The sequence below is a fragment of the Neovison vison genome, chromosome 9 (genome assembly GCF_020171115.1).
Source record: "Neovison vison isolate M4711 chromosome 9, ASM_NN_V1, whole genome shotgun sequence".
In the NCBI taxonomy this organism is placed as follows: domain Eukaryota; kingdom Metazoa; phylum Chordata; class Mammalia; order Carnivora; family Mustelidae; genus Neogale; species Neogale vison.
Genome location: NC_058099.1, coordinates 1,731,452 through 1,992,877, shown reverse-complemented (window position 1 = coordinate 1,992,877; position 261,426 = coordinate 1,731,452). Strand labels below are relative to the sequence as shown.

Here is a 261,426-nt window from a genome sequence, read left to right as displayed (position 1 = left end):
TGTGCACTGGCTTGTGGTTATGAATTTTCAGGAAGAATTTTTTTCTGCACTCAGTGCCAAATTCCTCCTAAATGCCTCTCCTGATTGCCCCAGGGCGTGCAAGTACGTCTAATCAAACTGACTGGGGTCCTTCGAAGTCCCAGTGATGGCCTTTCTTAAAATCTCCCTGTAGGGCTACCTTCTGGCTCCTGGAAGGCCATGAACACAAAAGCCAATGTTCTCCTGGTGTCGATGTGGTGAAGGCCCATTCCTGTTAACAGGTTCCCACTCAAACGGAGTTATTTTGCCTCAGGGAACCCCTTTTCTCTTGCTAGAAGGGAACTTTGATGAAGTGATTTAGAAATTAATCTCAAAGAACAAACAGGTAAGGCTAGTAGTCAAAGTCTTTTGGGAAAACTAGTAGTGAGTCATGGCATACACTGTCCCACGTTGTGATGGTTCATGTCAGGTGTCTGCTTGACTGGGCTAAGGGATGTCCAACGGCTGTTAAAACATTATACTGGCTGTGTCTTGAGGGTGTTTCTGGAAGAGATTAACATTTAAATCGGGGGACTAAGTAAAGAAGATAAACCTCCTGAATGGGGTGGGGATGGCATCTGTAGAGGGCCTGAACAGAACAAAAAGTGGAGAAAAGGAGACTTAGATCTTTCTGCTCGAGCTGGAACATCCATCTGCTGCCCTCAGCCAACAGCATTCCTGGGTCTGGGGCCCTCAGACTCACCCTGGAACTCATACAATCAGGCCCCTAATTCCCAGGTCTTTGATCCTGGACTGAGTCACACCACTGGCTTTCCTGGTTCTCCAGTTTGAATGCAGATCCTGGAACTTCTCAACCTCCATACTATGTGAGCCGGTGCCTAGAATAAATCTCCTCTCATATCTATCTGCACATATCCTATTGGTTCTGTTTCTCTGAGAACCCTTACTAATATGCACATTAAAGCAAGATAAAAATGTTCAATACTTTTATACGTGTGGCCCCCCTCTCGTGGCACAACTAGAGAGCAGTAAAATGAATAAAAGGTCTATAAATAGGCCCTGTGATAGTAGCTTTTCAAATCAGTGGGACAGAAAGAACTCGTCCACAAGCAGCCAACAGTTGGACGGTCAGTTACTCCTTTAGAAAAACAGTTAGGGTTCCATCTCACACCAGAACAGAGTCCAGATGAATCAAAGAGCCAAGAGTAAAAAGTGAAGACACAGAATGGTACTAAAAGTAGAGCATAATATTTATGCAGTCTCCAGGTGGGAAAGACATTTGTAAGCATAAAAAGAAAGGCGGAAGACATAAAAGAAACTTTTAAACCACTTAAACTTCTGTTCATAACAGAACATGGTGAACCAAAGTAAAAGGCAAAGATAAATTGTGTAAAATATGTGGAAATTACAAGAGAGACAAAAATTCACATCCCTTGCCTCTGAAGAATTTTATAGATTAATAAAACATGGCTTTCATGAGATCAGAGCAGAAATGCTCAGCAGACTTGTGAAATAAATGTTCAAGCTCACCGGTCATCTCAGAAACGTACACTAAAGAGTGTATAACTTCCAGATTCAACCAGATTTTTCAGGGATCATTCTCAGTGTTGGCGAACTTTGAGTAGATGGGCATTTCCTACACTGATGGTAGTAAACTGACTTGTGATTTCCAGAGGACAATTTGGCATTTTGTATTAAAAACTACAAAAGTATTTCAACACTTTGACGTCACAATTCCCCTTGTAGAACGGCATTCCAAGGTTGGCAGGCCTAGGCAAATATACGACACGATGACTGTTGCCTCCACAATGATTAAAAAACTCAAAATCAATATCCAAAATGAAAACTAGCTAAATGTATTATCGTATATCCAAAGAATATATGCTATTCACCATATTCATCACACATGGTGGATCAAATACTAAAAATAAAGCTTTAGACAAAGGAGCAAAGGCAATTCAATGGAGCAAGAATAGTCTTTCAAAAAATGGTGGCCAAGAAATGGTGACCCAGAGCAAAACAATGAATCTAGACCTAAACGTTACCCCCTTCACAAAAACCAACTCGAAATGGATCACAGACCTAATGGAATATGCAGAACAATAAAGCCCCTAGGAGATCACGTAAGAGAAAACTTGGGTTTGGCAGTGACTTTTTGGATACTACACCAAAGATGTGTTCCATGAAAGAAATGAAGCGGAACTTCCTTAAAATTAGAATCTTCTGCTCTGTGAAAGACAAGGTAAAGAGAATGAGAAGAAAAGCCACAGACCTAAAGGAAATATTTGCAGAAAACACCACTGATAGGGGCTGCTGCCCTCAATATACAAAGAACTCTTAAAACTAAAAAATCAGAAAGTGAAGCTCTTGATTAAAAATGGCCAGAAAGAGTATAGCATAGGAAAGATGGTTAACAACACTGTAATTACTGCCCATGGTGATCGAGGGCACCGAGCTCTCTCGTGGGGCTCACTGTTTGCAAACGTGGAATCACTGTGGGATTCCCAAAACACCCAAAACGCATATAATATTGCTTGTCAACTATGCTGCAATTAACACAAATGGGCAAAAGACATGAGCAGACGGCCCACAAAGAAGAAACCCAGATGGGTGACTCAGCACATGGAAAGATGCTCCCCATTTCCCGTCCTCAGGGACAGGCAACCCAGAAAACTACCAATACACGCGCTGCACGGCGGCCCCGGCCTGGAACGCTGACCTCAAACGCTGCAGAGGACGTAGAGCAACAGGAACTCTCGTTTGCTGTCGGCGGGAATGCAGCACAGGGCAGCCACTTTGGGAGCTGCTCTGGCAGCTTCGCACACAGCTAAGCATCCTCCTGCCGTACAATCCAGCAACCACACTCTTCAGGCTTTATCCAAAGGAGGTGAAGGCTTACGCTGGCACAGAAGCCTGCGCATGGGCGTTGATGGCAGCCTTCTCTGTTACCGCCAGCTCCTAGGAGCAGCCGGGATGTCCTTCCTTACAGGAATGGTCCAGACAATGAAGCAATATTCAGCATTAAAAAGGAGCCATCCCACGACATTCTGGAAAAGGCAGACCGGAGGCAACAGTAGAAGGACCAGTGGCTGCCTGGGGCTGAGGAGAGAGGAAGAAGCAGACGGGGCACGGGGGAGCTGGAGGGCAGTGAAAGCTCTCCGTAGGACACCAGAGGGTGGACAGGTATCTCCATGCCTTTGTCCAAACCCACAGGAGGTGCAGCCCTAGAGCAAGCCCCAATGTAAGCCACAGGGTCTGCGGTTGGGGGACAGTGATGAGTCAGCACAGAAACCAGCACCACCATGCGGGGATGGGGTCGCCTGTGCCTGGGGGGCAGGGGATACAGGAAATCTCCGTACGTCCCCCTCAATTTTGCTATGAGCCTAAAACTGTCCTGAAAAATTGATGCTATTAACCAAAACGCCTAAATAAAACAAAAATCGGGCTTTGAGGGAGATTTCACTGCAGAGATCATGTGCTGCCGGTGGCACGTCATGCAGGAGCAGGGTCTGGGTGGCAGACAGGATGGGCTGACCCGTCCCGCCGACGCGGACAATGTTCTGCACCACGGGCCGGGTGTGGAGATTCCAGCCTGGGGTGGGCATCCGCGCGAGGGGCAGATCGAGTCTGGGAGGAGCTGAGATGGGGCGTGAATCGGCGGCTTCCAAGTTCAACACAAACTCCTCGCACACCCCAGCTCCCAGCGGGCGCTCGGCCCTGGACGGTGACGCAACCTCAACCTCGCTCTGCGACGTGGCGTCCGTGGCCAACGGAGGGCAGTGAGGCGGGAAGCTCTAACAGGGCACTAGCAACTGGAGGGCCGTCCCCTTGGTCTTCCCGGTTCCAGGCACAGGTCACCGACACGGTGTGCACCCACAACCCATACCCCACGCCACAAACCCCGGCCAGTGACCTGCACCCAGCCTGGGAACCGGGGTTGTGGGGGAAGCCAAGGGAGGAGGTCACAAGACCGAGGAGTTAGGGAGAAGGAGAGAAATGCATTTGCTCAGAGAACTCTCTGTCTCTCATTTATTCATTGACTCAAAGGCCCGTCCGGTGTCCGCAGAGTCCCAGGACCAGGCCAGGCACACACATAAATGAAATCTGCATGACCACCCCCGGGACAGACAGCTTCCTGTCCCCACACCCACATCCCCTCCAGGGCGGCTCATCCCCTTGCTCTCTCTGCTTGGTTCCCTTCCCGTCCTCCAGGAAGCCTTCATCGCTCTTGGGTCTGCTGGGGGCAGGGTGATGCCCCGGCCCATGAGACACTCAGGAGAAGAGATGGCGGGCTTTCACCGGCAGGAAGAAACCACCAGCAGCTCCCCAGGCAGGGTGGGGGCTCCTTATCCCTTGCCCCCGGGCCACCCAGATGGGACAGCTGTGTCCCTACTGGGCCAAGGACAGAGCTGCTCTACTCCCGCTCAGAAGAAAAGTGGCAGTGTGGGGAAGAAGACCTAGCCCACGGTCTCTGTCCACAAATAGCAGGACTAAGGGCTGTGCCCTGTCCTGCGCCCCCACGGGTACCAGGCTTGTCAAACAAGATCATTCCAAGTGACTTCACAGAGCTGCTGAGATGCTGTAGTCACTCAGGCCCTTTGCCACCACCCCTCCCTCCTGGGGACACTGCTTCATCCAGGAGGAATGTGGTGCCTGTGCTCCCAGCTCCTTTTTCCAGCTGCCCCCAAAGGTGGGAGCTGGGGAGCCTCTCCAAAGCACAGACGGATTCCTCTGCTCTCATTTTCAGAAATTCCGCGAGTTGGTCTGGGACGTGAATCATGCTTCGGGTTTGGAAAAAGTTGCAGAATCAAAGCCGGAGAGGTTTGGGGCCGCCCAGACGTGGCGGCTGGCCTGGGGGCCGTCCTGGAAGCTGGCCAATGCGGTCCCTCTTGGCTCTGCGGGGGGAGAGCCAGCCCACCTTTCCCAGAAAGCTGGGTCCAGCCGCTGACGCTGTCAAACCACGGATACAGACGTTGCCTCCAGGCTCCACTATCCCAAACGATTTCCAGGGGTGTCCTGAAACTCTCAGAATAGAACGCCTCCTTAAGCAAGCACACAAAATCCCTGCGGCAAATTATCACATAAGACATTCAGGATGCTGGTGAGAGGCCAGGGGACAGGGGAGTCTCCTTCCCAAACAGTCAGGGCATCCCGGTGGTCCAGCGGTGGGCAGGCTGGCCCTCGTGAGATGAGAGCCCATGTTTTCCACTCAAAGACAGAGAAACTGAGGCCCAAACAGGGAAAAGGGCCCCTTCCCCTCCTCCCAACCCCAGGTCCTAGAGCATTACACAACACAAGCCACGTGACATGGGTCTAGTCTAGAAGTTTCCATCACTAGGTGTCCTTTAGGACCGTCTGAAGCCGTGTGTGCGCTTCCAGCTCTCACCAAACATGCGAGAGCCTGCGGGGCCGACCCACCACGGAGGCCCTCACCCCGACCTCCTCTCTCGCACGGCTGGAGTGCACCCTCCAGGCACGCTGCCCAGGGGGAGGCTGCCTTTCTGTGAAAGTGAAGGCCTGCTGGGCTCAGAATTTAGGGTCACAACCTGTAACTCCCAGTGTCTCGGAGACACAGCTCCTGTTGGCATTGCTGGTTGCAGAGAAATCTGGGGACTGATTCGATTTTTGCTCCTCTGTGAACAGACTTTTCCCCATCCTGGGAGCACTGGAATGTTACGCGGAGGCTTTAGTGTTTCCCACGAGAAACAAGGAATAGATCAGCCCAGACCGGCCGTGGTTCCCAGGGCCCTGCTAGGTGACGGGGCCAGGCCTGGGCCAGACAGCCTTGACTTTGTTCTGTCACTAATTGGACTTGTGACCTTAAGAAGTCACCCACCTTCCTAAGGCACACTTCAGTGCTTTCTAATACAGGAAGAGTGTTTCCTGCCAGCATCCGTGAGCACAGGCTCGGTTATGCCAGGAAACAAGCGTCCCCAGCATCTCTGTGGTGCAAATCGAGAAGGAAGCGTTCTTGCTCACTCGCGCTCCCCGGAGCTCCTGCCACCTTCCTGCAGTGACCCAAGCACTGTGTGAGGCTCCATCCCAGAGTACTGCCCGTTCCCATGGCCCGGGAGATGACCTTCCCTGCTGCCTCTGCTCAGAAACAGCACCCGGGACCCCAGAGATGGGGTCGCAGAGAGGGACGCACCACATGGACAGGCTCACCAACAGCCAGGTACCCCAAATGGCCACCACACAAGTCCCGAGCAGAACCCAGCCCATGGCTACCATCCACGGGAAGCTGGAAAAGCCTGGGTGGTAAGGGGGTGATCTGTCTGCACTGTGGGTCCCCCCCACAGAAGCCGGGATGGCAGCCCCGGAGGGTGGCCAGGGCCAGCATACACTCCCAAAGGAGCAGGGCACGAGGCCGGACTGAGGGCCCCATCCCCGTTGGCTTCCTGGCGCCCAGTGAGGGTCCTCTTCCCATGTCTGTTCGCTTCTGTAGGTCAGGGAGGGGCCCTCCTCCGCCGCAGGGGAGCCCAGCACAGTACCCCAGAAAGGAAGCCTGTGACCTGGCACAGATCGGGTCAATCGATTTCTAAATCCTGATTCCTTTTGATCTTTAAAACAACGTCTTTTCATCTGAACCTCGAGATTAACAGAATTCAGGAGAGATGGGGGTCCCCAGTGAAGAGTCCCGGGAGTGAGACGTGGGCACATTCACAGCCAAGCCCTCCCCGTGCGCGTGCGCGTGCGCGTCTCCCTGAGTGTCTCACTCCGGTCTCTCGCTCTCGCTCTCCTGCTCCCCGTCTCACTCCCTGTCTCTCTCTGTCTCTGTCTCTCCCCCACCCCGTGTCTTCCGTTCTCTCTCTCAAGCCAGGTAACAGGACGACCTAACCCGCAGCCCAAGCAGCCCACTTGAGTCTGCAGAACCCGCATGTTTTGGGTGTCTCAGAAAAGACCTACACCCGCTTTCTCATGGAACAGGATAGAACCACCCTATCCTGGGGTTCAGCCTCTCCCCAGAGCAGGGGACCCCTGAAACTACAAGCTGGGACCTCCAAACCCCCCGGTGCACACAGGTCCTTCTGCTCATGGCGCCCCCCCCCGGAGGCCACAGGCCTCCCTCCCGCCGGGCAGCCTGGGAACAAGCTGGCAGCGTCCACTGGAGACAGCGGCTGATGGCGATCACAGACTGTGCTGGAACCGCGGTCTGGGCACAGACAGAACAACATCCCTGCTTCCAGGCTGTCTTGTTTGCTGCACTGCGGTCCAGCTCTGCCCGCTGGAGACACGTGGTGGGCCGCCCCCCTCCCGTGTGGGTGTGACGCGCACTGGGGGCGGCGCCCCAGACCCCACGGCCCGCGAGCCAGTCCTGAGCAATGAGGCGCGTCTTGGGCTCGGGAGGGCAGCGTGGGTTCCCTCTGCGGCACTGGGGCAGAGGGCGGGCCTGATGCCGGCGTCCCCCACCCACCGCAGCAGCCACCGGCACGCGGGGCCCAGACGTGCGTGCCTGGGGCCCGCGCAGGACTGCAGGGCAGCCCGGAACCCAGCAGGATCCAAGGCTAGAAGACGCACGTTCCTTTCAATCTTGGTTTTGTTTGAATGGGTTTTCAAGGCAGAGAAGTTTGAAGACCGGACAGAGTCATCCCAAATCGCAGGCTTCTCTCCCCTGGTGAGACAAGAGGGAGCCAGAGAGAGGAGAAGACTCGCTTGTCCGAGGTCAGGCTGAGCCCTCCGGGGCTCTGGCAGTGAGGGACACATGCCCGGTCTGTCCCAGAGCAAGTCCGAGCACAAGGGCGGGGGGGTCCCAAGGGCGTCCCTGTCCACAACGTGGGCGCTGGCTCTCAACGCCTCTGAAATCATAGAGAAGAGCTTCCACACACGGTGAGCGTCTGGTCTCATTTTACGGGTGGAGAAGCTGAGGCATCCCTGGGGGCTGACCTCACATGGCTCTGGTTCTGTCCTATTTCCTCTTTGTCTAGAACTTTCTCTGGGGAAACAGCAAAGGGCTGTGGAACAGGTGTGTAGCTCCCTTTAGACACTGACGTGGAGACACATCATGGCCGTGCCATCCCTGCTGCTGTCGCAAGAACCCCCGGCCTGGGCAGCCAGCCCAGCATCGCTTCTCCTGGGTCTGAGGTCAGAGTGCCCACAGATTTGGGTCCTGGTGAGAGGCCTCCTCCTGGCCAGCAGAAGGTCTTCTCCTCACTGTGCCCTCACTGGTGGCCAGAGAACACTGGTCTGCTTCCTAGGCAGACCAGAGAGACTACCCACATGACCGCATCTACACCTAATCATCTCCCAAAGGCCCCCGAGACCACATCAGGACTTGGGGCTTCGACATGTGAAGCTGGGAGCATCACAGATATCGAGTCCCTGACACTGTCCTTTGTTCCCCAGTGCTCCTGGATGGAAAGATGAAGATTCAGCAGGGTCACCGTGGAAGGGGTGCAGACAGTCACTGTCAACTCCAGAGGGCACTGGTCCCATGGGGCTCTATGGGCAGATCCCCGGAGTTGTGCAGTGCAAAACCTGCACAGTCATCCACAGGGAACCTGAGTCGGGCACACACCGATCACTTTGGAGGCCCTGTATCTGGGGTTCTCCTGCCTGAGTGGGGCCATCACAAGCCCCACCGGGGTAGTCCTGACGTCCCCTGTAGTTTACAGATAATGGCGTGGAGACCCACAGAGGACAAGTAGTTTGGCTAACTTCATACACCTCAGGCCCGGGCATCATCTCAGCTTCATCCAGCCTCCACGGCGATGCATCAGGCACGGGGCTGTTCGCGGGTGCTGTCACTTAGGCCCATCCTCCCCGGGGGCTGAGCAGCTTGCCACGAAGGGTGTGAGGTGCAGAGGTGGGGGACGACCGCGGGCCAGCCCACAGGGAGCCGCCATGCTGGGCACCAGGCCGCCTCCAGACGTTCATTCATCCTGGGCCAGGCAGTGGGATGCCCAGCCACACACGGCAAGGGGACCCAACGGGCAGGTGCAAGGGAGGGCTTTCTGGAAGGTGACATTTCACCGAGTTCAGGATGACGGGTAAGAAATGCTGCCCGAGGCGGGCAGAGCCGGGCGCCCACTCTCTCTGGGGAACAAGAAAGCAGGAAGGCAGCAGACCTCGAGGCCGGGCACGGTGCCCAAGAGAGTGAAGCAGCCGGAGGGGGGCAGTGCCGGGGTTCAGACTTGCCTCCTCGGGCATGCATGCTCTTTGACAGTGGATGCGGGATGGCTGGGAGTCGGTCACCCAGCCTGTCCTCCTCGGGTGCACTGGCTGAAGCAGATGCCTCCTGGGGGTCAGGTCCAGTGCTCACGCAGAAAGACGGGGTGACTGCTCCTGGGTCCTGCCTGGAGCTGCGAAGGGCCATGGTCGAGCTGCTCCCCTGCCTGCCCCACGTCTGTGGCGGGGAACTGCCTGCCCGGGGCCGACGCTGGATTGCGGCAGAAGGAAATCCAGCTTGGAGCCCCTCCGGCTTCCTCCACGACCCACCATCCCTCCTGCCCCAGCTCAGGACCCCCATGGTCTAGCAGATGAGGTCTCCGTGGCCACCGCTTGGCTGGAACACACTGGGGACGTCTTCACATCTGCAGAGGAGGACGAGGTACCGGGGTCCAGCCCTGCACGGGGCAGGTCCTTTGTAGGTGCTGCCTGGGGGACAGAGCCTCGAGGCACAGCTGTCTTGGCCAGAGAAACATCTGCCACTGGCCAGTGCTGGGGGCACACACCTGACTAGACTCCAGTGGCAAGAACCGAAGCGGGGGGGTCCGCCCCCCCCCCAGGCTATGGAGAAGCTTCCCAACACCAAATGCCTATTCCCAAGAAGTTCTCCCAAAGCACAGCAGACCCTGCAGTGGGAGTCCATACGGGTCCCCGTCCCCCGACCAGCCCTTCCGGGCCTGACCCAGGGGTGCCCTCAGGTCTAGAGGGGGCAGAGCAGGCATGTTCCCAAGCACAGAATGTACGACCCACCAGTTAGGAGATACTTCCTGAATATTTGTGGGGCTGAGTCCTCTGGGGGCTCCTGCAAGGCCCCTTCCCTGATTCAGTCATTCGACAAGTATTTTGGAGCACGTGTTCTATGTTCAACTTCATACTAAGCACTAGGGAAGCCAACCAACAAGTAAAGAAAGAGACTGAGAGGAAGGAGTGGGGAGGGAGGGAAGGGAAGGAGAGAGGGGCGGAAGGGAGGGAGGAAAGGGAGGAAGGAGGAAAGGAAGGGGGAGGGAGGAGGAGGACCAGTCCCTGCCCAGTCCCTGCCCAGGCCCGCTCTCCTGCTCTCCCGGCCAGTGGCCGGGCTTGATGGAGGTCTGTGGAGTCTGGAGCCGGGAGGTGCGGGGCAGACAGCGGCCATGCGGCCCAGGAACACTAGGGCAGAAGGAAGGCAGGATGGTGGGGACAGCCCGAGGGTGGCCCCCGGTGTGCAGGGGCCAGGAGGGCCGGGAGGGGCACCCGCGTCTCAAGGGGGCGTCCTGGGAGAGCGGAAGAGGAGGATGCAGGTGGGGTGGGGAGCCCCAGAACGCGACACCTCCCCATGGCCAGACCTCTCCAGGCCCGAAAGCAGCCAGAAGAGACCCTTTCTTGCAGGGGAACCCGGGGGCCCCGCAAAGTGCAGGAGGGGCTTCCAGAACCGGAGACGCTGGCTCAAGACCTCTCCCAGCACCTCTAGGCGGGGGACGCCCCCCAGAGCCCCGAGTCCTGGGCCGTGTTGCGCAAGCATGGCCGGAGCCTGCGAACCCAAGGGGGCCTCGCAGCCGCGGGCGGAGGATGTTTGCACAGTGAGTCAGTGCGGCGGTGGGGCTCCTGTTACACACTCGTCCACGGAGGCAGGACACCAGGCCTCACTGCCACGGAAGCCTCCACACCCACGCCCGCCCGCCAAAGGGAGGCCCTGGGAGGGGGCGGGGAGGGCCGGCTGCACACAAAGGCCGTGGCCGTGGCCCAGGGCCAGTTTCAATTAGTGAACATCTGAAATGAGGAAAGTTTTGTTCTGTTGGAAGAACCCAAGTGTGTCTGAACAGTCGCCGCAGACCGGGGGCCCAGGATCACCGCCACCCGGCGTCCTGCTCGCGGCCTGCAGCAGCGGACAGAAATAACCCGCTTGCAGAACGTGGACTGTTCCGCGGGCAAGGGTCACAGGTGAAGGGACCCGAAAACCAGCCTCCCGGGACCAGGCACCCTGTGATCTCAGGGTCATCAGGCGGCCTCATGGTCGTGGCCAGCACAGGGCACAGGCCGGGCCGGGCGGGGGGCTCAGAGCCGCGGTGCTGGGGGCTCTGGCGGTGGCCCCTCATCTCTGGGAGCTTCAAGACTGCACCGCCAACACCTCTCTCCCGGCGGCCGCACGGTGCCCGGATACACACACACACACACACACACACACACGAACTCTCCTGTGGCTAATTCATTCCAGAAGGCACCAGACTGAATATCGCTACTGTAAATAGATTTCTTCATTATCCTGGGGCATTTTTTGGCCAAAAGACTAAGGAAAAAACCAGGCGAGAGCCAGTAAGTGTCTAGGCTCCCAGCAGGCCCGGCAGGGGTGTGGGAGGGAGGCCCGGGAGGCTGCGTTCCCACCGTGGCCCTCCGTGTGCTTCCTCAGGTGCGAGGCTCACGGGGCTGGGAGCTCGGGCTGCTGCTGCAAGCCAGCGAGACCGCGGCGGGACACGGGGCTCCCGCCAACGCCCGGGAGGGGCAGCCTCGGAGGCCGTCTGTGATCCGCCCCGCATTCCTCGTATGGAGGTGACCAAGTGCGGACAAGAAGGGCTCCGTGCCATCGAAGAAGCTTCCTTACTTACAGTCGGCAAGAGGCGGGGCTGTGCGGGGCAGGGCACGTGGCCGAGCACCAGGCTTGGTCGGGAGCAGAGGAGCCCAGGGAGTTCGGCCAGAGCCCACGCCGTGGTTTCTCAGGGAAGGAACGGGCCAGGCCGGGGATACAAGACACAGTGAACTCAGCGGGGGGGGGGTGCTCTGGATCTCTGGGGTGTCCCTAGCCCTCTGGCCCTCGCTCTCTGGCCCCTGGCCCAGGTGAGTGGGGTGGGGGTGGGAGTACTGGCTCGTGGGTGACAGCCAGACAGGAACGCGGATGGGGTGGGGGCTCCGGACTGGCTGGTCTGTGGGAGAAAGGTGTGTTTACGGGGAAGTGGTCTGCTGTCCCCAGGAATTAGCTCCCCACCCCAGGGAGGGACCACTCCTCCCCAGCTGGCAAGGCCCCTAAAATCGGGGAAATAAAACAGGATTAACACAGGCAACTGGATGCTTCTCCCGCCTACGCCCATGGAATCGCCTGCCCTGGGGATCCAGGGAGTCTTGTCCCTGGATACTCCCCGGGGCCTGAGCCTGGCGCTCATCCGTGTTCACTGCTGTGCCCTGGGTGATCTTGGGCACAAGTGCAGGCTGGACCCCCCACCTCCCCACCCCATCTCCCCCTGCTCTGGACCTGCTCCCGAGTCCACACCTGGGGACACACCTGCAACCCGTCCCACGGACCCCATCCATGCCCCAGGCCTCTCCTCCGTATCATTCTGTCTTGTGCTGTCTCTGGCAGCAGCCAGGCCTCTGTCCTCCCCGGGCCCAAGCCAGAAGAGCCCCAGGGTCAACCTCATCTCTGCTCCTCCTTGTCCGCCCCCCAAGCCCGTTCCTCGCGGCGGCAGAGGTAGGAAGCAGAGAAGCCCACTGCTCCTCCACGTCCGACCTGCACCCCAACTCGCCCCAGGGGTTGACCGCACTCGGAAGTGGACCCCAGGTGAGATGACATGACCCGATTCGGGGCCACCGCTAGCCGGGTGAGGCTAGGTGCGCCCATGACCCGGGCAGCCAGTGGTGATCCACGCCGAGCCTGGGCTTGGCCACTCCCGCCTGACCAGTGGGCTCTCCCCGTGGAAGGCCGGGACTTTGCCCACCCCCACCCGCCACGACCTGTGCTCTAGAAACATTCTCCAGCGTTACTTCTGCCGGGGAAAATCCACGGAGTCAGGCAGCACAGCTGGCTTCCTGCGTGAGTCCCTGAAGGGAAGTGGAAACCACGGAGACCTGGTGGGGACTGCGATCTCCAAGCAGAGGGCCCAGGTGGGGTCTCCTCCCCAGTAGGGAAGTGGAGAGGCTGACCACAGCCCCTTCCTCCCACCCGCCCTTACGGGCCGCAGGCACCCGGAGCGGATCGCACTGGCTCGGCAGGAGGAAGCCGCGGCTCAGCACACCTACGAGACAGGCGGAGGCACCAAAATGGGGCTCCTGACCGGCCGCAGAGCATTCGGATTCACTGCCCTGGAAAATGCCAAGTGCGCCCACCACAGGCTGCCAGTGCCCCTGAGGCTCAGCCCTGCTGTCTGAGGCCCAAGAGCTGCTTGCGCTCGACGTCAGGCCGCCAGGGAGGTGCCGAGGGCCCGACAGGGAGGCGTGCGGCCTGGAGTCCTGGTCTCCTCCGCCGCACCTCCCGGAGGAACGCCACGTCCCAGGGCCGCCACACAGGATGCAGGGCCACACGGCCTTAGAAGGCACTGTGTGCAGCCTCCAGGGTTCTCTGTGGAGCTGGCACACCCACCTCTGAACCTCCAGGGGTCAGGAGCGCCACAGTGGGCCCCTCAGAGCCCCTTATCCTAGCCGTGCCCACAGGGTGCCATCAGCGGGCGCACGGAAGCCCGTGCGCACCTCACAGGCCCAGAGCCATGCCCCTACCTCCCCGGGGCCCCTCCTGGCACATTGAGAAGAGCACCCCATCTGCTCCAGCCCTGTCACCCTCTTCCCACGGATTTCGGGGAGACAGGAAGGGGTATAGAAGGTGTCTCTGGGGCCAAGTGTGGCCGCAGTCCAGGAACAGCTTTGGAGTCCCCGGGGGCAATGCTGGGCAGCGTTCCGGCTGGACGTGGGTTCTGTCTGCCTGCGCTGCCCGAGATGAGGCCAGCCGTGCACAGAGCTGGGAAGGAGGGGAGGCCCCAGGGCGGAAACGGGGGTCTGCACGCAGGATAGTCAGTGTGGCCGGGGGCTTGAGGGAGACAGACTGCTGGGCAGGGAGACCCAGAGACGGTACTACAGCCCAGAGCTGCCTGGCCGGCCGCCCCGTGCCCTGTGCTCAGCAGCAGGATGCCAAGGAGAGCCACCGAGAGGGCAGCTGCAGGCCTGAAAGATAAAGCCTGTGGAGCATCAACCAGTGGGGACCCTCGGGGGCATCTGCAAGAGGCTCAGCCTTCCAGGCCTGTGCGCTCCTGCTGCCGCCTGCTTTAAGCTGTTTTTACCGATATTGTAATTCTTTATGTGCCCCGCCGTCCCGGTGCAGCCTCTGCGGCACAGGGGCCGTGCGTTCCCGCTCATGCTCCCCGGCCCGCAAATGTCTGAGCTCTAGTGACCCTGCAGACTTACAAGGACACAAGGCCCCTGGTGCAAGGGCCCGACTCGCCCCGCAGCGGGCAGGGCACCCAGCTCCCGTCTGCTCCTGCCGCTGCTCCCGCCGTCACTGCGAGCCGTCCCTTCATCGCTTGCCACGCGTCTGCCAGTCCTGCTACGTAACGTGTCACGGGGTATCTCCGAAGTCTTTCCTGCGCCCCCAAACAGCCCCCCCGCCCCTGTAAGCGTGACAGTCCTCACACGTCATGACTTAAAATGCACCTGTTTTGAGCTACATATAAATGGAAACACACATTTTGAGGGTTTGGGGTTAGTTTGTTTCAGCTCTGCCTGAAGCTTTCTCCCCCTACATTCTCCTTGCAATCCGAACCCGCGGCCCGTGCCAAGAGGGCAGTGGTCCGTTAACCTGCTTGGATGTGCGTGGACACTGGTTTCTCTGGCACTGAGCATTCGCAGAAAGGCTACGACTGACATCCTTGCACGCACACGCAGTCGCGTCTGTGCACACCAGTGCGGGAGAGAGCTCAGTCCCCGGTTTGCACAGTGTCGGCTTCGGGAGCCGGAGCCACCGCGACGACACCGCTGCGCCCCACCCCTCCCCCTCCCCCACCCCACCGCAGGACGGGTGCAGGCGTTCCGGCTGCTCCAGGCTCCCGCCACCACTCAGTGTGTCAGTCAGTCTTAACTCGAGCTCCTGGGGAGGGGTACAGTGCGTCCCCGTGGTTAAGGGAAACTCATTTGCTGAGTGACGTGCACATCCCCTAAACGGACCATTTGCAAGTGAACGGACCCATGGCCCGTGCCTCGGAGCCACCAGCCCTGTCCAGCTCTAAACATCCCCACGGCTCCGAGGCACAACCCTCCCCCCCACGCAGCTCCTAACCCCCTCCACAGCCCCCGGCAGCCCCGGGGCATTGAGACTCTTGACGATGGGCCCTAGGTGGTTCCCAGAGACAGACTCACACGGTTCGTGACCTCCTGTGTCTGGCTTCTTCCACTTACTCATGATGCGCAGATTCATCCCTGCTTAGTGCGTGTCCTGAATCATCTCCCGTGGGAGGGACGGACCGTCATGTGTCCTGAATCGTCCCCCGCGGGAGGGACGGACCGTCATGTGTCCTGAATCGTCCCCCGCGGGAGGGACGGACTGTCGTCCTCTTGCCGTGCTGTGACGGGCATCTTTGGGACGGCCCGGCCCGTGACGCACCCCTCCAGGCGTGGCTCGGCCTTCCCAATACTCCCCTCTCGAGGTCCTGTTCGAATCTCTTGCTCGTTCTTCTGCTGGGACTTGAGCTGTTTTCTCACGGACCGGCCAGAGGCCGTGTGGACGCGGGACCAAGGTCCACCTCAGTTACGGTTGTCAGTATCTTCTTCCACTTCCTGGTTTGCCTTCAGCTGATCGCATCCCTCGTCCCTCTTTCTGCCTCCATCCGCTACTTCCGTGCTCAGGCACAGAGACAGCACAGCTGGGGGGCCTGCTCCACACCCCCGCTGGCCCCTGGCTTCTGTGCAGTCGAAGACATGACTCAACCCCCCACCTTCCTGGCTCCCCCGACATGCTTGAGTGTGGGCCCCAAGAAGGCTCACTACAGGGTCTTCTCTTGGACTCCCATCAGCTGCCTGATCACAGCGCAGACCCCAGGCCCACTGGGGGAGGGCCCAGAGGACCCCACCGATTCTGTGCCCCTGAACAAGCCTTCTATGCGCAAGCTCTCTGCACCTGGTGGGAAGTCAGCCCCCAATCCACACTTGTAAGCGGCTGGGGGTCTGGTGGTGAGAGCCAGGCAGGGATGTGGGCAGGGCACACGGCCGACCCCTGGACACTCGGACCCCAAAGTCCACAGCTGCAGCATTAGCTAGGAGCATCCAAGGGAAGTAGACCTCCATGAAGGAGACAGCCAGCACACAGGGAACAACGCTGGCATCCCCAGGGCCACTGTCACAGAACCTCACTTTCAGCCCGCAGCACACGCAGCAATGGGGGGAGTGGGCATGTCCCCCACAGCCCCCGTCCTGGGCACTTCCTCAAGAAAGGGAACAACCATGGACAGGGGTGGTCAGCGGAGTAACGGTCCCCCAACATCCCACATCCTGATCACTGGTACCTGTGAATGTCGCCTTGTATCCTAGATATGACTGTGCCTTTGAGAAGGGGCGATGAGCCTGGGAGACCCAGGGGGCCTGTGTCAGCACAAGGGTCCTGATGGGGGTGGCGCACAGTCAGGGGAGGGTCTGAGCAGAAAGCAAGGACCCGGAGGATGTGTTTGAAGATGGAGGAGGGGGCTGTGAGCCAAGGAATGTGGAGAAGCTGAGAGGCAGGTCCACGCGTTCTTCCCAGAGCCTCCAGAAAGAGCCACGCTTGTAGCCCAAAGAGACGGACTTTGGACTTCTGGCCTCCAGGACTACCAGGGAATAATCATGTTCAGCCACGGAGCTCGTGGTCATTTCTTCCAGAAGCCTGGCATACTCCTGCGGCGGGGCGAGGCACAGTATAGACACCCCGTGCAGGAGGCCATCTACACTGGCTCCTTGGGCTGTGCCCCAACGTGAGAGCATCCAGCTAGATGCCCTGAGCGAGGGCAAAGACCGCACTCCCGTGTTGGAGTTTGAGGACTCTGGGCCCCATCCAGGAGGGGTGACGTGCAAAGTGGCTCTGCCCGAGAGATGGGCTTCCTCCCAGGCTGGAACCTGGATGCCTGAGGCTCGAGGACCCTGGTAATTAACGGGCTGCCGTTGATCGGGGGGAAGGGTAATGGCAGCGACACCACCAGCAGTGACAGGGAGCGCCCGTCCAAGTACAAGCACAGACTGACCCCGCAGTCCCCTGCTGGTCCCGCCGCTCCTGCTCCCAGGTGAGTCCCCCAAGGTCCCACGGGGGGCATGGTCCTGACCCCCAATCCATCACTTTCAACCCTGATGCTCTGCTACAGTTCTAACCCCCTAGGGCTTTACTATTTAAGGTCAAAGCAAACAAAAACTGCAAACGCTCACTAATTCTCATTTTGCAAACCTGGAGCCTTTCTGAACGAGGCACTTCCTCACGGGTAATTCCTTTCCCCAGCACGGCCGCCAAGCCAGCCCTCGGAAAGTCTGAGAAAACATTGACAGGCTCTCAAAACCTCTCCTGACTGTTTACACAGAAGCAAGGAACAAATCCACACTCGTTATTCGTCCGGTCCCTTCAAGGTCTCCAGGGCACGACTCCCAGCGCCCGACACACACCTTCCCCAGCAAGCATCCAGCAAGCTCTCCAAGACACAGATCGGTGCCTACGCCGGCCAGCTGATTCCCACTCCTCCAAGCCCAGACTGACCAGTCTCCTAATTAACTCAAGTCAGTGATGGCTCATCTTTCCGTGCCTGTCCTCCTCTCCAGCCAGCCTCTCCCTGGGCCGGCCAACGTCCTAGGTGCCATGGAGCCCGAGGCCACAGTGTGCATCCACAACCGTGGAGCGGCCCAGGGGAGCCTGGACCCAGGAGGAGGGCACTGCCCCGGCTAGTCTGGGGGGCCTGTCTCCCGGACTCACCCGTGTGCCCAGAGTGGAGCGGGCAGCTCAGGGACTGCTGAGCCGGGGATCGTATCCATCCGATAAAAACTCGGAAGGCACCTGGGGGTTGCCATCTCTAAAACACCGAGTATCGCTACGTCTCACGACAGAAGCAAGGACCCAACGTCAGAACGGTGTTCGCCGAACACCGAACAAAGGCAGTTTTCTGAGAACGCAGGCAGGTTTTCCCTGTTTCGTTGAGGCCATCCTGGGCCTGTGGGAACACCAGCCTGCCCTGGGGACACATGCTCTACTGGCTCTGGGGGCCGGACAGCCCCTGACTCGGAGCCGCCAGAGAGCCAGGGCAGGGCTGCTCTTACACCGGCCTCCCTGACCCGCGCAAGGGCTCCGAGGAGAAGAACGCCCCAGCCCACACTCGGAGTGCCCGTCCTCAGTGCCCCCCACAAGGCGTCGCCCCGACCTGAGGCCCCCTCCCTGGCTGCAGAGCACTGGGCTCCAGCGGGTGACTGTCTGAGTCTCGTCTCCTACTTCTGTTCTTTATTTTTCTCTTGGGCAAAATGCAGTTACGACTTTCAGCGAGTCCTTATTTACGGAGAGCACGGGTCTTTCCCTGCGGGGAAGCGTGCTTCCCGGGGTCACCCACCGTTTAAATCTAGAAAACTTGTGATCTGCATTCCACCTGTGCCGTTCACCCAAGAGATGATTGTATTCCTGTCACCTCTGTCCTTAACGTGTGGTCTCTGAGTCAACAGTACCTTTCAGACTGTTTTTTATTTGGTCTCGTCTTTTGCCAAGAGACTCCGCAAATTTCCTACATACTAATGTTTCAAAAGTAAACATTTTTTAAAGAGCGCACAATTCTCTGTAAGCGCACAAGCAGCCTGCGGCGTGTGTGTCTGTGGCTCACGCGCGCGTGCCTGGCGGGCCCGGGCTCGACACACGTCGGCGGCCACGCTCGGGGACCGGCTGGGAGCTGTGGGCACGGACGCCACGTCCGATCCACCGCGCACAACTGCCCGCCTCCCGGCTCGTCGCGGCTTCCCGCCCCCGGGTCACTTCTGGGGGAATGTGTGCGTGTCAAGGGAAGCAGCTGTGGTTCCTACACTCGAGCCCCCTGTGACAGGCCGTGAAATAAACACAGTGAACGTCGCGTCTTTGGAACGCACAGCTACAGACACCAGTTCTGACAAGCGTGTGTGTATTCACACTTCCTTATGCAGGTTTCTGCGGAGCAGCCCCCCCACACTTTGGTCTTAGGGTCGGCTGCGGTGGCTTCATGGCCACAGAGGCTCTGGGGCCCTAACGATGTCATGAAATATAAGAAAAAGCCTGCTTTTGGACATAGGCTTGCCAGGCCCCTTGGTACCAGGCCACCCTCATTCGCTCCCTTGACAGGAAGAGGAAATGGGCCAGGGCCCAACCACACCGACAAGGGTCCTGTGACCTGGTCTCCCGCAAAATCTGGGGGTGGACAGAGAAGGGTATCTTGGGGCGCCAGGAAAGACAGCTCAAGCACCAAGTGGGTCCTGGGACCACAGCTGTGGCCCGTGAGAACAGTGAGGGGCTGGCCAGGCCCTCTGGGGAACCCGTGAGAACACTGAGGCCGAGGAGAAGGCACATCTTGGGGTCACACAGCGATCCCCAGCACAGCCGGGGCCTGGCCCAGCAGGATGGGGGCTGCACTGCCAGAAACACTGGGGGCATTGGCTAGAAATGGCCATAGAACATTCTGCCACAGAGCCACTGCGGCGGCGAGGAGAAAGGGCCCAGAGGGAAGGACATGTCGGGGTAAACCCTGTCCGTGGCCAGAAAAGGTAGGGATGAGGCGGACGGGGACCTTCTCAGATTCACACAAGTTGGGACCCAGCCTGTGGGAGTCCGGAAGCCGGCCTCCGCATGGGGACCCCCACAAGTGCCATGACTCAGACGCCCCAATCCCCATTGTCGGCTGTCCCGCCAATCTGGTGACTACTGCAAACCCTTGACCTGAGAAGCCACACTGGTGTTTCCTTGGACAGTTTCCAGAAGAGCGCAGCAGTGGGCTCCTGGAACCTGCTCCTTTAAAGCGTTCAGTCATGGGGACAGGAGGCCGGGAGTATAACGGGGGGTGCACAGCTCCCCAGAAGCATCATTGGCACCAGGGACGGAGAGGCAGTCAATAATCCTGTGTCCATCCCATGGGCCAGGCCCCCGAGGCTCTGTGCTTCCGAACGACATCGCAGACAGCCCCCAGTGAGGACACCTGCAGGAACAGCCCCTTCCCCACACACCCTCTCAAGAGTGACCTCACCCCCTCCGCCCCTCCCCATGAATCTGGGGAAACTTGGGACAGCTGTGGCCAACCAAGTGTGGAGAGAGTGCCACGTGCTGCGTGCACGGCTGACAGCCCCTGGAGCCCTGAGCCACCAGGTGACGAGGCCCGAGCCACATGGAGGGGCCACGAGGAGGGGCTCTGGTCCAGTCCCGGCTGAGGTCGTCTGCCAGCACGGACCACCACATGTGGGGGTAAAGACGCCTCCGAGTTACCCCAGACCCGCTGTCACATCACTCAGCAAGGGCCCAGGCAAGAAGCAGCGGGGACGGCCGCACCCCCCGTGCTACGGCTGCTCCAGACTCTCGCCGCGGGGCTGGTTCGCTGCACCCCGTTTGGCCGGCGAGTTACGCGCCCTCCTCACCGGAACACCTGGGGTTAAAGTCTTTACCTTCTTTCAAAGCCATTCAGAGTTTAAAATTCGGAAGAAGGATTATTTCCAGCAAGCGAAGAAAGCATTCATCCCTACGATGCGAGCCAGGCCCCCTTAGCACCTCCTGACGCCGTCATCCCGCACGGCTTCCACGTGAGAAATACGCACAGCACGTGGGTCACGCCTGGGGGGGTTGGGAGGAGCTGGACACGACCATGCGGGGGCCATGCGGTGGTCCCAGCCGCGCCACCTCCCTGCCTCCTCCTCCGTGCAGGCCAGGGGGACGCTGGCACAGCCGTCCGTGACCGGCTCCGCGTGCCGGCCTGTGTGTCGTCAGGGACTGGCGAGCTCAGCGCCCAGGGACTCGTCTGCGAGGCCCACTGAGTGTCGCCACCTAAGTCCACCCCTCTGGGTGGGTATTACATACGCCCTTTGCTGCCAACGTGCCCAGAGATTGCTTAAAAACCAAAAAGCAAACAAAACGAAACGAGACGTGATTCGCACACCACACAAGTCGTCTGTTTGAAGCGTCCAGTTCAGTGAGTTTCCGGGTGCTCCCAGACATGTGCAGCCATCACCACCGCTGGTTCTGGAACATTCTCATTATCCCAGAAAGAAGCCCCCAGCCCTTAGTGGTATCCCCTGCCCCACTCCCCAGTCTTCAGCAACCGTTCACCTGCTTTCTGTCTCAATTTCCCATTCTGGACTTTTCTATGAATGGGATCACCTGGTATGTGGCCTCTTGTGACTGGCTTCTGTCACTCAGCGTGCCCTCCAGGCTCATCTGAGTTCCAGCACCCCCTGGTGCTCTGTTCCTTTTTATGGCTGAGTAATATTCCAGAGTGTGGCTGTGGCCCGTGGCCATCCCCTGCTCATCAGCTGATGGGTACACAGGTGGTCTCCAGCTCCGGGATCCTATAGGCAATGCCACCGTGAGCACTTCAGACACGTTTGCAGGAAGGGACGTCTTCATTTCAGGAGGGGAATGCTGGGTCATGTGGGGACTCTGTGCATGACCGTCTGAGATGCTGCACGGCAGCTTCTTCCAGAAGGATCTGAGGGTGTGTGTGGACTAGACACCAAACTGTCCCCACAGTGTCCATGGCACGCAGCCCCTGACAGGGCAGAACACCGACACCCCTGCCTTGCGCCATCCTCAGCAGAAGGCAGGGCCTCTGGCTGTGCGTCATGACCTCTGACCTGGAACTCACACCTGCCCCATTCCTGTGACGGGACCAAGGGGAGTGGCAACATTTGGTTCTGATCACTGACTGCATGTGACAGTTTCAGAGGGTTCAGCCTCATACAAAGGTCACACTTCCTTTCGTGGATTTTTTTTTTAATTTCCCCTGCCAGAACTTTCCTGTTCATACATGTTGCCCATTTCCCTGCTCATTTGAGGGAGGAAGTCGTGTTCTCACTGACAGGTGGAGAGCATGTGTGCATCCTGGGCATCCTGGACACTTGTTGTTGATAAGTGTCGTCTGCTGCTCCATGGCCTGGCTTTTCATCCTGCCCCCAAGGCTCCCTCATCAGGGTTTTCAAACTGTAAATACCAGCAGATTGATGAATGTTTTCCTGGCCTCTGCACCCTTCTCACATCTCAGGTAACAAATCTTTTCCCTACCTCGAGATCATAATAAAAACGTCCTTGCTTTTCCCTCCTAGAGATGCTAAGGTTGTGCTCATCAGGTCATGTCTCCCACTATCGGGGACGCATCTCAGGGAGTGACGCGATGTCAGAAGCCAGCCCATCTCATTTCCATACCAATGCTGAGCCACGTCAGCCACATCGACCAGCCTCTGCCCCCCGCCGTGTGCCCAGTCTCCCGTGCCAGCTGGCCGCTCACCTCCTCCTCTGTCCCCATTTTAGCCACAGCTTGTACCCCGGCAAAAGGATCCCCATTTTGTTTTTCAAGCGCGTGCTGGTGACAGTCCTGCCCTGGCCGGCGCTCGGCCACACACACAGCTGAACCAGCTTATCGGGGTCACCGGAACCAAGCACGGACTTTGCAGAGACTGTACCGGCTGGGATTCTGTTGAGTGAAAACAACAGGTAAGTCAGGACACATGGTGTCTTCGAAAACCTAAATCTTCCCATCCGTGAGCCTGGCCACCGCCTCCTTCCGTCCTCCCGGCTGTCCAGGACTTCACTCTGCGGAGGCACAGCACTTACCCAAGCAGCTCCCTACTGCTGAGTGTTCAGCCACACGGCTTTCAGCCATACACCACACTGCGATGAGTCCTTCCAGGCATGGCTCTTGGGTGGTGAGCGGCAGGACATCTGTAGCATGAACCTCTAGAATCGGGCTTTCCTGGCCACACAACCCAGCACCCCGAGTTTGGGAAGATGTGTCCAACTTCGTTCTGGAAAAGGCATACCAAGGTACCTGGCAAGGCTACCACATTCATGCACGAACAGTGGGCTCAGGGCTGGTGGGATTTCGTCCATCCTGACCCCATTCAAGGCTGGCAAAGGAGGAGACGGTGTGCTCTCAGTTCATACACTGCTGGTCCCTCCGCCCCTCTCACTGATGGGGCTGAGCTGGCCTGAGGCCTGCCCTCAACCTGCGCCCACAGAGCTGATCTTGACGGAGTACAACCCTCAATCACAGGGATGGGCCGCACCCCCAGGGAGGCAGCAGCCTGCCAGAGCCGGAGCTCAGGAAAGGCTGGGTGAACTGATTCGGCCAAGAGCATGCCTGGCCACTGTGGTGTCTCTCGGGCTTCACACTGGCAGGAACATTCCCACTTCCATTAATACCTTCCCCAGGCTCCCGACGCATCCAAGGACCTAGGCACCACATGAGCCAGGAAGCCACTTCCCCCGGGACCAGGCTCTGCAGCGGCGGGATACCTGCCCCAGTGAGCCTCCGGCCTCACCTCCCGCGGGAACTCAGAAGTGCCTCGGTATCACCTCTGCCAGGTGTCACTGACCAGCGTACTCAGAGGGCCAGCCCAGGTCCAAGGGGAGCGGAATTTACCGTTGACGGGCAGGTGACATCCGTGTACAGGAAGGAAGGAACAGGCAGTGGCTGTCTGTGGCTCCAGCTACCCCAGACGGTTGTCAAACTACCAACATCAGCATGCGTCGGTGATACGGCTGGTCTGTGCCAGGACTGAGCAAGGTACAGTCCTTTCGATCATTTTGCCTGGTACATATTTTCATTCCCATTTTATGGATCGGCAAACTGAGACTCTGAGAGGTCGGGGGTCTTGCTGGAGGCCGCGATGATGTGAAGCAGCAGCGTTCAGAGCCTCTTCTGTCCGCCCAGAGACCCCACACCTACCGGACCGGGCCGCATTCTGGGGAGTGGCGCCAGGGTCTCTAATTACTTTCTAGGACATTCACCCAAGAGCTCTCACACGGCCTCGGCCCTCCCATACACCGTAACGCCTTAAATTACTCTCACTGTGAGACGCTAGCTGCAAAAGAGCGTCCACATATCCTCCACCCTGGTCAGGACGCAGACGCCTCCCCCTTGCCCACCAAGCAGCCCCTGCATCCCTCAGGGGAAAACCACCGCCCTGACTCCTGTGGCCACTGCTTCCTTGTTTCCCTCCTAGGTTTACTATCTAATTACGCAGCCCTAACAACACAGTTTAGTTCCGTCTGTGTTTTAATGCCATCTAAGTGGAATCACAGAGTAAGCGTTCTTTTAAGTCTGTGCCTTTTCCTTCCTCCGAGTTCTGTTTTTAGGGTTGTTCTAGGATTTTTCCCTGTTGTTTCAGGGACTTCAGTTTATTCGTGCGCCCCTGTGTGCGGCTTCTGTGGGTCTTGCTTTGCTGTGGGGCGTTTCACCGCGTGAACCCACCACGCTCTCCGCCCGGCATCCAGGCTCCGGCCGGGCTCAGGCACCCGTCTCCCGGGGCGCAAGAGCACAGGTCCCGGGACACGGTTCCAGGCAGGGGGCGTCCGGCTCACAGGGCAGGGGCTCCATCAGCTTCGCCAGATGGCAGCCCCCACCTTCCCTCGTCTACCCCCACCCGTGGAGATTACGTGCTCCCGAAGCTTGGCGTTCTTGCCGACGCCGCTTACTGACAGGCTTTCTCCATTTCGTCCATCTGTCGGCTCCATCGTGGTCTCTCAGCGAACCCGGCGTCCTAGAGCCCCATCAGGCCAATTCCAAGGGCGCCAAGAATGAGGAAGCCACACCGAGGAGGACCCTCTCTTGCATCCAGAACCCTGGCAGTACTCCGTGTCCCAACCCCCTGCTGTCCTAGTTTTACTTCTATTGCCCTTAACAATCACTGCAAACCTGGGAAAGAGGTAAAAGCACATTTTCCTTCTCTAATGAGCTGGTGGGACTGGGAACCCTCTGCCCGCTCTGCCCTGCCCTCCACGGTCCCGTAAGGTAAGCAGCACAGATGTGAGCGAGGACGAGAGCCGCCGGCCGTGTGCACCTGCCTGGCCCGCTCCCGGAGCCCTCCGCACAATGGCCGGATCCCGTGACCAGTGGGTCTGCGGAAGCAGGGGTCATATCCTGCTGTCGGCTAGTTCACTCCTCCAACACACCTGCTACCTCGCGCCAGCCGTGAGTGAGAGCTGGCGCACCCCTGGGCGCACGTGCCCGGTGCCGACCACAGTGTTTCTATCGTGTTAGCTCCTTGGACCTTAGACGGCATCTTGAAGGAGGTACAATACTCGCCCCATTTGACAGGCAGAAACACCAGGGCCCAGAGAGGTGAAGTAAGTTACCCAAGGTCACACAGCTAACCAACGGCGCAGCAAGGGGGTCAGACCCGGGTAATCTGTGCAGAGCCCGCATGCAGCAGCACGGGACTGTGCCGGGCCCAGCAGCATGTGTCCAGGGTGCCCTCCTGAGAGACCCACCTACTCCATTTCAGGATCCAGCACAGAGCCCGAGGCCACGTGACGGCAAACAGGTAGGCTCAGGAAACAACAGAGCGAGACAGAAACAGAGCCACACAGGTATGCCTGAATGTTTTGCAAAAATGCACTTTAAGTTTTAGAACAGTCCTGAACTCCGAGAAAAGTGGCAAAGCCAGTACGGGGCGTTCCGGGAGGCCCGGCTCCCAGGGTCCCCGCTGAAAACATCTCGTGCTCGCTACCCCATCCGTTTGTCAAAACGGCGACACGGGAGGCTGTTAGCAACGCGCTACACTCCGTGCTCGGTTCGGCAATGTTGCTCAAATATCCTTTCTGTGCCCCAGGATCCCATCCGGGTCACCAGTGGTCAGTGGTCACACCAGGCAGTGGTCACAGCTCCTTAATGTCCTCTGTCTGTGACTACTTCTCCGCCTCCCCTCATTTCTGATGAATGTGGCCGTTTCGGGAAGGCCTGGTCAGGGAGCTCAGAGAACCCCCTCCCCCTCGAGGTCTGCCTTGGGTTTCCCTCACAGGAGGGCGGGTGGCGGGTCTGGGAAGGAGACAAGGCGGCGTTATTGTGTCACGTGGTGTCAGGGCTGCATGATGCCACCGTGGCTGTCACGGGTGCTGGTGGCCCTGCTCCCTCCACCCATTCCCTTCCAGACCACCTTCCCTCCACGCGGCCTGCACTCCAGGCTGGGGGTATGGGGCAGGACGTACGCAGGAGCACCTACGGAATCATCTGGAACCGTCCTGTGGGGAGACTCGTCTCTTGTCCCCGTTTATTCCTTCAGCCACTTACACAGATCAGTCGGGAACCGTCGATACTTATTTTCTATTTCGGTTGGAATCTAATTCTAAGTTAATTTTGTGGCTCCAGTTGTTCCAGAGTTGTCCGCTAGCAGCTCTCTCAGGGCGGCTCCTGTGTCCCTGTGACGTCCCTGTGACGTCCCTGTGACACAGCGACGGTCCCCACGGTCTGTCCCGCGGGACGCTCCAGGCCCCTCTCCCGTCTCCCTGCCCCCGCCCGGGCCCGGCTCCTCTCGCTGCAGGCGGCGTGAGACACCAAGGCGCCGACTTCTCGGCTCACACAGCCCGGGACCTCACCCTTGCACACTTGTGGCCGTGCACACTGGGTGCCGTCAGGTCCGTGCGTGTCCGGCCCTGTGTACGTCACACTAACACGAGCTCGGATCGCGGCCCCAGCTTCAGGCCGCGCTTCGCCCTGGCCTTGTCCCCTGGCCTGTCCGCCACGCCCCCCGCCCAGAGAAGCGGGGCTCCTCTGCCCACCAGTCACTGGCTCGGCACAGCCGCCAGCCCTTCCAGCCAGCGCGGTCCGCACACAGCCTCCTAGTTTCCCACTTTCTAGCTACGTCGGTCGGAGCTTTCCGCCCACTCCCGTCGGGGGCTCTAGCACTCATCCTAATACGGTGAGGACCCCCTCCATCCAGGATCCCCCCACCTCGCAGTGGACTTCTTTGAAACTTCACACCTGAAGGGTCCCTCCTAGAGAGGTAAGGCCACGTGGGATTTGACAGAAGCTGTCCCCCATTCCGGGGCGGTGCAAGTTCTCTCACCCACTTTGTGGCTCTCCCTCGAGGTCGGCTGCCTCCCCCACCCCAGCCCCTGGCAACCACTGATCTGTTTTCTCTCTCTGCAGTCTGGCCTTTTCCAGAACGTCATGTCAGTGGAATTTGGCGAAACGCTGCCTCTCTGGTCTGGCTTCCGTCACCTGCCAGGGCGCGTGCAGACTCATCCGTGACGTCGCGCGAATGGACAGGGCGCTCCTCGCTGCTCCACGACAGGCCGCTGTCGGCGGCATCGGGGTTGGCGCAGCCCCCACGGACGGACCACGCGGCGGCTTCGCGGGCTGGGGGCTGCTGTGAACCTCAGGGGCAGGCTCCCGTGTGAACGTGAGCTCTCGATCCCCTGACGCGACGGCGCAGGAGCGTGGGCGCTGGGTCGCCCGGGAAGAGCGTGGCCGGCTCTGGGAGACCCTGCGTCTTCCGCAGCGGCAGCCCACGCCTGCGCCGCCAGCAGCTGAGGGACAGCTCCTGCTGCTCTCGTCCTCACGGGCACCTGGGCCGTCAGCGTTTGGGAATTTTCGCCTTTCCAGCAGGCGTGGAGTGGCGTCCCGCCGCTGCCCGGGCCGAGGCTCCGCTGACCGAGCACGTGGGGCAACGTGCCGAGCGCGAATCGGCCAGGCGTCGTCTGCGGTGAAGTCTCTCCCGCATTCTGGATTCGGCGTGTTCTCGCGCCAGGTCGTGGGGATCTCAGTGCCCCCCACACCAGTCCTTCACGGGAGGCAAGACTCCCGGATGCTCTTCTCGGCCCGCGGCTCGTCTGCCCCCTGTGCGCGGAGACCGTCCCTGTTCTCGCCCCACGCTTGCACTCTGCCTCCTGCAAACCCGCGCGCTCCGTCCTACTTACGCTCCGCCGGCTCCTTGCTCCTCCATTTCTGACCACACCGTACGGACAAGTCAGGGATGATGGTCCGACCTTTCCAGCAATCGGTGCTGTGAAAATCAGTCATTGATGTGCAAAAAGAGATGAGCTCCAACCCATACCTCTCCCCAGAGCAAAACAGAAATATCTGACGTCCCCCGTTAACCAGACCTCCTCCCCAGCCGGCCTACAGGGTCAGGGACACAGGGGCCCAATGGCCCAGGGTTCAAACCCCGGCAGACGTGCACCTGGGCCGAGGGGCCTCCGTGCTCCGTGGTCTCCACTCCTCCAACCACAACGTGAGGACACCACCCCCATTTGCTGGGGGCTTGGCACGAGGAGCACGTGCGAGACACACGACACGGGCCAGAACGGGGTCTGTCTGAGCTGCTGCTCAACACTTTTGCTATTATCAAGGTCGCAGTCCTAAGCCCTCTTTGCTGGCTCCTATGCCCCTCCGGCCTCCCCCGAGGAGGCCCCTCGCAGAATCTTGGGACCGTGATCTCCAAGGGACCTGTCATGTTTCCCAGGCGGGCTCCATCCCTTGATCTCCCAGTCTGCCACCATCACTGAGGTCCCCTGTGGGAAGGCCTGGGGCCTGACCCAAAGCTACAGTCCACAGTGTCAGTCCCGAGTCACATCAGGTTCTGGGCAGAGGTGGGACGCATCCCGTGAACATGGCCCCCAGCCAGCGAGCAGCTTCCACCGGCGGACAGCCCAGGCTTGGACGAGCATTGCCCCACATCCGTACAGGCACAGGAGCCAAAGTTCAGAGGGTTTCTGGTTGCCCCGGGTCACGCGGCTCTGAGCGGTGGAGGGAAGGTGTACATCTCACCCACTGGCTGCCCCCCCAAAGACCCAGGCAGAGGAGGCACATGGTGGGGCCGTTGTAAAACCGTTCTGACCCTGAGCCTTTCCTAACATGTTCTTGCAGATCACACTAAGGCCCCTGAAACCGCTGTCCTCTCCCAGGCAAGTGGCACAGGGAAGAAACGCATCTTGGACAAACACGCGAGAGGCCAGATCGCCCATGGTGGCCACGGACCAGCCTGCCCTGTGACGGGCCGTGAGCGGTTTGCTTGGGGACTGCGGTTTGCCTTTGACAAACTTGCCGCCCGGAACGGAGGCCTCACTCCGCCTCCTGCTCACATCTGCGAGCCAAGCGGCGATGCAGGAGGCGGGCTGGGCCGGGGGCCTCGTCGGCTGCGTGAGGAGCACAGCCCGGCTCCGGCTCACTTCCTGCCCGGGAGAACACTGTCCCCCAGGGGGATTCCTGAGCCCCCAGCATTCTGGGGTAAATCTGTTTCCCTGCAGGCCGCATAGCTCAGGCAGACACACAACGTATAGAAGCTGCCAGACCATCTGGACCGGAGTCTCTGCAGGCACAGGGCTGACGTGGTTCAGGGCTGGAAGCCCCGGTAGCTGCACACCCTCTCCCTGAGTCTCACCGTCCAGCTGCCATCGGTGAGAGACCCCTCCCGGGTTCCAGCTCCCCAGTCGCCCCCAAACACTCGGCCCAGTGGTAAAGCACCAGGGCATGCTGGGCTTACACAAACCTGGACTTAGAAGGGCTCTGCCCCTCACCAGCCGTGCAACCTCGGGAAGAAAGCCGTGGCCCCATGATGGACCTCAGTCTCCTCATCTGTAATGTGGGCTGGCAGAAGCCACCTAATCTGTTGGGAGGACATGACGAGGCCGTGGGGGTGGTGCATGTGCAGCAGCTCTTCCTGGGGCAGCGGGTCCTGGCCCCCAGCCCTCTACCCCCCACCATCCCGGGAACCTCTACCCTAACCCTGACCCTGGCACCTGATGGTGTGAGGTCACCGACCCATTCAGGTGGGTGGGCAGGACCCCCAGAGAGCGCAGACTCTGCCAGGCTTATTCCTGAACCCCCGGGCTCCCTGGCTCACAACAAGTCCTCCAAAAAGGCTCCCGACTGACCACCATCCTGCTTGCACAGGCTTCTGGTTTACCTGTGAGAGCGGAAGCTCATGGAGGAAAGAACCAAGAAACATGGAGGATTCATAATGGGGACCAGTGACCCAGAGAGGGCAAGCGACCTGCCCAAGGCCACCCAGCACAGTTGTGGGGAGCGGGACGGACACAGTGCGTCTGTCGTTCTCTGCACACAACACAGCTGAGAAGTCTTCCAGGGCCCCAGGGTTCTCATACCCAGAGCACCCGAGAACCCACGCCCTGTGTGGGAGCCCCACAGTTGGACTCACTGTCTGAGGGCCAGTGGCCTTCTGGCCTCCTCTTGGTAATTCAGCCCCACCCACTCCCGTGACCTCGTGGGGAGCTGCTGGCCCAGCGTGGGAATGAGCTCAACCTCTCGTCTGCTCTCCAGATGCCCAGATCCCAGACCTCCGTTCCCTGCTCAGGCGATGTTGATCCTGCCCCAGAGCACACATTCCACAGCTTGTCCTCGGAGACCAAGGTCACACGTCATGCGTGCCGCACTCACCAAGGAGCTGTCCCAACAAGGCTGGGGCCGTGGCGGACGTGCGGCCTGGACAGCCGGCAGATGTCCCCTCACTTCCCACCAGGCTGGCTCCAGGGGCTGGCAGGAGAGGGGAGCGTGGGCAGGAATGAGCCAGCAGGGACGGTGAGGTCGCCCTGGCCACAGAAGGAGGCCGCCCAGACTCCTGGGGCATCTGTCACCTCCAGTTCATCCACTGTAGGTGGGGCAGGGACCTGCGGGGCACAGTCCAGGGCCCCGCCTGGGTGACGCTCCTCCTCACAGACAGCTCCCTGAGGCAGAGGACCCTGGTGGCCATCCTGAGGGGAGCTGCTCCTGGTCTCCTCCACAGGCCCCAAAGCAGCTAAATGGCAGCAGCGCCAGGGCAGGGCAGGAGGCAGCTGTGCTCACGGATGAGTGCGGACCCCGGGGCTGGACAGCAGTCAAGGCCGGCCCGGACTCAAATCTCCAACAGGCCCCCACCTGCCTCCTTCAGGCCAGGCCCAGGATGCCTCTCTCTCTCACACCGAAGCTGGTATCCTCAGACCTTTCCCAGGCCTCTGCATGCTCACCGGAGTCCCACACCTGCTCCCTGGGTCCCTGCTGTGCCCGCCGCACGACACACACCCGGCCCTCACCGCCAGGCCTGCAGGCCTCCACTCCAGCTCTCCCTCAGGGGGCACCGCCTGCCCCTCCCTTCCAAGCCCCTCAAGTGGAGGGGTGCCCCTCCTTGCCAGGGCACTCTGAAAGGCCCCGCCGACCCTCCTCTGCCTCCCAGGCGCCCATCAGCCTAGAATGGCTTCAGCAAAAACAGGTACAGAAGACAGACGTTTCCCCAGCACAGGAACACAACACAGCGAAGCTAGGCGATGTCTACACCAAGAAAGCACTACTGTCCCCACAAGCATGTCTGCCGTGTGTGTGCTTTCCTGGAAGGACAAGGGCCTGGAAACTTCCAGAGCCGCACAAGCCCACAAGGCCTCTGACAGTGCCCCTGGATGAGCTGGGGTTCCCCAGGAAGAGGCTGCAGAAACCCAGTGTCTCAGGGGGACACCGACTGTGCCTGGGTGTCTGTCCAGCGAGTCCCGTCTTTAACACCATCATGGCCGGGCATCAGCGGGGCTCCCTAAATGTCTAAGGACATGCCAGAGGGGTGCCGAGGAGGCGGGGCTCCAGGAGGAGCTGAGCACAGTGGAGAAGGGAATCCATGGGCCGTGGCTCTCCTTGTCCCGGCCCCACACGCGCATCAGGTCCACATTCTGCACGGGGGCTCACGGTAGGCACCCAAGAAGTATCTGTTACATTCAGGGCTAGGATGAGAATCGAGGCCGAGGCAACGCTCTGACCAGAGGTCATCAAGGTGGCCCCGGGGGCAAGGCCCTACGGTTCCTTCCGCCCCAAATCAAAGGCAGGTACCCACGTCCTGAGAGCAGGGAAAGCACTCTAAAACCAGGAGGAAGCCCTGCGCCCATGACCTATGCTTTCCAGTCTGCCCATGCCCGGGGGCCCAGAGGCTGCAAGGCCCAGGACGGCCGGGGCAGGGCCACTGCCCACAGGTGGGACGCGTCGTCCGCTCTCCGACTGGACCACCGCTCCCAGCCCCGGCGGTCACTTCCACTTGCCCAAGAGGAAAACGCCGCAGAGGGGCTCAGGAAAATCTGAACCGAAAAGGCAGAGTTTCTGAAGCTCAGAGTCTGCTCTTCCGCGTGTTCACTAAGCTCTCAAGGAGTGGCCAGGGGGCCCTGACCAGCAGCAAGGACCTGGCGGAAGGCCCGAGCCCCAGCCTCAGGGAAGCCGCAGTCCGGGCAGGGCTGGCCCCAGGACACACGGGCACGATGGGCAGGGTGAGGCTCCCGGTTTTCTCGTCTGCTAAGAGGCAGACAGTGCCAGGGCCCAGAGGGTTCCTGGGAAGAGCTGGGGTTCGCCGCTCCAGGAGAAGCAGCTGGCGTGCCCTGCGTCGTCCATCTGTGGGGCCACACACGGTCTTAGGTCTCTGAGCAGGCGACACGGAGGACCCTGGTCGCACTGCCTCACCTCTTTGGCTCTTGAAGGGCCCTCCCCAGCTCCAGGGTTCTCGTTCGTGTCTGCCCGGCCCACCGATCCCAGGAGGCAGGAGACACAGGACTCCTGCCAGCCAGGCTCTTTGATGCCCCCCTCAGGCCCTATCCTCAGGCCTCCAGGGTCCACGGATCGGGGCACTGCATGGCCCAGGCAGGAAGACCCAAAGCCCGGCTGGCAAAGACCCCAGCTCTTCCCTCACGCCCCCTTCTACTGGACTTGGCCGTCCCAGGTTCCCCTTCTGCTTGTCATTTGAATCACTCATGGCAATTTCCTCTCTCGTCTGAGCACGGATTCCTCTCCAGATGGCTTCCCCCCTCTGTCCCCCTCTACCAGGGTCTCGGGCCAAACCCCACAGCTGAAGGTGGGGCAGGAACAGCGGAGGGTGGCGAGTGGGCAGGAAGGCGCTGGCGGCCCGGAGTGCTGGGAAAAGGGCTGTCCTCTGCACAAAGTCCGGGCCCAGTAGGCTGGGGCTGGTCCCACCAAAGCAGGCTCAGTGGCCACAACGATGCCATGAGCACATTGTTAGACTGTGAGTCAAACTGGTAATAGAGAGACTTGTTCATCACCCCAGAAAGAAGGCTGACTTAAGAGCTCTTCCCTGCAGCATCGGGGGCGGGGGGCGGGGTCCAGAAGAGGCTCAGGAACGGAAGGCAGCAGAGGGACCCCAGGGCAGCCACGGCTGCTGGGGGGAAGGGCGAGAGCAAGACTCACAGACGTCCAGGCTCCCCGAGATGAGGGGCAGGACGGACTCCCTGGCCCACCAGCACCAGCTGATGCCAGCTATGTCCCTGTCACCCCAGCTCCTGGTTACAAGGGAAGATGAACCAACCACAGAGATGGTTTTCCTGGTCCTCCCGTCTGTGCCAAGCCTTGTGGGATCGAAGGGTGATGAGATGAGCCGCTTACGTAGCAAAGCCCACACGTGTGACCAAGTCCTAGATCTAAGTAAGGGTGCTTGTGTCCTGTGGGAGCCTACGGGGCTGGGGCCTGGCAGGAGGGAGGCTGCGTGTGCTCCCGACGGTGGGTCATTATGGCCTGGAGCGGGGGGTGAGGGGGACACGAAGCGCCAGCCCAGCCTGCCTGCCTGGCGGCTCCTGGGAGCCAGCCCCCAGAACCTCTGGGGTCTCCAAGGACAGCCCCACCTTCACCCCCGGGGCAAACAGCCAATCCTGCCACCATGGGGAATGCAACTGCTCTGGGTCCCAGCTGCCTCGGCACAGCACAAAGGTCACTGTCACACCGACCTCAAAGAGGACATGACGGGGGGACCTAGAGACGCCCACAGAAAACAGCAAGGATGCTCGGGTCCCCTCCGCCGTTCCCAGCACAGCCGTGGCTGGTCTACAGGGGCCTGCTTCCCAGAGAGGCAGGTCAGGATCCTCCACATGGCCCTGGCGGCCACCGCTTGCACGTGCCAGGACTGTGTCCGGAAAGCCACGCCTCTGCGGTTGCTCGGTACCACGGACGACACAGAAGCAAGTCCCCAGCGGGGGCAAAGACAGGCCGGGGCCCCTCGGCATCAGGAGGAGAGCAGACACACCACTGCAACTGCCCAGGACAGGAAGGAAGGTATAGGGAGGGGAAGTCGGTCCAGGGGAGGCAGAAGCCGCCAGGTTGGAGGCACCGGAATGACACAGGGCCAGAAAGGGTGGCCATGGAGAAAGGGGTGGGGCACCTGGCCATCACCGGGTCACTCGGCAGCCCCTCCGTGCTCACACCTGGCCAGGGACAGCTTGAAGATGCCCCCCGAAGGTCAGGAGCCCCAGAGCCCAGGAGGAGGGCCGGCCGAGCAGGAGGAGGACCTGGTCTGCAGGGCCAAGGGCCTGACACAGTGCGGCCGGCAACCAGCCCTGCCCCACAGAAGGGAAGCGCCTGTGGGTCACACGGAGTGTCTGTTCCCTCCGCCCAAGAGGCAGGGACTGAGCGCGTCAGGGATGCAGGAGCCGCAGCCAGGACAGGGCGGCGCGGAGCGAGGGTCTGTCCAGGACACCGGCACACGCGGGTGTGCCCTGGGCTCCCCGTGCACACGTGGCGCCCAGCTGAGAGGCAAACTGGGGGCACAGACGGGCAGGGACACGTGGGTCTCCAGGAGCCCCTGTCCCCGCAGCGCCGACCCGGAGCTGTCCCACGACACCTGCTGAACGCACGGCCAATGGGCGCCGCTGGCTGGGGCAGGGCCCGGAGGCCGGCGAGATGTGGGTAACAGGTGGGATCGGCAGGGAAGGAGGCGCGAGGGCTCCCTCCCAGGCCACCAGGATGACACCCTCTGCCTCAAGAGCAAGGTCCCAAAACAAAGCAGAGACGAGGGGGCAGTGGTCACATGTGATAGCACTGTCCTTCAACAGGAAATCTTGCCTTGGGTGGCACCTGGGGGGCTCAGTAGATTGGGCGCCCAACTCTTGGTTTTGGCTCAGGTCGTGATCTCAGGGTGGTGAGATCGAGCCCCACGCCCGGCTCCTTGCTCCGAGCAGAACCTGCTTCAGATTCTCTCCCCATCTGGCCCTCCAGCTCGTGTGTGTATCCTCTCTCTCTCCCTCTCTCTAATAAATAAATAAATCTTTTTTTATATATCTCTTTTAACAGTGGGAAAAGAATATAAACTTGGGCCAGGCACTGTGAGGGAGTGAGTGTTTCCAAACACCCGATAAGCAGCAAGACGCAGAGGAAGAGACGCTCTCGGCCAGAGTCCCTGCAGAATAATTTCTCGGAAGGCCAGTCCAGGGAGGTCCCCTTGAGGCCTCCCAGCGAGGGCCAGAGGGCTCTGGCAGCCCCCACAGCCAGGCAAGGCCTTCAGAGGCCCCCACCTGCCTGGGACAAGCGCCTGTTCACCTCTGCCCCCTGGGACGTAGACCAAAGCAAGCATGGACACTAAAATGAGGAAAACGAGCTGGAGGGAATATTTATTTTCTCCCAGATGACCACGTTAATGCTTTCTATGAAATGTCAAGAATCACGTTATGTTGTAGGAATCCGACTTGGCACCCCCGGCTCGCCCGGTGTGCACACGACATGTCAGCCCAACACGGGGCCGGGGGCCTGGTTTTCTCGCACAAACCCTGCCGAGGACTCTGGAGGCAAATGGTCCTGCTGGCCCACTGTCCCCCGAGAGCCCCGTTTGCTCCACACCGGCCCCACCCCAGCAGTACCCAGTGACCAAGTGGGACCTCAACTCAGAAACGCTCCGCAAACTATAGGCTGCGCTCTGAGGCTTCAGAACACACGGGGATCCCCACGGCTGCCAGAAAACAGTGAGAAGCTGAGAAGTTCTGAGACTGCCTGGCCCAGGACACTCCCTCCGAGAGGCCAAAGAGACCGTCCAGACAAGGAGGGCTATAGTGGAACAGATTCTACCAACCTGCGTGGTCAGAAGTGCTGGGGACCAGCGGCAGGAGGGAAGCATAGCCACACGTGGGCAGGGGCAGTGAGGGTAAGAATGTTCTAGACTCAGACACACCTGGGTTTGAGTCAGCCCTCCATCCCAGCCCAAACCTGGGGGTCAGGAAATTCCCGACCCCTGCACGCTGACCGAAACACGCACGTCCATGCATGTCCACGCAGGTGCCAGGCCCACCTTGGAGCATCTGTCACTTTCTGTGGCATAAATATCCCCGCTTTGTGGCGACATCTCTGAACACAGGGCTGCGCGGAGGCGAGCAGGACCTGGCTGCACTGAGCCACTGGACACGCCGGCCCACACCAGGCCACACCACAGAGCTGTGGCCTGAGGGAAGGACGGGAGGGCCTTCTGGAGACGCCGAGGCCCCTACTCGAAGATGTCACCTTGTGGGCGAGGATGGGCCCCTCCCCAGGGGCATGACCTATGCCCCAAGTCACAACCAGCTCTGAAGAGGGTCAGCACACGGGCCTAAGAGCCAAGGGGCAGAAGGAAGACTCCCCCAACTCCTGGTCACTCCCAGTGATTAACCAGGGCGCTTGTGCTCAGTTGTCCATGTTCCCAGAGAGTGCCCCGACTCTGACCCATGACCGTCTCCCGGTAGCTTCGAGCTCCTCTTGCCAAGAGACCAGCCTCTCAAAGGGAGAGTGAGGCCGCCAACAGGCTCACTGGCCCATTAGCCAGAGTCACTGTCCCGCGTGGAAGGAGACGAGGCCCGGGGTGGGGGGGAGCGCTGCGGGGGACGGAAGGACACAGGGACCAGCCTGTGCCTACAACGGGAGGAGGCCCTGGAGGCTGGAGAGGCTCTGACACCCCCACCTGGACCCCTTGCGACTTAGAGAAGTCCACTGTCTCCGATCCCCAGGGACCCTCCTGCGGCAGACGGGGCAGGAGAACACTGGAGCCTCGCCCCAGGGCCGGCTGTGGTCCTCCTCAACCGCACGGCATCGCGGGGAACTCCCAGAGAGGGGGGGCCTGTCTACGTGGCAGATTTTGATATATGGCGCGTACGCCTGTCATCAGCGCAGCGAAAGCACCGTGGGGACTGCCTGTTCACTGGCTCCCTTTCAGGGGCCGCTGGAAGAGCGGAGCGCACGTACAGGAGCCGCGGAAAAAGGCAAACGGCTTCCCCGAGCGCACATGGATTCGTGACTGGGACTCTCAGCGTGGGCCCGAGCCAGACGCCGATTCCTCCAGGAAAACATCTGAAACTCTACTGAAAAGCAGTGAGAAAATCACTCCATGTACACACTCCGGGCAATCCTCACGCCGGAGCGGACGCCGTGCGTGAAGTCAGGCCTGCCTGGGTGTGCACAGACCAGAGCGGAATATTCTCAAACACAGTCCGGAGGGAGTGAGAAGCAGATAGGACTAGAGAGTTTGCTCATTTCCCAGCTGTGTCTTCTGGAGCCCCGAGGGGTCCACTGATGGCACAATGACCCCGGACACTGCCTCCGGTGGCCCCGGACATTGCCTTTGGCACCCTGGACTTCCACACGTGAGTTCGTGTGACACCAGGAATACGGTCGGTCATACAGGGACACTTACTCTCCTACGAGCTCCAGCCGGAGAAAGGGGAGTAAGCCGGCGATGCCCACAGAGCCATGAGTCAGCCGGGCACTGAGCGGCCCCGTCCCACGTCGGCAGCGCGCAGGACGACATGGTGGGGGCAGGGTAACCATGACAACTCCCCAGTCATCGCGAAGTCATTCCTCCACAATGTACAATTGCTCTGTTTATAGGAAGAATGCTGACCATATATTCTGGTTTTCCATGCACAATACTTCACTAGGAAAGAATGCAGAACCCACCAGAACGAGCACACGGCGCACATTTCTTTCAACCGAATCTCTTCCCAGTCCTTGGAGGGCCTGATGGATGGGGCTCCAGGGCTCTCCCCAAAAGCGGAAAAGGCGGAGATCGCCCCAGCCATGGTGCACCACCCCAGGAGGGTCTCGCCAGGGCAAAGTGTGGGCTCTCCCTCCCAGACCGGCTCCACGGGACAGAAAGCGTGTGTGCCATGCCAGGTACGGTCCACAGTGTGTACTCGGGCCAAGCCGCACAGCACACTCACCCGTCACAATGAGACTCCCATGGGGGGCGAGGCCCAGAGCCAGAGCCTTGCTTCTTGCCCACGAGGCCACAGGCCCTTCTTCGTGACGGGGCTAAGCTTGGGCTCTCCAGGCAAAGACGCACACTCACTCATTTCCTTGCAACACCAAGTTCAATTTTAGGAGGGAAAGATGAGTTTCAGATGCTAAAAATAATCTTCTGGGGCTTTTCAAGGAAAAGCAGTGGTTCTGCAGTGGGAGACAGGCGTCCGTTCCTGATTCCGCGGTTGACGGGTGCGGTGGTCATGTCGTGGATAGTCACACGTGGCCCGTGATTTCCGGCGACCTGCAAATCCAGATGGTGCCCGGCTTAGACTCTGCATCTGAGAAAAATGAATTGGAACATCTTAAAACTTTTCTTTTTTTTAATATGGGACATGCATTCTGGAAACCCACACCAATCCAGGGTCCCCACTGAGGGATCACCAAGTATGCACCCGGGCAGGACACCCCTGGTCCAGAATCCACACGGGCCAGCTCCCTGGACACATCTGGCACCCCACGCCCCACAGCCACCCCTGCCCTCAGCCAAGGGGTCACCCGGCCCCACGTGCACATGCGATCCCACCAGAGGGGAACGTGCTGCCTCCCTTCTCTGCTCGACACGCGTGGGACGTGCCGTGTCCCCAGTATGGCCTTCGTGCATGCCCTCCCGCTGCTGCACATTCGTGTGGGGGCCTTTAACAAAAATCCCCTGCCACTGCTGCTGTTTGAAAGGAAACCTGCCTGGGGCTGAAAGATGCAGCAGCCCCCGGGGGCCCCTCTGGTGGGGTACAACGGCCCTCCTTCGGCCGCCTCAGTCCCCGGGCCCTCAGGCCTGGAGCCGCAAGGGACACCGCCACAGCCTCCGCTGAGCTGGCGGCAGGAATCTCAGTTCCCTCCCTGCGGCCGTGGGACCCCTCCTTCCCCCAGTCCTGTTCTGGCAGTTCTTTTACCACGACGAGGGAGGGACAAGGTGGCTGTAGGGTTCCATCCATGAGCAGGCCCGGCGGGCGCCCCCGCCCCTGCCAACATGCTCCCCTACCCAGAGTGGGGACAGAGCTTATCTGAAAGCCACCATGCGTGTTTAACAAGACACACACGGGGTCTGTGGGAAGCAAGAGGAAAACGCGACAGAGGGTAGGACGAAGAGGGTCACTCCTCGTAGATGGAGACGGCCTGGGCGTTAGGCTACCTCCTACACTGTATCCGACTCTACCCCAGCCGACGGTTCGAACGCCGACAGTATTCTCCGTGGGGGTGTTGGAGGGCCCCGAGAAACGATCTTTCCGTTCAAATGAAATGCTGCTGGGTCATGATGCCCAGGGAACCCACTGATGCGCCAGCCGCCACGCCGTGGGCAGCCCGGTGCCGGAGAGCGCGCCCCCTCGGCGAGGCCACGTGGCTCCAGACAGAGCCCCCGGGAGACAGGTGGGCTGCAGAGTACGATAAAGTGCAGGGAGACGATGGGACGTCCCCTCCTTGGCGGTGCCGTCCTGAGGAACAAGCTTAGGAGGAACAGAAGTCCTGCTTCCCCTTCCCCCGGAACAGCTTCCCGCGGGAGAGAGCTGTAGACGGACAACAGAACCATCAAAACCTACGGGGGGCGGGGCGCCTGGGCGGCTCCGTGGCTTAGGCCCCACATCGGGCTCCCTGCGCAGTGGGGAGCCTGCTTCCCCTTCTCTCCGCCTGCCTCTCTGCCTACTTGTCATCTCTCTCTGTGTCAAATAAATAAATAAAATCTTTAAAAAAACAAAACAAAACAAAAAACCCTAAGGGGGAAACCGCACAAGGATTCACAACACGGTCCTGGGCAGGAAGGACCAGTCTGGGGAGCAGCAGACACGTCGTATCCGAGGACACTAACTAGGACATGTGACGGGCACACCCCACGAATGTCCGTGTCACACACAGGCCTCGGGTGCCGCATGAGCCCGTGTGCACGTTCTCACGGGTACCGGGAACTCTCTCACACAGAGGAACAACGATCACCCGCCGCCAACAGGAAGGATCCTGCTACGGGACAGAGCAAGGCTCCAGTCCCTTCCCCAGGCACGAGTGTGCAGGAGTCAACACGGCTATCGACGCGGACAAGGACAGGAAAGCAGGGAGCCTGTAGCTGTATCAAAGACTCACGACCCAACTCCGGCTGTTCTTGACCTGCTAGACCGACGAGGACGCAGAGCTGGCAGGGGTCTGGACGAGGGGACAAGCCTGAGGCCAAGGGGGTGCCACCGCGTGCCGTGGGCCAGCCCTCTGGTCCTCTCCCTCCTCGTTTACGATGCACCGTCCTCTCCGTGGAGCTCCCTGCGGTGAGCTGACTGACCTTCACACACGGCCGAGACACTCGCTGCGGCGTTCACGGGCAGAAGTCCTGGGGGCGTGGGTGACGCTGCCCAGCACCAAGGCTGCTCACCGTGGGTGCCGCTCCAGGGGCTCGGGGGACAGGGACAGTCTCCTGGTGGGGGAGGCAGGGAAACCAAGGCCCAGGGAGGCGGGGCTGCCACGCAGGGGTGCAGGGCAGGGCGCGGAGCCTGGTGTGGAGTCCGGCACGCGGCGCACGCCAGGCTTACCACGGGCTGTGCTGGCGAGGCCGCCACCCACGGACCTCCACCATCCTGCCACCGAGCCGGAGGTGGAGCGTGCTTGCCGAAGCATTCTGACTGGGAGCAGACCGCAGGGCGGACCCGACACGGGCGAGCAGGACCGTGAGACCGCAGATGTGGTGGGGCTGCTGTGTCCCCAACAGACCGTCCCGCGGACCACAGGAAGGTCCCGGGGGCTGAGAGGGAGCCTGAAGTCCGGAGCTCCCGGGGGCTCCGCAGATCCCGTCTCCCTCCCGAGCAAAGCCGCAGAACCCACGGCCAACCGTGACCCTGCTCTCTGCATGGAACATTGCTCCGCAACGAGGCCGCGGGGACGGCAAGCCGCACTCGACCATTTCCAGGAAGTTATTTGAAGCAAGTCATAAAAGTTGGGAGTATCCCCCCTTCTCTGGGTTCCGGCTCTGGAGTCGTTCCAAAAGCACTCCCCACACCCTTGGCGGAGGTTCAGGGGGATTTTTCCCTCTAGTTGAACCAGAGAATCAATGGGGTGTTTGTCCCGCAGATGAGGTGGGGGGTCCTGGGTCACTGAAGGCGCTGTGGAGGTCACTTGGGGGGGCAGCGCCTGGGGAGGTCACGGCCTCAGCCCCCCAGCACCTGGAGTAAGGCAGTAACCAACGGCTCCAGGCTCCTGGGTCCTTCCATTCAGGGGGGCTCCCTGGACCCTCCCCTGGTCCCAGGTCCAGACCATCCCCAGGGTCTCCAAGAGTGCTAAGGGGGGGGCCACTGGGGACATGCTAGGGGCCTTGGTGGGAGTGGCTCAGCGAATGGCAGGGAACACAGGGGCCCACTCCGCAGACAACTGGTCCACCCCCACCCCCCACCCCCGCCTAGCACACACGACCCCTAGGCCGAGAGAGGAGCGCTCACTCGCACATCGGGAATCTCCTCCCAGAAGAGAGACCCAGCACCCAGCTCTGGGGAGTCAGTGCGTGTGAGTGTTCGGGGGAAAGGAGGCCCGGACAGCCCAGCTGGGACGTCCCCTCCAGCCCCCAGGTGCGGAAACCACTGCTTTCACTACCCCAGCTCAGCTACGACCGTGCGGTGCGCGGCCGTCAGCAGGCCTTCAGAAAACGTGAAGTCGAGGACAGTACGCCGGTGGGGTGCAAACAGGCACTCGAGGTGCGCTGTGGACACAGCCCTCTCCTCCGGGAGCCATCCTGGCAAGCAACATCCCCCCAGCGCTCAGATCCCCAGAGCAGCGGTTGGCCGCTTCGGCTCCTGCAGACCCTTCCAGGCCCCCCACACCTCCCGAGCATCTCCACGGAGTGGCTGGGCACAAGGGGGACAGAGGACAGCTGGTCACAGTGGGGCCGTGGAGGGGCCGGAAGCAGGCAGATGGGCTGGGATGGGGGAGAGGGAGGGGACGCCACGAAGGGGCCTGGAGAGTGTCCAAGAACGGGGCTTCGGCCGTGCTCAGGGGAGGGAGAGGAGCTGCGGTGGCAGGCGGATGTGCCCCCGGGTGAGACGCCGGGGAGGACAGGGCAGCCCCAGCCAGTCCCCTCTCCCACGGCCTGCAGCTGGGCAGCCGCTGTGGGCCTCTGACCGCTCCCCACTCCTGATGTCCTTCGCTTCCAGTGCTTCTTGGTCTCGCTGGAATTTCATTCCAAACGGTAAATATTTCATGTCCACCCGCGAGGCTCCGTGCAGATGACTTTAACACGACATGGAAACACCTTCCGCTCCTCACTACAGCACGGGAGTGGGGCAGATAAGTTCACGGGGCGGTCAGAGGACAAGCTTTTGGCCAAACACTTTGCCTTGAACTGGACCACGATAAACCAAGGCCCTGTGCCCCCTCCTCCCCCAGGACGCACTCAGAGTGTGGAAGATGACATCACCGGGGCAAGGAAGCCAGTGGCCGCGGACGGGCTTCTGTTTCAATCCCGGCTGGCCCGGGGGTTGCCACACAGCCCCCACCGAGCCCCTCCCCCGAAGGCAACTCGGCGGTTGTCAGTCCAGACCCCCTGCCGAGCTGGGGGACCCTGGGAAGGTGACTTTCCCTCTCTGGTCCTTGCTTTCCCTTTCTGTGAACTGGAGGTCAGAACAGAACCCACTGTGCAGAACGTCACAGCGCCGTGAAATGTGCCCCCCCCCGCCCCCAGAAAGGCTGTCAATCCGGCATCTGGGAGACGCAGTCCGCTCCCTGAGCTCACAAGTGGGCCGTGGCACCCAACACACGGTGCACCGTTCGGATTACTACTCAAAGCAGCGCTTCGGGTACGCAGGGGCTGCTGACGCGTCAACGGGGTGCGTGCTGAGCCCCAGGGCAAACCCTGTGCACCCCCAGAGCAACAGGCCCCAGGACTAGTAAAAGAACCACCTCGGGGGTCTCTGCATCCAGGGAGAAAGCGTGATGCGTCCATGCGCGGCTGCAGCCGCCAGCCTGAGTCCCGTCTGCCAACGAGTGGGCGGTGCACGGGGGCGGGGGGCCCCTCCGGTTCTCCCCTGGACCTGCCTGTCTCCCAACAAAGTTCACACCCGAGAACAGCTGCCTCATAAATGCGGTTTTCATTAATTTCCTGGAAAAGGGAGTTCTTGTTTCCACAAAACAGGTCTTGGGAGACTCAGGGAAGAAGGCCCGAGCGTGGCTCTGGAGCCCCCGCGGTACCAGGCGTGCGGGTCTCTGGGCGTCCCGTCCCACTAGGTTCCTCGCTCCAGCCTGCAGTCCCGGGCCCGGGCAGGAGAGGACGGGTGGATGGGTGGGAGCCCGAGGCCGGGCAGCTGGAGGATATGGGGGGCACGGAGGAGCCCCGGAGGACAGAAGTCCTGTCCCTCCTCTAGAATGGGTTGCAAGCTTTCCCCAGCGTCCATCCGAGGGAGCGGACTGCTGCGGCCCAGGAGGCCGGGGAGGGAGCATCTCAGCCCCTGCCACAAACGTACGGTGTCCGGACGGACACCGAGTCTGGCCGGTTCCAGGAGTCCAGAGTCCCTGATTTTCTCCAGGCTTCCACAAGCCTCTAATAAAGGAGAGGAGAGCAGGGGTCACTTCCAGTGTGAGGCCAGGGCGTGGGTGTGATGAAGTCATGCGCCTGTGCTGCTGAGACCCGGACCTGCGGGCAGCGGCCCAGCACAGCCCCCGTGAGCCAGGGCCGGCCCCGCACACAGGAGGCCCGGCCGCGCCACACAGGTGGAGGGCGACCGGCCCCGGGCTGACGGACTCCAAGCCGTGGGGCCGGGGCCCAGGTCCCTCTTCCTCCCCAGCAATTCAGAAACGGCGACAGACCCCGCAGGACAGCAGAGCCGCACACGGACACGGAGCCAGACCCCCCACCAACTGACCGCGTGACCCGGGGCCGCCGCAGACCCCATCTGCCTCGGGCTCCCCCACCGTCAAGGGAGACGCGTCTCGTGGGAGCGCCGCACGTTAGATGGGCTAAAACCCGCAGGTTTTCAAGAGCAGCCGAGGCACGTAGCAAGCCCTCCAAAAGTCTTATTTAAGTGGAGAAAATGTAGGGGCACCTGGGTGGCTCAGTGGGTTAAAGCCTCTGCCTTCGGCTCAGGTCATGATCCCAGGGTCCTGGGATGGAGCCCGTGTCGGGCTCTGCTCAGCGGGGAGCCTGCTTCCTCCCCCCCGCCCCGCCTGCCTCTCTGCCTGCGTGTGATCTCTGTCCGGCAAATAAATAAATAAATAAATAGAGAAAATGCAGGAGAAAGGAAGCCGGACTTAGGAGGAGGAAGGCTCCCCAGCCCCAGAGGCCCGGCCGCGCATTCCACAGAGGGCGAATGGAATTCCCAGGGGCGAGCGGGGCCTGCCTGGCTGCCCAGCTACGGGGCCGGCCCCTCTGTGGACAGGACAGCAGCTCTGGCTCCTGGGGAGGAGGGAAAGGGCCCCAAAGGCCCACCCCCCCAGGCCACTGGTCAGCCACAGAACCGCACAGGCGTCTCCGCAGCTTCAGACCAGCTGCCCACTGACTTCCTGCCTGCACGTCCCTGTCCCAGCTTCAAACGTCAGAAGAGATTCCTGCTGCAGGAGCCAGGACAGATGCTAACGTGGCACTTGTCCCTGCCCCAGGACGGTCCTGTCCCCAGACTCACCCAGCTCAGTGGGTCCGATCCAGTCCGAGAGGCTGAGTCCAGGGTCGGGGCTGGCCAGCTCACCCCATGCCAGCGCCCGCCGGCCAGCTCTGCCCCCAACCTCTTCTGCTGCACTGGGGTCCAAACCCAGCTCGCTTTGGCTGTTTGCGGACTTTTTAACACTCTGTTTAAAAAGCGTAAAGTATCTCAAACACACGAGCAAGTACAGAGCAGCACAGGCCACCAGAGCTCTGAGAGAGGACGGGGACGCCCAGGTCAGTGGCCCCAGGACAGGCGTACAGAAAGGCCCGAAGACCTGCACCCCAACCTCAGCTTGCCTCAACCTATGCACCCTGGGGAGCTGCTGGGCCGCCCTACCCGCAGGTCAGTACCGGCGTGCCGGAGGGACACTTAACAAGACTCAACACACATGACGTTCCTGAGAAGTCAGAGCTTCCGGAGTCGGGCGCTGGGGCAGGTCTGTGCACACGGCGGCCGCTGTTCCACCCCATGAAGGAAGGAGGCTCTGACACCACAGCGCCAGTGACGGTCAAGCACGGTGGAAGTCGGACACAGAGGCCTGGTGCTGCTTGTGACCATGTGAGACGTCCGGAACCAGCAAGTCCTTGCACGCAGAAGCACATTCGTGGCTTCCGGGGGCCCTCGGGGAGGGACAAGGGGCATGGGGCTAGCAGGCCTGGGTTTGTATCTGGGGCGACAGAGAGCTTTGGAACGGACAGAGGTAGTGGCTACAGGCCACTATGAACATACCAAGTCCCCCTAAACCGCTCGCCCGAAGGAGGAGTCCCACCTGGAAAAGCAGGAGCATATGAAGCCGGCCCCTGAGAACGTGACTATGGACGGAGTCCTCTGGGGCACACAGGGGACGGTCCACAGCTGAAACCACTGGTGGCAAGGGAGTGGGTGCCCAGACCTCCCCGACCCCCGCCATCACACTGGTGGGGCATCTGGGGCACAGAGGAGCCATCACCAGGCCAGGGCCATGTGAAGGACAGCCCTGGGAGGGAGAGAGGGTGACCCCTCTTCCAAGTAATAGTAGTGGCACACGGGAGAGCCCAGACCAGCAGGCGCCCCCTGCACACCTCCTGGATCCCGTTCCCTTCCCAGAGACCACCTCACTGTCTCATCTGGTGGGGAGATGATGGGCCCCAGGGCCTGTGTCCTCACACCCTAAGCCCGTGGCTAGGGCTGCTTTGCGCCCCCCCTCCGTGGGCATGATCGAGGGAGAGTCTGAGGGGGGTCCGGGGTCATCAAAGGGTCCCCTGAGGAGGGAGGCTGGGGTCAGAGACGGGAACTCATGAGCAGGAGAGAAGCTGCCAGCTTGACGCTGGAGGAGGGCCCGGGCCAAGGAGGCGGCACCTCTAGCAGCGGGAAGGGAAGGGACGTCCTCCCCAGAAGAAACCAGATCTGGCCACACCGCGACTCTCATCCCGGGAAGCTGCCTGCAGACTTCAGACCTCCAGGACTGTAAGACACTGAATGTGGGGTCTGAAGCCCTTGGGTTTGGGGCGGCTTATTTCAGCGAGTCAGGTTGTCACGGGACAAGCAGGGATGACCGGTCCCTCTGCCACAGCGGTGTCCCGTCCACCCACGCGGACGCACATCACCCACCCAACCTCCTGCTGCGTTGGACCCTGCCACGTGGACACAGGGCACCTCTGTCCGTCGCCTGCGACGCGCGCTCTCCACGCCTCGGGACTGAACGGCGCGGTCGCGCACACTCCCGCCCGTCCTCCCTGCTCTGTAAGCCGCGGTTCTCTGGACTCGTGTGCTCTGGGATCCGTTCATTTAGCAAATCCTTCCGATGCAGCCATACGCTCTGCCAATCCCGGGAAACACAGCTCGCTCCAAACACTGCTGGGCCACCACCCACAGCCTCCGGGACACAGGCTGTGGGGGTCCCCTGACCAGCCATGAGGAGGAAGCCCCCTCTTCCCCATCCCCATGCACATCCCCTGTGCCCCACAAGGAGCCCTGCCCACCTGTCCCCTCCAGGGGCAGCTGAGCCCCTTCCGCGTGCCCTGGGCAGGTGAGGCAGAAGCTGACCCACGGCTTAGAACCTGTTCTTGCCCTCGGGCCCCTTCCCCAATCTCAAGGCACGAGGAAGGCCATATTGGGCAGACGTGTCCACACTCGTCAGACCAGGAGCATCTCCAGGCCGGGCACTCGGTGCCGCGGCGACCCACCGCACGGCGGGAGGCGGTGCCATCGCAGGGGCCAGGCTGGGCGCCCCTGCACCCCTCTTCCCAGCAGCATTCCCGTCGGCCTCACAGGGAGGTTAACCTGTCCGCCTTTTACCACGAGGAGCCGGCCTCCGGGAGGTGAGCCCGAGGTGGGCAGGGCACTTCCTGCCTCTCCGCAGCCCACAGGGCCTTCGCCCTTCGTGCAGGCTTCTGCTGCATGAACTCGCACCTCGCCGCGGGGCTGTCCCCTGCCCCCGCAAGTCACCTGGGTTTGTTTCCTATTGGGAAACTCCTAGGAGAGAAGCCAGTCTCTTCTGCAGCCTGGACCCCAGCCACTGGCTCTGATGTGCTTGGAATAAACAAGACTCGATTTCAGCGGTGAAATAGTTCCTTCCTTTCTCCAGAAAGTAGCTCCGAGCCCCGCCAAGGGCTGGACGGGGGCTTGCTGCTAGCGGGGCCCCTTCAGGGAATGACCGCCCCGGAGCTCCTGCCTCCGGGACGTGGACAGTCTGACCGCCTCCTCACCCGGCTCAGACCCTCTCAGGAAACAGGGGGCTCGCTCAGGTCAAGATCTCTCAAGGAGAGCTTCTTTACAAAGGGAGCATTCGCTGCGTGTGCGTGAAGGGGACCCCAGGCGTAGTGCAGTGACCGGGGGCCACCGTCCCAGGCCTCGAGGGGGAGGGGAGGCTGAGCTTCAGACCCCGCCTTGAGGGGAGCAGGCTGACAAGACCCCACAGTGGGTCACACACCCTGCCTGACGCTCGTCCTCTCCCTTCCCCTGACGCCCACCCTTTGGTGGAGCCCAGCCTGAGGTCAGAAGCCAAGGTCGTCTACCCAGGGCCACCTCCCAGAGCCGAGAGCGAGCCGAGAAGCCGGGACCGGGGTGGGTGTGGAGGACAGTGTGGAAGGGCGCCCCACAGGGCGGGCTGGGGGGAGACAGCTGTGCTTCCTCGTAAACCAAATCCGGTCACCCCAGGACCCAGCAACTCCACTCCCAGGCACCCACGGCGAGGAACTGGAAACGGGTCCAAACGGAAACGTGTGCCGTCCCACGTGCGGCCGCACCGTCTGCAGCAGCCAAAGGCTCCAACTACCACAGTGTCATCTGCGGATGAAAGCGTGACCCCAGCGTGGCCCGTCCATCCACACACGGAGCCGGACCCGGCCGCGCGAGGGAGCGGCACCGGCACTGGCCGGGCTACGACACAGAGGGACCTGCAAAACGCGGGGAAAGCAGCGGACGCAAAAGGACAAGCGCTAGGTGACACCACGCGCAGGAAGGGTCCAGAAAAGTCAAACTGCCAGAGCTGAAAGCAGACGGGAGGGCAGGGGAGGGTGAGGGGGTTCGTGCCCGGTCCCGGAGTTTCTGCCGGGACCGCCGAACAGCCTGGAAACGTGCGATGGGGACGGCTGCGCGGCCCAGTGTGACGAACGCCCCTGAATCATGTGTTCAATCGGATGAGTTGTTCAGTCAGTGAATGTTTCTCAATAAAGCTTTTTTTTTTAAAGGTTTTATTTAGGGGCACCTGGGTGGCTCAGTGGGTTGAAGCCTCTGTGTTTGGCTCAGGTCATGATCCCAGGGTCCTGGGATCTAGCCCCGCATCGGGCTCTCTGCTCCGCGGGGACCCTGCTTCCCCGCTGTGGCCCAGAGAGACATTTCACTCATGCGCCTTGACTGGTCCACAGACTGCCACCATCCCTTTTCTGAGTCCCTCGTCATGCTTGGTTCTGGGCACAGCGGGCCTGGCAGCTGCTCCCGGCGCCCACACGAGATGCTGTGAAAAGTTCTCGGAGAGGCCAGGGCCTGAAGCAGACTTCTTCCCGTGAACTCCTCAAGAGGCACAGCTGTAGAACCAGCTTCCGCAACGGCAGGGGCCACACTGCTGTCCTCTTCGTCGGTCCCGGGTCCCCGTGCAGGGCCTGACACACAGGAGGGGCTCGGGTTCCATTTCCAGGATGAACAAGAAGTGCGCTCCCACCGCTGGCTGCGAACGCAGGAGCCGGGCGCACAGCACAGGCTTCTGGCCGAGATTACCTTACACTCCTCCCCTATCCTCCAGCCCTCATTTCTGTTTTGTTTTGTTTGAACCTCTTCTTATTGTGGTAAAATACACATAACGTAAAACTTACCATCGTAACCACTTTAAAATGGACAATTCAGGGGCACGCAGCCGATTCACAAAGTCGGGCCGTAACCGTCATGGCTATCCTGTTCTAGGACATTTGGCTCTGAGTTTTTCCAGTGTATTCACACTCCAGGGCTTTACTCCGAGTGTCTCCTGCAAGCTGCCTCAGATCCTCATGGAATGAGGCAAGACTTCCGTTAAGAAAATGCCTGCGGAGAAAGGGTACACCGTAGGCTCTCAAACCTGCACCAGCCGAGTGTGTGCAGCCAGTGGAGGGGAGCCGAGGGCTTATGGGGCAGCCTCCAGCTGGCCACGCAGCCCTCCCTAAGCCCTGGCAACTGACCGTCTCCACCCGTGGGTGCCACAGGACTCACGGTGCCTGTGCGCCAAGCCCTCGGTGGGTGCCAGAGCTCCCGGGGCTGCCGCAGACCGCGGGCTGTTTCCCTGGGTTACACACCAAAGTTTTGTCCCCTTGGCTCCACAGACAGGCGCTGTGTAATACAAAATGACCGATGCCAGGAGGAACCGGCCAGGAGCCCGCATCCTGGAAAGGACGAGGGTCGGCTCCCAGCCCCCCATGCCCCATCGTGTGGGTGGGCGGGAGGGGGCTGCTCTGAGGAGACCCCCACTGAAGCCAGCCAGCAGCTGCCTGAAGGCCGGCCTGCGAGCCGAGGGAAGCTGTGGCCTTTCTTTGTCGTTGTTCGCCTCTGGGGCATCTTTGCCCAACCCTAAGTGGAAACATCTGTGCAAGTCTGGCTTTGTCAAGGCTTTGTGCAAGGCTGGGATTGGAACATGGTGATTTCGGCCTGTGTGCAGCTTGGGGTTGCCATCTGGTCAGCACATCTTGGGCCGGCCTTGGCAGCTCTGCATAGAGATGTCTTAGACAAGAGGTCCCAGCTTTGCCTTCTCCTGGGACACATGGCAACCCAGGCTGGCTCCCTGGAGGAGGAGGCAGAAGTGGGGCTGGGTGGGGGGCGGCAATAGGAGATGGAGGTGGCCCCTGGCCCTCTCGGCCCTAGAAGCCTTATTTTATCCGTGACTTGACCACTGTCACTGGACCCCCATCCTGTCAGGAGTGCCCGTGAGGCCTCGGGAAGCACGAAAGGGAACCCCCGGCCTACCACACCCTTCTCCTGCCCCTAGGCAGGCTCCGCCAATCCAGGCTGAAGGTCCAGTGAGCCAGAGCATCTGGACAGGGTCTGTCCCACTGCCTGGGGGACTCAGGGAAGGCAACGGGGCACTCTGCAGCCATCGGGTCCGTCCGCGGTGGAACCAGGTTGTGTCTCCAGGCACTGCAGCAGACCCGGGGGTGAGGGAGCCGCTCGGGACCCTGTCCTGAGTCGAGTACGAGGCTCGCGTCTGTCTGGGCTCGCGTGAACACTCAGCACTGCTGGTTCCCTCTCTGGGCCTCGCAGGCAAGGAGGGGCCAGGGCGGGTCACTCAGCTCCACACCACCTTGTCCCGTGGCACAGCCAGAGGCTGGGGGCAGGGGGCGCTCAGGACGGTGGGAGCCAGTCCACTCACTCCTGGCAGGAAGAGGCGCACGGCAAGTGTCCGCTGAGGGGACCTGCCCACTTTACACGAGGCCCGGGGCCCACGCACGACGGGGCCCCAAGCAGGAGGGCTGAGAAGGAGGTGTTCCCGCTGCAAGTGCGCACAGGGCCCGGAGCCAGCCCTCAGCACCAAAATACAGGGGCGGGGAGCGAGGACAACGACACCCGAGGACACCCACTGGCTCGCTCTCCAAAACCTCCCTGAGTCCGCGTCGTGGGAACACATGGAAGGGGCAGGGCAGGGCGTGCTCTCCAGTAAGACGGGTCAGAGGCAGACTGCCGCCCGCGCGTAAGAACATTCCCTGTCCCCTTCCTTTAAACAGAGGAATGCCAAAGCGTGTGCAGGTGAAGGGTCCCGGTGTCCGCAGGACGGCCGCTTCTCTCAGCCGGTTATCAGGCCAGGAAGGAGGAGGGAGAGGAGAGGGAGGGAGAGGAGGGAGGAAGGGGGAGGGAGAGACAAGGGGGAGGAAGGAGCGGGGAGAGGAGGGGGGATGGGAAGGGCAGAAATTCTGTTTGCAATGTGGACTGCTGATAGCTTTCAGGATAAAGGACAACTGGGTTTGGGGAGCGGAGAAGGCGTCCAGAAAGGAGTGAAAGCAGGACCCGGCCCCAAGGAGTGCTCAGGAAAGCTGCTGCAGACCGCCCCTCTCTGGGGCCTGGGCAAGGAGGGCGACGGGGCAGAGCAGGCTCGTGCACGGGACACCCAAATACACTGGGTCAGACGTGAGTGGGGTTCTGGGGAACACACCTGCCGGACAAAGCAGTCTCCATCGGAGATGGTCACACCGATTTCACGGATGAGCACGGCTTCCCTGCAGAACGACAAGGGTGTAGGAGGGTTCGGAACCTGGGCCTGGAACCAGAGAGCGCCAGCACAGAGCAGAGCTCAGGAAACCAGCAAACCCTCACATCTGCTCAGACGCGGTCCCCAGGTTAGGGCCAGCACCGCCATGTCACACAAACACAAGAAGGACACGCCAGCCCCGAGCCTGGCCCAGATGGGACCCCGAGTCCCCCCACCAGAGCCTCCTCGGGGGGGGCCGGGGCCCTGACGACCCTACCCGATACAGACCCATGCCATCCCAGCCCAGAGCGGGGGGCCTGGCCGCTACACTCAGGTCTGTGTCTTGGTTGTTAAGCTCCCAGAGCAGCGACCTCATCGGCACAGGGAGACCAGCTCCGGTTCTGCAGAAGCCAGAGCAGAAAAAGAGGAGGGGATGAGGACCAGCCACTGGAAGGTGCCTGCGGGGACCCTACAAGCAGGGAGGAAGCTGAGGCTCAGGGAGCGGGAATGGCCCTCATCACCTACCCCTGCACCATTGGTGAAATCTGCAGGCAGAGCAGGGTCAGACAGACCCGGGTACGAGACCTGAATCCCTCTTCCTGGCTGTGTGCCCTGGGCAGGTCGCCCAGCATCTCTGAGCCCGATGGCTGCTCTGTAGAACGGGCTTGCCTATGGCACCCACGTACAAAGGCCCATGGGAGCCACCAGTGAGCACTCAGAGCAGTACTTCGCACGAGTTTACCTCCTTGTCTGTCCGTGTCCTGCGGCCGCTGTAGCAGAGACCACACACCGGGGCTTACGACAGAAGGCTATCCTCTCCCAGCTCTAGAGGCTCAAGGTGACGCTGGGCCATGCTCCCTCTGAAGGCTCCAGAAGTTCCAAGGGGCCCGTGGTCCCAGGCCGGTCTGCACACGGCGTCAGCCTGTCTCTCCTCTTCTTCAAGGACGCCTGTCATTGGACTGCGGGGACCCTAAATCCAAGCTGACCTTAAAACCCTGAATCAGTGACATCGGCAAAGCCCCTAGTCCCCAATAAAGCCACATTCTTTTTCTCCCCCCGCTAAGACTTTTGTTTTTTTAAGTCATCTTTACATCTAACATGGGGCTCGAACTCACGACCCTGAGATCAAGAGTCATAGAATCTACTCACTGAGCCAGTCCGAAGCCCCAATAATGCCACTTTCTGAGGTTCTAGGTGGACAAGAAAGGGGGGTTGTTCAACCCGCCTCACTCAGACTTACACATCAGGATAGCTACAACATCTCCAAATTTCATTTCTGGACAATAAGGGTCGCTTAAACATACCGGCTAGAAAAAGGGGTCTGAGCGGGTCACGATGGGGAGGCAGGGAAGAGGCAAAGCTCCCCCAGATAGATGTTTACCTAAATCTAGAAAGAAACTCAGGGACATTTTAGCCCTTCTGAGGGAAAAGACAGCAGAATGACTCCCCCATTAATAGTTCAAACTCTGAAAAGCCACTTTCAACCAAGCCCGGCGATCAGAGTGCAGGGGCCACACTCCCGCAGGGCGCAGGGGCCGCCCTCCTCCGAGCACCGCCCGTGAGGCCCACCAGCAGTCCACCAGCAGGCCCCAGGCTGTGACGGGTCGGTCCCTTGACGCCGAGGCCCGCGGTGACACAGTGCAAGGCAGACGGAAGCTCCTGCCTCTCGACCCGTCCTAAGGAAAAAGCCGCTTCTGGAAACGGACGGGCGGGGAGCTGTGCACGAGACGTTCTCGCGGTGCCGTTGAGAAGCACCTAAGCGCTCGGCTGCGGGACACGTCTGCCCGGCACAGCAGGCCACGGGCCTTCACAGGGACACAGAGAACAGCAGCGGGGTCGGCTCATGGAGGAATGTTGCCTGAGGAACAGGGCAACAACGGGGTCCACCGCGGCCACGAGAGACACGGGCAGGAAAGAGCCACCTGGAAGGGACAGCGGGAATGCCGATGGAAACGATTTTAGGGCATAAAAACAGACGTAAATAAAAACCATCTGGAGAGAGGCCATATCGGTGTGTGGCGGGGACGCAGGGCGCCTGGCCACACCAGTGGTTCCCGACCCGCCCCAACACCCTGCAGAGGCGACTCCTGCTAAAATCGCATCCGTGCGCACGCGCTCTTGCCCGAACGCTCTGCACAGACTCAAGCCGACAGGCCACTTAGGTCAGCAAGAACACACGCAAACCTGCGGCCAACCAGGGAAGGAGACAGGGACGGAAGGACGGGTCATCCACGCAAACCTGCGGCCAACCAGGGAAGGACAGAGGGACGGAGGGACGGGTCATCCACACAAACCTGCGGCCAACCAGGGAGGGACAGAGGGACGGAGGGACGGGTCATCCACACAAACCTGCGGCCAACCAGGGAGGGACAGAGGGACGGAGGGACGGGTCATCCACACAAACCTGCGGCCAACCAGGGAGGGACAGAGGGACGGAGGGACGGGTCATCCACACAAACCTGCGGCCAACCAGGGAGGGACAGAGGGACGGAGGGACGGGTCATCCACACAAACCTGCGGCCAACCAGGGAGGGACAGAGGGACGGAGGGATGGGTCATCTCCCGGGGGAGGCCCAGGCAGGCCCAGGCAGGCCCGGGAGACGGGCTCCATCTTCCCTCCTGACCCAAGCTGACACTCCCTTCCTGCCCAGCGAGGCCGATGACACAGATACACTTCCCAGACCCGGTGCTCCTCGGGGGACCCTGTGGCCCGCAGCTCACCACAGTGCCCTGTCCTCTCCTGGCTCTTCAAATGTGGTCCCTGGGCCACCTATCACCTCCTGACCCTCCCAGCAAGCCGCCCTGTAAGGAGACGACGTCTGTCAGGACATTTGACCCCCCAGTCATGGGGCGTGCAGAGGGCAAGGACCGAGGACCTCGCATCCGGCTCCTCAGAGCCAGTAAGAGCACGAGGCGGCGGCCGGAGCCAGGCCTCAGGTCAGTCCAGACAGGAGTCTCAAGCCTCCGCTCTGCATGGTGCTTGGGTCTGTCCCCTCGTCTGGGAAATGGGGACGCCGGCCCCCGAGGCATCTCAGGCCGCCTCCAGCACAAGGGCTCTTCCTCCTCCGGCCTCGGCCTCCCCGCAGGGGCCCTGCAGCTTGTGGGCTGCTGCCTCCGGGCGGCACACACGGCGACCCTGCCTGGACAGCCGGCTCCACCCGTCCCGTGTTCACAGGCAGCAGGAGGACGGCCCCCCCAGCGGCGGCAAGCTGCACCCCCACACAGGGCCCGGCCTGGGCCTGCTCACAGCAGCGTCAACGGCACAGAGCAGCGTGGTGGACCACAGGCCAGGCCAGGGCTTCTAAGCGACAGGACGCTCCACCCACTCCCTCCTGGGACGGCTTCTCAGCCCTCACTGTGCCGGAAGAGCAGAGAGCCGTCTCACCCCGCAGTCCGGCCGCCCCCACCGTCCCCCACTCTGCCCTCTGCGGCAGGCCCGGATGCAGGGCCCAGGCTGCCGCCCCAGGATTAGAGGCCCAGCCTGAGCCACAGGGCCCCTCACTCACTGGGGCTCCCAGTCACGCTGTCACGGTGGCTGGCCGCCGGCTCCCGCCAGGCCGAAAGCTGCGATGGCATCACCCTGGCCCGGGAGGCTGCGAAGGGGACAGACGACCGCTGGTCCCGGCCGGGACCTCTCCCCCCTCGAGCAGCGCACCACCAGGTAGGCCCAACGTGACCTGGGCACTAGGACAGCTGCCCTGTCACGGTCCCCACCCCCCTGAGCCCTAACAGCCATGTGCTTCTGCCACAAGCCCACGGGGCCACCGCGCACACCCTGTTCACGGGTGTGGGCACGCGGCTGGCCCTCAGGAAACTCCGACCGAGCGACCCGCTCCGTGAAAGGCCACCAGGCTGTTCCCGAGGAGCGGGTGGGGGTCTGCGCTCCCCTCCCCAGGGCCACCGTGTCCTCCTGGTGGGGCTCCTGCTGCGTCCTGTGGGCTCCCAGCAGCGCCTGAGACCATGCATGAGGCGACTCCTGTCCCACGAAGTGTCCCCAGGAGGCGAGTCCACGGAGACAGAAAGCGGACGAGGGGCTGCTCACGGCTGGGGGTGGGGGGCCTTTGGGAGCGACGACAGTGGCCGCATGAGGCTGAGGCTGTGGCTGTGCTAAAGCCCTGGGCCGCACACCCGGGCAGTGGGTGCGGATGGTGTGTGAAATCTGTCCCTATAAAGCCATTGAAACAACAACAAAAGAGCCGGGAGCAGCTACGCCAGAGGCCTAGAGCAGCCCCTGGAGCACAGCTCTGGGGACCACCCATGGGCACCGCTGGAGCAGGGGCAGCCAGGGCTGTCTGCTTGAGCCCCCCGCCCCTATCTAAATGGGGCCCTCCCTGTAGTCGGCGGAGACCAACAGAGACCAGTAAGTTAGCCTTCCGGGAACCGTCAGAGCAGCGCCGGATGGGACCTCAGTACTCACCGGGTAGAACGTCCGATGGCAGGCAGGGCGGGCGCAGGCAGCCGGGGGAGCCGCGGCACGGGGGGGCTGGGCAAGCTGCCGAGTCCACACAGCCACGGGCCGTGGGCGACCCAGCGCTCTGCCAACGGCTGCAGGCCCGCTCAGCACCCCAAGGCCGGCAGAGGGCCGTTTTCAGGAAGTGAAAAGCCCGGCGGTCGAAGAAAGAGAAAACGAGTGTTTGCCCACAACGGAGAAGCACAGAGTAAAGCCGTTCCAGAGCCGCTGGAGGACCAGGAAACAGGTTCTGAAATCCACGAGCCGGGTTAGAGCTGAAATGGGTCAATGTCCCAGAGGCGAGAGAACCGGAACCTTCCAGGTGACCTTCCCTGCCAGTACAGGTCCGCACACAAACATTAACGACTTCCCAAACCTGAGTCCCTAACCCGCGGCAGACAGCAGTCAGACACCGTCTCTACGCGGGCTCCTGCCCGGTGCCCCAGGAGGACTCAGGAAAGGCGCTGTCCCTGGTATCAACCTCTAAGTAATCTCCCTTGACACCGAAGAGAGACCCTGCAGACGACACAAACGATTGGAAAGACAGGCCACGACGTTCCTGGCCTGGAGGAATCGACATGGTTGAAACGTCCGTACCACCCAAAGCAAACTACAACCCAATGCCATCCGGATAAAATTCAAACAGCCTTCTCCCCAGAAACAGGACAGTCTTTAGGATTCTGCGGAACCACCAAAGATCCCGAGGAGCCTCGAGAGGGACAAGGCCAGAGACCTCCCACACCGGATGCCACCGTGGGTTGCAAACGACTGCCATCAAAACTGGCGTAAACACAGACACACCGACGAACGGAACAGAACGAAGAGCCCAGAAATAAACCCACACACGGCCACTTGAGCTAGGACAAGGCCAAGAATACACACTGAGGAAGGACACATCCGTTCAGTCCCCGGCCGCGGAAGACCAGTCAGCCGCGGGTACAAGTGTGACCCTGGGCGCCGGTCTCACGTGGACACAGCAATGGACTCAAGACGGACTGGAGACTTACATGGTGAGAACCGAGCCTGTAAAATTCCTACAAGAAAACAGGGTAAGCTCCCTGACATCGGTTTTGGTGATAAGTTCCTGGGGATAAGCAAAGGCAACAGAGGTGAAAAACTGGCAACTGGGGCCACATCAAAGCGAGAAGCTTCTGCACAGCAAAGTGAAACGGCGACGAACTGAATGGGAGAAGGTGTGTGCGCGTCACGGGTCTGGCTGGGGGCTAACGCCGCACACGGGGAGAACCTGGACAGCTCCACAGAAAAACCATCGGATTAAAAGTGGGCGGGGCGAGGGAACAGGCACTTCCCCAAAGAAGATGTCCCAATGGCCCAGACGCGAGATGTTCCTTGTCACCCAGTGTCGGGAGATGCAAACCAAAACCACGGTGACACACCCCCTCCCACCGGTCCGAAGGGCCAAAACCAACAACACAGAGAAGAACAGGTGTCGGCGGGCGCGGAGAAGGGGAGTCCTCGTGCGCCGCTGGTGGGAACGCGGGCGCCCAGCCGGGCTGGAGGACCGTGCGGCCGCTCCTCCCAAGCTGAACACAGATCTGCTCTACGACCCGCAAGTCCACTTCTGGGTATTTACGCAAAGGAAATGAAATAATCACCACTGTCAAAGGACACTGCGCCCCCATACTCACCGCAGTGTTACTTACGGTATTTCCGTGACTCACAACTACCTCCCACTTACTAGATGAGAACCACCCCCGTGTCCGTCGACGGACGGATGGACACAGAAGTGCGGTGCGTGGACACCACGGAGTGTCCTCCAGCCGTGAGAGAAGATCCCGGCAGTGTGACAACACACGTGGCCTCGGCGGCGGTGTTCTACGTGACAGGAGTCCGGGAAAGAAAAACACGGTGTCCTGCCACTGCCGTGTGAGTGTAAAAACAACAACAACAACCAAAATAAAGCCCAAACCCACAGATACAGAGGAGGAGACGGGTAGTTGCCAGACCCAGGGGTGAGAGCGGAGGAAAGGTGGGGGCGGGGGGGGTCAAGAGGGACTGACTTAAAATGAAAAAAGCATCCTTTTTCTTACTGAGGAGAGGAGTGCGAATGAAGCCGCACACCGAGTCTGGAAATGCGGCCCGTCCCCAGCCCCGCTCCCTGCCGGCCGAGGCCGCCCAGCTCTGTCTGTGCTCCTCGCGCCCCGGGCAGCGCGGAGAGAACGGAGCGCCTCCCTACACCTGCTTTCGGGGTAAAGGGCGGGCCTATCTCTCCCTGAGGAACAAAGTGAGGAAAACAACTAAAAAAAGAAAAGAAAACAAAGGTAACAGGATGATAAGGAACAGGATGCTGCAGCCTGTGTGGGGTGGGGCCAGGGTCAAGCCCCCAGAGCCAAACTAGAAGCTCATGGCAAAGCCCTGTGGACCTGGCGTTCAATGCCCTCGTGCAAGGCCAAGAGCCCAGGCCAGGCCCCCCACCGAGAGCCCGTGGGTGGGACCCCCTGCGCACCGTCACCAGAAACGGGGACCCCAGCCAGCTCTGCAGCACAGACTCACATCTGGTGACTCGAAGGTAGTCACAGGAGACTGGCAGCCTCATCCGTAAACTGAGGTCAGCGCAGGCCCGGGCCCACGGCGGCCAGGGCGCAGAAGGACCAACCACAGCCAGACCCGCTGGAGGCGCCCCCGTCCCGGACCTCAAAGCGTCTCCACGATTACGTACCAATAAGGAGCAGGTCTCAGAACAGGTGCAAAAGGGAAGAAAACCCCATGAGTGAGAACAGGAGAGGAAAGAGCCAAGCCAGCCCCGCAGAGCGCGGATCCCAGAAAAACCAGACACACGTCCTAGAACTGTGTTTCTGTGAAAGTTAAAGAAAGATCCCAGACTGGGATCTCCACCATAAATGGGAAACCAGTAAAAATGAATCGCTAGAAGGGACGCCCGCGGACTCAGTTCAGCGTCTGCCTTCGGCTCAGGTCGTGATCCCCGGGTCCCGGGGTCGAGCCCTGCGTCGGGCTCCCTGCTCAGCGGGGAGTCTGCTTCCCCTTCTGCCCCCCCACCCCCGTTCTTTCTCGCTCACTCTGCGCGCGCTCTCTCAAATAAATAAATCACCTTTAAAAATGATTAAGAAGAAAATGAATTCTTATAGTAAAAACAAGTAGAGAGCCAGAAATCCAAAATGTCAAAGTTCACATTGAAATAATGAAGATGAAGTTCTTGAATTTCCTTCCTCGTGGCGGACTCGGTTCTGCGGAGGGAGCGCCGATGACTCGAGAACGCTTAGAGCTGCTCTCAGAACAGGCGGCAGGGGCAAGGCCGGGGCGGGGAAGAGCGGCGCTCTGCCGCGGCCCGTCTGTCCGTCCATCCATCCGGGAGGCACAGGCGGGCCCGTCCGTGGAGGTGGTGCCTGCCAACCTCAGCGCTGACGGAGCCACCAGGAAGCCCCTGCACAAGCCCACAGAGCCGCACGCAGCGCCTTCGTAAATAAAAGGGAGCCCACGCCTCGAGCGCCATAGTGAAACCCAGCGAGCCCGTGGGCCACCGCGGACACCCAGACCGCCCCCGGGAGGCCGCTGTGGAGCGCGGGAAGGAAAACCAGCAGCCGGGACGGGCCGTCGTCAACACCCCGAAACGAAATGCCCAGCTAAAATGCTTTCCAAGAACGAGGGCAAAACCAAGGCATTCCAGAGCAGTAAAATCGGAGCAAGCTCGGCAGCACCGGCCGGCCCGGTAGGAAACCGGAAGGGCAGCCCCAGGCGGGGTGCGGTGTGTGTCCGCAGGCGGGCCCCCGCAGCGGGACGAGAAGGCGGGCACGGAGGGCCCACGAGGCAGCAGACGGTACAGCCCTGCGCGGCAGGTGTGCGACGCTGATGACGTCTGGTCCGCTCGGCGCAGGCCGGCGGCATTAGCGGACCCGTACCCCAGGGAGCAGGGGCGCCTGTGCTGCTGGCACTGGCTGGAGGGCTCTGCGCCTGCCCCACTTTATGGGGTAGATGTCACACACCGTCCCCAGGTTGAGTACTGTCCCCCCAAAATTCACGTCCACCGGGACCTGAGGCAAATCGGGGCTCTGCCCGTGGGAACAGTCAAGGACTGAGAGGAGAAGGCCCTGAATCCAGCGACCGATGTCCTCGTGAGACGAGGAGACACAGAGACACGGGCCATGGCAGTGGGGACGGAGCCTGGGGTTTCCGGCCACCAGCAAGGGAAGCAGGAGCAGAAGGAGAAAGACAGTGAGGCCGGGCGGCAGCCGTGGCAGGGCTCCTGGGTAGCAGCCTAGGCCAGGAAGATGAGGGCGGGTGGCGGCCCTCGGCCACTTGGTAGGAGCCCGAAGCACTAGGGCCGCTAAACGCCCTCATCGGGCCCAGACATCACCCCGTCCACCGACTGGGATCAGACGGAAACGCCTGCCAGGTGTTGGAGGCAGCAGGTTCCAGAGGCTGCCCGCAGCTGGCTGGAGGGGGCACCACCGGGCCAACCTGGAGCTCTCGGGACAAAGAGCAAGCCCTACGCTGGGAGCTGCGGGCTCCGGTCCTAGCTACTTCAGGGCCTGTAGCCTCATTTCTGGGGGCCTCGGTTCCCCCTCCCAGGCTGCTGTATCAGAAGGGACAGAGAATGTTCTCCAGCTGTACAGCCCCAGCGAGGGGGGCCATGGCTGTGTGCCCAGGACTCCGTCAGCTTTAGCACGGAAGGGCTCGATCCCCCAGACACTCCCCAGGCCCGGGTAGCACAGCGGGACCTGGGGACGGCCATGCCCAGGCCCTCTGCATGGTGCCATCCTGCAGCCTGAGACAGCCTCTCCTGGGGAGCTCGCCGGGCCAGAATGCCTGCCGCACGGAGACCTCCCCTTCCTTCCCGCGCCTGGCCCCAGTTTGCACTAACACAGGGATATCCCCAAGGCTCTGTGAACAGCTGGGCCCGTTCTGCTCAGCTATCAGCTCCCGATGAGTCAGCCCTGCCGGGCCTCCCACAGACGCCACGTCCCCACCTCCCGGCCTCCACCAGGCAGCTCTGCACCTCCTGAGGGCCCCCGACCCTGAGGTGGCCTCTCCAGCTCCGGCCCTGACATCTGCGGCGGCGGCAGGAGGCTGGGAGAGCTCCGGGGTCTGGGAGGCAGGAAAGAGGCTGGGTCCCGGCCCACAGCCACGCCCGCTGCCCACACAGCTCGGCCACCCCTCTGGGCTCTCAGGGCCCTTCCTGGGAGTAACCCCTTCCGCGAGCAGCAGCGCCACACAAGACAGACAGAGCTGGGCCTGTCCCCACGTCCCCACGTTCCCTTCCCACCCGAGGCCCCTCAAGGAAACCGTCCGGGCCAAACCCCGCCCAGGCTGCATGGACGTCCCCAGAAGCTCAGAGCGGGTCCCGCAGCCGGCCGGGGCAAGCAGCTCTCTGTTTCCCGCAGCCTAAGGCTCCCCCACAACACGCCGCCTTCTCCCGGGTCTGGGCACAGAGGAAGGAGGTGACAGGGTCATATCAGAGCCCAGAAAAGGAGGCCCAGCAGCGACCCCCGCTGGGTGTGCAGGGCCCTCACAGGACCCCACAGCGGCTCTGCAGGGTCGAGGCAGCCCCTCATGGTGGGGCCGACAGTGCAGAGAGGGGGCAGCGGGGGAGAGAGAAAGAGAGAGGAAGGGGCATAAAGGCCGCCCGCCTCTCCCCCGCCCCCGGCGGGAGGATGCCCCTGAAGTGAGGTCCCAGGGGCTACCGGGGCACGTTGTGCCAACGGGACAGCTGTGTCGTCAGGGAGGGCAGAGGCTCTCTCCCACTTGCCCCGTTTCAACAAGATCTGATCTTTTATCGGCTCCGAGAATCCGCTGCCAAATCATTCAAATTTGCATTAACTGCTTCGAATTCCTTGAGGGCCCTGCCAGCCCTTTCCCTGCAGACCCCGCAGACCGCAGTGTCTGTCCCTCAGAGGACCCACTCTCCACAGACAGACGTCTCCGAGCGGTTTCCGCTCCCGGAGGGGCTTCAGCGCCCCAGGCTCATTTATTTGGAGTCTGTCGTCTCTGGGTTTGCTCTGCCTAAGTGTGTAGATGTCCCGGCGCAAACACCCTGGGGTGCCGTCCCCAGGTCTCGATTCGGGCCACCCAGAGGCTCGGGGTCTCCATGCTGCGACAAAGAGCTTACAGGCAAAATCCAAACGAGCTGTCCCCACGCAGGAACCTCCTCAATGACCATCTCAATTTTGTTCCGTTGAGTTTCAAAATACAAATTTATGCAATTAAACCTAAAAGCACCCTTAAAACTTCTTCCCGCAAGTACGATTTTCCAAAGCACAATTACACCATTTGGAAATTAGGTCTCGCATGCCGTCCGTGGCCCCGGAATTCAGTCTGGTCTGTCTCCTCCCGGCCGCCCTGGAGACACACAGCCGCGTGGCGTTCAGCTTTGCACACTCTACCGGCCGCCCCTCTGGTTCCCGAGAGCTCCCCAAGTTCAAGAGCACCGGTGCTCCCTCTGCCAAAGGGCTCGAGCTTAACACCTCCAGCTCACACAAAATGCAGCCAAAACGTCCCTGCCGTCCCAGGCTGTTCTCTGACGGCCCAGTGCGTGCGCCCCGGAGCTGGCGGCACGGGGGTGGCGAGCTCGGACGCTCTGTCCCTCGACACACCACACCTTTGAGCCACATTCTGTCATTCAGCTGTTCTGTGTGGACGTAAAGACTCTTGCACGTTTTGCAAACCACACCTTCTAGGTCTGCTGATGCCTCCCTGAGCTGGTTTCCGCGCGACGCGGAGTTCTGTGCACTACAAGGCCCCCAGGGATAATGGGTTTCTTTTTTTTCTTTTTTTTTTTAAGATTTTATTTATTTGTTTGACAGACAGAGATCACAAGTAGGCAGAGAGAGAGAGGAGGAAGCAGGCTCCCTGCTGAGCAGAGAGCCCGATGCGGGCCTCGATCCCAGGACCCTGAGATCATGACTGAGCCGAAGGCAGCGGCTTAACCCACTGAGCCACCCAGGCGCCCGGAGGATGGGTTTCTTAACTTGGCCAAAACAGCGAGTTTTTAACCACAGAGCAGGGATCCTCTGAAATCGGGTCTTCTTGTAATTGCCTTCAAAAGCAACAAACCTCCCGTGAAGGTGGTTTTTCTCCCTGAACTGATGGCACCGTTGGCGGCGCGTCGGACAGCTCACGTCTGACAGGGTACACACGAGGCAGCCTCCCCAGACCCCGTCCGCTGGGTGAAGACCATCAAGCATTTTGAAATTAACCGATTTCCCAGCTGAAACTCCAAGGTCGCTCATCGACATGCTGGCCAGCACGCAGAGGTCCTGACCGTCCATGCCAAGAAGGCCTGGGCTTGGACACGGGCACAGTCCAGTCATTTCGAAGGACAGACACTAGCTCTGGGTGAAGCCCCAGGCCTCACAGAGTCCTGGGGAAAGGCGCCCCTGCGCCAGCAACTCTGGGGTCCTTAGCAACCATCTCTGTGCCACAGCTGGCCTGTCCCCAGGCCCCGGTCCCTTGGGGCTGTCCCTGAGGGCCCATGTTGGATGGCAGCGTCCTCACCCGCTTTACACAAGTCAGCATTCAGCATCCGCTCTCGAGAGAGAGACGTTGGGAAGCCAGCAGTTCATCAGGCACGACTCCCGGCTCTCTGCTTGCTGCCGCTAGAAGGGCTTCTTGAAAAGTTGCTCAAACAAACGATAAAACAGCTGTGGGTTTGCACCACGCCGCACGTGCCCCGAGCACAGCAGTAGCAAGCCCCCCGCGTCTGCTCCGCGGCCGGACCGCCCGCCTTCGCTCCCCGCACACAGCTCGGCTCATCCAGCACGAGTCGCCCGAGGAGCCCGCGCACGGGCTGCCCGACGCGGTGACGTGCGGAGCTGCAGCGCTCACCGTGCGTCAGCCCCACTCGCTTGTGTGGCCTGGAAAGGCAGAGCTCCAAGCAGGACATGTTGCCAAGCTCGCGTGGACGCAGAAGTGGCAGGGGGCAGAGGTGACTCCAGGACGAGGCGAATGGCCTAGAAGGGCAGGACGAGGCCAGAGAGCAGGAGGTCTCGGGGACGGATGGCTCCCAACATGTGGACCGCGGCTCACAGGCCCCAGCCCCGCCCGGACGGCCTGTGGGCACGCTGGCGTGAACGCGGCCAGGAGGACGGGCTGCTGACCCCACGAGGGCCGGCCAGCCTCTCCGCTCGGCACCACGCTCGGACAAGGCGCCACAGACAGAGCTGCACGGCGACGAGGACCTTGGCTGCCTCTCACCGAGGCCGCTTGTAGCTTCTGTGCCACGATGAGCGCCCCCCGCCCGCCAGCGAGCAGCCGGCACCTGACGATGAGGTGAGCGCGTGGAAACCCATCCGACCGCCCTTCCTCACAGCGATCTGCCTTCCCGTCCAGATCAGCTTTCTAGCCCGTCTTTGGCTTCCCTCTCCACAGGCCTCTGCTAACCACGCTTGCCAAGGGCTCAAGGAGCATCTCATCTGCCAACCCAGGGTCCCACGCGCTGTCGCCTCAGGCCAACAGATCCCCGTTAGAGTGAAGGAGTGACAAAGGGCCGTGGCCCCGGGACCCGCTGGTCCCATCCTACACCTTGTCACCCAAAACCGACCAGCCTGCGAGAACAAGAAAAGGCTCCTTCGTGGCGCAGCTAATCCCTGGTTTGATGTGACCTCCCAGGACTTAGGACACTGTCCTTTGAGATGCAGAGCACCAAAGCCCAAAGGTGGAGACCACCCAAACGTCTGACAACAGACAGACAAACAAGCGTGGTCCACCCAGACGGCGGGACAGCGATGGTCCTCACAAGTCACGAAGTCACTGACGCTTGCTGCGACCTGGATGGACCTCGAGGGCGTGACACTCTGTGAAAGAAGCCAGGGACAGAAGACCACACTTGCATGTCCCTGGCACACACGACATCAGCATAAGCCGAGCTACGGAGACAAAGCGCAGACCGCTGGTGGCCAGGAGCTGGGAGCAGGGACGCGAGGGCTGGCGAACGGGTCCAGGGAGTTCTGGGCAGGGAGAGGTCGCAGAGAGAGGCGCGGACACACAGCTTCGTGAGCACACGGAGTGCCACCGCATACGCTCACTGACAAACGTGGTACTACGTGTCACGTGAGTTTCACCTTGGTTAAAAACATATGTTAAATACGACAAAAATAAATAAATAAAAACGTCCAGTACGTGTTTTGAACCCCGTCCTTCGAGGTACAGTGCACATTTTGAAGTCTGGCCACGCTGACCCAGGAAGTGGAGCTGCGGGCCCAGGAAAAAAGGCTTGTGGGGGGCAGACGGGTCCTTCTCGCCTCAGCCCCAGAGACTGCCGCATCCCATGGGAGCAGAGGTCCCGGTCCCCAGAGATCCTAGCGCTACAACCTAACGCCTGGGCCCTCGGGCTCCTAGGGCAGCAGACCAGCACACAGGGAAAGGGGCCTCTCCTCTCCTCTCTCCACGAGGGGCAGAGAGGCACAGCCCTGGGCCCCAGGGATGAGGGTAAATGGACAGTCAGAGCAACCAGGGCCCAGCAAGGGCAGACGAAGCAGAAACGCTGAGCCCGGAGGACAGAGCCCACGCTTCCTGAACGACAACCCCGCCGGTGGCCGTGCGGGGAGGCGGGGACGGGACATGGCAGCGAGGTGCACACACCTGGAGCCCCAGAGCGACCAGCCGCCACACTGAAGAACGGAGGACAAGACAGGATGGACTTAACCAAGGCTTCAGGGGCTCTGAAGGGTGAGGGGTGCAGGACACAGCCAGGCTGGAGGCCCAGTCCCAGAAGGACCCCCTCTTCCTGCGTGTCTTATCCCCAGGATTTCCCTGGTGTGGGTGCTGCACTGTCCACGGTGCAGAAGACAGAAACCCCCAAGTGACCCTAAAATGGGAAGGGCTGAGAATAGCTGCGTACCCCAGTGCCTTGAGCACCCTCCGTGGGACAACGCAGAGGGCACCCGGCAGGCTGCGCTCCGTCCGCTCCTGCCCCCCCCCGCCCCACAGGCAGCCCTAGCACCCCCTCCAGAACAAATGATGCGCACCCAGGTCTTCGTCTTGGGGTCTGCTGCGTTGCGAAGCCCGTCTGTGACGAGGAAGGCCTCCGCAGGCTGACCCGGTCAGAAGGCGCCAGCTCTGTCAGAGAGGAGGAGCGAGCGGCGCGCCCCACTCGCTTCCCACAACTAAGCACCTGACGAGACGGTCCCCACGTCCACGGCACATTGGCCTCGTGTGCGGGCAAGAGAGGCTTCACCCTGGACCCCACAGCAAAGCCAGAGCCACCCGCCGCTGAACACGGACCCCACTCCTTTGAACTGGCTGAGCCGCTGCCTCTCCGCAAGGTGTCCACCCTGCCCACCCACGGCCTCCAGCACCTTCCCTTGCCCAGAGCACTGCAGGACGCTCAGCCCTGCTGCTCTGTCCTCTGCACCCACTCCACACCCCTGCTGTCCGGGGATGCCACTGGCTACATCCCCACACTCTGGTCCCATTTAAATTCCTTCCAGGGCTCCTTAGGGCTGCTGTGCCGCTGGGGCACGGGGACACCAGGCCACCGTAAACACCCCAAAATACTGCCTCATCCATCGATGATGGTGACAGTGGCTTTCCCAACTCCCCTCTCCTTGCCCCACACAGGAAGCGTCCAGAGCCTGAGCTGCCAACCCCAAGCCTCACGCCAGGCTGGCCCTGCCTCTCCCCCAACGCTTGTCAGTCTGTGCTGTGCACACGCCTGCCCACCTCCGCCCCATGGCCCTCGATCCCCGCCCCGTGGCCCTCGATCCCCGCCCCTGCCTGGCTCACGTCCTCAGTGCCCTAGCACACTCCCTCCCACCATGGACACGAGCTGACCCTTTGGCCAGGCCGCCTGTACGACCCCAGCTCGGCACCTCACTTGCTTCTACTCATCCTCAAAATCTGACTCAAACTCCACTTCCTCCAGGAAGCCCCCTCCAGCCCCGGAGCCGAGTTCTGGCCCCGCTACTTCTTCCCACAGTCCTGGGCCCCTGCCACCCAGCACCTGTCCTCTGGACAACTACACTCAGCCGGGCTCCGGGCTAACCCCCTGCACACGCAGCCAGCTTCTCGGGGGGCGGGGCCTGAGGTGCCCGCAGGAGCGAGGTGCAGCCCGGCCCAGGCTCAGTGAATGAGCGGATGGGATGCCGTCCCGGCCGGGCTCCGGGCCCCTCTGCTAGCGCCCCACTCGGCCACGGCACGCAGCACACACGGGACGCGCAGGCTTCGCTGTGACTCGGAGCTCTCAGGAATGCTTTGGCAGCACAAAGAATTTTGCTCAAAACCCCAACCGGACTTCTTATCTGAGAGGATTGCACAAAACCCTGGAACTCTTCAAAATCCTGTCCGCTAACACGCAAACCAGTAAAACTGGGGGCCTCGGGGGTGAACTCAATGATCCTTAATCTGTAGCAGATGCTGGGCAGGGCGTGGGCAGGCTCTCCTGAAACACGTGGACGGCTACCGCCCGTGGCGAAAGGCTTCAGCAGCATATCTGGGTCCCCTGGCCCCTCGGGCCCGAGACAGAGACAGCCATCTCGTCTCTTGCCTGTGACCCACGTATCCTCTCAGCCTCGAGAGCCGGGGCCCCAGGAGCCTCTCTGACGTGGCCAGCCAGGGACACCTCCATCAGTCTTGGGAGAAAATTCACGTTCTCCAGCACCGCCCATGACGCCCACTTCCCAACGCTGAGGGCTTGGGTAGGATTTTACACAAGTTGGCAACGACCCCTCTTCCGGCCTGATCGTTGGAACAGTGGACTGACTGCCACAGAGGAAGTCAGGGCATCTGAGCGGTTAAGTGGGGTCAGAGCACGGCTCCCCACGCTGCTCCTCCACGGGGCAGCTGCTCCACCACTGACTCCCGGAAGGAGTCATACGTGGTTGAGGGATCAACTATAAAGAGGAAAAAACACACTCTCCCCTCGTGGGCTCAGTATTTCCACCAGGCGCTCAGTCTGCGGATGACTCTGCTGTGTGCCAGGCTCTGGGCTCAGTAAATGCCAGCCCCTGTGGTCCCTGACCAGAGGGCCATACTTCTGGCCACAGAAGGAGCCTGGGTTTAGCTCAGATTATAATGAAGCCCCTTCTTCATTCACGGGGGGAACAGAGACCCAGGAAACAGGCACGCAAACGAGCAGAGACAAGGAAAATGAAGGAGCCGCGTCTTCTCCCAACGGGCGGAGGAGGCAACCACGAGTCCCCCAGAGCTCGGCAGAGGAGGCCACGACACACAGACACTCTCCTGGAAGGTTCAACTCACCTGAGCTGGGGTCCAAGAGCCCAGCCTCCTGGTGCGCACAGGTCAGGCCCGGCCAGGGCAGCGCGCTGCACACAGAAACAGGGATGAGACATCCTCTCGCTTCTTGTGATCCTGGGGTGCCCTGGCCGAGCGGCCCCCCGGCCCAGGTCCCGGGCTAGGTGCTCTGGGCCAGCTCTCTCCGCGGATTCCCACCATCTTCCTGCCGCCCCCGCACCAACAGCCCAACAGGGTAAGCACCATCATCGCCCTCATGTTACCAACGGGAGTTCTGGGGGGTCGGTAACGCGTCCGGGATCCCAGGTGGGGGAGTCAGGATGTGGACGCAGGCCGTCGGATCCCAGAACCGCTCTCTCAGGACAATTCACGTGGAAGAGGAGGATTCAGACCAGAGCAGAGACCTGTGCTCTGCCACATCCAGCAGCAAAGCCCAAAACTCCTCGCGAGGAGCTGGCATTTATTCTCAGGTCCCCGCCGGCTGTGTCCTCTAAATGGCAGCTGTCACCATGTCTAAGAAGACTTCATCGTCCTCCCCCCGTTTCCATGCTCAGCTATGGGCTTGACATCTGCAAGGTCCGCTGTCTCCCCAGAACCCTGCGGAAGGGCAGTGCTCCCCCCTGGTAGTCTAGGCACCGGCATCTAGAAGGAACAGACCCCGACCGCCACAGCCCAGGCTCTGGAGCCCCGTGTAGGAAACGCAGCCGCGCAGCAAGGCACGGACTCCTGCGCGCCACGGTCTTCCTACTGCTGATCTCCAACGACCCCTCCCCAAACCCTGCAAGGAGCGGGCCTCGCCCACCCACCGCGGGGACGCAGGCTCCACGAGTGCCCCGACCTTCGGCAGCCGCATGCGGATGTGAACCCGGGCTGGTGGCTCGCAAGGCTGCGGTCCCCCCACCGCACTGGCCCCTCACCTCCCAGCGCGGGGTGTCCTCTTCCGCTTACTTCCCTCGGGGCCGGCTCCCCGCGCGCAGAGTCCAGTCACGTGCAGACAGCGGACTCGACCGCGCGTCCGCGCCGCGCCCCACCGTGTCCACAGCGAGCGCAGGACGGCTGCAGCCCGGACCGGCAGCCGGGCCGCAAGTCAGCGGTGGGAGGTGCGGCCGCTGCCTCCAGCCACGGCCCAGACACCGGACCGCCGCACCCACAGCAGGTCCCCTAACGGACGCGGTGGACACCCGGCGAGCAGTCTGCGTCCGCGCCTCCCGCTGAGGACCCCGAGAAGCCCGAGGCACCCCTCGCCACCGCCCGGGACGCCGCCCGCCGGGAGCCCAGCCACGGTTCCGGCCGGCGGCCTCCGACAGGGCAGGCCCGCAGCGCCCTTCTCCCCACACGGAGCTGTCCCGCTCCTCCGCCGGCCTCCGAGTGGGCGCCCAAACGGGAGCGGCGGCAGCCGGCCAGCGGCCTTCGCTCGCCTCCACCCGCGGCGCCCGCCGGACGAGCGGCGGCCCCCGCGGCCCAGGCCCCCGGACGGCGGCACAGCTGCTCCGGTTCGGCCGGAAGGAGGCCGGCGCGGCCTCCCGGGCCCCGCCGTGCAGGAGCGGAGCCTGGACCGCGGGAGAGCGCGCCGCCCCCGCCGCCGTCGCGCCCGCACGTGGCCGCGTCTTCCCGCCGCGCCCTCACCTGGCTCCGGGGCGGGACGCGCGGCTGGCTCGGCGCTCCCGGGGGCCGCGGGCGTCCTCAGATTGGCATCACGGGGCCACGAAACGCGACGCAGGAGACCCCCAGCCTCCTTCGCAGCTGCGTCCACCACGTGACCTGACCTCGCCCAAGGAGAGCGACGGGAAGTGCCGCGAAGCACTTCCGGGTCGAGGTGGTGGAAGGGCCTGGGCGCCGCCATGCTGTCTCCGCCCGGAGCACGGGGCCGCGGGGGTGCGACGCACCGGCTGAGCCGGGCCCGCCGCACCGGGCAGGCCTCCACTCTGGTGACGGAAGGAAACGAATTGGGAGAGCGGCTGTGCACCGTGGTGGGGACGAAGCCGATCTGGGGGTCGCCTCCCCGAGGTCAGCGTGTCCGTGCGTCAGACCTGAGCCAGGCACCGGCTGGGAACGAGGACCCCCGGCCCAGGTCATCGGCGCATCGTTCGGATTTGAAGGCGTGGGGCCTCCGAAGGGTCCGCAGCAGCGTGCCTGGAGGCGAGAGCTTGCCATGCTGGTGGCCTCGGCGCAGGCGCACGACCGCGCAAAGACCGCTGCGAGCGAGGTCAGCCCTGCCCCCCCACGGCGGGAGCGCCTGGCGGACCAGGGCCTGGAGGCAGCCTCGGCCAGAGCAGGGTGGGGTGGAGGATAACGCCCGGCTCCCTCGCCTGCCACACGGGACACTGAGACGTGTTCGGCGTCGTCCTCCGCAGCCCCTCGTGGCCTGCGCCCCGGCTCTCCTCGTGGTAGCCTTCTTGGTCGGTTTCCCCACTTCCCTGTCCCCGCTTCCTGGGCTCGCCCCCAGAGAATCTGGTCGCCCCCGAAGCCGGGTTTCAGAGACGGCCTCTGAGAGGGCCCTCCCTGGGCAGTCCTGGATGTCACGGGCCTTTTCTTAACAAGCCGGTGTGAACTTAGGAAGCCCTGCGAGCCAAGAGACAACAGTGACACAGGAGGTTTGTGACCGATCAAAATGCAGCCAGTCGGCGGTGCGTCTGCCTTCGCTCGGGCTGTGACCTCCGCCGTCGGCTTGCTCCTCCCTCTGCCCCCGCCCCTCCCCGCTTGTGCACGCACGCCTTCTCTCTCCCTGCTTCTCAAATAAATATCTTTTTTTAAAAATAATAATAATAAAATAAAAACAAAATGTCTAGGGAAAAAGAAAGCCATTTTGAACTCAGAGCCACACACAAGGAGCCAACAGGCCCCAGGGAGCTCCCAGGCCATGGTTTGCTGACCCTGGATGTCATACGTAAAGCCTGAATCTCAACGGCTTAAGAAAATAAAAGTTCACTTCTTGTCGTGTAACATCCAGCCATCAAGAGGACTGCTGACCTCTTCCTCCAGGCCAGCGGTGCTTCGGGGACGCGGGCTGACCAAGGCTGATGTGTGATTTGCGCCCTGGGAACCAATGTCCAGTTGGCGAAGGAAGGGAGAGCGTGGGGGTTTGCGTGGGAGGGCCCAGGGCCCAGGGTCAAGGTGGCGTTGTATCCACGTGCCCACCTGCATTCTGTTGGCCTGACCTGGGCTGCACGGCCCCAGCAGCCATAAGGGGTGTTGGGAAGCGTCTCCCGCTCGTCCTCTGCTGTAACTCGGCAGGCCCGGCTGTCACCGGGGCAGCCAGAGTGCTCCTGCCGCAGATCGGCGGTGAGTATGGGGGGAGGGACCGCTCTGTACTCACTGCCCGGGTGCCAGACCCGCGAAGTCTGGGCACAGGCCTACCTTATTCTGCAGAGAGTAAGCAGGCCCTCCGCTTTCCCACTCCCATCACCCAGCCTAAGCACTGAAACACCACCAATGGATTCGAAACCACTTTGGGCTGCAGCCACATGCCCCCATCTCCCCACCCTCAGCCTTGCCCCCAAGAACTGTTTTCCTTCCTTTCCAGCCCCACTGTGTCCCCTCCACCCCCTGTCCCCCCCGAGAACCGTGGCTCAGTGTTGCCTTTTCAGCTGCTGAAGATCATTTACTTTTGTCGCCGTGGTTCGCTGAGCTACACGCACCACCGTCTGCTTCTCCGTCTTCCTATCGACAAACCAGTGTGGTAATCCTCAGGCATCTCAGCATCAGCGGGAAAGCGTTTGCACGCGTCTCACGGGCACGTGGCCCCCTCCTCGAAAAGAGCCGCCAGGTCGGAGCCCACGGGTGTGTTCCAGGTCGGAGCCCACGGGTGTGTTCCTCTTCAGCGGAACCCGTGAGGCAGCGCGGCCACCTCCCCCAGCAGGGCACACGACACCCGGGGCCCTAGGCAACGTGGCCCCAGGGATCCTACCGTGGGTACAGCCTCCACCCCACACCTCGTAGAGCCTTGGGTTGCCATCCTGCCACCTGACCCTTAATTCTCATCCAGTGAGGCGCACAGCGCTGGGTCTTTGTTCCCATTGGACAGAAAGAGAAGCTGAGCAGCTTTGCCCGGCCCTCAGCAGCTGGGCAGTGGGACATCTGCCATCATCCCACCCTGACGAGGTCCGGCTCTGGAAGGAAGAGTGTGTCCCTGGCTTCTGTCCCATTGAACCCAAGGTCAAGCCCTCAGGGGGAGGCCGGGCCCTGCTGGTCCTCTTCATGCACGGCTTTGGAGGGTGAGCCCTGCTTTCTCCTTGAGCCCAGGATCAGGCCGGGGCTGCCCGAGCTCATGAGGTCCCTGGGGAGGCAGACAGGAAGTTCTAGGGGCTACATATGACTGTTTGGTATGTAAAATGAACTTGATTTTAATTTCGGGATGCCGCTCTCACCTCCACCACACAGGGAATGAAATTGCCTGCAGAATTTCCTGCAGAAGCTCCTGTGCACGGGCACCTCCCCCACTGGGCCGCTCCCCCCGGCCCTGCTGGCCCTCTCCCAGGCCCCCTTCCCTGTCGCATCCCCTCCCGTCTTCCTCCTGTGCTCCGGTGAGTCTGAGGTCAGGGAGCAGTCCCCGGGCCCACTGCCGTTTGCCAGGTCCCTTCCCCACCGCGAGCCTGTTTCCCTCTCACTAGGGGTGAGAAAAGGTGGTCTCTCCAGCCTCAGAAGGGAAGCACCAGCCCACTGTGCACGGGGGCTCCAAGCCAGGCTCGCAGGAGGCACAGCCTCTGCAGTGGGGAGCTGATGTTAAGTGGAAAAATGGCCCCAAAGAGCACTGCTTTATCTCAGTCCCGACTTTGTGGCCAACCGCAACAGCGCAGCCTTCTACGAGACGGGTGATGGGAGCCACAAGAACCGGAGACGGCACACACTGGGCAATAACTTTCCAAGAGGGCCACCCCAGACACAATGGCCTGGGTCGGGAGGACACAGATGACAAACCCCCAGGGTCCAGAGGAAGAGTCCGAGGCAGGCGACTGCGGAGGAAAACCTTTGCCATCTCCAGATCTGCCAGAGCAAAGGGCGGGCAGGGAGCCTCAGGACGAGAACCCAAGAGTTTGGGGTCCCCAAGGAAGGGCCTCCTGATGAGCTGTGACCCTACAGGACAGCCAGGCAAGGAAGTAGAGTGGGGGCGGGGTAAGAGGGGGTCACATCCCTCACTTTTTCCTTTGATCTGCCAACACCTCCCAGCAAGCCCAACGCGTGGCCCCTAGAGTTCGGCTTCCCAGGCCACGGAGTAGGACGAGGAAGGCAGGATGGGTCTGAGGGCTGCAAGGAGTAACCAGTTCCGAGGGTGACTGCCCCATTGTGGAGGATGCGTTTCGGGTGGCCCCCAATTTCCTACCTTCTAGAACTGGTGCTCTTGGGTAAGCCCCTCCCCCAGTGTGGGTGGTCTTTAACCGAGAGAACGTCGCAGAGCTGCATGTGCCCCTCCTGTGGCCACATTACCCAGGACTGTCCTGTCTCTGGCTGAAGCTCTGACTCTGGCTGACTTTGCTGAAACCGGTGCCGTGGGGGGAGGTGGTGGACTGCAGGGGGCCCTTGGCTAGTGCCAGCTAGGCACGGGGGCTGGCCCCACCCAGCAGCCTACAGGAAGCGGAGCCCCCCACCCCCATCCCACAGCACAAAGAACCGAGAGCTGCCAGCAACCATGTGAGCTCTCAAGGGGCTCCTTCCCCAGCTGAGCCTCCAGATGAGACCCCGGACTCAGCAGACACCTTGGTAGCAGCCTTAAACCCCAAACAGAGGACCAGCTGCTGAACTGGTCTGCCCGGTTGCCCGACCCACAGGGGCAGACCACGTGATAAATGTGCGTTGTTCTGAGCCGCTGATCGTGTGGTGGTGTTTAGGAGGCACCGCAGCGAAATAAGGAGGGATTTGGTACCTGGAAGTGGGGGCCGCCGTGACGCGTACTGAGAAATGTGGGAGTGGCCTTGGAACAACCAGCAAGAGACTGAAGGCCTCGTGTGATGACCCTCAAGGCCCCACATGCTCCCAGCAACCACATGAACTGGTCCTTCCCCAGCCAAGCCTTCAGATGAGAGCCAGGCCCCGCCGACACCTTGTGGGAGCCCTGCGGAGGACCCAGCTGTGCCCGGACTCCTCCCCCGGGCGGGATGAGGTGATGGGCGTGTGCTGTCGGGATGCTGAGTGCGGGCTCGTGGTAGGCAGCCCGGGCCGTACGCTGCCCACGGGGTGTTCAAACTGGGCAACAATCCCGGACAGACGCCCGCCGCGCTGAGGACCTGTGCCTCCCTTCCACACCTTCGCTGATCATGTGAGGTCCTACTCGAATACGGGAGCACTGGGCTCCTAGGAGCCTGTAACGGATTCACTCCTAGGTTCCTGTGATGGGCAACGGGCCCACATTCGGGTGGGATAATGACACCCCTCTCTTTTCTGCATTTCCAGATCGTCGGAAGCATCTCAAGTTCTTCCCTGGCTACTCCAGGGCCTCGTGGTTACGTGTGCTGCATTATCTTTGCTAAGCATGCAGGCGTCAGCACCCTGGGTTTGTCTGCGCAGACCGCCTCACAGCCCCAGGGGCTTAACAAATTTATTCTCCCAGTTCCGGAGACCGGAAGTCCAAGATCAAGGTCCCAACCAATTCTCTGTCTGGTGCCAGCTCTCCTCCTGGCTTGTAGGTGGCCACCTTCTTGCTGTGTGCTCACATGGCAGGGAGGGAGGGAGGGGGACAGAGAGACCATGTCTCCCCTCCGGAGGCCGATCCACAGGACGCAGGCTCCACCTGAAGGCGTCATTTAACCTTAATTACCTCCGTAAAGGCCCATCTCCAAATACAGTCGCGTTGGGGTTGGCGCTTCATGATCTGAATAGGGTGGGTTGGGGGGGCACGACCACACCGTCCGTAGCGCAGAGGGTTAAAGTCTCGACCTCAACCCCCTATGTTGGCTTCGCTCTTCTTTCCTTTGACAATCAACAGTGTGACCAAAGCCTTGTTTCCCATCAAACACCAACGTGTGTGCTGCGAGAGGAACAGGTGTCTTGAGAAAATAGGGTTCTGCAGGGAAACAGGGTCAGCGAGGGGGCTCACCCCACGTGGAACTGTGAGGCTTGTCGGAGCGAGCTCGCGGCCTGCATAGGGACGCCGGCCCCCAGCCGGGGAGGTTCCCCTCCGATGGGCGGGTGAGCGCTGGTTATTCTGGCTCAGACACCACGTGGCCACTTGCCCTCCCGAGTTCAGCCACTGAGTCTGGTCACGCCGTCCCCAAGGTGAGTCAGAGCCGGGCCGGGAGACCCACCTTCCCCAGCAGACAGACAAGCCCCAAGGGATCCCTGTCCCGGCCAGCACCAGCGGCTCCCACCCCTTCACTGACACTTCCCGAATTCGGTTCCTGGCTCAGGCAGGATTTACTGCAGCTTTGTAAGCTGCCCGAGGCCACTCTCCTGCCAACCCATGAGCAATTATTACAAGAAGCTTTTCCTCTCTCCAAAAGCTTGAAAGGGCATCCGAGGCCCCGTCGGCTGCACCCAGTGCCCTGCTCAGACTCATCACTCTGGGCCGCCCAGCCTGTGGGCAAGGCCCATGGGAGGACCCTTAACCCCACCAGGGGCCTCAGGACCCCTGCCTGGTCGCCCTGTTCATCTGTCCCCCTCTCAGCAGGATCTCCTGCCACCACCACACCCCCGCCTGCAGAGAGCCACCAGCCCCCTGGGAAGATGGCAGTAAAGCATCCACAAGTCCAGGACACTGGGCCCGCCCGCACCCCCACTGCCAGGGGTCTGTGTGGGGGTTCAGTGGCTGCAGCTCTGTCAGGGAACGAGTGGGAGGGGAGCATGTGGAAGGGGCGGAATGGTAGCTGTGAGGAACCAGGGTCTGTCTGGATGGTTACCCTCAACCCCACTCACCACTCATGTTCTGGAGGAAGACAAGAGACACCCGAGGGCCAGGAGCTGGCAGTGGGAGCCCAGGAGTGAAAGCCAGGAGGCCTACAGGGAGGTGGCAGTGGAGAGCGCCCAGGACCAAACCCATAGTCACAGATGGTCAGTGTGCCTGGCTTCCACAGATGGCCGAACACCCAGCAGGACGAGCCGGCAGGCCAAGGTCAAGGGCGTGGTTGGGAGAACCTGGGACCTCAGCATGGCAGGTGGAACGTCCGGAGACTCTCGCTCCCGGGCTCCTCCAAGCCGTTGGCACGGGTAGGTTTAGCCCCCCGAGACCTGGGACAGCATGCACCCCCCACCTTCCCCTGGCTGGAGGCCTGGACCCGACTGGAGAAGGGGAGTCAGTACCCCAAGGAGTTGAGAGCTCTGGCAGCCCATGGGACGCAAGTCAGAGGGTGCTGGAGGAACGGGTCAGTCCTCGAATCATCTGGGGAAGAGGCTGACCCCACGGAGTTGCTGGGAAATGAGGCTAAGCCCTGGGGACGAGACCCGCCGTGAGGCCGCCAGGCCTGGAGAGCCCCATCCGGGTGGAGAACTGGGTCTCTGCGAGGGCAATGCCGGGCACACCGTGGCCCGGCAGAGAGGGAGGGTCGGACCAGAAGACCCTGGTTCCCCATGAGCAGGCTCCCGAGAGAGCAGGGCTGATGAGCCCAGGGTCCTCACACGCTCCACTGTCTCACGGCCCAGTCCCTCCGCGGCTCCTTGGCCTCTGGGGGCCCCACAGACAGCGGGAGGAGGAAGCCTGCTCCGCTGTGGGCACAGGCTGAGGCGGGATGGCGGCCCCTCCCCCCACCCCACCGCCTGGCCTGGGGGGACAGGGTGGAAGCCCCGAGGGAGGGGGACACCCCTCCACCCCCTGTGCCGTGGGGGAGGCGGGGCTCATCCCCTCACACAGCTCCTGCAGCTGACCTTGTAGGAAAGCGACAGAAGCTTCCTGAGGGCCTGCCTTGACCGTCCCCCACACAAGGGATGCAAAGCCCTTTTCCCTTCCCCTAGAGGAGAATCAAAAGCCGCACTGAGGCATTTTTTAAATACATTTCACAAGTGTCCTAAAACCCGGATGCAGATCATTTTGTCCACCTGGTTTCTGTATTTCCTAAATAAAACTCCACAAAGACAGAGAATTCTTTCCCATTCCGGAGTGTGCTCCAGAGCGCGTTTACAAGGGCAGGGTGGATGAGTCAAACCCCGCGGGGTGGGGGGCCGGGAGGGGGAGTAGGGGGAGGGACGGGGAGCAGGAGCAAGAGTCAGAACAGCCAAGGCCCTCCCTCCGAGTTCAGCGCTTCCCTGCCCCAGACTCGTGGCTCTGGGCCCCAGCGGAGTCCTGCCAGGACCGAGGCACTTTGTGTCTTCCGGATCCAGCCCTGAGGAGTCAGCGGGGCCAGTGCTTCCCGCTGCGGAGTCCTCCTGTGGAGGAGAAGCGGTGGTGTCCAGGCCACGGCTCCCGGCACACTTGCGATGGCCTGTCCTGGGGTTGACATGGAGCGCGGCGGGAAGGGAGGCCCCGCGCATGCCTGGCCCACACCCGCTTTCGGGGTCCAGTCCGGCAGCCGGGATCCGAGGTCCCCGCTGCCCCGGGGCTCAGGCTGCCCACCAGGGCCAGTGCCACGGAGCTCGGGTCCCCAGAGGCAGCTCCGCCGGCCTCTGAACAGCCTAAGCAGCGGCCCCAGCTCCCCACTTGGGGCGGTGCGTCCAGTAGCTCCCCCTGCACGGGGGGAAAGCCACTTGCGTGAGGCCACGCAGCCGAGATGTGGCCGAGCCGGAAGCCCGAGCCCCACTGCTCGTCTACACCCACCGCACTACCACTGGCCGCTCTCGGAGTGCCTTGCTCGTCACACAGGTGGGCAAGTCGAGGCCACCAGCTAGCGGGCCCTGCGTGAGCCCCAGTCTGTGCTGAGGACGTCCCAGGAGTCTAGGGGCTCCTGGGGATCCCCACCCTCCGAACGTGCAGGTGCGGGCAGGGCCGCTGACCATGGCTGTGTCCCCAAACCCATTGGGGACCCAGGCCTCCAGCAAGTCCACACACAGGCCCAGGGGCAGGCGCAGTCAGGACATGTCTTGGTGGGGGAGGGCAGTTGGGGCGGGGACGGGGGACAGTGAGGGCTCCCAGTCAGCCCCAGCCCATGGAGCTGGGGGCGTCATGGGCAACAGTGCTCAGCCCAGGGCCCGCCTCCCCTCCCACCAGCCCAGCCTCCCTGGGAAGAGGCCCAGAAAAGGAGGAGAAAAATATTCATTTCCTGAGCATGCACGGAGACGGGGAGGACAGCCGGCAGCGTCCACGTGGCAGCTCTGAGACACCCCATCACCAATGGCTGCGGCCCCAGCAGGCACACGGTGGCAGGGGGGCGCTCCCGCTGGGACTGGCAGCACCCCCTCTTCAAAGCCAGGCCCTCTGCTCCTTCCTGTCATGCCCTTCACAATGTCTGCACCCCTTTGCTCCATGGGACCCATGCCTGCTTCTCCTTGCTCCCAGGACAGCAGGGAAAGGGGGACTGTGCCATGGGGGACTGTGGACGTCCCGGCTGGTCATGGGGGATGCAAGGGTCCCTCCCACCAGCAGGAGCTCCCCCAGGTCCCCCAGGCCCAGGCCAGATCCGTGCCTCCGTGTGCTAGGCCAACCCCAGGCAGCAGGGACACAGCTGGGAACAAAACATACCTCCTTGCTTTGGGGCCAGTGGAGACAGCATGAAGTACAGACCAGCTGCCGCCCAGCCTGAGGAAGAAAGACACAGGGAGGAGAGAGGAGAGAGGGGAAGGTGGGGGCATCCTGAACATTCCCTCAGAGAAGACCCTGCCTAGGAGTGGACACCGGAGAGGAGCAAGACAGAAAGATGCCAGAGAACAGGGAGGTGCAAAGGCCCTGAGGCAGCAGCGTGGTCCCCGGCTGCAGTTGCTGGGCTCCCAGGCACATGTGCTGTGCCCTCTCTCATGCGCACTGAGCACCAGCTGTGCACCTGGTTCTGCAGGGGTGGGGCTCTTCCCCAGGGGCTTTCCGTGGAGGACAGACACACCAGCCAACGGGCACCCTCAGGGACGTCACCATGGGGCAAGGGGCAGGGGCTCACCAAGCTCAGCCCTCACATCTGTGAAGTGGCTCAGATGCTAACCTTGGGTGCTCTCTCCAGGGCAGTCTGAATCCTCCCCCGGAGTTCTGCCGCGAGGACCCAGGAGGACGTCCACAGTCCCCCATGGCACAGTGACACGTCTGAGCAGACCTTGTGCCATCTGGCACCCCGTTTTGGCCTCCCTGGTTCTGAGGAGTCCACCAACGCCCCGTGCCAGGGCAGCTGCCGAAAGGGTTTGGTGGGAGAGGGTGGGAGTCCCAAGGGGTGGGAGTCAACAGGGCCCAGCCTCCTCCCAGAAGCAGGGGGCACACGCGGATGGGGGGCTCAGAGCCACTACGTCCAAGTCCTGAGCAGGCCCTCCTACTCCCTCTACACCCTTCTCCCTCCTCGCCGACGGGGTGCCAGCCTCCCGGCCTCCTCAGACGTGCCCGAAAGATGGGAAAGTCCTGGCTCAGCCCCAAGCACGACAGCAGGGGTGACAGCCGCAGCCGCCCAGCTCCCAGGGGCTCCGTCCACGCTTGGCCCGGGTGTGCCTCCGCACGGAGCCAGAGGGGTGGACGCGCGCGATGAGGTGTGAGCTCGGGCGACCGGGAGCAGGTATGCCCAGCTGGGAGACAGGCTAGGAGAGGAGGACATGCCAGGGGAGGGAAAGGTGCCCGGCCTCCCATTCCCAGCAGGGCGCCGGTCTCTCCTCTGAGACACTGGTGCTTCCACCCGGCCTGGCCTCAAGACCACCCAGGCCAGACTTGCCTTCTGGCCCCTTCACTCTTGCCCATACCAGGGGCTGCAGGGGCTGGAAGCGGCGGCAGGGACGGCCCAGAACTGGTCCAGGTGAGGGAGCCCGGAGCCCATGCTGGATGCCCTTTCCCGGTCCAGGGCCCTCCAGGTGTCCAAGCTGGGCCAGCGTGAAGCTGCGCATTTCAGAAGAAGGTCGATTCTCTAGCGTCGCTGGACACGGCACCCGTGGGCAACAGAAGCCACGCAGATGGCCAGGAGAGGGAGGACACGGGACCCCGTACCCACCCAGAGAGCCCCTGGACCCCGAGGGCAAGTGGGGAAGACTGCACATGGCCCTGACCGCGGGGCACCATGAAGGGCTCCCGCTGAGCCTCGGACCGGCCCCGCCTGCCTCACCCCTAGTGCTCTGCCACCAGGTGCGCGAAGCTAGATCCCAGCCCCGTGTTACCCTCCTGTGCCACGTGGCACTTGACCTGGGGTCTCCCTCGGGAGAGGGTGGATATACTACGTCCTGCCCCAGACGTGGGGGACACGGACACGGGTCACAGACGCCGGGGCCTACCACTCAGTCTGTGTTGAACTGGGGCCTGCGGAGAGACAGGCCAGGTGACTGTCACACGCTGTTCGTGCCCTCTGAGTGGGGAGATGGGACGTCCCCCACCCAGACCACTCAGCCCCTCCTGGGGAAAGGCGACAGGCAGGGGTGGGGGGGCACGGGTGGGAGGGGCACGGTGGTGGGTGGGCCAGTCTGGGGCTTTGATTCTAGCTGGGAACCCTGGGGAGCCCGAAGTCCCTCCCACCGCAGGCCGGAGAGCAGGGCCCCATTTCCCTCAGCAGCAGACGCCACGGCCCAGACGTGCTGTTGGGGGAGGCCCCGTCCCGGGCGGAAGGATGGGGAGGACGAAGCTGGGCACGTGGCAGGTGGGAGTGAAGGTTCTGCAAGGCCACATGTTCCCAGAAATGCCCAGTGCAGGGGTCGCGTGGAGGTGCCCAGTCTCCCCAGCTGGGAACCGGGGGACCAGGTCTTCGCCAGGCCAAGCCCGGACGCTCCCTCTTCAAGACCGTCGAGGCTGGTCCATGAGAGCTACCTGGGAAGGAGCCCCCACCCCAGTGTAGGACGCCCACTCTAGCCCCCTAGGCTGCCCACAGCCGGGTCCCTGCTCGAGTGTCCAGAAGTCTGGGGCCGCGGGGAGATGCCCACCACCCCCTGGGGTCCGCCTGGCAGAAGGAAGCCCCAGATGCTGTGAGAGCTGTGACCAGGGTCCGGGGCCAGTCACCCCCAGCCCCACGCTCATCCAGCCGGCCACGTTGTGGGGTCTGGCCTGAGCAGCCACGTGAGAACGGAGGAAAGCCAACCCCCCTCAGGTCTTGCTCTGGAGGCTCATGCTTGGGTCCACACTCTGCAGTCACCCTCTTGAAATTCTTATTAATTTTTGAACGAGGAGCCCTAGGGCCCCCAGTTCTGCAGCCGGTGCAGAGCCCAGCTTTCCTGCTGAATGCGTCAGAATCAGCCATGCCCGCACCCCGGGCCTTGGCTGCCCATCTGTGAAATGGGTTCATGCCTGGTCCCCGGGGGGGGGGGGGGTAAAGGAGGGGTAAAGGGAACAGAAGCAGCTCTGGAGCCCTGGGGTGGAGGATGAGGTGCCCCAGAGAGACGGAGGAGGGCAGGGGTGGGAGAGGCAAAGCTCCCCGTCTCCCACGTGGTGTCTGCCTTTCCTTCCCTCCGTGTCCGGCCCCACCTCCCCCCAGGAGCTGGCAGGAGCTGGCAGGAGCCGGTAGGAGTCTCGCGGACAAGGAGAGGCTACACATTTTCTGAGATGTTTTAAATGTTGCTTTGGCAACGCTGCTCCCCCACAGCCCGAGTCATCCTGACATGAGACGAGTCTGACCTGCGTGCCGGCCCCAGGCTCCAGCTGCCCGCGCCCCAGCCAGTCCCGGCAGCAGAGGCCGGTCTGCCCTCTCCAAATGGCCTCTTTTGGGAGCCAAAACACACGTCTTCGTGTGCCGGGCTCTGCATGGCTAAGTAGACCCCAGACCCCAGGTAGACGTCTAAGGCCAGGAAGGGGCCCAGCCCAACTGGTGTGACTGCGCTGGAGGTCCTCACGCTGCAGGAGGAGAAACTGAGGCCCAGAGAGGCAGAGAAGCTCGCACGGCTGAGCTAGAGTGGCCCCAGGTGTTGTACCTAACGGTTGTGGGGCGCGGAAGGGCGCAGGCCTGGGGAGTGGGGCACAGGCATCAGCCGGGGGTTCTCTGACCCTCGCCTCCCTGCCTGCCAGCGAGAATATAAGATATTTCTAAACACGAAGGACCTCAGTGTACCCAAACTACCCAGGCCAGGGCCTGACGCGCAGAGGGCAACAGACGTGGTAGCTCAACCAGGAAAGGCTTGGGCGGGCTGGCAGGTAGCATTCGGGACCCAGGCCACCGGTACACAGCGAAGGGAAGCCAGCAGACCCCCTTGGCAGGAGCAGGCCCACCTCCTCTGCCTTCATCCTGGCTCCTCTCAACATGTGGGGAATTCCAGGGACATCCACGGTGGGGGAGGTCGAGTTCCCCCATACACTCTTAGGTTCAGAATTGGAGGGCTGCAAATTAAACTAACAAAAGTCAGGTTTGTGAAAGAATAGACAGATTTTTTACCCACGTAAGTACATACACAGAAAAATTGGATTGAAAAGGGCAGTTCAAATTTGGGGCTCGTGTGCCATCTTAGGGGGCCCTGAGGGGAGAAGAGGGGAGAGGCGCTCACAGGAAGACAAGTGACTTCTGGAAAAGGTAAATGGGCCTCGGGAGAATTGGTGGGAGCTAGGACAGCGTCATCCAGCGCAACCCCAGGCCGCTGACACCAGGGTTCCGGAACATTCCTCACAGGTTCCACTGGGCTCTGCACGCAGGTGGGGGAAGCAAGTCCAGACCCTCCTTTGGGGCCAGGGAGAGTGGAAGGTCCAGGTTGCAGGCGACCCCCAAGCCTGGACTCCACTCCTGCCCGGGCCCCAGCTCAGCCCCTGCAGGGGGAAGTCTCAGGATGGCCCGCTCCAGGGGACCTCCCCTGCCCACTCCAGACCTGGAGGGGATGTGTGAGCCAAGGCCGGCAGGCCCAACAGGACCGGTACCAGGGACACAGGCTGGAGGTGAGCGGGGAGCCCGGTGGCCCCAGCCTGGGCACGAGGGCTGCCGGCCGAGTAAACTAAGCAGAGCGTCTGGGCGATGTGGCCATGGACCAGGGTCCTGGAGGGAGGCCACGGCTCTGACCCTGCAGCTCCTTCCCACAGAGGCCCACGGTACTCCCTGCCCAGGAGGCTCCAAGATGGCCTGTCTGAGCCCCAGACGCCGATGCCCTCCACACAGGCATGAGAGCAAGACATAGCTGGGCCCCCCGCCATGCCTCGGGGCCCGCTGGACCACGGGCTGGGGTGTTCTCCCGCCCCCCCCCACCGAGGGGCACAGAAGGGTACAGAGTGTTAGGAGCTAGCCTCAGCTTCACCCTGCGCGCCCCCCGCCCTGCCCCGCCCCCAGAGGACCCAAGCTCCCATGCGAGATGGACACTCTGCCAACAGGGGGCTCTCCAGCGGCTGAGGCCACCAGCCCAGAGCTCACAGGCCGCCAGCCCCAGACTCACAGGCCACCCAGGCCCCACGAGGGCCTGGCCAAGATGGGGAGATGGGGAGAGGCCATCCGCTCACCCACGTAAAATCCGGGTGACCTGGATCCTGGAAATCAGCGCTGATTTATTCCCCCCACACATCTGAGCTGCCCTTCAGGCCCCCCCAAATAGACCCCTCAAACCTGAGCCGCAGACACGGTCAGAGCTTGGGCGACCCACACACACCTACACTGGTCAAGGCTGTCTCTTTGAGGGGGGCAGGGCATTGGGCATGCCAAAGGCGGGGTGTGGAGGCTCGGGGCATCTGCTCCTTCCAAAGTGGACGTCAGGGGACGAACAGGCCTTGGGCACAAACCTTCTGCTCTGCTTCTGGAACTTCTATTCCTCTTTTGCCCCGAACAGAGGCACCAAGAAACCGGGAATGGAAGCTATAGCTGTGGAAACGTTTGGGAGAGACTCTCACCAGTGACCTGCACAAACATGGAAGCTTTGGGGCGTGGGGTGGCTGGGGGCCCCACACCCCCGGACCGCCGCCAGACGGCCCAGGACAGGACCCGCGGAGGCCACCCTGTCTCAGCCGCTAGTAGCCCCTCGTTTCAGCGACTCCGAAAACCTGCTGCCGGCCCGGGCGTTCTGCTGGCTGGGATTTTTACTGTCGAGTTGTTTTAAAGGTTTATTTTTTCCCTCGCTGCACAAAATTGATGCCCTTGCTCATCAAGCTGCCGTCTGTCTTCAGGCAGAAAAATGCACCAGGGGAGCCCTGGGACTGTCTGGTTTGTCTCGGGGAGAGGAGGGAGCGCCAGCCCAGTTCCATAAAGAGGCAGAACACGCACCACGAGCTCCACGGGCTCACACACTGTCCGCCCCAGGAGCGCGCAGTTGGCCGGGGCTCGGGCGTGGCTGATACCCCAGCCCTGCCCAATTGCAGGGGTGCCAGCCTCGCTCTCTCCCTGCCCCATCACCAGCCACTGACCTGCCTCCGGCCCAGCGGCCAGCAGCACCCCAGCATCCCAGCGATGGACCTGTTTCCCGGCTTTCCTCGGCCACAGCCACTGACCGTGGCCAGTAGCTGTGAAGCGAGTGCCCCTTGTCTCCCTTCATCCTTGTGCCGGGTTCCCTCCAGGTCCCCCTCCGGAGGCGAGGCCCAGCACAGCCCTCCAGAGGCAGAGGCCAAGAGCGCAGCCCCTGGCTGGGGGCAAGCTGCCGTTGTAGCCAAACCCACGTGGGAGCTCCTGGCTAGGGACTGTGCTGGGGCCTCTGTGTGGCTTCTCACTGGCCGAAGGAGAAGCTTCCATTAGGATCCCCATTTTACAGATGAAACAACTGAGGCCCAGGGGAGCTCAGTAATGTGCCTGAAGCCACATGGCCAGGGTCAGAAAGCAGGTCCTCTTGATGGACGCCACCACGTTGCCACATCCTTCCCGACCCCAAAGACGGCGCCCATAGGTGCTCTGGGGGCCAGCCAGCCCTGGCTGGGGGTGCCTCGAGGCCCAGTTCCATTCCAGCACCTACCGAACCCACCCGACCTTCGGACGCCGGCGTCCCGTGGAGACGAGGAGCCGGACATGTGGGAAAACGGGCCGTGGGAGGTGCCACGAGAGCGCTGGGAGAATGGCCCCCGCGGGCCTGTGGCTGAGCCGGAATGGGCCAACGCAGCACAGCAGACGTGTGTGAGTCGCAGCGTACGGCGTGACCCACGGGGGGCAGGGGGCACTGCCGAGCGGCCGGGGCCCGTGCGGAGGGAGCCGGCGTGAGGCTGGACACGGCTCTTCCCGCCCCAACCTGACGCTCCAGCCACGCGGTGACGTCGAGCTGTGGCCTCGTGAGAACCCGCGTCCGGACCTTCGTGACAGCCACCACTGGTCACGTCACCGCCAGCCACGGGCCCCCCTTTCCTCCCGAGAGAAAGAAGCCGGAAGCTTATTCATGCCAGGACCCCACCCCTCGGGGACCTCCCCGTGTGGGGCAGCAGACTCCCGCTCTGGTAGAGCAGGACGATGAGGGCCCAGAGTGGCTTGGCCTGTGGAGAAGGCGGGTGGGCTCCCTGGACGAGGCCACACCTGCACCCGTCAGGCCCCCCCCAACTCGGGGGGACAGCTCATCTCTTTAGGCCATGTGTTCGGAATGGGGGGCGATTCTGTCCCCCGGGGGACATTTGGCAACGGCTGGAGACAGTTGTGGTTGTCGCTACGAGGGTGGGGAATGCCTGCCGGTATCTGGCAGTAGAGGCCAAATGCTCGGGCCGTCCCCCGGCACACTGGACGGCCCCGCTCTGGGCCACCGAGGGGCGAGGGTACCTCCCAGACCAGCAAGACACAGCTCGCACGGGAGGATGTGGCCAGGTGCCCCGGCAGCCCAGAGGCAGGGGTTGGTTTGGGGGAGGGGGGCCCCAACTCCTGGAGCCTAGTGCAGGGCCTCCCCAACGCAGGCGACGGGGGCGTCTCACCTTGGGCTCAGGAAGCCAAGGCAGGGGCCACGGCTAACTCAGGCACTACCTGAATCCCCTGAAATACGTCCTCAAAAACAGGGCGTTTGTTTCTTTCGTGGCCTTTGGGAAAGAGCCAAAGGGCGGCGGCTGCAGCCGGAGGTCCTCACGGCCCAGAGAAGCAGCGAGCACGGATGGACAGCAGCGTCACCGTTGCCGCCGGCCACCTTCCCTGGCCATCTCGTGGCCTGGCACTGAGCGCGGTCAGAGGCAGCAGCTCCTGGATTCCTCACCAGAACCCTCTGAGGTGGGGGCTGGTCCGTGGCACAGACGGGAAACTGAGGCTCAGGAAGGGTCTCTTATCGTCCAAGGTCAGAAAGCTGAGGCCAGCATGGCCAGGTTCTTCTGATCCGGGCCCAGAGCCCTTGTCCAGCTGTCCCGCCGCCTTGGGACAAACATGGCCCCGGCCCCGGGAGCTGCCTGGTCCTCTGCAGCGGGATAAAACAGACCCTGCGGGAAGCCCACCGTTAGCTATCCGTGTGCGTTAGTGACCGCGTGAGCCGGAGCCCCCTGGATGCTAAAATGAACAGGCAAAAAAATCAAGAAGGAACAGGATATTTGCATTCCCGGGCGACGGGTGAAGGGCTGAGGGCCTCCCGGGGGAGGCCGGGACCCGACAGTCTGCAGGGCCTAGAGATCCATGACCATCAAGTCCTTGCAGGAACCCAGTGAGGCCAGGGCTGCTATGATCCCATCTCACAGAAGGGGAAACTGAGGCTTGGAGCAATGGCAATATGCTCAAGTCTGTGCAGGCTGTGGGTGGCGTCTGTGTGCAAAGCCCAGCACCTTCCACAGGCCCACACGCCTGGCACGTGCTCGCCCCCCCATCAACACAACCGGGGCTCACGGGGAATCCTCCAGGAGCTGAGATCTCCAGAGAGACAAGAGTTCTATTTGCAAAAACCTAGAGCACAGGAAGGTCAGACTGCGTGGTCTTTCTTCAAAGGAGAAGGAAACTCAGACAGGTAGTTGTGGTTCAGGAGGGCTTCCTGGAGGAAGGAACAGGGTCAAGGATGGTCTCAGAGCTTCCCGGGTTGGAGCCCCACGGCCATGTGACCAAGACCTCTGGGATGCCCAGTCTGGGTCTTCCCGAGGCCGCACCCACACCAGCCAGGAGGCCACCACCCCCCGGCTGGAGACCTGCCACCTGTCGGCCTCCCGTCCCGCCCGGGCTACAGAGAGGACGAGGGAGTGAGAGTCTCCCTCAGCCACAAGCGGCTGCTCTCAGGCGACACCAAGCCACAGATCCTCCTGGTGACCCACTGCCCCCGAGACTGAGCCCCTCTCGATGGAAAGTTCTGGGCTCCCGAGGATGCCTGCATTTCCTGTGACGGGGGAGGCCCTCGAGGGGCTTGAGGAGGGATTGCTGACTCACAGGTTGACAGCCAAAGCCCCCAGTGGCAGAGCGGTGGAGGGACCCCACGCAGCCGGCAGGTGTCTCTGCACCGGGGGCCGCGGCAGGGGCTGCTCTTAAGCCCAGCGGCGTTGGCACACACCCACGGAGCTGCCCTCTTCGCCCCCCCACCCTCCGTCTCGGGACGGTCCACCTCCTGCCGCCCGCCCCCACCCCATCGTGCCCTTGAAGGCCAACAAGGAGTGGGGTCTGTCCCCTCCCAGCCAGACCGTCGACATTTGTCGACCCACCTCTCCCCAAAGCGAGATGCGAGCGGGAAGCAGAGCAAACGACCGGAGGGCAGGCGCCCGCTGGAGGCTGACCCGGGCCCGGAACTCGCCCGGCCGCCCCCTGCCCGGTGCTCCCACCTCACCCCCACCCGGGGAGGGTCCGACAGACAGACTCAGCCCGAGCACAGCCGTCGCCCACGGCCAAGGCCCCCGCAGGTGGTGGGAGGCGGACCAAGAGCTCCACGCTTAGCGCAGAGCCAGAGGCTACTTTCCATGGAAAAAATGTCTTCAGACCCCCCCAGAGGCCAGGAGGCCCCAGCCCATGACTCAAGGCTGCTACAGCCACTGCTGAATCGTGTCCCAGACAGAAGGCGCCCCCCGCCCCCCACGCCCTGTGTCCCGAGCCAGGCTCTGCCCCTCCCCCAGCCGAACAGCCTCCAGGCTGAGCCCCACAGCCCCACGCGAGCCCGGGGCCCTCTGCCGCGCACTCCGTGTCCTCCGAGGCCTCGGCATCCCACCTGCCAAGTGGAAGGAGAGGTGAGGGCAGTTTCCACTTGTGTCCGAAGAGCCTGCGGGGCATTGCTCGGGGGAGCCCTGCTGCATGGGCCCCCAGGGCAGGGCCTTGCTTCCAGGTCAGACCCGGGTCAGCTGGTCCCCTTGAACCTGAGTGGCTTTGGGCAGACACCCGCCCGTCCTTGCCATCACTGGGCTTCTCTGCGGGGTTTTATTTCAAGAAACATTTCTGACGAAATGCGGATGTGGTACTAGGCTAGCCCCCCACCCTGCCCCGGGCAGACTCCCCCGGCTGTGAGGTCCTTGGGGATGGCAGGCCTGTCTGGGAGGGGTCCGCAGCTGGAGCGGACGGAGGCCTGGCCTCCATCAGGGAAAGCTTCTACAGAGAAGCCCCAAAATCTTAACGACGGGCAATAGGCCCCCTTTCCTATACAGCTCCTGCCATGTTCCTGGACCCCTGGCTCTGGGCCCCGGCCCTCCATAGACACCCGTCTAGCGGTGCTAGACAGGCACGTCTGACCCCAGGCTGCCCCCCTCCCCGGGCAGAAGGCACAGAGGCTGGCTTCCACCCGCCCTCCCATTCCAGGACGGAAGGGCCAGGACCCGGGCACAGCGTGAAGGTCAGCGACCCTCGGCCCCCAACCCCAGGGCACGCGTGGAAAGAACTGGAGTGGGGACACACTGAACCGGGGAGCCCTGAGCCCCACAGTCCCAGGGCACCTTCCCGAGCCCGGGAGCCCTCGACACCAAAGGCGTGGCGGGGAGAGCGGGGCCGAATCAGCCAGGCTGCGTGCTGGGGCCGGGGGTGGGGGGTGGGGGCCTGTGGATGCCCCCCGCCCCCCCAGCGGAAACTGAACTTTGGCCACGAGCCCGGTGCAGTGCTCCTCCTCCGTCCTCCCTCCCGCAGAGGGGCGGCCCGGCCCGGCCCCAAGTTTGGGACCAGACGCCCCGGCGAGTCCAAGGCGAGGGCCCCTGTTCTGCTTTTCTCACTTCTGGAAAAGACCCCGTGTTTCATCAACTGTCCTGATTCGAGAGCCAGGAGCCGGCCTGGGACCCGCTCTGTGTGTGTGTCACAAATCATCCCGGGCCTCATAGTTTCCCCCTGACGTCAGCCGCAGGGTTTGGATCCGAGGGGCCTGGGAGGTCCTGCGAGCATAATCACAGTCGTCTCTGCAAAGTGAAATCAGATGGTTTTTCCAAACCTCCCCCAACCCTGCCTCCTCCGCTCTCTCTCTCTTTTCATTATGTTCCTTGGACCACGTCCAGATGTTTCCTGCAACAACAGCCCTCCAAAATTCACAAAAAGAGAGAGCGAGGCGCGCGGCTTCCTGCCGGCGGGTGGACAAGCAGACGTGGCGGGGCGGGGGCGGCCACGTCCGCAGGCCGGGGAGGCGCGGGCCCCAGGGCGCTCCCAGGCCTCCGCTGCCGCCCCGCCCCAGGGCTGGACCCTGGGAGGACACGGTTCTGGGGCCACAGGGCCTTAAGGACGGCTGCTCTCTCCTGACGCCAGGGTACTGGCCACACTGGGAGCCCGGGGGGGCCGGGGCCGGGGAAAGAGCTGCGCAGAGCTTCGGGACCCGGCTTTGGGCTGCGACGGGCCTGCTGGGGGGTCCCAGCCCCACAGCCGAGGCGTGCAGCCACGGGGAAGCCACGTCTCCACGCGGAGCCTCTGCTTCCACACTAGGGCCCGTGCTGGGAGCGTCCAGTAAAAGCAGCCTCTGTCCAGTGCTGGCGCCAGAGACCGACTCACCTGGAGGCAGGTGTGGAGCTGAACGGGGAGGGCCGGTTCCAGAGGGCTCAGGGGAGAAGGGGCATCTGCGCCCTGGAGGGAGCCCAGGTTAACCTCAGGCAGAGATGGGGGAGCGCGGTCGAGGCTGGGAACCACTTGGAGCAACGGCCCGAAGACTAGACATAGCCACGTTCGGGGCCTGAGACCCCTGTGGGAGGGCTGGCACAGGAGGGCCCCCGGGGGCTGCCTGGCGGGCCCAGGCCATCCCAGCTCTGCCAGCACCCCAAAGCCTCAGCGAGGCCAACGTGGAAGTACCACCAGAGCCCGAGGAGAAAGATCCAGGCGCCGCCTTCAGAGGCCCCCACAGGCCCCCTGCACCCCAGCTGCTAAGAAGACCCAAGTCTTCATGTCCATAGTTCTGCCACACAGTGTCCCCTCCACGCTGTTTGTTTCCCAGTGCCCAGGAGGGTCAGATCTGGGACGGGGCGGGGGGCCAGCACCGGCCTCCCCAGCCCACAGAGGCTCCCCACACCCAGAGCACTGTGGTTCTCCCCGGGGACTCGGGGATCCACGTGGCTGCCCTGGGGGGCCAAAGCTGGGAATGTGGACAGCTGGAGAGAGGCGTCGAAGGCCCGGGAAAGCCTCAGCGAAATGTGGCAGGGGTCTGTACTTGGGGGCTCCTGGGACAGGACTGCCCTCTACGGGCTGTGGCAGAAATGAGGCCGACACGGTCCCCACTCACCTGCCTGCAGGGCCAGCCCGCAGCGGTGTGGTTCCGGGGCCCAGTCGGCGCTCACATGCTTCCCGGACCCGGGGTGCCCACACGTGGGGCCAATCAGGGAAGCCACCTGAGTTCGCCGGCTGTCGGTCAGGTGCACGCAGCTGACCCGAGCCTTCTGCCCTGCAGAGGCCGAGCTGATCCCGAGCAGCCCAACTGGCCCAGCAGTGCCCCCCCATCTCTGCCTCAGCAGCAGAGACTCTGGCGTGCGCCACGGCCCGAGGGAAACTGAGGCAGGGCGCCTGAAGGGCTCAGACGGTGCCTCCCAGCAGCCTGGCCAGGACCAGACCTTTCTTCAGAAAGCACGGGCCGTGGGCACACGGGTTCTGCCGAGTTAACCCTCTTTTCCTGCATGGCGATAGACCAGCCGTGCACTGCGTGGGGAGGCACCGCCCGAAGGAGCCTGGGCAGGGGAGAGAGTCCGAGGGCAGACTCCCAGTCCCGCCCGACACGGGGCCGGCCCCGCGGGGGCCAGGACACCTGCAGCTCACGGGGGATGCGTGGAGGCCAGACGGGGTCACGGAGCCCAAACCCACGCCCGATCTCACCCAGCGCACCCACTCGGCCTCCCGAGCGAGGTGGGCCCACACTTCCAGCGGCTCCGCGACCAGGAAGGGCCTGGCTGCGTGGGCGTGGCCCCCCCCAGTCACCACCGGGCTTCCTCCCTCGGCTTCAGGGGGAGTTCAGGCTCGACAGGCGCGCCCCTCACGGCGGCCACACTGCTGGGCCCTGCCCCAACCCACCCAGGGCCCCCGAGAAGAACGCACGGACCCCTTCCTCTGTGGAAGGTGCAGCAAGTGTCTGCGGGGGCGGGGGGCACTGTTTATGCCCGGATGAAGCCGCGGGGTGCACACAGCAGAGGAGGGAGGTCTGGGGGAAGAGGGACCCGCTGGCCGCCCATCCCGCACCCCCGGAACCACAAACCTCAATCCTAGAACAATCCCCTCCCCTTACAGCAGGGAACGTGGACCCCACCAGAGAGCGGAAGGGACATGCCTCTGGTCACACAGAGCTGTCAGCCCTCGGCCACCGGCACGGTCACCTGTCCAGAGACGTCCCCAGTGCAGGCGTAATCTTTTGATTCTTCACAGAAACATTTCGGAAGATCCGTGTCAAAAGGCTTTTATCAGCGCGGCGCATCCGAGCAGCCCGGCCCGGGGCCCCAGCAGCAGCCCGGGAGGCCTCGGTCAGGAGGGGGGAGGCCTCGGTCAGGCCCCGGGAAGACCAAACAGGCGGCAGCTGGAGAATCCTGCCTGGTTACGGGTGAGCTTTGGGACTCCCCACCTGGGACACAAAACCAGGACCTCTAGAAGGTTCTCAAGCATAGGCACAACAGCCTTGTCAGCAGTGGGACCCGGCCGCCCTGTCCAGGGGCCCGGCCAGTACAGCTCGAGACCTGTGGGCCACCTGCCCGTAGCTGAAGAGGGGAAATCGTCGACCCTGGTCGAGGGACAGAAATCAGAGGATCTAACCCCAGCGTTCCTCCAGGCGCACCTGGTGGGGAGGTCATCCAAGCTCCTGGATCTCTTCAAGCGTCCTTGACCTTCCTGAGCCCTCCACGGGGTCCCAGGGATGAAATTAGAAGATTCTGTGCCCGAGGACCTCCTGTTCGTCCTTCAGTGCCAGCCCAGAGGGGAAGCCTCCCCGCGCTGCCCCCGCCCCGGCCCTGGCTGCGCTCCCGCCGCACTCTGAGCTCGTCCCCGCCCTGACCCAGAGCAGCCCGCACGTGCTGTCCGCCGGCAGCCCCGCGAGAATGTTCTGGACTCTCACGGTCCAGTATGCCGGCTACGAGCCACACGTGACCCCGGAGAGGCGGACCGCAGCTCGCAGGAGCGGACACCTGCTGCGCGTGTGGGCAATACCGCGTCTCTAGGACTCTGTGCCGAAAACCAAACGAAGAAGAGCTTGTGAGTAGCTTTTGTGTTGCTCCACGCGTCGAAGTCCTAACAGTCCCCGTACTGGGTTCAATAAAAGTGTATTGTTAAAGTTCACGTGGCTCCCGATGCGACTACCAGAACGTTCCTAATCCCATATGTGGCCACACTGCGTCTCCGCCACCTGCCCAGCCAGCTCGGGTTTCTGGGCAGTGTCTGCTGAGCGGATGGGTGGGTGGGGGGCACCCCAGGGTCTCCGGCCCGCCCCAGCACGACAGTCCTGTCGTCATGCGGGCGCCCTGTGCCGGCACGGAAGCACGGCCCCCTGCTCGGGGGTGTCGTGCGCTCAGCCCCGCCGGGCACTGGGCCCCGTGCTGGGGTCTCGGGGGCACCCCGCGGAGAAGCCAGGGAGCCCCACGAAGGAGGAGTCCACAGGCAGCTTAACATGACCCGGACCAAGCCTAGAGGCTTTGAGCGGGCAGAAGCAGGGCACGGGGGGTGGGTGGGGGGACTCGGTGCTGGCCTTTTCCCTGGAGCCCGTGAGGCCAAGGAGAGCGGAAGCAGGAGGCAGGGGCAGGGAGAGAGCGGGCCGAGCCTCCGGGCCAGGAGGGTCACGGAAGGCAGGTAAGGGGCAGAGCCATTTGGAAGGGGACTTAGAGGAGGCCGGTGGGGCTGTGAGGCATCTGGCTGGTGCCCAGCCCCGTGGCCCTCATGCCCTCCAGCCCCAGCCTAACCTGCCCACGGCCCCGCGCACCGGCTGCCTCCCTCCCCGCGCTCACCTCTGAGCTGCTGAGCTCGTGGAGGCCGGCTCAGAGCTCGCACCTCAGACGGCCTTCCCACGGGCCACACAGCTTTCCTCCTGACAGCCAGGCCCCCAGACGCAGCCTCGAGATCCGCAGTGCAGGCTTCGGCATGTCCCACCTTGCCGGTCGTGGGGGCCCTCCGCGGTCTCTGGGGACAGGCTGGGGGCATCATACCGGCGTCCCAGGCGCTCAGACTCCATACTCACTTCATGCCTGACAAGGTCCGGCCACGGAGGGAGCTCCACCTGGCCCTCCCCGCGGACTGGCCCGGCCTGATCCCCTGGTCCTGCATCGCACTCCCCGCCGTCCCCACCCAGCAGCAGGGGCACCCGCCGCACCCACTCCCCACCGTCCGGGCTGAGCGACCAGCTGGGAGCCGCAGGCAGGGACGAGGTGGGCCTTCCCCCCCACCCCGGCCCGCTCCCAGTGCCCCCTGTTTTCCGCCCTGTGCGTCCAGGGATGTGGGACAAGACACGCATTTGAGGAAAGGGGGCCCCGGGACGAGACGGAACCAGAGATGCTGGCCCGGGGCCCCTCGGCACTTCGGCGCTCCCAGGCGGGCAGCAACTCAGCCCGGCCTGGGGACAGGGCGGGGCGGATGGCGTGGGGAGAGGTCATGGCGGAGGCGGTTGCCGGGGAGACGGCGGGCTTGGCCGGGCGCGGGGCTCCGGGGAGCGCTCAGCGGGGCGACGCTGCCCTCTGGTGGCGGCGGCCGGTGCTGCCCGCCTGGGCCGCGGCGTCCAGGGCCCGCCTGGGGAGGTGCGCCCTCCTTCCCTGCATCCCACCTGTCCGGGCTCCAGCCACGATGAGTTTCCCCGCCACCCAGTACCCCGGGGACAGCCCATCTGGCTGGAGTCGGCCACACCTGCAGCCCCACACGGCCCACCTTCCACTGCCGCATCGGGCTCGCACACTGTCCCACGGCTGGGAAAGCCCAGACACGGGTCTGGGCGTCCCCCACGGGCCCACATCGCAGCCTGTGGTTCCAGACGGACACACGTCAAGGGTTCCCGGAGGTCCCCTGTCCTTGGTCGGGCTCAGCCCGGATCAGCACCGTGATGAGGTGCCCAGAATCGGCCCATTGCACGGAGGCGGAAACCGAGGCTCACCTGGAGAGCGGAGTGAGGGCGTGAGTCCCGGCCGCAGGGCCTCCTGGTCCCCAGCCACTACCTGAGGCCACAGAGCCCTGCCGAGCCCACGTCCTCTGCTCCACACGGATGCCCTCTCCAGTGGGAGGCTCCGTTCGGACCCGGGCGCTGGGGCCTTTCCACCCCCGTCTGGCTGGCCTGGAGCCTGGGAAGCGTCTGCCGGGAGCACTAGAGGCTGAGCCGCAGACGGGTGACATGCCGTGTGGCCCGGGCACCGAGCTGAGGCCCCGGGCTGAGGTCCCTGGTGGGTCTGGGAGCCAGGCCACGGCTGCCAGCTGGGCCCCGATGGAGAGGGGCGGCTTCGCCCCACAGGCCGGCCGACGGTCCCCCAAGCACCCAGGCTGCTGCTGGGTTGGCTGACCTCGGCCTTTGCAGACTGTGGTGTCCAAGTTGCTCGGGGACGCGGACTGGCCACGCGTGGTTCTGTGACGGCTCACACCCCCTCCTGCACAGGTTCTCTCCTGGGGAGCCCAGGACTGAAGCCGTAGTGACCTAGCTAGTGACCCTAACCTTAGGGGGTAGGAGGGAGCCAAAGAGGGAGAGAGAGAAGGCTGGCAGCGGACGTCACACCTTCCACCACCGGCCCCCGTGTCTCCCCACCTCCCTGCCGCCCTCCCTCCTCTTACCCCTTCCCTCCCCTTCCCTGCCAGCCCTCCCTCCCCCACCTCTGTCCCCCTCCTTGCCCCCCATGTCTTACCCCTCTCCCCTCCCTGCCTCTCCCCTTCCTCTCTCCTTCCCTCCTCCCCCTCTCTCCCCACTCTCTTTCTTCTCTGAACGTGAAATATTAGTAAAGGCTTGATGTGGAATCTTTTTGGAAAAGCCAAGTCCTTGTTTACAGCAGCTGGACTATCTCACGAGTAAACACGTTGGCTTCCATAAGTACTCGGGCAACAGTCTGTGACATATTTTTATGCGTACGCGGCATTTTGATTTTCGAAATGATCTTTTTTAATTTAGAAAGGCATCAGACCTACCGAAGAGCACGGAGGGGGCACGACACTTCTGTCCCCACACCGAGCATCTCCACCCTCCCCACGCTGGCCTTGGGCGCCCTCGGGCACGTCTATCCTGGAGAACGAGCCCACCCGGTGTGTCGTGCCCACGCCTCCCGTGGGCCGGCTTCTTTGTCGACCGATGCCCCTTCCCTGTCCTAGGGGCCCATCCTAGACCCCATGTGACCTTGAGCCACCATGTCGGGAATGACTTTCCTTCTGTCTGGTGACCCGGACAGTTTCAAGGAGGCCTCCAGGGAATGTCCCTCAGGGGGCATCGGCCCATGCGCCCTGTGCTTGGGTGGGTGGGGAGGCTGGGAGGGAGACCAGGGTGGGGGCCATCCTCTTCACGTGGCTTCAGGGGTGCCCGCTACCATGTGGCTGTCACCCGCGGTGGCGGCCCTGGTCCCTGGCCGAGGCCATGCTCCCGGCCCCTCCACCGTGGACTCCCGCTTGTCCCCCCCTTTGACAGCGGTCCCTGATCAGGACGTCCCCTGCTCAGCCACCACTCTGGAGCACACTCAGCCACCACCTCTCCGGGGATCGGGCACCTGGACCGACCCCCCATCACTCGGTCACGGGAGTATCCGTGGTACGCGGGGAGCGGTCCTCCGGCTCCGCGGGCCTGGCGAGCCCGGTCAGAGACCAGGGTCTGGGTGTGAGCAGGGCGGTTCTGTGGGCTTGCCTGTGCTATGTGCGTGGGTCTCCCACGTGGCCACACACGGCCATGTGCAGGAAGGGGCAGGGGGGCACACAATGTCTCCAGCTCTGCCTCACCGCGTGACGGCCGCTGCCTCCCCCAGCCCGGCACCCCCATTCCAAGAGGGACGAGCCCGGCACCCCTGCGGCCTGGGGAGCAGCTTCGGGGGCCGGAGTACGGCTTCTCCCACACGTGCCCCCTCCGCCCCGCCGCCTACAGCCCTGCTCCCTCCCTCCCCCTCTTCAGTGAGGTTGCTGGCCCAGGACTGTCACCTACCCTGGCCTTCTCTCTGCTCAGTTCGCTCACAAGGGGTATGGCCGGGGCAGTGGGTTTGGACAGGTGGACAGCATCCTGTCCCCACTGTTAGGGCGGCAGATGGCATAGAGGTCCCCCCGGCTCCACCCGGCTCCCACTGGAAGCCTGGGAACCGGGCCTTTCCTGGGACCGCCCCCCCTCGGGAACGGAGTCTGGCCCTGTCCCCCCTCTAGGGCTCCTGTTACTCAGCGACACACATTTTTGATGCGCCTGTATCTCGTCTCTGCCTGGCAGGTCCACAAACCGGTCACCTGCTGGAGGGCCTGGCAGGACCCGCCTCCGGTGACCAGGAGTGAGCCTCTGCAACGCTCCTGTGCAGGTTTGCGGTGGGCGTGCTGCCGAGGCGTCACGGGAACACCTAGCAGAGCGACCGCTGGACGGCCTGTGTCCCTCAGAGCCACTTGCCCTGCCCCTCCACGGGGATCCAGAGTCTTCAGCCGGGCTGGGCAGCCAGTGGGCAGGGGAGGTGGCCAGGCGCCGGGCCTGGGTTCCACAGCCGATCTGACCCTGACCTGTCACCCGCTCTCCTGGCCTCAACGGCTGACCCCAGCCGTGGCGAGATGACGCTCTGAGGCTTCACAGGGCCTGCTGGCAACCACGGCCACCTGACCACAGACGGGACACTGAGGCCGGGGAGGTGAGTGTTGTGCCCAACAGACCCCCAGCTGGGGGCGGACACGGGTCCCGGCTTACTGAGCTTCACACCTCCCCGGGGTCGGGGGAGGAAGTCAGCGCTGCTCCCAGGGCTGCCCCGGAGGCCTGTTGCCCCAGAGCCAGGGCCGACTTCCCAAAGCCGCACCCCTGCCCGCTGCATCGGGACCCCTTCAAGGGCCAGGGCGGTCGAGGAAGGCGCCATCAGACGGGTCCCTTCCAGCCCCCGCCCCGTGGTCCTCTCTGGGCAGCGGGCCGCACGGGCCCAGAAGCTCCCACAGGAACTCTGCCCACCGGCACAGGGGGTCCCCAGCCAGCTGCAGACACAGGCTGTCCCAGCCCCTGTGAGCAGAGTGTCGGCCTCACGGGCTTTGGTCGTAGATTCCCCAGGTCAGGGCCGGGAAGGGCTGGCAGGTATCAGGGTCGGGCCTGAGGCTGGGGGTCGGAGAGCCGTGCCCAGGCTGCCGTGCAGAGGCCCGGGGTACAGGTGCTACCCCCGTCATGATGAACGGGGGCCACCCTCTGGCTTCCCCCCGGGCAGGCTCCAACCTGGCCTTGGATTTGCACCTTCAAGGGCACAGTGATGGCCCACCTTGTGCGCTCACAGCCCTGGCCTTCTCGGGAGGTGCCCCCTGCTCAGGGCTGACCTCGGAGGGCTCCAGCCCCCACCCCTGTCCGGGTCCTCGCCCTATGTCACAGCCTCTTTGGAACAAGAAACAGGAAGTGGGGACTTGGGGGCAGTTGTCTGGATCCAGGCCCCAGGTGGGGTCTTTCCTGTCCCCCTCCCCCCAACCAGGCACCAGCCTGGACCTCTGATGCTAGACCCCTGGGGGACAGCTCCCAGGGACCGGAAGGGATGGAGGGAGCCCGGTGGGCTGTGCCCCAGGGTGTCCAGCAGAGGGCAGTGCTGCTCCACGCCTCGGCCTCCCCTGCGCTGGGGAACCATCCTTTGGGGGGCGGGTGCTGGGCTGGTCCTGACTGAGGACTCCCCTGGGCTCCGCACGCAGCAAGGAGGGTGGCCTGGGCCCTCTGCGCTCTGCAGCTGGCAGGCGGCCTGAAACGCTCGCCGGAACGGCCAGGAGGGCCGATCTGACCCTGACTGTCGGAGAACTCGAGGTCAACCGCAGCCCCCAAGTTTAGGGACAGACGGGCCCCTTGCAGCACTAGGCGCTGGGGACTGAGCTCTTTACATGGCCCCTTCCCTGACTCCCCCTGTTCCAGCCCCTTCCTGCCTGAGGCCTCCCCAACTTCCCTGCCCCCTCCACGGGTTCCCGTCACTCGGCTGCCCTCACGCCCAGTGGTGGCACGAGCTCCCGTCCCGTGTGTCCGAAGCAGGTGCCAGGGCCTCTCCCCAGCAGCTCCCCCATTCCCCGAGCTCCCAGCACCCTGCCGGCTGCTTGCTGAGGGCGGAACCAGCCCCTCCCGGTCACTGGGCCTCCCCGCTGCACAGTGGGTGCTCAGGGCTGTCCCAGCCCAAATGCTACCCCCACCCCCGGCCTCGGAGCCCTGGAGTTACAAACCCCAGCCCTGCTGGGCGGCCTGTGCCAGCAACAAAGCCCTCATGCCCAGCACCTCTGGTCCAGGGGGACCACCCCGGGCAGGCGTCGCCACGGGGGCCGGAGGCCGGATTGCCTGCCATGTTGGGTGCACGCATGCGTCACCGGGGGTCCCGCTCCTGGGGGTGGTCGACCGCAGAGGTCGGGGTTCGAGCCGCCCGGCAGGACTCGCTGGTCTCCTGCCCACCTGCCTCTGCTCCCCTCGTCGGGGTTGGCACACCGCCCAGCTGTGCTCCCGGGGGTCTCTGTCCTGGAGCAGGTTTGGGGGACCCTGGCTTGGGGCAGGAGTGGCCCCCATGGAGGTCATCTCAGTCAATGGCCTGTTCCGGCCAGGGCCGCCCCTGACTGATTCGGACCGACAGACCAGGGTCCCCCACACGGCTCCTTAGGAACATGGGTATCGGCCCTCCCGGCCCCAAGGGCAGGGTCTGGGCAGGGCCACCCCTGAAAACCCGTGAGGAACACTACTCTGCTGGCCCCTCCTGGCTTTGCAGCTGTCCAAGCTGTCGGAAGGGGACACTCACACCTGGTGCCCTCCCAGCCCACCTGCGACCGCCTGGCACATCCTGAAGGCCCCGCCCAGAGCTGGGCTGGCACCTGCATGGCGAAGGGGCCCACCAGGGACCTGGCGGTCCTACACAGTGCACTCAATGGTGGCTTTCGTCATGTGGAAGGCAGGACAAGGGCAAGCCTCCCGACCCCCCACCCCCACCCCCCAGGCCTGAGCCTCTTTGCATACCCAGGAGGCAGCCCCCACGGGTGGTAACACATGCTTCTGAGCAGACAGAAAGCAGAGTGGGTGGGTCCCAGCCGGTCCCAGCAGGTGGGGGGCCTGCTGCAGGCAGAAGTGGGCCTCCCTGTGCCCACCCCTGCCAGGGAGTCCAGACTGAGGCCCCATGGGCACAGCCAGCAGCAGGCTGGTCCAGCCACGGCTGGGGCCCCGGGAGCGAGACGTCAGGCCCAGCTCACAGAACGGGAGCATGCGGGGGGGGGTGCTGACTCCCCCGGGGAAGACCCCTCTGTCCTGCGTCGCACTCCCAGGGGCCTTGTGAGGCCCCTGCACGCCGGTGTGCAAAGCGGGCACCTGTGTATGCAGGCTGTGCGCACGCGGAGTGTACACAGTGTTAGGACGGTGTGTGTGCGCATGTCACACGTACACGGACGCTGTGGGCGAGCGTTGCTGTGAACGCCTGTCCTGAGCTCCGTGCGAGAGCTGGGTTGCGTGAGTGGGGCCTGTGCGTGCACATGCGCGTACACGGGCCGTGCGTGGACACGTGTTGTGGGCGCACCTGCTCGGGAGGGGAGCCGCAGGCCTGCCTTGGTGAGGTTCGCCACTCTGGCTGAAAGCACCCCTCGCCCGCGGCCGGCCGTCTGTCTGGTGGCAGAGGAGTCCAGGCCTCAGGGCACCCAGAGCCTCCCTGGGAAGGAGCCAGGGGAAGACACGGACACCCGCGCCCAACGGCAGCCAGGCCCGGCCCGGCCCCCAGACAGCACAGAGATGAAGAGCGTTTACGACACGGCAAAGAGCAGGTGGGCCGTCATTACTCCGTTAGGAACGTGGCAGCTGGATGACGTCGTTCACTCTGTGGCCCCGCATGAGTGCGCTGGCCCGTTTGGGCTGGGGCAGCCTGGGGCAGGGCGGGTGGCCATGTGCCCAGTGCCCAGTGAGGCAGCGGGGCCCACAGGGGCTCCATGAGGGCCGCGGAGCGGAGACCAAGGAAGGAGCACGGTCGCAGGATGGGGCGCCAACAATCCGAGCCCCCAACCCCCTGCAGGTCGGGCAGCAGCTGAGCTGCCCCCACGCCTGCGCCGCCCCCGGGAAGCCCTCCTGCCCCCTCGCACGGCCCACTCCCAACCCCACACAGGAAAGCCCCCAGCAGAACAAACGAGAACGGGAGCGTGATCTATTTTTAAACGCTCATATTTTGTTTCTCCTCACGTTTTCCTGTGTTTTTCTTTCCACGTTCTAACGCCGCTGTGGGTCCGCGCGCAGCACCGGGGGCGCCGCTGCTCGGAGGACAATCGCGCAGGGAAGAAAGTTCACAGTCAAACGGTCTCGGGAAGGCCAGCTGGCGACGGGGGAGAACAGAGCGAGGCTTCGAGAATCACTCAGAAGGGGAAGAAAACCCTGGACGTCCGGGGCCCATCCTGCCCAAGGGGAAACGTCCGTGCCGTCTGCACGAAGCCCGCGCTGCGACCTCGGCCATGCGCGCGCTTCCCGGAGAGCCGTCTCTCTTCCGGCCCTAGAAGCAGAAACCAAACAAGTCCCACCCCCCCACCATCCACGGATACATGAGGGATAAAATTACATTTGTACAAAAATAGATTTTTTTTTACCTTTCCCGATGCTTTAGACACTTTCTCTCTACTCTGTACTCATCACCCTCCAGAGGGCTCGCGGCGCGTCCCAGAGAGGGCCTTGCTAAGGGTCGGGGGCCGGTAAAGCTGCTTTTGCTCCAAAGCATCTGAAAATAGATGCACTGCTCGCCTTGAGATCCTCACGCAAACCCGATTTCACCAACGGAGGGGTCCTCACGTACTTGCTTACGTGAAGCAGGTGTATAGGAAAACGGGGGAAAGTCTCGATTAGAAACGAAGACAGAACGTTGGTGACTGCCCCGCGCTGTCTCTGCAGCAGGACGGGTCATGCCACACCCCCGCGCCGACAGGGCACGGGCCACGCGCCCAACTCCATGATGGGGACGACATCAGCTGATCGCCCGCTGGCCACACATCAGGCAGGGCCCTGCCGGCGGCCCCCACAGACCAGGGGGCTCCACGCGGCGTCCGCGCTTGCCGCCGGCTCAAATCTTCGAGGAACAGGAGACATGGAGAGCCGGGGGCGCGGGGCCCTCGCCCCAGAGACCGCGTGCTTCCCGGCGCAGAGGGCAGGTCGCTTCCAAGGACGGCCCCTGCGGACGCAGGCACAGACGTCTTCGCTCCCTGCCCTGACGTCACGGCGGGAATGTGAGTCCGCACAGCACTCCCGGGACCCGGCAGCTCCCAGGCCGGGGGCCGGAGACGGGCGAGAGGTGGCCAGCAAGCTGATGTTAGTGCTGTCTTTAGAAAATTAAAGATTGTCCCACCAAAATAATAATAATAATAAAAATAATTACAAAAATCACCTTAATTGAACCAGATTGATAACACGACTATCCGGTTAAATAAAGCTCCTACCTCTCTGCCGAGCCACACCCGTCTCCCCACCTCCCCCACGGTGCGGGAAGCGTGACAAGGACGGCAGACGGAGGAGAGGACAGCCCTGCGCACCCACAGTGCTGGGCCCGCAGGCCGGAGGGGCTGGGGGCTTCCGGCTTTCCAGGCCGGAGCCTGGGAGCCTCAGGGCTTTACGGACAAGCAGCCGGGGTCCCCGGGCCCGTAACGGGGAGGTTCTGCAGAAGCTGACCCTCCAAGAGACCCAGCCCTGGGCTTCCTCCACGGAGGCCCCCACGTGCCCAAGGACCCTGGCAGTGGACAGGGCAGGGATGACGGGGTGCGTCCGACTGCAGAAGGCACCAGGGGCGTCGGGCGTGGGGCAGTCTACCGTCCCCACAACTGGGGGGACCCCGAGAGTCCCCAAGAGTGCCTGCGTCACTGCCTGTCACAACCGAGCCCCCACAGGCTTCCAAGACTTTCGGGAGCGTCTGGGAGCTGGGCAGGCCCTCCATGCCCCGCCCCTGCCACCCATGTGGCAGGGGACCCCTCCCCTCCTCAGGAGCGGCCGGTGGCAGAGGAAGGCGGCTTCCGGGCACACTTTCAGAGCCCTGGCCTGGCGCCTCACCGTCAGGTGGGCTGAGGCCTCTGGAAGGCAAAGCAGGGCCACCTCCTGCCCCACGGGGCCTGGAGGCCCCTCCCTGCCTTGCCCTAGCTGGGAAACCAGACTCTGGGGAAGGCACCCCCAACCCAGGGCTGCTCATGGGGGCCCCAGGAGGGAAGCCTGGCTACAGAGCAACCCCTCGGGGGCTGAGGACACCGGAGCTGCCCACATCCCCCGCCCCCTGCCGTCCCTGCTCGGGCCCCCAGCAGCGACAGACGCAGGGTTCATGGAGTCTGAAGCGCAAGACCGGGAAGCACTCAGACCAAAGGGAGGGCGTTACAGTGCAAAAGAAGCCAGTTCAACCTGAGAGAGCCCTGCACGCTGTGGGGCGCAGAGCACCCCGCCCCAGGAGGCCGCGCCCCTGCCCCTGCCGTGGAAACACTACAGAAGCAGGCACCAGCCTGGCCGGGGGCGCCGTCAGCCGGAGCACGTGCTGGAGCCCCGCCTGAGGCGGTCACTCCGACAACAGCTGGGCTGGCTGTCCCCGAGGGGCGTCCAGCTGCACGCCCCAGGACGCAGGCAGGCCACAGTCCCCGAGTCCAGGACTCATCTGCACAGAACAGGCCGCCGGCGTCGGGGGCCCCTCCGCCAACAGCTCCAGAGGAAGCCCGCCTGCCCCTTCCCACTGGGCTTATCTGCCCACGAGGCCTTCTGGCTCCACGTGCCCCGGGGGGCCCCTGGCTCCCTCCAACTGCCTGAAGACCCCCCCTGGACAAAGCACCCTCCTGCCTCCAACCTCTGCCCTCGACAGGTCAGCATGGCCCCGGACTTGGGGAAGGCCGGGAAGCGGGTTCATCCCGCAGACGGGAGCTGGCCTGCCCCTCTGCCCAGATTAAACCCACGGACAGAACTGAGGCCGGGCTGCACATGGGGTCTGCTCGCCCCGGCTTGCGTACGGCGATGCAGGGGGAGAAGCTGAAGCGGTGACTTGAAGAGAATGGTCGGGGGGGAGGCAGGTGACCCCAAGCCCTGAAGCCTTGAGGGGGCCCTGGAACCCTGCTGGAGCAGCTCCTGTCCTGCTCGGCTTAGGGGTGATACGGCAAGTCATCTTTGGAAAAGGGGCCGCTCACCCTTCATGGCGAGGGAACCTGGCTCACCCCAGAGCCCCCCTCGCCTTGCTGGGGGGGCAGGTGGAGTCTTTGTCCCCCTGCTCCTGAGCCTGGGTGGGGCACACTGGCAGGGGGCACCCAGGGGGGGCCTGCGGCCCGGAGAGCTGGCCCCGCTACCCCAGGAAAGCCGGGGCCCGGCTTCCCGCACGAGCAGCGCTGGGAATGGCGAGGTGGCAACACGGAGGCTTAGCAGGCTGCGTCCCCATGTCCGCAGAGGCCAGGCAGGGAAGGGGCAGGGACGGGGCTCGGCTGAGAAGAGCAGCAGGCGGCCGGGCGGGAGCGGCCAGGCCGGGCGGCGGGCGCGAAGGACGGGCTGGCGGGACTAAGTCATTTGGTGGGGGGCTTCCAGCATCTCCATGAGGAAGGTGTCGATGGGCGTGTCCCCGATGAGCTTGAAGAAGAAGAGATGTTCCAGGCACTTGAGGCCGATGGAGCGCAGGGCCGGCAGGCGCAGCAGCAGCTTGGCGAACCTGTGGGAGGGCCCGGTGAAGGTGCGCCGGCCGCCCTCCCCGCCCTCCACCCTCCACCGGGCACCCGGTGGCCTCCTGGGGACAGGACGGAGCCCGGAAGCCGCAGCAGCAGAGCCTGGCCTGTGCACAGCCTTGGGGAAGGGGGGGCCAGGCCTCTCAGGGAGCGGAGACGGCAGGCCCAGGCCTGGGAGCAGGAGCGTGCGTGGTAGCCACGAGGGTCCCGAAGGCCCGGGGCAGAGGGACTCAGGAGGAAGGATCAGGCGTGAGACGGCGGCTGCAGGCTGGACAGAGCTTCAGGGGGAGTTAACAGACGTGGGCTTGCTCCGAACACGAGTGGGGCGGAGCTACGAAGATGGGTCTGAGCACCGGCAGAGCATCTGGCGGCAGTGGGGGGTCAAGGCAGAGCGGCTCTGGGCCGGGGGAGCAGGTCTGGGCTCAATCCAGCCGCGGCTGGTAAAGCACTGGCGTCCCCTGTGCCGCGGGCCGGCACCCACCCCTTCCCCAGAAACGGCTCTGCTGGAGCCGAGCCACAGGCTCGATCCCCAGGCCCTGCCCAGCCGCGGGAGGAGACGAACAGGGAGGGGGGCGGGAGGTGCCGGGGCTTTGGTGGGGGGGGGGGGATGCCAGGCTCGGCTGCTCGGCTGCCGCGCCCCCACCCCCAGCAATGGCATGGACCCTGAGGGGCCATGGGGCCTCATTAATTATTCACAACGTCTGTATTTCAGGGGAGAAAGCCTTGTGGTTGGTCTGGCGGCCACACAACCCACGTTTTAAGGCAAAAAAACGCAGCAGAGCTGGACCGGGGCCAGAGAAAGCGGTTTTCTGCTGAGCCGGCAAGATGGGCTGCGGCGGGGAGCCAGGAAAAACAAGCCCGCCCTCCGTCCTCCTCAGCAAGTTTCCCTTTAAACCGAACCAGATGAGGGCCGTGAGGAGCAGGGCACAGCCACCCGTGCCCGCAGCTGCACGTGCGTCCGGCGGGGGGTGGCGGGGGCTGGCGGCTGGCGGGGGGGCATGGCCCTCCTGAGAGAGGCCCTTTGCAGGTGCGGGGGGGCGGATAGAGTTAGGACAAGACTCACGATGGCACCAAAGCCACAGACAGCCCCCCTTGTCACCTGCCGCGCACCCGGCACTGTGGACCCCGGCGCCCCCGGTGCCCGCACAGCTCTGCACACGTGTACAAGCGCCTATCGTGTGCTGGCATCTGTCCCCGCTTCGGGCAAGCATGCCAAGACCCAGCTCTAGGGGAGCCCATGAGGGGCTGGGGAGGCCCTAGGGCACGGCTGCACCCGGGCCTGTGTTTGCAGGGGCGGCGGGAGCGCCCGGGCATGCCTCGCACGGGCTCCCCCCACGGAGCAGGGTGCCGCCTTCTAACTCACACAAAGGTGCCAGAAGGGCCGGGGGCAGTCCTGCCTGGGGCGGGGGTCACAGGCCCCTGAGGCCCCGAGGAGGCCCGGGCCGGGGCTCACCTTCCCGGCTGCTCTGGGTACTTGTGCTTGCAGTAGGCCTCCAGGGACGCGTACACCTTCTCTCGCAGCGCCTCCACCTCTGCCGGGTTCGAAAGCCCCTTGGAGTCTGCGGGGGAGGGGTCGCAGGTCAGCAGCCTCAGCCCAGACTGCTGCCCGGGGCACCCAGGCCCGCTCCCCGCCGGGGGCCCCGCCCAGCTGGGACCAGCGGCAGCCGGACAGGCTCTGCCCCCAAGGCCACCCCTCGAGTCCTAGCTTGGGTCCCGGCTTGCCACTCGCTGGACACGTGAACAGCAGCCCACGCCTGGACTTCCGGGCTCTCGGCTTCCCCATCGGGGGTCAAGTGCACGGGGCCACCGTCGCCCTCTCCTGGTCACCACGGCAACCAGGCTGAAGTGGGACCCTGGCTGCACTGGGGACTCCTCTGAGAGGGAGGAAAGCTCAGAACCATCACCCCAGAGACAAGCAGCCCTACGCGGGGCAGTGGGGGGAGAGGCTGACAGCCAGCCTGAGCCCTGGGACCCTGGGGGCGGGAGCCCGTGGCCAGAGACGCCAGGGACATCAGCTCCCACAGCCTCCGGGGCCCAGGGCTGGCATCTAGGGAGGCAGGGCTCGAGCAGGTGAGCCGGCCCGGCCCTTCCTGGCCCGGTCAGAGCCCACCCAGGCTGGCTCCTCCTCTCGGCTTCCTCGTCTCCCGGGGTTTCCCACGACCCCACACGCCCACAGGGACGAACCCATCTCTCTCCGCAGCAGCCACGTCACATGGTATCACGCTAGGGCTCAAAGGCCCCAGGTCTGGCCCCAGCCAAGGCTGGCCCATCCTGACAGGCCTGGGGCAGACGCTGGAGCCCACAGCTGCCCACTGCTGCCGTCTGAAGCCAGTGAGCCCCACAGTGGCTCCGTGCTGGGACAGGCCACCTCTGAGCCACAGACTGGGGGGCTCACAACAGTGCCCTCACCCCCGGCAGGTACACCAGGGTCCAGTGCAAAAGCCGCAGGCCGCCTGGGGCCCTGGCCACCTCAGGAACGTGCCAGGCTTCTCTGTAGCTCAGCACCCAGCCCTGGGGGGCCTCCGCTCTGGCCACGTCCTTCCTGTACCCGCAGCGAGGGACCCCGCGCCGGCAGCCAGGCCGTGCGCAACCACAACAGGGAGGGCGCCCGGCAAGGCGAAGCTGCGCGGCCCCGGCTCCCACACAGGCAGGGCCACGGGCTCAGAGCGTAAACCTGGGGAACAAGTGCCCCTGGACGTGCGCTGTCCCCGCAGGAAGACACGTCTCCCACGGCCACTTCCCTCAGCACTGGAGCTGACGGAAAGCGGGAGGTCTGGGCCCAGCGCCCCGGCACCATCAGGGCTCCCCCACTGGCTGGCCAGCTCCCCAGCTCCCTGAGAAGCCAGCAGCAGCCCCGAAGGACACTGCGCCCCTGTGTGCCCCACCCCCAGTCCGGGCTCCAGAACTTGCCCACTACAAGTTCACGGAGAGGCTGCCTCTTCCAGGGCCCAGGATTCCAGGCAGAGTGGGGCCACGCTTTGGACGCAGCACCCAAACCACAGGGGTGAGCACAGCTCCCCAGGCCACGCCGTGTCGTGCTCACAAGCGCGGTGAGAAGAGGGCGGCAGGGCTGTCTCCCCTCGCGAGGAGGGACGGGCGATGGGCCCCACGGCGCAGTGGCCGCGAGCGCTGGGGGCCCGGGGAGGCCGTACCGGGGTTGAAGAGGACGATGGCGCGCAGGCAGCCGAGCTCCGTCTTGTCCATCTGCATGTCCCGCATCTTGGACACGAGCTCCGTCAACACCCTGCAGAGGAAGCGGGCCACCACCGCCGTCCAGTCAGACTGCGCCCCCCCAGCCCCCGCCGGAAAGACCCTGAGGACAGGCTCCCTACGGCCCGAGGCCAGGCCCTGCGGCCCACGGGAAAGCTGTTCTCCCCTGGACGTGGCCTTCCTTCCCCCTACTTAGCTGTCGAGTGGGGAGACGTTTCGCTTTTTGTTGCCAGACACTCATGGCCAAAGCAAGCCATGGCTCCTTGTCAGAGGGCAGGACTCTGAACCACCCCCGGCTGGCCCAGCCCCTGTGGGCAGTGGTGTGCGTCTGCCTGCAGCTCCCTGCGGCTTGAGCTCCCCGACCTCCTCTGCCTACTCACGGGCCCCCAAAACTCGACAGCCGTGCCCAGGGACGGCTAAGCGGTCGGTGAGACTGGACAGGGGAACAAAGGACGGTGGCCCAGGGAGGGCCTGGACGGTCACCCCGTGGAGCCGGGGAGTCCCCAACGGGCAGCAGGCAGCACAGGGAACAGATCCCTGGGAGCCTGGAGGTCAGAGTCAGAGGGGACAGGTGCTCCAGAGGTGCCCCGAGGCCACGGTCCCATTCCATTCACTCAGAGGGCAAGGAGGAGCTGGTTGTCCCTGATGTCGCCTGCTGGAGTCTAAGCGTGTCCTTCTACCACCATCGCCTCCCTCCCTAGCAGCTGGACACAGACGGGCGGCTCGGAGCATGGCGGGGGCCATGTCTCTAAACCCAAGCAGATCCCAGGAAGCTGTACTTTCTAGAGGCCTCTGTGGACACCAAGGCGCAGCCCTCCTAACCGCACAGGGTTTCGAGGGAGCGAGCCGGAGGAGACCGATCTGCTTGTCCCGCTGCGTACTGGGTGTCCCCAGCACGGGGACTTGCAGAGACGAGAACCTCGCCCTCCTATGTCCACATCGACACCCTCCGGGGACAGAAGGGGCCACGAACCCGGGCGGGGCCCCCACCTGTCAAAGATGGCGCCCACCCCTGCGCTGTGGGCGCTGTTCCGGTGGACGTGCAGCCCGGTGGCCAGGAGGATCCCGTCCTTCACGGTGATGGACCGGTGGGAGAAGGAGGCGATGAGCAGCTCATTCCAGCCTGGGGGAGGAGGGGGCATGGTCACACGGGGGCCCCTTCCCCGGACGGGCTGCCACTCAGCCCTCCGCAGGCAGCCTGCACTGTTGCAGAATGTCCCACAGGGGGTTCTGGGGACCCCACATCCCAGGGGTGTGGCACAGAAACGCTCCTGAGCACCAATGTTGAGGACATGCCTCTTCCTTCTGCGGTGCAAAGTCGGGCAGTAAAGGCCCTGAGAAGTCCCGCACACAGACCATCTTCTCTGGCTCTGTGTGACCCACGTGCTCCCCAACCCCACGCGTCCAGGGAGGTCCCTTCCCACACAGGCAGGACACTCGTGCCACGGAGGATGTGGGGATCCTCTCTGGGACGGCCACGGAGGAGCGGCCGCCCACCTGGTCTCGGCGGCAAACTCTCCAGTTACTGCGTGCTACGTGGGGCACCACAAAATAGTAGATTCTTAAACTAAAAAAAACGCATCTCAGAGCCTTGGGCGGACGGGACACTCCCTCTACGTGTGCTCCCAGCAGAGACAAACTGGAGGAGGCGTCCAGGGTTAGGAGAAAGTATGGAAGCAAACCTCGAAATAGAAATGATTTCTGTGCCGGGTTCTCAATGACTCCCGTGGACGGGAGCCCCAGCCACCTCCACAGCGATGGCCCTGTCCACAGCTACACTCCCGGGGCCGAAGGCTCTGGGCTCCGCGGCACAGCGTCACGCAGGCCACTTCCTACCATCCACAGTCCTACAGAACTATAGTCCCATTTTCCCGAAGGAGAACCTGAGGCCTGGTGCAGGGCAGAACTCACACCATCACACAGGGAGTCAGGAGCCCCGGCCCCCGGCACCTTCGCCTTGTGGCTCTGGGCGTCAGGTGTTATGCCCCAGCTGGAGGCACCCACAAGGCCAGGGACGAGTCCTGCTGTGGACCAAGCTGGCCCCAAGAGCATCTGTACCCCCACGGCGGGCCCACTCTGCATCACTCTGCCTCTCCCTGCCAACCCCATCCCCCGGGGCCTGCCCAGCGTCCTCCTACCTCTGGGCTGGCCGCCACCTCTCCCGCTGCCCCAAGCGCACCCAGGGCCCGGCAGGCATGGGGCAGGGCTGCCCTCTGACGTTCCCACGCACCAAGCACGTGCAGACGGCCCGGTGGGGCAGGAGGCCGGTGGGGTGGGGGTGCTTTCTGCCGCCCCCCACAAAGGCCCAGCACCCCGCACAGCTGGCAACCCGCCCCTTCTGTCCCTCCAGCAGGAACCTGCACTCGGCGTGCCTGGAGCATGTCGGGAGCCAGGCCTGACCCAAACCCCAGAGTCTGTGCTCCTACCCCCTGCCCCCTCCACAGTCCCCACGTGAGGAGCAGAGGCCTCAGGGCAGGGAGAAGTCGGAGCACACACTCTCCAGGGCGGCCTCTCCAGGGTCCCCAGACAGCCCCTGCCCCTCCGAAAGCCACTTAGAGACCCAAAACCAATGACCTCCTTGTGGGTGGGGGGAGCAATGCCAGAGGGTGGCAGGGCCGGCGGGAGCCCTACACTGCAGGAGAAAGGGGTGTCCCCCAGGCCCCCGCCCTCTCCCCCCACCGACCCTTCCCTGCCAGGGCCAACCCAGTCACTCACCTGCCCTCAGCAGGATGACCTGGTCGTCCAAGGGCAGCTCAGAGAAGTGCGGGACCCGCTTGGCCCACTCGACCAGCGTGAAGAGCTGCTTGTCCGCGGCCTGACAGATGTTGGTGACGGGGTCGTTGGGCTGGGCGGGGGAGAGGCACCCACTGAGCGCCCGGCTGAGAGCACGGCCCAGACCGGGCCCCTGCTGCATGTGCTGCCCCAGCCCTGGGCAGAAGATGGGCCCCAGGCCCGTGTCCTCGCCCCCCGAGCCCGTGGCTAGTGCTGCTTTGCGCCCCGCTCTGTGGGCAAGATCTAGGGAGGGTTTGAGGGGTGTCCGGGGTCATCACGGGGTCCCCAAAGAGGGAAGCAGGGGTCAGAGATGGGAACCCGTGAGCAGGAGAGAAGCTGCCAGCTTGACGCTGGAGGAGGGCCCGGGCCAAGGAGGCGGCACCTCCAGCAGCGGGAAGGGAAGGGACGTCCTCCCCAGAAGGAACCAGATCTGGCCACACCGCGACTTGTCCCGGACGCTGCCTGCAGACTTCAGACCTCCAGGACTTTAAGACACTAAAATCACTGCTGTGGGAAGCCCTAGGTGTGGGGGCCAAGTGCCCCCGGTCACAGGCAGGGAAACGGAGGTGCGGGCGTGAGTGCCAGGCTGGGGCGGGACTCTGAGGATGGTGGCCAGTGCCGACCCCTCTAGGTCACTTCTTCCTACCAGGTGTGGAGACAGCACACAGATGGGGGCATCAGAGGCCCTTCCAGAAACTTCTAGCCAGAAGAGACTTTCCCCTCATTGTCACAGATGAGGAAACCCAGGTAGGCCTCAGGGGAGTCCCCTCCGGGCTCCTGACCAGCGGACCCTCTGGGTCCTGAGCGAGGGGGAGGACGACAGCCACACACGATGGCCAGGGTGTCCTCTCAAGAGCTCCCTGCCTCGACAGGAAACAGCTGCCGCACAGGGAGGCTCAGTCTGAACGCCCGGGGCCTGCGGGAAGGGCCCGCTGAGGGCACATGTGGGACGCCCGGTAACCAAGTGGCACAGAGGCCACAGGGTTGGAAGGGGCTGGGGTGTGTAGACGGGGACACGGAGCTGCACACACAGGCGTCAGCCAGGGTTTCTGGGGCACAAGGGACCCCCAGCCCAGGGTGCCAACACCCAGAGCGCCCCCACACTGGCCGTCACCCCAAGTCCCTCCTCCGTCCCGCAGCAGATTCGGCGCAATCCAGAAGCCCGGGGTCATCACGGGGTCCCCAAAGAGGGAAGCAGGTGTTCCTCCCACCCCGCGATTCGCACGGGCACAGGGACCGCCCGCACGGAGTCCCCGCGTGAGACGCACCCAGCGGCCAGCACGCCAGACGCCAGGGCTGGGTTCTAGTGCATTCCACCATGGTCAGACTCTGCTCTTCAGAGGCTAGGGGCAGCCCCGTGCGGGGAGAGCCCAGGCCCGGGCAGGAAGGCAGGGGTGTGCTGGGCACAAGATGACGCTCCCTGCTCAGCCGGCCCCTCTGTGGGGTCCACACCAGGGAGCAGAGGGCGGCCCCGGCTGCTCCTAAGAATGTCCTGGCTTAGCAACTCTCTGCCCACTTCCCAGTTCCTTCTAGAGTTCCTGTGCAACCGTGAACGCCTCAAAGCTGGCCTCCCCTCCCCTCACTGGGACTGCAGGGGTCGGCCCCGTGTGCACCTTCTCCCTGACAGGGCACGGATCTGAGGGGGGCCACGGTGTGCGGGGAAGTGCAGGGGAACAGGGACGGCCCATCACCCGGCCACAGCGGCCTGGCGAGCACACGGGACCCTCCCAGCCTGGGCTCTGTGTGAGTGCCCACGGGCAGACGGGGTCCTGGCTGGAGCTGGGCCATGACCAACCACCACCTCTAGACACCAACATACCACACGCCCCACTACTGGCTGCCGCGTGCTGGGGGACAGGAAGGAAGCTCTGTGCCCCATCATGGGGCCAGACCCACTTTTGCAGGGCCATGAAGGCAGGCCGGCGGGAAAGGGGCCCTGGGAAAAGGGACACCTCGGGCCACACAGAAGCCTGAGGAGGAATCGGGGGAGCCACACGTGAAAAGGCCCTGGAGTTGCAGGGGCACGAGCTGGTTCTGTCCAGCACGGTGGGCGCCGCTCTGGGCCAGGTGGAGGACAGAGGGAGGGAGGCTGCTGTGACCTCAGGGTCAGCCATAGGGCTCTGATCCCAGCCCTGACCCCACAAGAGGACACAGGTGAAACCACCCCGTGGCCTGCACGCCTGGGGCAGGTACAGGACTCCCGAGACCCAGCTGAGCAATGGCCCAAGGCCACAAGGAGCCAGACAGCACGTGCTGTGTCCTGGCGTTCAGCGCAGGCCACGACAGCTTGGGCCTCCCGTGCAGCACCACCCACCAGGGGCCAACGGCCCCCGAGCAGTGCCGGCCTTGCCGCCCCGGGGAGGCCGTGTGTGCAGGGGTAGAGCTCACCGAGTTGGGGTTCAGCCCCATGTTCGCGTCCACGTACGTCTCGGTCCTGGGCTCGACAGCCAGCTCCGCCTCCAGAATCTTCTCCACCGGCATGTCCTCGTTGGCGCTGCTCGTGGACTCCACCTCGTTCTCGTTCCTGTCCTTGCCCCGCTGCCTCTCCTCCTGTACGGCTGCAGGGGGCGGGGGGGCGGTCAGCCCGCGACTCCCTCAGCCGTCAGGAGGCAAGCAGCACCGGCCGAGCCAGGGCGCCCGCCGGGGCCACAGAGGGAGGCACGGCTCAGAGCTGGACAAACCCTGCCCCATCTCTGCCCTGGGTCTGGCCTTCGGCGGCCATGCGTGCCCAGAAGACAGGGTACAACTGCCCTACATTAATCCACCCAACACACCGGGCCACACCAGCCCCCGTCCGGGGCCAGCACACAGCGGCCAGGGTACACAAGGCCGCTCTCACGCAGCTGACGGGTGGCTGGGCAGCACTCCCAGCATGCAGCGAACAAAGCTTCAATGGACTACGGACTCCAACAAAACCAGGAAGGCTTCCTGGAAGAAGTGGCAAAAAAAAAACCAGGTAACAGTTCAGGCAGAGGCGGCTGCATGTCAAAGGCCCAGAGCCAGGACAGAGCCGCTCCTGATGAATGGAGACCTCTCCCGCTGGCTGGAGAACCACCGCAAGGGGTACCAGTGGGGGGCAGGAGGCGCGTTCCTGCACAGGGTCTGACGGGCCACAGGAGAGAGACAGCATGGCACATGCGTCTCCAGCTGTAGAAAGAAGAGGGGTCCCAAGGGAGACCAGAAGCTGGAGGCCAATCCCGAGTGTGAGCCCCGGGCTGGCCTGGTGGGGGTTGGGGGGAGGGCTGAGCATGGCGCGGGTCAGGGGGTGGCCCAGCAGGGAGGGAAGCCTACGCAGGGAGGCAGAGAGGCAGAGACGGAGGCATTGACTTCCAAGCAGCCCCACGGAGCCCCACATGGACAGGTCTGCTTACAGACCTTGGGCCACGGACCCCCACCCCCCAGAGTCCCACTAGCCCCCGACACGGCTCCTGAGGTTGCTGCGGCCCCCCGGGCTGACCCCCGTCTCCTCCCCCTCTGCTCTGGTACGAGCACCAAGGGCCCTGGACTGGGGCAAGCGAGTGAGCAGTGGGGAGAAGAGCCACGGGCCGGGAAGGGCTCTCTACGCGGTGCTGGTCAAGCCTGAGACGGCTAGGCTCTGGGGGCCCCCAGAGGCTGTCGAAGCAGCACCAGGACGGGCCTCCCCCAAGGCCACCCTCTGCAGTCATGCTCTCCTGAGCCCCAGACGCGTTGACACGCCCCAGCACCAGACCCCTGGGGTGGCCACGGCCTCCGCAGGGCCGGCTCCCTGCCCCTGCCCCTGCCCCAGACAAGACCCTCGGCTTCTTGGGGCCCCGGAGACCCCATCACAGAGTGGGAGCTTGGTGAAGGGACTCAGAGACCTCCGTCCACATGCCCATCTCAGAGGAGAGGAAGAGCCTGGAAATGGCCCCGCGCTGCAGGGGCACTGATGAAGCTGGGCCCACTCCAGGTCCGGAAGGCTCCTCGCCAGTGAGGACCCACACACCAGGCCTGGGTCCCTCACAGCACCCCAAGCAGCTCTGGCCGCTCACCCCCTTACCAGAAACCCCAGGGCTCAGAACAGGGCAGCAGCCATTCTCAGGAGACGGCCCCGGGCAGCCCCTCCTCCAAAGACCACCGCCAGCGGACAGTCTGCTGGGCCCAGCACACTCCACGGGCCCTGCAGAACCTTCACCTGGACAGACGCCCAGACCCCCCGACGGGAGCTCGGGCCACGTGGCAGCAGCTCCCACCACCTCCCAGACCCTCACCACCCCCGTCCCTGATCGCGCTCCGAGGCTCTGGTACACAGCCCGCTGCGGGGGGCCCCAGGGCAGAGCACAGAGATCACACACAGGGACGTGCGCGGGGGGCCGAAGCCGCCCAGGGCGCGCCCCCGCAGAGAAGCCAGCTCAGGTCAGCGGAGTCCGACAGCTGTAGGTAGGGCCTCGGGCCCACCGCCCAGCTTCCGGCCAGCCCGGAGGTGCCGGCTCAGCCAAGGGGCCTCGAGGCCTTCCCAAGGCTACCAGCCGCACGCTGGCACCGCTCTCCCTCCGCCGAGCCACCCCCCACTCCCCATCTCTGACCCGCCGCACACTGACATCCCCAAAACCAGGCTGGAGCCCCAGTCCCTGCAGAGCCACAGCCTGGCACCCCGCCCTCACCCCTCGCGCTCCCATGGGACTCCACACTCAGTGCCCTCTTTCTGGGTCCAGCGTCCTGGGGCAGGGCCTTCTGGAGAGCAGAAGATACGGCCCCTCCCGCGGCTTCCTGAGTGCGACGGCCCTGGGCCTTCGACGGGGCTGGGCTTCCTCTCTAGGGGCCCGAGCTCTCCAGGGGACCACACACAGTAGCCCTCCGAGAAACCCTGGACCCCCCCCGGCTCTGGCTCCGAGGGCCCAAACTCAGGCTGTGTGACCGTCCCTCTCCCGTCTGGCCCCGCGCTGGCTTCGGCAAACGCTGAGGCGCCAGCAGGAGGGCGCGGGCCGCGGTCCTGGCACCCTCTCTGCCCAGCCTTGGCTCCCAGCGGGCCCTGCTTCCCGCGTCCGCAGCTCCCAGGTTCGGCCGGCCCTCGCTGCCCTCACGCCTCCAGCCCAGGGGTGTGGGGGTCCCCGATGGTGCTGGCCCCAGGGGTCCCCCGGATCTGTCTGGTTCCCACAACATGGCCCACAGCTCCCTAACCGTCCCCAGGAACACCTCTCGACCACCCGTGGGCCCCTGAGGGCAGGCCCCATGTCCCTCGTGCACGGACAAGTGGCCGTCCGGGCCCGACCCCGAGCCAGAGGCTACGCTCTCTGGGACCCAGAGCACCGACTCAAGCGAGGGACTTGCCATCCACACGGCAGTTCTCAAGGCGGGTCAGCCAACCCCTTCACGCCACACCAGCTGGGCCAGGAGCCCCGGCAGGAGGCCCCAAGTCAGAGCCGCTGCGAGCTCAGCTCCTCCACGGACTCCGACAGCAGGGGTATCCGCGGGGGGCTCGAGCCGGCATGGCTGCGGCCGGCTGCCCATCCTCTGGCCCCTCCCCAGCCAGGCCTCCGGACGCCCACAGGGGGCGGGGGCTGGGCCCCTCGTCGGTCCCTCGGCCACAGGGGATGAGAGTCCAGGAGAACCACCCGAGCCACAAGGCCGGCAACCAGGGTGACACACCCGCGTCCAGGCGGGCCCGTGTCCCTGAGACCCCGAGGATGGGGCGGTCTTCCAGGTCTGTGCTCTGGGCAGAACCCAAAGCTGTTAGAGCCAGGAGGCCGCCAAGAGGCACCTCGTCTTACCAGCTGGGGCGACAGGCCCGCAGCAGCCGAGGGGCCCGGCTGAGCTCACGGGACAGTGGGCGGCTACAGGCTCAGCAGTCGGGCAGCCCGGCCTCCTGGGTCCCGCCCCGCCCTGGACAGCCCTGTGGCCGCGCGTGCTCGGCCCCGGAGCGGGGAAGCATGGTGCTGGCCCCGGGTGGGACCCTCGAGGCGCTCAGGGCTCCGTGCCTCCTGCTCCCACGCTCCTCACACGCGGCCGGTGCTGGGTCTCCCACTGCACAGACGGGACGGACGGGGTGGCCGCAAGGCGGGGGCAGCGCCCAGAGCGGGGTGGAGGTCCCCAGCACCTGCCTCCTCCGTGGGGGCGGCGCGAATTAAGGAGCCAACGCTCCGTGAGGCACTTTGAAGCCGCGGAGGCCGGCAGCTCGGCACGGCATCATTATAAATATTATGGTTTTATTTATAGACACAGAGGGAGCAGGAGGGAGCCCGGGGACTTATGTCTTGCCAGCTCAATCACCTTTCAGACAGAGTCATGTTTGCCTTACGTTGTGCTGGCGCCGGGAAGCCTCAGGCAGGAGGCGTCTGCGAACAGAGGGCCTCATTATCCCCCCAGGCCCGAGCGCTGCGGGACCCTGGGAAGACCACAGAGGCACAGTCTGGGACGGGGTTCCACACCCAACGAGACCGGGGTCCCCAGCATCTGCGGAGATGCTGATGTGGGAGTCGGGGGGCAGAGCAGGCCACCCCCGTCCTGGTGCCCACCGCCACCCCTCCAGGCTGCTGGGCTGGGCAGGAAGCCAGGACGTGGGCAGGGGGTGTCTCTGGAAGGCAGTACCTCAGCCTGCTGCCAGCTGGCTGGGCCCTTCCTCTGTCCCGTGTGCAGCCCCAGGACAGACAGGACTGACGGCCCAGAGCCCCTCCGTCCGACCCAGAGAAGGGACTATCCCGCCGACCGGCTCTCCAGCTCAGTGGACACGTCCCTCCCGCTCTCCGGGCACTCAGTCCAGGACAAGGTGTCGGCATTCAAGAGTGACCCCGCACATTCTCTCTCTCTCTCTCTCACACACACACACATGCACACACACACACGCTCTCCGCTCTCCACCCCACATCACCGCTGCCCTGTTCCGCAGGGAGCCGCTGCGCCTCCACGGTCACCTGAGGAAACAGGCACAGGCAGTCACCCGCTCGATGTCACCGGGGCAGCGGGAACCCAGCTGGGCTCTTTGTCCACAGCAGGAATGTGTGGGGCACTTGTGCAAGCACACACACATGCACACATGCAAACATGTGCACACACACAGACACACACGTGGTCAGGTGACGGAGCTCGGAAAGCAAAGGGAGGCCGGAAGGAAGCAGGGAGAGGCCTTCCTGGAGGGGAAAGAAGGAAGCAGAGAGGCGGGCAGCAGGGCGGTCCTCCAGCCTGGGCGGGCGTCACCCCAGGTGGGGCCAGGCCCCCATCAGACCAGGAGCGCCAGCAGCGCCCCCCACCAGCCCTGCCACTGTGCGCTCCAGCAGACAGGCCCGGGCACAGCCTGGCCGGCGGCCGGTATTCCCACCTGGGCCGCAGCCCCCACCTCCCCGGGAATGCGGCTGAGCGAGTCCCAAGCCGGTGCTTGTGTACGCAGGCCCCTGCATTGCCCAACAGAGATGCTATCTGCCGGCACCAAGGAGGGGTCTCCGTCCCCTCTGAGCCAGAGCGAGCCCCTCCTGAGCTCTCCCTGAGGGTCAGCCAGTCCGGATGCCAACCCCGAGCTGCTCCGTCCCGCACTGCACTGGGGGACACCGTCTGGGTGCAGCCCGCTTCCTCGCCCGTCCCGGGGCCCTGATCACAAGCTTCCCTGCAGGGCCCCACAGCCCAGGCTAGCCTGGAAGCCAACACCTCCCATCCTCCGTGCTCCAGGCCAAGCCTGGCTGGCACGGCCCCCACTCCCCTGGGGTGCCGCGCTGCCCTGCTGCTGCCAGGGGCCCCAGCTCGTCTCTGAGACAACAAAGAGGAAAGGAGCGGTTTCAGGAGAGTTCCGGGGGGACGGGGCAGTTCCCAGCACCCAGCCACAGGCCTCGGGGCCTGGGAGACCCTGGAGCTCCCTGCTGGACCGGCGCCAGAGTCACACTGGGGCCACTGGTCACTCCACTCAAGACAGGCTGTGCACTGGGCCCCGAGCACTGGGCAAGCACAGGGAAGGGGCCCGGCTGTGTGCTGCTGTTTCGGGCAGGAGAGAGCTCCATGGGAGGGTTTTTACTGCACGTTCGTGACTTATAAATCCAATACAAGGCAAGAAGCAGGTGGGCCCTGCCAGGATCAGGTATTTATCTAACGGCCCATAACTCTGGTCTTGAGGGCCGTGTGCTGCCTCAGGAACGCACCCACAGCACCAGATTTATCCATCAGATGAGAGAGCGAGGCAAGAAAGACACCCCGGCTGGCGCGACTCCGGACGGAGCTGACGGGGGCAGCCCAGGCCCCTCCCCCCACCTCTGCAGCCCGTCTGTCTCCCAGAAGCCCAGCAGCACGGGCGATGGGGCAGGGTGCCCAGTGAGGCCCTGCACACAACACCCTATCCCCGAGGGCACCAGGGCAGGCGCCAGACCAGGCCTCTTCCACCCGGGGACCCTGGACCTGCACTGGGACAAGACGGGCATCACCCAGTCTCTCCCAGGACGGGCAGGGGAAGCGGCAGCTGGAGTCTGATGGCGCCCAGGCTCCAAAGCAGCCAGGCTGAGGAAGAGATCAGCATCTCCGGAGCCGTCCAGGGGCCTGGGGGGAGGGTCACTCTGGGGCCTGGAGCGGCGTCCGGGCCTGGCAGAGCAGCTCAACCGGCTCATGTTCTCAGCCTCAGCACGCGCACGCCTCTGGCTGGGCTCACGCTCTCCCTACACCCTCCAGTCTTAGGGCATCAGGCTGGACATCGGCCCGCAGCTGGGTTCCCCGACTGACACTGACCCCACTGGGGGCGAGGGCCTGCCTGGTAACGTGACAATCATGGTCAGCAAACGCCTGCCCACAGCTCAGTGCTCGCGCCCAGCGCCCAGCATGGCGCCTGGCACCAGGAGAGCTGCCTTGGCCAGCCAGTGGTCTCGGCACTAACCCAGGCTCGCCCTGTGTTAGGCTGTCCTCGAGGGAGCCCGAGCCTCCCGCAGCATGCCGGCACCCAGCCCTCTGCCCAGGCCCCACACCTGGGCACACAGTCTACTGCCTGTGACATGCTTGCCCTGCCCGAGTTCCTGTCCCAGCAACAACGCTGCACGGACCTCCCCCAGCAAGGCCTCCCTGGTTACAGTGGCATCCGGGGGAACCGGGGCCAGATGCACACGTCCCCCAGCTGGGCATGTGCTTCCTCTGCCCGGGATGGCCTGAAGGAAGGAGGGCAGCACTGGGAGCCAGACGCCTGCATCCCACCTGGCATGTGACCTCAGACAAGCCCTGGACCCTCTGGGCTTCAGCCCCTCCACCTGCACGAGGAAGAGTGGGTGGACCGAGCAGTACAGGGAACAGGCACCCCGACCAGAAGGCCTGGGGGCACACACTCCCCACGGATGGTGCCGGCCCCTGCGACTCGGTGCCAGAGCCCGCAGCTCCCCTTGCCGGGAGAGGCGCCATGTCCTGCTTGTCCCCTGCAGCCCAGAGCAGGACATCCTGCAGGACCGCACAGCCCGTCTGGGTCTCAGCTTCTCTCCAAGAATCACGGAGCTAAAAGAGAAAATGAGATGAGAGCCACAGGCACCGCAGGTGACAGTCCTTGGCAGTGGGCCACCAGCCTGGGGACCCCATCAGAAGCAGGGGTGGCACAGACGGGAGCAGACACGGAGCCCCTGATTCCAGAGAGCACCTCCCCAGACCCACGAGGCCCCAGGGATGAGCACCAGCGACATGGGCCCCTCCCGCTGCATCTGAGCACAGGAGCATAGTAACCCAGGGAATGAACCCAGCAGGACGCAGCGGTTGGCAGGCCTACAGATGGGGAAACTGAGGCCCACAGCAAGAGGCTGGGCAGAGGGAAGTCACACTGCCATGCTGGGGCCAAGGGCTCGGGCCCAAGTCTGGCTGAGTCACTTAACAAGTTCAGTGGCCTCAGGGGAGTGACCTTCCATGCCAGCTGTCCCCCTGCCCTGCCTCTAACAGATTGTCCATAAAGCAGGCCCCCATACCCAAGCCCGAGAGTCCAACTGCTCTGAGGACCCAGGGAGCCTCCTCCAGGTGCGCAGAAGGAAGCGGGGCCCAGGGCAACCCCGGCACTCGGTGGGATCGGGGACACCTGCTCGGTCTCCAGAGTGTCCCGCTCCGGTCCGCCCCCTCTTCCGCGCTGTCCCCGCCCTGGCCGCCTCGACCAGCCCCTGGCCAGACCCCAAAACGCCGCTCGGGACACGCAGGCACCCGCGGCCCTGGGCTCCTCCCGCCCCGACCCCACGTCCTACCTCCCACCTCGGCCCTCACGGTGCTTCCGCCCTGGCCCGGCGCCCCGGAAACCACGCACCGGGTTGCCACGACCTCATGGCACGACCCCGAGGAGGGTTTGATCGACGCGAGTCCATCACCGGGCTGGAAGGACGGATGCCCCCCCTCGGAGATCCCGGGCACGCAGCAGGTGCCAGGGAAGGTGGAGCGAAGCCCCGGCGCAGCCACGCAGCCACGCCCAGGCAGGCGGAACGCGGCGGCGCACCCCCCCCCCGCCGGCGCCCGCGCCCACCTTCCCGCTTCATGCCCATGGCCAGGCACTTCTGGTAGCGGCAGTACTGACAGCGGTTCCGCTGCCGCTTGTCGATCAGGCAGTCCTTGTTGTCGCGGCATGTGTAGGTCAGGTCCTTGCGCACCGTCCGCTTGAAGAAGCCCTTGCAGCCCTCGCAGCTGTAGACCCCGTAGTGCTTGCCTGCGGGGAGAGGCCCCCGTGACCACGCCGCCCCGGCCAGCAGCCCGCCCCCCGCACCCCGGCCGTGGGGTCCCGCGGTGCCGCGGTGGCCTACCTGAGGAGCGGTCCCCACAGATGGCACAGATGTGCTTGGTGAAGGACGCCATGTTCCCTGAGGGGTGGGCCGGGACTTTGAGGACACCATTGAGGCCCAGGGGGGGCTTGATGTCCTCGCTGCTGCTGACGGGGTTCATGGATGAGCTGAGCTGAGGAGGGAAAAGTGGGGGTGTCCGGGGGGCGTGTGTCGGCACGGTCCCCAGCACCTGCCCCGCGGTCGGGAGCCGCCAACATAACCCCACTTTACAGAGAGGGAAACCGAGGCTCAGAGGGGGACCCTGCCCGCCACAGGCCACACAGCTCAGGAGGGGCAGGGCCTAACTGTGCTGAGCGGCCGCCAGACTGCAGGAGGCTGCTCTGCCCACAGCCGACCCAGACCTCAGGGGAGGACCCCTGAGGCCCTGCTCATGCCCCCGCCCCTCACTCAGCGAAGAACCGGCCCCCATTACTGTGCACGCCTGCACGAGACCGCGTGTACTCGCCACCGTCCCCGTGAGGCAGGCACTTGGGGGAACCGTGACCCACAGATGGTGGGCGCCGAGGCCTGGTCCCAGCAGACCAGAGAGTCGGGGTCCATGTCAGCAGGCCACCCTGCCAGGGCCTCAGGGATCAGAGTGGGAGTCCCGGGTCATGTGGCTCCAGGCGTGCAGGGCCAGGCCAGCACCCCCTCGGCACCCAGCCCCGCCCCGCCTGGAGGAAGCGTGGGAAACTCACCAGTCACCCCGGCAACCGCCGGTGGCTGTGACACAGCGGTGACACAGCAGTTTTGGTTCTGCTGCGTCCAGTCCAGGGCTGCTGTCAGCGCCCAGAGATGCTCCCCACGGCAGCCCACAGGGCAGCCCCTCTCCCCCGGTGCCGGGACCCCAGCCGCGCGGCACCCCCGCACCCCCACTTCTGCAAACCCGACGGAGGCGGAAACCGGGTGATGCGGGCATCCGTGGGGAAGGGCGGCAGGCACCACACTGTCCCCTGGTAGCCCCGGGCCCCTCCTGCCAGCGGGAACCTTGCCTCCTTCCTTCCCCACGGCGCCCAAACCGCCCCCCACCCCTTTCCTCAAGGGGCAGGAAGAGCGTGGGCTCAAGGCACATGAAGCAGAAACCACCCAAAGCCTCCTTCCACGTGGGCCTCCGTGTGGTCCCCCGCCCATTCTCGATCCTGGGCTGAGCGGCTCCGTGAGGACACTTAACCCTCGCAGGACCCGGTGGGGCACCACGAAGAACAGGGCAGCCCCCCGGGCAAGGCCAGCAGGCCCACTTGCTCCGTCCCCAGGCGCCAGGAGTGCCCCCCAGGGAAGACAGGGGCCTGAGCAGGGGCTCGGTCTGTAAGAGCCCCAGCACCCGCACCGGGTTCATGTGTGCGCACCCCTCAGAGGGCGGGAACGCCCCCCAACCCCCATTTCCCGGGTCGGGGGACTGGCGGAACAGCAGGTGAAGCTGAGGCCTCGGAGTGGCAGGTGGTGAGCACCGAGGAGACCCTCGCGTGCTGCAGAAGGGGAAACCGAGGCCCCAAGAGGCTGGCTTGTCCACAGCCGCTCAGTGACCCCAGCCAGGCGGTCAGAGGTGTGGCACCGCGGGGCTCACAGGCCGGGTGGGGACAGGGGAGGAACGGGGTCGGGGGACAGTGCAGCTTCGGCAAGGCCTTCGAATCACGCCCCCTCCATTCACTGTGTGCCTTTGGGGAAATCACTGTCATTCTGCCCTCGAGATCCCTGGTGTGCGAGACGAAGGGCTGCCGGCCGGATAACCAAGCGGATGCCCGGGCAGCTGCCTCAGTGCTCGGCCTCCAGGAGGAGGCGCCGCCAGCTGGTCCTGGGCAAAGGGGACGCCGAGCCAGTCCCCATGAACCCACCCAGGGAGGGAGCCACCCAGGAGAGAGCAGGAGAGAGCAGGAGGCCTGTCCCCGAGCTGTGCGAGCCTGGGCAGGTGTCCGTGAGGCTGGACCCGCTGGGAGCACCGGGAGAGGAACCTGGGCATTTCCTCTTCCGTGCTTGTCCGCACCATGCTGGGCGGCTAGCGGGCCACCTGCCCTCCCAGCCTCCTCAGTTTACCCAGGGACTGGTGCCTCCCCTGGGTAAACTGAGGCAGGGCTGTAGCAGGGAGGAGGCTGGCCGGGGACCCACATGGGAAGGAGACACAGGCAGGACGGACAGTCAGTGCTGAGGCCCCCGACCACGTGCCGGGGCACCCCCGCCCTCCCGGGCCTAGGCTTCCCACGAGCAAAGTAGTCGCCGCAGGAGACCCTGCACGTGTGGGGAGACGAGGGCTGGGCCGGAGACCCCACTCAACACAAGCCACCCACTTGCTTTCTTTGCCTCAACTAGTACGTGGTCCCCACAGGGCCACCAGGGCAAGGCTGTTGGGGTCGGTCTCCCTCTCCATACTGCTCCCCCTGCCCAGCTCCAAGCTGATGGGCCTTCGGTGGGTTCACAGCTCCCGGACAGAGGACAAACCGATTCCCGGGGCCTCGTTCTACCTTACACACACCCCTCCCCAGCACCCCACCGACGAGGGGCTGCTCCCCTCCTGTAGCCCACCCCACCCCACCTCTGGGGAGACCCACGGCGCCAGCAGCCCCGCGCTGGAGCCCGACGGCCACGTGCTGTGGCCAGGGTGGGGGCCCGTCTCGTTTCCCCTTTCAGACCCTTGGCATCTATTTCAGTTCCCACCGGAGCCTCCGGGACTTACTAAAATCACCACCTGCCTCCTCCGTGCCCCACCAGGGTCTCCTGCCGCCTCATGAGGCTCCTCCCTTCCGCACCCACCACGCCCTTCCTCCAGAGCCCACGGCAGGCCCCCCTCACCAACCCACGGGGGAGGCCATCACCCACAGCCAGAACCGGGGTGGAAGGCTCGGGCCCGCCACACACGGAGAAGGTCCTCGGCCTCGCCGGCCTCACGCTGCCAGCAAGGCAGGGGCAAACCCTGCAGCACGACCCACCTCAGCCGCTCGCCCCGTCCCAGAGCCTCACGGCCACAGGACCCCCCAGCACTGGCCGCCCCGCTGGCCCGAGAGGATCCGGCACCAGGGAAGCTTCACTGGGCTGTTGACGCCTGGATGCGGGGCTGCCCACGGCGGGCCAGGTGCGGCGGGCAGGCTCTAGGACGAGCGGGGGACACCCCTGGGCGTGGCGCTGACGGAGGCCCCAGACCAGGAAGAGATGCGGGGCCGTTTGGGCACTCGGCCCAGCTCACACGGCGGGCCAAGTGCGGGGGGCTCGGGTGTTGACTGCCCCCACCCTCAGCGCTGGGGCTCGAGCGGGCAGCCCTCGGCCGAGCGCCGGGCCTCCCCCAACAACAGCAGAGAACCTCCCCGTTCTGGCAACCATGACTTCGCGGTTGTGGTTTGGGGAGGGGGTGGGGCATGCCCCCCTTTGAACTCCACCCACACACCCATGAATATGGGGAACCCCAGGTCTCCGAGACAAGCTGCTGAAACGCAGAAGCTGCGCTTGCTCCAGGAAGGAGCTGCGGGGGCGTGGGGCTGGCGGCAGGGTTCGGGGAGACAGAGGCCCACCCGGGAAGGGCAGCCAGAGAGGCCAAGCACCACGGGGGGAAGGGGTGCGCAGATTATGGCAGAACTCCCTGTGGCCCACCTGACGGACGGACACACAGACAGACGGCCGACCACAGGACAGTAATGAGCATCTGGGACACGGGTTTGCCTCCTGCCCTGCCCCGGGCCCGACTCTTGCCCTGACTCTGTGTCAGCTTCATGGGGCGCGGGGCCCCTTTCCACACACAACCCGGGTTCAGCCAGCACCTGCTAAGTGCCAGGAACCTAGCTGAGCGCAGGGAATAACAGAACAGGACAGATGCGGTCCCAAAACGCCCTCACTCCCTAGCACCGCGCAGCCCCTGCCTCCAGACAGGTGACCGGTACCGAGGGGCAGGTGCCCCCAAGGTCTGAAGGGCGTCACCGCCACCACCGGGCTCCTGCTGTGCACTTGGGGTGTCTGGGATGGGTGGCAGGCCTAAGGCCAGCAAGGACCCCCGTGGGGCTGAGGGTCAGCAGGCGCCTGCCTCCATCATGGTCCCCAAGGGGCTGGTGCGGGCTCCAACTCCTTGTGCCCTCTCACCCCCCACACGGCGCTGTGCAGCCTGCAAGAGTGGGGGTGGGGTGACCTGGCCAGGCCCAGGAAGGCAGCCGAGCCTCCTGCATGCCAGCACCTTGGGCTCCTGCCTGCTCTGGGGCCCAGGTGACATGACAGCGGCCCTAGCTATTCTGCTCCCTTCCCTCGGCCACCAAGGGCCACCAAGATCGCTCTGGAAAAGCCAGGAAGATCCTGCACCAAGGCCAGCCCTAGAGGCCCAGCCAGACAGGCAGCGGGCTGGCTCAGCTCAGGGATGCCCAGGCCTCCCACGCCAGGGCCAAGGAGGGCCACCCTGCAGGCGGCAGTAGGGATCTGGGAGCCCATGGGACGCGGCGGGCACAATTAGATGTAAGGCTCTGGGCAGGGATCCTTGCACTTCACGTGTCTCCAGCAGGCCGTCCTGAGGCTCCGTGGAGATGGTTTAGAGACCCCCCACCACGGGGCCTTCACCTACTGGGGAAAGAAGAGCGGCACGTGCGCTTGGACTTGGACGAGGAACAGGGCCGCCCTACTGCAGCGAGGACAGCTCGTCCGCACAGAGAGGAAGGGCCGGCTGGGACTCAGGCAGGTCTCCCATTCACCCAGCAGAAATCCACCGGGAAGTACACAGAGCTGGGAGAGGGGAGACCCGACTGGGCCCCGGGGCCCCTTCACAACGCAGGGACCTCCAGAAGAGCTCAGGACAGGTCTGCAGGGGTTTGGACAAGAGGCGACCGGCAGAGAGTGGGCCGGGCCTCCAGGATCCGCATCGCAAGAACCAAAGTGAGCCAGGGCCTGCCAAGCACCAGCTGCTTTCTGATTCACGGACAATCCCAAAAGCCAGACGGTTCCAAACACGTGACTATGGGAAGGACCACAAGCCCAGCGGAGGAGCCCGGGGCCTCGTCCGAGGGGGGCGCATCTGCACAGAGCCTGCGCGTCTCTGCCCTGGGATCGGGGCCCAGGGGTGCTGAAGCCCCTGGCGTGGGCTGAGCAGAGAGGCTCAGGAGCGAAGGGCCAAGAAGGGGCCAAGGCTCCAGGGAGGCGGGTTCAACCCGACACACACACAGCCCCCACCTGCAGAGCCGGCCCCGGGAGCAGGGAGCCCCCCGACAGCAGGGGCCCACTGCGCAGACAGCCAGCTGCAGCGAGCTTGGCTGATGGCCTCTCAGAGTCCAGGGCTGGGCAGTTGGCCAGAGCCGGCCTCAAACTCAGGCGGGAGCCTCCTCTCTGAGACTCTGCTTCCCAGCGGCAAAGGGCAGGAGTCACAGCGCACCCCCAGGGTCCACAGGAAGTTCCCACCTCTGCACTTACCTGGGGGCTGCCCGTGCCGAAGCCCAGGGCAGGCGTGGTGGGCACTGACATGGAGTGGGGGCCCATGGGGGAGCTGATGACGGAGAAGGGCGGGCCCATGCCGTTGATGGGGGAGCTCAGGGTGCTGATGGGCGAGTGCAGCTGTCCCGGGGAGCCGAGAGAGGAACCGATGCCCGGGCCCAGGGAGGGGTGTAGCGAGGGGGCGGCCATGGAGCCTCGGCCCGTCGGCGAGTTGAGGGACGAGGAGTTCACCTGGGTGGAGAAGTCTGTAAGATAAGAACCCAGAAGAGAGTGGTCAGGAACGCACACTGCCCGGCCTGCTCCCTGCAGGACACAAAGGCCACGGCGAGGCCAGGCCCTGGCGCCCCAATGGTGAGTCTAACCCCACAACAAGCCTAACAGTTCATGCTGCAGATTCCTGCCAACAGGAGGCCGGAGCGCAAGGAGCTGCCCCCCGACACCCACCAGCCCCGGCCGCGGGGCGCAGGCTGGGCCAGAGCAGACAGCGCAGGCTGAGCAGGGGACAGCGGCCAGCGGTGGCTCCCTGATGCCCATGCAGGCCAGGAGGCCAGAGAGCCGCCTGTCCACCTGGAACGCCTGCTCACCACGAGCGGCCGGCCCCTCTGCCCGTGCACCCAAGAGGAAGAACTAAAGGTGAGCCGTGACAGTAAGAGCCACGCGGCTGCTGCTCCCCGAGTGCCCACCACGTCCACAAGGTGGACCCCATGCCCGGGGCTGAGAGCCACGTGGTGAGTGCGCGTCCCGGCACAGCTTACAGACACGCAGCTGAGGCCCCGAGTTCCCACAGCTGCCCGGGCACAGCACATCTGCCACCAGGAGGCTGACCCCCGCTCCGAGTTCTGTGGCCTCAACACACCACCCTGCCCACGCCCACCCAGACGCCCCCACGGCCACGGGCCCTCAACCCGCGAGGCCCCAGAGAGACGCCCGCTTCCAATGTGCCCGGGCCCGCTTCCGCGGGGGCCTCGTGGACAGGCCGGGGTGTGTGCCAGCCCAGAGGCTGCGGGGAGAGGCTGGGACCTCCCACACATGCTTTCATCTCGGGATTTCAAAGCCCCAACGAGGGAGCTAATGAGGCCTCCCCACCCCACCCTGCAGGCTCTGCAGGAAGAAGGCTCCCCCGGAGGAAGGCTCAGGCGGCGAATCCACTGCCCACGGGCAGGCAGAACGCACCAGCACAGCAGCGGAGCTGGGGAGCCCGAGGCCGCCTCCACCCGCAGAACGCCCTGGGCCCCTCCTCCGGCCTCAGCCTTCCAACCTGCAAACGGGCCTCGCCCACAACACCCCAGGTCAGAGGACCCAACCTGGCTGCGCCCCTCAAGGCTCCGGGTACAGCTTGCCTCCCTGAACCTCGGGGCGGCTGTGTTCCAAAGGCCCCCCTGAGTCTTGGGGGACAGATCCCATCATACGGCGGGACACCACGACCAAGCGGCCCAGTTGAGATGCGGCACATGTGACTCTGGCCAAAACCCTTATCCAGGGCCGTGCGACCCTGTCCCCGGAGATGCTGGGGGTGGCCAGCCCGAAGGGTGGGGTGGTCCCGCAGAGATGTGCCACCCCACCAGAGGCCCAGCCCCGAGAGCATTTACCCGCTTCTGCCTCTCAGCCCCTGGCCCGCAGGACACTTCCCCCTCCTCCCAGTTCCGTGGGATCAGTGGCGCAGCCGGCCCAGAATCCCACGGTCCAGCCGGGGGTGGGCAAGCCCCCGGCGCCCTGACTCCACTGACAGCAGCCTCAGCCGAACCAGTGGAAATGCCTCACTCACAAAATCGGAGATTGCCCATTTCAGTGAACTTGAGAATGAAAACTGGAATTCCAGCGGCACCGGGGGCCGGTAGCGCCCGTCAGCAAGGGTGGGGGTGGGCATCGCAGACCTGCCCTGTTGGTCTCAAAGTGCCTGAAACACGTGTGCCTCGAGGGCCATAACTTCCCCAGAAAGCCCAGGGGGGAGCAGCGGGGCTGACGACAGAGGACGGGCCGGGAGAGGTGTCTGCACACGCCGGACCCAGGCCGGCCGCCAGTCCCTGAACCACGGGGCTCCTGCGGCCCTGTCCGCCCATCCGAGACAGACACAGAGACTGAGGCACAGACCGCTGGCGTGAGACTCGCCCGAAGGCCTGAGTGCAGAAATCCGCAGCTGCCCCGCACCAGGCAAACAGGGACCCACCGTGGGTGCCTCCCCAACCCGCAGCCAGCCCCGGATGAGGGCCCAGTGCCGGCTTCACCCCTGCCAAGCCCATGCTTCCCTGTCTGCACACAACCATGTTGCAGAAGCCAGCCACGGCCTGGACCAGGGCTGCCCCCTCCACGCCGTCGGACGGGCGCCTCTCTGACTTCACCATGGACGCAAAGGGGGACAAGATGGACTCTGTGAAACAGCATCAGCGGCCAGCTCCACGGGAGAGCACGGAGACCCCGCCAGGCAGCCAGGGTACCCGCAGCTCCCAGGCCCAGAAGGGCGTCTCTGCACCCCCACGCACCTCTCTTCCTAGAAGCGGGAAGGAGACCAGGATGCCAGGGCCAAGCCCAGCAGCCACTCCTAGACTCCACCCCTGCCCAGGTGCTCCGGGGGCCTGGGGGGGCCTGAATCAGACCAGGACACCGCAGGGCTTCTCAGGGGCCACTCGCCTCAAGGGGCGGGGTGCAGGGGTGCAGCCAGTAGCCACGGTCGCTGGGAGGAGCATCCACTGCTGCCACAGCTCCCAACTGCAGGGCCCCATCCGCCCACCGCCCACCCTGCGGGGCCCTGAGCTGCTGCTGGTTTGCTGCTCCCCCCAGGAAGGGGAGGGAGAGGCAGGAGAAAGCTTGGCCGGAAGGAAGGAAGGAGGGAGGGAGAGAGAGAGGGAGGGAGAGGCCAGCTGCCAGGCTGCACCCCAAAGCTCCCAGCCCCGCAAGGCACTGCCTGCCCCTAGCCCAAGTCTGAGAACCAGGAGGTGGGTAGCTACCAGAGGAAGGAGCCCCCACCGCCAGCTTCTGTGCGGCCCCACCCCGCCCCGGCTGGACGGCACAGGCTCAAGTGTCCAACAACTGCCCCAGTGTGAGCTTCTGGGGCGGCTGAGTCTGGTGGCTACACCGGCCCCCCTCAGTGCATGCCCCCTCCGAACCCCTGCTGTCCCCAGCCCCCCCCCCAGTGCATGCCCCCCACCCCCTCCCTGGCTTTGGGTGTTTCCTGTTTACACAGAGCATCCGCAGCAGACACTTTCCCGGAGCCTGGGTGACAATGGGCTGGGCGTGTTTTCTGGAGTCTTCTGGAGAGAGACACTCTGGCCAGGAAGGGAACGTTACAAAGAAAAGGCAAAAAAAGCCCACACATCCTCTGCCTGCAGAGGCCCAGCCCGCCCCCTGCACACGCCTGCAAGGCCCCTCGCCGCCAAGCCCCTTACCCGCCCCCGCCCACTGAGAAGCAGAGGAGTACTCAGGCCTTGCTCTTTAAAAGTCATACTTTGAACCTGCTCTGGCTTTGCCACTGGCTGGTCACCACACAATTAACTGACCCCTGCTCGGCGGGGCTGCAGGACACCGGACGCAGGCTCCCTGCCCCAGGGATGCAGAGGGGCTTGCGAGGGAGGGGCAAAGCCCGAACCCCAAACCTCACACCCTCCGCACCCCGCACCCCTTACACTGCACATGCACGCACGCACACATGCACGTATGCATACACATACACACGTATGCACACATGTGCACACGCACACGTATGTGCACACGCATGCACACACCCCTTGGGGACTACGAGCAATCAGTGAGACTGGGGAAGGAGGCCATGGCCTGGGAGCTCACAGGGACCTCCAGGAAGGACAGGTCCCTGTCCAAACCGGGGAGGCGCAGCAGCCGCAACATGGGTGAAGAGACCTGGGAAGGCTGCCAGATTCAGTCCAGGAAGGCTACATGGAAGAAGTGGCAGACAGAACTCTCTTTTGACACAAAAAGCACTGCAGGCCACAGAAGTGCTTCTAAAATGCTAACACCCGGAGGCCGGCATCAGCCACGGGGCAGAGACGGGACGCGCTACGGTCTAAGCCCCAGGACCTCCCTGCGCCCCAGAGCCCGAGGGTGAGGAGTTGTATTTGGTAAAGTTTCAAGTCAAGAAAGCACTCCTGGTAATGGACAGCGGCAGGGACTGCTTCTTGGGGTGGTGAGCTCCCCATCAGAGCCGCATGCAAGCAGAAACGGTATCCACCGCTCAGGAATGGCCCAGCAGATGGCCCCTAAGGCCCCTTTGAGAGAGGGACTCTCTCCACCACCCTCCACAATCCCTAAGCTCCGTGTGCTCCCTCCAGAACTGGGGTTTTGGAGCCACCCCACAGCAGGGAGCTGGGAAACCCCACCAACGCCTTTCTGCTCCCCACAGGGTAGACAGGGGCATGTGGCAGGAAATGCCAGCCAGCCCCAGTGCGGTGGGGTTGGGGTGCACCCCGGGACTCCGCCCCCTCCGGGACAGCTCAGGGCTCCTCCAAGGCCCTACTTTGCAGAACCGACTGGGGCAGAGTCCAGGCAGGCCATGGGCTGGGGCTGCATGTCCAGTGGAGAAGAGGACGCAGGGCCAGCCAAGCGGGGAGCTCAGAGGTGGGGAGCAGCAGGAGGTGCAACGGAAGGAGCGTGAGGAGGGGTCCCGTGGGCGGGCATAGGCCAGAGGCTTCGAGGGGGGCCAGAAGGACCGCAAGGGGGCAGGAGAGCAGGTGCCCAGGAGGAAGAGGGACACAGAAGACCCCGGGACAAACAAGACTGGGTTCTGAGCACAAGCTCCCCCAGGCTCTGCAATTCTGCATCCCTGCCTGGGGACCCGCCCCCCCCCGGAACCGAAACCCCATGTAGAGGCGCTGGCAGGCCTCAGGAGCTTCCCGGGACACCCACCTTCAGCCCCCACTTTCCGGAAGGACTGCTTCCCCTGCCACCGCCGGGGGAGGGAGAAGTGGCCGCCCGGCAGGGACTGCGGTGGGGACCACGGCGAGCGTCTGGATTTGGGGGAAGCTGAGGGTGGCTGGAACAGACGGAGGGGGTGGAAGGAAGCTTCGACCGGCCCCGCAGGGTGAGGGGCCTTCGGGAGCTGGGGCTGGGCCGGCCCTGTAGGCACAGACTCCTGCCTGCCCCCGGGGCGCATGGGCCCAGCACCGCCGAGCCTGTCTCCCCTCCTGCGCGCTGAACCTACCCATGGCAAGAGGCTAGCGTGGTGGCCACTCTCCAGCCTGCAAGCGGTGGGCTGAGACGCAGCGGCCCCGCCACCTCCCAGCCCACGGAGCACGGCACCCCGATGGCCGCCCCGCGCAGTGTCAGCTGATGGCTCAGGGGGCTGGGGCTGAGATTTCAGCTCCTCTGGGGTCCCCCTGCCCTGTCCAAAACCAGTGGTGCCAGCCCCAAACCCCAGCCCCTGCTGAGGAGGACACAGGTCAGCTGGGCCTTCCCAAGGGGTCGAGAGAAGCCCGGGGCTACCCCTGCCCTGCCCCAAGCACCAGAGGCCTCAGAGCAGGGTGTGTGTAGGGGGGAGCGCATGAGGCAGCCTCGGAGGCCCACGCTCTGGCAGGGTCAGCAAGCCCACGGGCCCACGGCGGCCAGGACTCGGGACCTGCCCAGCTCTACACGGAGCCCACGGTGGACCAGATCCACCCAGATCGTGGACCCGAGAGGGAGAGAGGAGGGGCACGGCGAGCCAAGACACACGCTCCTCCACCTGCCCGCACCTGTGCACCGCAAGCGACTCCAAGGGTTTTTGGTTCCTGGGCGCCCGACAGGGACTTCACCCCCTCCAGGTCCCCTGGAGACCACCAGCTGGCTTCTCTGAAGTACCGCTTCACGGAGCCACCCCACCCAGCCCTCTGAGACGCGCAGGGGGGCCCAGGGGCCTGGGAGCAAAGGGGGGGCAGGCAGGGGGACACTAAAGACCCGGGGACAGACAGGACATTCTGCTAGATAAAGGACAGACACCATGACCCCCCAGCCCCGAGGCCTTGTGGGGAGCCCAAGTGACCAGAGACGGTGGACCTAGCAGGCAGAGGCTCCACCCAAAACTCAGGAAGGGTCTGAGGCTTCCTGGGGACCCCAAGCGTTCATGTTTCAGGGACCCCAGGTGTGCTGGGCCAGCTCAGGCCCCTGGACTCTGATCTGCGCACCGCCTCTGGTTGCTCAGGGCCCCTGGGAACCAGCTGAGCAGGAGACCTCAAGGACTTGGAAATGCCAGACCCACTCGTGTGGTCACTAATCCCCACCCATATTGGGGACAGCAGGGGCTCGGCTCCCATCCCACACCCCAGAAGCAGCCACGCAGCTGGGCTCTCCCACTCGGAACTCACAGCTCAGCCCTCTGCCCGCCCTTGTCCCGCTGCCCCTGGAGTCACCCTGGCCCCCGATAATGGGATCAGGGCCTGGCTCAGAGCGTGAGCACAGGAGACGGGACACAGGAGGGAGGGAGGAGTTACACGGTGAAGGCAAAGGGGCCTGGGCTCCGACACAGGAAGGTACCCAGCACCAAGCACGGCTGGTCAGACACCTGCCGCCCCCCAGGGGAAAGAGATAGAAAGGGGGGGGATGGCACTGGCAGCCCGAATCTATGGGACCCCATCAGGCCCCTTCCCCAAGGCCCCCCAGGGTGTGAGGACAGGACTGGTAACACGAGATCTGGAGCCAGGAGACAGCAACCTAGAGCTCTCAGTGCTGACCGCCTTCCAACCCCCCGGCCCGAGGAAACAGCCCCTGCCATGCCCCTCATGGGCACGGGCCCTGTCGGGGCCCAAGGACCTAATGGGGAAGCCACTCTCTGTAACAAAGCTCACAGCAGGACATCGGGGCTGATACCTGGCGAGCGCTCAACGACAAATACATCTGTCCTGTCACCAGTACCACCACTGTCACCGTCACCATCGCCGTGACCACCGTCACCACGCCTGCCGTCACCCCTGCGTCACCCCCGCTGTTGTCACCATCGTCACCGTCATCACCAGCAGCACCGTCACCGTCACCATCAATCACCGTCACAGTCGCCGTCACAATCACCATCACAATCACCGTCACAATCACCATCACAATCACCGTCACAGTCACCGTCACAGTCGCTGTCACAGTCGCCGTCACAGTCACCATCAATCACCGTCACAGTCGCCATCAATCACCGTCACAATCACCGTCACAATCACCATCACAATCACCGTCACAGTCACCGTCACAGTCGCCGTCACAGTCACCATCAATCACCGTCACAGTCACCGTCACAGTTGCCGTCACAATCACTGCCACCACCATCACCATCACCCATTCCCTGGGCAACCCCCCCCCGCCACACCACACCCACGACGGTCGCACGCTCAGAGTGTCTGATGCTAAACGGGATTTGCCACAAGTAGTGCAAGGGACGGCATCTCGGGGTCGGGCTGGCCACCCCCCGCAGGCAGGGCTGGTGGGGGCAGTGGAAGAAGGGGGTGGCACGGCCGACTGGTCCAGGAGGCACTGCGGTCAGGCCCAGCGGCAGCAGGTGCAGGTCCAGCCACTGGGGGGGGGCAGGGAGCACAGGAGAAGTGGGTGCCCAGGAGAGGGTCCCCTTGGAACAGCCAGCCAGCCAGCCCCTGGGCCTGGAAGGTGCTCCAGAAAGAGCTGAGGAGCACCAGCACTGAAGCCCGGGGGCACGAGGACCAGCGTCTCTGCTGCAGGCCGCGCTTTGCGTCCCTGGTCCTCGTGGCCACAGCCCCTACACCAGGCGCAGCCAGAGTCAACCAAAGGCATCTGCACCCTTTCCCCTGACTCCTGCAGCCGGCGCTGCTTTCGCCCGCTGGGCTGGCAGCACTCAGCGAGGCCTGCGGCGGGCACTCTCTGGGGTACCCTGGGGGCTGAGCTGCGCGCCCAGCCTGGGGGAGCCCTGCTCGGACCGTCACGGCAGGAGAACGAATGGGAGTCTCAGAGCAGCACGTGGCCCCTAAGTCTTCGCAGCTCAGACCCACACCAGGAGAGGAGCAGAGTGGGGGTCGCGGCACACCTCAGCCGGGCACCTGGGGGGTGGGGCCGGACTCCCCCCCAGGGCCCTGCCTTGGCCCACCCCATCCTCACCAGGCCACCCTGGGCCCCTGAGTGCTGCAGAGAGAAGATGCCAGAGGCTGCTCACAGCTTCAGGGGAATGGGGGACATGGCCTAGAGTACGGACACCTCCCTCCTGGTTCCGACCTGCACAGCACACAGACGCCCCCAAACATCGGCTCAGGAAGTGCCAACTCCCGCCTTCCCTTCCCTCTCCCCTGCAACAGCAGGGGCTTCCAGAGCTCCCAGCAGGGCCGGCCTTTCCAGGAGAAGTTACGTGACCACAAGCAGGGTGGGCACCAGCAGGCAGACCTGGCCCCAGAGGCCTAGGACGGTGGACAGGCAGCGGTCAGGACTGGTGGTGTCGGGTCAGCGACTGTGGGATAGGCGAGTCCCACCCCGAGCGCTGAGCTGGGTTCCTGTTTTGGGGGCACTATTTCTCCATCCATCCCACAGGCAGAAACCTCAAAGGATGCTGGCCCCAGGGTTCCAGCCACACAGTCGCCCACTATGGCCCCAGCCCCATCTTGAGACCAGTCCCTTTAGGAGAGCTCCAAGGCATCTGATTTTCCAAAAGATGGGCACATCCTTCTACCCCAGAGATGACGGTGTGGGGGCAGGGCAACAAGGCTTCAGGTGGCCTCACTGATGGGGCTACGCACCCATCCCAGGAACCCCGAGGTGAGGACGGCCCAGCCCACACCGAGGAGGGCGTCAGGAGAGTGCAGTAATTGCCAGGACCTGGCTCGGACCCCAAACAACGCTGCGTCCCCTGCCCAGAGAGATGCTAGTTCCCAGCCCTGTGGCCAGAGAGCCCTCGGCAGGCTGGCCGGGGCACCCGTGTCCCTGGGCACCACAGGCAGACTGCCCCACGCGGCTGTCCGACAGCTGGGCCACACCTCGCACTCGGTGGCCTACCACGGGCCACCTGCCAGAGAGGCCAAGCAGCAGCTGCAGCGGACGTCCCTGGGCCTGCGGGAGCCAGGGGCGCGGGGGGAGGCACTGGTGCAGAAAGGGGGTGACAAACGGCACAGAGGAGCCGGCAGCCACGACCAACCTGCAGTGAGGCCAGCACACCGGCCACGGCCAGACGGAGCTCCCCACACTCGCGAGCCTGCCACCTGGCACCACGGGGGCGCCGAGACTCCCTGGAGAGACGCCCCACTGGCTCTCGCGGAGCCGAGGCGGGGCCTCCAGAGCACACCCAGCCGGCGCCGTCCCAGGAGCTCTGGGGACTCCTCCACGGGCAGGAAGAGGGCTCGGGGGGCTGAGGCTCCTCCCAAGCCTGAGCGAGAGCCAGACGGGGGCCCCCCACCCCCACACAGACGCCCCGTGGCCAGGGCGTGGCCAGACACCTACCTGCAGGTGCCACAGAACCCGGTGGCCGGCAGCGAGGCTCACCATGGGGACGGAGTGGCGGGAGCGGGAAGCGCGCTCACCTCTCCGGGGCCAGGCAGGGGCTCCTGCGTGCCGCGGCCTCCCCTCCAGGCTGTCCCCTCCACTGGCCCCAGGCCCGGCGGGGAGCAGCCCAGATGGCAGCCGCGGAGGAAGGTGGGTGGGAAGGGGGGAATTCCTGGTGAAAGCCCGCCTGCGGCCTGGCACCTTGAGGCGGGAGGGGCCCGAGCCCACGGGCTGCTTGAGCCCGTCTCTTCAGCAGGGAGAGAGACGATCCTCGTTTCATCCTGAGCTGTGCTGCCGCGGCTGGCTCCGAGGCAGCTGGCCCGGGGGCCCTGCTCTGTCGCGGAACGCCTGTGCTCTCTGCCCACTCCGGCTGGTTTTCTACTTTTCATTTGCATCCCCGTCGGCTTCTGAGACACGCTCGCCCAGACGCCCAGGGCCTAGCCTGCCACACGACACTCAGCCGCGGTGGGGGGCGGGGCCTCTGGGCAGGTGGGTGCCAGGTCCGGGACTTCTCGGATGGTTAAGGAAAGGGGATGCTCCGGGTAAAACTCTGGGCCCAACGTGCATGGGTCTCACCCGGGGGCAACCCCGAGTCCCCTCTGCCCACAGGGCACCCCCCTTTCCCGGACGTGGCACGAACGCTCGAAGCCCCCAGGACGTGGCTGCCTGGGGCCAACCCAGGAGTCCCTGGAGAACAGTCTGCTCCGTTCCCAAGGGCTTCCTGGAGGGCTTCCCAGGCCCCCCATCACCACGCGCCATGAACCCTGGCCACACAGCATCGTCTCCTGGGCAGAGGCTCACCCACGCTGTACTGACTCAGCTGGGAGCCCTAGGCTGGGCCCAGCTGTGCACGGGGCAGCAGGCAGACTGGTGCAGCCGGGAGACAGGGCCTCACCCGTGAGACAGACCGAAAACAGGACGTCTGCCTGCCAGAGCGGGGCTTCCCCGGGTTAGCGGCTGCAGGGGCGCCTCCCCTCCACGGGGCGGGGGCCTCTGTGGGTGCTCCCCTGCATGGTGCGGCCGCCCAGCCCCCATCCCTACCCCCCGGGCCCCCCCACCCAGAGCTGCCTGGGCACACCCCTGCCCTGCCCTGCCTGCTCCTTCCCTCTCGGGGCGAGAAACCGCCTCGCAGGGCCCCCTCTGGGGGGCCTGACGTGCGAACCCCTCACTGCCGCGTCCCTGGCTGTGATGCCCACGGGCTGGGCTGGATCCCCAGCTCAGAGCCAACTGCTCACCCAGCCGCCCATTGGGGCCCTGCCGTGTGCCAGCCTCCGCCCTCGACTTCCTCCCCTGGGCTGCCAGCCTGGGCAGGGAGAGGGGAGACAGAGACCAGAGAGAGCCGTGCAAGCACGGGGCCAGGTCTGGCGGAGCCTAGAACTTCGTTCGGCTCTGTCCTCACAAACATCAAACCATGTCACCAGGATGCCGACCACTAACGTCCCTGGGGGTTGGGTGTGGCCACGGAGGGAGACAGGTGGCATCCGTCTCCAGCGGTCCCCTGCCCCAGGAGCCCAGAACAGGCCCCAGGGAGCACCCACGCTTGCACCCAGCCTACCGCGTCTCCAGCAGAACAGGGGGCAGACGGACGGAGGGACAGAAGGCTCAGGAGAGCCTCTCCCTGGGCTCTGGGTGATCAGGACCTCCGTCCGCCCCACAGTGCCCCCCACAAGTGCTCGGCAGCCCCCCGGTACAGAGGACAGTGGCAAGCAGCCAAGCTCAGGTCTGCTACAGCCTGGCAACCACCGCCTCCGCACACCCAGTCCACAGCCATCCCGCCTGCTGATCACTCAGCAGGACTGGCCACAGCCCACGGCCACTGCTAGTACCTGCCATGGCTCCCCGTTATACACCCCCAAACTCCAAAGCCCCTGGCCCATCTTGGAGGCCTGAGGCCCTCTGGGGCCCCAGTACTCCTGCCTCTGCCACACTGGCTGAGTGAGGTCAGGGCCTCTACCCTCCCACCTCCTGCCCCCAAGCCCCCTCCCGGGCCCTCTAGCTCACCAGCGTCCACCTGTCTCGAGTCTCACAAACAAGCTGCAGAGTCAACGTGGGGGAGGGGACCTGGGGAAAGTACGTTTCCACCGTCTGCTACTGTCCTTGGGACTATCTGCAAACAGCTCAGTGAACTACAAATAATGGGCAGTCCTGAACGCCCGGAGTCGGGGGAGGGGTGCGGAGGGCAACAGAGCTGGGGACCAGCCACCCCAGGACCAGTCAGGTGGCCAACGTGCGTGCCCAGTGGCAGGGCCATGCTGAGAAGCCCAGGGGACCGGACCCTTGCCCTGGGGAGCTGGAGCTCGGTGTGGTCCAGCCTCAGGGGTGGGGGCAGCCAGCAGGCAAGGCCGAGTGCAGAGGCCGGGAGGTGGCCGGCCCAGCACACCATAGCGTCCATCTCTCACTCCACCCAGAGAGAGTCGGGACACCCTCTCGGCATCAGAGAGAGAAGCAGGGGCCCAGAAACCTGCCTCTGAGACTTCACACCCACCCCAGTTCCCAAAACCCAACAGTCCACGGAGCAGTGGCCCTGGCCAAGTGGGCAAAGGGCCTGGAGCCCCCCCACCCCCCGCCCAATGAACACACAGCTTGCCAGCTGCCTGGGGACCCCTCAGCACCCAGCTGTGTCACCTGGAACGACCTCCCTCTACCAGAGGCCCCTGACACAACCCCTTCTTCTTCTCAGATGCCAGAAGACCACAGGTCCAGGTGCAGAAAGACCCCAGAAACATGGAGAAAACCCTGATGTGCTCAAACAGCGGCCACAGACGCCAGAGGCTACAAGCTTCGTGCGTTTGACTCCCAGAAGCCGTCCCTGCTCAGAGCCCACTGGGCCAACACGGCGCGCGGGGCTGACACACCACTCGGGGGGCGGGGGGAAGGCTTCCCGGGAATGAAGAATCGGAACAAGCGAGATGTGGGACCAAGTGGTGACAAGCAGGGGACCGTGGGAGAAGCCGAAACATGTGACCAACGTCCAGCAGCCGGGTCCACACTCCAGGCAGGTGGCCAGAGCCACAGGCCCACGCGGTCCACAGGGAAGCGTGGCCTGCAGGACGCTCAGAGAGCCTGGCCCCGCCCCAGCGTCCACGATGACCCCCGCTCACACCCCGCACACACACGCACCGCGGGCCGCCCAGCCGCAGGAACCGGTGCCCCAGCCTCCGTTCAGGAGCCCAGGCAGGGCCCCACGGCTCAGGACAGGTTCTGTGTAAAAGTCACTACATGATTTTAAACGTCCGTCACGACAAAAGGTAAACAGCCCTAGAAAATTCTCTACCTGGGTCCGTTTTACAGATACGGAAGCCAGAGCCAAGAAATGAAGGGGTCCGTTCGGGGTCAAGCCTGGAGGCAGACAAGAGACACACACACCATCCTCAGCCCCAAGGAAGAGCTGTCCGAGGGACGGGAGTCCCAAACCCCGCCGACACCTCCAAAGCCGGACAGACCGAGCCCCTCATCTGACACAGGCCAGAGGGTTCTTTGCTGTAGGAGGACAGGGCGACCCCGAGCGGCCCTTCACAGTCACTTGGCCAGGACGGCCCGGCACAGAGGGCAGAGGCAGGTGCAGCTCTGGGTCACCAGCAGGCCGGAGCCGGCCCCAGGATGAGGGTGCACGGCGAGCGTGCCCCGGGCCCGTCCCTCGGTTCCAGACACCACAGAGTGTGGGAAAGGCTTGCGAAGGGCACGTCGGGGGCAGGCGGCCACCAGTCAGGACACTGCGGCACCCAGCTGCGCGTTCCAGGGCCAACACCCCAGAGTTCCCTGCACGTCCACACGGCACAGGCCAGGCCAAGCCATGGCTCCTGACACAGAAGACGCAAGCAGGAATCTGAGACAGTAAGAGTTCAATGTCCAGCAACTGCCAGACAACTTTCAAGGGCCTGGTGGTCCGAGCTCGCGGCCCCCAGCCAGCCAGGTCTGCTTGAGCCCCTTCCCTGCTGCACACCTGGGCCTCGGTCTCCCCTGAACCCAGGCACAGAAGACCGTGTCCCACCAGGGACATTTACGAAGGCAAGTGCAGAGCACACGGGCAGCCCTGCTCCTCTTCTAGGGCCAAGAGCCGGGACAGGCAGGGGCACGCCCCCCATTAGCACGAGGGGTTACTGTCGCCTTTCGCCTCTCGCCAGAGCCGGCACCCCCACCCCCTGCCGGCCTCCTCCCTGTCCACGGCCCCCTCCAGTCAGACTCGTTCCACGGGTCCCCACCTCTAGTCTCCCAGTGAGAACGGGGAGTGAGCCAGACCCCGAGAAGCCCTCCGCAGAGCTGGCCGCCCTTCCCACTGCGCCCCAGAATCCAGCGCCCACACACACAGGCCAGGCTGCCCCCAGGCCCGCCAGTCCTGCCAGTCCCGGCCTCACCTGCCAGCCACCGGTGGTCCCCAGGCCGCCAGGCCAGGCCCCCTCCCGAGAGAGAGGCCAGGAGGTGCAGCCTCATGGTGAGTGTGGGTGACAGGTCCCACCATGGGGGAGGCCCCATCAGCCCCCGGCCCTCTGGCTCGGGGTCCCACGGCCTCCGACGATGCAGGGCGGCGGTACAGGGGCGGCAGGGGCCGGGAGGGAGAGGAGGCGCGGGAGGACCAGCGTCGCCACGAGGCAGCTGCCGGCGTCCGGAGCAAGTGACGCTCGCATCAGCCCAGCGGGCGAGTTCCCCTTTCCCAGGGCCTGCCCAGCCCACCGCCCTCACCCAGACACCTGTGACCACAGGCAGCTCCCACTGGCTGAAACCAGCACTTCTGGGAAAAGGACAGGGACCCCGGCCTTGTTTCCTCAATTGGAGACGCAGCAGCCCAGGCCGCAGCTGGTGCCGCAGATGGGCACGCCGCCCGCCAGGGCCTGCAACACAGGAACAGCACCAGCAGACCGGAGTTCAACCTGCCCCCACCGGCCAGCCCCCCACCCCAGTGCTCGCTGCTGTGAAGACAGGGCAGGCAGGGCACCCCCATGCTGCCAGCCCCCCCAGCTGCCCGCCAGCACGGCCTCCAGCAAGGGCTCCTGCGTCCAGACGCGCAGCACTTGTTCCAGCCTGGCCTGCGATGCTCTGTCCTCCCTCGTCCCCAGCAGCAGACGCGGCATGGAGCCCTGCAAGGCAAGGGTCCCGCAGGAGGATGGGGCAGCAAAGGTGCAGGCCCAGAGGCCAAGAGTCCCGGACAGGACAGACAGAGGGAGGCCGGGGTGGAGGGACCACAAGGCGCTGCACAGCCAGAGAAGCAGGGCCTGCGCAGGCCAGGATGGGCCCCCTCTGCAGCCCACAGGGACTCGGCCTCGGAGGGGAGAGGGTCTTCGGGAAGCAGGAGGGAAGCTTTCACAGGCCCCCAACCCCTCTTCAGCCACACAACGGGTCATTCTTCTACAGCACAGAATGCCTTTTGTGGCCCATCAGCCAATGGCCCCAGGCGGGCGGTGGGAGTGGGGGGGCACGGGGGCCACAGCACGCACCCTTCAACCCCACCACCCCTGCCCGACAAGGAGCCCGAGGTCCGACCGGGTCTACCCACGCTGGGATGCGCTGCCCAGAATGCCGGGGCCGAGATCATGCGGGAGACTCTGAGCAGCACGTCCCCCCTGCCCTGCCCGCACCCCCACCCCCGGGCCTAGCACCGGGCCTAGCACCGGCACTGGGGACGGGCCACCGAGACCGAGATGTGGCCAGGGCTGGAGGCCCACACAGGCCTACGCCGTCCAGAAGCCCTCCGCAGGACTCTCACAGATGGGCCACCGTCCTCGCGCACAGGCCAGACAGCCCCTGCCCCCAGGCCACTCCAGTGCGCCCCACACCTGTCCCTTCATCCGCCCATGCTGCCTCCTCCTGAAACCCAGCCCGCTGTGGGACTGGCAGCCCTGCCCTCTGCCCATGCAGGTCCACATTCACGGGGGCAACTGGGTTCCTGATTCTTGCCCTCCTCCGTGGCAGGCCCTCCTGGTGCTCACATCCCCACGGCCAGTCACATTCCCCAACTCCATCCTGTCACCAGGGACCCATGACACGTCTCGGCCCCCTCTGCACCCAGAGGTGCAGAATGGCTGCCCAATCTGGGGTTCCAGGATCATGAGGGGAGGGCCCAGGAGTCACACCGCGGAGTGGAGAGGCCCAGGACTCCCAGCTCCAGGGTGAGAGATGGCACAGCCTATGTTTTCATTTGGTTTGGGTTCTATGCTCTACACACAGGTTGTCTTCGTGGTGACATGAACCACCTCTGCGGCACCCTGACTGCAGCAAGGCCCCGGCCAGACGGGGCCAGGCTGCCGCTGCCCTCCTCTGTGTTGGCCACAATCCCTCACTCACTCCTCTCCAGCCTCCCAGCGCCTGCCCGTCTGGATCAGGGCCGGGGCCACACCTGGGTAAGCTCACCGATGGACAGGTGGGCACGTCCCGGCGGCAGCAGGCACGGCAGCCCGGCCCGCCAGCTCTGCCGTGGCTTGTGCCCAGTGGGGCCCCCAGCTCCTCCTCAGCTGTCTGTGGTCTGGCAGGTCACCGGCCTGCACCACCAGGGCCGGGCAGGACAGGGAGGCACGGCCCCTGTCTGACTCCAGGCCCCCATCCCACAGGGTCAGCTCACTTTTCCACACATCTTCTCCCCGGAAAGCTAACTCTTGCCGTTTGGGGCAGCCGGGGAGGAAAAGGTGCCCAGTGCCACCCCGGGCTTGCCCTCCGCACCACAGGCATCTAGGACGGCAGAGCCACCCCCCGGAGCCCACACAGATCTACGCCTGCCTCTGCAGGACAAGGAGCAAGCCCCGCAGACCGGTGGCCTCGGGTAGGGCAGCCTGGACAGAGGTCCCCACCACGGCCCACCTGTGTGCTGACGCCCGGGGAGGCCAGAGCGCCCCCGGCCCTGGCCCATATGCCCACCAGCCACCTCCATGTCGGCCACAGGCTCCTAGAGTTCACCAGCACGGGGCTGGCCCGGGGCATGGCCAGGTGCCTCCGGGCCCCTGGGGGTCTCGCCAACAGTCCCATCCAGAGAAGCTCAAGCACCTGGCGGCAGGCGCGAAGCAGAACGGGGAGCAAGAAGGGCGTGCCCCATGGGGGGTGGGGGGGACACGCGGGGCAGGTACCACCCAGGGGCTGCTGCACCTGCCGGCCCGCTGGCTCACACGAACCAACCCCTTGGCGATCGGCCCTGAACAACATCGTCAGTAGCTGGACGTTGGCCGTGGCCGGAGCGTTCGCAGCACGGAAACCGGGAACCCCCACCCATCGGGGCCTCCCCCCACCCCGCCCCGAGCCGCAGGGATGCCCCCTCCCGGCCTCCGCTTCCCCGTGGACCGGAGAGGCCCCTCCCCTCCCCCCACACCCCCCAGTGCCACAGACCTACTGTCCCTTGCAAGTCAGTCCCCTGCCTCTGGTCCGCGCGGCCGCTCCGGCCACGTCCAAGATGGCGGCCCGGAGGCCCAGGGGGCGCGGGAGGCCTTCCGTCCCCTCCGCCCGCGGCCGCCCCGCCCCGGCACCCAGCCCGGGGCCCCTGCGGCCCCCGCCGCCGCCCCGGCCGCCCCTGCCCGGCCAGCGCGCAGAGCCCCGTGAGGAGTGAACTCACACACCGCCCCCACCTCGGCTTCCTTCCTCGCCGCACGCCGCGGCAGCGAGGGGGCCGCGAGCTGGCCGGGGGGGGGCAGGGGTGCTCGCGCCCGCACTGGGAGGGGCGGGGGCCGGCGTGGAGGCAAGCCGGCCTCTGCCACCCTCCCGGGTCCGGGCACAGGCCCCCCACCAGCTCCGCCGGAGCAGCGCCCCCACCAGGGACCCCCAAGAGCCCGGGGGTGATGGGGGTGGAGCCCTGAGGCTGCTGAAGACCAAAGACCATGAACTCGGGGAACCTCAAGTTCACCCAGGGGTCTACCTCCGCCGCTCCCACCGAAGCTAGCCCACCTCCCTCTCTCAGGGGGGCCTGCGGCCACAGAGGGCTCACCTGCCCCCACACGAGCCTCAGCGTCCAGCCCTGCCCGACCCCAGCCCCCTCCAGTCAGGCCCGTCTGCCCCTCCGCGCCCAGCCCCGGCCCCCCGAGCAGACGCGATCGTTCACTCTGGAGCTTCCTGCTGGGGAAACCTCCTCCAAGAAGCCCTCTGCCCCTGCCAGAGCGAGCCCCAGCCCCGAAAGACCCTCTCAGAGCCTCAGCCTCAGCCCTGCAGTGGCTAGTCCGAGCCCACCAGCCCAGACTACCGGCCATGATGGTCCAGTCATCCCTGGACCCCAGCCCCCAGCCCAAACTAGACCCTCTGGTCACCGCTCCCAGCCACATGACCTCTTCAAAGCCCCTGAGCCTCAGACCTCCTCCAGCCGGCCCCATCTCCCCCAAGACCTCCCACCACCGGCCCAGCCCATGTCTGTCCTTCACGGTGGTACCCAAATGGCCCCCTGAGGGTCTGGGGCTTTGCCCTGGAAAGCTGTGCCCAGCTCACAGCTGGCAAGAGGCTGTGCGGGGCTCAGACCTGGGCTCTGACTCTACCCACAATGGTCTGTCCCGCTCCCCACAGGGGGAGCAGCAGCCCCCCGACTCCCCTCCCCTGGGACTCTGCTGTCTCTGCAGCCAAGTGTGCCTTCAGGAGGACGTCTGGCTACTGTCTACCTCGGGACACCTGCAGCTCTAAGGCCCCTAATCCCGGGCCTGGTGGCCCTAGCCCCGCAGGGGCCCTTCCTCTGGCCTCTGACCCCCCAGGACCAGGTGAGGCTCGGTGGCCAGTTCTACGCCCACCAGGCACAGGAACAGGAGTGGACCAGCACCAGGCTGGCAGCTGGGGGGCACCAAGCGTAGGGGGCTGCCCCTTCAGGCCCACCACACTGCCATACCTACCCCCGGCCATGCAGGGGCTGGACCCTGTGTCTCCCCGCCTTCCTACCTTGCCTCCTGCCTCCCCACGGGTTTGCCGGCCACGTGTGAAGTGGGTACAGAGGCAGCATCTGCCCCTCACGGAGCACCAACCTGGGGAGGCACCACCTTCTCACAGCCACCCCGTCTCTCCAGCCCCAACAAGCGAGCCCCCCACCTCCCACAGGACGCTGGTGGGAGGCGGGGTCTCTGAGATCTGGCCCACAGCCCAGCTTCCCCGTGAGGCCACAAGCAGGGCCCCTGCCCACCCTGACCCCTTCCCTGCCAGTGCCAGGCCAATGGCATGTCTTGGCACGCCACCCCACAGCCGGGCCCCTGCCACCCCTGCTCCGGGGATCGGTGTGACTCACAGGGTTGGAAGGCCGCCTGGCCCCCACGCACCTGTCCAGACTTGCTGCTGGCGGACGTCAGGAGGGCCTGGGAACTGGGTGTCCCCAAGACTGTGGGGCCAGCCAGGCACTGTGCCACGGAGGAACTCCCAGGAGGGACTCAGGAAGGTCACGCTCCAGCAGGTGGGTCAGGAAATGGAACCCCTATAGGGGTGGAGCCCCGATCCCAAAGGCCCTAAAGGCCAGAGGAGCACCTGGAGAAAGGGCCTTGGACTCGGACTGAGACCTGCTTCCCTGGCCCCCGTGACGCAGAGGCCAGCATGCTGACCGCCATGGAGTCCCCGGACCCTGCACGTCCAGGTTCAGGGCCGCTGCCTCCCCCCACGGGGCTGAGCTTCACCCCGGGGGCTACGCAGGTCCACGGGCCCCAGGCCCTGCACGGGCCTTCCGCGAGGGCCAGGCCAAGGTCTCAGCCATCCTGTCACCCCCCTGGGAACAAGGCGTGCTGAGAAGGGGGCAAGAGACAGGACAGCAAGGCCCTGCCGGCTGTCGGGGGAGCATGGGAAGTGCCTCCAAGGGGCAGCCTCATCTTGGCTCAAAGGGCCAGAGCTGGCCTCGGACACAGAACTGCTTCCAACAGCGACGTCCACTAGCCCAACTCACCACCACAAGGGAAGGGTCTCCTCGGACATCCCCACGGGGGACCCTCCTCACCACAGGTCCCGGAGGCCATCCCCACAGGTGGCCAGAGAGCAAGGGAGTCCCCGTTCCAGGACACCTCTGGGAGCACAGAGTGTTGGGTATGCCTGTCTCCTGTGCTTGGGTCACAGAGGAACCTGAGACAGCCTGGGCTTTGCCCTCAGGAGCCACAGGAAGTGGGCAGAGATTCTGCTCGAGGAAAGGGGCCTCCCTAAGTGCAAGTGAACAGGGGCAGAGCCTGAAAGAGAAATAAATGAAAAGGTCCGGGAAAGAGTACAGCAAGGACAAGCAGGCAGGACAGGGAACAGCATGACGTCTGGTTCCGCTGCACAGAGGTGTGCAAGGCAGGGCCAATGGCATAGGAGGGGCTGAAGTCCGGCCCCAGGTCGGAGGCACCGCAGCAAGAGAGCTGGGTGGTAAGAGAGGGCACCACAGCCCCCCACCCCGACCCCAGGAAGGTGAGGGGCTCGCGGCCCCGCCAAGGACAGAAGCAGGCCTCTCTTTGGGCAGATGATGGACGATCTGACTCCAGGAAACCAAATGAAGTCACAGCCAAGGGCAACCTGGCTGTCACCTTACGCTCTGCTCGAGGAGTTTGCACGGACTGCGCCGGCCAGGGGCCAGGCCGGCTCCCCACGTGTGGCACCTCCAGCGACTCCAGGCTGACACAGAGTCAGGCCGGGGCACCTCTGGGGTCCAGCACCCTCAGTGCACAGAGAACCGACCTCCCTCGGCAAATCCCAAGTCTGAGCCGAGCAGCTGGGCGGGCCGAGCAGCTGGTGGTCAGAGCCCCCACTCCCTGGCCGTGACCACGCTGTCCGCCCAACTTGGTGAACCGCAGCCCAGAGCGGAAAGGGGCAGCGGAGAGAGCTACGGCGCCAGCACGGTCTGGCCCGCAGCGCCCCCCTCCCACCCGGAAGACGGCTCCTTCGGGACAGGGAACGCGCCCCAGGGCCTGGCTCCAAGCAAACCAACCGGCCAGTAGCCTCACTTCCCTCGGGGCCACGGACCCCCCAAGGGCAGGCTCCCTCTTCCTTCTCCACCTTGAGGAGACAGGACAGTGCTGCCTGCCTGGGGCGTGGGGGCGGGGTGGGGGCTGGGGCCGGAGTCCTGGTGCGGGGCCCTGGGCACCACCACCATATGGCAACACCTGTGGTGGCCAGGTGCCCCCGGGAGCTCAGCCCCCCTCAGCCGCACTCTCCCCTGCCGCCCCTGCCCCAGCCTTTGGCCGCATGGCCGCTGCCCGCTTCCAGCTGAGCGCACCCCTAGTCCCCAGGGGCAGTCAGCACGACTCACCAGCCCAGGGGGCCGTGCTCAGCGCCCGGTCGTCCCCCCCAGACGGGAGGCTGTGACCAACGCAACACAGACACGTGGTAGCAGAGAGACGGGGGGACGCAGAGCCCAGACGGAAACTAAGTCTCGAGCAGGGCAGCGCTCTGACGGGCGGCCGGCTATCACTTTCTTTGGCTTTGATGACAGAGCTACAGGGGGTCGGTTGGGGTGTTTTGGGGGGGCACGTCACAGAACCTCAGTCAGCCCTGTGTACAAACCACCCCACCAAAAGGCCCCTCGACGCCAATGCAGACGGGATTTTCTCCTAAACTCTGCCCACCCGCAGAGCCCTCCAACCTCCCCACAGTGAGTCGGCAGGAGCCCTGGGGGACCAGGAGCTCCCTGCCCAGCGTCCCCTGCCCACCCCTCTGCTCCCACCTGTGCGCTCAGCTGTAAGAGGAGGGGCCCGGCCTCCACGAGAGGCTGCTTGGCGAACTTGAACGCCAGTCCATCTGAACGGTCCCTGGGCTGACCTGGATGTGAACCTGGGTTTACTCTGGGCCGGGGCCCCAGAACCAACGCCCCCAGCACCCTACAGCTCCAGAAAGGGCCAAGGTCCCCCCAGGGGAGCACCCAGTCTCCCTCCAGGAAGTGCCCCCGTTGCCCAGACCCCGACTGTGCCAGCCAAGCGAGCACCCAGGAGCCACTGCGACTCTGGGGGTGGGAAGGTTTCCTCCCGGGCCTGGGCCGACCATGGCCACGGCGGCCACCTCTCGCCCTCCTCTCCTCCGTGTTCACCGGGCTGGCCCACTCTCCACCCCCAGCCTTGGAAACCAGTTCACTTCCAGGAACACACCAGCTCTCGGGCCTCTAGGCTTGGACAGGCTGTTCCCTGGGCCGAAACTTCCCCTGCGTGTCTTCTGGCTCACTCCAAACCAATTTAAACACCTCCTCTAGGATGCCCTCCTGATCCTCCCAGCCAGAGTAAGGCCTCTTCCACCACACGCCCCCAAGAGGGCCCCAAGCTGGCCTGTCTGCGGCTGCTAAAGTCTGGGGGCTTCCGCGGGTAGGACAGTGGTCCGTCAGGCACCCTTAGGTCCTGGCCTGGAGCCTAGCCTAGCACCTGGCATACAGGGGTCCCACGTAAAAACTTACTAAATTTTGGCCCAGCCCAGAGCGGGGCAGGTAGGAGAGGTGGGAATGGGCCGGTGCACGCTGCAGGACTCACCGTGGTCCTTAAGAGCTGGCCACCAAGCACTGACTTCTACAGAGACCCCAGGGCCACGACAAGCTGTGTAAACCCAGCAGGTAAACCAGCGCTCTGAGCACAGACTCCATCACCTATGAAGAAGGTGGCCAGGAGGAGGCAGGGGAAGTGGACGGGGCACCGAGAAGCTGGCCTTTCCTCATCTGTCCCCCAGGTATGAGCGGCAGGTGGCCCTCGGCCAGCAGGCGGCTCCGTTCCCGGCTCCGACTCCGACTCCAGGCCAGGCAGGCCCGCAGGCGTGTGCCGCAGCCCCGCTGGGTCTGAGAGCCCCGTCCTCAGAAAGGCCCCGGCTCCCTCCGTGCGTCACACCTGCTTCTGCACTGCCCCCACGCCAGGAACAGGAGGACCAACAAGGCTGGGCCCTGCCCAGGGATGTGGGGCCCGAAGTCAGACAGAGAGACTTTCAGGAGCAGCCGTCGGTCCCCGACGCACAGCAGGAGGAAAGGCACGCTGCCCTCGAGCGGACGTCGGGCAGGGCTTCCCGTAACAGGCACCCTCATCTTTCTGCAGCTGCAACACGGTAGCTTCCTACATCTCCCCCAGAACAACTCCTGCACCCCGTGAGCACGGGACAGACGCCCGCCGCGGCAGCAGGGAGGGCGGCAGAGGGACACAGGGGACCCCTGGCAGCAGGAGGCACCAAGACCAGGGCCCAGGTCCAGTCTCACCCCCTCGTGGCCCAAGACCTCAGGAAACGACATCACCTCTCTGGGCTACAATGTGAGAACACCAGGGAGATGGGCGGGTTGACCCTCCAGACACAGTTGCATGAGGACGTACCTGGGGCGTGGGGTGAGCTGAGCACGGGCCCGGCGCCCCGCGGGCCTGCGGCGGCGGGAACGGAAGGCATCGACCCGACCCGGCACACGGCGGTGGGGGCTCACGGGTTCCTGCCCGAGGGGAACCCACAGCACCCTCCCCACCCCAACCACAGAGACTCCCACCTCACCAGGGACTTCCACCTCTCCCGACACCCCCTTCTCCAAGGCCCCCGGCGTGGCGGTTGCCTCGCCGTGTGGCCCAGGCCCAGCCCCTCGTCCTCTCTGGGCACCTGCTTCCTCCTCAGTAAGAGACAGTCTCCAGCGCCCCTCCCCTGCTGACAAGCGACAGTCAGACGCCACAGCCAGGGCGAGGCCTGACCACAGGTTCCTAGAAGCCCAGCACCCCCCGCCCCACAGTGGGGGGCCTCGCTGTCCCCTGGGCACCTGTTCTGCGCCCTTCACCCACAGAACGGGCACTAGAGGTGTTCTCAACCAGCTCCAGGCCCGGGCTGGCACAGCGCCCTCGGGCTTCCTGGGCCACTTGCCCGAGGCGGCCCTGTCCAGAGCAGCAGAGCTCGGTGGTGCTCCCAGGAGCACGGTCTCCTGGGGCCTGCGTCCCCCCCCGCCGCATCCGACCCGGAAGAATCCCAGAGACAGTGGCCTCCACCGTCCAGCAGCCCACTGTGTGACGCAGCAGGTCAACCCGCACACCGGTGGTTTCAGGGAGACGGCTTGCTCCCCGCAGGCCACAGGCCTGGAGCCCAGTGGGGGAGCGGAGACTACAGCTGTGGTGCCGTCTGTCCTCAGGCAGGGCAGTCCAGGCAGCGGGCCCTGCTCCAGGCGAAGCCCGAGGAACGCCCCCACCCCCAGGGTTGCCTCAGGCTCCCCACGTCCCACGGTCTCCTCACAAGGGGGTCAGCCCCGAGAGGGGCCCACGCTGAACCGGGACAGTCTGTCAGAGGGTGCAGATGGAGCTCACGGCGCCGCGTCCCCGGGCCGGACCTCGCTGCTCCTTTCGCCTCCCTGCTCCTTCCTGCCCTGAGGGCAGCAACGGCACTGACTCCAGGCCCTGGGTTCCAATGCTACTCCCCTCTGCTCCGAAGCCAAGTGATGTACCTAAAATGGGCAGGTCATAAGGACGGTGAGGGCCCAGGCTTGTGTCACCCTGTCCTAATGCCACACACACAACTATCAGCCTGGACGGCAGTCTGGGGATAGCGGTCTCTCCCCATCTCCCCAGGGAGGAAGCGGGGAGACAGGCACCCAGACAGGGGGCCCTAGGCTGGGCCTGGCACCCGGCTCCTAACGCTGGGTCCTATGACGGGCCAGCAGGATGTTGGGAAACCCATGAGCACTGGGATTTCAACACCGCGGGCCGCGTCAGCAACTGGTTTCGACACGCAGCAGCACCCAGGAAAGGGCCCCAGCCCTCCCGTCCGCCTGCCTGCCCCCGCGCCATGCCACATCGCAGGGGGGTGGTCAGGGGGGTGGGCCTCGGGCACACGGCTCTCAGCTCCCCTTTCTGTCCCCCAACTCGGTGATGTCCCCTGCCCTCAGGGACACACAGAGACAAGGGTCAGATCATTTCAAAGGTACAAAGGCCACACCTTCAAAGCCCGTTTCCCACACCCCAGGGCCGGGCTACAGGCCCAGTGAGCCAGGGGGTACCAGGCTTAAAATCAGCCGCCCGGCTCTGCTCCAGGCCTGCGCGCCATGGCCAGGACACCAGGACAAGAGTTCTCGGTGGAACTCGCCCACAGCCCGGCGCCCTGGGGCACCCTGCCGGCGTGGGGTCGCCTCACTGTTCACACGTCCACACACACCCGCCCCACATGCCTGGGGCCAACCTGCGGCCAACGCGCCTGTGCTCAACCTAAAGCAAAACCAAGAGCAGGGCCAAGGACAACAGCTGCCGCTCCGGGGGACCCCATGCTCCAGGAACATGGTCCCGCTGTGCTCTCAGGACAGCCCCACCCCCACAGAAGGGGACACAGTGGCCCCATGACAACAAGGGACTCAGCCAAGGTCTCAACTGAAGGAACAGGGCAGCTGGGACCCCACTCCGACCTCACGCCCCTCCACAGGTCCAGCAGGGGAAGAGTTCTCCTGGGGTGGGGGTCTGCGGGGGCTGGTAGGTCAGCGTCAGAGGCAGATCTCTGGGAACAGGGACTGTCGGCCTATCCGCCCAGGGGCCTACCACCTGGCGACCCCAGGACCTGCCAGGAACCCCAGAGCCAACCGACCCCCCTGCCCGGCGCTATCTCCAGCCCCTGTGGCGAAGGTTCCCGGCGCGGGCAACCCCCCAGTCGGCTTGCTACAGCCTCACCCCAGGCCTTGGGCATCTTCCCAAATGAGCTAACAGACGGACACACGGCCAGCACTGCCTCCACCCACGACCACGGCACCCCCTCAGCCAGCTACCCGACTGCCACCTCCCCAGCACGTGTGGCCTGGGGGCAGCGGGGCTCCCTCCGGCCCACCCCCCAGGGTCCGAGCTCTGCTGCTGCACACAAGGCCCCCAGGGCCCAGCCACCCAGCAGCCTCACCTGGGACGCTCCCACACCACGGACCCCCGGGGGCCACGCTCCAGCCGCCCCCACCCCAGAGTTCAGCACGACAGCCAGCCGCTGACTGCTGGGGACAGCTCGGGGGACGGAGACGACTCGGCCGTCACCCTGCACGGGGAGCTCTGGGAGCCGCGCCAGCGGGGGCCACAGGCACAGACCAGCCCGCCTTCTCACACCAGATGTGGGGACACAGCAGAGAGCCCGCCGGGGGAGACAGAGGGTGAACCCGCACACGGGTAAGGAAGGGAACTGGGGCTGGAGAGGCAGGAGGCCCCCGGTGGTTCTAGGGCCCGGCGCCCCGGGCGGCAGGAGCAGCCGACCACGGGCGCCTGCAGGGCATGGAGCGGGCTCCACCGGGCAGCCCTGAAGCCAGGGTTCAAGCTTGGGTGTGAGGACATCCAAACCGTCACCCCGCATGGCCCTCGAAGGCCCCCGAAGACACCCAGCAAGGACAAGTGGTCCTCCTGCCTGTCCCCTCGTCAGGAGACCGAGAGCCACACCCAGGCTGGGTCGTAGGGGGTCCGCCCACGAGCTGCCCCCGACCACGTGCCCAGAACCCCGCCACATCTTCAGCCCAAGGAGGGTCCAACACTTGAGAGGGAAGAGGACTCTGCCTGGTACTGTGAGGCGCAGCGGGACCCCCGCTCACTACCTGGACCGGGGGTCTGACACGAGGTCATGTGCACGCGTCAGGGTGGCCAAGTGCACGCGACGCAGGCCAGCTCAGGTGCTGGGAGGGGGCCTCCCGACTCCGCCTGCCCCGCCCCCTCCCACCTCTGAACCCCAAGGCTGCAGGAGACGGTGGGGCAGCTGGGGGACACGTGCCGGCCTGGCCCGAGCGGAAGCCACCCCCGGTAGAATCCCGAGGCAGGCCCAGGACTCGCAAACCTGGGCAGCCCCTGGGGGGCAAGGAGGCCCTGCCCAGGGAACCAGAAGGGACAAAAGGGCCCAAAAGGCTCTCACACTCCCACACGCGTGCACACTCACACGCACACACGTGTGCACCCCCACAGAACGGCACACCTCATCTCTCACTCAAAGCAGGCCAGCCAGCTCTCCAGAAACTTCCGCTGCCCGGGTCTTTCCACTCCACGGGGAGCATCTCTCCCACATGGCCGAGGCTGTCTGGCCCAGGGACGGAAACCCTAGGCCCTCGGGGGCATCCTCGCCAGAGCCCTGGGACAGCCAGAGCGAGAGCAGCTGCTGTCTTTCGGTCAATCCCTGACCAGCCCTCTCCTGAGCCTGTGGGGACACCAGGCACTGAGGGAGCCAGGACTGGGAGCAGGCCGGGCCACACACCCAGGCATGACCTCCCTCACCAGCAGCAGGCCCATCCGGGGACCGGGGCTCCCTCAGAGGGCCCCGGAAGAGACGGGAGCTTTCATGCGCCCACTCCCATGCTGTTTACCTTCTGCAGGCTGTTGTTCCCCAGGACGAGGGCCTGGAGCGCCCTCAAGCCCCGGACCCCTCGGCTCAGGCTGGGGAAGCTCCGCTTCACCCCTCAGACAGCGGGAGGAGCCCCAGGGCCCGGGGAGGCCCCAGATCCGCAGCCGCTGCACTCCCGGGGAACCCAGTTGGGGTCCCGGGCCTGGAGCACACCCACGCCGCGGCAGTGCCGGGAGGGCAGAGCCGGCTCCGAGACGCACAGAGCGTTCGCTGCTGTTTAACGCCGAACCCCACCAAGCAGGCGGGAGCGTCTTCTCGCGGACTCTCTCCAGCAAGGCCGAGCCCATCGACTGCGGTCAGGAGCCTGGGGCCCGCAGGGTCGGCGCAAGCTGCGGGCAGAGCCAGGGCCCGGGAGCCAGCGTGGCTGCCGGGGACAGGCGGGGCAGGTCCTCAGGAAACACCTGGTGAGGGAGAGGACCGCGCAGCCGCCCCTCGGCGCTCTCCACCTGCAGGGGCCAAGGACGCTGTGCCCCTCGGTGGGCGCAGAGTCCCCACACACGCGCCGCCCTGGAGGGCAAGTGAAGGCCTGAAGGCGGGGTTCGAGGCAACCTCAATGGCCAGGACACCCCACAAAGGCCCCAGCGACAGAAGCCCACCACACGCTCCCCGCGTGCCGAGAGCTGAGCGCCTGCCCAGGTTCGTGCCCCGTCTCCAGGCGGCTGGTCCTGGACCGCTCAGTGCCACCTAACTCTCGAGGCCCGAGCCCCAAGGCTGCGGCTCTGGCCACCCCTCCTAGGACCACAGCCCCCCTGGCGCTGCAGGAGCACGCAACCAGGAGGCCAGGGTCAGTCCTGGGTCCCAGCGCACTGCAGAGCCTCAGGCAAGGGACCCGCCTCTCTGGCCCTCCTCGGTTCCCCACACACTGGGAACAGCGCCTCGAGCCCTTCAGACCCCGACACTCAACTTCCAGGTGCTGCTTCTGGAAGCTGGAGACCAGGCCAGCCAGAGACATTCTCCGGCCCCACCCGGCTCCTCACGGGGAGGCCACGCTTCTCCCAGCCTCCCAACGCCACGCAGGCCCCCGGCCGGCCTCTCCTGACCTCCCCCGCCTGAGGGGGCCAGAGCAGGGGGCAGCTGCAGCGGGAGCCGGGAGCCCACGGCGGCCGGCTGCTCTGCTGCCGACACCCCGAGGTAATGGGTTCCAGACGCGGCCGGTGCAGGAGGGGGCAGCCCCGCACCCGCTGAGCAAGCTGGACGCGGCCCGAGGTGATGTAGGATTCCTGAGCCCGTGCCAAGGCCCGTGGCCCGGGGAGGGGCGGCGAGCCATGCTGTGGGAGAGGAGAGGCCGCTCCCCCGCCCACACGTCGGCGACCACCCAGGCGGCGCAGATGGAGACACCCCCACCCCGGACCACGGCCCCCCCGCTGGGGCCCCGGCATCTCTGAGCCTCAGCGTCCCTCTGGGACTGGCAAGACACCTCTTCCGAGGCTGCCACCAAAGCCCCTGGGGGCTGGGCTGAGACACTGGGGACGCGTCAACCCTGACCCCTCCAGAAACGGGTGCAAGCAGACTCCAGACAAGAGCCCCGGGGTCTTAAGACCCCGGCTGAGACAGACAGCGCTCCTGGAGCTCACCCGCCCGACCCTCCAACTCGCAGAGGGCCCAGCTTCATCGCTGGGCCTCCGTGCGCACCTCCATGGCGGGCCCAGCCCCCCATCCCACACGGGACCCTTCTCACAAACTGGGCCTGAGCTGGGCAGGACGACGGCGGGGGGGTGCTTTCTGCCCGACACACCTTCCCTTCCTTCTACAGAGCAGCCAAGCGCCCCTCCTTCAGTCAGCCTGGCCCCTCGGAGCCAACCTGGCCAGGGTTTACAGCCACCAAGGACAGACGTAAAACTGGTCCAACTGCGCCACTGAGCACAACGCAGGCTGCCGGGCCTGGCGCCCTGCCTCACCCCGCAAGCAACGGCTACGGCTGTGAGCCCAGCCGCACACGGCACCCGAACCCCGCACGGAGGCCGGCGCGTGAAGAGCCGCAGATAAGCCAAGACCACTTAGGTCTCCCGTAGGAACACGTGGGGCAGCTGCTTTTCTTGGGAGCACGTGTACCTGCCAAGTTCTGTCCACCCGGAGTGGGTTGGCTCGCGCTCTAGGGGCGCCCAGGACTTGGGCTCCTCGGCTCACCCACCTGGGCACCAATGACGCCCAGAGGAAGCAGCGGACAGACGCAGGGGCTTCAAGCAGGGGAGGGCGGGCTGCTACGGTGTGGCGCTGAGTCTCCATCTCTTTACCCTTAAGGGGGGGCTCCCGAGACGACCCCACAAATGCTTTCCCAAGGCCTGGTGCACAGCCGGCAGCCTGACCCCGGCTACGTTCCCCACGCTGACCTGCACAGCTCTCACACACAGGGGGACGGGGACAGGGCACAGCCCTCTCGAGACTGTCTCCTATGTGAGAGGCGGGGTATGCAGAAGGCTAGGGATGGACACCCTCAGCTATAATGTTCAAAAGGCCAAAACCACCAGCAGGGCCAAGAGGCTGGCCCCACCTTGGGGACTCGGAGCCCACACGCCCAGCTCCTCTCCCCGGACCGGCCAGCACCAGGGGAGACCCCCCCCAGCTGGGTCCCAGACAGCCCCAAGGTCACCACAGGCACACCTGGGCAAAGCACAGTCCCATAGACGGTCTCACCCAAACTCCCAGAGCACCCTACGGCCACCACTTCCCTGCTGGCAGACCTCCAGCAACAAGCCACCTAGAGGGCCCAGGGGAGGCCAAGGCCAGGCAGGCCTCAGCTTCCAAGCTGTAAACAGTCGGGACCCATGAGGGGGCTGCCATCGTTACCGTCAACAAAGACACCAACCCCCGCCTTTCCTGGGGCCTCTTAGCAGATGAGCCGCGGTTCCCGGCACCCACACGTGGGACGCTCGCCCGGCCTTCTGCCCTGCCCACCCTCCGGGCCTCCGCACCCTGTCCCCGGACACCCGGATCTCACAAACAAGACGCTGCGGAGCTTGGAAGCTCGGCTCAACGAGATGTGTTCATCTCGGAGACCTGCAGGGAAGGCGCGGTCCGTCCCCACAGCACCGCGCGGTCCAGCGAGCCGGCGGGAGGAGGAGAAACCACCGTCGCTCAGAATGAGCCGGGGTTTTCTAGCTGGAAAGTTCTTAAGAAAGGCTTCTCCCCACACCGCTAAAACAAGGTGAGCGGATGAAGCAGAGGACCCAAGGCCCACTCACAAGTCACAGGGCCGCACCTGCCTCCAAGCCATCCCCGCCCCCAGCCATCGGCGCCGGAGAGCGGGCGCTGCCCTGGACGTGGGGGTGCTCCAGGCGGCAGAAAGACCGCGGGCAGCTGCACCGAAGTATCAGCCGAGCGCGATGTGCACGGAGAACCCAGCCCGCGCGGACGCAGGGCTCCGGGTGGCGTCCTCGGCACCACGTCATGCAGCCCTCTGGCCACGCGCACCACCTGGACCCTCCTGGAAACGCTGCCGGCAAGTCCCAGAGGCCAGAAGCAGCAAAGGGCTGCGCAGACACAGGAGCCCCTGCAGGGGTGCGGGGCGAGAGCCCGCATGTGGGTCCACCCCAGGCCCAGCAGGGAAAGGCGCTCAGACGGGAGACCGGCGAGGCGTGAACTTAGCTGACCCTCTACATGGACGCCTTCCTCCCCTCCCCACTGGCAGAGAAGGGGTGGCTGGGCGGCCCGTGGGCTCCGCGGGGTCGGGGGTGCCTCGGGAGCAGCCCTGCCCTGGCTACACATGTGGGGAGAGCAAGGAGGTCCTGCTGCCCACGGGGCTGCCGCCGTCACTCAGGTTACATCATCGCCGGGCACGGGGCCCCCCGGGGAGGGTCGGTGTCCCCGGGCAGAGCTGCAGAAACGAGCACCCAGCACCCCAGGAGGGAAGGGGTGGGAGGGCGGTGCGCCAGCTGCAGACACTGGTGCAGGAGGGCGGCGGGGTGCGGCACAGGCGTGCGGCGAAGCGAGGCAAGACCCTCCAGCCGGGCTCGGCCTCAGCCGACGAGGGGCACACGGGAAGCAGTGGTGGGCTTGGCTCCAGTGCACAGCCGGAGTCTCACTCTGGCGGGGCCCGGGGTCTCCCTGTTCAGGGGAACTGGCTTCAGGTGCTTCCGTGCCCAGCCCAGCACCTGGCTTAGGGGAGATGCTCCAGAAGCTCCAAGGGGGCTCTGCCACCTTGAACTACGTCGTGCGTTCATGCAGCGTGCCCCACGGAGGCTGCCGGGCGCACGGTGGCCATGAGGCCCCTCGGCTCCTGCCCTCTTCAGGCTCACAGTCAGGTGGGGACAAGCCACCCAAATCATGGAGTTTGGGACACAAGGAGGAATGCTAGGGGCTGCAGCAGCATCCAATGGGAGCCCCGACTTGGGCAAGGGGTCCAGGAGAGGTCCCCGTCCTAGGCAGAGACCTCTGCCCAAGAAAGGCGCAAGGAGCGAGCGCCCCCTGTGGGCGCGGTCTGGGCTGGGGGACGCCCGCACCTGCACCGCAGCTCCAGGCTGGGCAGCGGCTGGAAGACGCAGGGTTGGCCCGGGGGGGTGGGGACCCACTGAAGGCGGGGGGGTGGGACAGTGGCACCCCAGCACGGACACGCACAGCTTAGCCTTCGGAGCTCTGTCCCCTCCCAACCCAACCGACAGAAGTGGGACAAAGGCCAGGAGAGGCGGTGCAAGCCAGGGGCGAGCTCAGGGCCGGGAGAGGGCCACAGCCGGAGCGCTTCTCACCAGTGGGTCGGAGGGGGGCTGGCAAGCCCAGTGACCACATGGTGGAGGGCTGACCCCATGGGAGCTGAGCCTCCAGCCCATGAAGGCAGGAGGAACATCCCAGCTCCCGAGGGTGCTCGCTGCAGAGGACAGGCTCTGCTCTCCCCAGTCTGTAGACCGGCAACGGAGTTCCTGACACGGGTCAGACCCAGAGGATACCCAAGGCACTCGGGCTCTAAGTGCTTGCTCCAGAACCGTCCACCCGCAATGGAGGGCAGCCCTGAGAGCCACGGGCCTGTTCCCAGGCAAGGAACCTCTGGAGTCCCTCTGATTTCTGATTTAATCCGAGTCGTTAGGCGCCTGCCCGGCAGTCAGGAAACACACATTACAGAGCGAAAAAGCTCGTTACCAACAGAGGACGGCACCACCGCGGAGGGCACAGAGTCGCTGAGGGACGGCGCTGGGAGCATGCAGTCCCTGGGAACCCCCGTGCCCTCAGGCCTGGGTGTCACCCGCGCCCGCCGGCCTGCGCATCTGACGGACGGGGCTGGACAGAGCGGGGAGACGGGGACAGGGTGCGACGCACAGGACAGTGGGACAGGTCCTCAAATTCGCCTCTGCACATAGCAGCCCTCAGCTAGAGCTGGTCATGGGACCGAGGGCAGTGTCCAGGAGGGGACGCGAGCAGCAGAGAGGCAGCCGCGCCTGCAGGGAGGCCTCAGTTTCTCCATTTGTGAAATAAGAACATTAAACAGGATCTCCAAGTTCCTCTCTAGTTCTGGGACCAGGTGCCTGACCCAGAGAAAGTTCCAGAATCATTAGCTGATAAACAAATCAGCAGAACAGTCACTATGTGAATTTGATGAGTCAGATGGCAGGGCACGTGGGAAAGTCAAGTCTGACACCAAAAGGCCCACCCTCTCCCATCAGATAAGATCCGAGCAGAGCGGGGGAGAGAAGGTGCTTCCCAAAGGGAGCCGTGGGCCCAAGCCAGGCTCAGTGTGGGGCTCCGTTGGCAGGAGGCACCCCAGGAACCTCTTCAGCCTCCCTGGATTCCAAGACCACCCAGAGGGGGCTCCTGGACCCCAGACCAGGAAGCCAGGGCTCCACTGAGTCTCTGACAGCCACTGGGGAAGGAGCCCCCTCCCCCAGCCTTCCCTGGCACAGACAGCAGTCCTGGGGGGCCCTGCCTTCCTGAGCGCCCAGCACCCCCTGACGCAGGCCCTACTTCAGCCCCAGGTCTACCCTCCAGCCCAGGTGGAGGCCCCAGGCCGGGGCCCTGTTGGGGCAGCTTCCCCAGGAGAGTCAGGCCAGCACTCCTCACCCAGCGACCCAGATCCCAGGCCTGGCCCCGCACAAGGCCGGCCCAGGGGCCAAAGCACCTCCTTCCCCATCCAGGACCCGTGGCCTGAGAACGTTGGGCAGAGCCGAGCTCCGCCATGAGCCACCGTGGTGACAGCCTCCAGACGGGCCCTGGGCCACGCCGTCTCCATGCCCGCCCTCGAACCTGGGGCTGGTGCAGGGCCACGGGGCACGATCTCGTGACCCGCAGGGGTGAGAGCGGGAAGGAACAGCTGCTTCCTGCCTGTCCTGCCCCCACCCCTGGCGACAAGCAAATGTGCAGCGTGTCCCAGCCAGGCGTCGTTCCTGCACCCCATGGCCAGTCGGGGTGACCCGCAGCTCCCAGCCCAGCCCAGCAACCCTGGGATGCCCCCAGGCAAGACACAGAGAGAGCTGGGCCTTAAGGAAAGGCCCCTCCACGAGGAAACCAGTTCAGGCAACGACATCACTGTTCCACTGGCCCTCCTGGCTCCCTCCCCCATGGCCAGCCCCGGGACCCTGGTGGCGCCAGAACCTTCCCCTGCCCTTCAGTGGGGCAACGAGGAGCCTCAGCTGTGTGAGCCCTTTCCCTTCCCAGGCCAGGCCTGCCCAGAGCCCTGCCAAGCTGCCCTGCCCAAGAGGGAAACAGACAGGGGCAGCCTGGGACCAGAGCACCAAGACTGTCAGGGGACCTTCCAAACCCCAGCGGGAGTGGGGGTGCAGCCCGTCCCCTGCTCCCACCAGGGCTCAACCCTAGCTTGTTCTGGACCCCAGGGCCATGTGGACCCTGCCCTCTCCTGGGATTCAGGCCACAAATGACTACTGGGTTTTTGACTGTTACTAGCAAAGTGAGTGAGGGGTCTTCATCCACCCAGGGAAAAGCAATCCAGGCCCACTGACGGGGACAGGCTTGTTAGCCACCTTCCCCAGGGTCCCACCCGTCACAGCGCAGCACCCCCAGCGGACAAAACCACACTCCGTGTCCCCTGAGCGGAGGATGAGGGGCCGGGGGGCTGGGGCTGGGAGGAGGGCAGTCGCCCCGGCAGGAGCACTGGAGAGACTACAGGCAGGAGGCAAGGGAAGACGGCCGGGAGAGTAAAGTGCCCGGTGGGGGAACGGGCGGGAGGGGGGCACCACTGTGACTAATTAGCTCATTACTGCCGGGTAATTATGTCAGGGCAGGCTCCAAAACACAAGAGGCCCCGGGGTAGCCCCGCTAGAGCCACTGAGCCCACGTGCCCTTACCAGGCTCTGCACGCCCTTGGGTGCCCACTGCCGGGCCTCGGTCTCCCCCAGTTGCACAGTGACGTCCGTGGCTTCCAAAGGTGGCCCCAAGACACACTCAGATGGAGCAGGGACCCCCAGAGCCCAACCAAAAAGGCACACTCACCCCCTCGCTCTCACCCCAGATGGCCAAGGACAGCTCTTCAAGGCCATTTCTGCACCCCAGGCCTCCTCCGGCCTCTGCCCTGGCCCCCCTTCTCTGGCCGCAGACCCTGTCTCCTCCTGGGCCTGGCCCCATGCTTCTCATGCAGCCGGGAGTGCTCTGTCAACCCCCGGAACTGCGCAGGCCCCTCTGCCGTGGCCGGGCGAGGGGGAGGCGAGGCCGAGGCGAGGCCCTCGGGGGTGCCCTCTGCACCTCTTCCTTCCACCCGTCCTGGGACCCCCACCCCTTCCTGAGCTCACCATGACCAACTGCAAGGCTCCTGGCCCTCCGCCCCCCTGTGCGGCCTGCTTTCACACACAGGCCACGCTCAGACCTGCCGACACTCCCGAGGTGGCCACTGCCGTCTCCCGGAGACCCCAGCCCTGGCCAGGCCCGCCCCGGGAACAGCCTGTCTCTGGCAGGACGGAGCGCCCTGCCGGGTCCCGCTGACCACCTGGGCCAGGAGGAGGGTGGGGGACAGCCCGAGGCAGCACGGCTCTGCCGAGCCACGCCCAAAGCAAAGCCTGGAAAGCCGGATCCCTGGACTCCTGCAGAGTCTTGGGGACTGGGCCCGTGGGTTCCCGCACACAAGGCGCCCACGATCCTCCAGACCTCGGAGGGGGCCTCTGAGACCTCCCAGCTCTGGACCTCCCCACGCAAACCCAGAACCCCTCCCTCACCTTCAGGCCTTCGCAGATGCTGTCCCCTCGTCCAGACCTGCCGACGGTCACCTCTTCCACGAAGCCCTCCCAAACGCTCCACCCCAGCCCAGGCCTACGGAGGCCTTTTCCCAGGATGGCAACTGCCCAGCTCCTACCCCTCACCCCAGCTATACTGCACACCCTCACCTACCTCCTGCCCGAATGTGGCCACTGACGGGCCTCCTGCCCAATTCACGGCTCATCAGGTCAGGGTCCTCGTGACGCAAGGACACCCAGGCTGGGCTGGGCAGGGCCTGCCGTCTCAGCTCTGACCAGGGTTAAGAGCTCACACTGGGCCGGGGACCTGGGCTGGGGCCAGTGCACCGGGACGGCCCTCGCGGCAGTGATGGGGGGCCTCCCGTGGGAACGACTGGAAAGGGGATGACAGCCAGGGTCTGTCCGGGGAAACCCCTGGGAGCGTCACAGCTCGTCCCAGCCCCACCCCACAGTGCCAGAAAGATCCTGCAGCCGCCTGCGTCGGTATCCCCGCCGGGTCCCCATGGTCCCCGGGGCACAGTGGACAGCTAAATTCTCCCCAGCTCTCCACTGGGTGGCCTCCTCCTTGGCTGTCACTTCTCCCTGAACTCAGGTTTGCAGCAGACTGTCCCCAAGCTCTTGTTCTACGATAAGACAGGTGAAAGGTCACCAGGGCAAACTGATAGACTTATGAAGAAACCGTGATTTGTATCCACGTTTCTAAGAACATAGGCTCCGACCTGATGGAAGCCCTTTCTGCCCACTTCTGGCCCGCGTCTGTGTTCCAGAAGGTTCTGGCTGCCAGAAATCTGACTTCAGCTTAAGTAGGGCATTTTCTACCTAAAATCCACTCTTGACGGTGTCCACCACGGCCACTCCCTTGAACGCCAGGGCCACAGCGGGGGAAGGGGGCAGGACAGTCCACTGGGGCCTCGGAAGCTGCCACCCTCCCCACTGACACGGCTGTGCCCGGGCCTGGGCTCACTGCGAACCATCCAGCAGAGAGGCAGAGCCCTTTCACCCTCCACCCCGCACCCCTCCAGGGAAGCACCTGACAGGACAGCTACGCGAGCAGGGCCAAGGCGGGACCCAGCTCCGCGCAAAGCCCCCACTCCCAGGACCCGCCAGGAGCCCGGCTGAGCAGACAGCCGGCAGCCGCCTGCGCCCAGGCAGTGACCTCCGGCCAGGTTCTCCCCTCCACCTGGGGCAGGAACCAAACCCGTCCGACAGGCCCAGACACTCCTGCCCCACGACTATCTGTTCCATCACTTTTCTCCACGGCACCAAGCCAGCCCTTGCGACAGGCTGCGGGACAGATAAGGAGACTCGGTGTGGGCTGGGGCTGGGGGTGGGGGTGGAGTCTGGTTTTGTTTTGTCTCTGCCCTCCCTGGGCCTCCCCAGCTCCCCAGCCCTGCGCAGGGCCGGAGGCTTCCTGGGGGTGCCCCACAGGGGCCTGGGTGCTGGCGCTCGGGGCCGCCTGCCTGCTGGGTGCTGGGCTGGGAGGAGGCAGCTAGGGGGGCCCCAGGGAGACGCCCTCCATCACTGGGTGGGGGCTGAGCTGTCTGCAGGGCAGGGGGAGGCTGGGGCAGGGTGGCCGTTGCCCCCCCCCACCCCCGACAAAGCCACTATTTCCCAACTGCAGGACAAATATGCCACCAGCCACACTGTGACCTTCCCCTCCAGAAGGGCCATGATGAGAGAGTCCGCCATTCCCAGTCCGTGCCTCAAGGGGGTCCTGTCCAAGCCCCTAAACAGGATCATCATAGCCACATGCCTGGCAACTGAGGCTCTCAGGCCCTTCACGGGGGGGGGGGGGAGAGGGAGACGGGAACACGCGCCCTTGGGTGAGGCACTAACTGTCCCCCAGCCCTCCCTGGATCGAGGGTGGTCCCGCCTAGCTGCCCTCACGGGTGGGGGTCTGCACACAGAGTGCACACTGTGGTCCCTCGGCTCCCGGGCCCAGCCATTCATCAGGAATCTTCCTCAAGAGCCTGGCCCAACTCCCATGTCCTACCAGGTGTGAGCTAGACAATTCTTTGCTGCTTTACAAAAACCCAAAGTAGGACGTTTTCCCCCATTTCACTCTGGGGGAAAGCGAGGCTCAGAGTGACTTGCCCGGGCCTCTGCTCCCCAGTGGGGCGGGGGGGGGGGCGGTCACCCACAACAGCCTGACACAGTCCACAGGGTTGGGGGCCGGGAAGTCCGATGGGAGCACGGCCACTTCCCAAGAAGCAGCCCCCTGACCCCAGCCCCCCAGGGTAGGAGGCAAGAAACCACAGCCCAGCAGGGTTCATGCTGTCCCTGCCAGCTCCCCACGGGCGACACAGCCCTGCCTCTCCAGGGACGACATTGAGGCCCAGCAGACATCCCAGAGGGCAAACCCCCACTTCCCTGGAACCAGGGTGCCACAGAGCTTTCCAGAACATGCGGAATCCTGGGCAGACACTGCCCAGGGCCATGGAAGAAAATCCCCAGCCCCACCGCAGGCTGTGTGATGGCTGCGAAACTACCTGCCTCTGGGTGTCACCAGGACCTGGTGGCCCTCTGGCTCGAGACGACAGAAGCTGGGCACCGCCCCCACCCTCAGCAGCCCTCCTGGGGCCCCGGCCAGACACGTGCTGTCTTCTCTCTCCTTCCGCACTCCACTGCCCTTCTCCACCCCGACCTGTGCCTCTCCTTCCCCACCCCGTGGAGACAAGAAGCCCCCGCTGAGAAACTGACAAGCAGGAGGCCCCCGCCCCCCACCTGGGCCCTGCGGAGCCCTGAGCGCCGCTCACCAGCCCAGCCCTCCTGAGGGCAAACCAAGAGGCTGAGGCCAGGAGGGGCGGGAACGGGACTGTTGCCGGATGTCTCCGGGACCCACACTGAGGGTCAGGCCGGTTCGGCTAACAGTGCTGGGCAGGCTGGCCAGGACCTGCGGGAACAAGGGCTCCAGTACCCTCCAAGGTGGCCTTCCCCTGGGGCCCTGCTGGGGAGCTCAAACCAGCGGGCCCGCCCAGCGCTGCTCGCCCCGACCCACAAGCCCACAGATCCCACACTTCTTTCAGGTGAGGTCAGACCCCGGGGGAACAAAGAGTGAGACACAAGCAGCCAAGGACACAGAGAATGGCTCACAGATGCCCAGCCACAGCCCCATCCAGACCCCAGGGCCAACGTGGGCACATGAGAGAGGAAGGCACATTCTCCCTGGAATTGTGTGTCCTGGGCCTTTCTATAACTGACACCTCACTCGTGCAGCCTTCTGAGAGCAGGGGGGCCAGCCCCTGGGGGTCCCTCTGGTCCAAACACCCCCCAGAACTCTGGGGCAGCCTCCCAAACTGCCCAGTGAGACCTCCTGGGGCCCTCAAGGCCGTCCAAAGCCCGGGAGGCGCGTGGAAGCCGGAAAGTGAGAGCACAGGTCGACGGAGGGAAGCCACTGAGGGAGACCTCAGATAACCGTCGCCCGAGGCACACGAGGGCCTGGGACCCGGGGAGGGAGGTCTGACCCACATCTGAGACTTCACAGCAACGACACAGCAACGAAGACTTAAACCCTCCCGCCACGCCGACACCCGCGAGGCTGTACGCACGCTCGGAGCCGGGAGGAGGGGAGAGCCCCGTGGATGCGGCCCCCGTGCGCCGTGGGCCTCCACCTGATCACATGCAGGGACCACCAGGGAGTCCCGAGAAGCCCCAGCGCCCAGGCACCGCCCCAGGGCCGCCGGTCTAGTGGTCTGGGGTGTGGCCCGGGCCAGGGGCTTCACAGGGTCCCGCGCTGGCGCTGACGCGTGGTCGGCCCAATGTCGGGTCAATGTGTTCGCCCCCGCACCCCACAGACCCCACCGGCCTTCCAGGCCCGGCTGCTTCCCGAGAGAGAACAGGGCGCCATTACTCAGCTCCAGCGGAGGGGTCCCCGGGGAGGCGCAGGAGGAGGCGCGGCAGGAGGACACGGACCCAGGCCCGCCCCGCGCGGCACATGCGCCCTCCCGTCCCGTGCTCCCGCGTGGACACCACGCACCCGCCACAGCACGGCTCACTCTGAGGACCCAGAGTCGTGGCCCTGGCGCCCCACCCGCCCCGTCCCCCGGAGCAGGAATGCCGGCCGCACGCGCCTGGGCCTGCCCGGGTCGGCGGAGTGAGGGGTTTTACGGAGACAAGAGCGCTCAGGGTGTGACTCCCAGCCCCTTCCCTCCCGGGCCCAGGGAGCACCCTGTCCCCATCCAAGCTGGCGTCCCGGGCAGGGTCCCCCAAACACAGGCGAAGCCTCTGTGCTCGCCCTCAGCACGGCCTGTGGGGACACTTGGAGCTGCCCCGGGGTCTTGCCAACATCGCCCCGACCAACAGAAGGCAGGAATCGCAGATCCCAGGTGGACTGACTTCCCCAAAAGGGACACCAGCCCTGTAAGTGATTCACGTCCCAAAGGCACCCCCTCCCTTCCCAAGGCCCGGCACTGCCACAGAGAGGACACCTCGAGCCTCCTGCCCAGAGACGGACCAGGAGGGGGCAGACCACCCGCGGACCCAGGGATGGGGAGGCCGAGGCACCGCCCTTGGGAGGACAGGAAGGCTCCGTGCGCACTGGGGAAACACAGACCCCAAGAAGCGGACAGCGCGTCACTGGGCAAAGCCAGGCCTCTGGAAAGCCGGCGACAGTCTGCTTAAAGGCAGGAATGCCTGCGGCTCGGCCTCGAGGAGGGAGACCGGCCCGGCACGCACAGGTGTGAGCACATTCGCGTGCAGACAGACACGTGCACACGGGGCTGCGGTGTGCAAGGCACAGCCCAGGCCACCGGGGCTCGCACGGCCCCCACAGCCAAGGGCTGCCAGAAACTCCGCCTTCGCGGGAAATCTGAGAACACGCCCCCAGGAGCCCTCCGCCCCTTAAGAGAACAAGCACCGGTCCCGCTGAGCCTGCTCCGCAGGCCCCCAGCCCCCAGGACCCCCCCGCGACAGGCCTGCCCCTCCCGATGCACAACAGGGCCAGGGGCACCAGGCTCAGCCACCCAGTCCGCAGCACCCAGCCCGGTGTGCACGGCCCCGTGACGCCCGCCACAGGGAGCAGAGCGGAGCCCCCAGGGAGAGACAAAAAGGCGGGAGAAGCCGGGACCGTACTCACCGTCGCGCGTGGAGGGGAGAGCGAATGGGCTCCAGCACCTCGGGCGACTCGGTTCCCACCTCCCCCACCCCAGAGAGGCCGGCAGAGGCCTCACTCAGCATCCCCGCAGGGAGCGGGGCACCCCTGCCTCACAGCGGACCGTGCCCGACAGCAAGCAGGCCCCTCTCTGCGCCCTGCGGGAAGGGGACCGAGCGTGGCGCTGCTCCCCCACGCTGTTGTGTTGCCGCACGAGGGCCCCAGCCAACCCCGCAGCACCTGCCCCTGGGGGAACGGACGCCCCGCGTGCAGCCGGCCTGCCGAGGAGCAGAGCTGCTGCGGCACCCGTCGGCAGCCGCACCCGCTCCGACCCGCCAAAGGAAAACAAGCGAGGCCCAGCAGGAGAGTGGCGGGAGGCTGGGTGGTCCAGACGCTCGGCCTTGGGCAGTCTGCTGCCTGGCGAGTGGCCACTTCTGCCTGCTGCTGGGCAGGAGTGAGACGGGGAGGGGCAGGGCAGCACTGCCAAGCCCTGCGCTGCCTGCTGGGGGCCTGGAGTAGGGCCCCTGCATCCTCCTCCCTGGGGCCGATGCTCCTGGGGCCCTGATGTGGCCTCTCAGAGCCCAGGGGGCCCTGGCAAGCAGCTACCACTGCCCTGTCTTCCTCACCCAGTGCACCCGCCAGGGCTCCCAACACGCCCACCTGCAGGGCCACTGGCCATCGGGGCCTGGAGGCCCATGCCAGCCAGCCTGCCTGTCCTGTCCTGCCAGCCACCCGGGCAGCCCCAGGAAAGGGGCCCTCCTCAGCCCCAGGGCCCAGAACACCGTCCCCTCACTGCAACCAAAACTGGCCTCCCCCTCACACACCACTGCCGGGACCCTCGCAAGCCCCACGCTGTTTGCGGGACCTCAGGGCTCCCGCCCCCGGGCACCGGGCCGGGCAAGGACGGCAGGGCTCCGGAGGAGTGGGCACCCAGCCCTGCCCAGCCCCGCAAGCACACATGCGCACCCGGAGACCAGACCCCCCCAGCCCTACACACACGCACAGACCAGATCGTCCGCAGCAACACCCACGCCTGCCCACGGCCCGGGCGCAGCCACAGCCTCTGCGAGGCCCCCGCTTGCCGGCCCTGAGAAACCCTTCCATGCCCCGGTCACCTCTCATTCTGAGGGTCAAAATTCACTCCTGGCAGCCGATGGTTGATCACAGCTCGACCTTAAGGGAAGACGGCCGCGGAATGGCATTTTAAGCCACAACGCCGTTTCTAATGGACGTGGCTCTGTCACCAGGAAAAACACTCCAGCAGGCCTGACAGGAGCGGCGACCCGCCCCCGCCCTCCCCGAGCCATGGACGGTTCAGCTTCAATTTTTAATCCGTTGATGAAATATTCACGGGCCGGGGAGGGGCTCACATTTCCCGAGGTGTTGGGTCCCTGCCCTCTCCAGGGGCTCCCTGAGCCAGGAGGACACCGAGTTTGGGGTAAAAAATCAGGGCCGGCCAGCGGAACAAAGCCCACAGGGGGGGGGCCAGACACCTGACCCCCACCACAGCCAGCACCCTGCATGTCCCCGGGGCCACGGGTGCCTGCCTTCCCTGTGTCCCTGCTCTGGGTGCGTCACAAACCCTGCTGCTGGTCAGGGGCCTCCGATGGGTAAGTCCTACCAGAAGGACACTGTGGCCTAACGTCACCAGCCATGAGCCCTGGCCCCAGTCCTGCCCTGGCAGGACCTCCATTGCCGGCTCAACCCTCCAGAAGGACCAGCCCTGTCCCCAGCACTCCACTTCCTAAGCAAAACGTCCAGGTGCCTGGCCCCTAATGCCGGGACCACCCCACATGCGGGCAGGTACACCTTGAGGCTACAGAGGCCTCTCTTGAAGGCTGAGAGGGCTGCCCCGGGATCCCAGAAGGGGACGCTGAGGCAAGAGAGGAGTAGCTCTGCCCTCCCTCACCGAGGAGCAGGAGCACAGCCAGGTGGGAAAGGCACGTGACGCCCTGGTCCCGTCATGGAGCCACCGCGCGGCCAGAGCCAATGAGGGGCGGCGCGTCAACGTCTGGCCCAGGCCCAGGACCCCCAACTCCCCGGGAAGCGTCCCCACTCGTGGCGGCATGGCGAGGACGTGCAGGGCGAGGACGTGCAGGGCGAGGATGGCCGGCCCACCTCCCGCCCACTCCGCCTCTCAGCAAAGGAAAAAACCGTCCCAAAGGCACAGAAGCCATGTGTGGCCAGGAGACCCCCACCCCGAGGAGGAGGAGGGGAAGGACAGGCAGAGAGGGCCCCAGCCTCAGCCCCAGACGGACGCCAAGAGCAGGGCTCCCTGCGCCCCAAGTGCCTCCTGTTTCCCGCCCAGATACGCAGCGAGCCAGGGACGGAGGCCACAATCCTCCCGGTGCCATCGGGCAGGGCAGAGACCACAGGCCCCTAAGAGGGAGCCCAAGCCTCTCCACAGGCAGCCCCCCAGGAGCCTCTAGCTGCCCACATGCGATCCCCATGGCTCTGCACCCTCCTTCACCCACAAGGGAACTGAGGCACAGAGGGCCGCCAGAGCTCCAGCTGGTAAGTGGGGGCCTAGGTGTGAGCCCAGGGGCTCGAGGCCGAGGCTGGGCTTAGTGCTCTGCTCCGCAGTGCCCGTCCCAAGGGACTCCCCGAGGCCAGTCCCCCCTCCCTCCCCACCTCCGGCTGGGGGAGCCTGACACTGCACAGCTGCCCTGCAGCCCCGACCGGCTGTCCGATCAAAGTACCGGGGACAGGACACTTCTGGGGTCTCGGGGCCAAGAACCCCGCCCGGCCCTCTGCTGGGCCTGTTCTTCCTGACCCCAGGCCTGCATGTGCTCCAGGTGGGGGGCTGAGCTAGGGTCCGGGGTCCAGGGCATGGCGAAGGCCGCGTGGGAGGGCAGGCCAGGCCAGGAGGAGAGGGCAGCGCTGAAGGCAGAACGCGATGCTGTCCATGCAGCTCCATGGCAAGCAGCCCGCCCGCCCGCTCACCCCTGCACAGCCCCCCTGGGAGCGGCCCTTCCCCGCTCCGGGGACTCATGGGCACGCAGCCGTCACTCCCAGAACAGACCCTCTGGTCACCACTGCCAGGGGCAGGGATTTTGCCCGCAAGGGCACAACTCAATCAGTCCCAATAAATCTTGGAGAGGTCGAACCTCACCAACACCCAGCACTGCTTGGCCCCGGGGGCCGCCCGCCAGCTGAGGTCCAGCTGCACACAGCCCACCCAAGCAGCAGGCTTTCCTTCACTCGATCCCAGAGCCCTCCAGAAGCCCCGTCCACGTCCTACTGGTCATCGAGGGATGCCCTCTCCCCCCCACACCAAACCTGGCCATGCCCTGCACCGTGGTCAAGGTGCCCCTGGCCCAGAGCTGGCCTAAGCAGGACCACCGACTGCGCACAGTGACCAGGCATAAAGCCCGGGGCAGCTGGGGGACAAAGGCCTCCATAACCCAGCGTCGAGGGTGGTGGCTCCAGGCCCAGCTAGAGCAGGGGGCTGGGGTCTGCAGCTCTGGCCAGATCTTACCCCACTTCCACCCACGCCCCCCAGCTGCCAACCGTGAGCCCAGGGGCAGACCAGGTCCCTGTCGGGGCAGCGGGGCACAGCCCAGCACCACCCACCCACCCCCACCACGCGCGGGCCCCTCTTCACTGGGTCCCCAACGTGCCCCACCCCTGGAGCCTCTCTCAGTGACAAGACCCCATCGCTGTCACTCACGCTCAGCAAAGCTGGCGTCAGGGCACAGTTCCACTCTCACTGGGGACTATAAACCCCACAGGGACCAGCTGCCCTGCTGCACGTCCAGCATCCGGGAGGTGTTCTGGCGACTTTCACTGCCTGACGGCCGCAGAGGGACATGCACGATGGAACCCGAGGACCCTGGGAGTGGGTGCGGATCTCACACACGGGAGTGCCCTCTCTCAGGAAGGGAGGTGAGGAGGAATCCCCACGGTCTCTGAACTCTGCAGAGCTGGAACCACAGTGTGTGGTCCCCTAGCCATGACCCCCGGCCACCTGCGGCAGCGCGTTCCTCCGACTGCCCTGAGCTCCGAGAGCAGCCGGCCACCGGCGCCCTCCCAGGGACACAGCACCCCCACACCAGCAAAAGCCACACGATCCCCGCTGCCACCTGTCCTCACCCTCCAGCCCCTGTCAGCTGACAAAACGCAGCCCCAAGAACATTCTGAGCTCTGACCACAGACCCCGGAGTCCCACGTTTCCCCCTCAAGCCTGGACATCAGTCCAGGCTCCACGCAGCCCTGTGCCGCCTCGCCGGCCACCTGCCCAGCCGGAACCCCGGACCCCGCCCCTGCCACACCCCACAAATGGTACCTCCCCGGGGCCCAAACCTCTCGGGCAGCCCAAGCCCCTGGAACCCCAGCCTGGCCTGTCGCGGTGGCTCTAACTGCAGCCAGGTCCACCAGTGCGCCCTACCTCCTCGGGGCCTCTGGACCACTCTTGCCGGGGACCGGTGTCTCCCAACCTCCACCAGAGTCCTTGCTCCCCACTGAGCCCTACAAGGGCTTCCCATAGCTGTCAGGGCAGGCCCAGCAACCCCGCCCCCACGGTACCCCACCTGGCTTTTCCTCCCACCAGCCTTGCCTCCTGCCCCCACCTCGGGGCCGGACCCAGCACCTGCCCTGCACCAACCCTCGCAGCCCAAGCTCACTCCCTAGTCAGGGCCTTTGCACACACCCCCCCTTAGCCCAGAACGCCCTTCCTCCACGGCTCTGCCAGCTACATCCTCCCCGCTCACCAGCTCACCTCTAACGTCGCCCCCACAGACCCGGGACTTGCCCACGGTCAGCACAGGCCCCAAGCGATCCTAGCTGAGTCCCCGAGCTCCTCTGGAGACAGGGGTGCAGGGGTCAGAGGGGAGCCTCATCGCGGGCCTCCCCCCTCAGCAGAGGCCCTGACACTCCCGCGGCGGCGGCCCCTGGCATTCCGGCTCCCCGTGCATCCAGGCGGCGTCTGCCCTGCGCCGTCTGGCCTTCTGGGCTGACGGAGGCACCAGGCTCGGGCGTGGAGACAAAGGCAGGCTGACCACCAGGAACCCACAGTTAATCTCCGTCCACACCACGGTGAGCTGGGCCGTCCTCCACCCCGAGATTTACATTTTTATTAAATCACAACGGAAAATTAGAAACATTATTACTTCCCTCAATCTGTAACCCTTTGTCTGCCAGGCTCTGTACCCACTGCCCGTGCCACCTACCCCGGGGTGATTTCAGGGCCCTTCCCCACAGCCCAGATCCACCTCCACAGCCGGGGCCCCTCCCTACAAGGCCCAGGGGCCTCCCCCATTGCCGGGGCCCTCCCCCAAAGCCCGGGTCTAACCCAATACTTCTCAAACCTTCCCCAGTGGCCTCAAGGCAGACAGCACCTGCCCTCAGACCTCAGTTTCCCATTTCTAGAAGATGAGAAGAGTCAGGAAGTGGCAGAGTCTTGGCCAGGCCCCCCACTGTTGCCCCTCCACCCAGACAATGCCCCAAGCACCCAGGGCCCCCAAGAGCTCTCGCTACGCAGAGCCCAGCAGTGCCCCAAGGACCAGCCCCCAAAGGCAGCACCTTCCCTTCAGCCCTCCCTAAGGCACCCACTGTCTCCACAAGGTCACCCATGGGAGGAGGCAGAGGCCGGGCAGCCGCAGACCCCAGAAGTGGGGTCTTTGTTCATGTTCTTCCTGTACCTGCTGTGCTGAAGACGTGGGGGTGCCAGCGGTCCCTGGGGCACCCAGAGTCCCAGAGCTCACACCCTGGCCAAGGGAACAGACGGGAGCCCCACAACAAACCTTCAGAGGAAAATAAGCAGGCTAGGCTGGCTGAGGGTGACCGTGGGGGAGAGGCCACAGCGGTGGGTGGGGGACACCCAAGAGAGATCAGAAGGGAGAAAACGGGGGCCACGGGGCAATGTAAGGAAGAGCATTCAGGAGGCAGAGCACGTGCAAAGGCCGTGAGCAGGGAGAGGGCTGGGAACATTCGAGCTACAGGAAGCAGATCGGCACAGCGGGCCGGCCTCCCCCGCAGGGACCGGCGCCAGGGCCAGAGCTGGGCCTTCATGAACCCCGAGGACCGTGCCGGCCTGGGAGAGACTGAGAAAGGGCGGCACGGTCGGGGTCAAGGGTTTTGGAACAAGTGAGCCCCGCCAGCAGGCCCTGTGTGGTCCCCGGCAGGAGGTCACGCTGAGCTGTTGCCCCCACATGCCCACCCCAAAAGCTGCTGCCAGCCCCCAACGCAGTCCCCACAGGGAACGTGGGGAAAAGATACCATCACACGCAGAAGACACTGGGCCTCAGGCGTGGGAAAGAGCCTCCCAGGGGTGCGGGCGGGGGGCATCTAGCAGGGCTTCCTGTAGGAGGGGGCATCTGGGCACAGCACGCAAAGCGGGAGCAGCAGGCGCCGTCGTCCTGCCGGGCGGTGCCCCTTGTGCTCATCTGTGCCAGGCGCTGACCCAGATTTAGTCACGAATGAAGCGGGGGAGTCGAGACTCATTACGCCCCACTCTCCCCGGCCCTGCGCGGTGCACTGACGGTGAGTGGGGGGCGACAGGAACACCCGCACCACACTTAATTTCAGCTTTAATTGTTCTCTCCCTCCCTGCGCTTCCCCCATCCCCCAGGGAAGAACCTTTTTCAGCTCATGTTTCACAAATATCTTGAGGGATCAAGGAGGTAGCTGGCACCAAGGGCGGGGGCTGTGGGGGGGGCACTCAGCCATCAGACGCTGAACTAAGACCCGGCAGGAGGGGCCGGGCTAAGAACGCAGAAGGCGAGGTCTGAGTGACAGCACCGTGTACCCCCCTTTCCCCAAGTGCGTGGTGGTGGACCCTGCTGACCCCAGGCCACCGGACCCAGGCGGACGGAGCTTCCCAGCCGCAGGCTGCAGACCCCGACCCAGCCGCCTGCACGCCGGCCCTGGGGGGGCCCCGGAGGCCCATAAGCCCAGGACATGCACCCACCGCCGGCGGGCGAGGAGCCACGAAGCCCCCCCTCTGCGTTTGGCCCAAACTTCGGCCTCCTCCCGGCCCGTGCACCCGCTGGAGCTGGGGCTGCCTCAGGGCGCAGACACTGCCCCGAGACCCGGTGGGGGCCGGTCTCCCCACCTGACCGAGTGGAAACTGGGGCCCGGCCCCAAACCGTACCACCCCCCACCCCGACCAGGCGCTCGCGGACAGCCTATGGGGGCGCGTCCTCCGCCACCTCCTGCACAGACGCGCTGCACTGGGGGCCGCAGCCTCGGCGGTGGGAGGTGCCCTGTCCAAGGCGCTCGAGCAAAGGCCCTGTGAGTGCCGGCCCCCACTCCCCACCAGGAAGCCCCCCAGGAAGCCCCCCAGAAGGCTGGCCCCGGGCCGGAGGGCTTCGGCGCTCCCTTCCACAACCACATCATGGAGGGAGGCCCCAAGCCCCAGCCTGCAACTCTGCCGGGGCACCAGGACACCAGGCACTGCCGCCGAGGGGTAGCGAGACCCAACCCAGGAGAGCCCCTGGAGGAGGCTGCATCCACGGGGAGGGGCCAGAGCAGGAAGCTGGCGGGTGAAGAGGCGTGTGGGTGGGAACCAGAGGCAGAAGCCGGCCTGGCTCCTGAGGACTGAGAGGTGCCCCGTGTAGCGGCAGGAGGGACAGGGTGGGCGAGAAGAAAGCCAAGCCAGGAGGCACGGAGGACCTTATCTTGCAGGCACTGGGGAGCCGCAGAAAGCAGTGCACTGGAGAGCGAGGTCTGGGGTAGGGGGTGGGGAGACACCCCCGGACACACCCCCAGGCTGAGCCCAGAGCCCCGGATCCAGCCCCACCCCCAGTGTCTTACTGGGAACCCAGAAGCAGGAATCAAGGGCTCCACTTCCCACCTTGGAGAGAAATCTGGGCCCTGTGGCAGATGCCCAGGGTTGGGGTTTCTGTGGAGAAACCTCCGGTTTCCCCCACCCTGCGGCTGCTGAGTCAGGAGCACAGGGGTGGGACCCAAATCACAGACCCTTCCAGCAGCATGGGCAGGAAGCCAAGTCCGCTGGCCCCGAGCCCTGCCAAGCGCCTACTGCATACCAGCCAGCTCCCAGCTGAGCAAGCCAGCTCCTGGCCCCTTGCCACAGTAGCAGCCCCTCCCAGGACCAGAAGCCACACCATCCTCACTCCTCAGGGCTGGAAGGGACCCACTTGGAGCTGGGGGAACCAGGGCCCAGGGTGCGTGAAGGTGGCCTTGTCCGTGTTTGGCCCAGTCCCCTCTGGGGTATGGAGCAGATGGGGGTGGCAGGGACCTCAGAGGACAGGGACACCCCGCTCGGGCCTAGGGACCAGCTTCAAGGGGATGGAGGCCCCATGGAATCAGGCTCAGGACAGGAGAGCAGGGGAAGGTGGGCACACCAGGCAGACGGCACTGTGTGCACAAAGGTCCAAGGTGGGCACACGCAGGGCACGGCCCCACCAGGAACTGCCACGGGGGCCCCCACGAGGGAGGCCGCGTCCGGGGGGAGAGCTGCCTGGGCAAGCCCACCCCACCCTGATGGGGCTGGAGGGCTGGCACGGGGCCGGAGGGCACTGCAGGCAGGAGGGCAGAGGGCAAGGGGGGAGGAGGGGACGTCCTATCTGCTGACCAAGCCCCCGCCCCCACCGCCCTCAGGGAGAAGCGCTCTTTCCCACAGTTACGAAAGATCCTCTTTGCTTGAAGGAAGAAGGGGAACCCAGAACCACTCTACTCCAGGCCTCGGTGTTCGCACTCACTGAAGGTGGGGGCTGGTCCCCTGAGATCCAGGGGTCCCTCCCCGACAGAGGACACCCAGACACCCATCCCTACCCGGGACCCAGGGAGAGGCCCGCGAGGACTGGACAGGGAGCGCGACCCCCCAGTCCTCGCCAAGGCCACACCAGGCGACAGGTCCCACTCCTGACCCTGGGGACTCCTGGTTCCCAGGATGGCTCTGGAGCCCGCTGCCCCGAAACCACCCCTCCCAGGGGAGCGGAACTTTCACATCCTCCCCACGCTGCCCAGCCCAACACCGAGCGCTCCCCACCTTCCAGGCGTCGCTGGGCGCTGACGGGCAATCCTTGCCATGTCCCAGCACCAGAGCAAGAAACTCCTCTCCCCACCGGGCAGATGAGGACCCCGAGGCTCAGAGGGGCCCCCGGCCGCCAGTCCTCCCTGCTCCCAAGCAAGAACGGACGGTCTGGCCCGACCTAGGTTCACCCTCACACCCACCCCACGGCCCCACTGCACAGACAACAAAGTCCGGGCTCCGGGAGCGAGCCCCTGGCCCGGGCCACACAGCTGTGCAGGCCTGAGCACGAGTCCAGCCGCCCCCGCACCCCAGAGCCGCCCAGCCCACGCAGGGCTTCCTGGCTGCGAAGAGGAGCCCCTCGGCCCCGTGACAACACGGCAGCCCCCCCAGCCAGATGCTCCCTGCCCACACAGGCCACCCCCCACGGGCAGGGCTGGGAGAAACCCGTAAGCCGTGGGCCTCTCCAGGGAGGAGGCGCCCCCCCCCCCCTCAGCTGCGGGATTTGGTGTCCTGGCCCGTGATCAAGGGATGACCCACGATCCCGGCACCCACTCGGGCACATGCACACACACGTACCGCCCGCATCACTCACACCACGGGGTCTGGGCAGAGGACTACGGCTGCCCGCTGTGCCCGCCGGAGCCAGCCAGAGCAGCAGGTTCGTCCCCCACTGCCGCCCACTACCTCCTCTCCAGGCAGGCCTGAGTGCTGCTGGGGCTGCCCATGTCAGCCCAGGAGACCACACCTGGTGTCCTGCAGGCAACGGGGGCCCAGAGGCTGGACCTGGGAAGCCCACCCAGGACTTCCAGGAACGGCAGCAGGCCCCAGGGACCCGTGGGGCTTGGTGGGATGGGTTCCGGATCAACAGCTGCTTGGCCTCGGCCCTGGCCGCCAGTGATGGACAGACACACACAAAGTGGGCCCCGCTGGTGCAGAGTGGGTTGGACCCGGCCCAGACGCCCTCACCACGTCTGTGCCCTTTGCCTGTCCTTGGGAGGCCCCCGGCCCGCTGAGCCCTGAGCCCTCACCCAGACCCACCTGTCCACGCTCGGCCACTGGCCACGCAGCACGCACCAGGCCCCGTACGTGTTGGCAAGATGGGCCGATGTCCCATGTCCCCATCCAGGCAAGCAGCTTCCCGACATCCAAGCCCCCCTGGGGCCTTCCATCCTGACGGTGCAGCCCCCAGCCTGTGTAGAGCCCACCCGGGGTCCTAGAGAAACCCCACCCCTTCACTGCAGGCCCCCCCACCCTCTTCTGCCCGGCCCCTCCCCACTGAAGGCCTGGAACGGGCCCAAAGCAGAGTCCCATGCTGCCTCCTGTGGGAGGGTCGCAGCAGGGTTCTGGTTTTCCTTGCCTCAGTTTCCTCATCTATGAAAGGCCAGGAGAGAACGCGGCCCCGAGCTGTGTGACCTTGAAGATCTGCCTGGCCTCTCTGAGCCCAGGCCTCGTCTACACACAGACACCGTGGGTTCGGCACAGACCACGCTGGGCGCCCAGCGGGCTGCATCCGGCTCGTCCCACAGCCCAGCCCCACTGGAGCCTGTGCGGGCCCAGAACCTCCTCCAGCCTACTCTCACCGTTCAGGACCCCACGCCACAAATGCTGTGTTCACACAGGCAGACAAGGTCCCCAAGACCCCGCACCCTGCGCTGGGCCGTGAGCCCGAACCTGGGGTCTCCACGTGCCCCACAGCCAACAGTCCCCACCCCGGGAAGACGCCAGCTGGCCTGCCGTTCCAATGACCCCTGCCCTGGGGGTGGGCTTTGCTCACCCCACAGCACAGCCGGTCTCTCGGGGCCCAGGGCCCTTGGTGGACATGGTCTGAACAAGGCCAAGTCCAGCCCTGCCCTCAACACACCCTGTCCAGCCAGGTCCAAGGCAGGAACACTACGCACTTATCCACCCGCAGGGCCACAGCCCAGCCCACCTGGCACACACACCTACACCAGTCACCCTCTCTCCTCTGCCAGGCCACCCCAAGCCTCAGCAGCCCCCTGAGAACCATGGAGGGGTGTGAGGAAACTGAGTCAGGAACAAAGACACACCCACTGCCATCACACACCCCCCGCCATGGCTGGTCCCAGAGATGAGAAGGGGCCACTACAGAACTATCTGGTGAGGGAGTGAGCTCCCCGTGACCGAGTGAGTGCAAGCCAAGCTGCCGAGACCCGTCCCCGCCCCACCCCCAAACAGAATCACAGACACTCATCTTCTCGGAGGCCCCAGGCCTGGGCCAGGAAGCCGGGTGGAGCCTGGAGGGCGGGGGCCTATCTGACCCAGAGCTGCTAAAAAGAGCCAACAGGGAAGTAAAAATAGGAAATAAAAATAAAATTGCCCCAGCCAGCTCTGGTTGTTTGTGTAGGAAACAAGGCATGTACCCGCCCCACGAGGAGGGCTCAGCACCGGCCCCTCCCAGACGAGGAATGTCTCCCCTAGGCTCCAGCTGCCATCAAGACCTCAAACACACACTGGAGACTCGAAGACGAATCCCGAGGGCCTGGTTCAACACCCAGCTCTGCCACCACCCAGGCGGGTGACCCTGGGCAAGGAGCTGAGCCCCCCGTCCCCATCGGCGGGTTACGAACCTACCTCCCGGTACGGAGGGACGGAGGGAGGGACGGGGCAACACCATGGTTCACACAAGGCTCCTGGTACCCCCACACACCTTTCTGCCAGAATCCCCCCAGGCACATTCCCTCTGCCAGCGCCCCATCTGCACGCTCACTCTGCCACGAAAGGTGCGCAATCAGAAAAGCAAAGCACCAGACTAGAGTGAGAGACGGGATCCGGCTCCCGGCTGGCCCCAGCTCACTGTGCGGCAATCAGGCCTGAACTTCCTCATGGAACAATCAGAGGAAGCCTTCCTTCCTATCCTTTCCTGTCGGGCCCGTCCAGGACTGGCACTAGGCTCATTCACACTAAAGTGTGCATGACTGACCCTGGCCTCAGGTGTGGCTCGCTCTCCAGGGTACAGAGCTGTGCAGAAGAGAGTGAGCTGATCCTGGAGCTGAAACACCCAGCCGGAGGGCAAGGAAGGCCCACGTGGGCCCAAGCATGTGTGCTGTCCGCCCCTACCCCCCCCAGCATGAGGGTCCTCCACCACTGGCCCTATTCAGTGAGGCACCTGCTGGGTCAGCACTCAGCCTGCACCTGTAGCAGTGGCTGTGTGTCGCCGGTGGGCCCCAGCAGCCCCCATGTGCTAGTCCACAGTGCCCCCGTCACCCCAGGAGCCCTCGCAGGCCACCCCTGGATCTGACGCCCATAGCCCCCTCCCGAGAAACTGAAGTGGGCTGGGGGGTGGGGGGGCCAGAGAAGTCTGGGGTGACATAACCGGTCCGACCCAGCACCAGTCGGCCCCAAACCACCCTCCCCGCGAGAACCCGCTGTCCTCTAGAACGCACACCAGCTCCCAGCCCTCTCCAGCCGCAGGTGGAACCCACCCGCCTGCCAGCCCCTGCCGCTTCCTTAGCAATGACTGGCTCAGACCTACCCAGGCCTCCCTGTGCACACACCCGTCCACACCGTCTGCTCTGCCCGCCCTGAGGGAGCCAGCCCATGGGAGGGCAGGCCCATCTGCAACCTGGGCAGGACCGTGCTGGCCAGCAGGAGTGGGGGGCAAAGCCCACAGACCACACACAGGCTCGGAGGCTCACACGGGCTCACACGTTCCCAGGCTCACCGGCTCACACGCTCTCGCAGGAACTCATTCAGAGCTCTCCGGCTCTAGAGAGAAGGGAGCCTGCCAGGTCCCTCTGCCCCGCGTGTGTCTGGCTCTGAGGCCCTGAGCACAGTCTGGAGAGGACGGGGCCCCAAGGGCGGGCCGGGGTGAACACGGGAGCAGTGGGCCATGTGCCCAGCACCCTGCAGCCGACAGCCCCTCAGAGCCTGCCGGAAAGCAGGAGGTGGGGGGCCCCGTGGCTGGGGGAAGCCAAAGACAAAAGGTAGACTCTGGGCCCCTTGACCTCCAGGTCCTAGGGCCAAGCCTGAGGTCAGAGACTCCAGCAGCCCACCTGCCACGGGCACCGAGGCTGCTGACCGGGATCGGAGCTCGCAATCACGGCTTCTGGCTGGTGGGGGCCACGCACCAAGCAGGAGTCTAGGCAGCCAGGGGGACAACAGTGGGGACCACGGTTCCCTAGTTCCGCAAAATGGGGGGCTAGCGGGAAAAGGGGACACTAAGAGGTGCAGAGCCAGCAGGGCAGGGAGGCCCAAGCCTGGGGCAGATCCTCTTCTCACTCTAGGGTCCCTGAGACACCCCCACGAGGCCCGACCACTACCCCAAGGCCAGGCTCAACCACAGGGCTGGGCAGAGCACGGGGCCTGGCCTCAGGGCCCGACAGAAGCGGTGGCTGAGGGGGTGAGGCGCACTGATAACGAGCTGCGCAGCTTATCAGCCACATCCAGGGCCAGTGTGGGCTGGCGGACTGGCCCCTCCCCCTCCCACTCGCCGGCTCTGCTGCCCAATGCAGGGGACACAGTCACTACCCACGGGCAGATAAGGCCCAGGACTGGGCTGTGGGCCGGGAGACAGGGCTCGCCGCAGCGGGCAGACCCACGCAGGGGTCACGCCTCTCCCAAGCGCTGCAGCCAGCGAAGGCACCGGGAGACATGACCTTGCGCTGGGACCCTGGGCCTGCTCAGAGAGACTGGGCATCCCTAGTCCCGCCCACGGCCGGGAGCACCCAGATCATGTCCTGACGGGAGGCAGCCTCTGAACACCATGACCCGCTCTCTCTGTAAATCTCATCCCACCGCAGCCAGAGAGAAGTCGGCAGGCATCAAACGCCTCGTGGTAGGGGGTGGGGGTTCCAGGCCAAGGGCCACGCCTGCACGCCTGCCCACCCTTTCAGCCGAGGAGGGAGGCCCAGAAAAGCCCTGTATGTCCCAGGCCTTTCCTCACCTCCCGCAACCCTCAGATACCCTGGAGCCATCGTGAGCCCTGTTTGCAGGTGTGGACACCAAGCTGGGACCCGAACCAGGCCGTTCGGCCAAGGCATGTGCTCCACGGGCACAGGTGGCAAGAGCGGGACGGGCCTCCCGTGTCTCGGGCGCCTGGGGCCAGCCAGGGTGGAAGGAAGCTCTTCCAGCAGCTGCCGAGCCCCGCTTCCCACAGTCCATCCAAGAGCTGGGGGCAGAGGGCACGGCGGAGACAAGCCCCACACCCCACTCCACGGCAGGGATGGGGGTCCCCTCCTTCCTCTTTGGGGTGCTCTGCAGACACAGCCCCGTCAGGCTGACGGGCACAGCTCTCCCCACCAATGAGCCCCAGGCCGCAGTCCCCACCACAAAAGGCAGCGCCAAGAAATGAAAGCAGGGGGTCCTGCCTCCAAAGCGGGGCTCCAACAGCACCCCCGCAGCACAGCCTGGAAGCATCCCACTGATGGGTCCGGGGCCCTGGTCTGCTTCCACCTCTGCTCTCTAGGGGGCCGGAGGAGTGACCTCCTCCCGCTGCCAAGCTTTCCTGCCTCCCCCACCAGCCGACGCCGCACATCCCACCCCTGACTCTCCCCTGCGCTCCAGCCCCGCTCGGCCACTGCCCGTCAGACCTCCCCTGGGAGGCGTCAGAGCGCATCCCCCTCCGAAGTCCCGACCACCCTTAGGACTGCGCCTCTCCGGCTCTCCGCGCAGGTAAAAAACCCGTCGTTCTTCCCCTCACGGAGGCCGCGTCCACCTCGTGACCCCCACCCCGCCCTCCAGCCCTGCCTCTGACACAACCACAGTGGCTCCGAGCTCCTGGAGGCAGAAGGCCCAGAGCCCTCTCCAGAGCCCCCGACTCCAGCTGTCCCCTCTCCCCTCAGTGGCTTGGCTCCACCCACACAGGCAGATTCAAGGAGCTCTGCTCTAGGGTGGCCCAGGACAAAACAAAGCTGACACGGGTCTGAGCGGACAGACACCGACTTCTCCCAGACAAACTCCTATGCATCCCTCAGGACCCAGTTTAGAGGACGCAACCCACCACACCTCAGGGCAAGCTTACAGCGCTCTGACCCCCCTGCCTTCAGTACGCCTTTCTGCCTCGGCACTCACAGGGTGTCCTCCACGAGAGTGACAGCAGGGACGGCATCAGACCAGCCACCTCAGCCCCACACTCACGCGGGTGACTTGCCCTGATCCGCCATCGGCCCCACTTTACACGTAAGAAAACCAAAGCCCAGAAAAGCTTTTAAAAATCTGGCCCGAGGTGACCCACTGAGACCTGGCAGCCCCGGGCGTACTGTTCTCTGACCTCAAAACCCGCGGGGCTGAGCTTTACCCAGCTCTGCCGCCCCAGCGGAGCCAGGTGTCTACGGACACACGGCCAGTCAGACGGACGGACACACAACAAGCGGGCAGGCGAGATGTTCGCTCCAGGCCTCTTGGCCTTGGTCCCCGCCACCCCCCACCCCCCACCGACCCAGTTTCAACAAGATGCGCTTAGCGGCAAAGGAAGAACCAGGTCCTGCCCCGGGTGGTCCTCTGGGGCTGAGGGCCCTTCCCCAGATGCGTCTGGCCGTCCGAGCTCAAGGGCAAGCAGGATCGTTTCAGCAGCAGCGGCCGCTGTGTTTGAAGCAAGCTGGGGCGGGGGGGGGGGGGTGCTGGCCATGGGGGCAAGAACACAGATGCGGCAGGCTCCCCCAAGGGCACCGGGGGACCCTCCAGGGCAGGGTCCTAGCCCACTGTCCGGGACCCTCCCTGCTCTGTCCCCAGGCCGCACACCACAGAGCTCCCCTCCCTCGGAGGCCCGCAGACGTCCAGAAGGAGGAGGATTCCGCACACGGGCAATAATTTTAAAAGCCACCTTGGTGAGGGACGGCTCGCTGCACGGGTCCTCTGAAGCCAGAGGGCAGGGGGAGCGTCTGCAGGGCGCTAATTCAATCAACAAACATTTGCGCAAGGGGCAGAACCTGGCACTGTGGCTTCAGCCGCAAACAATACCCAGGAGCCACCCCACGTTGGAGGAGGGGCGGCCTGCGGTCTCAGGGACCCGCAGTGGACAGAGCCGCACCCCGGCAGCCGTGCCTGCCAAGGGTCCCGGCGGAAGCAGCCGCACACACCACTGCGATTCCCACCGCCACCTCCTCCACCCGCCTCCCTTCCACTTCACCAACACGGAAACCAAGATAAAGAGGGAGGAAGGAGCCTGCTCCAACGCACAGAGCTCCCGAGGCAGAGCTGCAGCGGCAGAGTCAGGGGGTCCTGAGCGTGCCACCATTCCCCCAGGGCCCGCAGTCTGGAGGGGTCAGCCTCTCACGCAGAAGGCTCCCTGAGGTCCCAGCCTTGGGGCTAGAAGGGGTCCAGCCAGCCGGGAGGGCTGGGGCCCTGACCTTGTGCCCCCAGAGACAGAAAAAGGAAGCGGGAGGCCCTGGCTGCCCTCCCCGCCATCCATGCCCCTCCACGTGGACCCAGGAAAGGGTCCAGGAAAGCCAAAGCCGGCACTGCCCTGCCCCAGGGGTCACGGCCCAGCACGCAGTGCCTACGGTCCCACCTCCCAACCCTCCTCCCGACCTTGGTCCTGGGAAGAAAGTCCAGGAGCAGGGGTGCGGTGGGGATGGCTCCACCCCCACCCGCGGACTCTGGCCTCATTGGTTTCTTCCTCAGTGCAGGGAGGGGACAGCCCAGAGCACACACGGGAGGCCCCTGGGCAAATGATACCCAGCTGCCGCGGGACAGGGGCAGGGGCAGCGGCAGAGCGACACCACAGGGATGGACTGAGGATTCGGGGACTGAAGAGTCGGGTGAAGAAAGCCCCCCCAACACCTGCTCCACCCAGAGAGGGACCTGGCAACGGCCACTCACCCCAGGAACCAGAGCTCTGAGCCAGTCCCACAGGTGGGGGGCCAGTGTAGGTTACACCCCAGACCAGCACATTCCAGGGCCTGGGAAGCAGAGGGGACATCAGACAAGGGACAGCCAGCTCAGAGGGGCTGCCGACAGCCAGAATGGGATGCGCGGGGTCGGACAGGCCCCCTGCCACCCTCACTCGTCGCAGGGTTAATTATTCCCAGACCAGCTGACTCCACCAGCACCACCACTACCCACCAAGGCTCCCATGCCTCCTCACCAGCACAGACCCAGAACCCAGCCAGCAAGGCGGGAGCCACAGGAGCCCGGCCACGTAGCCAGATTCTTCCACGATATCCCTACCAATATCCACAGAGGCACTGCCCTCCATATACCTCCCTGGGGCCGGAAATCCCCCAAAGAGGGTCCACCCATTCTCGCTACCTTGATCCCCTCCCCACAGCCCATCCCACAAACTCCTATTCATGCCTTGAAACCCAGCTGCAACAACACCGCTCCTGGGAAGCCTCCCCAGGCAGTTCACAGGAGAGGAAACAGAAGGCCAGACTGGTGAATCTGCCAACCCAGGGCCACACAGACTCCAGTCAGGGCCCGCCCTCCTCACTCAGGCGGCTGCCCCGCAGCAAGCTGTGAACACGAGAAAGCCAGGAAGAGCGGTAAGTGGTGCTGGATGCGGCAGGAGGGGCTCCCGGGCCACATGACACGGAGCTGAGGCCTGGCCTCTGCACTGAGGGTGACGGAAAGCCAAGGAGAGTTTCAGGCAGGGGAGATCGGAGCCCAAGGAAAGAGGAGGCTGGCTTGACCTCGGGTGCCAGAAGCAGGCCGCCACTGCCACCCACCATGCCCAGCCCCCGGTCATAAGGGTCACGACTTCCTCCATCACAAGCTACTCACCCCAAAGTGTTTTACCCTAACACTCGCAGTTCAGACCCAGAGCTGGGCCCAGCCAGAGTGACCCCAGGCCCCACCCTGGCCAATTCAGGGCCCGTGGCTTCCTGGCACACAGGCACCTCACCCCCAGCCCAGGGCCTGTCCCCCAACCCAGGAAGCACACAGAGTCACTTCCTGAGATGCTAGGCCCCAGCTGGGAAACCAGGCCAAGTACCAGGAGGGAAGGGCAGAGACCTCTGGCAGCCAGAGAATCCCAGGGAACCCGAGGCCAGGAAAGAAGGCACCTGTCCAGGCACGCAGCAGGCTGCCCAGAGCACACCTGGGCCTCCGCACAGAGCAGTTCTTCTGGCCCGCCCCCAAGCAGGACAAGACGAGGGGGCCCAAGGGACACCCCTACCAAGTCCACCTGTACAAACCTCTACCAGGAGCAGCAGCGACAGCTTCTGCTGGGAGCGCCCCGAGCCACCATGCACAGGGCCGAGCCCGGGGTGGGGGGGCGCACAGTGAACACCCGTGGCCTCCAGGCAGGACCCCTCCTCGGCTGAGACCCCAGGGCCAGACTTCTGGGCCTTCACCAGCCACAGCACCTTCAGCAAATCATTCAAACTCCCTGAGCCTGAAGCCTGCATCCCAGATCTGTGGCCCAAACAGCTCCAGCCGTGGGCTGGGGGACAGTCAGTTTCCCAGCCACGACTGCAGCCACACCAGCCCCTGGACGGTCCCTGACCAGTGCGGCCCAGCGCCCAGCCCTGCCTCTGACAGGCAAACAATGAGCACAGTGGACCCTCGGGACACAAGGCCCAAGTTCAGCGCAGAGCGGGGACCGGGCCACCCCACCAGCCCCTTGCCAGGACACTGGGCAGGCTCCACAGGGCAGGTATCCAGCTGCCACCAACGGGCAGTCGCACGGTCCTCTCCGTGCCGGTCCTGAACCAGCCACACACGGCCTGGACCCCGTGCTGGGCACTGCACGACCACACACCCTTGATGCGGGCCCCGCCGCCAGGAGACCTCAGAAACGAGGGATGGATGGCAGGGGGCGGCCTGCACAGGAGGAGAGCCCACGGGCCAAGAACCTGCTCCACCATGGTGGGCCTCACACCCCCGCACACGTGCCTAATCCACGGGGTCCCCACGAGGCAGCACGATGACCGCATGGAGGCACGAGGAAGCAGCAAAGTGCCCGCAGCTCTGATGGTGGGTTGGAGCCCTGGCAGCGTGGCAGCGTGTCCAGGACGTGCCCACCGCCCCGAACCGTGCACGGGACACAACCCAGCCCCGGCTGGGGAAAGCCAGCAGGCCCCCGGAAGGACGTGGCTAAGGACACGGCTCTAAAGCCAATGGCACAGGTGGGGCAGAGGGGAGACAGGGGCCCCGCAGGCGCCTGGTCCAGAGAGCTCCGTGCAAGGCGGTCGTCCGTCGGGAGCCCGTGAACGCTGCGACATGGGCCACCTGGGCTGTCACTGCCCGACCTCTGCCCGGGGCCAGTGCGGACACTTAAGCTAAATTGGTCAATTATGGGGTACTTAGATCCCTCCCTGGGGCTTCCCAGCCTCCCTCGTTCTGGGCCGCAGCACCAGGAAGCCTGTTGAATCAGTAACCTCATTACAGCCAGGAGGCCGCACCCGGGCCAGCTTTGAACTCCACGGGGTTTATCCACTGCGCTGCGGGATTTACTCACCAGCCTGGCCCAGGCCCAGGCCCAGGTCGCACTCCCCTCCCCTCCCCTCCCCTCCACGCTGGAGGCTCCCTCTCCTGAGACCCATCGCCACCGGCCCTATGCCCCAAGCACAGCAGGTAAACTGAGTCAAGGCTGGACACCACCGCTGCTTTGATGGGTCCACAGAGGTGCAGAGAGGCCAGGGCCAGTCTCTGGGTCACCCTAGACACAGGGTCTCAGACCAAGATCTCCCCTTCCCCAGCCCCAGCAAGAAGAGCCTGGAGTCACCGACCTCAGGAGCCCGGAGCCTAGGGCCGACTGAGAACACCTCAGAGGGAAGGACGCCGAGTTAAAGCCTCACACTGAGGTGCTGCGGGTCCAGGCCCAAGGACAGTCCCAACATGGCCCACAGGTCCCTGCCCTGACCCTAGGACGCCCAGCCGCCCTGCCACCTATGGACAGCCTGTCCCCCAAGCCGATGCTCTTCCCAGACCTGGGTGGGCTTCAGCCCTTCTTGGTCACCAGACTGTTCTGCCATCTTTCCCAGAGCCCCACTAGCACCCCAGGCCCTGGAATAGCTTAGTTAACGTGGGGAGGGGCGCACAGGCTGGGCAGCATCCTCCCCGCAAGGACAGGCCAAGGGCCCGAGGCCCAGGAAGGGAGAGAGCGACAGGAAGAGGGAAACGACTCCTCTCCCACCCCCATGACCAGGGACGGCAGATCCGCAGTCTGGGGCCCGGCGCAGGGGACGGGAGTACCACCCCCCCAGCACGGAGGGGCACCCCACGGAGGCTGCCGCACGGACCGGCTCGGCCCGGGCAAGGTCAGTAGCCCACACAGAGCGACACCTACCAAGCCGGGTTCCAGGCCCACCGGGGACATCTCCCCCTTCCAGCTCCGGCCCGCCTCCAGCCCACCCGCTGCGCAGAGCTGGAGGCCTAATTCCTGCCATGGACACCATCCTGCCCACGGCCCCCCCGTGACCCCGGGCCCCCCCACACCAGACTGAGCACCCCAGGCCCTCACCTGGACACACTGTACCCTCCTATCTTTCACACAGCACAGCCTCTCCCCGCTGTGGCCACACGGGCCTAGAGGCCAGGCCTCCAGGTCTTTGTCTCCACTGTCCCTGCCACAGAGGACCCCTCCCCCCACCACCTGTTGCAACCCTGCCTCTCCAGAGCCCGTAACAAAACCAGCTCCAACGGGAAGGTTCTCCAGCCCCCAGTCCGCAGATCACCCCCAGGGGACGGCAGGACCGGGCCGGCGCCCAGCAGCCACACTCCAGATGCTGCGTGGACAGAGCCCGGCCGGCAGGCCTGGTTGTCCTAAGGAAAAGCTCGTCAGGCTCTGTGAGGCGAGGCTGGGAAAGCCGGGCGTGTGCCCCTGTGCCTGCACTCGTGAGAGTGTGTGTATGTGTGGAGCTGTGTGTGCCCGTGCACATCGGTGTGTGTGCGCGCGCATGTGTGCACGTGGGCCTGAACACGTGGGCTCGTCTGTGCACGTGTGCACGCGTGCATCAGTGTGTGCACTGGGAAGGGTGATCACAGAGACAAGGCCCCGCCCTGCCCCGGGGACCCGGTGTGGCCATTCTAGCCCAGCCACCTGCCACCTGGTTCCCTCGGGAATTTGCTGCCAGACAGCTCAGTCCCGGTGGGGGGAGGAGGTACGCCCCAGTCCATGGGGGTCCTCGGGCCGGGCCTCTGGCCACTGACCCCACCCATGGTTTTCCAGCCCATCAGCTGACCCGCTGCCCCTCCCCACCAAAGACAACCCTGGATGAGGATCAGGGTCTCCAGTCCCCAGAGGGCCTTCAGTGTGTGACAGGGACAGAAGGGACACAGCAAAGCTTTCACCTCCACCGAGTCCTACAGAACGGAATGCTCACTCACCCGCGGGCCCAAGATCCATAACAGAGCTGCGCGGGAGCCAGGACTGGGCGCAGGCCCAGGCTCCGGTAGGCAAGTGGCTCCTAACGGCGCAGTTCGGACCCAGAGGCTCAGCAAAGGCCATGACGGAAGGGCTCACTGAGCCTGCCTCTGTGAAGCTTCCACAAGGTCTGAAAGTCAAGTCCCGTGTCCACAGTAGGTACCCAGAGACGGGGGCCATCGGCATTCCCCGAAGGGGCAGCACAGAGACTGACGGGACGGGCGAGGGCCGCACGGGTCCACCTGGATTCTGAAGACCAGGAAACTGGGCCCCAGGAGGCCACCTCACTCACCCGGGGCACAGGGACACAGAGACGCGGGGATGAGGGGACACTGGGACGCAGGTCTCGGGGCCAAGAGGCCACACGGACACGGGGACACGTAACCAACGCCTCCGGGTAGAGCACCAGGCAGGGCCCAAAGGCAGGGGCCGGAGCACGGTGTGGCCACCGCTGTCGAAGAGGGAGCGTGCGACGGGCCCACGCCCAGGCCCTGCACACGTGCTCACCCCACTCTCCCCTGCACCGACCGCGCCAATTTAGCTGTTTTCTGCCCCGTTCCACACTCGTTCAGCTGCCAAGCGCCACGACTGCTTTGGAACTCCAGGGTGCGATCCCCCCGTCTGTGAGGCGCTGGGGCACAGCTGCGAGGCTCCGAACACCTCGCCCCAGGCTGCAGGGGAGGGGGCGCCCGCGGTGGGGCTCCAGGAGAGGCCTCACAGTGGGGACCGGGCAGGGGTGAGGGCACCCGGCCGAGGGGCCACACACCAGTGCTTGCTGAGCTCACAGAGGCTGGGGGCGCCCTCCCTTCTGCATCTGCACCTTGCCCCTGAGAGCCCGGCCATCCTCTCCGCTTCAGGGTCCGGGTCGGTCCCGCGCCCCAGACCTGGGCGGCGCCCTGACCCAGGCAGGAGGAAAGGGGAGCCCTTGGCCGCAGACCTCACTGTGGGAGGGGCCGTGGGAACAGAAAGGGCTGCCTTCCCCAGGGCCGGCACAAGCCAACCCCGCGTCCGTTCTACAGAGGCACAGAGGCACAGCAGGCCACACACGAACGCGTGCGGGCAGCAAGGAGAGGCCGGCTCCAGCAGCCTAGGAGCACAGCACAGCCGTCCGCGAAGTGCTCACCACCCCTCAACCCCAGGGAGGGCAGGGTCGCTCCAGAGACAGCAGGTTCAGGTTCGGGGAGCAAGTGACAAAGGGGCGTGCCTGGGAGAGGAGAGCAGGGAGGGAGGAGGCTAAAACTGCATCTCCCAGGACACCAATGTTGCAAGCAGGGCCATGCAGGGGAGGGGCGGGACAGGAGGGATCAGCCCTCTCCCCCACCCTTCCGCAGCATCCCTCAAATCGATCCGCTTAATGAGTACCAGGACAAAGGTCTCGAAGGTGACCCCCAAATGAGCACCAGCCGTGCCAGCCCCCTAGGCTCAGGGTCCACACACCCCAGGTCCTGAGGGCCTGGACCCCTGCTCCAGCCCCAGCGCCACCAACGACCACTTCCCAGGGGAATGGACACCTCAAAGCCCTGGCCGCCGAGGCCCGCTACAAAAGACAAAAAACACAACCTTCACCAAACTTGAAGCCCGTGGCAAAGGGAAGGAGGAACAGGTCTTGGCTTCAAAGTATCAGCCCGATGACAGGGCCCGGCCTAGGCCAGCTCTGCAGCTCCGGCTCCGTGTCCAGCGGAGAGCAACTGAGCAGGCCCAGGAGCAGCTTCTCCCGGAGGATGGGCCCCACTTGCCACTGGAGACCACAGCCGTGAAACGCAGCCATGGTGGAAAGAGCCCAAGCCGCCCAAGAAAGTGTAACTCCACGGGCGGCTCCCACGGGCCCCGGACATTGCAGACTCTCGCCACACCTCCCTCCATGCGGCCCAAGTCCGTGCCACCTAGAATCACCTGGGAGCCGCTCTCCCGAAGGCAGAGCCCCGGGCCTGGGCACCAGCCGAGCGCGGGCAGGGGACCCACCCCAGTCATCCATCCCGCGTCCGTACAATTCCACAGCCACCCCCTCCTCCCTTCTCAGGACGGGACACCGAGACAATGGGGGCTAGGGAAAGCAGCCAGAGGGCCTCCTGGAGGAGGCGCAGGTCCTGCAGGCCCTAAAGGACAGAAAGACACAGCTGGAAGCACAGTCGGAGCTCCCGGGCAGCCACCGCTGGGTAAGCAGGGCTGCTGGCTTGACTCTGCCTAACCCCAGCTCCCAGCCGCCAGCCCTCCCGGCGCTGCCTTCCTGGGGCCAGCTCATTCCACCCATGTCTGGGCAGAGAGGGTCAGGGCTGTATGCCGGGCCCAGGCGAGCCTGTAGGCTGCAAGGCCTCGGCCACGGTCAGCCCGCAGGAAGGCTGTTTTTCTCGCCCTGACACTTCTCCTGTCAACAAACAGAGCCCCCTCTGGAGTTCACCAAAACAAACGCCCCAACAGTCGGCAGTGCCCGGCCATAGACAGAACGGCCTCAGCAGGCTGGACTCCAAGCCCAGACTCCAAGCCCGGCCTCCCCAGAGTCATGTGACTCTGTTATTTCAGGAGGCCCCAGTATGTGCTCTATTTTGGGTCCCTCAGGGCTCTGATATTACCAGAAGCCCCTCACCTGGGTTCCAAGCTCACTCAACTTCCCGAGAGGGTTAGGGACCCCCTAGTGGATAGCCAGTGGGCCTATCACTCTGCTATGGGCCACCCCTTCCCGCCCAGCAAGTGAGCCACCGCTGGCCCAGCGGAGTCTGGCCAGACCTGAGACCTGTGGGCCTCCCTTGCAGGCCCAGCCTTCTGGCCCCACCACCCAGGTGGGTGCCAACGCAGGCCTCCCCCATGGGTGTGGGGGGCACTGGGGAGCAGGGGCAGGAAGCAGGGGCTTGTCCCTGCCCCTCACCAGGTAGCTCAGCAGGTAGTGGCCGGGAGACTCCCAGGTGGGTAAAGGCAAGTGCCCAGCCCCACCAAGGCCTGAGGCAGTGGCTGCTGGGGGAGAAGGCCCTCTCTGCCCAAGGCCCCGCGAGCCCAGGAGGCGGGCGGTGCGGCCTTCCCAGCAGCGCCAGGGCTGGCCTGGGCTGCCCGCCGGGCCCTGGACAAGTGAGCGGGCCTTCCAACACACACCCCCATGAGGGATTAGGCTGTGTTTACAAAAGAGCTTGGGCAAGTAGCTGCTTAATCGGACCTTCAACTCCACGGCTCTTTAAAGCCGGTCACAAGCTCAGAAAAAAATAAAATGTCATCAGAGCCCGGGACTCTCCACTCAAGCCTGGGGCTTGGGCTGTGGGAAGGCCGCCAGCCTGGGGCAGGGAAAGCCTCTGAGTCTCTGAGGGACCCGTCCGGGTTCCTGGGGCCCTGGTCCAGAGGCAGAACCCCTCCTCCATGGGGACACCAGCACCGTCACCCTGCGGCCCAGGCCCCACCTGCGCCAACTCCCAGGACCCTCCCAGGACGTCGGAGACAGAGACCCTTCCCGCCCCCAGCACCCAGCCAGGGCCCTGCCACCTCGGGGATGGGGAGCAAAGACAGAGCAGAGCATTCCTGACCCAGAAGGCACCCTCCGGGAGAGCCCAGCTCTGTCTGCGTGCGTCGGGGGACGGCGCAAAGCTTCGGTGGGGAAAAAGGACAACTTAGCTTTCTTTCCTCTTCCTCACGCACTGGCACCCACAGACTAGGGGTTCAACTCCAAAATTCACCACTTTGCATCCTGGGGCCTCGGCGTCTCCCAGCCCGTTTTCTCATCTGCACAAGGGGTGTGCGCGCGCCCATCCGCAGAGAGCTTGGGGAGGACCAGGCTCAGGCGAGGAGGACGCTCTGCTGGGAGGCTTTGGGGTCTGCATCTTACAGAATCGGGGAGAAGGTCTTCCTAGATCTCACAAACCTGGCTGGCCTTGGTCCAGTCTCCCGGCAGCACCCCAGTTTGTGAGTGGGCTGAGGGGCGTCTGGGAGTGTTCAGATCCTCACCCTGACCCTGGGAGGGGGTGGAGGGCAGCTCCACGCTGGCTCACCTCCACCTGCAAGTCTCAGCAGACGTCCCTGCAGCCGTGCTGGGGTCTGACGGCCAACCTGCTGCCCAAGTGGGGCCCCGGGCAGCGGGAGGCGGGCAGGAGGAGCGACTGACCGAGGGGTTTCATTCATAATCAGCTGTTTCAATTTCCATTCCGCACAGACCCTTCACCCAGCCTGACAGCCTGGCGGCCGGCCCCACCACCCAATTAATATCCTTCCCGGCGCTCGTTCATAAAGTCTCCCCGACCCCTCCCCCTTCCCTGCCTCTCAGTGGCTCCCAAACCCCAGGGAGGGCAGCGGCTAGGGGCGCCTGGCCAAGCCCCTTCCCCCTCCGACGTGGGTCGGGGCCTGGAGCCCGGGGGCAGTCTGGGGCAGAGAAGCCCCTGGGCGGGATGGCACTCGGACGGGAAAGCGGAGCCTCGGCGCCTCTGGGGTGTCCTTTCCCCAAGTGCAGGGCCAGCTCCCCTCCCCTGAACGCCCCGCGCAACCCTCCGGGGGCGCCCGAGCGAGGGGCCCCCGTTTCTGGGATGGGGCCTTCCCGGTCTGGTGTTCCCGGTGCCACGGCCCCCGGGTGACCCTGCCCACTCGCGCCCGGGCCGCCCGCGGGAGGAGGGGTCCCGCGCGCTCCAGGGCCGGCGGCCTGCTGGCCTCGGCAGCCCGGGCGGCGGCGCACAGGCCGTCCCGGTGCCAGGGCGGCCGCAGGCTGGGAGCGCACAAGTTGCTCCGCCCGCCCCGGCCCGGCCCCTGCGCAGCCCGCCGGGAGCTGCGCGCCCCGGGGCCGCAGGCGGACCCGGTCGCCGAGGAGGGGGCTGGGGTAGCGGTGGGGGGAGAGCCGGGGCGGGACCCCCGTCCGCCGCCGCCCGCCGCCCCCGCCCCCGCCCCCGCCCCCGCGCCGCCGCCGCCGCCGCCGGCCCGCTGCCCGCTCCCGCCCCGCGACCCAGGGCCGGCCCGGCGCCCCGCGCCCCCCGCCCCGACCGGCCCGGGAAAAGTTGCCCGGCCGCCCGCCCCGCGCCCGCGCCCCAACTCGGCGAGGGGGGCGCGGGGCCGAGCGGGCCGGGCCGGGCGCCCCGCGGGCCGGGAACGCGCCCCGCCGCCCGCCGCCCCGCCGGCCCGGCCCGCGAGCACTCACCGAGCGGCAGGAAATGTTTGGTGTCCATGTCGGCGGCGACCGCGGCCGGCGGCGGGACGGCGGGGCGAGCGCGGCGGCCCCCGGCGCGGCCGGCCGGGCCCGGGCGGCGGGAGCCGGCGGCGGCGGGGCGGCGGCGGCGCGCGGAGGCCGCGGCGCGGCGAGTTGTTGCAAAAGTCGCCCAACAATGTAAACTACTTGCGCTGCGCGCCGCCGCCGCGCGCCCGCGCCCGCGCCCCCGCCGCGCGCGCCCGCGCCCGCTCCGATCCGACCGCGGCGGCGCCGGCGGGGGGGCGGCGGGGGGCCCGCGACGGGCGCGGACTCGGCGCAGCGCCGCCGCCGCCGCCGCCGCCGCCGCCCCGCCCGGCCCGGCCGCCCCGCCCGGCGCGCGCCTCCCGCGGACCCCGCGCCCCCCGCCCCCGCGAGCGAGCGCGCGCCGGAGCGCGAGCGCGGAGCGGGCGCCGCGCAAACTTGCGAGTTGGCCGCGGCCGGGCTTCCCGGGAGCCGCGCGGGGGCGGCGGGGGAGGGGCGGGCGCGGGGTTCCCTCCCCGCTGTCCCCAGCCCTCGGCGCGGAGGGGGAGGCGGGCGGGCGGGCGGCGGCGTCCTGCGCGCCCGGGCCATTGTCTGGGCGGCCACACAAAGCGGCCGGCCGAGCCGCGCGCCGCCCCCGCCCGCCGCCACGTGGGGAAACTGAGGCCCGCGGTGGCCCGGGCTCGCGCGGGGGCACGGGCTAGGCCTCCGCCCGCGAATCTTCTAGTTTCTGGACACGCCCCCCCGCCGCCCCCCACTTCCACGTCCCGGGGAAGCCGCGGTCCCCAGGCACCCTCTGCTCTGCCCCGCGGCCGGCCCCAGCGGGCAGCCTGGCCCGCCGGGAGGGGCCGGAGCGGGGCGGAGGGGGGCGGGGAGGCTCGGGCTCCCTGCGCGCGGGGCCGGACTGCGGGGACCTCTCTGCAGCAGCGCGGGGCTGGGGAGGAGCGGCCTGAGTTGGGTGCTGACTTTGGAGGCCGGTGGCTACTTCTCTGCCCAGACTTTTAAATTTCTGATTTGTTTGTTTAAAAACTAAAGGAAGGAGCTGGCCCTGGGACCGCCTGGCGGCAGGAGTTAGGGTTCCTGCGTTACCCGCTTGGGGGGAGCCTCGCTGAGCAGATGTAGTCAGGGCGCCCCCTCCCCACTAGCCCGCAGGAACCTGGGGCTCTGCTGGCTCGGGGTGGTGGAGGGGCTAAGCCGAGTCACACCTGCGGCACGTGGTGGTCCTGGGGCCAGGGGGCTGCTGATGGTAGAGGGAGCTGGAGGCTGAATGTGGTAGGCCTTAATGCCCCCAGACGGAGGCCCTTGACAAGGAAGGGAGACCTACCGCCTGGCTGCTACCTGTGTGACCCTGGGTAAGCCGTACAGTCTGGGCTTCCCCTTCCCCTCTGGAAAGTGGGGAGTGGCAGGACCCATGACCCACCTGACAGCCAGGAGCTAGATCTCAGGATGGCCACTGTGACCTGTCCTGGGGGAGGCTCCCATCCCACTTGGGGCAGGAGCATGGCAGTGGGAGCCCTGGTAGGAGAGCTACCTCCCAACACTACCCCCAGCCAGCAAAACCACAAGTCATGGCCCTGGGTTGTACTGGCCCCCTGGCTTCTGTTGATCCACCATCCCCCCCCCTTTGCTGGCTCTTGGGCCCCCTGCCAGCCGCCCCACACACACGCCTCACAGCTCCCCGCCTTCCTTCCAGCCCAGCCTGTTTAACTGAGGCACACACACACACACACACACACACACACCCCGTTGTCACACCCTTCCTCACTTCCCCGGGGCACAACTTCGAAAACTGATTTCCTCCTGCCAGGGCTGGGGGCAGGGAAGCACACGGGGAGAGCTCTGAGAAGGAGCAGGCCCTGGCAGTGACACGCATGGAGAGCACGCCGGGGGCCAGACCCAGCTTTCTGGCCTGCCTCCGTCGCACTCCGGCGTGCCTGTGGCTGTGGTACACCATCGGTGCCCCTTCTGGAGCCTGACCTACTGGCCGGCACCATCAGACCTTGCCCCTCCACCTACAGAAGAGGCCAGACGCCCTTTTTGTGCAGAGACCCAAGTGGGCACAACTGAGCGGGAAGAGGGGCCCACTGAGACCACAGCGCTTCCTCCTTCGCTTGACAGAGTCACCCAACGTCCCATGGGCCGTGGACACTACAAGCCGCCTGCCTGGGGAGGACACACAGGCTGAGAAGTAACACAGGAGCATGTCTCGCAGCAGTGAGGGGGAAGACAGGATCTGAACCCAGGCCTGTCCTTGGCCCTTCTGGGCCTCCAAGAGTGCCAGGGTGCCATCCTGCACGGGTTCCACGGGCCCCAGTGACCGTCGGTGAAGTTGCCGTCCTACCATGTCCCGTAAGGACAGCCTATCCGCAATGCAAGACCCTGGGCCTCGGGACAGAGAGGGTGAGGCTGGGTGGGTGGGGAAGAGCGGGAGAGAGAGCGGTAAGGCAGCTGGTGGCTCATTCAGTCATTCAACAAACATCTGCGGCGCCCTTACTCAGGGGGAGGTGTGGTCCCAGGTGGGGCAGATCCCAGCTCTGGCCCTTTCCAGCGGTACAGCTAGGCCAGGTCGCACCCCTCCCTGGGCCTCAGTTTCCTCATTTGCAAAGTGGGGATGACACGCCCTCTCCCTGAGTCACCGTGCAGATGAAACGAGATAACAAGGAAGGAGAGTCTGGCACCGAGTGGGAGGAGCTCGGTGAGCTCAGCTATTACTTCGACCACTACTCCTATTATTACGAGATGATGACTTGGGCCCTCTGGGAGCCCCCGCCCCGAACCAGAGACAGAACATGCCTACAGGGGCCTCTCGTGTGAGGTGCAGAGCCGCGGGCACGCAGGAAGTGGTGCGGACACTGGGCCTCACGCAGCCAGGGGCCCCAGGCACTTCCGGGGACCGCCGGTCCTCCAGCTGGGTTTTGAAGAAGGGAGGTTTTCACTGAGTAGTGGCAGGGGTGAGGGCAGGGCGGGCGGTAGAACCCGTGTGAGCGCTGGCCGGGAGGTGAGGCGGGAGGTGCTCCGCTTCTGCAAGGAACAGCCGGCAGCCCGCTTGGAGGGCAGGTCGGAACTCGCTGGGCGCCGGTGGGAAAGCCGGTCGTGGAGGCCTGGAAGGCTGGGCTCAGACATCTGAAGTCACCTCTGGCAGTGGGCAGCCTGGCACCACGGACTCCCAGCCCCTCCCCAGCCCCACCCCTGCCATGGAAAACTCTGGAATCGCGGGGGGCGGGGGCCTGAAGACTGGGAGCCACACTCAGGCCAATTTCCACATGGGCTCCCCACGCCCAGGGAAGGCACGGGGGCAGGGGATGAGGGGCCCCCTGTTCCTAAGAGAGATCCAACGAGGGGTCCCCCGGGCTCAGCCTCTCTCCAGGGCGGAGGAGCGAATGCGGGATCCGAAACCACAGACCCGCTTAAAATCCACCTCAGGGCCCACACATGCCCCCGCTGGCCCCAGGTGCCCGCGGCCTTGCCTCCCGGTCGGGGTGTGAGGCTCAGGGCACCCCCGGAGCCATCGCCCATGGCTGGAGGGCTCAGCAGACCCGTCTCTTGGGTGGAAAATACCCGTGCAGCTTGTTGGTTCTATTTCTCGCTCTCGCCTGAAGCCGGCTCTCTGTGGAAACGCTCCCACAAGACACCGCCCGGGACGGTGGCCGCCCCGTGTGGAGTGGCCCGGTCCCAGCTAACCACGGAAAAAACCGCCCCCCGCCTGCCTGCCGTGTGCTTCTGCAGCCAAAAATGTTTTTATAGTTATATTCATCTATTTACAACCTGAGATCTAAGAGGGTTTTGTTTTTTGTTCAGGGCTTTTTTTTTTTTTCTTTTAAAACATCCCTGAAGATGCCGTTTTGGGTACTGTGGCCTGTTTCATGTGCCTGTCTCAGCACAGTCTGGTAAACACTCTCCAGAATCACTGGGTGGATCGTATTTTTGAAGGACCAGGTCTGCTGGCCTGGGGCCCCTGAGGCTGATGTCCGGTGGACCGTTCCCAGCAGTTCCTGGGACAGCAAGGGCCACCTCGGCTGCTTCTGGTTCCTTCCCCTAAAGAGGGTCCATGTGATCCTAAGTGACCTACAGGACCCTTCAGGGGCTTGAGGCCATTGGCCCCCAACAAGCAGAGGGGCTCGGGCACTCACACTTGTCCTACGGGTGGGTGGCCTGCCTCTGTCCCCAAACACCCAGCCCAGAGGGCCCTGTCTCCCCGACTCTGTGGCTCCTCTGGGGGTGACACTCTCTGCCAGGGGTGACAGGTGAGCCACGCTGGGAGATGAGGATGAAGACCAGTGAGTCCCGCTGGAGCTGACCCCGGTCAAGTTCTGTCTCCGTCGGTCTGAAGAACACGGGGAAGCGGCTTGTCCACACCTGGCCTCCCGCTTAGAGGGAGCAAGGATGGGAGAAAAGGGGAGGGGGGAAGGGACAGCAGCAGGGGAGAGAGGAGGGTAGGTGAAAGGAGGGGGAGGGAGGGGGAGGGGACCCGAGGGGGGAGAGGAGGGGACCCGGGATGGGAGAGAAGGCTGGCTCCGTCTATGAAATGCCCTCAGCCCTGCAGCGCCCCGACTGCCCCGTCAGCAGCTCCCGGACTCAAGTCGCCCCCCACCCCCACCGCACACCAAGACGCACCACGACAGGAGGCCGGGAGTGCTGAAGGAGGCCCCGTACTCCCATCGCAGGTGGGAGGCCCGTTGCAGACTCCCAGGAGGCTAAGGGAAGTAGGCAAAGCCATTCAAGTGAGGCCTCAGGGGACAAGGGGCCCATTGATGGAGAAGGACCAGGATTTCAGAGAATGGGTGGGTCCCCGCCAGGACCCTCCGAAGAGACGCTCCGGGAAGGCGTACCAGCTGCCTGGAGGGAGGCAGGGGGCAGCCGGGCGGCTGGACAGGGCCCGCATTCCCGGGAGTTCCGCGTCAAGGGAGGACACAGATGCTTTCTGGGGGCCTCTTGGTGTCAGGTCTGCGCGTACGGCCAGGCACTGTCCCCTCCAACCACCCAGCCCAGCGGACGGAGACTCCCGTTTCCCCATTTCACAGATGGAGCCACTGAGGCCGAGAGGCGCAGTGACTGGCTCTGCACTGTGCAGTGGCTTTAGCACCAGGGTCCCCGGACTCACTGGGGAAGCCTCAGAACGACCACGAGCCTCTGACCCCGCCTTGAGCAAAATCCTCCGGGCCCTGCTCCTCACAGCGTGGGGGGGGGAGGGGAGGCCACCTGGGGGGGAGGCGCGAGGGGGGTAGGCAAGACCAGACTCCAGATGGAAGGGCCAGACAGCAAAACGGGAATATTGGGTGGGAGGTGGGTCCGGGGTGGGGAGGCCACAGCCTGGTTCGGCCACCAGCGCTCACGTGGCCTGCTCCAACTCGTGGTCTCTGACAAAGTGGAAGAGAAGAGCCACCAGCCACGGACCCTTCACGGCACACGCGGGGAACCTGTGCACAGCGATATCAGTCACGGGAGCCACAGGAATCCGCCACAGGAGCCCGAGGAGGGACCTGTGCCCAGAACCCCAGCCCGGCGCCAGTCCCGACCTTGCCCGCGGAGGCCAGGCCTCCGCTCCCGGCTCCGCCCCTCGGGGCCCTCTGCAGTCGCCGCCCCGCGGGCCAGAAGGCCGCGGGTGTGCTTTATAGGGACCTTTCTTCCCGACAGTTGCTCCGCGAATCTCCCTCCGCACACATACATATACATAAGAGGTAAATAAATATTCCGCCAAGAGCCACCGCGCCCAGCCTCACTGATGGAGTCGGCTTGCCCCCATAAAGATAACGGGAAATGATTCATAATATTTATTTGACAGACATGATATGAACCGTAATAGCCTGTTGGGATTAAAAATATCCGTACGTCTCTGTCATCCACCAATGTGGTTTAAATATTATATATGTGGCCACTGCGGCAATGGGGAGCGGGAAGCCTTATTGATGGCGGCCATAAAAAGGAGCCGTTTTGCACTGAAGAATGGGAAAAGTAGCCAAGGAGTTTGCCCTAATGCTCCTTGGTGCTCGCATTGAAAGAGTCAAGGCTCCCCGCCTGCAGGCTCCCAGCACATGGGGAGGAAGACGGGCCTCAGCTTGTGGCATCCGTCCCCAGGCTGAGGCCCAGGGTCCCCACGGAGGAGGCTGGCCCAGGCCCCACCCTCTCTGGCTGGAGACCCCACTGGTCGGCCTGTCCCCAGCCCCTGCCGCCTCCCCTCAAGTCGGTCACTCCCCGCTTCAGAGCTCTTCATGCTCCCACTGCGGGAGGGATCAAGTCCGAACTCCTAGGAAACCGGCCGGGCGTGTGCCCCCTCCCAGCGGCCGGCACCCTCCCCACAGGCCACCACCCCAGGCCAGCGGGACGGAACTGCTGCTCTAGACCCAGGCCCGCTGCCGGCCAGCGCAGAGTGACCCAACTCCGAGGGCCCCTCTGGGCAGTTTGCCGACTACCCTCTCCCGGCACAACCCCCCTCAAGTCTGGCTATGGCTTCTCTGTGCCCCACGGCAACCTGTACCCCGGGGGCCTCCGTGAGGGCTATTTCACTGATAGTCCCAAGGCCAGGGACCCAGGATCACCTGCTTTCTAGTCCCGCCATGGGAGCTGGAAATGGTCAAAGAGGGAGGGGGCTCCCCCTCCAAGCCCTGGGGGTGGGCTTTCAGGATCCCCGCTTCTATCTCCAGGCTTGGTCCTTCCAGGCTTAGAGAAGCGCCCTTTCCTCCCAGGACCTCCGCTCATCTGCCCCTGCAACATGCCTTCAGCATGGGAGGGGGGTGTCGAGGCCCCTCAAAAGCCCCACAGGCACTCACTCACAGGAAGCTTTTCAGGGTTTGCTTTGGGAAGTGCCCAAAAGAGTTGGCACTGAGGGAATCGCAGGGAGGGTTACCCCACCCACCACCCACCACCCACCACCACCCACCCTACCTCACCCCTCCCGACCTGGTCCCACCCGCCATCAGGGAGCCTGGTCCCCAGGCCCAGTGAATTACGGGCTCATGGTGACAATTGGCCTTTGTCTGTCCCACTAATGAGGGTCTCAGCTCCCCAAAGGAGCAGATTCAGAGCTGAGACATGGGCGGGAGGGGCGGGGCTGTCCTGGAAATGAGGTCACCCAGGAGGAGGGCCCCAGCCCCGACTGCTTGCAGTGCCTGGGGTCTAGGCCGCGGCCTCAGCACCCTCCGCCCTGGGAGAGAAGTCCGGCCCGACTGGAGGACAGGAGAGGCGAGCACCAGGCGAGATCATCGCCCATCAGCCAAGGGACACGCAGCATGTGTTTCCGCCGCCGCAGGCACAGACCCTCACTTCACCCTGTTCCGAGAGACCAGGCTCCTGCTAAAGCCCCTGCCCGAGATGTCCCCAGCCTCCTGCTTTGTAGGCAGTGCTGGTCGGTCACGTGTGTGGTTCCCCCTCCACCAATAAATACCGGGACTGGACAGGCCCTCCTGCTGTCCACGCGCTGAGTCCCCTGGGCCTCTCTCCAGCAGGAGAGCTTGTACCTCAGGCTTCTCCCATCCTCCTCACAGACCCTGTCGGAGCCCCAAGCGGGCACCCGTGGAGTGGGCCGGCTGCCCTCCCCTGCTGCCACCGGGCCCTCTTTGCTCTCCCCCTCCCCCCGGGATGTGAGCCGCAGGGGCCCCACCTGCCACGGGGCAGTGGAACCTCAGAAGGGGGAACTGGAGACCCAGGGGTTCATGGGTCCTAGGCACACCCTGGACAGCTGCCCCAGACCAGTGGGCTTCAGATGCGCTGAACAACATTTGACTGTTTTTTCCCCTTAAAAAAGGGGTGCCTGGGTGGCTCATTCGTTAAGCGCCTGCCTCCGGCTCAGGTCGTGATTCCAGAGCCCCGCATCGGGCTCCCTGCTTGGTGGGCGGCCTGCTTCTCCCTCTCACACTCCCCTGCTTGTGTTCCTGCTCTCAATGTGTCTCTCTCTGTCTAAATAAAAAAAAAATATTTAAAAAAAAAAAAAAAAAGGGGGCACCTGAGGGGCTCAGTGGGTTAAGCCACTGCCTTCGGCTCAGGTCATGATCTCAGGGTCCTGGGATCGAGTCCCGCATCGGGCTCTCTGCTCAGCAGGGAGCCTGCTTCCCTCTCTCTCTCTGCCTGCTTCTCTGCCTGCTTGTGATCTGTCTCTATCAAATAAATAAATAAAATCTTTGAAAAAAAAAGATTTTCTTTCCTGTCATAAAGTGTTTTCAGGGATAAGGGAGCTGGCAAACGCGCATACCCCGGCGCCCCTGGACCAGACGGTGTCCTCCCCTCACCCCCACCCCCACCCTTGGGGACTGGGGAAGTGGGTGCAGCAGCTGGCACAGAGAGACCCGCAGAAAGACGGAGTCTCGGATTTTACTCGGCTCCGTCTCCTCAACGCCCCTGGGGTGGGAGGGCAGGGGAAGCCAGGGCAGGGGCCAGGCCCTGGGTGGGGACCAGCGGGGGGCCCCCCTAGCCGGCCCCCCACCCCCCTACTCCTGAGGGGCCACCCAGTCACGGCCAAGTCGCAGTCACCCGAATCAGAGGGAACCCAACGGAGGGGCGGCAGGACTGCCCCTGTGGGGTTCAAGTGTGGATCAAAGGCGATAATGTCTGGAAAGCCGCCAGCCCGGCCAGCCCCCAGCCAGTGCTGAATAAGGCTCCGCTAATGGGATTAGGAGGCCTGGCTGGGGCACAGCTCCCGGCACACCTTCTGTCAGCCCACCTCTCAGCCGAGAGCCCGAGCCCGGCAGTTGCCTGGGGAGGGAACGTGCCCAAGGCCAGGTTCCAGCATTGCCCAGTGGAAGCCCCGTGGCAGAAATTTCCAGATTGTGCTGCCGTTCACACGGTGTTCCCTGGTGTTCCAGGTTCATTCTAGTGGAGTCTGCCCATGGATGGGGTTCGGGGCCCAGGAGCCGAGCTGGTTCAGGGCTCTTCTTCACCTGCTGTGCCTCGCCGGGTGGGCCCCCCGCCCCCACCCCGGTCTCCACTCTTGAGAAGCCTGACTCCTGGGAAGGCAGGAGAGGACGGACAGAAGGGCTTCCCAGTGGGCCCTTGGCTGGAGGGCACGGGGACAGCAGCAGAGAGGTGAGCTCTCGCCGACCACACACCCCATCACCCGTGGGCAGAGAACGTGGCAGAGAGCCCGGGGGGAGTGGGCTGTCCCTGCCAACGTGGCCCACGCTCAGGACCGCCGGTCCCCAGTTGCTGGCTGGCTCACCACAGCCCAGCCGCTGGTCCTCTCAGCTCACTGATCAGAGAAACAGTAGCCGAGGGGAACACTATCACCCTGATAGTCTGACTGGTGTCGCTTCCTGGGGTTCCGACTCAGGGACGTGTCGCATCATCCCTCTCCCCCAGCCTCGCTTTCCTCCCCCGTGAAATAAGCCCGCCTCCCCATGCCCCACCGGTGTGGGGTTCCAGAACTCTCTCCTGGGGATGCCCCGGTCATCAGCACCTGGGCGGGACCTGGAGCAGAGCAGGGACCTTGCCAGAGTCCAAGCCCGGTGTCCTCCAGGCCGTGCTGGGTCCTAAGGACGCAGTCTCAGAGGAAGGTCTAGCGGCCAAGGGGAGGGGGCACGCCCCCTCCCAGCCTTGGGGTTGACCTGCTCATTGCACACGTGTGCCAGAGTAACGTGTTGCCAAGTGAATAAGCAGCAGTTTAAAGTTACGAGCGGAAGGACTCCAGTCATGAAGGCAAACACAGAAGTCCGGAAAGAAGCCCCCCCCGCCCCCGTTGGCTCACAGTTCTGGGTTCTAGCAGTGGAGCTGGGAGCCGTTCAGATCCTCCTCTGTACGTTTCCTCCTGTCCTATAATGAGGCTTTATTTGTATGGTATCACAAAAAAGGAGGGTCAACAAAGGCCTGTCTGAAACCCCAGCACAGGTCCTGTGTCCCGTCTCAGGACCCCCAGCCCACCCCACCCCCACGGCCCCCACATGACCGCCTCCCGGCCTCCTCCGTTTCGACTTGGTCCGGATAAGAACGTGCTCGCCGGCCCCTTGATTGGCTGTGCGGACATTTATCTGATCTGCCCACCTGTCACTGGGCCAGGCGGGATTAATAATACACTTAATTTCACAAGCACGGAAGGTTGTGTGTCTAAATGGCCAAAATATTTGGACCACAGAACGACAAGTGAGATCATTTCAGTGGTTTTAAAAGCTGACGCAGAGGCTGCTTGGCATGTGTTCCCCGCTGTCCATTGCCAACACAGTGAGTGGTTGGGCTTGGCCGAAAGGTTCTGAGCGGCGGGACCGTACCCTGGACCCCAGTGCCCTGCGAATGTCACCCTCCCTCAGCAGGGCTGCCTGTTGGGGGGGGGGCATGAGGAGGGAGGACACAGCCCTGGCCCCTCTTCTCTCCAGCTCCAGGTCACACGCAGGTGTGACACATGTCCCATGGGCCAGATCCCACGGTGACACCCGGGGAGGGGCGGGACACAAACCTGGAGAAAGAGATGAGGGTCAGAGACCCCCAGGAGGCACTGTTGGGCCCTCTGGCTAGGTATTCAGGAGCAGTGCTCCGAGGGCCTGGAGGTGGGCCAGGTCTGGCCAGGGGACGTGGGAGGGCAAAGCCTCCCCGTGGGGAGGTCAGACTGCAGTTGGGTGCGTGGGGTGGGGACAATGGCACCAGGCGCTCCGTCGGGAGCAATGGGGTGGCTCGGGCTTGGAAGGGCGTTTTGCACCCAACCGAGGTGCTGTGAAGGGGCCCGGGAGCGCGGTGAGTTTGAGCACTGGGGACCGGCCCTCAGGCGGCGGTGGCCTCACAGCTGCCACGCTCACAGAAACAAGTGCCTCGTCGGCTCCCTGTTCCGAGGAGGAGCCAGGCTTCCAGCGCCGGAGGCCTTGCCTTAGACCATAGCTGGGCTACGGCGCTCTCAGGAACCTGGTGCCCAGAGGCAGAGCCAGGCTGAGCCGGCCAGGGCAGGAGGCTGGGGGACCGCGACGCACCCCACCCCCGACTCCACCCCAGGGCAGCTCAGGGGCTGGGCCCCCACCGCCCTGAGCCCCAAGAAAAGCCTGTGGCCTCACCTTGTCCAGAGAACCAGCAAGCACGGTGGCCCTAGACCACCAAAAGTGGGACTCGAGGCCCCGAAGAAAGGAGGGGCTTGCCCGAGGCCAGAAGCTTCCAACTGAGGCCAGGGAGAGTAAGGCTGCTCTCCCTGCCTCCCCTCCCTGCCGGCCCGCAGAGGATGAGTGCCTCAGGGGTCCGAGCGCCTGCCCTCCCTGACTGCTGGAGCTCTTCATCATGCCGCTGCCCGGGAGCCGCTCTGTCCGGGGCCCCTCCGCATGACGGAGCTAAGCAAAGATCTAACAGGATTTCTCGGCTGCGGCACTCCCGCGATTACCCCCTCGGCCCTCTGAAGGGGAATTAGCGTGGGCACCCTTCCTCCGCCCAGACCACCAGCCCCAAGAGGCTCCGGGACTCAGCCTCTCTGCCCGGGAGGCAGGCGAAGGTGCCCGGACGGGCTGCAGCCCGCCTGTGGGTCAGACGGCCCTCCGCCCTGCTGCTGGGGGCCCCCGCTGGGGGGCGTGGAGAGAGCTGGGCCTCCCAAGCAGCCCCCGGTCGAATCCCTGCTCTGCCCAGTTCACAGGCTGCTGGGGCTCAGGAGAGCCTCTTGGCCGCCTTGACCCTGTTTCCTCCCCCTGAAAGCGAGGGCCTCACGGCCCTCTGGGAGGCAGTGGAAAGCTCAGAGCCTCCGCACTGGCGTCAGGCGCCCAGAAGGGGCGTGTGACCTGCTGAGGCTCACCAAGGGTGCAAACTCTGAGCCTCGTGTCTCGCACAAGTGGACCCTGCAATGGGCCTGGGTATTTTTGGTCCCGTGATGGAAGGTGCCGGAAAGAACTGTAGCTGCCCCCTCCCCCCCGCATATGCAGACGTGTTCTGCGTTCGTCGCCTGGGGCTGCCAAGAAGTCCTGGCCAGTTGGTGTCCCCGCGAGGCTGTGTCCGGCCTCTGCTGGTCCAGGGTGACACCCTGGAGGTCCCTTTGGGCTTCTTCCCTCCAACACGGAGTCCAAAGGGCATCCCCTCTGCGTTAGTTACCCACGTCCTCGGAGCACTGCAGGGCGGGCTGGAGGGACCTGCGGCTCAGCCCGAGGGGCCTGGCAGGCCTGGCTGGGCCTGGTCTCCGCGCCCAAGAAGGGGCTAGCGGTTCCCTTCCAGGGAGCTCGTAGCACCGAAGATCATGGCCTGGTTACATCTGAACGGATGCGTCGAACTCCTGTTTAAGAAAAAGTAAAGCCCGACTGTTGGAACAGGACACGGGAACTGCCCATGTCACCCGTGTGGGAGGCAGGAGGCAGCTCTTCTCCCGTGAGCTGTGCACCCACTGCTCAGCTCCACGGCGGGTTCTCAGCCTTTGTGGGGATTTCTCGGGAGGAGGCGTCCCCTCTGCTGCGGACGGCCCGCGCCGGCCCCCTGCCAGCACTCCAGCAGGAACCCAAGGACACACGCTGCTTCCACATCCACCTCAAGCCGACAGCACGGGTGGTCACCAAGGGCACGTCCAGCCCGTGGGTGATGTCTCGGCTTTTGGTCACAGACAGGCCTGTGTTGGATGTCCTGTTCCCCCGTAGAGGCTCCCCATGCTTGGGAGCCTGGACGAGACCCCCACCCCGCACATCTGAGCCTCCACTCCTCATCTGTGAAATGGGACGATGGGGGTCTCTGCAAGGCTGCCTCTGAAGAGAAGATGAGAGTATTTTCCTGGTCATCAGACCACAGTAATGACCCACAGCCTGGGTGAGGAGGCAAGACAGACCTCTAAAGTCCAAGAAGGACAGACCGATGGCAACTGGGAAGGGCAAGACATTGCCTTGACCCACGAGGAGACAGGTTCAGAGAGAGGCCTGGACTCAGGCACGAGGTGGTGTGACCAGTGTCCTGGAGCAATGACATGAACAGAGTCACGCAGCCAGTGATGACAGGGTCACAGAAGAGATTGGCAGGACGGCTTCTGAGAAGGAGGGGGATGTCTGAGATGGGTGGGGCGGGTGGAGAACGGCACACGTGAAGACGTCTAGCAGGTGCCCCTGTCCTCTCCACGGCATCCCAGGGAATTCACGGCATCACTGCTGAGATCTTTCCCAGCGCCTGGAACTAGGATCACGGGGTGGAGGGCGGGGGGGACACTCCTGGGTCCAGCCTGCCCTCCCCAAATACAGGCACTACATTTGCAATCTGAAAATGACCCCACACACCCAAATTCACGGATGCAGCTAAAGCAGTACGGGGAGGGAAACTTATAGCTTTAAATGCTTATATTGGAAAAAAAGAAAGGTCTAAAATTAGCGACCAAAAGATACCGTATGATTAAAAAAAAAAAAAAGGCAAACTAAATCCAGAGTAAGTGAAAGCAAGGAAATAAAGAACAGAAGTCAACGATACAGACAGAGACTGCAGAGAAAACGAACAGAGCCAAACGCTGGGTCTGGGAAAAGATCAAGGAAGTTGGCGGACCCTGGCGAGGAGGCGAAAATGAAAAAGCACAAAAATGGCCAGTGTCGGGGGCAAAGAGAGGTTATCAGCACAGACGCTTCCAATACTAATGAAAGAACACTGTAGACAACGTTATGCCAAGAAAGAAGACAACGTGGGCAAAATCGACACATTTCTTGGAAGAGGGACCTTACGAAGTTGACACAAAAAGGAGTAGAAAATCCAATCAGCCCTACAGCGGCGAAAGAAATTGACTTAGTATGAAATATCTTTTCGGAATAACAGGCCAGAACATTTCACCAACGGATTCCGTCAGTCACTCAAGTGTTTTATCCAAGATTTTATTCAAAATATTTTTTCAAAGATTTTATATAAGCCCTTATCAAATGTGTAACAAATTAAATCCAACAATATAGAAAAGGGGTACCCAACGATCAGCTCATGTATCTCAGGGACACAGTGTGGGTCTGACATTGGACAGACAGCCGACAGAATTCACCCTATTAACAGATGAAAGGAGAAAACTCATATAAAAATACAATTATTTCAAAAGACTCGGAAAAACATTTAATAAAATTCGTCATCCATTTGTGATAGAAACTCTCGGAAAACTAGGTAGGAAATTACAGAAGTGAAGTTTCTCAAATTTCAAAAGAGAATCTCTGAAAAACAAGCAACATACGCGGCCCGTGGTGGGCTCAGTCGGTGAAGCACGTAGCTCCCGGTCGCAGGGCCATGAGTTCAAATCCCACCTTGGGAGTTGAGTTTACTTAAAAAAGAAAAACCAGAAAAGATCAGCAATGTATACCAACCTCGCCCTGAACAGTGGAAACAGACTGGTTTCCTCCTGAGGTCAGGAGCAAGCAGGGGGTCGTATGTGTTTAAAAAGTTGCCCCTGGGCACCTGGGTGGCTCAGTGGGTTAAGCCGCTGCCTTCGGCTCAGGTCATGATCTCAGGGTCCTGGGATCGAGCCCCGCATCGGGCTCTCTGCTCAGCGGGGAGCCTGCTTCCTCCTCTCTCTCTCTCTGCCTGCCTCTCTGCCTACTTGTGATCTCTCTGTCAAATAAATAAATAAAATCTTAAAAAAAAAAAAAAAAAAGTTGCCCCTTGGCCCCAAATAGCCAGCCACAGGCTAGACTGACCACCTAGCGCTTGGCTGCATTTCTCCCTGAGCCCCCGGAATAGAAGAGCGCTGCAGGCGTGGGCCGGGCCTATCTGGTCAGAGGACTCTGAACGTCACCTAAGGGGTACGATTTGGTTATTCCCCGACTGTGGCCCAAGCCCGGGGGCTTCCGAGGAAGAAAAGCTCGGGAAGGCTCCCATCACCCTTAAAGTGTCAACTCTTAGGACTTGTTGGAAGGTGGCCCCGGGAAGCCTCAGGCGACATGGGCTGGGGGTCAGGCGGATCCCGCTCACATCCCGGCCCAGGACTGTGACGGTGGTCCGGCCCCTGAGACTGTCATCTATAAAGCGAGCGGGAATGGAAGCCGCCTCCCCCAGGCCGGTTCTGAGGCCCTGTGAGCACGGGACTGACCACGGCCTGTGCTTGTGGGCACTGGCACCTCCTCCTCTCTGGCCTGGTGTAAAGTCTTATTCCCTCCTCTCTGCCCACTGCTCTTTTCCTCCCAACCCCCCCAGGGGTCCCTCTTCGGTAGGGCCCAGCAGGAAAAAGTACCAGGCTGCGGTGGGGACCACCAGGGGCTGCCGGGGGGAGGGTACCCATCAGCATGCCCTCCAGTGCTGCCCTGCTCTGGACCGGGAGTGCTTGGGGTCCCTGGTGGTGTCCCCCTGGGGCCTGGGGCCGTTGCTGGTTCACACTGTACTGAGATCTCTCCAGGCCCACGTGTGACCTTCCTTCCACGGCATTTTACATCTCTGTGACCCCCAGCTCCAAAACACACCCGCTTGGCCCATGCTGAGAAGTCAGAGGTCTTCACTGCTCTTTGTCTAAAGTGGACCCCGTATCAGGGCAAGGCCCAGAAGGGACCTACGTCTGTGACATCTATAAACACACGCCCCTCTAGGATGTGACCGACACCGGGACCTTCGGGAAACTGCTCCAGTCGGCTACTGCTGTGCTATCCCCCAATGTAGTGCCTCACCGTCTTTCACAACGCCTGGGTCGGGTAGGCCATCAGGGGTCCCACCGGGCAACCCTTCTGTCCCAGGCGGCAGTGGCTGGATTCACTTGGTGGCATTTCAGCTGGCAGCCAGGCTGGTCCGGAGACTCTAAGATGGCTTTATTTCCATGTGTGGTTCTTTGCCAGCATAACTAAAAGCCTGGGCTTAGCTGGGACCCTCACTCAGATCACCTACAGGTGATCACCTACAGATCACCTCTCCAGGATGGAGCCTCGGGGCAGCTGGACATCTTACATGTCCAGACAGGTCACAACTTAGGGTGCTCAGAATGTCCTAAGAGGTCCGTGCGTCAGAGAGCCTGCAAGGCTTCATCTGACCTAGACTTGGAAGTCCCATAACAACACTTCCTCTAGGTCTCACCGGCCAAGCAAGCTATGGAGCTAGCCCGGAGTCAAGGGGTGAGGGGTCAGACTCCACCTTGCAGCGGGGGAGGGATCACTTGGGAGGGGCTGTTTGGCAAGGCTGTTTCTTTGGTTGGCCATACAGAGAGCCTACGAGAAAGACGTTTTATCATCTCCATCAATATCATCATCATCATCTGTACCATCATGAGTACCGTCATCATGATCACAATCACCGTCACCGTCATCACGACATCATCATCACCGTCGTCACCGTCACCGTCATCATGATCACCATCACCATCACCGTCATCACGACATCATCACCGTCGTCACCGTCACCGTCATCATGATCACCATCACCGTCACCGTCATCACGACATCATCATCACCGTCGTCACCATCACCGTCATCATGATCACCATCACCGTCACCGTCATCACCGTCACCGTCATCACGACATCATCATCACCGTCGTCACTGTCACCGTCATCATGATCACCATCACCGTCACCGTCATCACGACATCACCATCACCGTCGTCACCGTCACCGTCATCATGATCACCATCACCGTCACCGTCATCACCGTCACCGTCATCACGACATCACCATCACCGTCGTCACTGTCACCGTCATCATGATCACCATCACCGTCACCGTCATCACGACATCACCATCACCGTCGTCACCGTCACCGTCATCATGATCACCATCACCGTCACCGTCATCACCGTCACCGTCATCACGACATCACCATCACCGTCGTCACTGTCACCGTCATCATGATCACCATCACCGTCACCGTCATCACGACATCATCACCGTCGTCACCGTCACCGTCATCATGATCACCATCACCGTCACCGTCATCACCGTCACCGTCATCATGATCACCATCACCGTCACCGTCATCACCGTCACCGTCATCATGATCACCATCACCGTCACCGTCATCACCGTCACCGTCATCATGATCACCATCACCGTCGTCACCACCATCCCCATCACTGTGAGCACCTTCACCCTGGGCTGTGCATCTCTGAGGCCAAGGCTCTTAGAATCCCTATGGAACAGATGAAGAAACTGAGGCATAGATGAGTTTCCCACGCTGAGCGTGATGGAAGCATCAGGCCTCGGATGCGAGTGGGTGTACCCCACACCCTGCCCGTGTGCCGTCCTTTTAAGCACCTGCTCCCCTAGTCTCCCCAGAACTCTCACTGTGGGTAGCCCATAAATCTTCACCATGGACCAGCCAGGGAGGCTCTGCCACCCCCCCCTACTAGAGTCAGGGGCATCAGGGCATACTTTATCTAAAGTGGACCCTATATCAGGGCCAGGCCCAGGCAGGGGACCTAGGAGCATAGGGACAGAGAGGGACAGTTGGGGCGCCGCTGGAGGCCCAATCTCTAGCTTCCAACCTTCCCTCTTGTTCTGCTGCAGCCGTCCGAGATCGGGGGACTGACGCAAGGGGCTACGCAGAGCAGACGCAGGCGGTTCTGTCTACACTAATCAAGTTCACTGGATAATTGCCACTTCATGGTGCTTCGTGTTGATGCAACTTTGAACTTGATTTTTTTACAGAAGCCTTCCTCTGAGCCTCCCGGGGGGCTCCCCTGGATGGCAGATCAGGCCTCCTGCTGTCCCAGGACAGAGGCAGCGGGTCCCGTTTCCTAGAGTGGAGGGGAACGGCTAAATGAGGACCCCAGGTCACGAGGTGCCAGACCGTGGACGAGGTGACAGGAGGAGCCTGGCGTCTGCCCTCTGCCTCCGGCTCTGACAACTAAATCACCCCAAAGAGACGTGTGTGATTTCATTTCTATTCCGTCTGCAGGAGGGGAAAAATCAATGTTTGCTAAATGAAAAGGAAAAAGATCGGCAGGAGGAAAATGTATTTTCAAGTTTTAATAGGGCATTATCGACAATGACAAGTCAAAAGCAGAGCAGCAGGCCCGTCTGGCTGTGGGGCTGGGCTGGGCTGGGGTGACAGGGACAGTGGGGGACAGTTAAGCCTGGGGTGGCCCGCAGCTTCTGGGTGAGCTCCAGCTGTGTGCCCCAAATGGGCAGTGGTGGGGGAGATCGGGAGTTGGGCGGGGCAGGGACTCCTCTGTGCCTGGGAAGGGAATGGGAGCCAGGAAGGGGCCTCCCTGCAGGACCCACGGCCTGCTCGGGCCACGCCGCTCGCCGTGGAGAGCAAACAGGCTCACCGCCCCCTGAGTCTCCTCTGGGGGGGACACGGTTTGGCAAGGGTCTGGTTTTATTCGTTCCTTGAGTCTGGTGTCTACTTAGGGAAAAGTCATCGAACTTCTATGCGGTGGCACAGTGGGGACACGGCCATGCCCGGGACAGAGGTGCCCTCTCTGTGGGGTCTCTGGTTTGGTAATGACAGTGACAGACGGTGAGCAGGAGGCCGGGGGCGCCAAGGCGGGAGGAGACCTCCCAAGGAAGGGAGTCTCCAGGAAGAAAGTTTGTTTTCAGATGATGGAGCCGGGGGGGGGGGGTTTCCCAGTCTTGATCCCTCCCCCTTGACTTGGCTCTTGGTGACCCATCTGTCTGCTTCCGTGACTTTCAGTGCTCCCACGTGTAGGTTTCCTGGAACCTGTACTCCACCGGGGTCCCAGCCGGGGGTCGGCTCAGCTCAGACCTTGGCTTCCCTTGCAGGGAGACAGGACTGGGGGCGTGCAGGGGTGCGTGGGGGTGAGAAGCCGGGGGGAGGCGTTCCCGCTGAGTCTGAGGGGACGGATGGTCGAGCCTCGACGGTTCTCCCGAGGTGACCCAGCGAGGCAGGCCAGAGCCAGCCACGACACCAGGAACGGCAGCAGCAAACTGTAGGGTGCCCTGCCCAGGTGTGCGCTGCCTTGAGACGCTGTCCTCGGCCGACCCGGCCGCCTGCCCTCCACTGCCCTTCCCGTGCGTCCGATCCCACGCGCGGGTTTTCTTAAGTTGTTTCCTTTTAAAACCACAACAACAACGAAAAGAGTAATTCATTTGAGAAAATCTGGAAAACGTACAAAGGTAAAGGATAAGAGATAAAATCAAAAAGCCAATAATCCCGTCACGGAAAACGGGTCCTACAAACATTCTGGCCTCTCCACTAGCCCCTTCGTCTGTAAATATATTAGACACTTTATATATGATATTATGTGTTTTTCATCCAGAGATCAGGCTCTATCTACCTTTTGTACCCTATTGTTTTTTCCTATTAAAATTACATCCCGCACGTGTTCTGTCTCATTAAATACTCGAACTATTATTTACCACGGCGACCGCGGGGTCCGGCAGGCAGATTGAGAGTCATTAACTGTCGCCAGAATTAAGCACCTCTGAGTGTCCTCTGCTCTCTGAGGGTCTCGCTCATCACTCCCTGGCCCTGGACCAGTGGTCAGAGGCGTGTTCCCCGCCGGGCTTGACGCCTGCTGCCGGATGACCGGGGGTCCAGCCCGTAGAGCCTGGTGAGGCCAGGGAGGGACCGGCCACCGACTTCCACTGTAGTCTTGACGTGTGTGTGTGTGTATGTGTCTGTGATCTTGGGGTTTCAGCTTGCATTTCCCTTACGACCAGGCTATGGGACTAATTCACGTTGTCCACAACCCCGATCAGAACCCGGCTGTCTTTCATCGAGAGACAGAATTTGCCAGAGCACCTTGTCCACTGTCCTTTGCCCCTTCTCTGGGATGCGCATCACTGGAGGCTCCCCACGTCCGTAGTCCCAAGCCGGGTGACTTAAGGAGTCCTCACCAGAGTGAGTATTGGCAGGGGCCAGGGGACCTACCCGGGGCCAGGGGACGGAGATGCTCAGCATCCTAGGCTTGAAGGGGCAGGGGGGAGGGCACGGGACCCGAACCTAGAGACAGAGAGGGCTGGGGGAGGGGTGCCTGGCAGGGGTCAACCTCGCAGAGAGCCATCAGCACCTTGACCGTGCGCTGCTGCAGGCAGCCTCCCAGATGACACCGGTGACCCTGCCTCGGGGTGTGTCCCCTTCGTGGCCCTCCCACGCTGAACGCAGCCGGCCCGAGGGCCCTGCAGGACACAGGGGAAGTGGTGCTATGGGACTCTTTCTGCCTTGCCCTCTCCGTTGGCCACAGGCTCTGGGACAAGGGGCCGCCACGGGGCAGGCCACAGAGAGAGGGGTCCAGTGGGGAGGAAGTCAGGCCTCCCGCCAGCGGCCAGCGCCCATGGTCCCAGGATACGCGCCACTCGGAAGCGCACCTCGCAATCACACTGCTGTCCCGTCTGCTCGGCCGACAGCTCGGGAGCCAGCCTGCCCGGCCAAGGGTGCCCACGTTCCTGCCCCCCAGAAACCGTGGGCGAGCAGAAATGGTCACTGTCGCCTCACACTGCTACATGTTGGGGGCTGACCCCTGCCTCGACAGAGGACTGTCACAACACTTGACTGTCACAACACAACTGTCCAAGGGACAGCTGGAAACCCAGCCTCGGCCGCACCCACACTCTGGGTCTCCAGGTGCACCTGGCGGGCAGAGGCACCCATCAACCCAGGGGCTGCCTGGGGAAGAGCTTGGGGCCGAGGGCTAGTCATGGGGACACCACCCCTCTCTTAGCCTCAGTTTCCCTAGTCTGTAAAACGAAGGAGCTGGGCTAAGAGGGCAGTGCCATCCCCAACCCCTCCCCAACCCTGCCCCCTGCCTCGAGGTGAGCCAGGGCTGCGGCTGCACCCGATGCCCGAAACGCCAGGACCCGCTCTGCTCTCTGGCGGGAGAGGAGGGGGTGGCCCCGGATGATCCCCCCTACAGCTCTTTTTTATATATATATATATTTTTTTTTTTTTTTAAAGATTTTATTTATTTATTTGACAGAGCGAGATCACAAGTAGGCAGAGAAGCAGGCACAGAGAAAGAGGAGGAAGCAGGCTCCCTGCCGATCAGAGAGCCCGATGCGGGACTCGATCCCAGGACCCTGAGATCATGACCTGAGCCGAAGGCAGCGGCTTAACCCACTGAGCCACCCAGGCACCCTTTTATATATATTTTTTAAATCGAGGTGTAATGAACATACAAGTGTCGCGCTCTCGAAGCGTCCAGTCCCGTGGCTTGTCCTGCACTGACCAAGCTACGCGACCACCACCCCTACCGTCAGAACATTTCCCTCACCCTCAAACGAAACCCAGCCCCTGGCAAGCCCCCGTCTGCTTGTCATCTCAGGGCATTTGCCTGTTCTGGACTTCCAGGTACGCGGATTCACGCAGGAGGGGCCTTCTGGGTCTGGCTTCTCCCACGGAGAGGACGTCCCCGACGCTCGGCCACACGGCAGCGTGGGTCCGTGCTCCCTCCTCCTTAGGGCTGCGGAACCTTCAGTCGTGCGGACACGCCCCCTGCTGCTGCCTTCCTCGGCGGGTGGGCTTCGTGGGGGTCCCTGTGGGGCTGTGGCAAGCAGAGCGGTCCCTGGGAGGAAAAGCCAGAGCGGCTGATGGACGGTCCTCTCGTGGGCGGAAAGGTCAAGCCCTGCGTTTAGGTTTTAAGGTGAATTCATGAACGGAACCCCGGAGGGAGACTTTACATTTCCAAAGCACTTTCTGTACCTGAGCAAGGGCTGGCCTGGCCTGCAGACGGGAGTGGCCAGGTCCAAGCCCCGCTTCCCGGGTGCTCGAAGTGGGGAGCTGGTCCTGGGTGGGCCTGCCGCGGCTCAGGGCCCTCGCGAGGGCGGAGGGAGCCCCAAGGGCCTGGGACGAAGCTCCTCCTGACCTTGCCGCTGCCCCAGCCGCCGGTGTCTCCGTCTGAGAAATGGGAGGGTGACGTCCATATCCTTGGGCTGTTGGAGAGTCAGCGGGCCCATGAGGGAGGAGGCGCACCCCGTGGCCGGTGGCTCCGGCCCGGCGGAAGTGAGTCGTGGGCCACGAGGAAAAGGCGGGGGTGATGAACGGGTCGTGCGTGAATGTGCACTCGGATCAGCAAAAGACAGCGCCGAGGCTCGCCTGCGAATACCGGTGGCCGCCTCCTGTCCTTGGGCCAGAGTGGGTGCCAGTCCCCTGCTCCCCTCCCACACTGGGGCAGGCCTACATGTTGACCAAGGGAGGGGGAGAAGGCTGCCGCCCTGCGCCCACAAGCCCAATCGGGGACTGGACCGGTTGCTTTCAGCTGCCCCCCCCACCCCCACCGCCCGTGTGACGCCTCCTCCTGGCAGCCTGCAGGCCTGCCCCTCTCCTGGGGTGGGGGCCATCCATCTTGGTCTGACCCTATTAAAATGCATGATAAAGAGAAGAAAAGAGTGAGCTAGGAGGAGAAGGGGGCGGAGAAAGCCTTTGTTTGCTCCCCCCTCCAGGACCTCAACAGCTAAGATAGAAGGGGCCTGGGGCTTTGTTCTCCTGGGCTGGGGGAGGCCGAGCTCAATGGGCTGACTCTGTGGGAAGGAGTCATCCTCAAACCCCCAGGGCCTGGGCACCCCGTCACCCCTCCACCTGCAGACCTCGCCGCTCCTGCAGAGACGGTGGTCTGGAACTTTCCTGTCCCCAGAGCTGGTGCCCGGCTCTCGCTGGGGCCCTGAAGCGCCCAGGAGGGACAGCCGCCCATGGGCAGGGCCTCCCCCGAGATGGCACTCTGGGAGCTGACCCAGTAAGGCCGAGTGGGCAGCCCAGCCTTCATCCTGGTGCTGGGGGCAGGGGGGAGGCCTCTCAGAAGCAGACGCCCCACACCTGTGGGGTCGGGCACTCCCTCCACCAGGAGGTAAAGCCCCATGGCCCTCGGAGGGCCCAGACCCTACACTCAGAACTCTAATTCCCCTTGGGGGCTACCAACACTGAACCAGGCCCGAGGCAAGGCCTTTTACAAGCCCGAGAGCTTTGACCCTTACAATCACTTGTTAGGGCTTGAATTCCATCCCTTCCCCAAAAAGATGACGTTGGTCCTCAACGCCCCACTCCGCACACCTCTGCACCCAGCCAGGTTTGGGAACAAGGTCTGGGAACAGATATACTCAGCGAAGGTGCCAGCGATTGGACCAGAGTCCTTAAATGACAACGGGCACGCGGGGACACGTGGGGAGGAGGGCACGTGCCCACGGAGGCAGAGAGGGTGCGGCCATGGCCAAGGGGCACCCATGGTCGCCGGCACCCCAGGAGCCAGAAGAGACAGGAAGCATCCTTTCCCGTGGGTCTCCCGGGAGCACAAGCCCTGCGGCCCCTCAAGTTTAGATTCGGGGACCCCAGAACTGGGAGACACGACGTTTCCGTGCTGGCCGCTGGGTTTGGGGACAGTCACACAGCGATTCCCAAGCCAGGATCCCAGCACGTCACGGGGCTGGTGCTGCCGGCCAATGTCTGCACGGGGACCCGTCACCCCCACGGCCCTGCCTGCCCCCGGGCTCCGAACAGAGCACCGTGCCCTGCGGATTGCGGCCCCTGGGGAGGCTCAGGCCGCTGGGGGCAGCCCCTTCTTCTAGAGGAGGACATAGGATGCCCTCGGAAGGTGTTTGCCCAGCGGGGAGAGCGGGGAGCGTGACTCTTGGGACCGCGGCATCCCCACCGATATCCAGGTCTGTATTCTAAAGAATGTGCACAAAGAGGGCACACCCATATTGTCGCTGGAAAAGCCCCGAGGCCAGCTCCACAATTCCTGAGTCCTGTCCCTTCTGCGGTGCCCTGGAAACCTGCCAGCTCCAGGTCCAACGCTGGGGGCTTTGAACGTGTTATGCGAGCAGATCTGGGACTGCGGCTGGTGACAAGGGGCGCCTCGGAGGATGCTGTCCCTCGCCGCCTGAGCTGCTCCGCCCGGAGGCTGGGGCTCGCGACTGCCGACCCCCCCACGTCCCGGGACAGACGGTCCAGGTGCAGGCCCTGCCCTGCAGAGTTCACGCCCTGGGAGGAGGGACGTGGGGGTCACACCGATGTGTTAGGGACGGCCTTCAGAGCAGGGGCCCCTAACTGGCCTGCGGAGCCCAGAAAGGCTTCCTGGAGGAAGCGCCAGGCCTGAAGGATGAGAGGTGGGCCCATCTAATCAGTTGAAGGCACGTCTTGTTGTTTGTTTGTTGAGAGAGAGAGAGACTAACCGTCCCTGAGTAAGAGTGACTCCCCCGTGTCTGGCTTCACACTTCATTCGCACCATCGGCTCTTCTGGGTGTCCACCTGCTGGCCCACACTGCGGCTTCTATGACCTGCTGTGCCAACTCCCTGTAAGAAGGGTTTTCCTCTCTCTGTGCACACCGTCCTGGTTCTGTCTCCGGAGGACCCTGGTCACAGCACAAGCCCCCCCCCCCCAGGCCTGGCTGAAACCAACCTTTCGGATATTGGCCTCCAGCAGCAAGGGAAGCGGGGGGTGGGGGTGCTCTGGGGGTGGGGGCAGGGCTCCGGTGCTATTGTCAAGACTCCAGCTCCTTCCCGGGACAACAGGCCGTGCTCTCTGATCCCAGTGGGTCTGGGGTCACCGGCTGAGTGTCACCGTCATCACAGAGCCCCACCGAGGCGGACGGCACCCCAGGTGGGCACAGGACGAAGCCACACCAGTGGATGATGGGGACCTGGGCGTCACGCCGGTGTGGAACGAGGCAGTGTACTGGAGACAGAGCCAGGAGGAGGTGGCCCCAGGCGCCATGTTGGAAAGGACCCTACTGGGGCCCTCACCGGTGGTCTTCGGGGAGAGGCACTCGCTTGTCCCGTGTCTGATGGCCACGCTGGGGTCAAGAGAGTGCCAGGCCGCCCTTTGATTCCTCCTCGCCGTGAGGGCCGGGTGGGAGAGGCCGCCCCAGCCCATCTTCCTCTCCACCCACTGAGCCTCACAGCGCTGACGCCTTTCCTGGGAAGAAGCATCTCCAGGGTGGGTTGGCTCAGAGAGCTGAGGGTGAGCATCCGCCCAGCCTGGTCTTGCCCGGCTCCCAGCTCGGCACACAGCAGGCCCGTGGCCGGTGTGGGGTGAGCCGGACTCGGTGACCCACGGCCCCTGTGCCTGCCCGAGCCGGGTTCCACCAGCCCGATCCGCATGGCCTGGGGGTTCACGGAGGTGCCCCACCCGGTCCAGCAAGGCAGCCGCTCCGTGGTCCCAGGCACTGGGCTTCCGTGCTCAGACCTGCAGCTTACACCACCCAGTCGGGGAGACTGGGGCTCCGGGCTCAGACCCGGCTCCCTCCCGCTGACGGCCACTGCGTGAGGAGTGGAAGCCAGGCTTCCACCCAGGGCGCCGCCTCCGACTCACGGGGTCGCGTCCTCGGGGATCAGATGTCTGTGAAAACTATCCCCAGAGAATCACCCCGAAGCTCCGTTTCCAGCCGGGGCTAGGGTTCCAGAGGTCGCCCCGAGCCTGATACGAACACGACGTATCGCATCAAGTCCTTCCCCTCTCGGCACCTCTGGGAGGGAGTTTGTCCGCTTCCTGCCCGCACTTGGCCGTTCTGACGCCGGTCCTGTTTGCTCAGCGCAGGGGAGACGGAGGGGAGACAGCTCCGGCCTTCAGGGGGTTTGTCTTTTGGCGCAAAGATGGCCTGAAGCTGCCCTTTCCATCCAGGGCGTCCTTGGTCTCCTTCTCCCCGGACACGGGGCTTTGGACGTGAGGGTGGCCCGTGGCCACCCGTCGAGGTGAGTTTCCCTGTGCATTAACCAACACCTCGGTCTCCACTCTGGATCTGGGGGGTGGCCCTGCGCGACGGCTGTCGTCTGGGTCAGCAGGGTTCAAATGGAAGCAGGAGACAGAAACCCACCCGAGGCGGAAACTCATGAGGGGGACCCGCCCCCAGTGAGGACTCTGAGCCCAGGGGACACCAGGGCTCATCCTGCCAGCGCCCCACAGCTCTGCCAGATTTGGGCTCCTGGTGGCTTCTGCTCAGCTACCAGCTCTGACCCGGCCTGCCCGCACCACCGCACCCCTCCCCTGGGGGCGCCCTTGGCTCGGGTCAGGGCTGGAGGAATCCCCATCCCCTCCCAACCTGACCTGTCCCTCCACTGCCCCCGCGCAGGTCTCCCGATGAACCGGACTCTTTCCAGTGTCCACCTGCTCCTGGACAAGCGACTGAAGGGAAGCGTCCCGGTATCGGCACAAAACCCTCCCCACTGCGAGCTAACGTATTTGGCTTCCAGTGTCCATGCACACACGCCCGCTCGCACACAAGCAACCAGCTAAGTGGGCACCTACTGAGTGCAGGGCGCCTGGGGTCGACCCGGAACAGGTGCCCCAGCAGGAGGACGAACCCAGCCCGGGAGCCCTGCAGCTCGGGTCACCTCCCAGCCCTGTCCCTGGTCGGGCCGTGTGACCTCCCCAGGCCAGGCTCACCTCACTTACTTCTGGAGAGAGAGTAGACACGTGACAGAGGTGACAAGGAGCCCTGCCCTCCCTGAAGGGACAAGGCCATCTCACTGAGGCATGTTGGTAGACAAGTCAGTCTGGGGCCTGGGGAACAATCTGGATCCCTGGATCTGGTGCTCCGAGGAGGCAGAGGCCAGCAGGGAACCGGGGCCTCCCCCTGGAAGCGCCTACGATACTCACACCAGGCCCCCAGGCGGGAGTGGGAAACTGAGGCACAGAGTGGAGAAGCAAATTGCCCAAAGCCCCCTGGCCAGGACCGAGACCTGGGCCTGTCTGATCCTGACGCGGCTGCTCGCTCGCTGCCGCCACTTCTGCCTCTATCAGGCCGGGATGGGGAGGCAGTGCCTCCGGGGGGGCAGGGTCGGTTCTCGGGCGGATCTCACCCCCGCCGCGGGCCGGGCTGCTGGCTGGGACGCCCTGCTGCACGCAGGCTCAGAGTGAGCGCTCTGGGGCACGGCGAGCTGCAGGGTAGACGGGTCACTGCTTCCCAGGCAGGACCTTGGTTTGCTCCTCGGCAAAGGGCCATGGTGGGCGTCGGGGATTGCCGTGGGCTGCCAGGCCTCTACGGGGGGTGTTGGGGATGCAGCTCTGGGTCCCTGGGCACCCGTGATTTTTGCATGTCTGTGTCCCCACTGCACAGGCAGAGGCCCAGCAGGATGGCCGTCAAGCCGGGACCCCCAGCCCGCGTGTCTCGGAGCCCACCCAGAGACGGCCCGGCCCCCAGAGCTTTCCCAGAGCCAAGCAGCAGGAATGACAGCGACAGCGCGGTCCCCAGAGACGCAGCTTGGCTGTGCCCGGGCGCCCGGGCAAACATGCGAGCATGCGTACGGCCTGCCTGTGCGGGTGAGCCCACGGGCACGGACGTGCACACTCTGACCTGCCCCGGTACACGCAAGTGCAAACACGCGGCGCCCCCGGGGGAGTGGGTGCGCTCACCACGTCCGCACACCCGCGTCCAACCAGCCCTCACGGTGCTTCCTGTCCTGTGAGCGCGTGCCTGGGCCGCGGCGCGTCCGGGTATCGGGGTGTGTCTGGAGGGTGTTCTGGGTGCGATCCGCGCCGGAGTCAGCGGCTGGGGCAAAGGCGCCCGCCCGCTCTGCCACCCACCGAGGGGGCTCTCGGGCCCTGGGGGTTTACACCGCCGGCTGCGGGGCCCTCGCTCGTGCACAGAAGAGGACAAGACTTCTCGGCCTGCACAGTCACAGGGGCCTTATACTAAACCCTCCCCTCTGTCTACACACACGCGCGTGCGCACACACGTTCTTCTGCTTCTCAGGAGAGCCCTGACACCCCAGCCCCAGCCCACGCACTCGGCGTGCGGTCCCGGGCGATGGCGGGTGCTGGGGACTCGGGGAATTTCCATGAAGCGTCACAACCAGCCCGGGACGCAGCTCCGCCATCGGCACTGCCTTCGTGGAGAGGGACAGGGCTGGGATCCGGCCGCCTGCAAATGGCAGAGCTGGGCCTCCCCGTCCAGCTCGGCGTCTTGCCTCCGCGTCCCAAAGGTCTGTGCTTGGCCAGCAAACTCTCAAATGCACGCGCGGTCGGACCACAGCACGCGTCCCGGCCGGAAAGTCATGTCGGCGCGGGGCCAACCGGAACACAGGGCTGCGTGCGCCCCACGGGCCCACACGTGCATCCCACCATGCTCACGCCTGCCCCGCACACCCACAGACGCACACGCTGGACCCACGCACATGCAGAAGGGAGCAGAACTGCCGCCCCGGCCCTCCCTGCCGGGACTGGGTGGAAGACGGAAGCCCACCCTCCCTCTCCTGGTCCCCAAAGCAACAACACCTTTGCCGGCTCCTGCCATCAGCGCCTGGGCGGACGGACCCCCGGGCGGCGACTCAGCAGCCGTCCGCCCGTCTAGGAATCGCCGTGCCCTCCGCCAGGGTCGGTCAGCGCTCCCATCACAAGGCCAACTCTTGCTGTCCCCCTCGGCAGCCCTTCGGCGAAGGTGAAGATGGGCCCCATGCACACCGCGGAGCTGGGAGCTGCGAGGAACCGGCTGGGCCAGGCCCTCGGCCTTCCAGCCCCGGACCCTAGGCAGCCACCGGGGTGCCATGGCCCCAAGTCCCAGCTTCTCCAAATGGGGACAAAGGAGCCCCTGCCCTGAGTCATGCTGGAGTGATCAGGGTATGTCCTGGGCCCAGCATGGGGACCACATTCTCGAGGCCAAACGCGCACCCCTTCAGCATCATCGCACAGACAAGACCTGCTGTCTGATTAATGACCCGTGGTCCTCTGAACGATGACAGGACCGACAGCCTCTGCCTGTGTGGGGCACACGCTCTCCGCCAGATACGCAGACAGAGAGCCTCCCTCCGGAGCAGACACCAGGGCCCGACTTCCCCGCTCAAAGCCTGACCTTTGCCACTTGGCAACTGTGTGGCCTCAGGTAGGTGACGTCGCCACTCTGGGCCTCAGTTTCCACACTTGTCTAAAGGGACTGATAACTGGACCCTGGCAGGTCGAGAGGAGGAGTTTAAAATAAAGTCGTGGAGCCCTGGGCCTCCCGGAGCGGGCGAGTGACTGAAAACATACGCGTTCCCATGCGGCCTCACGCCGGCTCTGGGGGCTCATGGTCTTTGCCCCATGCTCCAGGCGTGGGGACCGAGGCCCCGGAAGGCCCAGGAATTGCCCAGGGACCTGCCATTCGCCCAGGATCCCCCTCCCGCCGCAAGCTCCTGGGGTTAATACAGTCCGGGATCTGAACCCACCCTGGGCTGGGAAAAGCCGCCCCAGGGTCACAACCCAAACTTCAGCACACTGGGTTGTCACTGGTTCCCGGGACAATAGTTCCCATATCAAAGACAGTCCAGAAAAATCCACAGGACACGCTTGCCCTCAGGAAGGTGATCATCTGCAGGATTCCGCTCTCGGAACAGGACTTGGCCATCGTCGGACTGGGCTCTGGGGAGGCCCAGCGGCACCCCCGGCTCACCCGGGCTGGCCGGGCCCCTCTGTCCTGTCCTGCCCCACCCTGGGGTTCGCAGGAGCCGGCTGAGTCCCCCTCCCCGCCTGGAAGACCAACACTGACAGGCTGCCTTGTTCACCTCCCACTGCCCCCGGGAATAAGACCTCGTCCGTGCCAGGGCTGGTCCACGGTCAGCGGCCGATTACGACCCGGCAGCTGCTCACCTGTCAGGCCCCCGCACTGTGGCGGGGCCCCGGAGTCGGAGCGAGGTCAGTGTGCCCTCTGGGTTTGCTTGGGTAGGACTGGACAGGGCCCCCCCATCACCCCAGACCTCCCTAGTCCACCTGTCCCTGTCAAGACCCTGGTGACTGGGGAATTCTCCAGCAGGAGAAGTCCCCTTTGTCTCCCCTGCCCCACAGAGGGGGAGGGGCAGCGCTGGCTTCCTCCCGGTGGGGGAGGGCTCGGGTTCATTAATCCCCTGGGGCTGAGTCCCCCGCCCCAGCCTGCCTCGAGCCCAGGTGCGTGACTGTCACCAAGATAAAAGAGACATAATTAAGTTCCAATCAGCAGAGTGATTTGTTACCATAATGTAATATTCCCCTGCAGCCCCCGGGCCCACAGATCTGTCTCCGTCAGGCCCGCTGGGGTGGGGGTCTCCGCGTGCCGCCCGGGCTCCAGGCCTTCCTGCCACCCAGGGCCCAGCTGCTGGAGGAGCCCAGAGGTGGCGTCCGTGCCGCCTGCCCCTCCGGGTCACACTCGTCCCTCCCCCACCTCCAAGCTGCCCAAGGTGATAATGAAGTCATTTTTCTAAGGAATGTTCACCTGGAAGACAGCCCGTCCACAAGCCAGCGGCTAATCAAGCTGGGAAGGCAGGCCCAGGGGAGCGGTGGGGGCGGAGGGCGGCGGGAAAGGTGGGGGCGAGGAGGGCCGCCAGGTCGGGGCGCCGCGGGCCTGCTGCCCCGGGTGATTTATGCCTGCGATCCTGCCAGCCAAGCCGCTGCCTCTGCTTCTGCCCCGGCCACGGAGAAACCCCGGTGCCAGACAGGCCCCCCCCCCCCCAGCAGCTGAGCCCACCTGGCCTCCCAGGGGAAAGCTCCAGCCCAGCGCCCGGGAAAAGGGGGCACCTAGTCTACGTCTCCGGCCGGCCTCCAGCATGAACCTCGGGGAGAACCTGGACGGCCCCTTGCTCTCCTGTTTGTGGATGTCACTCACGCATTGGCTCAGGCCCCGCATGGTAGGACCCCCAGGCGGGAGTCAGGCGGACCCTGGTTCATGCCCAGGGGCCGCGGCCCCCCAGGTACACCACTGCACCCCACCCCCGCAGGTCCGTAGGCCTCTCAGTTTCCCCTTCTGAGAAACAGGCGTCCACAAGAGCCACGCTGCAGGTCATCAGGAGGGTAGAGACCCTGCGTGTGGGGCCGGGGCTCTCCTAACGATGAGGAGTAGAAGAGGCTGGCAAGGACCGATGGACGAGGAGCTGGCTCCTGGACCGATGGACGAGGTACTGGCTCCTGGAGGCCAGGGTGGGGAGGGGACCTCAGGAAACTTTGTTTACAACTTTCTGCTTTCCTGTGGCTTCCACGTTTGCTAAAATGGGTCTGTTGACTTTCCGTGGGGGAAGCATGGGCTGTGTGTGGCCCAGCCGGGGCGTGGAGGTGGCGTGTGGGCAGCCACAGCGGGCGGGCGGGGGGGCCCCACCTGGGAGGCGGCCGGGGCGGCGGCTCCCGCACAGAGTGCATCCTGGCGCCGGAGCCCACAGGCTGCAGGCCCCGGGCTGTCGGGGGAGGCACCACCGCTAACGGCAGCTCCCACCCCCGACCCAGGCCCGGCGTGGCACACGGCAGCTCAGGACCCCTTGAACCCGGGCTCCAGGAAGGGCTGTTCCCATGTCTCCGGCACGCGATCCTCATGAAGGGTCTGTTCTGGGCCTGATTTTCTTGGTTCCACATGATTCTCCCAGTGCCCTAGGCAGGTGCATGACTGTGCATTTCACAGGGGAAGGAAAAGAGGCCAGGAGAGGCTGAGCAATCGCCCAAATTCATACAGCTCGAAGGGGGCAGAACCGGGTTTCAGACCCGAGTGGACAGATTAGTCGGTCACTCGACCTCCCAAGGGTGAGCCAAGGGTTCGGCGAACCAAGCAGGGCCTCTGTTTGGGCCTCGACCCGGCACCCAGCACACCCTTCACTGACGGAGCTGTTTGGAGACAGGTTACGACACTGGGCCCCAAGCGGGGCTGACGAGGCCCAGTGACCAAGGGCTTGGGGAGACCACCCAGAGCAAGGGGGCTGGAGCAGGTGGAACAAGGGGAGGGAAGGTCTAGAAAGGACTGCCAGGCCCCAGGCAGCAAGGGGCAGCGTGGCATGCACAGGAACGAAACCTAAGACCCCTGCTCCCCAGGGAGAGCCCTGGAGAAACACTGCGGGGCTGTGACTGTTATGGGTGGGGATGCCCTAACCTGGGCGGGACCTGTTCTTGGGGAAGATACCGCCCGTGGAGGGGGTGGTTGGGTGTGGGTCACCCCCAGCTGACCCACGGGCCTGACCGACGGTGCTCTCCCCAGAGCCCTGCACCGGCTTGTGAAAAATGCAGGTTTCGGGGCACCTGGGTGACTCTGGGTTAAAGCCTCTGTTTTTGGCTCAGGTCATGATCCCAGGGTCCTGGGATCAAGCCCCAGGCTCTCTGCTCAATGGGGAGCCTGCTTCCTCCTCCATCCCTCTCTCTCTCTCTCTCTGCCTACTTGTGATCTCTGTCTGTCAAATAAATAAATAAAAATCTTCTTTAAAAAAATGCAGGTTTCCCTTGGTCTGTTGACGCTCATTTCTCAGAAGCGGAAACTAAGGTACCAGGAGCCTTTGAGAGGCAACACCGAGCTCCTTGGGGCCAGCCAGCTCCGAGGGTCCTGTGAGTCAAGCAGGCTGGCCGGTGGGAGGGCAGCAGAGAAGGAGCCCAAGCCTCTCCATCCACTCTGTTGGTACTGGCGGGCCCGACGGATCTGGGTGTCAGTAAGAACTCCAGTAGGAGCCCCGTCCGGACGGCCAAGCTGGCCTCCGTGCCACTGGCAATCAGCTGGTCTCGGCTGCGGCGCCAGGCTCAGCAGGAGAAGACCTGTGTTTGATTAGTCATGCCTGCCACGGGTGCAGGACAGGAACCCGAGGTTGCCGTGTCCTCCCCAGGAGTGAGCTGTCACAGAGAGGCTCCCCTACCTGGCGGACACGCAGCCAGGGCATGGGACGCAGGTCAGCTGCCCTCTCCCCTCGGACGTGGCTCACGTGCCTCCTTCCCAGAGCTGCGGTAACGTGTCCTCCTTCACACCCATCCCCGCCCGTCTGTCTGACCCACTGCGCATCTATCTGCCTAACTGGCTAGCTCTTGCCAAGGCCTGTGGGGACAAAGGAAGCCATGGCCTTCCACATGTGGCTTACATGCAGACAGCACACGCACATCCAGGAGCTGAGTCTTGGCCCTCAGGGATCATCCCGGAGCTGGCAAAGATGCCCAAGGCGGCCCAGGCAGGCTCCTCCTGGCTTCACAAGGACCCATGAGCCCTGTGAGGTGTCTGGGAACAGGGAGCTGCAGACACACTTCCCAGGACAGGGCAACAAAGAAACCAGAGTGGACGCCTGGGGACGGACACGGGGCACTGTGGGTCCAGAAGGGGTCCTTAGGACCCCTTGGTAAGTAGCCCTGGCCTCCAGTCAGACCAACCTGCATCAAACTCAGCTCCCTCCCGCCGCATCGGTGGGCTGGCTGACCGTCTCAGTCTCGACATCCGAATCTGTGAAATGGGGATGCGGGTCCCCGCCCAGTGGAAGTCTCGTGCGGAGCCAGTCCTGGGCACGGAGCTGGACGCACACGCTGGAAGTGAAGGGAGAGGCCCCTGGCTCCCAGGGCGGTCTCATCAGAAGCAAGAGGCCAGGGCTCAGCCGCCTGGGTGGCCGCCAGCTCCTGGGAGGCACCCCGCCAGCTCCTGGGTGCATAAGAGAACGTGTTCGGGAAAGCGCCCAAACCCTTGCAAGAGGGAAATAACGTGATCGGGAGGGGAAAGAGGCGGCTTGTGCCAGGATGGTTATAGCAGCACTATTCATCCTGCCATGAGCTGGAGGCCTCCCAGGTGCCCGACAATGGGGAGCAGCGAAGCCAGCGCCCGGGAGGCAGCTGTGCGGACCCCGTGGGCACACAGCGCTTGGCCGAGCTAGCTGCCCAGGCAGGGAGTGGGCAAGACCGGGCCGGTGGGCATGCCGGCCCCCGGTCACTGCTGCCCGACGGGGGCAGGACAGGGGACGCAGGCAGAGGAGGCCCACCGCGGGGGGCATGCTTGCTGTCACCCTGGGGCCCCGCCCCGCAGGAAGCCCCCTCAGAGCAGGAAAGGGGCTGTGGGAACATTTAGGACCTAGGGCCAGCTGGTCACGAATAGGGGTGCCCAGGAGGCCAGTGTGTCCGCCTCCCTGTCCTCCCCAAGGGGTGGTGACAGTTCCGGTGGGCTAGAGGATGGGGTGCAGCCCTTGTCCGGCTGGTGTGTGTCCAGAAAAGGGCAGCTGCTGCCTCACTGGACAGCAAGGATGTTGTGGACAGCGAGGTTGTCCATGCTTCTCATGGACCCCACTTCTGCAGACTCTCCTGGAATTTGGGGCCCCCACACCTTTTCCGCTGAACCACCCCCTCCTACGGGACCTGACACCTGAATGTATTGGGCAAGAGTTGCCCGCAGCCCTTTGGCTCACTCGGGCAGGCTGGTGCCCAAGGAGCAGAGGGGGCGGGTGGGGGGGGAGGAGCCCGGGACTCCCCACCCCCAGCCCAGGCCAAAGCCACCAGGGCAGGTGGGGGGTGGGAGGAGTGGAGACCCTTCGGGAAGGGCGTGGGCCAGTGGAGAGACCTGGGAGCCGGCCAGGTGGACAGGACACGCCTGCAGGGCTCTCCCTGGACCACCTCGGGGGGCGGGCCGCGGTGGGGAGCGGGGCTCAGGGAGCCCACAGGGGACCCGGTTGTGCCCCATGCAGCCTCGAGCACGGAGCCCCACGCGCCCGCCTCACCGGGCCAGGAGGACGCAGAGGAGCCCGGCAGATGCCCGGCCCTTGGGGGACGGAGAGCTGCCCCTGGGACCTTCCAGGTTTGTCATGGCCACGTTCCTCCAGGACCCGGCACGTGGGAAGCCTTTTCTTGCTCATTGATTGATTTTGTTCACTCTCAGCTTTTTTGCAAATCTTACAAATAAGGATGCCGAGTCTAGGCGACTTCTGGTGGAGAACGCGGACGGGATCAGAATTCAAGCCCAGGTCTCCAGTAGGCCCCGTTCCCTCTGTCCCGAAACTTGCTGCCACCACCCATGGCGCCCGGATTACGAAGCCCATGAGCTGGGGGTGGGGGCTGCGCCTGCTCCCCCTCGTGCCCCCGTGCAGGCGCTCCGCCGGCCCCCGATGAGCACACCAGTTAGCCACGCTCGTCCTCGAGTTCCCGGACCCCCTGCAGTCACAGCAGCTCTTCCCTCCCTCCTCTGGCCTGGATGGCTCTGGCCACCGGCTCTGCTGGACCCGGGGCAGCTCCTCCAAAACCCAATAGAAGAGCTGAGCACGTACAACCGTTTTCTGAGATGAATCATAATTTTCCTTCATTTCCCCTTCAAAACACACTAATTAAACAGACATTGTTAAGACAGCCAATTGAAGTTCCAAAAAGCATCCTCTTTCTAAAGAACACGTCCATTTCTTTACAGGCGATTGCGTGCATTGTGGGAACGGCACACGGACGCACACGCGCGCGCGCAGACCCGTGCACACACACGCCGTGCACGCACGCACACAGGCCGGGTGCTGGTGCCCAGCTCACCTGAACGCAGATGAGCAGGCCTCCCCAGCCCAGCGAGACCCTGAGCCCAGCCTCCACGGCGACAGGCTGACAGCTCCCACCAATAAAACTGTCAACTTTCAAAACCCAGGGGGAGCTGGGGCTCCAGGTAACTGTGGGGTTGGGGGCTCACCTGGGGGCACCCCCTTTAAATATAACTCTTTGATTTTTTTTTTTTTTTAAGTGTAGCCAACATACAGGAAGGTGACTTGGGACACGGAGCGCCCTGCAGAGCCACTACTCAGGCACGAACCAGAAATCTACCAGCCCCAGAAACGGCCCCAGAGCCCCCAGCACCCCTCCACTCCCCACCCCCGGGCCCACCCTAACCCCTAATGCCTGGAACCACTCTTGCCCGTTGGAACTCCAGACCTCGGGCTGTCCCCAGACCCCGCGGGGAGCAGGTGCAGTCATGTGGGATTTAGGAGATGCTGGGTCCTCTACAGCTTGCAACAGTCACGGTCAAGGCTTCGATACCCACCGCGCCCCCCCACCCCCCCGCCCTGAGTGCCCACTGGGGCCCTGGACACTCATCTCCGTGGGGCAAGTGGACTTGCTGGGTCATTGGCAAGTGACGGCACCGCCACTGTGGACAGCAACCTCCCAATCTCCTCGATGAAAGGCTCAGCTTCTTGGGTTGGTCTCTCCTGCCCATAGAGTCCTGTCCCCTCCCTTCTGGACATTTTGCCCCTCCTGGCCTGTGGCCTCGCCGCTGCCTCCATTCTCCTGGTTAACGGCAGGGCCTTGCCGAACCGCCCCCAGCCCCCGCAGGGCTTGGCCGCCCGGCACCAGGGCCCAGCCGTCGTCCTGCCCGGAGTTACTGGCCAGCCCCTCCGGCGGGCGTCCGCAGACCTGACGGACCCCTACGGACTCTCCAGCTGCGAAGGTGCTGGCCCCAAGCACGGAGTCCCAACCGGGGAGTGGAGGGTCAGCCGACTCTAGGAGGCTGGTGATTCAGGCTTTGAGGAAACTCAGCCGGCCCAGCCCTCGGGCTCTCCCTGCCCCTCCCCTGCACCCTCTCCCTGAAGACCTGAGCCCTGCTCGCCCCACCCACCCGAGGGCCAGGCACCTTGATGTAGGAGATGATTCACGCGCCCCCCACCCGTGAGGAGGGAGGAGTCTGTGGGTTTTTAGCAGCCCCTTGCTCGCTGGACCCCTCGTGCGTGCTGGGAGGGACAGGCCTCGACAACGTCCCTGGGAGGGAGGTCAGGCACGTGCGCCTGCACCTTCCTCAGCCGCCCGGAGTCTGACTGCCCGCGACAGGGAGCACTTGCATGATAGCCCGCATATGTCCCTGTGACCCCAGACCTAGGACCTGAGGGGCTAAGCTGACACCCTCGGGCTGACAGGCTACTGTGGGCAACGGGGTGGCCAGGGCTCAGCTCCCAGCTCCATCCGTTCCCGGGTTCCGGATCTCAGGGGAGGGAACTTCCCAGATGGCGCCGTCCCTGGGGAGGGAGGAGGTGGGTACAGGGTCCCCAGCCCCTGAGGACAAGCCCACACGGTCACAGCCCCAGGGCATAGCTGCAGCTGCTGCCTCCTTGGGATGGGAAGCTCATGGGAAGCTCAGAGGGCCCCGGGGGCCAGGCTGGGGGGTCCCCTGAAAGAGCCCCACCTCCCTACTGGATTGGTGAGGGACCGAGACACCCTTCCAGCGCCCTCTGCGGCAAACAGTGATCACAGCACAGCGTGAGTGCCGCTGTGTACGGGCCACCACACCTGCCGCCAGTGACAGGCTTGCACATGCACAACATGGCAAGCACACGCTGCTGGGGAGCCGGGGCTGGAAGGCTTCCTGGAGGAGGCAGCACAGCCACGTCGAGGTGAAGGATGGGGTCCAGGCAAGTATCCCACAGAGGAAGGGCTTGTACAAGAGCCAGGAGGCTGCAGCTGGAGCCCGAGTGTGTGAGAGAGCGTGGGTGCGTGTGAGCCTGTGTGGGTAGAAGGGAGTGTTGCGTGCCGTCGGTGCGAATGTGAGTGTGAGTGTGTCTGAGGGCGTGTGCATGTGTGCATCTGAGTGTGCGGTGTGAGCGTGCATATGAACACACGTGTGAGTGTGTGTGCATGTGGGATACAAGTCTGAGTGGGCGTGGGCGAGTGTGTGTGTGAGTGTGTGAACACAAGTGAGTCTGAGTGTGCAGAAATGTGTCCGAGTGTGGGTGAGAGTCTGAGTGTGTGCGTGAGTGAGTGTGTGTGTGAGCAAGCGAACACAAGTGTGAGTCTGTGCAGATAGGAGTGTGAGTGCGCGTGAGCATCTATGCATGCGAGCACAGGTGTGAGTCTGAGTGTGCAGAGATGAGTGTGAGCGTGAGTGAGCGTGAGTGAGCTCATGTGTGGCGGGTCAGCAGGGCCTCATGGGCCAGCCAAGGTGATAAGGAGTCAGGACGGAACCCTGAGGCCCGGGGTGGGGGCCGCAGGCGGCTGGGGCACCCGCTGCGCCAGGACGGGCTGTGGGGACAAGGGCGCGCCTGCGCCGGGCGCTGGCCCATCTGAGCCGTGTCGGGCACAGTCACGTTTCGTACTGACACGTGTTTGTCAGTCCTGCTCCAGAACAAGCAGCCCCCAGTTCAGTCGCTTACGAGACCCACAGCGGTTTCCTCGCCGGCGGGTCTGTGGGTCGCAGGGGCCGTCGGGTCTGCCCATGCCTCTCCTCCTCTCCCTGCACCCGGGGCCCCTGCCCGCTCCTGGGGGCAGATCACCCGAGCAGGACAGAGCCGGCCGGCCAGCCGTGGAGCCAGAGCAGGACAGAGCCGGCCGGCCAGCCGTGGAGCCAGCGGGAGGGCCTGCCGGGCTCACCTCCAAGGCCGTCCCCTAGCCCAGGCCTGCCCTGCCGCCCAGCCCACAAGGTGGGGCAGGGAAGTCCCTCCACCAACCCCCCGGGGCCAGGGCGCGGTGGGGAGCCTGCCAGCGGGCGGGAGGAGCTGCGCACCCCACCCAGGGTCCCACCTTCCTCACGGGGCGCTGGGAGAAACACAGGACACACAAAGGAGCAGACCCTGCCCGCCACACGTCACCTGGGAGGCCTTGGCAAGCTCTTCTAGGGACCTTCTAAATGGGGGCTGGGCAGGAGTCAGGGTGCCTTGAGCTTCGCTCCACCGAGCCCTGGAGCAGGGACTCTGCTGTCCGTCCCCGCGGGAGCGCCCTGGAGCAGGGACTCTGCTGTCCGTCCCCGCGGGAGCGCCCTCCGCTCGGCCCGCCGCCCAGCAGGCCCCCGCCCTGTGGTGACTCGGCTCTGGGGTCTGTGTGGACTCCAGCGCCCCCGGCCTTCACCTTCGCAGGGACACGTGGCCTTGAACACAGACAGCCCCAGGGAGGAGGGTGCTCTCGCCTCACCACCTCTGGGGGCTGCCCCGCAGCCTGTCACCAGCCTCCCCCTGCACCGGGTGCTCCGGGCTCACAGGGCATCCTAACCCCGGAGCCTGGGGGCCGCCCAGGAAGCAGCCACAGAAGTGCGTGCAGAAGCGCCAGACTGACTCGTCCACCGTGTGCCGCATGGACGGGCCGAAGGCGGGAGCGAGGCCGCCACAAGGGCGCATGGCGGCTGGGGTCCCGTCCGAGGCTCTAGACCAGCTTCTCCGTGGCATAGACGCCCCCTCCTGCCTCCCTGCCCGACTTGGCCCGGCTTCCCCAGCATGCCCCTGCAGATGGGCGCCTCACTCCTGCCCGAGGCGGGGGTTAGAAACGTCTTCTTCCTCTGACCTAGCTGTGCCCTGGGGTCCCACTTCCTCCCCCCAGTGTGTATTGGGCCTCTGCCTAAGGCCATGCCAGGCCCCACAGCACAGAGGCCTGTGCCCACAGACAAGGGAGGGGCCGAGAGGAAAGGGAGGGGGAGGGGTGAGAGAGGGAGGGAGGGGAGAGGGGGTGGGGAGGGAGGGGGAAAAGAAGAAAAGCAAGTGGGAAGGGGTGAGAAAGAGAGGGGAGAAGGAGGGAGGGGGAAGGAGGGGAAGGGAGAGGGAAATGGAACAGGGAATGGGAGGGAGGGGAGGGGGAGAGGGGAGGGGGAGAGAGCACGAGCAAGCGCTGCCTCCGCCCGCGTCTGTCCTGGCACCACTCAGCCCCAAGGCGGTCAGACCCAGGGGAACCCAGAAATCTCCCTGACCGCCCCCCCCCCCCGTCTTCTCCCCTCCTGAAACAGCAGATACGATTCCGATTCCGTTGGTTGCAGCCCAGACTCCCGGGGGACTTTCTGATAAAAAGCCGCGTCTTCAAAACATCAAACCCAAGTCCTTCCTTTCAGGCAACCACGGGGTCAGCCTTCCCTCGGGGGTGGAGACAGGAGGCAGCGGGTGTCGAGGTGGGCCGGCCCGCCCGTCCGCCCAGTGGGGGGCCCACGCCGACGCCACGGGATCCATGACCGTGTCCTGGCCTCCTCGAATCTGCCAGGACACCCCTGGGGGACGGCCAGCTGACCTCAGCTTGGTCACCACTAGTGGCGAGAGGCTCACTCCCCAGCTGGTCCTGGGAGGACCCTTCCAAAGGGAACTGTTTCCCATGCGTCTTCACGTCTGCCTCCTGGAGCACGACCCGGGCTCCCTTAGGGAGCCAGGACCCTCTGAGACATGGAGTGGGGACCCTCCGTCGGGGGTGGGGAGGGGAGGGGTGGTTTCATTCTGGGCAGGCTTTATCCTCCGACATTGCAAGGGTTTGGGGAAAGCCCGGAGGGGTGACTCTGATTCTCTCTGTCCCGCTCATTCCAGTGGGGGTGCTCTCTTCGGCCGGGGACCCCCACCTCCGTCTCGCCTGCACACCCCCCACCCCCAATTTTCTTGTAGCCCCACCGCCCATTCCCCCACCTTCCATGGAGGTAATGCCTGTGTCCACCTCTCCGGGAGGAGCCTGAGGGCCTCCTAGGAAGCGGTGGGGTCAGGGCAGGACCCAAAGGAGATCCCTCAGTCTGTCCCCAGTCTCGCTTAGGCACCTGCTGGGTCCTTGCTTCCAGGCATGACCCTCTCTGCCTGGCACCAGGGGTGGGGCAGCTTCTGCCGAGCTCGTTCTGCAGAGGGAGACTGAGGTTAGCTCCTCGGGGAGCCCCTCTCTGCCTGTCCTGTAAGCTGCAAGTGAGGCTACAGCTCTGAACTCCGGGCTCCAGTCTGGGGGGCAGGCCAGCGCCCGGGGTCCCCCACGCCAGGCTCCTGAACCTGCAAATTCATGTCCCCTCGAAGGCCCAGGACGCCTCTGGGCCTCACGTCTTTTTTCTGCCCAGAGCTCACTCTGGTGGGTTTGTCTTATGCCCAAGAGGCGTAACCTTGCTCCCAGAGCAGAGCTAGGCCCACGGGGCTGGGCGGCCCCTCCAATCTGTGGGCTCTGCAGGCAGGAGCCAGTGTCAAGGGCTGCCTGGGGAAGGGGCCTCTGCTTCCTCCACATCTGGGGTCCCTCGGATGTGGTCGTAGGAGGCCTGCGGGGAAAGGAGCTCACGGCCCCAAGAGAGCTCAGCTCCTCTCTGAATGGGAAATCTCCAGGTGATTCTGCTCGTCATGCCTGCCCCCCACCCCGCCCTCACCACAGGCACAATCAGACCCAGAGAGGCTCAGCCACTGGCCCAGGATTACTCAGCAAGGACACGGAGGGGGCAGGATTTGAACTCAGCTCTGCCTGGGTCCCGAGCCCAGATTTGTAACTCCATACAGGGGAAGATTCCTTTAAGGACATGGAGAGGAGGAATCCACAGAGGCTCCCCCTTTGCAGAAGGTGAGATCGAGGCCCAAGGTCACACAGTGACCACACAATGGGACCAGCACCTGGGTTTCCGGACTCCGGTCCAGAGTGAGCCCTGTCCATGGGTCAAGACCACAGCCTGCCCCCCTCACCAAGGGACATGTCAGGAGGTCCCTCGTGAGGCCAGCTGAGGGAAGCCTGGCCTCAGGAACCGCCACCTCCACCCCATCCCAGATGTGCCCAGCTGGACACCGGCCTGACCCTCTTGGTGGGCACCAGGCCACCATCCGCCAACCTCAGGCCTGACCGTGTTGAGACTCAAGGCCCCAGCAGGTCAGGCCTGAGCACCCGGTGCTCCTTCATGAGGCCTGGGATGGGCCGAGTCCTTCCCCAGGCTGACCAGCGTCTGTGCCCAGTAGCCCCTCGTCCTGCTCCCATGGGCTTCACGGGCATTCAGGGAGTGCCCCCAGCCAGGGCACATCGGCAGCTCCCAGCAGGAAGCCCTACGGCTGCTGCTCGCTTCGTCAAGACAATCTGACTCCTGGATAGCCCCACGCCTGAGTGCTGGGACGTTGTGTTGGCTCCCTCATTCCCTTGTTTACTCCCTGAGCATTAGACCCAGTCCTGGGCGGGCCTCGGAGAAGCCATGGCAAGCACGAGTGCCTTCCGGCTCCTGAGGTCTCTGGGCCTCGATGGACAACATGGATACCATGTTGTGGGGCCTTGGCCATGCTGAGCTCCGAGTGTGCATGGTGGCGGGTCCCGATCCAGGCTGGGGGGAATCAGGGAGGGCTGCCTGCAAGAAGTGCCATCCAAGCTGAGACGGCAAGGACGGGAGGAGCTGTCCAGACGGGGAGGAGAAGGAGGCGCGGGAACACCCGGCACCAGTAGGAAGAGCCGGTCCTGTCCTGGGGCGGATGGAAGCCGGCGTGGCCAGAGCGCAGAGCAGTGGAGGTATGTGCAGGGCGAGGCGTCTGCACTCTGTCCTCGGGGCCGGGGCATCTCCCCAAGCCAGACTCAGTGCTGCAGATGTCACGCTGCCCCCAAAGGCTGCAGGGAGCAGGGGTTTGCGTCCAGGGCTGCGTGGCCCTAGAGGGCCATGGAAGGCCAGGGAGCAAATAAGGAAAGGAAATCCGGCGTCAGGGAGGGACTCGCTCCAGACCCCCAGCAGAGCAGGGCGCCGGCACGCACCGGCAGAGATGCCAGGCGTCTGGAGACCGTGCCGACCAGTCTGCAGCCCAGAGAGCTGAGACTTTCAGTCCCCAGCACGGCCCGGCCCAGCCCAGCCCGGCGGGGCCGTGGGGATTCTCAGTGAGTCGGGGCCAAGGTACTCCTGGCTGGAGACGGGCTGGCCAGACAGAAGCCGCGGCCTGGGGCCTGCAACCCACGGGAGGCAGTGGTGCCGAGCGCCGGCTCCTCGGCTTCTCCCCGTGTGCCCACTGTCTCCCCTTCCACCGCACCCGCACAAACAGTGGCAAGCGTCCACCAGCCCCAGAGCCCCACAGACGTGGGATGAGGCTCTGGAACATCCTTCTGGTGGCCAATGTATCGGAAGGAAATTGAGTTATTTGTGGGCAGCGTGGCGCTCCAGCCCAAATCCAGCTCCAAACCAGGAAAGTGAGAAGCAGGGGTGATGATTCCAGGGCCAGGTGACCTCTGTCCCACCACTGTCCTTTGCCCCACGAACGTGGTCCTGTCTAGAGGGGGCTTCCGAGGACCCCCACCCTCCTCCTTGTTGGTGACGTCTGGAGGGGCCAAGGAAGTACATGGAAATAACCTGCTGGTCGAGCCAGACCGTCTGCGGCACCCTTCCCCCGAAACCTTCAGGGGGCCCCACTACGGGCCTCCCTCGCCCCTCTCTCTGCTCCTGCCCCTGCAGCCCTCCCCGCCGACACGGCCACTGCCTGGCTCACAGCCAGGCCTCCTCCCCACCCTGTCCCTTCCCCCAGCCGCCTGGCCCCTCTGCCCACTCGCTTGACACCTGTCTACCCACAGCGTAAGACCACACGCCTCCCCCTCCTCCTTCACATCCGCCCCCACTTCCCCGCGAGGCCAGGAACCCCCCCACACACACCTGCGCACCCTGCTCCTGCGGACACAGGAGCGCGTGCACACTCTCAAGTCCTGGCCTAGGGGTCTGTTCTGGGCACCCATGTTGCACGTCCGCACTTCACGCGGGACACAAGCACAGAGAGGCTGGCGGTGGGTCCAGGGCCACACAGCGAACACAGCAAAGCTGGGATCCGAATCGGATCCACTTCTCCACCGTCAAGCCCGCAGCCCGGGTCCCAAGCGAATAGGGGTCCTGCGGCCACGGGGTCCCCCCTGGAGCTTCTCCCGGGGGACGAAGGAAGACTGGGCAGACTGCCCGCCACCCCCCTCGTGCCCGTCCGCACAACACAACAGCTAACCGAGAAGTAAACAAATTCACGAAGAGGGACAGAACCTTTAAAAAAGAAAACTGAGATGCCCAGAGGGGTGTCTAATTTTGATCCGTTTCACAACTGAATTGTAAATCTGTCTTGGCGCCGAGCTCCCAGGCCACCGAGCTGAGTTCAGAGGAAGGCCCGGGGGCTGCAGCCAGGACCCCACGGGCGTTCTCCTCCAGCCCCTCCAGATCACAGACCTACGCAGGCGCGGCCCTCAGGCCAACACGGAGCTGTGGGCGTCGGCACGGGGTGGGTCCCCATGGGGTAGCCGAGCCCTTGGCTCCGGAGGGCACAGCTGGGGACCGGAGTGGGGTCCCGCACGTCCCCACAACTTCTGGTTGTGCAGAGCCAAGCGGCACAAAGCCGGGGATGTTAACCACTGTGGGAACAACGTGAACTTGACAGATAACGTTGCCATAGGCCTATGCACAGCCCTGCCGGCCTCTTCCACAGCCCCGACGCCCCCGTTTCATACGCACCCCGCACACGCTGTCACCCTCGGCACCGCTGCCACTTGCCGAAGGCAGCTCCTTGCCGAAGGCAGCCCCACCACCCTGGCGAGGTCCTGAGGGGTCCCCACGAGGACATGGACGTCGGGGCAGCGGCAGGAGGCAAACAGGGGCCCGTGGGACAGAAACAATGGGTTTTCCTGCAGGGGTGCGCTTCCTCCCGTCCCCCTCATGTCAGGCCCAGAAAGCATCCATCCCATTACTCAGACCTGCATGACGGGCCCGTAGCCGAGGTCACGACCAACGGGCTGCCCTTGGCCCTCATCTGGCAGTGCCCACGCCTGTGACCGTGAAGGTCAGGCTCCAGCCTGAGCCCGTCCCGGTGCCCCTACCCACCGTGGCGGAGCTGGGATTCAGACGCAGGTCTGACGCCAAAGCCTCTGCTCTCAACCCTGCCCTGAAGACCCTCCCCACAGGTCTCCACTTGCAGTCACGTCTGCGCCACCAGACGGCAGGAGGGGTCCAGCTACCGAACAGCCAATCTGTTCTTCCAGAAAGATCCCGCCCACCCTGCTGGCCCCTCAGTGGTCCCAGGCCTCGCCCACCAATGCCAGCATTTGTCCAGTGATCCCGACTCAAGTGTGAGAGAGCAGGACCAGAAAGCCCGGGGCGTAGCCAGCCTGAACAAAGCAGGGATGCCCAAGGCCAGGGCCATCTGTGAAGACAGACCTCGACGGTTCACACCTGGAGATGGAACCTGGAGGAACGGGCCCGGGCCGACCCCACACCTGCCGATCCCTCCCAGGGTTCTCCTCGCCCTGGGTGGTCCAGCTGGCTTCTCTGCTCCCAGAAGCTTGCCGTCTTCTTACATTCGAGAAGGTTCTTTGACAAGCATGAATGCCTCTGAGTACTAATGGACAGGTACCCTCGGCTGCCCCCAGGCTTTCGGTCCCAAATTTGAGGGATTGCAAACATTTTGTCAAAATATCCATGACAAAGAATCGCCATTCCCGAGTACCGCCTCCCCCAGCCACCTGATCTCAGGAATTGCTTCCGCCTTCCTCCGCAACAGCCCCGCAGGGAGCCGGAGCGCAGGTCCTGGGGAGCGTCCACGAATCCCACAGGGAGTTTGTCCATAGACAGGCCAGGCCTCTCCACCTCCACGGGTGCCTCAAAAGCTAGGTTTTTAGGATTTCCTGTGAAAGTGTGCAATTTCTTACTAGGATTAAAATGGTAGATGAAAACCCTCCACCCGTCCTTGTGCCTTGTCACCCCACCACGCACCCGTCCATCCGTCCGTCCGTCCGCTCAGCTCCCCGCCCACCACCCGCCGACCACCAGTCCGCCTAGACATGCACCCACCCGTCCGTCCGTCCATCCACTCACCACACGGTCCGTCCATCCATCCATCCACCCACCTGCCCTACTGTCTGTCCACCCATCCGTCCGTCTGTCCATGCAGCCAACAATCTGTCCACCTACCCATTACCCATGCAGAATTCACGCGGCTCCCCCCACGTGTCTTACTATCTACTCCTTCCAGAGGATACAGATGCACCAGCCCAGTGCCTGCCACCGAGGACAGACAGACGCGGAAACAAGCACAAACCAGGGGACGGGCTCCCCGCATCGATGGAGCGTCTCTGAAGGGGCTGTGTGTGAGCTTGTGCAGTGCATGGTCCCTGCCACGCCTCACCAGGAGCTCCGTGCTGACAGCCCCTTGCAGCCTGGCCTGGTTTGGCATGTTCTACAGCTAACCCGTTTCTCTCTTGTCTGAAGAGCCGTATCCTACCTGTCCTCAAGGCACAGCTCCAAGGTAAACCCTCCTGCATGCTTCCGCGCTCCGGCCGAGGCACTCCCCACACTGCCTCCTACAGCCTAACTTGCCTGCGCCCCTCTAGACGGGGGGTCTCCCTGGAGGGGCACAGCCTGGGCTCTGTTCATGGCTGCGTCTGGAACAGAGCCCAGGCGGGAGCTGACGGTCTCAGGAAGTGTATCTGGGAGGGAGGCTGCATGGACAGACGGACGGATGGGTGGACAGACAGTAGGGCAGGTGGGAGGGAGGGTGGGAGAAATGGCCAGAGCCCCCTTCCTCACCCGCCCACCGGAGTCTTCAGGCGGCCTGTCCTTCTGGGCCTGGGGAGCTGCCTCCCTCCCCTTTGTGCACCCACCCAGGAGACCTGCCCCCCCACCTGCCTCGGGGACCATTCTCTGAGGCCTTGGGAGGGACGCCCCAGGTGGCCCCAGGCCCAGCCAATCCTCATGTCCTCCTGCTCACGCCCAGGCCAGTGCCCTGGGATGGCACAGAGCTAAGCCTTCCTGGGAAGGGGGCTTGCCAGGCTCGGCCTCTGGAATTTGAGGGGCCTCTGGAGAGCCCCTGGTCCAACCCTGCCCAGCCAGCTCCCTCCCCAGCTTCCCGCCCACCAAAGCCATTTGGGAGTTTCTTTGAGGGATGGGCCCATTCCTGGGGCTGGTCAGAGAGCCCCAAGAGATGGGTGTCCAGGGTCATCACCTCTCAGGGAGGGTCCTTAGAAAGCCAACCTCTCAGAGAACTCTAAAGCCGAGACCAAGGGCCATGGCCTTGACCATCAACCCTGGGCACGAGAGACCACGCTTCCTGGCACACACACGGCTTAATGTTTAACTTCCCGAAAGATTTTTTTTCAATCGTTATTGACACTAACTTTGCACATACAAGAACGCCCAGAGGAGCCCACCGGAAATCCACCGCGTAGCAGCCCAGGTGCCGCATCCCCTCTGGCCCCGAGGCCCTCGTCTTGTCCTGTCCAGGGGCTGGTGGTAGAGGGCCGTGCTGGGCCCGGGGTGCAGGGATCTCAGGGCACAGAGCTCCGACCTGACTTCCCCCCTGCCGGCTGCTCCTAGACTCTGCTCACAGCACCTGTCCCCTCCCGGCCCCGCCAGGATCAGCCCTTACTGAGACACGCTGGCCGAGGGTCGTTCGTGACATGAACTGTGGCACCAGCATGGCTCCCCCAGCGCCGAGGAAAGGGGACAGCCCCGCCGCCCTCTGCGCTGAACCTGTCAGACGGGGCGCCCTGAGCCCTCCCGCCCCTCATGCTGGGTTCACCCTGCTTACTCGAGAGACTTCTGCCAGGAGACGTAAACCCCCCCACTCAGAAGATTAGGCTGCCGCGGCCCAGACTGGTCGTGCGGCCTTGACCGGTGGCACAGTCCATGGGCGGCAGAGCTGGGCTTGCCGGACCGCAGGCCACGCGGTGGCTCCCAACTCTGGGCCGCGCTCCCTGAATCTCCAGCCGCGCAAGCGTGGCCGTACGCAGGCCTCGGAACTCCGAGTCGGAAAGAAACCAGGGTGGCTGCCTTCTCCCAAGCCGTGTCCAAGGAGGCCACCCGTGGGGACAGGAGGCCTGGGACGGCCAACTCTGTCTCCAGGGCGGTGGGACCTCAGCCAACATGGAAACCCTCCGTCTTTCCGTGTGCAAATGCAGAGGGGGCTCAGGGCTGGTGAGTGCAGGCACAAGCCCACATGGAAACTCTGAGAACATTCCTGAGGGCGGCGAGGCTGACCAGGCTCTCTGGAGAGTCTTGGACAGAAAGTCCAGTGCTTTTCCTCATGGAAAACTCCACTGCGAATGAACCCGAAGTCATGCTCAGAGTAACTGGCAGGGAGACAGGGAGCCTGGGGCCCTGCCTGCGGACCAGGCTCCTGGGAGGCAACGCCCCCCCCAGAAGTGTTCCCAAGGTTCTCCCCTTTGCCGTGTTGCCGTGCGGGCCGAGTGTGCAGAGGAAAAACCAGTCCTCCTGCCCTCTCCGGGCTCTTGGCCACTGGGAGTCATTTCTGGAGCAACCCCCGTCTCCCCAAGCCTCCATGTCGCTTGGCCTGGAGCTTCTAAAAGCTCCCAGAGGTCGGCGAGCGGGTATGCGGATGCTGGGGTGCAGCGGTGTGGACGCGGGCCTTCCGTTCAGAGCTGCACTGGGCTGGGCTGCTGGGGACGGCGGCGTTTTGTGCAGGAAACTTGACGTCAGCCCATCGAGCTTTTTGAAGCACCTGCAGCACTGGCCAGACCAGAGGACACCCACGGAGGGAAAGCCGCCGCGGTGCCCAGCAGCTGGGCAGCTGTTTGTGGTCTGGGACGGGGCAATCCAGGCACAGACCCCGCCCCAGGTCCCACAGGGGTCTCCGAGATGTGCTCTGTTCTGGGGCGGGAAGCACGGCCTGCGCGCCGTGAGCAAGTCAGTGGGGCTGCCCCATTCCCTTCCAGACCCCGTGCCCAGTGAGAAGGGAAGGCAAGAGCCAGTGTCAACCTTGCACAAACCGAGCATCCCCAGCCAGCTTCCTCCGCGGGGAAGGAGACGCGGGTTCTTCTAGACTCCGTTTTAGGCTCATCTCTGCCGAGGGAGCTCTTGTTGGCCCCCACTGGGCTCTGGCCAAGTGCAGTTTCTGCAATGCGTGCTTCAGCCCCGCCTTTTTCTGAATCGCTGTGGCGTCCGCGCAGAGCCTCACCCCTGCTCCGGCCTCCGTCTGCAGCCACTCGCTTCCCGCCCACCTGCCAGGGCCCTGCCAGCCGCCAGCCGCGATGCCTTCTAGACTCAGCGACACCACGCACCATGCTCTCAGCAAGACCCTGGATCCCAGAGTCGGGACGATGTGAACTAAAATCCCAGCCCCAGTGCTTTACCAGCGGTCCCGGGGACCACGGCCTGGCCTCTCTTTCCTCTGTCGAACGGACTTGCTACTTGCACCTTGCCACGCCCCGCCAAGGGAAGGCAAGCCCGGTGCCCAGAGCGTGCGCCGTCGCTGCTGGTTTTCGTTCTTGTTTTTGTGTGTCTCCCTGGGCATCCCTGGGTTTGGCGGACCATGGGCCACGCAGTGTGCACGGCAGCCCCAGAGCCAGCAAAGCGGCCTTCCAGACCTTCCCGTGGTTTTGGCCTCCGAGTCCCACGGCGGGACAGACCGAAGTCCAGGGCATTAATTGAACTTCTGGGAGGTGTGAGAGGCAGTGCTTTCGCCGTTGACCCACGGACCGAGCCGCATTGCCTTCCCCGGCAGCCTCCAGCCTCGCCTCACCCTGTCTGCCTGAGCCAAGGTGATGGACAGCCCCAGCAGGCGATGGACAGCCCCAGCAGGCGATGGACAGCCCAGGCAGGCGCCCCCCTGCCCAGGGGCAGTGGGGACAGCCTCGTGAGAGCCGGGGCCAAATGGAGGCCCAAGGGGAGCAGGGCCGGCTGGAACAGAAGAGCCCCAAGCTTGAAGGCCTCCCCAGGGCTGTCCCCCAGGGACCGTGCCCCCAGCCCCCATTCCACTGGGACTATTGGGGCCTGGAGGTGAGGGACTGGTACCCCTCACTGCCCATCAGAAGCAGGGCCAGGGATGGATGCCAGGTTTCTTGTCTCGTCAGCAAGAAGGGAACCCCAAGGTCGGAGGCCTGGGGCGGTGGGACGCTCCTTCGTCTGTACCCTGACCTGGGCCTGCTTCGCCCATAGCTCGAGGTCTCAGCTGTTGCACAAAATGCCGAGGAGGGAGGTTTGGATCAGTGCCGTAGTGGTTTTGCCAGGAAGATCCTCTCTGCTGGGCACCGTGCTAGACCCTCCAGAAATTTCTGAGGGAAGCGAGACCCAGGCCAGCCCATCCGGGCACCGTAGTCTGGGGAGTGGTGGTGCGGGGAGAAGCACACAGAGTCACAAATGGTTCTAATTCCAGAAGAATCTATGTGGTTTGGGGCAGAGGGACAAACACAGTGCCCCGAGGAAAGACCCTCTCTCACCCCCACGGAACCAGGAGAGGCCGGACCACCCTTCCCGCGCCGCTCACCGTCCACCAAAGATGGCTATGGAGCTGGGGTGAGCTTGGGCTTCGATGCAGGTACAGGGGAGGTGAAGGCCTGGCCCACAGGATGGCCCAAGCCCACCGCACCCCGCCCGACCAGTGTCCCATGAGGAATGACCGCCCCGCCCCTGCAGCTCCCCGTCAGCCCGGGGCTGGCGCGGCCACCAAGCCCTCCCCGTCCGTCTTCCCAGGCTCACAGACCAACAGGAGCACCGTCCTCTTGCCTTGACCCGCAGAGCCAGGCCCAGGCCTGCCTGGAGCCCCCCGGCCCCCTCCTCCCTCCGAGGGACTGAGGGAACACCCATGCCCCCACCCGACCATCGCTAACCCAGCACCCGACAGGTGTGGCCACGGAACGTGGCCCCCCAAGAACGCAGCAGTGAACAAGGTGGGTGTGAGTCTTGTCCCCGGAGGCCACCCTCTGGTCTGAGTCTCTGTGGGATTCCACAGCCAGAAAGTCAAGACACCTGGAGCTACATCCCCACCCCTCAGAAAACCCTCAGCTTCCGTTGTGAACCCACGGGAGGGAAAACCACCCTCTTGCACGAGGAAGCATCGAAGAAGCAACGCTGGGCTCTGCTCCAGGAAAGCCAGTGCCCCGGGTGACGGCTGCCTCACATCGTCACGATGGCCAACTCCCCACACTTTCTTTCCTTGCCAGGGGTGCTAGGAAGCTCGAGCTCACATGAACTGTCCAACAACACATTCTCTGGTTCCTGAGCTGATTCTCTTTCCACTCTCCTTCTAGATTGTTCCGGAGCTTTCTCTTTGATTTCTGGGTTTACGTTCTGTTTCAACAGTATGTATTTTTTTCAAGAAGATTCCCAACTTAGACATAGAAAATGTCGAATTGTGTGAGAGCCCCAGGCACCTAACCTTGTATAACAAATACCTTCCCGCTGTGTCCTCAGAGCGCTCGCGAACGCACACTAAGCCGTCCCCTTAGCCCTCTCTCTGGATCCGTCCCACCGGAAAAGTCCGAGCGTGCGCACGCAGACAGTCCTGTACCGTTCGTGCACCGGCCCGACGCAGCGGAATCGCGAAGCGTGGTGGAGGACGGAGGAGCGGCCCTGCGGAGTGGCTGCTCCAGACCTGGACGGCCCCGGGGGTGGGGGAGGCGGGGGAGGCTGGGCTGTCCTCACATTCTGTTTGGGATCCAGAAAGGGAGGACGGGCTGCCCGGCCTCTGTTGTCTACAGTTACAGCCCGGCCCGAACCCGCGGGGCCAGGCAGCGGTGTGTGGACTCAGGCAGGTGGGGGACCCTCGTGGCCACCTGGGAAGTGGGTGCTGCCCTTGTTCTGTTTACGGAGGGAGAAACTGAGGCCCAGAACCTCCCATAATGACAGACTGGAGGACCCAAGAGGCTCCCCGGGGACCCACGCCTACTCCGTGCCTCTCCTTTCCAGTACATCTCGTCAGTACCAGCCCCCGTGCCCCGAGCCCCCGCGGGGCCCGCCGCTCCGCGTCAAAGCACACCGCATCCGCTGTGCACGCGGCTGGGGTGCGGGTGGGCTGGGGACCTGGCAGACGGAGGAGGCCGGGGCCTGCTTTCCCCGGTGAATATGCAGCCTCGGGGTCCCGCCCGGCCCCCCACTGCGCCCCTGGAAGATGGGGGGCTGTTCTCAGAGGGGAGATGAGTCACCCCTTGCGGCAGGTGCTCTCGCTTTTCTGACTCTGGGCTCCCACTCTACAGGCTCTGGCCCCAGGAAGGACCCCACAAAGAGCAGGCCTGAGCGCGACGGCCCGCTCTGGGGGTGTGCGGGAGCTGCACGGGCTATTCCCCTCCTCTGCACCCCCATACTCGGGGCTCAGCGAAGGCTGGGGCCTGCCCTTTGCCACCCAGCAAACCTAGCACGGGGCGATACTGGCCTGAGGAACCGGCCCCACCCCAGGCCCCTTCACAGCACCCCGTCCCAGGGTCATAGCCTCCCCCGCCCCCCCCAGCCCAACACGCATCCTAGGGCCCCTGGGAAAGCCGCCAGGGGCCACGGTGTCGAGCCCCCTCAGCTAACCCTTACAAACAATTCATCCCCTCTGCAAAGGGCAATAAAGAAAGGGTGATCAGTGTTAATATTACTTATGGTTATTGATTTCAGCTTTAAAGAATTGATTTCCAGTCTGGGCCCCTTTTATGAGGTTCTTTGCAGAAGACACATGGATACGGCCCACCACCAACACGGACGCTGCCCCTTCCCCAGGCCCCGGGCTGCAAAAACCCCCCAAGGGGAAGGGAGGTGAGGTGGTCGGGAGGTGGCCGGGCAGGGGGCGGCAGGTGGGGAACGCTCCGAGGGGCACTGCCCTGCCCTGTCCTCCAGCAGGCGCGAACCTCTGGGGCCGGGAAGACCCCCATTGCCCAGGGACCACCTGCTTTCTCTCTGAGCTCACCAGGCCGGCTCAGCCCACACTATTTGTGGAGCCTGGCTCCCCGGGCTCCTGCGGAGCTCTCCCCAACCAGAGGCCCTTCCCCGCCCACCCAGACCCTTTAGTCCCCCAGCCCCATTTCTCCTGGAACCCCAGAGTCAGAAAAGGGGGCCCTGCTGTGGGCCTCCACGGCCCCTGGGCTCCCACCCACGGCAGCCCTGCCGAGCGCCCACTGAGAAGCTGGGGTCCCACAAGCACTTCTGAGCACCTGCTATGCGCCCAGTTACCGAATCCTAGGGTGTCAGATTAGAGGACGAAGTGACGAGTTAGAGATGATGAGGCCCAGGTTACTCGTGCCCTCGGAGCGCACAGAGGGACGGAGCCACTGTCTGGCCTGAGTCTCACCGAGTAACGGAGCCTGTTGTAGCCGCGTGCCGCCAGGCTGGCCTCCCGGGAGAGCGGAGGCCGTCGCCCCTCATCCTCGCTCACGCTCTCTCCCTCCCTCGCTCTCTAGCATCAGCTGCCACCGGTTCAAGAAAAGCCCAGAACGGAGATTTCTAGTTGTCTCCGAGGAACAATGTCTGGCAAACGCCTCACTCATTCCTTCCCTTAAGAATTCCTCCCCTCGTGGAAGTATTTACCAGTACCGGCAGCAGGAGCACCAAACAGGGGCCACAGCGCGACCCAAGACCAACGCAGGCATTTTGTAATGACCTGAAAGGATTAAAAACCACAGCCCTCAAGGCTAGAGGGGGGCAGGAGCCTTTGCTCCCCGCTTTCCGAGCAGCTGCCCACGTGTCTGCCCTCGGGGTGCGGATTCCAGGAACCGCTTTGGGGCGGAGACCCCTCCCCGAACTGCCAGGGGGCTGACGGGCTCCCAGCCCAGCCCAGGCCAGCCGTCCACACTGGCCACGCCCTCCTTTCTGCGCTTGACAATCGGCCCCCAGGAGTGCGCGGAGGCCCGGCAGCCACACCGGCCTGCCCACGGTAGGACAGTTCTGAGCTCCTGCGCCTGGGTCTCAGACGGCAGTGACCATCCTCTGTCCGCCACGGCGGAGTCACAGACAGAGAGTGACCTCCCTGCACAGAGGCTCGTCCTCCACGCCCCGCGCAGCAGCCTTGGGAGGGGGCCTGCCAGTCATCCCCCCCGAGTGACCCCGCCTGCTGAGCGGCCAAGAAACTCTGCCCTGATTCAGTTATCGGGGGTCCGCGCGCCCGTCCCCCACAGACGCCCACCCTGACCAGGGCCCTCGGGTGGCAGGGAACGGGGCAGGGGAGCGCTGGGGTCAGGGTGTGGAGAGCGGGGCTGGCCGCTTGTGAGGCCGGGGGCCAGGCGGGAGAGGCTGGTGATAAAATGGGCCTTGAAACAATTATTATCTCCGATCCTCCTTAAAAGCCTCGTAGGGCAAACTGACTTTAAATACTGTTTTAGCCTGTTACCAGCCTATAAATTAATTGCTCACAGCTCACAGAGATGTCGTGAGGGGGTGGCCGGGAGTAATTACGCACAAGGCGGGGAAGTCCCCGAAAGAGGCATATTTTACACTTAAATTATAATTAAATTCCAAGAAGGCGCCTCCATCCAGTGCACAGAGTCAGTGTTGGCCTCCCCAACTGGGTTGTTTATTTGCTGTTGGAAGATACAGAGCCCGTGGCCCACCGGGGTCTGCGTGTCACTGCAGACTTGGAAAAAGCCCAGATCATGGCCTCCACCACAGGTCCCCAGAGCCCCGAACTGAAGTTATTAACCCCAAAGATCCAGAACCTACCCAGCAGCATGCAAGGGAAAGAAGCACAGTGATCCTCCCGGCCCAGTCCAGGGAGCCAAGCATCGGGGCCCTCCCAGGTCTGCGAGCAGGTGTCCCCACCGGCAGGGGGGTGTCCCCACCTGCACCCGTCCCAGGAAGGTCTGCAGACATGACCGACGGAGGAGACAGTCCGAATGTCCCACCAGGATGGCATCAAGAGGCAGGCTCTCTGGGGACAGTGTTTTGTTCTCCCTCCCCACCCCGGAATGTGCCTGTGGCCCATTTAAGGGGAGGGCACAGGAGGACGGGGTACCCGTGTTTCCCCTTTAAGGCCCCAGTCACTGTGGTTGGCATCAAGGTGGGATGGGGACACTCAGCTTCTGTGTCCTCTGCTGCCCTTCTAGACTGGGAGGCTCACCTGGTGGGCTGATCCACACCCTCAGCCCCTTCCCTCCAGGTTCGGAGCCCCTGGCGGCTCTGCCCTCCCCGGCTGTGGCTGCTTGTTGGTCTGCCCCTGAGAGAACGGGGCACAGAAACACCAAGAGATGCCTCCAGTGGCCAAGCAGGTACCGAACGCATCCTTCCCTGGGCCAGAATGTAGCATCAGCCCACTGCCTCCTGGTGCTCTGGGCCAATGACCCCTGGGGATAAAAGAAGCCTAAAGGGACCAGCAAACACGCATGAGTTCATGTTTAATGGGGTTTGAATGGTGTCCCCTGGTGAAAGCCTCCCCTTCTGGGAGGCAGGACCTCTAGACCACAGAGCCCAGAGTCGTGGGATGGAGAAGGCAAGTTTCCCCAGTGCATCACTGGGCGTGATGGTGAGTGGAACCACTGCTAGCACAACCGCTGGCTCCCAAATCCGGGACTCTGACTACTGGGGGCCCAGCAGCTCCCACCAGACGGATGGCACCACGAGTCACAGGCGGCATTTCCAGGCCAGGCCAGGCGTCACAGGGCTGCTCGACCCTCCTGCAGCCCCGCAGCGACCACACGTGCTGTGATCATGGCCAGATGCCCGCTGCCATACCTCCCTGGTGTCATATTTGCCCTCCTGTTCCTGGTTTCTTTACTTTTGTGGGGGAGGGGTAGAGGGAGAGAGAGAGGATCGCACCACTGAGATCATGACCCGAGCTGAGATCAAGCGTCTGGAGCTTAACCCACTGAACCACTCAGGCGTCCCAATGCAGTTATCTTTTAAAATCGGATATTTTTTAAGCAGAGTGACAAAGGAAAAACACATCATCTGTTCATTGTACTGAAGATTGCCTGCACATGACACATCACTTCTCTCTTGTTTCAGGGTTCTCATTTTGTCTTCAGTGTTTGCCGGTTTGACTGTGATGTCTCTAGGTGTGAATCTCTGAGTTCTTTGAGTTTCCTCAATGTCTAAATTAATGCTTCTTATCAAATTTGGGATGTTTTTGGCCACTATTTCCTCAAATATGCTATCTTTCTTTTCCTTTCTCTTCTCCCCTTCTGGAACTCCCATTACACGTATTTTGATATTTTTGATGCTATCCCCTGGATCTCTGAGGCTCTGTTCATTTTTCTTCTACTTTTCAGGCTGGATAGCCTTACCTGACCTGTCTTCAAGTTTGCTGACTCTTTCTATTTCCTCAAATCTGCTGTGGAACTGCTCTACTGACTTTTCTTTTTTCCCATTTCAGTTATTGTGCTTTTCCATTCCAAAATTTCTTTTTCTTTGCTATATTTTCTGTCTCTCTCTTGATATTCTCAGCTTAGTGAGATATTTCATTCTTTCTAAAGAACTAGAACTATGAGACATAGTTTCCTTTAACTCATTGAGCATATTTAAAATAGTCGATTTACAGCCTTTCCTAGAAAGTCTAGTGTCTAAAGTTCTGGGGACAGTTTCTACCAATTTCTCTTCTTCTTGTGTAGGAGGCATGCATTCTTGTTTCTTTGCATGCCTTGTAATTTTTCACTGGAAACTGGATGTTTTGAACATTATAATGTGGCAACCCTGGAGACCAGATTCTCCCCCACCCGCAGGATGTGTTGTTGCTGCTAGTTATTGTAGTCATTGGGTTCTTTGTTCCGGTTGTTATTGTTAGTGATTCTTCTGAACTAATTCTGTAAAGTCTGTATTTGTTGCCACGATGGCCCCAAAGCCTCTGTTTTATTAGTTTATGGTCAGCTTCTGGTTAAACAGAGATTTCTTTAAAGGCTCCAGGTCAAAAAGATACCCTCTAGTCTCTGCCAAGAGGCTCTGTGTATGTCTGCAGTGACCTTCAACTTTCAGCCTGGTGGTCTCCAACTCTGTCTTAGACTTCACTTCCTACTCCTGTCAAGCCTGGAGGTCAGCGGGAGGGGAGAGCTAAGGACCATCTCAGTCTTTCCTGACGATATGCTCTTGGATGTTCCCCTGCCCTAGGGATAATTCAGAGCTCTCCAAAGCCCTTAAGGACATCCCAGTCCCCAGCTTTTCCTCCCAAACATTGATTGGTCTCCCGTTTGCCTCCACTGTTATCTATCAACACTAGCAGCAGTCAGTAAAGAGTTTTCACAAATGCTCCTGGGTGTGCCTCTTTAGCACTAGGCCAATTCTGAGTTAGGTGGACTATCTCTTGAGCTGGTCTTCCAGAGAATGAAAGACAAGTCCAAAGAGATGACTGATTCTGACTCGTTGTGAGTGAGCTCTGTTCTGCCTTCAGTATTGGGAATGTGGGCTCTTACTTTCACAGCTACTGCTGAGCTGAAGAGCAGGGGATGGGACTGGGCTAAGTTAAAATGCCAGAAAGTCCACCGTTCTCACCAAGAATCAGCCACGATTCTTAATAAGTGCTTCCTGGGTGGCTGTAAGCCTTTGGTTAATTTCCAGTGGGTTACAGTAGCAGAGAAAGGGAAGCAGATACTAAAAGATTTTTCCCATTTTTCTTTTGTCTTATAGAAGGGCAGAATTTTGAGTCCACCATTGTCACTGATGTCACCCCACACTTAGCTTTAAATTGCAGAATAACCACACTCAGACTTTCCTTGTCTCCCCAGCCCCTGGGAACGCCCAGCCACAGCCACCCAAGGCCATCCATGGGCTTTATAATGACCACTTCTCCCCACAAACATCAGACACTTGAGGTATCCCAGTCCCTTCTACACCCCAGCCCACCCCTGGGTAAAGTTTGAACACTCGTGCTGCTCTCACACCAGGCTCTGTCACTATTTCAACTACAACCAGCTGCTCAGCTCCAGATCCTGACCTAGAATTTGCTTCCTGAGGCCACTTCCTGGGCCAACCGCCTTCGGCGAGATTCTCTAGGAACCAGATTCTGAAATGGAAATTTGCAGGCAGGAGGCTCACTGGGAGGCAGGACTCGTGAGGGAGTGAGGAGTGCGGGACCGGCCAGAGGGAGGCCCGCGCAGGGTCCTACACCGACGGCACGGGAGGCTCTGCGGGTGGGCTAGCCCTTTGCCGTTTCCCCAGGTAAGGCAGGGGACTGAGACTGTGCCCCGCGCCCGCCAGTCCGCAGTTGTGCCTGGAGGAGGCGGCACTCCCAGCAGCTTGGAGGACGGGGACCTCGGCCCTGAAGTGGGGATTTGGGCAGTGTCATGGCAACCACCTCTGCGGTTCAGCCCGTCCGGCCAGGCGGCTCCTCTTCCCCGGAAACACCCTCGGCCCCAGAGGTGCTCACCTCCAGGTGCCTCACCGGCTCAGCTGGCCTCTTTGGCACGTTTCGGACAGTTCCCCATCCCGACTTCTCTCGGTTGAGCCTCCTGACGTGGGCTCTGGTGTCCTCGCTGAGCCCCAGCTGACCGCTGGGTGGCTGCTAAGTCCCCCTCCGCTCGGATATCCTCACCCGGGCTGCCCAGGGAGTTTATGGCAGGGTGGAGCGGGAAAGCCAGTCCTCCCACTTCCCACCCTGTGTGCTCTCTCCTCTGGTCACAGCTGGACCCACACCTGCGCGGCCCCTAAGTGGGGTCCCTAACCTTGACCTCCATGGGCCACTGGGACATCTGATGGCCTGGGAGACACAAAACTTGAAAGCACTTGGGACGGTTAAGAGCAGCGCACAGATGGAGACAGCCGACTCCGCGGACACGGCTCTCGCCTCCTGGACGGGCATGCGGGAATCCCCCCCCCTCCAGCCCTCACACTCCAGAGCCCCTGCTCCGGCAGCTAGCCTGGAGGGACCAAGGTGCTCTGCTTGGGTTCCATCCTTCCCCAAGGAACAGAAATTCTCCGGCCGGACTTCTGAAACCTCCTACAGGGGGAGATGGGAAGAGGGTATATCAGAGAGTGAGGGGGGCCCTGGGGGCTTTCTCCCTCCTGTCCTCAAAGGACTAGCTTTGCTGATGATAAAGGGAATCCATGCACACGGTGAAAACATAAATAATACATTTGAGCAAGAGATGATGTGTGAATTACCAAGAACAAGGACCCCACGAACGCCCTACCCTAGAGAGCACCCAGGCAGCGCTGGCCGGCAGCCCTGGTGTCTTCGCCTCGCCTGCACAAATGCTGTTTCTGCAGCCGCCCTTGCGCACCAACAGGGGCCTGGGGTGCTGGCTGCAGGCCGGCCCTCCTAGTGCAGAGATCTGCCTGGGACTCCCAGCCCTGCCACCGGCGCCGTGACTCTGCACCCTGGAGGACGGAGGCAGCATCGCTTGCGTCACCGGGGCGCGAACACGCGACATGAGACGCAGGCGGAAAGCTAAGCGGTGAGCCAGGCGCTTGCCAGCGTCTCTGCTGACATTCCAGCTCCCGTCCCTCTACCTCCAAAAGGGAGCCCAGGACAGCAGACGGTGAAGGGACAGTCCCTGCAGGGTCACCATCTTGGCGTCCCGGTTCCCCTCCAGCGGGCCATCTTGGAATGGTGCACTTGGGAAATGCCGGCCAGTCCCGCCTTGCACGCAGCAGGTGCCTAAGGAGCCATCCGGGAACGAAGCGAGGACAGAAATCAAACCCACAGGGCGGCCTCAGTAGGAACCGAGCTTCCTCTTGACTGAAAGCCCTCCGGTCTGGGGTCTAAGCAGCTCACCGCTGCCTCGGGCCTGGCTCTTTGGTACAAGTCGTGCCCCACCAGAACCCCCCACTGCCGCCTCTGCCCCCCAGGAGGCATGTGCCCCCAGGCAGGGAGCAGGAAGGCCTCTCTCTCTCTCTCTCTCTCACAGACACACACACACACACACACACTTGGAACCACCACACAGACGTCAAAACTGCACCCCCCAGAAAGTTCTACAGGACCAACACAGAGGGGCTGCAGCTGTCCCTGACTCCTTCAGTGACCTTGGGCATTTCAGAGAGAACTTTGTCTGCATTCTGGTTCTTTTTCGGCGTGGACTTGGGGCCCCTGCCTCCCTCAGAGCCCGGAAGGAGTTGATTGAGTCTGGTTCCCTTGGAGGCCCAAGAAGGAGGCATCGGGGTGCCGTGGAGCCCTGAGAGGAAGTCACGGATACGGCCTTGAGCCCAGCAGGCAGCTGAAAGTGGGGTGGGGGTCCCCTGGGTGGGAAGGGCTGTGAGAAGCGTGAGGTCCAGGGGTGGGGGCCCTGGAGAAGACGGGGGCCACTGTACACCAGACTCTACCTCCCGCCTCCTCGGGGGGCTCTCCTTGGTTTCAGGGGAGGCACAGGGACAGGGCTGAGCAGGCCCCCTGGCCCCCTCCCACAGCTCTGACTGCGGGCTTCGCCCATAGCGTTCAGTCCCCACACGCTTGGGGTGGCTTCGGCTGTCCTGGACGTGGCACCCACCCAATCCACAACCGGCCGGCGAGCCCACGCTGAGCCCCAGCACAACCTGAACAAACCCTGGCACGGCCCCCACTCTGCCGGGTAAACTGAGGCTCAGGGAGGAAGTGCCCTGTGTCTGGTGGGGAGGCAGGATCTGGACCCAAGCCCAGCCCGGCAGTGCTGAGCAGGGCACCCCTCCGATCCGGGTCTGAGCAGAAATCAGGACGTGCTCGAGATGGAAAGCAGACTTTGTCTTGTCAGGCTCCAGGGAACTGGGCCGCCGAGCCTGCGGCAGGTCCAGGGCAGGGGTGCGGAGGACTGGGCGGAGGGGCAGAGACAGGGGTCCAGGAAAGGTTCCTTTCCAAAGGTGGTATGGGCAGAAGCTGCCGCCCCTCCGCTTATCCAGGCTGTGAGGGACCCAGCACTGGGGTCTTCCTGGACTCTGCCCTTTACTTCCATGGGGCTTGGGCGGGGGCCAGGTTGGGCACTGCCGGAGGCGGGCCCTGGAGACCCGGGTGCACCATCAGAGAGCCGGAGTCCAGGTTGTGTCCCCGTCACGGGCTGGGTTTGCGCGGGAACACAGCAGAGCCCTTGCCTCTGCCCCAGGTCTTCTGTGCCCCGGATCAGGCCCATTGCTGGGAAACCCAGGGCTCGGCCCAGACCTGCAGGCAAAGTGGGGGTGGGGGCGTCCCGGGATGGCCACCCCTGCCTCGTGCTCAGGGGAGCTGCCGCCTTCCTCAGCGTGAGGGGCATGGAGCGGTTTGGAAAAGAGAAAATGCACTCAGGGTCTGGAGTGGGGAGGCACCGGCAGGGATGGAGGCCTCGGACAGGCAACAGGCCTGGAGGTGTGTTGGGGAAGGGTTGGGCGGAACCGTGGGGAGGAGCAGGAGGAGGAAGAAGCCCTGTCTGGAGTCTGGGCCTCGTGTCCTCGGTGTCACCGTGGGCCGAAGGAAGCTAAGGACAGGCCACCCCGGGGCTGGTTCACCCGTTGTGCACACAACGCTGGGAAATGAAGCCTCCCTCCAGCCGTGGGGGGGGGGTTGTCAGGCCCACGGCAGGGACAGGCGGCGGTGGCCAGGGGATTCAGGGAAGCCATCTGGGTGGGCCGTGCCCTGTCTCCCCAGAGTGGCCCAAGGGTAAGGCACCCAGGGCCCCAGGGAGGCAGGAGTTGTCTGAGGCCTCTGCACACCTAGCCGGGCAGACTCAGGGGCCCCCAAGGACCATCGGCCTCAAACGTGCCCTGTCCCCCAACATTTCCCTCAGCCTGGAGCCCCACCGTGGCTCTCCCTCCTTGGGCTCCTCCTGCCGGAATGCAAACTCTCGCACCTTGAGCTGCCAGCGAGCGGCACCTCTTAGAGCAGGAGTACGGCCGCCTGCGCTTCAGACCGCCCGCCCTTCCGGGCCTGGATTACGGATCCTCCAAATAACATCACAGAAGTCTTCTCTCCTGAACAGGAACAGCCTCTCTTTGGTCATGTGTCCCTCTTTGCCCTGGCTGCCAGGAAGCTCAGCACCACAGTCAGGACAGGCTCTGCTTGCTCCCCCACCCAGCCATGCTCTCTGGGGCTGGCTTTGCTCTTCTATCTGCCTGTCTTCTTCGAGATGCCCGCAACCCGGCAGACCTCCTCAGACCCCGCAGGGGAGAGGCATGTTCGGAGGCATTTGCTAGAAGACCCGAGCAAGACAACGAGACTAATGTCCAAAAGGGGCTCGAGCTCACGAGGCAGCCGACCTGGGTCCAGGGCCAGGAGGGTGAAGGGGGAAGGTTCTGCGGGGTTGCTCAGGCGCCTTGCTGGATATCAAGGGGCTGTCGCCGTGGAGGCTAGAACGTGGTGGGGCTGGCCCAGGACACTGGACAGGGGAAGGGGCTCCGGGAACAGGCCACGTGGGAAAACCCAGACCAGGGTCCTTCTCCAAATCAGCAGCATCTGGGGGATGGGGGGGACAGACCCCCTGCACTTCCCCTCTCTGCAGCCCTCTGTGTCCCAGCCCACACGTCCCGCTCTGGGGTGCACCCAGTTGTCCCTTTAAGGCGCTGGGGGCTGCTGCCGGCACAGCGCACCCTCGGCCAGCACAGAGACGGGCACGCTCCTGGTCCTTCTGGAAGGCTGGCTTGCAGAGGAGACAAAATGTTCTTGCTCAGCTCAGTAAACAAGCCTGAAGTGCTTTGAAAGCGGCTGCGGCTGCCGATACAAAGGACTGAAATGAAGGCTCGCGTTGCAAAGGGGCCCAGCTGCAGGGAGGAGCGGGCAGCATCCCCGCTCGCCACCCCAGCTCCCAGTGGGTCACCTCGAGGGTCACCGTGTGCGTGCCTGGGCTCCTGGCTGTGGCCCGAGCGTGCAGATGCGGTTCTGTATGTGAGCTGGTGAGGACGCGTGGGGACCCGCATCCCCAGGCTGGGAGCCCGGGAGCCCATCCTCCCCCACAGGGTGCCCCGTGTCTGCACGTGAAGCGGGGGCAGGTGTGTTTGCACACGGACCGCACACACGTGGGGACAACGCGGCTCCCCGGCTCCCCCCAACACTTCCCGGGGACCCAGCTGGAGGAGACCCAGGCTGGCACCACCCTCGGAAGGGAGCAGTGAGCCCCACTCCCCAAGGAGCTCATTAAAGGCCTGGGAGCAGGAAGACCTGGCGTCGGCAGGACGAGGCGAGTCCGGTGAGAAGACATGCTTGGGGCCCGGCCAGGAGGGTTCCACACAGTAGCCACGGCGCAGAGGGCAGAGGCGTTCCTTCGCTCACCCCCGGCCCGGCGCAAGGGGCGAGGCCGACGCCCAAGCCTGGCCTTCCTGGCAGAGACCAGCCTCTAGTACCAGGTCAGCTACGCCCAGCTCAGCTGACCCAGGGCAAGTGGTCAAGGACTCAGGCTCACTTGCCTCATCTGTAAAATGGGCAGCATCCCACCTGCCTCCCAGGGCCGTCGTGAGGTTTAGAGGAGAGGCGCTTCGGCCGGACAAGGTGCTGGACGAGGTGTCTGCGACACGGCTCCCAGCACCCACCTCGGTGCCACAGCCAGACGGCGGGTGCCCAGGTCCCGGCCCCGCTGCTCGAGCTAGGACACAGAGGCGGGAGAGGATGTCACCCCCTCCCCATAATCAGCGCTTCCCCACCATCGCTCGCCAACATGCAGAAGCCACCAGACCTGGCAGCCTGCCCCACTCAGGGCTGGGCGCCAGAGGGACGACACACTCCCCAGGCCAGCTCACTCTGCTGGTGGCACAGGCACAAGCCAGAGCCCGGGCAGTGGGAGGGGCCGAGCAGTGGGAGGGCCTTGGGACCACAGCAGGGCAGCAGCCTGGCCCGGGGGCAGGCGAGGGGGGCGCAAGGCAGCAAAAGCTCCAGGGAAGAGATAAAGCATGAAGCCTGCAGGAACGGGGGCAGGGTGAGGGCGGACACACCAGGAGAACTGGCCAGACCGCACCAGGCGCACAGTAGATGCTCAGTTAATGCACGCTGCATCTGCCACTGAGCCCTGGGAAGCTGGAGAAAACTGAAACCCAGCGGGATGGCCCTCTAAGGTCACAACGTCCCCAGTTTGCCTCACCCCGGGGCTGTGCCCCTCCCGAGGCGCAGGGGAGCCCACTCTGTCCTCTGTTTTGTTTGCAAGCCAAGGCCCTGAATTCCTGCCCAAACCCCGCGGGGCGGCCCCCGGGAGACAGAGGGGTGTCTTCCTGGCCTGGCTGCAGCAAGAGGCATCCCGGCCAGGAGGCCCATTTAGGAAATGGGTGGCGGGGAGCTGCGGGGGCGGGAGGGGCCCCTGTTGCCAGCCAATGCCGGGGCTGCCAGGCCGTCCACCCCTTGGGCTCCTGGCGGCTGCTGGGGGGAGCTCCCCGGCAGGGCCCAGCCTCCGGGTACCTGCGAGCCAAACCCACTCAGAAACCACAGGCCAAATGAATCCACTTTCTCAAGTGCCCAGGGAGTGAGGGAGACATGCGGTTTTGGTGCCAGCGCCCCAGCCCAGGAAAGCATGAGACAGCGCCGCCATCGGGGGGCAGGGTGGGGGTCACGTGCCCTGAGCTGTCCCCACCTCCGGGGGCCTCAGCCCAACCCCTACTGACTGTGGGCGCTGGGACGTGTGTTCAGGACACCCTCTTGTCTGCCCAGTGTTGGCCCTGGCCCCGAGAAGTCTGCCAGTGCCTGCCGTGCCCTCCCCAATCCCAGCAGAGTGACGAGGGCACCCGGCATGTCCCAGGCCGGGAGGGGCAGCGTGAGGACGGGGTGACGTGGCCAAGCCACGGGGACCACCTCTCCGCCGCGGCAGTGTCCCTCCCACAGTCTGGGCCTCCCTCCTAGGGGCCGGGCTGGGTCTCCCCTCCCTGGGCCCCGGTGTCCTCAGGGCACCTGCTGTCCCTGAACCCCGGGAAGGGCACCCCGGGAAGGGCACCCCGGGAAGGGGAGCAGCCTCGGGGCCCGGCCAGGCATGCACTGCCTCACGCCGCCGTCAGCTAGGAACGGGGTGCCAGGACCACATCAGTGAAGCTGTGGGTGTCCACCTGACATGTCCAGGGGCACCCGGCAGGTGGAGGGGCAGGCCTGGAACCCAGGGTCTGCCTCTGTCCCCAAAGGCCAAATGGCTAAGTCACAAATGCTTGGCCACGAAACCTCACCTTGGGAAGGGAGGAAGAGAGGAAGGGAAGAAACAGCCCCCTACACACCCAGCACAAAGAAGCAAGGATGGGGGGCGGTTAGAAACCAAGTCAGGGTGTCACGGGAGAGCGCAGAGCTCCAGTCTGTCCTGGGGCAGGCAGGATGGGGACAGCTGCCGCCCACAGAAGGTGGTGACTGGACAGGAGGCAGGGCCTCCCCTCCCCGTCTGTGTGCAGGAGGAAGTCCTGCGGGGGAGGGCGCAGGGGGAGGCCGGTGCAGGCTGGAAAGATGGGGAGGCAGGAGGGTTTGGGGCGGGGGGGTGCGGGCTACAGCGGCCCCAGCCCAGCACCACTGGCTGGGTGACCCTGAGCCCCTCTGCCCGTCCCTGGGCTTCCGTCCCCATCGCGAAAGAAGGCGAGGGCCTGCTGGACTAGGGTCCTTCTCACTGGGGTCATGGCAGGGGAAGCTCAGCAGGAGGGGCCCCCCAGCTCGTCAGTCCGTTGGGGAGTGGGGGAGGGGGCCCAGGCCCTGTGCCCACTTCTGGCGTCCGTGCGACCCCAGCAAACACCAGTCCTGCCCCAGAAGACCCCCAGGTGGCCTCGCCTGCCGTCCTTGCCCTGCCGCCCAGACCGCAGTGGTCCTCGGCAGCACGGGGGCTGGGGCCGAGGGGTCTCCACAGGACCGGCGCCGGAACATAGGACTCCGACACACCTTGCCATCCCCGACAAAGTCCTGGCCTCACAGGGAACAGGGCTGGCCGCAGCTGGACTCGGGGGGCCGGGGGGGCCTCCAAGGCGGAGCCTGTGAAAACTCACGGGGGCACTCGGATCCCTGAGCGAATTCTCTCAGCGAAGCCCCTGGGAGCTGCCGCGGAGGGAGAGGGAAATGAGCTGAGCGGGGACGGGGAGCAGGGAGCGTGCGGAACGGCCCTCTGGGGACTCAGGGGCATCTATGCCTCGGAGCGGCCTGCGGAGAGGGGAAATCCAGGCCAGAAAGAAAGTGGAAAGAAAGCTGACAGTCGGAGGGGGCAGAAGGCTTCCCCAGCTCCTCTCCTGCCACAGGCCTTCAGGGAGGGCCGAGAGGAGGGGGCCGTGGCCTCTGGAACAGGAGGGGCCGTGGGCGGCTGTGGGCAGCCGTGGGCAGCCGGGCCACACGGTTTAGAGCTTCTGCCTCCGTCTCTGCGGTGATGGAGATGCCGGCTCACCCGCCCCCGAGTTCCCGGGACCTCTGTACCCCCTGAGCCCTTTTCCCAGGGAGGCTGCCAACACATCACAGACCTGGTATCCCAGGAGCAGCTTCTAGAAGCTCAGGAGCACGCGGCGCCTTCCCACTCCCCCCAGCGGAGCACAGAGCTTCACCCTCAGGGAGGCAGGAGTCTTGAGGTCTGGGGGGCCCCATGTGACAGAGCCACCAAGTCCGCCTGCCCCCGCCACTCGAGGCTGGCGGGCTCTTCAACACTGGGCCTCAGTGGGGTCAGTGGACGCTCGCGAGCCTAGGGCCTCTGCATCCCCCGCCTGCCGTCCAGTGCACACCGGCTGGCAGCCTCAACTTCCCAAAACACGGGTGCTAGCCCACCCCACGCTGGCTAAACGACCCTCCTCAGCCGCCCGTCCCGCCCTCATGGACGCTCTCACCGCTGGTGAGCTTCACCTCCCTCTCCCAGCGCAGCTCCCCTGCCCGACGTCACACCTCCTCCTCCTGGGCCCTCTTCCCGGGGACCCCAACGATGGGCAGCTCCAGAACTCACCTCCGGGTCTGCCCCACTCCCCTGGCCATAGAGGTCCTGCACCCCGCCCCCCCCATGCCCTGTGCACAAGCGGGCAGAAGAGCTAACTCATACTAGAGTGGAAAGGGCTGAAAACTGGATTGCTGAGCAAGTTTCCTCTGGGGATACATCACTAGTAACAAAGAAGTCACCCCTCAGCCAAAGGCATTCAGTTTCCGAGCAGAGAAGGACCCAGGCCCCAAGCTGTCTAGGCCGCCATGACCCCGCAGCCCTGCCGGCTCCCTCCTCCTTCAAGGCCCACAGCGGGACAGTGACTTGACTGGCCTCTACCCAAGTGGTGGCCAGGCTGGGTCAGTATCCCAGGGGTGCGGCCTGCACCCGGCCCAGCTGAGGGCAGGAGGCTGAGAGCCTCTGACCCCCCGAAGGGTCCCCCGGTCATGGGACTCCAGGAATCAGAACAGGGTCCCACGGGTCCAGGGCCGTCGTCACCAGCCAGGCAGGGAGGCCACAGGCCTCCAGATTCCAGGCTAATTGGCGTCTGGTCGAGCTCACTCCCCCACGGCAGGCCTGGTTTCCCACTCTGCGCTTTGACACCACCCCCGGAACACCCCCCAAAATCCAAACTGACCCAGCTCTGCCCTGCCCGGGCCACCCCAGGAAGCCTGACCCCGGCCCTCTCCGAGCCCAGAGGCACCACGGTGGCGGGGGCTGCAGGCCTGGAAAGAATGTCTGCCTGACCGGGGGCCCGAGCATCGCAGGAAGCCGGCCCGAGACAGACACAGGCTGCGGAGGGCCAGGAGATTAGAGCATAAACAGTGAGAGGGACCGCGTCCGCACCGATCTGGAGGCCGGGGTGAGGAAACCGAGCTCTGGGCAGAGAACGGCCCCGCAGGAATTGCTCAACGTGTCTGTTGCAACGAGCTTGGATTCCAGGGCCAGACCTCCCAGCCCCCCTGCCTCCCGGCTGGGCGCCTAAGGTTTGGGGACAACAGTTGCCAAGCAGGGTGGAAAGGGCCCCCACCCCTGTCATCTGTGGACCGGACATGTCAGGGCAGGAATGGGACCTTGAGGGCAAGGGTGACTCAGAGGTGACACTCCCCCTCCTGGCACAGTCCTGGGATGTTCCCTGGGAAGCGGGGAAGAGGCGCGGCATTGCCCCCACGGGTCCTGCCCTATCGGGGCTCCCCGACCTTGTCCACAGAGTGCCAGCCCTGAGGAGCAGACCGCTCACCAGCAGGAGGGCCCTTCCCCCTTGGGGGCCTCAGGAGGTCCCTTGAGCTCAGAGGGGTCCACCCAGGTGGCTGGTCCTTCCTGTCACACACAGGAGGCTGCGAGGCTGCTGTGGGCCTGCCGAGGCTTTCTTCTCCCCGGACAAAGGCAAGGCCAGCCCACCAGGCCCCGAACCTCCCCTTCTCTCTGCAGACACGGACGGGCCCGTGGGGACGGGTGAGACACTCCCTCCCTCCTGCCCCGCCCCAGGCCACCACCTCCTCCACAGGTGAGGCCAGGACCACACCCGGAGCTGGAGCCACGGGGTTTCCTTCTTGTTTCTGAGCGGACGGCGAGCCCTGCAGCGGCACACGTCCCCCGGTGGGGCCTCAGGGGAGGGTCAACCTCCTGCAGCCTGTGCCTCCGGGGGCCTCTGTCCCCCTTCCGAAGTGAGGGTCCTGGATGGAATCAGGAGCACTGTATACAGAGCTGGGGCTGCCTCCCCATGGTCTTCAGGGTAAGGGTCCCCCTCCGTTCTGCATTCATTTCCCTGGTGAGACGCCTACCATCCTGGGGCTCCGCCTCCCACCCCAGGGACACAGTGGGCCTGGAACCCCAGCTCGAGCACATGGCCCACCAGTCCGGTGTCCCAAATACCCTTCCAGGGGTTCAGGCTTGTCTGCACAGCAGGAGGGGTGCCGTGCCTACCTCTAGGGCCAGCTAGGAAGACGCGTGCTGGGACGTGTGCCAGGCCGCCTGGTCCGCAGCCCGCCTCCCTGCCGGGGGTCTGCAGGGCGCTGTGCCCACACTGGGGCACTGTCCCAGGCTCCCGCCCGCCCGCTGGATGGGCGCCTCTGTGACACGCCAGCCTCTGCCCACCGCCCCCCCGCACCCCGCCGACTCCACCCCCCTCGCCATCGCAGAACCTTCAGGCAGGCCCAGGTGACCCGCCGTGGCCGAGAGCCCCAGGGTCCGCGATGGGCGTGCTCAGGGCGTGTCCAGGCGCGTCCCGCAGGCCCGTCCACCGCAGGCCTGTCCACCGCGGGACCCCTGTCATCTGCCCGAAGCAGCACGGCTAGTTAAAAGTTTTATTGATTGAACACAATTGAGTGTAAGTAGTAAAAGTTCTCCCGATGTAACCCACTTTTTCGTAATGGGTAATCTCAGACACTCGAGTTTGTGTGTTAAAGGAGCTTTAGGACAATTTAATAGCTCATAAAATTTTATAGTCCCAGTTGAAATCAGACTGATAACTCTGGCCTGCACAGCCATCGTTTGCTAAACGTCCCTCATCTATTTTTTCCCTCTGTTTATTGGAAAGTTAACATCTGCTCTGCTACGGGGAGTGGGGGGGAAGATGGGAAAACAAGGATTTATTTTTCCAGAAGAAAGGTAAGACATTCAGGCTCTCCTGGCAACATCCTGTTCTCCAAACCCACGGTTTTCCTGTAGGTTGGAAGAAGGTCTCATGACCGGCTGACCCACAGGTGGCCAACAGCGCAAGCCCTGGGGCCCCTGCGGGGACCGCTGATCTGGGTGGACCCAGGCCACCGCCGCGGCCTGGGGTGGGTGGGAACCTGGAGGTGCCCACAAGGCACAGCCTGGTCCTTTACAAAGCGCCCGCGGTGTGCACGGCCCGGGACGGTGGGGGCGCGCGAAGCACACGGACACGCACCAGCGCCAGCCCAGCACGGTGGGGGTCGCCCGCCGGCCACAGAGATGAGCGATGTCGCCATGCAGTCCCCGCGTGGGGAGCCTCGGACCCGTCGCGGGACAAGAAAGGGGGAGGTCATGGTGTCGGATTCCTTTTATAGGAAATGTCTGGAATTGGCAAATCTTCAGAGGCAGGAAGTTCACTGGGGGTCGCTGGGGCTAGGGGAGCTGGAGGGGGCCCCCTGTGGGGCAGGGCACACGTTTCGGGACTAGATCCGAGGAGGCGGGGGACGCCGGCCTCGCGGACGCGCTCGATGCCTTCAGATGGTCCCTCTTGCGGTGTCTGAGTTTCATCTCCATGAAACGAAAGTCTCTTCGAAAGGAGATTCAGCCGGGCCACATGACACGTGGGCCAGACCCAGACACCGGCCTCCCTTACCCCTCCGTCCTGGCCGAGGCCGGACCCGGTCGGAGGGGCCAGGACGGGCAGGTGGGAGCGAGGGCTCAGGCCGGCTGCTCCGGGAAGTGCGATCGCCGAGGCTGGGCCCCGGCACCGTGGGAAGGGAGCTCACTTACGGGAGCAGCAACTCGGACACCCAGGCCGGCTCGGAGGACGCTCTCGGGCACACCGAGGGGACCCGGGCTGAGAGGACTTGCTCAGCTGGGAGAACCACAAGGGCCACCTCCAGCCGCCACAGAGGAGGCCCAGCCACACGTGGCCATCTGCGAGAATGGTCTGTGGGAGAGGACCCACTGCTCCCTGGACAGCCTCCTGGGCTTTTGGCCACTAGGGAAAGGGACAAAATGAGGCCACAGGATGTTTGTCTCCTGCCACATGGGGGCCCGCGCGCTCGGTGAGGCAAGGCTGTCGCACAGACCCAGACGCCAAAGACCCGAGCGGCGCTTAGCCGGGCTCGTTGCCGTGGGATGGGCCCCCCTGACTCACGGGACTCAGGGAGGCCACACCACCACCCACATCCCGGGTCTGGCTGGACCGGGGCAGCCACCCAGAATTCGAAACCTTGCTCAACCGGCAAGAAACATGTCCGGCTAAGGAATCAGCTAACCCTAATCCCGTGCCCTTTTCGGAGCACGTGGCTTTTCTTGGGGTGGGCTTGCTGTTTGCTCTGCGGGGCTGTTTCCCGACCCCCCAGGCCGCCCGCGCCCCTGAGCAGCGTCCGCGTCACAAGCCTGCACGGAGCCCTTGCGCGTGGCTATAACCGTACGGGGCTCTGTCTGCCACTCTGCCCGGCCCCCCTACCCCCAGCCTCTGCTGCCTCGTCTGTCCAGAGCGGATGTCTGCCACCCCCTGTCCCCCCGTCTCCTCCTCCTCCTCCTCGAGGCCTTCCCCATCCCCCAGTCACCGAGGCAGCCCCCTGTCGCCTCCCCTCGCAGCCCGTGGCCGTGTTCAAGTCATTCTGCTCCACGATCTCATCTATGGTGCCTTTCTGCCTCGGCCTCCGTGGGGCCTGACATGGTCCCGGCCCGACCTCCGGGACACCGAGCTCCAGAGGCCAGGAAATATTTGTTGAGCGGTGCCTGGGCATTGAAACAGGGAATCTGTGGTCAGGACGCCTGAGCTGGAGTGCAAGCCCTGCGGCTGACTTGCG

General features: G+C 64.1%; 2 protein-coding genes across 4 annotated transcripts; one reads left to right on the top strand and one right to left on the bottom strand.

Annotated features, from left to right (window-relative positions):
* The first annotated feature begins 69,482 nt into the window (after positions 1-69,482).
* LOC122917018 lies at positions 69,483-92,048 on the top strand. Its single transcript, XM_044264366.1, has 6 exons — positions 69,483-69,648; positions 69,741-69,923; positions 70,876-70,923; positions 71,666-71,855; positions 88,990-89,310; positions 91,149-92,048. Exons 1-6 carry the CDS (start codon positions 69,483-69,485, stop codon positions 91,597-91,599), a joined length of 1,359 nt encoding a protein of 452 aa, XP_044120301.1. The 3' UTR covers positions 91,600-92,048.
* Positions 92,049-100,001: 7,953 nt separating this feature from the next.
* On the bottom strand, positions 100,002-191,705 carry RXRA (retinoid X receptor alpha). Of its 3 annotated transcripts, none has more exons than XM_044264530.1 (10): positions 191,621-191,705; positions 125,549-125,814; positions 120,164-120,314; positions 119,890-120,069; positions 111,876-112,045; positions 109,431-109,560; positions 107,706-107,838; positions 106,658-106,749; positions 104,959-105,064; positions 100,002-103,492 (listed from the first exon to the last, which is right to left on the bottom strand). In XM_044264530.1, the coding sequence occupies exons 1-10, from the start codon at positions 191,646-191,648 to the stop codon at positions 103,345-103,347; spliced, it is 1,404 nt and encodes a 467-aa protein (XP_044120465.1). In that variant the 5' UTR covers positions 191,649-191,705; the 3' UTR covers positions 100,002-103,344. The 3 variants fall into 3 exon arrangements, with proteins under 3 accessions (XP_044120465.1, XP_044120466.1, XP_044120464.1); XM_044264531.1 differs by lacking the exon at positions 191,621-191,705 and adding an exon at positions 169,710-169,768; XM_044264529.1 differs by lacking the exon at positions 191,621-191,705 and adding an exon at positions 148,304-148,394.
* Positions 191,706-261,426: the final 69,721 nt, after the last annotated feature.

Bases quoted from the DNA above. Each gene is read 5' to 3' on its own strand.
- LOC122917018 (XM_044264366.1), top strand. From the start codon at position 69,483: ATGCTGTCTCCGCCCGGAGCACGGGGCCGCGGGGGTGCGACGCACCGG. The intron at 71,856-88,989 runs GTGAGCCCTGCT...GCCCCGCCCCAG, and splicing joins TTCATGCACGGCTTTGGAGG to GGCTGGACCCTGGGAGGACA. The intron at 89,311-91,148 runs GTGTGGAGCTGA...GATTCTTCACAG, and splicing joins ACCGACTCACCTGGAGGCAG to AAACATTTCGGAAGATCCGT.
- RXRA (XM_044264530.1), bottom strand. From the start codon at position 191,648: ATGGACACCAAACATTTCCTGCCGCTCG. The intron at 120,315-125,548 runs GTAAGTGCAGAG...TTCCCTCCTCAG, and splicing joins TCGGCACGGGCAGCCCCCAG to CTCAGCTCATCCATGAACCC. The intron at 107,839-109,430 runs GTGAGTGACTGG...CTCCTCCCCCAG, and splicing joins GGTCATCCTGCTGAGGGCAG to GCTGGAATGAGCTGCTCATC.